This window comes from Homo sapiens, chromosome 2 (genome assembly GCF_000001405.40).
Source record: "Homo sapiens chromosome 2, GRCh38.p14 Primary Assembly".
In the NCBI taxonomy this organism is placed as follows: domain Eukaryota; kingdom Metazoa; phylum Chordata; class Mammalia; order Primates; family Hominidae; genus Homo; species Homo sapiens.
The window spans coordinates 102,046,262-102,309,634 of record NC_000002.12 but is presented as its reverse complement, the minus strand read 5'-3'; the positions used below and the strand labels follow the sequence as shown (position 1 = coordinate 102,309,634).

The following is a 263,373-nucleotide window of genomic DNA, read 5'->3' as shown; positions in this document are numbered from 1 at the left end:
TCATTCCTGACCTTGAGGAACTAAACTAAAGATCATGGGAAAAGAGAGGTGGGGACAGGGATGTAGGATTTTACAAATCTGCAAATTTAAGATTTTTTGGTTTTTTTTTTGAGATGGAGTTTCACTCTTGTTGCCCAGGCTGGAGTGCAATGGCACAATCTCAGCTCACCACAACCTCCACCTCCCGGGTTCAAGTGATTCTCCTGCCTCAGCCTCCTTAGTAGCTGGGATTACAGGCACCTGCCACCACATCCAGCTAATTTTGTATTTTTAGTAGAGATGGAGTTTCTCCATTTTGGTCAGGCTGGTCTCGAACTCCTGACCTCAGAAGATCCTCCCTCCTTGGCTCCCCAAAATGCCAGGATTACAGGCATGAGCCACTGCCCCCGGCCTTAAGATTTAAATTATACAGAAATTTACAGCAATCAGAATATTCTTTAAATTATGGTAGGTTATCAAGAGACTATAAAGTAGTCTTTACTCAGGAGTATAACTTTTTGGCCTGGCACAGTGGCTTCTGGCACTTTGGGAGGCCAAAGCAGGAGGATCACTTGAGGCCAGGAGTTTGAGACCAGCCTGGGCAACACAGTGAGATTTTGTCTCTACACAAATATTTTTAAATAGAGTGGAACTTAAAAAAATTTTTTTCTAGCATGGTTGAGCTACAGTTCTATCCTAGTTCTAGATCTCTTAATATCCTTCACATCACATGAGAATCATGGCAGCAGTATTTAGAAACTTGAACCACATCCGCTGTGGAACTTATCCTTCAGTCTCTATCATTGGCATTTATGTACTTGATTGCCATCAAAACGAATAATGCCATTTTCAGTGCTCCCATAAATAGTTTTCAAATCCAGGGAGACTAACATCCATCAAGGTCCTCCTGAGTTAGTAATAAAGAAGGCCACATCTGAATGCAGACATGAGGACCTGAGCAGCCGTGGGCAGCTTAAGGAAGTTTCTCTTGAATGATCCGTCTATGCCAGGGCTCTGCAAAATGTGGAATTCAGACTCCTGCTGCTGTACCCACCTGTCAGGGAGAGACTAGGCAAACTTGTAAGGGGCCAAGTCCTGCTCCGCTGTGAGGATCGCTCCCCAGGGGTGGAGGTCTTTAATGGTGCACCCCAAGTATGGTTTGCTCGCCTGCCATGACCCCTCTTGGAGGTAACTCTCCTTAATGAAAATGCCCTAGAACCTAAGGAGGGCAGAACAACATCTGTGGCAATTCAGCAATCAGTGACCTGAATGGAAAGATCAAAGTTGGCCAAACTTATTTGTCTGAAATAACATACGGTGCTCCTGGAAAAGCAGAAAAGTGGGGTTTGTGCACACACATGTGTGCTCAAGTGCTTGTTTGTGTGTGCACATGTAGGGTTGTGTCCACATGGAGAGGACATCTGAGCTCTGCACCCAAACTAAATGAATTTTCGTAATGTTGAAAATTGCCCTAAATTGGCAAAACCAAGAGATTAGCTGGTCTTCCTTGCACTTTGAAGAAACAAGTTCAGATCCGATACCAATTCCACAGCTTATGATAACCCAGAGTCCCCTCATGACATCTGCTGATTTCTGGGGCTCATTTTCTCCAAGATCCTGTGTCTCAAGCTCCAGGAGTCCCATCTCTGTTCCACTCAGCATCAGCCCAAAACTCAGTCCCCTCTCCAGTTTGCAAAAGAAATCCATTTACACCAAACATTTCTAAAATACGGTGTACCTAGCTAAAGATTCGCACATCACATGGAAGACCTGATGGCCTCCTACCATCCACCAGGTCCTCTTCCTCCTCTCCTCTCCCCTGCTCATCACCCCTCTTCCCTTGCAGAGGTACTTGGGAGCACTTCAATTCTTTCCAGTGCTTGTCGCTGAATGGCCTCAGCCCAAATTCACCAAGGTACTAGGCAGCTAGAAAGCTTTATCTCTTTTAGAAAGAAGGCAGATAGTCCAGGCATGGTGGCTCATGCCTGCAATGCCAGCACTTTGGGAGGCCGAGGTGGGTGGATAACCTGAGGTCAGGAGTTCAAGACCAGCCTGACCAAGATGGTGAAATCCCGTCTTTACTAAAAATACAAAAATGAGCCGGGCGTGGTGGCAGATGCCTGTTATCCCAGCTACTCAGGAGACTGAGGCAGAAGAATCACTTGAACCTGGGAGGCAGAGGTCGCAGTGAGCCAAGATCCTGCCATTGCACTCCAGCCTGGGCGACAACAGCGAAACTGTGGCTAAAAAAAAGAAAGAAGGAAAGAAGAGAGAAAGAAAGAGAGAAAGAAAGAAAGAAAGAAAGAAAGAAAGAAAGAAAGAAAGAAAGAAAGAAAGAAAGAAAGAAAGAGAGAGAGAGAGAGAGAGGGGGAGGGAGGGAGGGAGGGAGGGAGGAAGGAAGGAAGGAAGGAAGGAAGAAAGAGAGAAAGAAAGAAAGAGATGGCAAATTCATTTTTCTCTGTCACATTTACCTTTGCTTCACTTTCATGTCTGCATGAATCCCCTTTCCCTCACTTCTAGAACATTCCCTCTTCTTACTTGGTTGCTTTAACCCATTAAATATGGTGTCTAGTAAAACCTACTCCTTTATTCTCTCGAGGAGTATAGTTTTTTAAAAAGTAGAAAAGTCATAAATATAAATGTCTGAATGGCTTTTATAGGAATTCCAGCATCTATGAAAGAAACAAAACTGAAGGAGAATTCGTTTTAACCAGAAAATTCTAATCAAGCCTAATACATAGCCAGAAACTTTACCTTCTTTTAAGACTAGCCCTGTGTGTCTTTACCGCACCCCTCACTCAGAATGCTTGTTCTCATGAGATTTAACAGGAAGCAAAAACTCAACCTTATTTTATGGTTACACCATATCATGTGCATTCAGATCTTTCATGATTCCATAATGGGTAAAAAACCTTCCTGTGTTCAGAAGTTAAATTGGCTGTTTTTTATTTTACTGAGGCAGTTAGCCTTAATAATTGGCTCCTATTTGTCTGAATATGAACTGTAGGGATCAAAGACTTTGCTGAATTCATTCTCTTTCTTGTCCACTCTTTAAGAAATTAGAAATTAAACAAGGCATGAAAGCTAGTGTGTTTCACTCTTCCCCCTTACTCCTATTCCAAAGTTCAGAAAAAGTCTATGTTTAGTTAAGAGTTAACAGAGGTGCTTGATTTTGAGTTTGTGGAATAGAAGTTATGTTAAAGCCACATGTTCACCCGGAAGAAAAAAAATAATTTTGGTAAAAAATTAGATTTTTATATTCTCTCTCTCTCTCTCTCTCTCACACACACACACAATTGCCCCTTCCTTCCTCATCATTCTTTTGCTTATTAAGCAAAAAAAGTTTACTCAATTTTTTCTATAAAACACATTTAGATCTTTCCACATTTTAACAGGATTCACATGTCCCCCACCAGCCTTGAATAGTTTAAGCAAAAGAATGAGCAACTGGGTAGCTAGAAATTGTGAGTTGTCAACAAATTACCTTTAATAGCTGTGGCAGGCAGCCTCCAAGATGGCCCCCTGATCTCTGCATCCTGGTGTTTATATCCTTGTGTAGTCTTTTCCCTCACTGTACCAGGTCAGGTCTATGTCATCAATATAATATGGAATAAGTGATCACGTGCCATTTCCAAGATTAGGTTATGTAAGGCATCCTGTACTTGTCTGGGACTCTGTCTCTTGAATCACCCCCTCTGAGAGAAGCCATCTCGAGGGCAGCCCCAGAGAGTGCTCCACACAGACAGGTCCTGAAGCCTCCTGCCAACAGCCACATGAGTGACCCTAGCAGCAAGTCCCTCAGTTGCAGTCAAGTCTTCCGAGATGAAAAAGTGTAGTCAACAGCTTGACCACAACTTCATGAGCACCCCCGAGGCAGAATCACCAAGCTAGGTCACTGTCAGATTCCTGACCCTCAGGAACCATGTGAGATAATAAAGGTTTACTGTTTAAGCTGATAAATTTTAGAGTACTTTGTTATGGCACTATAGATCCCTAATAGTTGATAGAAAATGAAGTTATACTATATTCTTTGTGGATCTAACAACAAATACGTAGAAGTCAGGGGTACTTGCTAGTAAGAAATGACTTGATCTCCATGGGTTTTTTTTTTTTTTGGTACTGTATTTCCCTTACATAGTAGTCAAAAATTCAACTGCTACTCCTACTCAGAAGGCCTTTTAGTGTCTGTGATGTCAGGAAGCCATTTCTCTTGTAACTCTGGAGTTTCTGTTATCAGAGGAAACGTCCGATCTTACAGATTGTTCCACAGATATTAAAAGCACCCTTTCCCTAGTCTGATCAGATAAAGTCTCTCCCTTCTACACGCTCATAATATTTATTCAACAGATCTTTGTTCATGGATCAGAAGGAAACACATTTGTTTTGTCAAGAAAGCAACATTTCACCACAATGTCCTCACAATCGAGGGTCTTCACCAAGTTACTACTGGTCAGCAGCAGCACCTAAGAGACCTCAGGGAGACAGATCTCTATGAACCCTGAGGGGACACTCAGCGTCCAGCTGGCAATAGCAGTTGTGATAGCAAAGGCAAGCATTTGTGAGAACAGTGGGTGAAGGACCCCTTGGCTGCAGTCCGTGCTTTGTGCAGACAGTCTTCTCTTTGATCACAAATGTTCCGATGATGCGACGCCTTCCTGCTGTAGTGGCTCTTGTGCCCTGAAATCTCAAACAAGCACTTTGCCTTATGACATGGTAAGAGCATAAAAGGAAAATCTGATCTGTAGGTTATGTTCTCAGTATTTTCCCTGTGTCATGGCTTTCATGCTTTGGTGTCTCAAATACCCTCTCTCCTTCTCCCATTGTAAGAACATGAGAGGAAAGGCTGATCTGTACATTGTGTTCTCATTCTTTCCTCCTGTTGAAACGTTGAAATAAATGTCAACATTTTCCTTCATGGCTGTATTTCTCCTAAAATCTAGAACTCTAGACACTTCTATCTGGGGCTGGTAAAAATTTAAAGATGTCCTTTGTTTTGCTGAAAGTACCCAGTCCTGTCAATATGCATGACAGAATATCTTCTGAGATCAAGTCCAGATATTTTGAAGCATTACAAGAAAATTTAGATTTAGGAGGGAAAGGAGATTAGGAAAGGGGGAGAAAAGGTGATTTCACAGGGACCACAGGCATGCGTTTTCAGGAAGGATTTTAGTCATCCACTTAAAATTGTTTTGCTTCAAAGTTATGTCCAGTTCTCTAGAAATTGATGACACATTTTTTAAAACAACAGCTTATTTCCCAAAGTACTTGTGTAACATGTAGCACATAAGATCTAACAGGCACTGCCCTTCAGTCTGAAGCACACAGCACCAGCGTAGTAGGGCACAAAAGTCACTTAAAAATTATTGATTTATATCAGTAATGCTCAGTTAATAAGTTTTAAAATGTATAGAATACTACAAATGAAAAAATTCTCATAACCTAATACTCAGAGATAATTATAGTCTAACATACCCACATATTTTCTGCTGGCCTTATTTCTTAGAGTGTATGTGGATATAATTGTGCAAGTATATATATATATCTATAGATAGATAGATAGATAGATAGATAGATAGATAGTTAGATATAATGTACAAATATTATATATACACAACAGAAAATGCAAAACTTCCCGAGAGACGCAAAAGAAAACAAGTGAATGAAGAGTCATGTCATGCTTCTAGAGAAGACTCAGTAATAAGATTCATAATGAACTTTTTTGAAGTTGACAAAATAATTCTAAAATTAAAGTGAAGAATAAAGGAAAATGGCAAAGCTAACTTCTCACTAAGTGCCGGTGTGTGCCACACACGGGTTCCACCCACACAATCATCATAATAAACTTATAATATAGGGACTACTATTACCCTTACTTTACAGATAAGAAAACTGAGCCATGCCAAAGTAAATAAATTTGCTGGGTCACATTGCCAGTCAGCTAAGAAGCTGGGATTTGAACCCAGGCACAATGAAAGTGAAGCCTGCACTATTATCCAAAATCTGCATTGCTTGTCAATTTTCCAGAAATACTGAAGATCAGTCAGGAAAATACGAAAAATAGTAAAAGATTAGGAGAACAGATGATTTCTCCTTGAGCCTACTGTTGTCCTACAGATATTCTCTTCTGAGCTTACTATTGTCCAATAAAGTTTCAGTAATTAAAATAAAATAGAACAGCCACAGGAGGAGACAGACAACTTATAAGAACAGGATAAAAAATGTAGAAACCAATGGAGCATTAACAGGAATATATCACAAGATTATCAACATGATGAAAAAGTCAGTATATCAAACCTGAAAGAAAGAATAGGCTTTAAATAAATGGTGTTATGACCATTTAATATTTAATTTAAGCATTACAAATGGTTTAATATTATCATTATAAAATATAAACATATACAAGTAAAGTTTAATCAGTAAGAAAATTAAATTCCAAATGTATTAGAGATTTAAAAGGAAAAAGAAAAAAGTTAAATCTGTAAGCAGATAGAATTAAGTATTTCTTTGGTAATGAGGTAGGAATAATATTGGCCTTCTAAACTCAATGATAGAGACAGAAATCATAATGTCAAAGACCAAATAAATCTAATCACATCTGAAAATACCATAAATAGAGGGCAAGCAAAAAACTGATGAAAATGTTACAAACACACACATACGCATACACATGCATGCACATGCACTCACACACTCAACACAAATATTTTATAAATTAATAACAGAAAAGACAACAATCTAAACTTTAAAATATGCAAAAGATATAAACTAAATTCAAAAAGGAAGGACAGAGATTTTCAATAAACTAATTAAAATATTATACATCAAAAGAAATAAAAATGCTAATTAAAACCAATAAATGTGCCATTTTTACTTATGAAGCTTGGAGGTTTAAAAAAATTATAATAATAATACCCAGATATTTGGAGAGATAATAAGTATATAAATCGGTGCAACCTTTTTAGACGATAATTTGGAAATCTGCATCAAAATACCCCTTAACTCAGCAATTTCTCTTCTACTAATACAGTTGAGATAATCATGGATATTCAAAAATATTTATCTGCTCATTCACAACATTGTAACAATAGCAGGAAAAAACGAAATATAAAAAATAAAGTATTAATTAATATATGGTATTTTTAAATAATAAAATACTTTGTAGTCATCCAAAATGATGTAGACTAATAATATTTAAATAAATAGAAAATGTTTGTGATATACTTTGTTTAGAGGCAAGTTTTGTGATTTCTACTTCCAGCCAAGATAGAGTAATAGGAATAAGATTTACCCTCCTGACTTAAATAACTAAACACTGAACAAAACGTATGAATCAACAGCTTTCAAGATATAAGCATCAGGCAGTGGACGACGGTGAACCTTGAGAGATGGGAAGCAAAAAAAGAGGCTGGCAATTGCCCTGGTTACTGCCTGGAGAGTTTCTGAACTCTGGCAAAGAGAAGAGGAAGAGAGATGAAGTCCAGTGGTCTCTCCGAGATGAGGAATCAGAGCTGGGAGTCTGGAAAGGCTAAGGTGACTTGAGTTCACAGAGTACTGAGGAGATCACTACAGAGATATCTGCAGCGCCCTCTTCAGTTACTCAGCTCAGTACTGACGAGTTCATGCTTCTGAGGAAGTGATCTGTGGTCAAAGAAAGAACCACCCAAAACGATCAGAGGGAACAATTACCACAACTCTTACAGGGTCAGAAATAGTACCTGTGCCCACTATTCAAAATGGAAAATGACATAACTCATGAGTTTTGTCTCAATAGTAGTATAAATTAACCACAGGCTAAATGTCACTCTGGTTACACATAAAAAAAACTTAAAAGGAAGACCCAAAAATGTCAAACTTGTTTCAGGGCAACATAACAGTAATTCAGAGCACAGCTCAAATATTTATAGAAATAGAAAAATATTCAGCACTCAATATGTTAAAATTAACATTGTCTGGCATACAATAAAAAATTTTCAAGCATAAAAAGGAGCAGAAAATACTACCCTTAATAAAGAGAAGAATCAATCAATCAAAACTAGCAAAGAATTAACATAGATAAATAGAATAAGTAGAAAAGGACATGAAAACAGCTATTATATCCAAATTCCATATGTGAAAAAAAAACCTATATGAAATATTGTGTTAAGCAGAGATATGGCAGATTTTAAAAAGACCTAAATAAAACATCTACAGATAAAAGCTACATTTCAGATGAAAAATATATTGTATGGAATAGAAACTACGCAAAATAAAATACAGAAAGAAAACAGATCTGAAAAAAATACAGCATCTGTGAATTGTGGGGAAATTTCGAGTCATCTAATGTAAGTATAATTGAAGTTCCAGGAGGAAAGGAGTGAACAAAAGGACAGAAAAAAAGTTATGTGAAGAAATAACGCCAAAATATTGCAAATTTGATGAAAAGTATAAAACCCTGAAGTACCCAGAAACTCAAACACTAAAAATAGTGATAAAGAAAAACTCTTAAAAGTGAGAAAAGAAAAAACCATGTTACTATAGAGGAACTAGGGAGAGGGTGACATCAGATTTCTCATCAGAAACAATGCAAGCAGAATAAAATCTTTAAATGACTGAAAGAAAAAGTCACCTTAGAATTTTTTACTTAATAAAAATATTGTTCAAAAGTGAAGACGAAATAAAAACTTTTTCAGGCATACAACAGCTGAAGCAATTTGTCAGTAACAGACAAGTACTACAAGACATGTGAAAGGAACGTCCTCCAAGTAGAAAGAACTGATACCAGACAGAGATCTGATCCACAGGAAGGGATGCAGAGCACCAGAAATGGCATCTATGGGGTAAATAAAAAGACTTTTATTTCTTATTGTTTAAATTATTTAAAAGATAATTGATTGTTCGAAGCAAAAGTAATGACAATATAATGTGGGTTTTATAATAGGGGTGTAGAAGCAACATGTATGACAGCAACAGCACAAAGACCAGAGAAGAGAAATGGAAGTTCACTGTTGTAAAGCTCTTAAATTATCAGTGAATTGGTACAATATCACTTGAAGGTGGACTGTGTTATTTAAAGATGTATACTAACTCCAGATAACCCTAGAGAAACCACTACAATATCACAACAAAGAGCTATAGAGAACGATCTTACAATGGAGAAAATTTGGAATTATAAAAAAAAACAAGTAATCCAAAATAAGACACAAAAAGGATAAATGAGGAACAAAGAACAGATGGGACAAATAGAAAACAAATAGCAAGAGAAGAATTTTAAGCCCAAACTATCAATCACATTAACATAAATGATCTCCAAACACCCCAACTAAAAGCTAGAGATTCTCAGATTGGATTTAAAAAGGAAAACCCAACAACATTTTGCCAACAAGAATCCAACTTTAAATACAAAGACACAACAAGTTTCAAAGCAAAAGAAAGAAAAAAGATATTCCATATTAATGCCAATCAAAACGTGGCTGGAGTGGCTATAATAAGATTAGACAAAAAATATGCATATTATATATTGCTCTAAAATTATACATAACCAGGAATAAAGAGAGTTATTCTATATATTATATATAACCAGGAATAAAGGGAGTTATTCCATATATTATGTATAACCAGGAATAAAGAGAGTTATTCCATATATTATATATAACCAGGAATAAAGGGAGTTATTCCATAATGATAAAGGGGTCAATTTATCTGAAGAATATAACAATACTGTTTATGCTTCTAATAATTGAGCTTCAAAATACATGAGGAAAAAACTGATAAAAATGAAAGGAGAAATAGACAAATCTTGAGTTACAGTCAGAGATGTCAATATTCTTCTTTCAGTAATTGATAGAAGAAACAGAAAAATCTGTAAAGATATAGAAAATTTGAAAACCATTGTTAAGCAAGTAGACCTAATTGTTATTTATAGAACTCTCCACCTGACAGCACTGGAATAAGCACTCTTCTTAAGCATACAAGGATCATTTACCATGAGAGAGCATATTCCAGTCCCAAAACCAAGTCTCAATAAGTTAAATGGATCAAGGCATACAAAGTGTGTTATTTGACAACAGTGGAATTAAATCACAAAATCAATAAAAGAAATATATAGAAACTTTGTAAATGTGCAAAAACTAAATAATACACTTTTAAATAACCCATGGTGCAAACAAAAAATCAAAAGGGCAGTTAGAAAGTATTGTGAACTAAATGGAAACAAAAACACTACATATCAAAATTTGGGATATGCCACTAAAGAGGGAAATTTACAACACTAAAGGCATACATTAGAAAATAATAAAAGTCATAAATCAATATTGGTTACCACCTTAAAAAACTAGAAAAAGAAGAGCAAAGAAAGCACAGAAAACAGAAGAAAATGAAATAATACAAATCAATGCAGAAAACAGTGAGATGGAACAGAAAAACAATAAAGAAAAATCAATGATGCCAAAAGCTGGTTTGTTGAGAAGACTAATAAAGTTGATAACTCTCTAGTCACACTGACTGAGGAAAAAAGAAAGAAGACACAAATTACTAATATCAAGAAAAAGAGAGTTGACACCACTAAGTTTCTATAGATGTTAAGAAGATAATAGGGGAATATGATAAACAATCAACAAGAATGACATATTGATAAATGCAATAGTATGAATGTACTGATAAATGCAATCATATGGATGACTTTCACAATAATTACGCAGAATAGAAGAAGCCAGAGAGAAACAAGCACATGCTGTATTATTCCATTTATATCAATTTCTAGAAAATGTGAACAAACTTATAGTAACAGAAATCAGGTCAGTGGATGCCTGTGGATTCGGTAGGAGAAGTTGAAGGATGGACTTCGAAAGGGGTGTAGAAGCTTTACGGGGGATGGGTATGTTCATTATCTTGATTGTGGTAAGGGTTTCACTGGTGTGTATACATATGACAAAACTTAGACTGTACAATTTAAGTGTATGCAATTTTTCATATCTCAATTATACCTTAATAAAGCCGTAAAAACAGGAAATTTTAAATGTAATATACATTATGACTCAATGTATAATAATCAACACATACCTGCAAATACATGTGTAAACACATGCACACATACACATATGCAACATCCCATACATGTGTGCACACAGACATAGGAAAACGTGCCTAGGAAACAAGGACTCCAAAATCTCAGCAATGGTTAGCTGCATGCGTAGAAATGCAGATTATTTTTTTTCTTTCTTTTTATTTCTCTGGATTTGCTATTTCCTGCAATGAAATATATTATTTTTGAACATGTATCACAACAAATATGTTTCTGACTTTAATTTCTCAACATTTTTCTTATTGCATTTGTATTTCTATATTAGGTCTACATGACAGTGATGATTAAACACTCCAGTCCCTAGTCTGGGAAAATAGACCTCTAATACTGCAAAGGCAGAACTTAGAACATACAAAAATCTAGAAGTTTGTTCTGTTCAAAAGTCAAGGATAGCATAAGACTTAAAAGGTGATGCAAGACCAAATGCCCTAAACCAAAAGATAAGCTTCAGATATATCTGTCTACGACAGTGTTCCCTCATTCCTATATTCACACACACACACCCACCCACACACACACATTTTTAAGATATTCCCAATGACGGGTCACGGGCAAGGTTCTGAAGGGCTCTGAGATTTTTAAATGCACAGAAAGACATGTTCCAGATAAACATAAGGGGTTACTCAATCTTTCTTCTAATTCCAAGAAAAAAATGACATCTAGCCTAATTCAGACAATTAATTCCCTTCAAAATGTTGAAGGTGCAATAAAAGGAAATTATGACACAATGTATGCCTCAGTAAAGGCATGTGAGGCCAATTGTCTCTCACTGTGAGAAATTTTTCCTCTGTAATGCAACCTTCTGTAATTATCTGTAACCATTTTCTGAATGTTCTTCAGTTTCCTGGTATAATTTAAACCTAATTACCTATTATCAACCATCCATATTTCAGATTGTCCAAGCTCATTTGTGCCAAGCCCAAGGATGAACCTGGATCCTAATTATCCATTTAGTGCTAAGATGATTCCTATGACAACATGTAAACAGCACATTTGTTTCTCATATACTTTTACTTATTTACTTGAGAAACATTTACTATGCATGTTCTGTTTCCAAGTCATATGTTAAGTAAGTTGTATGTTCATAGAAACAGACACTTAACCTAGTACCCATGATAAAATGCACAAAAAAAGAATATATATATATAGCTCTCATTACATAATATTTTTAAAATTTATATGTCAATAAAACCTTAGGAATAGTAATATTCCCTCAAAATCTGAAACTTTCTGGAACAAAAGATATAACTATTCCTTACCTATAGTCTAAACAAATGACTATATCCTTAAACAAATTAAAAGGCATATGGAAACTAAACAAAAAAACCTCACTATATGCCTGTCTTTAATATTCTTAATGTATCAGGAGACTTTACTAGTTAATACAAAAATGTTTTTGTTTGTTTGTTTGTTTTTGTTTTTTGAGATGGAGTTTCCCTCTTGTTGCCCAGGCTAGTGCAGTGGCGCGATCTTGGCTCACTGCAACCTCCACCTCTTGGTTTCAAGCTATTCTCCTGCCTCAGCCTCCGGAGTAACTGGGATTACAGGCGCACGCCACCAAGCCCAGCTAATTTTTGTATTTTTAGTAGAGATGGGGTTTCACCATGTTGGTCAGGCTGGTCTCAAACTCCTGACCTCAGATGATCCACCTTCCTCGGCCTCCCAAAGTGCTGGGATTACAGGTGTGAGCCACCGCACCCAGACAAAGAGGTTTTTAAAAATCTACAATTTACAAAAAATGCAAATGACCAATAAATACAATGTTCAGTACCCTCATAATAAAAATGTATTTGAGGAAATGACTGTATTTCTTATGTGCCAAGTTGGTAAGAATCAGAAAAGACTTTTAATGTTCAGCTTCTGAGTAAAGGAGTTACTCACTGTTCCAGGACCTGCAGTTGGTTGGAGGGTTGAATCTGGGAGAAATTTGTTTTCTTCCCCAAGGCCCCTCAGCCTAGTGACATCAGCCAGGAGGACCTAAGCCTCTCAGCCCAGCTCTGCTTACACTTGAGGCTCAGGGGCCAACTGTGAAAATAAAACAGGAGATCTTGAACACTTTCCAAAAGCCTGCCAGAAAGACAATATGGCATCTTTAGAAACTTGATGAAAATGTCATCAGATAAACATCTTGGTAAATGGATTGTATCAGCTAGTGTTTGCCCAAAATTCTAAGTAAAAGTCAACAATTGAGAGAATTGGGCTGTAGAAAGCCTGAATAAAAGATAATTTAAAGAATATCTACAACCAATTCTTTCACTTTACCAAAGGTGACATTGAGGTGATGTGAAGGGGTATGTCCAAAACCACACAACTAGTTGGTGACAAATTCTGGGAATACACAATGACCTGCTCAGCCAGAGGTCTTTACTCAAAGTAGTTGACTTGTCTTTCTGATCTTTCCTTTTCCCCTAGAACTGCTCTCCCACCCAAGAGACTTCTAACTGTCTAATCTTGAGGAAAATCCCCTAAACTCTATATAAGTCATATATGCCTTATCTCTTAAAAAAAAAAGCGGGGGGATGGGTAATATTATCAAACTGTTAGGTGGTATAAATAACATAATAAGTAAGAAGAGTTAGTATGACATCCAGCAATAGTAGATCTTTAATAACTGTTTTTTCTTTCCAACCCTAAAGACTTATCCCTCTACTAATTGTAGACTAACCATTTTGGAGCATAGATTATATAATACTAGTAAAGTTAGTAATTAAATACATGCACTCCCTCCATGGGAGGAATAAGAAAAATTGAGAGAGTTGAAGAATGGGTAGTTAATGGTGGAAATTTGGAGAAGTTATTTTAAGGAAGGAAATCACTTCTTGGTATTCTCTCTAATCATAACACACAGATAGCTCACTTTGCCTAAATATAGGATAATTTCCGCTTCTGCAAACTAAGCTTTTATCCTACTGCTAAAACTATAGCAGAATAAAATTTTAAACTAAGTATTTCTTTAGAGAGAAGTATTTTATTACCTATAAGAGAAATGTCATGTTTCTTGGCTAACCTCTCCATTAAAAGCATCTAGTATCTATAGCACAGATTTGGCAGAAACAGTACATATTCTCTTCTAGGTGAACTGCAAGGTGGCTTCAGCGGTGAGACAGATGAGGACCACACAGGGCAGAGCAGCAAGGTAGGAGGAATTGGGGATTCTGAGTGACTTCATGAAGCAGATCCATCTACCATCCCTAGAGCACCTGGCTACCCATGTGTTGTTACATGAGGGACAGATAAACCTATGTTTTGTTTGAGCTACTCTGTTTTTGTTCTCAACTCTGACTAATGCATGAAGCATCACATATACACAGTTACTAAGGGATGTTGATCAAGAGTAACAAGTACAGTTAGCTAAGGGAATGTTTACAATCTCCTCCACAGTTACACATGCAAGAGTAAAGTAAAGGAGATGATTCTAACAGGAAATTAAAACTATTTTTGATTCTCTCATTTTCTCTTCAGTCTACTCCTTTTCCAAGTAGCTTTTGGGCACTTGTTATTTAACAGAATCTCTGTGAGGTTTCATTACAGATCATCTCACTTCTTAACCATAAAACCGTGAATGATTTTTTGGCTCGTAACACCCCTAGACCACTCTGCAAAGGAGGCTACTTTCCTAATTTGTTTGTCTGAGTACAAGCATCTTGATCCTAAGATCCAGGTAGAATCCAGTAGATATGTGACTCTGTATGACAGTACTAAGTATCTGTATGTGGCAATTGGGGCTTCTCTAACTCAGGAGATGATGTAGACTTCAAACAGCTTTGTTAAAGTCTGAACACGTGTGCTGTAATGAGAATTGCATGCTATTTGTTTTGTAGATTGTATACAAGTAATTTGTCAGTAGAATGACCTTTAATTTGTGACCAAGTATCAAGGCAAATTATGAGGTTTATCCATAAGCAACTGGGTCACTTTTTAATACCCATTAAGAATTTCGAAGTACTTAGAATGCAAGACTCATTTTGAATTCAGTGGTATTTAGACCTGGGTAGAAAGGTATGTACACATCTATGTAATAAGAATCAAGACCATGGTATAATTTAAGGAATCTATATATTTGCAATTATGTATTTGTGATGCCTAAAATATTGACCCATTAGAATAAGTCATGTAACTCTTTTTTAAAAAGGTATAATTGGAAATTGTTTAGATTTACGATTTTAAGTGAAATCCTTACTAAGTTTATATCCAATATTTAAGCTTATATGTAGCGTCAAAATTTCTAAGAGAACTTAAATTTATAAGAATTAATTCATTACTTGGGAAGGTTTTAGCCAAAGTTCTTAAGAAGAAAAATCAAATACAGTAAATGTATAAATGCGGTTTAAAATACCTTAAAATATTTAGTTTGCCAAATTTGTAAGTGGAGTAACCTAGTGTTGAAGTTTGTTAAAATGTGCTAGACATATAAATGGTATTATATGATTTTTAAGCTGGTCTTCAATTTATAATAAACTAGATTTTTTACATTTTTAACTTTGAAAAATTGAATAGTAATTTTAAAATCAAAATAAATTCACGAAGAGTCTTTTCTGCCCATAAAACTGCCCTCAAAAATCACTTAAAAAAAAACAAGGCTGGGCACGGTGGCTCAGGCTTGTAATCCCAGCACTTCAGGAGGCTGAGGTGGGCGGATCATGAGTTTAGGAGTTCGAGACCAGCCTGATCAACATGGTGAAACCCTGTCTCTACTAAAAATACAAAAATTAGCCTGGCGTGGCGGCACGTGCCTGTAATCCCAGCTACTCAGGAGGCTGAGGCAGGAGAATCACTTGAATCAGGGAGGCAGAGGTTGCAGTGAGCTGAGATCACGCCATTGCACTCCAGCCTGGGCGACAGAGCAAGACTCCGTCGCCCAAACTCATCAGACAGAGCTATAAAGGACACATACAAGGTTTCGTTATCTGCCCCAGCTTCCCATGACTAAGAATACACAGATCAACCTAATTTATCAATATTTACCTGGGGCTGTTCTGTTGTGCTCTGTTGTGTCCTGACAGCTCGGCAATGCCCCTTTGTTTCATCAAAGTTATTGCTACTGGTTTCACTGTTGATTTGGGGAAAGTTTACATGTCACTGTATTTCTAAGTAGATGCTGTTTACTTTCAGGCTGCAGGACTCTGCTTTGATAATGCATTCTCCAAGGGTCATTACATGGAGGGGTTGAGAAGTTCTTTCCACAGCAAGTACCTCTTTCTGATGGTATCACAACTACAAATGTGCAGCACACATTACACTTTCCGTGTAACTACTTCCCCTAAGAAAGAATTAAGTTGTTCAGAGTCATTGTGCTGAGAAATGTTGTACCTGCCACCTGGGGATTACACTATTTCACTTCAACTCTGTTTCCTGAAGGAGACCCCTCTGCTGTCCAGGCTCCCTTCCTTTCTCTTTGCCTCTTCCCTCTTTCTCTGTGCATCATTTTCCTCTCTCTCCTCCTGACTTGTCTTTATTCTCCCTCCTCCCCACCCTCCACCTGCCAACTGCACTGCTTGGCTTCACTTTTTCAAGTTCAAGTCTCACTCTCTTTTTCTCCACGATGAAAACTGCAGTTACTGCGCCCAGTCATGCTCTTTTTCCCTAATGAAAACAAAAATGCTCTTTCTCATTATGAAACCAGATGTCTGCTACAGATTTAGCTAAATATTTACAAACATTGAGAATAGGATCTCCTGTGGAGGCCAAAATACCTGACAGGCTAGACTAGACGATGCTGACAGAGGATGGGTCTGAAGAAGGCTTTATGCAGTGAGCTGTGAAGTCAGAGGCAGCTATGAAAAGGTTCAGGGCTGAAAGATTCAGGGCTGAAAACCCAACCAAAACTTGGGTTTTGGTCCTAGCTCTACTACTTACTGGAGCAAACCAGGCTTTCAGAACTTGAATATGCAAAATAAAGATAATGATGGTACTTCCAGGATTGCTGAAAGGATTTAGTAAGATACTGTAGGGAAAGCGCTTTATAAAATTATAGTCATACAGTCATAAGGCATGGCTCTTTAAACATATGGAGGCTCTTTAAGAAGAGTTCTAAATCAGCAAACGATTTTTTTTTTTGAGACAGAGTCTTGCTCTGTCCCCCAGGCTGGATTGCAGTGGCCTGATCTCGGCTCACTGCAGGCTCCGCCTCCCGGGTTCACTTACACCATTCTCCTGCCTCAGCCTCCCGAGTAGCTGGGACTACAGGCACCTGCCAGCACGCTGGCTAATTTTTTGTATTTTTAGTAGAGACGGGATTTCACCGTGTTAGCCAGGATGGTCTCGATCTCCTGACCTTGTGATCCACCCGCCTTGGCCTCCCAAAGCGCTGGAATTACAGGCGTGAGCCACCGCGCCCGGCACGATGTTGTTGTTTTTACTAATGCACATAGCAGAGAAGCTTTTACCAATATAAATTCTTTATGTTCAAGAGGACATTTAGTCATTCATCAATTGTAGAACAAATGCTATTTTTTACCTGCCTCTTTTTATCCCTCCACCATGTGATGTGATTTGAGAGGACCTAGGAAGACACACCACCACCACCACCACCACCACCATCACCACCACCACCACCACCATCACCACTAAAATGCATTCCTTTAAGCTAAAGGTGTGTCCCTGCTGGAACTTAACTAGACAGGAGAAGCTGAAAGGAATCTTTTCCTATTAGTTATTCACAGTCTACTATGAATTATAATGCAATACACATTTCTTTCCCCGCATGACCTCTAGGTGAGAGAGGTGTTAGCTGAATGAGCTCCTAGAACAGTATTTCTCCATGTATGACTCCCAGACCAAATTAATCAGAGTTGCCTGGGGCTTTCGATAAAAAATGGATTCCTAGCAAACTTCTACTTCACAACTCTGCTTCAAGCCTGTCCCATACTTTTATTTCCAGCGTGAAGACAGTTCTGTCAGGGACAAAAGGAAATGATGACACTAGGAGGTTGCACACTTTCAAACCACAATATTATTCTAAAGAAAGCTGAGGCTAAACCAACTACCTCTTTTCAAAAATCCTCAGCCTTCTACCCAGCTGACTAATTGGGAAGCAGGGTCTTCTTCCCCTCAGGTGTGGTACTTAAACAGGGTTTGGAGTCCCTGGGTTCTGTAGTCCCAACAGCTTCCTATGTCTCACACGTGTCAGCTTGCACAGTGACTTGGAACCTGGACCTTCTGGGCAGTTGTCTGTGAGCAGAGCTAAACCAAAAGGGAACACCAGTCCTTCCTTGGCCCTGGGCCAAAGTTTCCCTGGGCCCTCAACAGGCCCTCAGGAGCTGTTCTGCATGCAGAACAAGGGATAGAATAGCTTTCAGGACTGATTTTAGAATCGCCTTTGATGCTAATGGCTCCCACCTGGAGCACTGTAGAAGGTTTCTGGTTTTATTAATGGCGCAGCGGCTCCCGAACTCAACACATTAGAATCTTCTCCCTCGCCCCTAACATTCTACCAGGAGCCAAATATTGTTCCCAATAACATGAGCATCTCCCTCATATGTCCTCTTCTCTTGTTTCCCACTGCCAGCATAAAGAACTATCTAACTATAACCATCTAACTCTCCTGATCTAACCAGTGGCAGGAACTATCTAACTATAACCTGAACCATTTCAGTGGTCTCCTGTCCCTTTCTGTATACACTGCTCAGCTGACACAATTTCCCAAACACATTCATTCTCTGGAATGCCAAAGACAAAGATGAGCTGAGGATTCCCAATTTGAATAAGGCCATTCCCCAAGTTGAACAAGAATAAGGTATACTGATGCTTGAAAAAAATATTTAAAATAAATATTTTTTATTTTATTTTTATTTTTATTATAAAAATATTTATTATTTTATAATAAAAATATTTATTTTATTTTATTTTTATAAAAAAACTAGAACATATTTCTAGTAAGTGAGTCTAAGGATCATTGTTTTCTCTAAAAAAAAAAATGGGGTTTTAACTAACAATTCAGGCATAGCTATTTTACAACCCTGTAAAGTTAAAGATTATCTTGTAGAAAACTGACCAATGGGAGGTATTTTTGTTTCTATCTCATGCAAAACACAACAGAAATTGTTTTATTACATTGTAGGACATTAAGCAGTTTTGTATCCCAGTTATCAATATTATCTTAACATCTTATGGAAATACCAGTTTCTCAGATCCTTATGGATTCAGTCCTGACATCCTGTTGTTTCCTTCATTAATTAAACTTCAACAGACACAATCTACTTCATGAGAATCATGATTTTAACAATTTGATGATTATACTTTATATATATTTTTTATTATACTTTAAGTTCTAGGGTACATGTGCATAACGTGGAGGTTTGTTACATATGTATACATGTGCCACGTTGGTGTGCTGCACCCAGTAACTCGTCATTTACATTAGGTATATCTCCTAATGCTATCCCTCCCCGCTCCCCTCAGGGATCTAGAACCAGAAATATCATTTGACCCAGCCATCCCATTACTGGGTATATACCCAAGGGAATATAAATCATGCTGCTATAAAGACACATGCACATGTATGTTTATTGCAGCACTACTCACAATAGCAAAGAGGATTATACTTTTCACAATAGGTACCTATTTTCAGAAACATTTTCTGGTGTGACTCCCAGACCAAATTAACTAGCCAGAGAATTGAACTGAAGAATCTGCTCACAAGTGACCGAACATGGGGTGAAACATGAGAATCAATATTACCTGCCACTCAGCTGGCTGGTACATCCTAAGGTCTTACTTCCCTGGTCCATTTAAGATCACGTCTTCCTCTACATTCACAGGATCACCCCAGGTGTTGTCTGTTGGATACTTACATACAAATCCTGCACCTATATTTTTTGAAAAATCACTCATGCATAATTCTGGGAAATTTCTGAAATATGCAAAACTTTCCACAAATTCGTCTCTAAAAACCCAATGCTCACCTTTTCATGAACTTTTCCATTGGATGAAATTTTCCAAATCTAAATATTTTAATATATAGATTTTATGGTATTGAGTTACAATTTACATACAGTGAAATTCACAGATCTCTGATTTTTTGACAAAGACAAAAACCTGTATAACCAATGCCTCTGTTAAAATATACAGCATTTCCATTATTCCCAAAAGCTCCCCTGTGACTACCTATATTAATTATATATTGCTGAATGACAAATTATCTTCCAAAACTTAGATATTTGAAACAATGAGCATTTTGCTTCATTATCTCACATGGCTCCTGAGGGTCAGGAATCTGAGAGTAGCCGAGGTGGGTGGTTCTGGATCTGGCTGACTCATAAGCTGTTAGTCCAGCTGGTGGCCAGAGCCACAGTCTCAAAGGACTTGGTTGGAACTGGAGGATTCACTCCCAAGCTCATTCGCTTGATGCTCATCTTGCGCTTCAGTATAGATGCTCATGGCATGGCTTCCCCCAAAGTGGGTGATGAGAGTCGTGGGGGCGGGGGTGTGAGGGAGAAGGCCCATGTGCACTTGAATATGTATTATATGGTTGTTGGGTAAAGTGTGCTGTAAATGTCAATTAGTTTGAGTCAATTATCCATGTCTATTAAGTTTTCTATATTAGGCAGAGTTTTTTGCATATTATTACTGAAAGAAAATTTAAATGATATCTAATTATAATTGCAATTTGTCTATTTCTCACTTCATATCTTGTATTTTGAAGCTGTTATTAAGTACATGTACTCAACAGAATTGTTCCTGTTTTAACGAATCGCCCCGATTTAATATTATAAAATGTCTTCCTTTTTCTCTGACAGGACAGTACTGCTTGTCCTAAAATCCACATTGTCTGCTATTAATATAGCCTCTCCAGCTTTCTAACAAATAGAGTTTATGTGGTATACATTGTATATTTTTACCATCTTTCTATTTTTAATTATGTCTTTTTATTGAAAGTATGTCTCAAAAACAGTATACAGTTGGAACTTGCTTTTATTATCCAGTCTGGCAATTTCTGTCTTTAATTGGGCTATTTAGTCCATTTACTTGTAATGTAAATATTGATATTGTTGGCTTCTGTCTGCCATCTTGCTGTGGTTTCCCATTTGTCTTCTGTTTTTGTTTTTTTTTTCATCAGTTCCTGACTTCTTTTGGATTAACTATTTTTACATTCTGTTTTTCTCCTCTATTGGGCTTATCATCTCAACTCCATTGTTTTATTTGTATTGTTCTTACTGGTTGCTAGGGTTTACAACACGCATTTGTAAATCATCATAATCTTCCTTCAGATAGTATTATACCATGTAAGTATTTTGCCACATAAATAAACTGAATGAACATTAAAACAATATATTTTATCCTCCTCATTGTGCTATTATCACACATTTTACTTCTACATATGTTAAGATCTCACAGTGCATGGCTGGTTGTTTTTTACTTTAAATAGTCACTTATGTTTTAAATCAACTATAAACAGACAAAATTTATTTTATATTTTCTTACTTACTTGCCATTTCCTGTACTCTTCATTTCTTCATGGAGGCTTGAGTTTCCACTTGGCATCATTTTACTTTACCCTGAAGAAATTCCCTTAACTTCTCTTATCTGAAGTTTTGCTAGTAATAAATTTTCTCATCTTTGATTTGCACAAATGTTTTTATTTTACCTTAATTTTAAAAATATTTTTTTCTCTGAATATAAAATTATATGTTTACTGATGTTTTCGTTTCTTTGTTTTTTAGTATATTAAAGATGTTCCATTGTTTTCTGGCTGGTATTGTTTCTGGCAACAATGCAGTAATCAATCTTATCATTCTTCTGTTGCATGCAATGTATTTTCCTCCTTTCAGGCCTAAATTTTCTGTTAATCACTGGTTTTCAACAATTTGATTATGCTGCAACTTTTTTGTTTTTAATCTATGTATGATTGTTGAACTTCTTGAAACTGTGGAGGATTTTTTAATCAATATATATATTTTTTGAGACGGAGTCTCGCTCTATTGCCCAGGCTGGAGTGCAGTGGTATAATCTCAGCTCACTGCAACCTCTACCTCCTGGGCTCAAGTGATTCTCCTGCCTCAGCCTCCCGAGTAGCTGGGACTACAGAAGCCCGCCACTCTCGGCTAACTTTTGCATTTTTAGTAGAGATGGGGTTTCACCATGTTGGCCAAGCTGCTCTGGAACTCCTGACCTCTGGTGATCCACCCGCCTCGGCCTCGCAAAGTGCTGGGATTACACGCATGAGCCATCATGTCCAGCCTAAATTTTGAAATTTTTCCTTGATCATTTCTCCAAAAAAATTTGTTTGTGTCTTAATCTTTCATTATTCCTTCTGAGACTCCAACTGCGGGTGCGTTAAACTCCTTAATATTGTCCTACAAGTCCTTGGATCTCTTTTATTTAGTTTTCCAGCCTTTCTTCCCCCTCTGTACACTACAGTCTCTTATTTTCAATTACCCTGTCTTCAAGTCCACTGATTTTTTTTAATTCTATGTGGTTTATTCTGCTGTTAGGCACATTCAGCAACTTTTTCATTGCAGATACTGTTATTTTTTGGTTATAAAATTTTCACCTGCTTCTTTTACTTTGGTCTTTCTATTTCTCTGTTTAGATGCCTTATGTGATCCTCTACTGTGATCGTATTTTCCTTAAATCTTTGAACATGATTAAAATAACTGTTTAAAAAATCTTTGTCTGCTAATTTCATCATCTCTATCTGTGTCTATTCCCATTTACTGATTTTTTCTCTTGGTTTTGGGTTGTATTTTCCTGCTTTTTTGAGGGTCTAGTACTTTTTAATTGTATGTTGCACATTTTAGATGCTATGTTATTGTGTGTTTGAAGTTTATTTTCCTTGAATTTTGAATCTTATTCTAGTAAGGAGTAATTTACTTGTGGATCAATTTAATCCTTTGAAAGCTTTTTATATAGCTTTACTAGGATGAGTCTGGAGCAACATTTACTCATGGTACATTAACTGTTCTCTTAATGTATGCTTCTTTCAGGGTCTCCTCTGAATACTCAAAATTTCAATAATGTCTCTCTACTCTGGTTTGCTAGAACTTGAATGTATTCTACCTTTGGGAGAACACTAGACTCTATTTTCAGCTCACAGCTTCCTTGTCATTGTTCTTTGCTTGATAGTGGGATTTTGCCTAGCACTGTGGAGTCTCACCCTGTGCATATACAGCTTAATATTTGTCCAAATCCCCAAAAGTACTCTTATGCAGATTTCTGGTACTTACCTGGTACTTGTCTTAGTTTTCTTCTCTCTGGTATCCTTTCCTAAAAATATAAGCTACCTCCATAATCTCAAACTCAGATCGCTGTCCTCTCTGATAAGCACGACCACTGTAATGTTTGTGCTCTGCTCCTTGCCCTGCACAATTCAGAAAGTGCCTCCAGGCAAAAAGCTGGGGTAATGTGGGAGTTACCTACTTCCTTCCTTTCAAGGAATACAGTGCCTGTTGTCCAAAGTCTGGTAGATTTTTCATGTGTGCTGTTCAGTGTCCCAGTTGTTTATGGTGAGAAGTCTAGTCTAACCTCAGATATTCTATCATGGTGCTGAAGAATCACTTTTGATTATGACCGTGTCCTGCTCAAAATCATTTAATAGATTACTACTGTTTGCAGAATAGAATCAAAATTCCTTAGCTTGAAAATTGGATCCAATCTACTTTATCTCCTACTTCTGCTCTTTCAAAGTATCTTCTATTAAAAAAAAAAAAAACAAAACTAATGTTTTCAGCCCAGTTATTAGAACCAGAGATTTGTTTTGAATCCTACCTGAGTCACTTACTAGCTATGTAACCTTGGACTAGTTATTTATTCTCTCTGAGCTTTGGTTCTCTAATCTGTAAAATAAGAGTTATATCAATTCCTACCTTGTAGGGATTTTAAAGCATAAATAGAATAGTTTATATAAAGCACCCAGCATAGACTCTGTTATGTAATAGAAGCTTAACCATCAGAGGTATTTATGTACCTTTTCTAATTCTCCAACTGGCTGGCAATTTCCTCAAGGGTGGATTTATGACTGATTCATCTCTCTATCTTTCCCACAACCTCCGTCTATTAAATAGAGTTCAATGGTTAAAGATGTTGGCCTTGTAAATAGACCACAAAGGTTTGTTCCTTCATTCTACAAATACATATATACTGAGTTTGTGTCATGTGTTATGTATTTAGCTCCATGCAATGCAGCAAGAATATTACTGGAAGCAAAAGCAGACGTGATATCTGCCCTAGTAGAGTAAGGCAGTTTTGCATGAGAAAGAGACACAAACCAAACAAACAACAACACACAAAAAAAAAACCAACATGTAAAATGTATTCATGCTTCTCATTTCAATTCATTTTAGATTCTGTTGACCTAGACTGTGCAGTCAAGGGAAGTCTCCCCAAGGAAGCCAAATTAATCCATGAGCTGAAGATGAGTTTCCATTAATAGCATGAGAGAGGAGCAAAGAGCATTGAACGGTGCAAAGTGCTATAACAGGAAGGAGTATGGCAAATTCAGAAAACTCAAAAGCAGGCCAGTGTGGCTGGAAAACAGTATGTGCTGCAAGATGGGGATGGAGAAGCCTTATGGAGTCCTCTAGGCTAGGTTCAGAATTTTGATCTTTAGCCTAAGAGCAGTGGGACATAATTGAAGAGTTTTAAGTAGGGAAGTTATTGAGAGGAATAGAAATGTACAAAGATAAATAAGATATATCAGTGTTTCACTTACTGTTGCTGCGTAACTAGTTACTTCAAAATACATCAGCTTACAGCAACTTTATTATTATGCAAAGTGACTCTATGCTTCTGGAATTTGGACAGGCCATGAGGGTGAAAGGTAGAAAGAGAAAGTGGATAGCTGCTCTATAATGTCTGGGGCTTTGAGATGGGAAGAATCAAAAACTTGGGAGTGACTTGAAGGCCAGGAACTGGAATTATCAAAAAGCTTGCTTACTCACTTGTCTGGGCCTTGGCTAAGATAACACAAAGACTAGAACTGCCAACCAGAATGCCTACACATGATCTCTCCGTATGGCTTGGTTTCCTGATGGCATGGCGATCTCAGGGCTCCTAACGTGAATGCTCCAGCAAGCAAGATAAAGCTGCATTGCTTTTTATGACCAAGCTCCAAAGTCACGTGGTGCTACTTTAATGATACTCTTTTGATCAGTGCAGTCCCAAGTGCATGCAGATTCATGGGAATAGAGCATAGACTTCATGGATCAATGAGAAATGTATCAAAGAATTGAGAACAATGTTTGAAAGAGCAAAATCAGTAATAAGGTTATTGTAGTAGCAATGGCGAGAAATAATGATAGCTTGAATGAAGGTGGTAGTAGTAGAGGTGGAGAAAAGATAGGTAAGAGATAAAATTAGTGAGACTTCCTGATAACATTGATATTAGACAAAAAAAGAGATGGTGAAGATGACTACTGGGTTCTTGGCTTATGCAACAGAATGGATGCCAGTGCTACTTACTAAGCCACAAGACAGAGGAAGTGGACCAATTTGCTCACTGTGTTTTGTGGAAAGGATAACTTAAACTTGCCTTTGAGAATGTTGAATTGAGAGACACTTTGAAGCATCCAAGCAAAAAGGTGAGTAGGCAGCTGAATGGACTCAAAGAGAAATTAGGACTGGAGATATAAATATAGGAGTTATTAGTATTTAAATGGTGATATTAACCCCAGATGCAAATGGTGTCAAAGAGAGAATATAAGGTGAGAAGAAGGATGCACCTAAAGCTTTGGACAGATTTAACACAGAACTGCCACGGAGAGGCTAAAGATGCATGGAAGAGCAGCCAAGCAGTTAATAGAAAAACAAAGAGATTTTGCAGCTCAGAGGCCAAGAAAGAAAGAGCTTAAAAAGAGTGTCAACAGTGTCAAATGCTGATAAAAGGCTAGATGAGAAGAGGCCTAAGGATCTAGTGCAGGGAGGTGATTATTGCCTACCCTGAGATGGTTTCTATGGAGTTAACAGGTACATCAGGAAAAATGAGAACATGGAGGCAGCTTGTCTGAAAAGAAGATGGAGAGCAACCCAAGTCTTTCATTCTATGACCGCCAACGATCTCAACTTGGCCAAATCCAGTGACCAATTTGTCTGATCTCTCTCTTCTGCTGATTTCTCTGATATGGACACTTTTAATCACTCTGACTCTATAATATGTATTTACTAAAGAGAGTAACTCTATTTTTGCATATATTCCTCAGCAGCCAATACTTCTCAGAAAACTCTCCTCTGCTTCATTTTGCTGACTGTCTTCCTCCACCCAGCATTTCCCTGTGGACATCCCTCAGGACTCAATCGGAGCCATGGGTCTCACTTTTCCAGCTCAGGTCTCTCCTTTGCAGCCTGGCTGTTCCCACTCACAGTCTCACTTACCTCGTGATTTCATATCCGCCTGGTAGATGGCTTCCCAATGCATTTCTCGAGCCCATCCAAGTGCTTTTTCCTCTACCTAAGCTTTTATTGCTGGTTATTTTGAAATCCAAATACAGATGAGTTTCTTGCTGAAGCTAACAACTTATCATATCCAAAGTTAAAGTAAATCATTCCTATATGCTCTCTTTGCCATTGTTCTCTATTTCAAGTTCCCTATATCTCACATTCTGATGTCATCTTCTTCTTGTTACCTCCCTGCTTTCTGCACCCACCCTGCTCTCCAGCCTCTCAAGTGCACACACACCCAGACCAGAAATTTCCTGTATTCCCAGTCATCTCCATTTTCACAGCAATAACCACATTCAGTGTCAGACCTCTGTCACTCCAAGAGCCACATACCAAGTTCCCTGATAGCAGTTTCTCAAAATCATCTTCTTAACATGTTGCTATACTAATATGTGGTCGGCTGATTAAAATAGAAAAGGGAAGACGAAAGAAAAATCAAAATGACTAATAGATTCACTTGTTGCCAACTCTGATCCTTTGGCAAGGGCTCCCTGAAGCACTGTTGAAAGGGATACTGAAAATCCATTCAGGCTCAGTGTTAGAGTTCCATGATGGATTGGTGCTATTTGCTGTAAGATAGGGGATGGAATTGGAAGCCTAAATAGCAGGACAGATGCAATCCTTGGTAAGAACATTAGACCAAATATCAAAAAGCCTCTATTTTAATCCCAATGAAAGAGCTAGGAAATTCCATAGAAATTCTAAAAATTCCATAACTGTGATTTTGCTAATTTATATTAGGAAATGATATGTTTCAACTTTTATTCCTTTTCTCCTTTTAAGTTATTAGTTTCTGTCCTTTGTATAGCTATGGTTGCCTTCTAGAGCTATTTCTGATTAAAAGAAAATAGTTTGAAAAGGAATGCCTGACCCAGAACATTTGAATGGATGAATCAATTATCCCACCAATACCTCCTTGGGTTCTGATGTTACCCTTTTTGCCCATGCAAACAATAGTATATACATTGAATCTTCCAAAAGAAGAGCCACCTTGAGAAAACACACCCTTTGAGAAGCAAACTCTCTTAGCAGCTCCAAACACTTTTCGGCTGGCAATCCTGTTTATGTACAAAGCAGAAGAGAGCGGGATTTGAGATTCACAGTCAGATAATTGTGACAAGGTGTTTCTAGGGACTATAATTCTGCAACATCATTGTGGGTGCATGATAGATGCTAACTCACAGTGATACTATCAATCCAAATTTGGTTATAAAAACATTCCACATGAATTTTTAAAGACTTACACTCAAGGTTAATGATACTAATGTACAATCTTTCCTTGTACAGGCATTAACTCAATTGCTGTTGCCCATGGAGCAATAGCTGCTTCAGTAAAACACTAGGTACCCCTGAAAGCATACAGTGGCCTCTTGGTTTCACCCACTGGTGATTAGTCTTGCTGGAATAGCTTACCTATGAAAACTTTTCAGCAGATTTCCCAAAGCTTTCTTTGAGTATTATAGGAAGCACAAGTTGCATGGCCCATATGAGGCGCCCAAATATATGTGCATAAAAAATATATGCTCTTTTTTAAAAAGTTCTGCCATTTACTAAAGATAGAATCACTCATCAATTATTCTTCTGTCCTGGTTAAATATATGAGAAGGACCAAATCTTAGGAGCTTGCTGTAGGGCAGACTCTTTGCCAAGCATATTACAGGCATTATCTGCTTTCTTCAGATTAGTCCTACCTGTAGGTAGGCATTGTAGACACTTTGTAGGACAAGGAAACTTACATACAGATAATTTGCCCAATGTCATGAAGTTAGTAAAGAATGGAACTGGGGTATAAAACCAAACAGCCTAGCTCCAAACTTCATTTTCAACACTTTACCACACTTCCTGACAACACTCACGTCTATCCACTGGCTTGCACAGACTGTCTCAGCCAAGCATTGAAAGTAAGTGGAATCAGACAGAAACAAGTCTGAGGACAGCACAGTAGAAGCAGAATAAGAAAGTGAAGTGTGTTCTTAAGAATTCTACCTTCTGTTTGAAGAGGGCTGAATAACAAGCATTCAAACCTGTAATGTTCACAGAAATAAAGGGATGGCTTGTGGGTTTGAGTGGACTAGTGGGTTTTGGAATGTTCTAGAAGATTATACGTTGCAGTGGGATCTGGAAGGAGGCTGTTGTGGAACCAGACTAGGTTTAATTCTAGTTTGATTTCAGTGGACCCATGCAGAGACTAAACATTGATCACTCTTTGAAAACTTTAGCCCCCTAATTTTAAATTTCTATTGCCCATGAAATGCTTCAGAACTTCATGCCAACTCTACCTTTTGCAGAATCGCAAATGCTGTACTCTATTTATTTTTAAATTAAATGTGTTTTTCCTGAATACAAAATGGTATGTATAACGCATTAAATATTTTTAATGAATAAAAATCATAATATGTTAAAATATGTAATATAACTTATAACATATGTATTTTAATATAAAATGATATCTGTAATCTCTAATGTATCATATATGCAAATGAAAAATGCAAAGAAGAAATAAAAACCACTTCTCATCCTGCCACGTGTTAATGCATGTCTGAGAAGAGTTTGATCATGGAATCCGTCTATTTGCCCCAGCTCAGCCTCTTCTAAGAGACAGGAGTTTGTCAACTTATGGAAGAGGAACTGGAATGGTGAGACCCTTGGCTGTGAAGAGGCCCCTCTTCCCTAACAGGGAGAATCTAGAAATTACCTCTGCTCTCACGCACAATGAGCTGGTTGGAAGCAACTCCTTGGGTGTGCATGTGACCATCAGGCTGAAGTTCCTACAGCACCGCACCCCTTCACGGCACCTTCTAACCAGGTGCCTGCCTGCCTCAGGTGCCCCCTGCAGATGAAGCCTCATTCTCAACTCACTGATCAGGCCACCGAGTCTGAGATGCGCCTCACACTATCTGCCCACTTCTCCAGCATCAGGTCCTATTTCTCAGGTATCCACGAAGCACTAAACTAGGTGCCCACTTGAGGAAGATAAAGCAGGAGGCCGGAAGTTTTGAAGCTGCTCCGCCTACCCTGCAAGCTGGATTCTTTGTGAATTAAATTGTGTGCAGATTGAACTTGACTGTCTCCTTTGAGAGAAGAGAGCAGTAGCTAGTTGGCTAAGCCCTGCTCCCACATTTTCAGGCTGTTCCTTAAAAAAGCACCCACTACTCCTATGTTCGGAAGGGAGAGTTCAGCTTTGGCTCCCAAATAACTCTGCAATGGGTCGCCAAGGGACGTTAAATGCAGTTCTGCAACTGGGGCAAAAATTCATGGCCTAATATTCTCATATTGTTATGCCCAATTACAATATCCAAATAGACCAGCAGAAATTAAACAATAAACCCAAAAGACAATATAATAATATCCCAATTCCAGCGTTGTTCCACCTCAGCTGGGGAGGTGCATGTTGGTCAAGTAAATTTTTTTGGCCATTCTGTGCATGTCCATACATGACCAAAAAAGTTTCCCTCTATTGATTTTATAATTATAAATAAATTTTACAAATTTGCAGATGGAATCTGTGAATAAAGAGGGTCGGCTATATGTTCTCAAAGCCCAGGACACAGCACATTCCAGACCCATGTTGTGTGTTGTCATCCCAAGACCACAGAAAGAGTCTAATTTGCCTAGAGGAGGGAGCATAGACAGAAAATGCAAAGAAAAGAACATCTCACATTAGCCTTGCCAAGACCCCAACTAGTCTGTGATTCTTGCACAATGTCCTCAGCCTCTGATCATCACATTTGGTTGAAATATTTCCTCTTAAGGATAATTGTGGTTCTATGCTTGTCATGTCCTGGAGGAAACTTATTCCCTTCTATACTCTCTTTCCTTACTCAGGGAGGTTTTTTAGAGAGGAGAGATGCAAATAACATTTCCAAATGTCCAACATGCACTGCCTTAGCTGGGAGACTGCCAGGCAAGTGACAATAGTGACATCTGAGAGGCAGAGTCCTAAAAGGAGAAACCAAACCCCCTGACTCACGCGAGTGGCAGCAGCTGGTCTCCTGTGCTCTCAGCTGAGCGGCATTCCTACTCTCTGGGTGAGTAGTTCACTGGGAATCATCTCTTAGAGGTGTCACCTCTGAATTTCAGCATGTGAGTCTGCAGACTTCAAAACACTAGGTTGACCTATAAGTGCCTTAAAGGCTGTACTCTTCTACCCCCATTGGAAAACAAGGCTGGGAGTCACTAGTGTGTGAGATTTTAGGCAGAAATTCATCTTTTTCTCTCCTTATTCTGTGTCTCTTCTAGGAGTGTGAATTGTAAAAGCTGCAGGGCATGTGTGCTTGAGACTTTTTGTTCTAGTATTCTTAAGCTGCAGGGTGAGGCAGGGGTGAGGGCTGGCAACAGGAGGTTAGCTGCCCACATTCTGTTCCTCTTTATAACATGAAGGAGAGTCTTTATTGTTGAAGGAACTCCCTCTTGGGTTCAGGAGGCCTGTACACAATCCCTCCAGCAGAGAGAATCATTCTCTGCTTAGTGGCTTTATGTTAATTATGGATCACTAATTGTATAACTTCTGATTAAGATTGTGGATCTCAAGTACTTAACCTGTGGGTTCAAACACTAGGGGTGGTTGATTTTTATCACAGAACAGAACAGATAGAGAGAATGAATGACCTTATCACATAGTAAGTCAGCAATTTTTTTGGGTAGAGACAAAAAAAAAAAAAAAACCTCAAAAGAAACCTAAAGGAAATTTCAAAAGATATGCACTGTTTTACTGGGGTTTTTTTCTTATTTATTTATTTATTTATTTATTTGTTTGTTTGTTTGTTTGTTTTTTGAGATGGAGTCTCACTCTTTCACCCAGGCTGGAGTGCAGTGACACGATCTAAGCTCACTGCAACCTCCACTTCCCGGGTTCAAGTGATTCTCCAGCCTCAGCCTCGTGAGTAGCTGGGACTACAGGCATGCGTCACCTTTCCCAGGGAATAGAAACGCACTGTTTCTAAGAATGCTGTTAGATTAGCCACTAAAGAAGAAATGGTGTTCATTTAAAACAAAAGAAAAGAAAAGGAAAAAAGAGAGCTCTGAAAGAAAGCTTGCTCTGTCTATGTACAACAACTACCCGGAGGCTTGTGAAACAACAGCGGAAACCTTCTTAGGTGAGTTGACATTCCTTGCCCAGAGAAGAATACAACTGAGCATTTCATTTTGATGGGCTTAGTGAAAGCTGCTTGTGTGCTACACAGCCTAGAGGTATCTTGGTAGAGAGAGACTGTTCCCAGGGGTTCCAAGTTAGAGAGGGCACATTACAAGGCAGGAGGGTGACCCCACCCAAGTCCCTCAATTATGAGTGTGGACTGGTCACCAGAGTCCCCAGCACAGTTGTGGTCCATTGAACGATAATGGAAACTTCATCTGGAATTGCAAACCAAAAAGAGAGAACCTCCAAGGCTATGAGTGCCTCGTGGCAGCAATGGCCATTTCCCATTACGACCCATGTGGTGGGGAAGAGCAGTGGCAACACTCCTGAGCTCCCTGGGTTGATGAAGCAGGTAGTATCTATAATAATTGTGAAAATTTTTTTTAATGGAGAAACATGTACTATTATCTAAGGACCTAATTTTGACCTAAAGGCAAAAATCCACATTTATTTTGCAGGGCCATTCAATGGGAATGCCATTGAGGAGAATTCCCTCTTACAATGGCTCATTGTGCTCCCAGGCTCCTTTCAGATCTACTGCGGCAGTCATAGTCTTGCACCTATTGTCAGATTACTGGAGCAATCCCTGTTGACAGTGGCTCCTCATTTGCATGTAGCATGTGCAGACCAGCATTCAACTTCAGCCAAGATTACTCTTCCTCACCAACCCCAGAGAGACCTATCCAGCTGAAAACACTGGGAAAATGACTGCAGCATCCCTGAGTGGACAGCTCCTAGCAAACAGGCAACAAGACTGTCCCCACTTCACATGTTTTGACATGAGAGGAAACCCTTGCATTCAACAAGAGAGGTCAGTCCCAGAGACTTATTAATGGGTCAGAAATTCAATTCACCTATATTGATTCAAACTCAGCTGAAAGTTTAAAAAGGTAAAAGGTGAGTGTAGATTTTTTTTCTATGCCCATTTTTCAGTCATTACACCCTAGGAAGTGGTCTTTCTAGGAACTGGAGAATAGGACCAGTGGTTTCCTGACACCTTCTTTGGGGTGAGAAACCCTGACATAAAAGGACAGGTGTTCAGCTGATGTGCATTGACATTGACAACCATGTCATGTACCTTACAGGAAAAGTTGAGAAGAACCACAACCATAGGCAGCGCCTCCTCTAGAATCACACATTATCTCAACAGAGATCCAAAAAGCTAACATTTTTTTAATGATCACAGCAGCTGCTTAATTCAAGATACTCAATATTTCTACATGTATTAGTATAACAAAGAGACAGTTCCACATTTTTTTTTTTGAGACAGTTTCTTGCTCTGCCATGCAAGCTGGAATGCAATGGCATGAACACCACTCACTGCAGCCTTCAACCTCCTGGGCTCAAGCAATCCTCCCACCTCAGGCTCCTGAGTAACTGGAACCACAGGCATGCACCACCATGACTGGCTAATTTTTTTATTTTCTGTAGAGGTAGGGTCTTCCTATGTTGCCCAGCTGGTCTTGGACTCCTGAGCTCAAGCGATCCTCCTGCCTCAGCTTCCCAAAGTGCTGGGATGACATGCATGAGCCACCACATTTGGCGTTCCACCACTTTATATAAAACTAAGTCAGGGCAATGAAGGAGAATGTTATATTTGACAAGGAGCTGTAAAAAAAATTAAAAATCTCAAGATCCCCAAACTCATTATGCTAAAGGGAGAGTTAAGCCTGCACACGGAGTCACTGAACACCTCCATCCTTTTCCCAGGTGAGTAGCTATTATTGCACAAACTGGCATCAAAACATTGTACATTAGCCAGACCCCCCATGGAAAGGCAAAAAGCCTCAAGCATGGCCAGATGGCTGCCCTCACAGATTGTTCTTTGCTGGCGTTGAAACTTTTCAAGATGTATATCCTCTCATAAAACAAGGACATGTCAATTGTAACTTTAGGTCTGCAATGTAAGTCTAGCTCCTAAAACTGAAGTCTGTTAGATTTCACACTGACAATGTGGATTACAAGTTTATCTTCCAGATACCAGAGCATCACCTTGTCTTTGTTCTCTTCCAGGTACAGGATTTTCTCTTCCAGGTACAGAATGAAGACAAGATGAGATCAATCATTCCTCCACCTACCCTGAGACATGTGCATAATTGAGTCTTTATTTACTCCCTTTTTCTTCAGGCATTCACCTTACCTTATATAAAATATAGATTTACTGAGCACTAACTAAAGTCTCGCAAAAATGTAACCATTTGCTTTACACGTGCCCTCCCCTCTTCCTATAGCCTTCTCTCCTTTAGGGAACTGTATGAATACTAAGCTCCTGAAAACCTCTTCAGAGAGCTCAAGCCACAGATGTTTGCTGTGACTTGTGTTGATGAAAGGAGTCAAACTCTGTAAAATATTTGAAAATATTTATTCTGAGACAAGCCATGGCCCATAACACAGCCCTCAGGAGACCCTGAGAACATGTGCCCAAGGTGGTAGGGGTGGTGGTTGGTTTTATACATTTTAGGGAGACTTGAGATATCAGTCAAACACATTTAAGATATACATTGGTACAGTCCAGAAAGGCGAGACAACTTGAAGTAGGAGGGTTTCCAGGTTACAGGTAGATTTCAAAATTTTCTGATTGGCAGTTGGTTGAAAGAGTTATCAATAGAAAGGAATGTCTCGGTGAAGCAGTGTCACTGACTGGGGTAAATACTTGGGGTTTATTGTCTCATGCCAAGAAGATTAAGGACACGGACACATACAAGGAGTGAGTTTGGGAGTGGACAGTTAATAGACAAAAAAAAGAGAAAGGAGAACAGCTCTCTCTCGCTCGTGAGAGACAGGGGCTCCCAAATGGGAATTCCAGCCCAGAATGGGAGTGCACTGGATTTTATAGGCAGGCTTGAGGAGGTGGTGTCTGATTTACGTAGGGCCCACAGATTGGTTGGACCAGGTGTGACATTTACATAATGTGCAGGGAGGGCAGGTTGCCCCACCCTAATCTTATTATGGAAATAGGCTTTCCACTTGGCCAGCACCATATTGTCTGCTGCACACATGGCTGACAAAGAGAAAGGAAGTTGGAGCTTCCATTTTGAACATGCCTAGTCCCAGGTAGCCTTTTCCTATTAGCACAACTGCTGGTATTCACCCATGCAAGCTTCTAGATTGCTTGTCTATGTTTGCAGCTCAATTTTACAGGCTGCTCTTCGTTAAAAAAAGAAAATGATTTGGGGGCCACTTTTCATTAAAAGGAAAACCTTATCAAGGATTTCCGTACCCTGACTGTCTGCTTAAATAATCTCTTCTTAACTTTATATCATGGGTGACAATAAGAGGTTGTGGAGACCAAAGTTTTATCATGCTGATGAAGTCTCCAGTTGGCAGTCTTTGAAGAAAATATATTGTAAATGTTTCTTATCAGACTTAAGGTCTGTGTTGATGTTAATGCTGGTCAGCTTTTCCTGAATTCCAAAAGGGAGAAGGACATAATGAGGCATGTCTGACCACCACTCTTTCTGTCATGGCCTGAACCAGTCTTTCAGGTTAAATTTGGAGTGCCCTGGCCGAGGAGGGAGTCCATTCAGATGGTTGGGGCTGGGGGGTGAGGGACCTCCAAATTTTATTTTTGGTTTACACTTGTGTTTTTCCTGGGTGCATCTTCAAGCTCTGGCTCAATAAGTCTCAATTAACTAAGACTCTTGCCTCAGTCTCTCATTTTGGTTAACAGAGTACCGTGGTTCTAATCACAGTAGTTGCCATTTACTGAGATCTTTCTCTGTGTCTGACCCTGAGCTAAGCTTTTATATTAGTCATTTCGATGAGATAAACAACCTGAGATTATGGCATAATTATTCTTATTAGATAGGAAACTGAGGCACAGAGATATGAGGTCACATAGTAAGTGCGAAAGCCAGGATCCAAAGTCTAATCAAGGCGACTCCAACATCTGCTCTTAGAGTGATAGTGTCTGCCTAATTTCTGTGTTGATTGTCTATTTTGCATCATTCTTTAGGTGGATGCCTCTTATTGTGCATAAGGAAGTAAGTGTAGCCTAGTTCCCAATAACAAAATGCTATTGCTCCACCTTGTCTCCTTGTGCTGTAACTGAGGTCCATTAGCACTGAATACGTCATAGCCCTAGACATATTACGAGAACAGATCACATGTAAGCTTCCTGTCTTCTGGAACGTCCTGTGCTAACACAGATGTATTGACAGCATTTGCAGAGACAGATAAGGCATTTCAAAACAAACACCATATTCTCAGAGAAGTATAAATGTCATGTACCCCGCAGAACAGATTACTCAAGGAATGCTTTTTGAAGCAAAAAGTCCACATGTTTCTGGAAATGACAGAGGTCCTCAGAGGTCTTGAGGCCAGCATTTTCTGAGCCTCGTTGAACACAGAACACTTTAAAATAATAACACATTGACCTAATACTATAAGAGATTATGAGATATTTTACATTCAGAATCAAGTATAAAGCAAAGATGATCTTACAGATGAATTATAACAAAAAATATTAAAAATTAATGTATAAAGTTTTTCCAGTAAAAGAACATTTTAAAACTAGATGAATTAAATCATAGTTTTGTTAAAAGAACAAAATATCATACTACATGTTGAAATTATATGATAAAAAGTGCGACACAATCTGTGGATCTTCAAACAAAGAGCTATATGAAGGAAACAATATGTTGGGAAATGGGATGAGGCACATCTGAACATTTGTGCAGGACAGGATCCCCATTGAAAATCCTAGCAGGTTCAGCTATGGCTCACCATTCTTTAAAGGTAGATTTTCTAAAATGAAGAGAAATATATAAATGAGGTTTAACCTTTTTATTTTAATTTGATTTTAAGTGTATTTAGCAGAAATCATATCCATGGCATTGTTTGTTTGTCTATGGAAGAACTCAGAAGAATATTTGAGGATTAATAGTGATCCAAGGAACTGCAGTTGATAGGAATTTGTATAGAGAAAAGAGATCAAGATGAAGGAAGAGAAATAGAGGCAAGTTTTCCTTTTATCCCATAACCCTATGCAACCCAATCTTCATTCTAATTAAATGCAAGAGTCAGTTTAGGTCCTAGATTTTTATGTTAGTAGCATAGATGATCAGAAGTGACCAACAAGAAGTTGGGATACCATGTTAGGAGGCTTCCTCAGTAACCCTATCAATAAGTGATAAGGGCTAGAATTTAGAAAACGAATGTTAGAATAAAGAAGGAAGGAAGAACAAACTGTATTTCTATGCTTAAAAGGAGAATCAGTTGGATGCGTTTACTTATTTTGCATTGGAATGGAAAGAAGAGCAAGAGTTTAGGACAGCTCTCAAATTGGGGTGGTAAAGAATCATTCCCGGCCGGACGTGGTGGCTCACGCCTGTAATCCTAGCACTTTGGGAGGCCGAGGCAGGTGGATTGCCTGAGCTCAGGAGTTTGAGACCAGCCTGGGGCAACGCAGTGAAACCCCATCTCTACTAAAATACAAAATATTAGCTGGGCATGGCTGTGTGCACCTGCTAGTCCCAGCTACTCGGGAGACTGAGGCAGGAGAATTGCTAGAGCCTGGGAGGCAGAGGTTGCAGTGAGCCAAGATCGCACCATTTCACTCCAGCTTGGGTGACAGAGCAAGACTCCACCTCAAAAATAATAATAATAATAAATAAAAATAAAAATAAAAAAGTCATTCCCAGAGATATCAAATATTGGAGGAGGAACACCTGGTAGGAAAAGGAAAAGGCATGGTGAGTTCAGCTTTGAATGTGATGATGTTAAGGGGCTGTCTTGACATTATACCCTTAGAAATACATGTCAGCTAAATTCTAGGCTAGACCTATTCATTAGTAATTTGCCAATATACAAATTTTGTCAATATACAAAAACTACAGTTAAAGTTGAGGTCATTCAGGCGGAGAGAACAGAGCAAGAAACACAAGGGACAAGAATGGAGCCCTGGGATCAGAAACTTTTCAGAGGCCAGAGGAGAAAAGGTACCCACAAAGGAAAGTAAAAATATTGCCGATGTGACAGGAAAGAGCACAAAGAGAGGGCAGAGAGAGCTGGTATAAGAGGCGGTGGTAAGTACAGTAATGGTAATGCCTCCAAGTGGTGAAGTTTGAAAAGGACAAGAAAGTTTCCATCAGCCATAAATACAGTCGCAAATGACTTTTCAAAGTTATTTCAGAGATATGGAGGGTGGTGTGGGCCGGACACAGGGATTGGAAATGAATTTTAGAAAAAGTGAAAACAGAAAGTTCCATGCTGTTTGGAAAATGACAGTGAAATGAAAAAGACTGCTGGCCTCTCCAACCACGCCTCAGAGGCATAAAAAGGGGCAGAAGTAGCAATCCCTGCAGCAGGCACCAAGTCCTCAGAGGAGATGCAGGTCTCAGCGAAGTCAAGAGTGTTCTCTCTGAAGAATGTAGGGGTGAAGGAAGCCCATTAACAATGGAACAGTAAGTGTTCCTTCTGCCCTCAGCCCTGCTTCCCAAGTACCCCATGCTAGTTAATTCCTACTGATCCTTCAAGGTTCTGCTGAAATGACTTCCTCAAGAACTCTCTGGGCTCAAAGCATTTCCTTTTTTGTATGTTCCAATAACCCAGGATAGTCTCCCATTGTGCCACTCTTCACTCATATATTTGTTCAATATCTCTTTTCTTCTAGGTTATGAGCCCCGTGAGACCAGGAAATGAATTTACTGCATTCACTATTGTATCACCACATAATGGTAACTCAGTAAATAATTTATGGAATGAATACATGAATCAATCAATCCATAGGGATTCCAGAGAGCAGAGTGCACGTGGTTGGTCCAGGGGGCACCAGTGGGAGAATGAGTGGGTTGGTGGGCAAAATAAGGTATGGGAATGAGAGTAGGATAAAGTGGGTGACTCAGAGGGACATGGAATTTAGTTTGGGATGAAGAAGAACTTGGATGAGAGACACAAAGGTATTAACTAGTTTCAGCACTCTACCTATAATTCCAGTCTGAAGAAAGTTCTGTGTTGATACTTTCAAAGATTTCAAGTAATATCCAGGGTTGGATGATGTTCACTAATCATGGTACAAATGGTGTCCCAGGGTCTTTGCCCAGATTTTCAAACACAATATTGGTAATTAAGTTCAGACCTTGCTAAAGGCTAGCAAGTTAAGGTCCATCTGTCTATCCATCCACCCATCCATCCATGTATCTGTCCATGCGTTCATCTGTCCCTTCATCCACCCATCCATCTGTACATCCACCCACCTGTCCCTTCACCCACCCATCCATCTGTACATCCACCCACCTGTCCCTTCACCCACCCATCCATCTGTACATCCCCCCACCTGTCCTTTCATCCACCCATCCATCTTTACATCCACCCACCTGTCCTTTAATCCACCCATCCATCTGTACATCCATCCACCTGTCCATTCACCCACCCATCCATCCATTCATCCAGTCATCTATCTAAGTGTCCACTCTTCAAATCTTATTGAGGGCCAGGCATTTTTCTAAGTATTAATGATACCCTAGGGTGCAAAGGAGACAAAACCTCCCCTCATGGATTGGTGGAGAGGCAATAAATAAGGTAAAATGGAATAATGGAAGATGATGAGTGCTGAGATGAGTCAAACAGTGAAGAAGAGTGAGGAGTGTGTGTATGTTGAACCTGAGGAGGGTGGATGACAAACTTGAGATGAAAGAGCCAGAGAAACTCATTGAGAAGGTGACATTTGAGCAGGACAAAGAATGTAAGGAAGCACATCATAAAAATTGACTAGAGGTGAGCATGCCAGGCAGAAGGAATGGCTGATGCAGAGGTCTTGAGTGTTCAAGTCCCTGGCATGTTTAGGATGCAGGCAGGAATCAGGTGAGGCAGGAGCAGAGAGAGGGAGGGAGGGGCAAGTAGGATCTGCGTCAGAAGCTGAAGGGGACGCAATGGGAAGGCTTCATTGGTTGTTGTAAGGATTTGATTTAGCTTTTCCTCTAGCAGAGATGGGAGCCTTTGGAGGCTTGAGGAGTGTGACCTAAAACCTGAGACAGGTCTTTAAAAGTTTCCTCTGGCTGGTTGGTTTGGGGAGGGTGTCAAAAATGGAAAGGGGGAATTTGGGAACTATTGTGTCATCCGAAGGACAGATTGGGACCAGGGCGATAGAGGTAGGGTCCTAAGAAGTGGTAACATTCTGGATATAATTTGAAAGTAAAGCTGATGAAATTTGTCATTGAATTGGGTTTGGGTGAGAAAGAAGGAGGAAAGGGAGATCTCAGGCCTGAACACCTGAAAGGATGGAACTGGCATTTACTGAGAAAAGAAAGGTTGTAGGTAGAGGAGATTTGGCATAGGGCTCTATCTGGAATATATTAAGTCTGAGGAGTTTTTTAAATATCCAAGTGGTGGGTTAAATGGGCTATTTAGAGCTCAGGGGACAGGTACAAGCAAGAGATATAAATTTGGACATCATGGCCAGGGGTGGTGGCTCACGCCTGTAATCCCAGCACTTTGGGAGACTGAGGTGGGTGGGTCACCTGAGGTCAGGAGTTCCAGACCAGCCTGGCCAACATAGTGAAACCTCATCTCTACTAAAAGTACAAAAATTAGCTGGGCATGGTGGTGTGTGCCTGTAATCCCGGCTACCTGGGAGGCTGAGGCAGGAGAATCGCTGGAATCCGGGAGGTGGAGGCTGCAGTGAGCTGAGATCGCACCACTGCACTCCACTCCAGCCTGGGTGACAGAGCGAGACTCTGTGTCAAAAAAAAAAAAAAAAGGACATCATAAGCATATTGATTTTATTTAAAGTCATGAAACTAGATGAGATCACCAAGATAGAGAAACAAGAAATGAGCCCTCCTACATTAAGAAGTTGGGTAGGAAAAAAAGGAACTAGCAAGGGAGACAGAGAGATCAGTTAGATAGAAAGAAACCCAGGAGTTTGCAGAATCTAAAAACAAAGTAAGGAATCTTTTAAAGAGGAAGGAATGACCAGCCACATTAAATGCTATCAGCAAGCAGGATGAGGACTGGGAATAAATCACTGGATTTAGCAACACCATACCATGGGAAACTTGAGAAGTTAGTGTTTCTGGAATGGTAGGAATGAAAGCCTGTTTAGAGTGGTTTCAAGAAAATGTAGGGGGAGAGGAATTAAAGATAATGAGTAAATAGAACTATTTCAGGGAATTTTGTTGTAAAGGATAAGAAAGAAATGAAGGAAAATCTGGTAGGGAATAGGAACAGAAGGCAATGTTTGCTTTTAGTGGAAGAAATGGCAATCAATGTGTTCACTCAAGAGGATGCCCCAGAGGCAAGGGAGAAGTGCTGGAGCAGGTGAGCAGGGCCTCAATCTAGTGCACAAGGGAAGAGCTGAGCCTGGGCAGAAATGTGCTTGGACCATCCTTGGTAAGCGATGAGAAGGCTGAGCAAGGGCGCGCAGATGCTGGGAGCTGGTGCAGATGCTGGAGGGAGTTTGCAGAAGCACTTTTCCAGTGGCTTCTGCTTTCTCAGAAGGTCATCAGCTCAGGGTGAGGATGGGAGGAGGTGCTGGCAGTTTGAAAAGAGAGAAAGAGTGGTAGTGAATTCATCCTCTAGGATGGTGGGAGCGAAAAAGAATTCAGTCCATGCAGGAGGTCAGTCATGCCACAGCAGGGATGCCCTGGAGGTCCGTGAGCATGAACTTGAAGTTACGACCCTCAGGGTGAATGCGTGGTTCCCTCCAGGCCCACCAGCCACGAAGCTGCAGACATGGATGTGGGAGTTGGGTATCACCAGGTGATATCTCAGCCAGGGGCAGCAGAAAGCAAGACACAGGTGAGGGAGTTGGGGTTTGTGCAACGGGGGTTTAGGAGGATGGAAGTTCACTTGAAAACATGAAATGGGGAAGGACAGTGAAGAGATGTGTGGGTCAGAGGATTTTCTGTTGACTGTTGGAGTTGAGGTAGCAGAGGAAAGGGCCAGGAGGGAAAGAGACAGAGGTAGAAGAGAGCAAGGCTGGAAGCTGAGATGATGGCAGGGGTTGTGGAGATCCAAGGCCTGCCTGAGACCGGATGGAGGGTGAGATCACTGGCGGAGGGCACAGGACAGAGGTCACATGAAGGGGATCATCTATGTGGCTTTTGAAGTCGACAAGCAGAGTGAATGTCAAGTGGAGTGGCCGTGACCCAGGGCCAGAGCCTTTGAGAGCTGAAGAGGAGCAATGCCAGGCAGAGTGGGGCTGGGGTGCGGCTGCCCAATGCCAGGAGACTCATCTGTGACCAAAAGCAGCAGGGAAAACATCAGCAGCACCTCCAGCCCCCGTGATGGGAGGACTGGGGAGAAAAGTCCTTCTGAGAGGGCAGCAGGGCACAGCACCCAGGGAAGACCCAGCAAAAGGGAAATTGTGCACAGAAGAGTGTGAGATGCAGGGGATTTTGCCAGGATGCAGGGTGAGTTCTTGAGAAACTGGAGAAGGTTTCTGAGAATGAGGGAGGGAAGGAGGACAGAAATGGAATTGTGTATTTCCAGAGTGTTACGGAGATTTTGAGAGCAGGGTAATGTAATGAGTGGGAGATGAGGGGTGATCCGGGGGTGCATGGCATTCCAGGGATAAAAGGGATCATAAGCTTAGACTTGAGGTCTCAATGAAGACCATGGTGGTGAGGGCGTGAGAGCAGGGGAAGGAGAGTAGGAGCCTCATAGAAGGCTTGGAGGCAGGAGAAACCATCTTACTCCAAGCCCAAGGGACCCTCCGTGCCCCTGTGAATGGAGGTCAGCAGGCCTGGGAGGAGGCTTTTCTTCTAACTATGCTGGGCTCAGTTGCTCTTGAACCAAGGAGCTCAGGAGGCTGGAGGGCCTATAAAGGTTGCCCCACACATGGTGCAAGGAACTGTCAGGGCCATGGGGGAGGCATTCAGGGATCACTCCCAAATGCATCCTCCCATGGTGTCCCCAAGGCAGTTGCACCATTAGCAGTCCTCGCTAGTCACTGGAGCTGTAACCTTTGCAAAACTGAGCTGGGCCTGCGTGGATGGGGGTAGGGGAAGGACGCCTGACCCCAGGGCAGGGACCAGGGTCCACCTGGACTTCTCAGGAGGCATGCCATGGCTGGAGCCCTGGAGGAGCAGTATGGCATTAAAGGGTGGTGCCCACAATAAAGAAGGAACCCCACAGCAATATGTTCTCAGGAACAGCCCAGCCCAGTCCAGCTATCCAGGCCTTCTCCCACCTTGCCTTCCCCAGGACAGTTTCCTCTCAGGATCCACCAAACCCCCTCTATCAGGACCTAACCTCATATGGGAAGGAGGAAAAAGACCCAAAGATGCTTAATTCTGCTCTGCACCAGTGTTTGAAAGCCACTCCTCTAGTATCAAGTGGAAGTTCTGGGTTGCATTCTTATCAAGAACATTTGCATTTCTTAATATCCCAATAAACTCCTTACTGAGTGAATTGTGTCAGGCTCTGGGCTGGCTCTTAGAAACTGTGGGCAGGGTGGCAGTAACAGTCCACAGCCAAGACCTGGGATGCTGAGGCAGCTCAGGGCTCAGAAGGTGGCCCACCATGGCAAGGGAAGAGGGAAAAGGAAGTTGTGGAGAGAGCCAGGACTTTGAAGCTTCCATGGGCCCAGATCTGGGGCCTCAAAACCCACTGTACTGGCAGACAACATGTCCCAGCAGGAGGCCAAGTTCTTCACTTACTGTGGCCTGGCAGGACTGGCCTTGGAGCCAGCAGAGGACCCAGTGAGCAGCTGTGGAAGCCAGAAGCAGAGAGACCAGAATGCAGCTAGAGTGTCATCTGGGACTGTCAAACTCTTCCAGCATGTTCTTGGATTTACTGCCTGCATGATTAAGCAACATACTCTTTTGAGAGTGCTGAAAAACCTCCCTTGAAGTTTTGCCGGAGACTCTTAGTCTTAGTCCCAGGGGCCCCTGATGTGACAAGGAGGCTGATCCTAGTTCTCTGAGCCCAGGCAAGGTTCCAGTTTACTTTGACCCCATGAAGAGACAAAACACTCAAAAGCAAATGCCATCATCTGCTTGAACCCTGAATTTTCTCTTCTTCTATCATTGTTACTATTATTAGTTATCATTGGCCAAATGCTAGTTATATGACAAAAGACTTTATCAAACATCTTAGCTTCACAATCTCCTTTAGTCCCCAGGGAGGAAACATTATTCCCATTTTGCAGTTCAAAAACCTGAGGCTTACTAGAGAAAAATAAAGAGTTGTGCATATTGTTGAAGGAGGACAAGGAGCTAAAACTCAGGTCTGATTCCGCAGCTCGTAACCTTTTCAAAAATTTGTGAGGACTAATACACATAATATAAAATTGACCCTCTTAACCATTTGTAAGTGTACAGCTCAGTAGCATTAAGTACATTCACACTGTTGTGCAACCATCACCACCATCCATGTCTAAAACTTTTTCATTTTCCTAAACTGAAACTCTGCATCCATTGAACAGTAACGTCCATTCCTTATACACCACACTGGCCCAGGCACCCACCATTCTATTTCCTGTCTCTGAATCTGACTACTCTAGGGACCTCACGCAAGTGGAATCATATGGTATTTGTCTTTTTGTGACCAGCTTATTTCACTTAACAGAATGTCCTCAAGGTAAGGCAGAGTCATGGGAGAGAATGTTTTCAATGCCATGACCACTGGGTTGTGGGGCTGGTGTTTTTCCTCTGTGCCACTCTGCTACTTAGGCCTACACTCTTGATTCCACTAAGGGCAGTGTGAAGACTGAACTGTGTCTCCGCCAAGTTCACATGTTGGAATCCTAACCCCCAGTATATATGGATATGAATGTATTTGGAGATAGTGCCTTTCAAGATGTAAGTAAGATAAAATAAGCTTATGTGGATGAATCCTAACCCAATAGGACTTGTGTCCTCATAAGAGCGCAAGACACTAGGGATGGGAACACACAGAGGAAAGACAACATGAGGACACAGCAAGAAGGCAGCTGTCTGCAAGCCAAGGAGAGAGGCCTCAGGAGAAACCGAACTGTTATTTACACAACAAAGACTGTGGTATTTTGTTATGGCAGCCTGAGTGGATTAATACAGACAGGGATCTCTGTGTCACAAGATAGGATGAACTGTCACATACTGGCCTCTCCCACTGGCAGTAATGCCTTTTCAGTCTTATTTGTGGCAAGGAGGACAGTAGTCACTGGCAGTCTACATTTATGTACCATACAGAGAGAGGTGTGGGTTTTAAGTCCACCATGAGGACAGGCAAAGGACGTTCTTTCAACATTTTGAGTTTCCACTAACACAACACTACAACCGGCATGTCTGTGGTTTCCTTGGCCCAATTTACCTTATTCTTTTTTTTTTTTTCTTTGAAACGGAGTCTCGCTCTGTCACCAGGCTGGAGTGCAGTGGCGTGATCTCAGCTCACTGCAGCCTCTGCCTCCCGGGTTCAAGCAATTCTCCTGCCTCAGCCTCCCAAGTAGCTGGGACTACAGGCACACACCATCATGCCTGGCTAATTTTTTGTATTTTTAGCAGAGACAGGATTTTACCATGTTGGCCAGGATGGTCTTGATCTCTTGACCTCATAATCCACCCACCTCGGCCTCCCAAAGTGCTGGGATTACAGGCATGAGCCACCGCACCTGGCCTCACCTTATTCTAACCAAGCTGCACAAACTCTCATACCCAGCAGCACCATAAAAATGTAATGTCTTCACCAACTACGTGAATCGCTTCTCTCTAGCCTGCTGCTTCATGGAACTAGGAGAGGAAAAAGACTCACAGAGTGAGTGACATGACCCAATAAATGAGCTTCCACCACCTGGAAGTCACCAGCCTCCTTATTAAAATTGCAAGACACTCTGACCTCAAATACAGAGGAATTCTTACACATGTCTTTGTGTTGAACACTGTCATTTGTGGGTGCCATAATCTGTATATAATGATTGCTTTTCAGAAAAACAAGTAGAAAAATCAGCCATTGTTTTTTTCCATTCTAAGACACATCGGAAATTCTAAAATGTAGCCTTCAAGATGGAACAGAAAAGCTGATGACCTGAAAGGAGTTCAAAAGTATGCAGAGGGCTGGGGGTGGAGGTGTGAGTCCAGAGAATGCCGGAGAGACATCCAGCCTGGCATTAAGAAAAGGGGCTGGGAGAATCACTCACTTGCTAGAAGAGTATCAGTGGGGCCTCCCAGGAAATTCAATCAGGAGAATCATGCCCTAAAAGTCATTTTGGAAATGTGTAACTCAGCACAGGAAAACTGAACAAGGGTGAGAATACCCCTTATGGAAATGAGATTCACACATTTTCATGTAAGATGAGCTCCAGGGAACAGCAGCTACCTTGGTGAAGCCATGGGTCCCTGGGGCAAATGTTTTGACCACAAGCCAGTGTAGACCCCAGGCAGGGGAAAAGTCTTCATGCTTCAAAGACCAGAAAAGAAATGGGGGTTGAGTGGAGGAGCAGTGATGATGCCAAAGAGAATAGATAGGTATAGAATTACAGGATAGAAATTAAAGGTGAACTGAAAACTAAAAGAGAAAAATCTTATTTTGCAAAGAGGATACCCAAGGGCAGCCCCTAATGAAGAGCAGTCCCAGGACTGGGGCTATGGATGGGCCTCAGAGGTCTGCTGAGCTGGTGGGAGGTCCCCTGCCCATGCTTCATCCCATCCCGAGGTAGCCCGTGCTGGTCATGCACCCCCACCACCAAGTAACAGAAATTGTCTGTGCGTATGATGGACTGCACTGAGCTTGGTGGACAGGTTTGAGAACAGGAAACTGACAAAAGGACTGAAGTGGAAAATGTCTTTGAACCCAGAGTGACATATCTCCCTCTTTTATCACTTGAAAGTGATAAGGGGGGATGTTAACCAGCATCAACAGCAAAATGACCCTGCCTTTGTGATGGCCCCTGTCTTCTCTTTCCCTAATTTTGTTTTCTCCATTGGGTACGAAATATGTGCTGGTGAAATTTACCTCATTTTACTGATTAGCACAAGTACAGAAGACATCCATTAAACAAATATTTATTGAACATCTGCTCGGCGAGGCACTGTGTTATATCACGGGAATGGAATGGTGAACAAGATAAAGATGACTTTTCTCCTCACAAATCTAACAACCTCAAGTTATCCAACTGCAGTCAGAGTGCCTGCCACACTTCTGATTGACCCTTCTACTCACCCAAAGCTTCTTTCCTTTCCATTCCAACAGCATCTTTTCAGATGTTCTATTTGGCTCAGATGTGAAAATGCATCATCATGTCCGTTGCTATAAGCCACTGCTCTCATTTCCTAACCATTGAGAAAAGGGACTCTTGCTGGTGCACCATCACCACCTCTCTTGCACAACTCAACGTTTCCCAGAACCTTCACCCATCTCCTCCCTCATCCCCACTCCTCCTTCCTAAGAAAAGCATGCCTCTTTTCCAAACTCAGCCCCTCCACTTGTGTTCTAGGTTTGATTTCTCAATCCTCCCAGCTCCCAATGCAGTCTCACCTTTCAAAGGGTTCTTCTATGTCTCAGTTCTGACGTCTGTATCTATCAGCTTCAGATAGTGATGTCTGTATCACTCGCTCTCTAAGCATGTTCTAGACACACATGCCCCTATAACTAAAGCCTTCCCTGGTCTTCACTTTCCTATGAAACCACTGCCCTGCCTCTCTCCTTCCTTTCTCTACCCAAATTCTTACAAAAGAGCTCTACTCCAGCCTTCACCGCCCCCACCACACACCTACCCCCTGGAACCTTGGGGTTTGAACTGCTCATTGAAGGTAATGGATTGCCTTCTGACTGACTTGCTAATGAAATCTTCTCAGCTCTCATCTGTTCTACACTGGTGCCATTTGACACTTTGACCACTTCCTCTTTGACACTCTACTCTTGGCCTCCATGACACCCTACTTTCTTCTTTGTGTCCCTTCCCTCACTCTGATTGCTATTTTTGGGTTCATTCACTGATTCCTCTTAAATGTAGGCATTTTCTAAGGATCTGTCTTTCCTTCTCTTTCTAGAGACTCTCATAAATTCTCATAATTTCAACTATCAGCAAATGCCGATGGCTTCAAGACCCATATCAAGCCAGTCTTCCTTCTCCCCCTCCTCACTTCACCTCACCTGCAAATTCACTCATGCTACCTACAAAATATCCATCACACTTCTTCACTTCTTTCATTACTCACTACCACTGTCCAAATTCAGGTCTCATCATGTCTCACCAGGAGCGTTCAATAGCTTCCTGTTTATTCTCCATGTGTGCCCTAGTCTTAGTGCATTCAATTTCATTTCCTCCTCAATAACCAGCAATGGTTCCCACAGCCCATGGAATCATGTCCACATTCATTGCTTAAGAGTCTTCACTCTGGATGCATGTCCTTGCTCAAAATATGGGCAAATTATTTACCTTCTTTGAGCTCTGTATCCTTACCTCACAGCATTGTGGTAGGAGCCGTTGTTCAGTTTGTACACTGCAGGAGTGTGTCCAGCTGATGGAGCAAGTGGCAACTAAAACCCAACCCATCCTCCAATCACTAAGTTCGTCCCACGACCTGGGCTGAGCTTGAGTCTGCTCAGAGAAGGAGGTACTTTTCTCTGCAAAGGAGGTACCTTTCTTTTCACACAAAGGTACAGTAAGGGCTGGGACTTCCCCAGATTTCTTCTTCAACACATGCATTTTATCCTCATACTTGACACTCGGGCCCAAATCTTCTATTTTTCCCAAATATGCCGTGTACATTAAGAAATCAGTGTTTATGTTCCCATTATCTCTACAGCCCTTTGTCCTCCCATTCTCTGCCAGGGGAAACCTTCTCATTCTCCGATGTCACTTGGTTTGGGAGGGCTCTGTGCATTCCTCCTGGCTTGGGACTTCCCTTTGAGTCCTGCATCCTGGTTACACATTTATAGAGCACTTATGTCAGTTTGTCTTGGATTGTACTCTTGATAAGGAATCTGCCTCCTCCATTTGTGTTCGATGACCTTAGGTCAGGACCCTGAGTGGAGCCCACCCATGTTTGCTGGTTTGAGTTCAGTACTTCTTGTAAACCTGGGATTGTAGCTAAGCACTATAGCGGTGCAGTTTGGGACACAAAGGTGTAGAGAAGAGTTTAAGGCTTAAACATGCATATCTAGAAGGAGCTAGATTAGAGAATGATTTTAAAATAACCCTAATTAAAGCAATAATAGTAGTCATAGAAAACATAACCAAAAAAGAGAGAAATCAAAATTACTTGTAATCCCACCACTCAAACCTTTGTCATCATTTTGCTCTATAACCTTACAAATGTTATTCTATATATATATATATATATTTTTTTTTTTTTTTTTTTTGAGATGGAGTTTCACTCTTGCTGTCCCAGTTGGAGTGCAGTGGTGTGATCTTGGCTTACTGCAACCTCCGCCTCCCAGGTTCAAGAGATTCTTCCACCTCAGCCTCCCGAGTAGTTGGGATTACAGGCGCATGCCACCACAGCCGGCTAATTTTTTTGTATTTTTAGTAGAGATGGGGTCTCATCATGTTGGCCAAGCTGGTCTCAAACTCTTGACCTCAGGTGATCTGCCCGCCTTGGCCTCCTAAAGTGCAGGGATTACAGGCATGAGCCACTGTGCCTGGCCACATTATTAATTTTTAAAATAAATTACCAACTTTTTCATGTGTTATACTATAAATAGTTTCCCATGACATAAATACTTTTCTTTAACATTATTTTAATGTCTGCATCATATTTTATTGTATGCTTGTACCATAATTTATTTAAATATTACCGAATTTCATTTTTTCTGTTTTATATAACACTGGAGTCAACATCATTATAACTAGATATCTGGCACACCATTAATAATCTCTTAAGAATAAATGCCTAGAAGTAGAACTGCAGGGTCAAAAATTAGGTGTTGTTTTCTTTTCTTTTTTTTTTCTTTTTCTTTCTTTCTTTCTTTTTTTTTTTTTTTGTGACAGGGTATCACTCTGTCTGTCACCCAGGTTGGAGTGCAGTGGTGCAATCATGGCTCACTATAGCCTTGATACCCCGGGCTCCATCACATCTGGTTAATTTTTAAACTTTTTGTAGAGACAGGGTCCCACTATATTGCTCAGGCTGGTCTCGAACTCCTGGGCTCAAGCAATCCTCCTGCCTTAGGCTCCCAAAGTGCTGGGATTACAGGTGTGAGCCACCATGCCTGGCCCAAAGTTAGGTACTTTTTAAAGATTTTTTGATACCTGTAATGAAACGGGCCACTGGAATCACCAAGCTAACCATTCCATTTGAGATCAATGGCTCGCCAATTTCACCAGCCTCGCCAGAATGGGTATTGTCAGAGCACAGAATTTTAAGGTTGGAAATAATCTAAGAGTTGATCTGCCCCGTGGGTCTCACTCAGAATCAACTGGGCATTATGTATTTCCTCAAGCTCCTCAGTTAATTATTCTGTGCAGTCAGGTTTGAGAACCACTAATGTAGTCAAAACCCCTCACTCTGGATTTGAGGAAACTAAGGGCCAAAGAAGGTACATAACTTTCCTAAATTGACCCATGGAAGGTACACAAATAAAAATGTATCCAAAAGATAAAGGAAAAGAAAATGATGTATTCAGGTGGAAAATTAAGTAGTAATCATTTCAAGTTAATTATGGATAGGAGAACTAGGTATTTAAATTTAAAATCATATTCTAAGCATGAAGACTGTTTAAGAACACAGAGTGAAAAGAGCGCTTGTCTTTCTTCTATTCCATGAAGAAACCATTCTCAGCCAATCAATTCACAGCCATTTGTTCATTTCAAAACTTGTATATTTTTAAGTCTAACTTTACAAAGAAGAGGAGATAATAACAAGGACCCTGATAAATTAACTATGTATGTGTGGGGTGTAAGAGACACTAAAACACAATTTTACACAAAAATCAACCCTGATGGTACCAGTCAAATAACTGGGTCTTTTTGTGAAAAAGAAATGAAAATACCTCCCAGTAGCCACAAAATACTGTAATCTTGTGGTTCTAAGAACCTTTAGTGAATAACAGTAAGACATGGTTGGATTTTGTGTTGATTTCAGGTTACATTTATTTCAGTTAAAGAAAAGGTGTAAACTTGTGAGATATATCATTTCTCCAGACTTGAGCACATGGAGAGGATTACCTGCATGTGTGTTTGGTGAGAGGAAGGGTACAATAGCCTAGAGACCATGTCTGAGATGACATGTCTTTTAGAGAAGCTGAATTAGCATTTGTGATCAATGGTTACTTCCAATCACCACTTTACAAGAAAAAGTGATTTTAGCACCTTCGTTTCTGAGAAAGGCAATGTTCTCAGAAAGGAAAGTTTTTAACTCTGTTATTTGCTGCTCTCAGGAGATACTTGTGGTTTTGAGAGTGTTACTTGCCTGTTACTGAATCCACATTACTACTCCTGATGGTGAAATGAAAAGAGATATTACTTTAGTATGAATGACTCACTGGGTGACTCTGTAGATGAGTGCCTTCCTGTGTTGCTGTGAGTTGCATGAGGCATGGCCTCAGATTCCAAAGTGCTTAAACTACAGAAAAAGGAAGGAGAGTAGACTCCCTTTCATGGAGGATCTCACACTCTGGGTGACGAGGCAGGTGCTCTGCATGCTTCTCACATCACTTAATCTTCCCAAAGGAGACCCTCCAATGGAAAGAGTGTGCATGTAGGAGAGAATCAAAGAAAATTGCCATTCCTGGAAACCATTCTACAGTGATATAATTAAGCCAAAGGAAAGAGCAGTTAATGGTGTTTGGAGAAACGAGAGTAACTTCATTCAGGAGATGAACTTACTCTGTTCCAGGACAGTTATGCTAAACCAGGAATGGGGCACATCAGAATCATTTGGTGGGAATCCCCCAGGTGGTTCTGAGGGCATCCCTTTCCCTCATTGTCTAGAGCAGGTTTTCTCAGCCTCAGAACTATTGACATTGGGGCCTGGCACTTCTTTGTTGTGGGCGGCAGCTGTTCTGCACATTGTGGGATATGTAACAGGACCCGACCTCCATGAAACTGATCTCCAGTTGCCAAATGTCATCATGTCCCCTGGAGCATGATTAGCTGAAAAGAACTAATGATAGACAGTAGAATTATGAGCAGGATAAGGGAGAAGGGTCTTAGATTGCCAGGCAAGGAGTTGACTTTTTAAATGCAAATGACATTCTTCTCAATAAATTTTGGATACTTTTTAATAGGCAATGGGATATTAGCTTTGTGTAGGAATGTACATTTTAGGAAAAGAGTGCTCAGAGATGGTTAAACAGGCACATACAATATTAGAGAAGAATATACAAATAGCAAATCAACTAGGGTGCAGTTAGAAGCTTAAAGGCATAAATGTGATTATTTTGTTGTGGCCCCAACATAAGAGAAAATAAAGATGCAGGAAATATTTCTTTATTCTTTTGTAATGAGTGACCCTACCAGAGGGACACTACCCAGAAATTGAACTTGAGTTTGTGTGCTAGCAGCAGTCCTTTAAAATGAGAGAAGTTTCTACTATGATGTAAGATAAGTTAGGATAAAAAATCACATGGGTTTTCTTGAGAGGCCATCCTCATTTAGAAAGTCACACCACCTCTGAAGCACCAACAGTGTCTTCCTTAGAAGGGTAGGTTTAGGGGAAAAAGGGAAAAAGTGTTGATTGCCCTAAGGAAAGAGAGTGACTCCACATAGTGGCATTGCTAATGGCCAGCAAGACCAGGGCAGACAGAGGCATACACTCGATCAGCTCCTGACCCAGTGCTCATTCCAGACACCAAGACGGGGACCCCAGACTCCTCTGTGATATCCTGAGTGTGCCCTCCAGAAGCAGCTTTGCTTGTATGGGTAGCAACTCACCTCCCTGAGACTCACCCCTCACTGCCACAGTCTCCCTGGGTCTTCCACCAAGGAGATTGAACCCTCAGCCATCCTAGCCAGCTTCTACTTACAACAGAGTCCCAAATCCTCAACACCTATAGCCCAAATCCTCATCATCTCTTGCCCCTGAGGTGACAGTACCCTTACCAGCCCCTAAGCGCGGAGGGGCAAAGGGTGAGACAGGCTAATGGTGAAGATCCCTTTTACATTTGCTCTCTGGCAACAGCACATTAACTGCAGTCCTCAATTATGTCCCCGTCATGCTTGGCTCAACATTGTCCCGTACAGTTAACAATTGGTGAGTAAAGAAATGTGAGAATGTGGAAACTGGACACTAAAGTTATAATAGGAAAATTATCATCTTGCTTCTAATGCCAGTAGAAGTACAGTAGTTATGCCAAGAGGTTACTTAACATTATATTATGATTGGTAAAGACTCTGTTTTCTGATTACCATGAAATATAGCTAGAAATAATTAACAATGTTACATGCAAACAAACTGAACCGCTAGGAAAAAAGAAAGGCAACAACATTGTTTAAAATGAAACTCAAAAATCAAAAATCAAAACTTAAGTATCTCAATATTAATAAAATACCCAGAAGAACGCTGCATAGCAAACTTCTGGAATACAGCCAAAGCTGTACTGGGAGGGCAATTGTTTAATTCTTAAAAAAAAAAAATAAAGTATTTGAATGAAGTTGCTAAGTACTTATCCTGAGAATTTAGAAAACAATCATGAGAGTCACAAATAAACTTGAAAAAAAAGAGGGAGAAGGACTTAAAGATAAAATTAATTGGTTAAGAGAAAATGTTTGCATTGATAAATTCAAGTGGAATAGAGGGTAGATGGTAAAATAGGCATCTCTGCCTAGTTAAGTCACAGGAGGGAGAAGTGAAAGTGAAAGTAAACAAAGTTAGAGATGAAACAAAGAACAATATACATTCAGAACATTAACTGCTTTTAGAAAGATTATATCTCCATATAGTAATTAATTAGAAAATTATATGTGCATTATTTCTAGATAAGAGTAAATTACCAAACTTTTATTTATTATTAAAGAAATAAAAAAGAATCAAATCAATAAATGTGTTAGAAATAACAAATATAATTTAAGAATAATCACCAAAGTAGTACCTGACTCAGATAATTGCCTTCACATCTGTAAAGAAGAAATAATTTCCAGCCTATATTAACACTGCCAGAGCTTATTAAAAGATGAAAAGGTTTGTAATTTGCTTTATAAAGCCAGCATAATTTCTTTTCTTTTCTTTTTTTTTTTTTTTTTTTTTTGAGACAGAGTTTCACTCTTGTCACCTAGGCTGGAGTGCAATGGTGCTTTCTTAGCTCACTGCAACCTTCACCTCCTGGGTTCAAGCGATTTTCCTGTCTCAGCCTCCCAAGTAGCTGGGATTACAGGTGCCTGCCACCATGCCTGGCTACTTTGTTGTTGTTGTTTCTTTGTTGTTTTTGTTTTGTTTTGTTTAGTAGAGATGGGGTTTCACCATGTTGGCCAGGCTGGTCTTGAACTCCTGACCTCAGGTGATCCACCCACCTCAGCCTCCCAAAGTGCTGGGATTACAGGTGTGAGTCACCACACCTGGCAAGCCAGCATAATTTCTACAGGACAGAGTTAGTAAATGTAAACATTCATTCGTAATTTCATTTGCAAATATAAATGAAAATTCCAAATAAAATTAGATAAATGAAGCACATTAACAAATATAAGTACACTGTATACTCAGGAATTCAAAGATGGCTTAATATCAGGAAATGTATCAATATGCTTCATCATACCAAAAAGTCAAAGAAGAAAAATCATATAATCATCTTAATATATGCCGAAGACTCCTATGACAAAATTCAATACAAATTTTCAAAACTTAAAGCTTTTAGTCAACTAAGCCTAGAAGATCATTTAATTTAAAACAATTTAAATGTAAAATAATTAAAATTTTTAAAGAAAATAAAAACAGCCAACATCATAGCTAAGAGTAAAACCATAGAGATATGTCCCCTCTCATTCCTATTAAGCAAAATTTTAGACAGTCTAAAAATTAGACAGAAAAAAGAAACAAACTCCACAAATAATGGAAAGAAAAAGACAAGTTTATTACTATTTCCGGTTATGATTGTCTATATAAACAAAATAAATCTGCCAATAAAATAAAATAAACAGCAGTTGACAAGTTAAAATAAAAGTAGAAAAACCAGGATTTCATCAGCCTGGAAGTAACTATGAGAAAAAAAAATGGAAAAAAACATTCCCAATAGCAACAACAAAACAATTTCTGAGAAGAAATTTTAAAGAAACTTAAGCCAGGATCTATGTGAAAAAGTACTGTTATATTAAGAGATATTAGAGAAATATTGTATTAAGAGATAGTACCTGTTTCTAGAGAGGCATAAAATTGTAAGTTAGCATAAATTCAAAACAATTAAAATCAAAATACCAATAGAAACTTAAGACACTAATGAATGAACAAAAAGAGTCAAGAAAGTGTAGACAAAAGTATAACGATAAAGGTGGCTGGTATTGTCAGATGTTAAAATACATTATAAAATAAAAATAGTCTGTGTTTATGCCTATATTCCAGGATTGGGGATGACTTCTTTGTGCTTTTTGCATTTTCAAGTTTTTTTTCAAGTATTTATGAGCAGAGAAATCTTTAAAAATGTAATACCACTAAGTCTTTCTCCAGCTGTGCCTGTTCAAGGCTCCCACACCCTTCTCCCTCTCCTCGTTCTTGAGTTCTTCACCCCAACCTCCACCTTCTAGTCCCCTCTTCATTCTTGACTTCATGTTTTGAGAAATTGAAGTCTTTGTGGGGCTCTGAACACTTCTCATGATTTTATGCTTCTTCTTCGTGTGAGACAAGGTCTTCGGCCACATCCACCTCCACCCCATCCACCGTTTCCAGCCGACATTCCTTTATGTGGGGATCACATTCTCCAGAAAGTTCTCTCTGACCTCCCATGCCCCATTTCCCTTGCCCTTCCTACACCATATGAAAATTAAACATAATAAAATTGATTCAAGAAAAAGAAACTTTGGTTGAAGGTGATATTTCGCTGTGGAAGGAGGGTATCTTTTATTGCCTTATGTTGAAATCTTTTCTACTTATTTCTTAATTGAGTTATTTTCAAGATTCATGTCTTACTTATGTTTGAAACCTTAGACTTCAAACCAGTTTATTGATCTCAACTCAAAAATACTTTTTAAACACAATATGGATATATTACTAGGGATGTTTATAAGCTTATTCTTCAGTCAGATTTCAATAATCTGTTTGAAAATTGGCATAAAGAAATTTAAAGCCCAGAGATTTTAAAAAACGTTTATAAGTAGAGCCTCTATTGAGATATGCAGAGCAGAAAGGGTGCCCTCAAGTGGCTTACACTAAATTTTATTGTTCAAAATATTCTAGAATGTTACCCTTTGTGGCCCCTGTCTGTTTTACTTAAATCTATTATAGCATCAGTGATCTAAATATTTTTCTGAGCTTTTAGACCTTCAACGGTTTCTTTTTGAACTTCCACAATGGGTTCTTATGATTCTTCTTTATCTCCTATGATATTTTCTCATTAGTTTTATTTTCCCCCCTTTTAAAAGGAAGGGTTTATTAGTGAACTCAGCAGTTACAAGCCAAGGGGGTGAAAAAGTCAACTCTCTATTCAAGAGCAACTAGGAGTAAACAAACTTGCCCTTTTACCTGTGAATTCACACCTGGTCATGGTGGTGAGGAGGTGAGCAAATCAGGGCTTCCTGGCCATAGAAACAAGTGTGTATTATCAGCAGAATTTTTGTGTGTTTCTGCAGCCTGTACTGTATGTCTTATCTTAGGCAGCAATGTCAAACCAAGCAAAAAAGGAAAACTTGGTCATACTCTGATAGTTCTAGCACATGGTTCCAGCTAAAAGAAAAGGCAAAATCTTAGAGCTGTCCCAGGTCATTGCCCTAAGCTCCCCTCCTTAGAACAACCAGAGCAAAACGCAACCCACCAAGTCACACCATGTTCAGAAATTGAGTCATTATGGAAAAGGCATTGTTGCATAATGACTTATCTAATTCATCTATGTTGATTTAAGCAGTCTTTAAATCAGGCCTTTTAAAAAGAGAAAAAGAAAGAGATCTCTCTTTATTTGGGCATGTCAGGTATGAAAAGGAAATTTTCTAAGCATCCCAAACTCCCCAGATGGAACCAGGACGGGCTGTGCTCACAATCTGGGCAAACTTCTTCAGGACAGAGAAAGGTGGAGAGGTCTTTGATGACAATATGCCCGCTTAACCCAAAGCATGGCTGTGCTTAGCCCCCATTTGTGTGGTTGCTTGGCTTGTTCTTGTGTTTTGAAGCACCATCAGAACAACCCAAGTGTACCAGTGACAGCCCCAGTCCCTTCCTGGGTGTGCCCTTCCTCTCTAGCACCAGCCAATAGCCTGAAGAGACCCACTGATAGCCCATCTGCTCCACACTGCCTCATTAGGGATCAGCCCTCACTCTTTCACTTATTCCTAAAGCTTATGTGTCTAGGAGTGGGGAGAAGTGATGGAGTAGTAGAGGATTATGACATTTATTGGTTCAAATTTAATTCCGCTTTCATAACTATAGAAAGCATTTGTCTGGCTAGGTTATGCCAAGTAGATACATTAAAAGTTGTTTCTCGGCCAACAAACACATGAAACATCACTCATCATCAGAGATATGCCAATTAAAACCACAATGATATCATCTTGCACCAGTCAGAATGGCTGTTAATAAAAAGTCAAAAAAACAACGCAAGGACACAGAGAAAAAGGAACGCTTATACACTGCTGGTGGGGATGTAAATTAGTTCAACTTCTATGGAAAACAGTGTGGAGATTTCTCAATTAACTAAAAAGAGAACTACCATTTGACCCAGCAATCCTACTATTGGGAATCTACCCAAAGGAAATGAAATCATTACATTAAAAAAGACACTTGTACTCAGATGTTTATTGCAGCACTATTCACAATAGCAAAATCATGGAACCAACCTAAATGTCCAGCCACAGTTGATTGGATAAAGAAAATATGGTAAGGAATACTATATAGCCATAAAAAAGAATGAAATCATGTCCGTTGAATCAACATCATGGAGCTGGAGGCCATCATACTAAGTAAAATAACTCAGAAACAGAAAGTACAATACTGCATGTTCTCACTTAAAAGTGAGAGCTAAACAATGAGTACATATGAACATAAAGATGGAAGTAACAGACATTGGGGACTTCAAAATGGAGGAGGGTGGGATGGTAGTGAGGGATAAAAAATACCTATTGGGTACAATGTTCATATTTTGGTGATGGGTACCCTAGAAGCCAAATCCTCACCATTATGCAATATATCCATGTAACAAACATGCACATGTACCCAGGAATCTAAAATGAAATAAAATAAATATTTAAAGATTTAAAAAAAGTATTTTAAAGAGTAAAGCTTCAAACCAAGGAATACGGGGACCAAGGGTAAGCTAGGAAACGCCCAGGTCTGCTCTGACGCGCCCCCTGCAGGACCCCGTCCAGACATGCAGGAGAGGCAAGGCGCTGGTGCGCGCTTGGGGCATTTTGCCTTCCCTCCTACCTGCCCTCTCCTGACCCAAGTTCTAGCCCCACCTGCTTTGTCACCACCGCCAGCCTATGGAAGTTCCCTCTCTGGTCCTTCCTGTCCCATGGGTAAAATGGACCTAGCATGTCTAATTGCGCATGTTCCCGCAGTGATGTGAAGGACTGAAGGGCTTTGAACGCTGCGCTGTCTTAAGGGAAGGTGCCTGGGGCACTGACTTCGTCCCCTTTTCCCAGATCCTGCTCAGAGCCGCTCCCCCAGGCCCCCGGCCTCTAACTGTATCCTAGCCCTCTGATCAGCCTTTGCCTACTGAGGGCAAAACTACAGGGTACAAGAATAGGGGTTGCTATGTCCCCCCATTTCCTTTGTCTTCCATTTCCCCGTTCGCTCCTAAACCCTGAGACGGGGCCCTGTGCCAACTCGCGAGGGGCTCCCGGCTTCACGGGGGGCGCAGGTCACAAAGCACGTTCCGCCCTGGAACGCCCTGAGGAGATAAAAGCCGCGCAGGCCCCGCGCTCGCCGCGCACTCCGACCGTTCCGACGAGGGAGCTTTGCACTCGCTGAAAATGACTCGAAAGCTGCCCCGCCTCTCCGCCTCCCAACCCCGGCGCCCGCTCGGCGCCACCCCGCAGCTCCCTGGCAGTCGGCTCTTCTTTCCTCCCATCCGTCCCCCGTTTCTGGACCCGCAGACTACGCTCCTGTTCCAGCCCACCTACTCGTCCTTCTGCCCCATCTGCTACCCGTCTCTGAACCAATTCGTCCCCGTCCACTACCCCGTCTTGGGCATCGCCCTGCCGAGCTCTTCCTGCCTGAATCTTCATAAGATCTGCATCTGCCGCCCTCATGTCCGTTGGGGCCCCAACTTCCACTACGTCCCTCCCTATCCCCCCACGCCCCCGCCCAGCCCCTGCTTTTAGAAGCTGCCTACAGCCCGCCCCCGCCCAGCCACCCACGCGGCCCTGACGATCCACGACCCCACGGAGGGGCCCCTGCAGGCACCGTGCTCGGGCAGCGAAGGAGCGGACCCTAGGGTCCCCGCGGCCTGGCTGTGGACACGGGGACGCAGGACCACGGACACCCACCCTCGGCCTCCGCTGCCTGCTCAGCCAGCCGCGCCAGCCTCTGCATTTGGCAATGGCTTCCCCGTGGGCCTTGGTCTGGAACCACGGAGCAAACTGCAGGCCCGAGACAGAGAAGGGAGAGCACGAGGAAGCAGCGCCTCTGCTCGCTGGGAGAGAAACGACTGGCCAAGGTGAGGCCTAACCACATGCCCATGACCTCCGGGTCTGTCCCGTGACAGGAAGCCCTTTCCTGGAGGTGTCCACGGGCGGTTGGGGTAAGGGCTGGGTCGCCAGGAGCTGGGGCTGTGGGAGTGCTGTAGCCTGGAGACCGTGTGGGACACCGTTGCCTGGAGAAGGCAGAAGCCCGGGGCCAGGGAGAGAGGCACAAGGGAGCAGAGAGCGCATCGAACCCGATGGAGCAATGCCAAGGCCATGGCGGGACACCCCAGGGAGAAGGTGATCCAGGATGAGGTCCGTCAGAACCAGATCTTGCAGGAGCTGTACCTCAAAGGGCTACCAGCCCAGAACGTCTATGCGCGGTATCACGTGAACCCCTCCACGAGGTCCACAGATCACCAGGAAGCCCATGTCTTGGCATGGTAACCTGGAGGAGCCTGGAGACGCCAGGTTTCGGAATCTCATTCACCACGCTGCCCAGGGACCAAGGAAGAGGGACCCAGACACAGACCGAAAACCAGGAAAGTGCATGGGACTCAGTGCCCCCCCCTCAACCCAGAATGCCCAGATTGCAGGCTGAACCACTGCAGGGTCTGCAATGACATCGCTCTGTACAAGGCTCAGATGTGGAGCCTGGGAGGAGATGATGGCCACCAGTGGCATCCCAGCAGTGGACTGAGGCGCCGGATTTCATGCCTTAAGTGTGCACTGCCCCCAAAAATAAATTTTTTATGTTACTTTTGAGCCATTGTATAATTTATACCCAAACACACTTATGATAGGAACCCCAAACCTAGTATGGCTTTTTAATCTCTTTTCCAAGGAGAGAAACTTACATGATTTCATAGAAAAATTCACATTGCTACAGTGATATCAATCAGAAAGAAGTCTGCAGGAAAAGACTAACATATTGAGGCTTGTATTTGTTAGGATTATTTCCATTGTGAGAAACAGAAACCAAATTTAAGCAGAAATGAGAAATAGTTAACTCCTAAACTTCAGAGTTCCAAGGAATTCAGGCATGACAGGATCCAGGGACTCAAACAATGTCACAGATCTCTCTTGGTCTCTCTTTCCTTCTCTGATTCTGCTTATCTCTTGACTCTTCACTTTTGACATGATTCATTCTTGACGCTAACAAAATCTATCCTTGTGGAAGGAAAGACTGCTACCAGCAAAGCTATACCCACATTTCAGAGACAGAGTAGGAGAGGGAGCAAGAGAGAGACAATTTTTCCCACCTAATCCAGCTGAAAAGAATCTCCGAGGATTTAGGTTCATCTATCCTGTGTTGCAAAGCTGCCTACAAACTGTGCAAGCTGTACCATGTTAGGGTTGACCAAGCCTGGGCATGGACTCACAGGAGCCAAATGCACACAGGAAGCTTCCTAGTGGAATCAAAGGAAGGGTGAGAAAATGTACTGCTCATACCCAAAGTGTAGTCTATTACAAACTTACACATTCTCCGGGAATAAACTATAGAGTAGGAGGGAAACTGTCACTTAGGGGCACTATGGCTTATTGAATTTTGGAGTCAGCCAGCCCTGGGTTCAAATACTATGGAGTACTAGGGAAAGCGATCAAAACTCTCTAAAGCCTGATATATAGGAATGTGCAATATATACCTCAGAAGGTTCTTGTAAAGGCTTGTGCAGCCACTGCCTGGCACATACTAAATGCTCAACAAAACATGAATCCCTATAGTGGTCAGCAGCACCATTTCATGATGCCGAGTGTAGTTTGCTGTGACTTGTTTATATGTTTAGACAAAACACCTGCATTCATTCAAAGTTGTCCTTCCTTGTCCTTTTGTCCAAAGAACATTGTAACGTCATCCCCAGAGTGGTGCCCACTTATGCCTTCTTCCCACAGCAGCCCACACTAAATGTCAATTCTGTACTCCTTTCCTATAACAAAGCTTCCATTTTGTCTCCTTTCTATCTCAGCCATCAAATTGAAATGCAATCAAATAAATGTACCCTTGCAAGTGTGTGAATGAAGCTGTTGGAGACATTAATAAAATACTCTTGCTGATTGCATACATTAACTATTTTAAAATTTTAATTCTAGAAATGTATGTAGTAGTAGACTGGTCTCCCCCAGAGATGTTTTAGAGCAACACAGCTTTTCAGCATCTCTAAAATGTTACTGGGTAGGTAACTGCCTATATAGAAAGCCAGGTCTAACTGAGACACAGTATCAAGCAATAGGCATCAATTTTATTATTGTTGTCAATAATAAAAGTCTGTTATTGTCATTCAAGCCAATAGCAGGCTTTTATTTGGGACATAGAATCAATGGCCTTTGGTGTTTCAGATATAAGCTGTTCCCAAAAGCTTGAGCCCAGAATAAGGTAACAAAAGCATCCTACATTAAAGCTGGAAGTGAATAAGACTATGATAAACTCACAAGTAACCTTGTGAGACAATCTTAGAATCTGTTTTGTATGTTATATTTTGCTATATATAACTAATATAAATATTGTGCATATTATTCTGAAACTTTTTATCAACATGGCTTGAAGTTTACCCATGTTCATACATGTATCTGAAGTTCATTCTTTTTAAACTGCAGATAATAGTGGATTTGGGGGATGTACACAGCTTCTCTGTACTCTTATCCACAGACATATTTAGTCTGCTTCCAAAATTCCACAGTTACAAATAACACATCAATAAATATTCGTATGCACATGCCCTTATTTGCATGAATGAGAGCTTCTTTAGGCTATGTGCCTAGAACAGCTATGAGCATTATGGCTAAATGCTCTCTCCACAGTGATTCTACCAGTGAGCAGTAAGTTCAACAGAGAAGCATCCCTACTGCCCCATGACCTCACCAACATTGCCAGGCCCTTTAAACTTTGCTAATCTGCAAGATATAAAGCAGTAACTATTGTGTAATGACATGTCCCTTATTATTAGTGAGATTGGGCTCTCCTATGGGTCTTGATTATTTGGTGTCCTCTGGCTTTGAATTTCCTGTTTATATTGTTTGTCCATTTTTCTATTGTCTTTTTTCTTTGGTTTCCAGAAGTTCTTTTAGAAAATATGGTGTCAGATGCCACACAGTATCTTTCCTCTTGTTCAAGATCTTCAGCAGAGGCTGAGGCTGAAGACAGAACATGCTGAGCACCAGCCACAAGCCCACTGAGAGGGATGTTCCCTAGGAACTGGCCCCACCCACACCCCCACCCCAATGAACAACCACTCCACATATGAGGAGAGCTCACGGGTCGTCTTTGGGCCTTTGTGTTTGGTTCATGAAAACAGCTTATTTCTTCCTCACTCTACCGGGGTGAGGGGAGATCCCCAAGAGAATTATTCCAAAACTTTGAGTGCCATCAATAAAGTGGGACTGGATTTTGATTCCTGCTGTGCACCTGATTAGCTGGTAGATTCACTGTACTGTCTGTCCCTGAGTCCCTGAACTAGAGAAAAGTAGACTTGAGAAGAGGTGGTGTGGTGAGGCCCTGCCCAATGGAGTGGGCCATGAATGCATGCTCCCCTCAAAGTTGGGCACATGCCACCAGAGGTTCTGATTCCTAAGAAAGTAGGGAAATGGAGCCCCAGCGCACCTGCAGACCTGAAGGTAGACTGTGGTGGGAAACTGAGCTAGAAGCTCCAGGCACAAAGCAGCACAGGCCCCACAGGTGTGCATGTGAGGCCACCCACTGCATGGCCGCCTGAAAGCACAGCTGGGTCCCTCCAAAACCCACCTTTGCCAGGGTCTCTCCTCAGATATGAGCCCCTTGTAGGACATGAAGGTGTCACCATCCATCCACTTGATGCCCTTGGGCAATGAGCAGGGATGGCAGTTGTGGTACCCCAGGCAGAGCCATCATATGTAGTCAAAGATGTAGACATGGTTTTTTCCCTTATCTCTCACTGCTCCAAATGAGGTGGGAGAGATGGAGGAAGAGGACAGGTGTGTGACAGCAGCCCATCACCACCTTTATTCCACCCACTAGTCTCAGCTCCCATCTCCCATGAGCAGAGTAGAGGAAAAGAAAAGCTTGGAATCAAATGATTAAAGTTTTAACATGAACCAGAGCTGAATCTGATAAACCCCAAATGACTCTTCGAAGCACCAGAAGTGACTGCAAAACTATGAAACCTAGCAGAAATAACTGAAGGGAGCTTCTACCTAATGGAAAAAAAGGGCTTGACTTTGGGGAAAAAAAATCATGTTTCTACCATGCTGCCTTGAACTCAATTACCTGGCTACACCTCTCTTCCACTTGCCACAACAGTCTATGGGGCTGTTGTGATTATAAAGTGAGATTTCATTTGACACTCTTCCTACCTTGATGGCACATCTCTAGAAAAGACTACCCCAAAATGTTCACCCATCCAATCCTGAAGCCTAGGGCTGAGTGTTGTGTCTTTAATTCATTCATTCCTCTGTGTTTCTGAGGCAAGAAGGAGGCATGTACAATCCGGGCTCCAGTCAGCTCTCTGCATGCATTTTTATTGCTTCCTGACAAATCAAGGTTGCATGTTCTTTTTAGAATCCCTTTAGGAAGCGAAGGAAAAACACCAGGGCGCTCCCTGGGGGACACGTGGGGCAATCGCTGGAGCCCTCACTTGGGTTTGGGACTTAACGCTGCTCATCTGCCTGGGTTGTAAGGTCCCTTCTTTGTCACTGAGGTCAGACTACCAGATACCTCCCTGGAACATCCACAGGGTTCGTGTTGTGGCGGACAGACCCTCAGGGGCAGACAGAGCGAGGCGAGGATGAGCCCTGAAGACAGGCCGTTCTTTCCCAGGCCGCTCCGTCCTCAGCAAAGCAGGACCGACCCTCCCTTCACCCCGCACCACCGCCACCGCCACCCCTCCCCACGGGCCAGCGGGACCTCCAAGCATGATCTCAGTACTTATTTCAGGCTAGTTTCACCCGAAGACAATTTCCCCGAGTACCAAGGGAAAACCACGATAGATTATTTATTCTAAATAAGCCAAAACAATGTCCCAAATGGACACGCCTGGTGGAGGTTTTAGCCATGGGTTTAATTGAAACCAGACAGCTCAGAGGAGAGCACAGCTCTGTTTCAAGCTCCCAGATGGCTCCTGGCCGCAACGCTTTCCCACACTCAGGCCTGATGTGGTGTGGAGCCGGGCCATCACCTGGCCCCTAGGTCAGAAACAGGTGCCGGAGCTGTTGCCTCTTCCTCAGGTGGGGGCTGGGGGTGTCACAGTCAGGTCAGCCATAACCCCTTGTGACTAGTGTTGCATTTTTTAAAAAGAAAGAGAAAAAGAGAGTCTCTCATCAAATGGCTTTCTTCCATGATTTTCCTCCTGCTCTCTCTCTGCATCTCCTCACTCCCCTACCCCCAGCCATCTTCCCACCCCTTCCTTGTGGCTGTCTCCTCCATCTATTAGATCATGCATGCCATCAGGGCAGAGACATGCCTCTATGCTCACCTCTGTATCTATATAGGAGGCCCATGTGTTCAATGAGTGGCAGAAGGTGACAACAAAACTACAAAAGGCCAGTTTGGGACTTTTGAATAGTATGGCTAAATGACTACCTGAGTTCTCTCATTTCCCCCTAAAGTGGCTACCATGCACCTTTGGCTTGGAAGGTAGACAGGTGGCATGGAGGGAAGTACAAGATTGGTCCTTTGAGATCCCTGAATGCTCTTTCACAGAGGCAAGGTTTCCAGGAAACCAAACAAAGCCCATCTTTTGGTCTCATACCCTAGAGAGATGGGACAGGCAACCTCCTAACACTAGGTTGCCCACTGGACTCTTGGGAGCTGCCTTGAACAAGGCCTGAAGGGACACCCGGTGCTCAACACTGAAACAGAAATCTGCCACTGTTTGATATTTGTCCTTCAAACCCCTAGGTTGGATTATAGATACAAATAAAATTAGGCCAAATTGTCCTTACCTTGCTTGGAAGCCATACAACAGATATGCAAATTAACTTGGGCAGGAGAGACCCGAGCAAATCTCACCATTGCTCTTGCGTCCAAGTTCCCATCATTCATTCATTGGGCCAAGCTCTGTGGAAGGTCTAGGGTGCCAGCAGTGTTCTGAGGGTCCTCAATTCCAGAGAAGGCCACAGCTGTACCTTCCAAAGCATTTATTTATTGGCCATGGTAAGAGCTGAGAGATAAAGACCCTTAATTTTCACACAGAATAAAATAGAGCCTACCTATTACTCATTCAATCAGAAAAGCTTTGTGGGCATTCTGACACCTGACTGATGTTGCTTAAAACAGAAAAGTTGGAAAACTGGAAAGAGAATTGATTTTCAAGCATGGGGTCTGGGAGTAAATGTCCTACCATTGCCCACCCACCTGCCCCCAATCAAGTACTTGGCTTTCTTACTTCAATGAGCAGATAATTGATTGCCTACAAGAAGACCTACAGGCTTCTCAAGATTCCAAGCATCCCCTTTAGAAATGTCTCTAGAGCCTGGTGTGGTGGCTCATGCCTGTAATCCTAGGACTTTGGGAGGCCAAGGTGGGCAGATCACCTGAGGTCAGGAGTTTGAGACCAGTCTGGCAAACATGGTGAAACCCCCGTCTCTACTAAACATACAAAAATTAGTCGAGTGTGGTGGCATGCACCTGTAGTCCCAGCTACTTGGGAGGCTGCGGCAGTAGAATCACTTGAACCCAGGAGGTGGAGGTTGCAGTGAGCCGAGATTATGCCACGGCACTCCAGCCTGAGTGACAGAGCGAGACTCCATCTCAAAAAAAAAAAAAGTCTCGAGAGTATCTATGCCCTGTCAACTGTGATATGTGAAATGAAATCAGAGAGAGTGACATGAAAGCAGGGTCGGGAATAGCCCAACATCCCAAGCTTTCTCTTCGTTTTAGGGGACTTCAGCCTCCTCACAGGAAAGCAGCTCTCCACTGCAGCCTGCTGACCTCAAGCCCCTGCCTCCTCCAACCTCTTTCTCTCTGGGACCACACACATGGGAATCATAAACACAAAAGACCCTGAGTCTCAGTATGGGCTTTTTTTGTTGTTTTGCCTTGGTTGGGGCTGGGAAAAGAGATAACACCAGTCAGGTCTTATGGTTGCTTCTGTTTTTAATTAACCTGCTCTACTAGAGTAGGTACTGGGAAAGGCCAGATGGTTCTCCCCTTTTGTTTGGAGCTCTGAGCTTTCTCCACCCCTGTGTTATGGCCTGTTAAGTTTTTAGGATCCATCCAACTGGATGGAAGCAATGGCACCATCCACCCCTAGGGAGGCCTGCTTGAGAACGTGCCCTACTGAGAATCACCAGCAGCAGAGAAGGTACAATGGATAAACATACAAGACAGGGGACTAGTGGGGCTGGGAATTGCACAGCCACACCTTGAAACAGAGAAGTGTATTACTAGGTCCTTCAAGACCAAAAACATCCCATCACAGCTTCTTGATCATTTCTTTTGAAATGCACAAAAAATATATAAAACAAGAAATTCCCCAGTGTCATTACCAAACTAGGAACTCAGGCTTGAGCCTGGGACACCTTAGAATAGGTTTTGCTTTCTGACATCTTCAGCCAGCATTGGTGGGAGTCACAACTGGTACAAGCTTTCTGGAGGGAAATTTGGAAGAATGCATCAAATGATCAGATATAAATAGATCTATTTAAAAGATAAATTCTTCTATTTCCAGTAATTTATCTAAGGCAAATGATCAGATGAATGCACTTTGTTTGTAAAAGTAACAAATAGAACAAACCTAAACATCCATGTGATGGTTTACCTTATATGTCAACTTGCCTGGGCTGAAGGATGCCCAGATTAAACATTATTTATGGACGTGTCTGTAAGGGTGTTTCAGCGGAGATTAGCGCAGGAATCAATGGACTCAGTAAGACAGTGAGCCTTCCCCAGAGCAGGTGGGCATCATCCAAATCCCTTCAAGGCCTGAATAGAACAAAAAGCAGAAGAAGGAGGAATTCTTCTCCACCCCTTTTCAAGATCTGCCTCACTCACTGCTTGAGCTGAACCATCTCATCTTCTGCCTTCAGACCGGGATTTATATCATCAGCGCCACTGGTTCTCAGGGTGTTGGACTCCAACTAAAGAAATATTTCACTGGCCTTCCTGGGTCTCCAGCCCACAGAGAGTGGATTGTGGGCCTTCTCAGCCTCCATGATCATGGGAGACAGTTCTTAATTTTGTATATATATAAAAGTCATATTGATTCTGTTTCTCTAGAAAACCCTGACTAACGCAATTCATAAATCTAAGATTGGTATTGCAAGATCAAATCTATGTGAATATTCATATATACACCAAAAGGATAATGAATATTTTTATAACTTCCTGTTTTCATAAATTTACCCAATGAGCAAATAATCAGGGAGGAAAAAGCTGTTTATATTTTGAAAGCAAAACAAAAATCTCCATCCTTAGTTTCATCCGGCTCTTCAGAATAGCCAGGATGTCTTATTTCACAGCAGACTTGCGTAAGTGTCTGAGGGTTGCGAGTTTCTTTGTTTTTAAAAATTTTTTTAACTGCTCTATGTTTTCATGAATGAACTTCACTCATGGGCAGTCTTGTTTCACAAACTCATGTCCTCCACCACTCCCTGCACTGGATTATTTTGAAGTAAATCCGAGACATCATAGTATTTCATTCACAAATGTTTCAGTATGTCACCTCTAACACATAAGATGCTTTTAGAAACATAACAATGCTACCATTATCATGCCTAACAATTTAAAAGGAATGCTGTAACATCGTGAAATACCCAGCCGGTGATACACTTCCCTGGGGCCATGTCTAACAACTGTGTTACCCCTGGGTGGGTTATCTAATCTCTTACACACTTACTTTCTTCATTTTAAAATGGAGAGGATATAGGATAATTGACTGTTAATGAGATAATGTACTTAAAGAGCTTAGCTTAGGGTCTGTCTGGCACATGGTAAATGCCCCCCTACCTGGCGGCATCAGATCATTTGTGATGTTACACACATTTTCCGTTCACCGGGCTTTTGTACGAATTAATCCTTACTTTGTAAATGTCCTGTTCATATTCTCTGGCCCTTTTTGTAGTGGGCAATAAGGATACCAACATTGTATTATCCCTTTTTTACAGAGGAAGAAACTGGGGCACAGGGTTTTTGACTTGCAAGAGGGATTTAGCTAGCATACTCCCTCAGCAAGTGGTTGAGTTGTGACTGGAGTCCAGGGGCCCGACGCCAGGGCCACCTCTCTGAAATCCCTATGACCGCAGTCCCCTCTTGCGAGCACATAGTAAACAGGGCCTGCTGATCCCCACTCACCACCCTTGGACAGACTGCGACAGTCTCAGAAGCCCAAGAGTTAGGAACACATTCGAAAATGGCACTATCTCCACCTTCTCAGCAGCCGAAAAAGAAGAAAGATATCCTTGGCCTTAAGTTGGAGAGCCCCGAGAAGGTAATGTGTGCACCCCGGGATGCCCGCCCACCTGTAAGTCTCCATTCTGGCCGCCTAGGTAGGTTGCGGCAGCCTGAACGGGGCTCTGTGAGCTTCGGGCTGGACAGCGGTTCCTCAGCAGCCACTAGAGGGCGCAATGGCGCCGTAGGCAGGCACCGAAGTCCTTGTTTGCCGAGCTCAGGCGTGACCTTGTTTGTCCTGTGTCTCAAGAGAGGAAATGTTCATCTCTTTCTCAAGGTCCTTCACCCAGTGAGCTGCTTTCTTTTCCTCTTGATGTCATCCTTTTACACAGGCAGGAAATTATGTTCACTTCTACTATCCTGTGGTCATTTAAAACCACAAACAAAGCTGATTGACCAGGAAGTCAGATAATTAAAAGAGCCATAAGTTCTTGATAAAGCCTTGTTGATTGAAGAAAGCAAAGTAGCCAAAGTATCGTGATTGACAGGGGGACCAGCAGCCTGAGAGGCTGAGCTCTCCAGATTGCAGTGGAAAGGCATAAGTTGGTTATTAAAACAAGTTGGCGAGCTGTGACCAGCATTTTGAAAAATTGAGCTAGACTTGAACAAAATAGAACAAATAACATAGAACAGAGCTTTTTCCATTCCGTGTGTGCATACTGAGTTGCTTACTAAATTATGTTTCTCACTGTACTTCAAAGTTTTAAAAATATGAAAGCCTTGACCGGGCTCGGTGGCTCATGCTTGTAATCCCAGCCTCGGTGACAAAAGCGAAACTCTGTCTCAAAAAAAAAAAAAAAAAAAAAAAAAAAGGAGGAGAAGAAGAAATTTGGAGAAATGAGGCCATCAGAGAGGATGAGAGGACGAAAATATTCATCAGGACATAAAGCTTTGGTGGCTGTCAGACTGAGAAACAGTCCATCTACTAAGTGTGGGGAAAAAAAGCTATTGTGCATGACCCTCATGTTTCTCTATAGCCTCAATCACAGGTTGGGTTTTGCCCAACTTTTCAGTGGACCACACCACGAAGGTAGTGGATTTAAGGTGAAAAATATTTGAATGTTGACAAGCTAATTGTCAGATGATTTTAGCAGAAATCAGTTTTCATTATTTAAACTGATAAGAAAATGTTTGTGATTTTGACAGGCATGGTAAACAAACAAAATTGTGATTTATGTTGCTCAAATGAGAATAAAATTTATTTCACAAATTACTGATATTTTTAACATTTACAGTTTAATTGTTCATTGTGGAAAAACAGAGAAAAGGGCATACGCTGTCCAAGCACAGGCTTCCATGTGGGCTCAGCCCACCATGACATGGGGATGAATCCCAACTCTCACCCACCATGACAGGTGATCCCCCCAGCTCTCACCCACCATGACAGGTGATCCCCCAAGATCTCACCCACCATGACATGGTGATTCCCCCAGCTCTCATCCACCATGACGTGGGGATACCCCCCAGATCTCGCCCACCATGACATGGGGATGCTCCCAGCTCTCACCCACCATGATGTAGGGATACCCCCAGCTCTCACCCACTATGACCATGTGGATGACCACCCGCCCTCACCCACCATGACACAGGGATACCCCCAGATCTCACCCACCATGACATGGGGATGCTCCGAGCTCTCACCCACCATGACTTGGGGATGCCTCCCCCGACCAGCCCTCACCCTCCATGACCATGGGGATAACCCCCAGCTCTCACCCTCCATGACCACGGGGATGGCCCCAGCTCTCACCCACCATGACATGGGGATGGCCCCAGTTCTTATCCCATCCTCCTCTTCTCTACGCCTGAGCTCAACTGGGTGTCTAGAATGCTAACCCTAGCCTCATCCTGCAGCAGAAAATAGGTGTAGGAATGAGGAGACATGGAGCAAAACAAGTCATCTTCCAGCCATAGGTGTCAGTCCAGCAAGTCTTAGCCAGTCGTGAGAGTACACTTCTTTCTTCTTGAGCCTAGTTCTGGGCCTGAAATCAGGAAAGATCTATTTACTCCTTTTCTGATGTGGTGGGAGATGGGGGCTGATAAGGAAACCTGCCATGGGAATGCGAAAACCTCCACCTTGCCGTCAGTTCATCTGGTGGTATATCCCTGAGGCTTCCATTTCTCTTGGGTTATCTTTGCAAGGTGGTTATGCCAGAGGATCACAGGTGAGCAGTGTCAACTCTCACCTTTCCTATAAGAGCCCCAGAGGAAAGGTGAATTTGGATGACAAGAGCCAGGGCTCTGAGGTCCTTCTCAAGTGGAGAGCTCCTCTCCAGGGACAGCCTGGGAGATGAGGGTGGAATTGTATTAGTGAACAGCAGCATTTCTCAGAAGTTCCTGGGTGTATGGGAGGGGACATCCACACACAGAGTTCCCATCTCCCAGAATAATATTACTACTGGAGATGTGTGGCCTCTAACATTCAGACCCAGCAGCCACCACTCCTAAAGCCAGCATCACCCTCTGTAGCTCACTCCAGACCTCATCTGGAACAGCCTCTGTTCTTCAAGGAAACCAGGAAGGAATTTTCCACTTTACACAGCCCCAGATCAATACCAAACAAGCATGTGTTAGAGGGAAGTTTATAAATAAAAAACAGGACCAAGTGCCGAGGAAAGGTCAACCAACCATGACGTGGCAGGAAGTGGTCTGCGTCACTATGGGGTGCTGATGGGTGTGGGGGGCCCTGGGGACTGAGGCTCCCTGAGCACATTCCATATTTTGGCAGGCCAGCTCCTCATGGCATCCCACGGTTTGCCAAGCACTTTTCACATGTATATCTTCATCTTGCTTGGTCCTCCGGGGAAAGACCACACCTTCCCGGTCCCTTTATTTAATGTGACTGGGTCTTTCCCAGGGCCTCTCTCATGAGCCGACTCAGGGTATTTGAGGGGAGATACCAAAGGTAGTGGGTTTTGTGGCTGACTCAGTCATTATGGGAAGGTGAATGTAAAGGTAACCCAGCGACTCAGCACCTGTATTTCACCTCTCTGGTCCAATCTCCGCTCGCAGCCCTACCTCCAGGTCAGTCCCTGGGGATTCCCAGGGGGGTCTCTAATTCCCTCAAGCCAGGGTCTTGGAAAGGAGTGATGAGGGTTTACAGCTAATTCATAGTATTAAAAAACTTTGTGAATCATTAAATTATAAATTGGCCTGTGATGAAGGCACACTGGCTCCTTGGAAACTGACTTCACTTTGCTTGGAGTAGAATTCTGGAGCCCACCCCCAAGGGCTAGGGATAGGACCCCATTGACCTCATATTTGCGCCAAGCCCAGCTGGAGAAACGGGAGAGAATTGAGGGTGGCCTTCAGCGTTCCCATAAACTACCTTTTTGTCCCTTAGCCGTTGAACTCTTAAACCTCCTTTCTTATACAAATTTGGACTTGAGACCATGAGCGGAGCTGTTACCTGCCAACCTGCCTACATGTCAGCGGTGATGCCAGGCTACTTCAATTATTTGTATTCTTGCTGCATTGCATCCCTATTATTTCATTAGGAATTAGTAGAACTTTAAAAAGTTTCTTTGCATCTCGATTTCTCTCTCCAACATGAGAGTCGTTATTCCTCATGGAGGATTCGCTAGTTTAATTAAAACAGGCTGTTTCTCCTATTGCACCCAAGAGGAAAATGGGCATTACTGATCTGTTCCGCACTCTGTCCCCTCACTCGCTGCCGTTCTCTTCTCTGGGCTGGTCTCTGAAGGCTGCCTGCAGTGCTGGAGTGGGCAGGGTGGCTGCGGGCTGGCTGAGGACGCTTCGTCCTTCCTTCTGCGGAGTGCATGTGAGACCAGGCCACGCCAGGAAACCCCCTGAGGGCAGTGGGCACCACCTCTGGCCACTTGACTAACCCCGGGGCAGTAAGATCTGGACCGCAAAGGGTGAGTGGTCACTGGCTCGTGGTTTGGTGAGGATTTGGGGAATACACCCACCCCATTCAGATTTGAGGGCATCTCAGCACCCTTCCCCCTTCCTTCCCAGCCATTTCCCTCTGCAGGATGGAGGCAGCCAGAGGCAGCCACAGTGTGGGGAGAGTGGGAGAGGTACGGGGACGTGTCCTCTCTGAAGGGTGTGCCTGTGAATTTTAGAAAATGGATTCTCTAGCAATTAATTATTTATAAATGAATGACCACACTCACAGGACATCAGTCGAGGCTGTCAGCAAAATAGAAAGCTGACCCGTCAGACGAAAAGGTATTTTCTGGAAACCTCTGACTTCCCGGAGACCAGCACTGTTGGTAAATTCTTTAACTGGAGTTTTATAAGTCAAAAAGCTTCCCTCTTTCCAACATGTGTCACTACTTTCTTTTTATTGAAAAGTATCAAAAATGTAATAGTAGTAATGAATTATAGTAGCCATTTTTTAATGCTGTTATTCTTAAAATGTATTTTATGTCCTACCTCAGAGCAATGGGGAGGCAATGGGAAGGCAATGGGAAGGCAATAGGGAGGCATAGCTTAATGGGCACAGAATTTCAGCTTGAGAGGATGAAACAATTCTGGAATGGATGGTGGTGATGGCCGCACAACAGTGTGAATGTACTTAATGCCACTTAAAAATTGTTAAAATGGTGAATTTTATGTTCATATAGTTTACCGAAATAAAAATTTTAAAAAGCAAATGTTAAATAAAGAGTGGACCAATGTCAAGTCGAGGCCTCCATAGGATGCTAAACAAATGTGTAATGTGAGGTCACCTTGGAACATAAACTCTTCAAAGACAGGAGTGGGTTCCTTAGCACCTGAAAGTCCATCCCACACTGGGTACCACCCATCGCCTGTGAACGAGGGCACAGCACCTCCTAACCCACCCTGCTCCCCATGCCATCCTAAGACCACAGGCCTCCTGACACCCTCTGGCTCCCTCTCTCGCCCCTGCCGGCTGGCTCTCAGGGCTGACTCCCTTCCAGCCCCCACTGACTGCTTACTAAGTCTCAGTGTCAACAACCCACAGCTTCAGAAGGTTGAGCTATGCCTAATTCCCTCAGGCCAGGGTCTTGGAAAAAAGTGATGAGGGTTTACAGCTAATTTTTAGTATTAAAAACCTTTAATCATTAAGTTATAAATTGGCCTGTGACAAGGGCACATTGGCTCATTGGAAACTGACTTTGCCTTGCTTGGACTATAATTCTATCATCTGTGTGCTAATTGCGTCTCTCACAGGCTGCTCAGAATTCTGGTTGACATGTGTCTAAAAGAGAGAGAAAAGGAATTCCTGCTTGCTTTAGTTTGACAGATAAAGCCTCTCAAACATGGAAGGGTGACCAAGAGGCAGTCATGGCCACTCCCGTGGGTCCCCACTGGTCTAGGTGACTTTTAACTTGCTTCTGGAAGCAAAGTGCTAAGGCTGTGTTTGCAGCTCTTTGTCTGCACTGACAGAGTGAGAGAGACGCAGACACAGCAAATGACCCCTGAGCATGGGGCCCTGAAGACACTGGACAGGCGTGGACAAATACTGCTATCCTTGCCAACCCTCTCCTGGTGCTAGACTGCCCTCCTGTGGTCCCCCGACAGCACAGGCTCCCATCTCAGACTCTATGGGTGCCACATCATGGGCAAACTTCCGGGCATGTCCACTGCCATTTCTAAAACCCTCCATGTCCTGTTCTCAAGGGGCCCAAGTGCTGTATCCATCCAGGCCTCAGTGAGTGGGCATGTGTCAATAAGCCCATAGGCTAAAGAGGGCCTTCTGCAGAAGCCGTGTGTTTCCCTGAAGAAGCAGCTCTGATCGAAGCAAACAAATGACAACAAACACAACAGATCCTCTCACTAGTACGCAACTGCCAGCTTCAGAGCAGACGGCCCCGATGAAACGTGTCCTCCTCCAGCTGTGAGCCACCACGCAATGATAGACCCTCCATCAGTGCGTGACAAACCTCGTGTCCTCCCACCCGCTCACCTGCGGTGCGGTAGCAAGGTGTGTGCTGCAGCAGCTGGACCGGAGGAAACGGCCGACACCTTCTGGGCGGCATGTGGTATCTCACTGTCTTCCAAAACTTGGTCTTCATACACTGTGACTGCTCCGTGAAGTCCCCATGCCACCGGATGGCACCATGCTTCTGTTTGATGTACTGAATTGACTCTGGCATGACTGTGTAGTCCTCGATTTTCTCCAGCTCAATGAGAATAACCTTCATCCCGTCCTGGATCAGGGCACTGTAGACCGCGATTTGTTCTTCTGACAGGTTCTTCAACAGGCCAAAGCCCAGCGATTCGGGGACCACAATGACAATCAGCCTCCTGCACAGCTTAACGTTTTCATCGATGACATTGGCCACGGCTGGAAATAAAGAAAGAAGGCTCAGAAGAACTCACAATTAAAACAGCCCGGGTCTTAATGCTAGTGAGAATGTTTGAAACAGGCCAGGAGAAAATTGACTTTTTTTTTTTGAAGTGAAGTCTCACTGTGTTGCCCAGGTTGGAGTGCAGGGATGCAATCTCAGCTCACTGCAACCTCCACCTCCCAGGTTCAAGCGATTCTCCTGCCTCAGCCTCCTAAGTACCTGGGATTACAGACACGTACCACCACGTCCAGCTAATTTTTGCATTTTTAGTAGAAACGGGGTTTTACCACAAGCTGGTGTTGAACTCCTGACCTCAAGTGATCTGCCCACCTCGGCCTCTCAAGGTGCTGGGGTTACAGGTGTGAGCCACCTTGCCTGGCCAAAAATGGACTTTAAAATAAACATGACTTAGTCAGGAATGGATTAATTCAAGTTTTGGGTTTTTTCTTTTTTTTAATATTTGTCACCTCTTCTGTGAAGCCTTTGTGGCTTTCCCTGGAGCCTTGGTCCTCTATAGTCATGAATCATGTTTTGCATGTGGTTTCTTTGTATGTCACTTTCCCTGGCCAACAAGTATCTGATGGTTCCTAACTCTGTATCCCCAGACTAGCTGAAGGTCTGGTGTATATTAGCAGATGAACACGTTTTTAAAAATAGATTTTAAAAGGATAGGAAAATGTAGTTAGCTGAAATGTTGCATTAATCTTGAATCTGTGTTTTCCTTTTGTTCTTTATAGTTATTTAAATGACCAGGATTTATGTGAGTAATTTAGAAACCAAATAACATGCCCTGATGATTGCTTGGGAAAGGGAGGTTTCTCTAAATACCCAGCTCTGCAGATGCTATTCAGTCTACAGTTGCCTCTCATGGGAAATAAGAATAGACTGGAACCTCCCTGAGGACAGGCCCTTCCGCTTGGCTGATTTTCATATTTCTAGTGCCTAGAATACTGTCCATCACATAGAGGTTTTCAGTAAATATTTGTTGAATAAGTGAGTGAATTGGCATTTACTGGTGACTAGAAAAGAATGTTTATTTCAGATTTCAGCCATTTTGCTGTATAGCCTTCCAAGAAGGAGAACAAAGGGACAGGAAAGCACTGTTGTGTGAGTGTCTAAAGTGTGCTGAGCTCCATGCCGGGGACCCCTTCTCAGGTTTTCTCATTCAGTTCTCTCATCTGAGTCAGGGAAGCACCCCATCCCCATTTTACAGATGAGACAACTGAGGTTGAGAGAAGTTAACTGAACTGTCCAAAGCCACCTTCCTATCAAGTGGGAAAAGTACACTAAAACTTCCATTATATTTAGGGAGGGGAGGGGGCAAGTAGGGTCGAGGTTTATAAAATCAGCTTTAAGCACGACCTGATTTACATTGTTCAAACCCATGGAAAACACCCAGCAGTTCATCTCAGGGATGTGAGGCTCAAATGACCACTCGCCACCTTTCAGTCCTTTAGCCACCACTACATCACTGGCCACCTGTTTCTGTGAATGGCTTAACCATATCCTCACTCAAAGTGAGACGCGTGCTGCTGCAAGCAGGAATCTCAGGCACTGCGGGGCAGGGAGGAGCCTAGAGCAGGCAAAGAGCTTGGGCCTAACCTCCTTGGCTGGGGGCTGGGGGCTGACGGGCAGGGGGCGCTGGTCATAGACTCTCTGTGGTTCCATGGGGAAGGCAGGCAGAGTCACCGCCATTAGTAAAGTGGAGGAACAGAGGGGTCGCTTTCCTTCTTTTATTTGTTATTTTTACACCTCACTTAAAACCCACCTTGTCCAGGGAATTCATCTCTGCCGAATATAAACAACTTATATCCACATTGTCTCTCCAACACCTCGGGCAGGATATTCAACACCAGGGCATCCACGGCATGCCTCTGGCTTTCCTTGTGGGGCTTGGGGTATAAGACATAGGCGTCATACAGCTTCCCATCTGAAAAGGAATTGGACAAGCTTGTGGAATTGTTGCTACCAAATTCTCTCATGTTAATAAACCGGAAGCCTGAGCGGCTACCATGGTGTCCTTTGGCCTGGGTTCCATGACTTCTGAGTGCCCAGTTGGCTGACTTGGTGCCAGGGGCTGCCAAGGGACATCATCTCCTCTCACAAATGGACCCCTGAGGGAGGTGGTCTTATCCCCAATGCTCAAGAGTGAAGCTGAGGCTGGGTAGGCTGCATCACATCTGCAATCCCTAACCCTACCCCTACCCCACGTCTTTTGAGTCTAAGTCCACCACTCCCTGTGATGTGGCCAGAAATGAGAATTAAAGGCAGAAGACTCGTCCAGCGCAGTGGTGCATGGCTGTAATAAACAAGCTGAAGCAGGAGGATAGCTTGAGGCCAGGAATTCAAGACTAGCCTCGGCAACATAACAAGACTCTCCAAAGAAAATAATTTTCAAAAAGTTAGCCAGGCATGATAGCTCAGGCCTGAAATCCCAGCTACTCAGGAGGCTGAAATGGGAGCTTAGGAGTTCAAGGATGTGGCCAGGCATGTGGCTCATGCCTGTAATCCCAGCACTTTGGGAGGCCAAAGCAGGTGGATCACCTGAGGTCAGGAGTTCAAGACCAGCCTGGCCAACATGGTGAAACCCTGTCACTACTAAAAATACAAAAAATTAGCCAGACATGGTGGTGGGCACCTGCAATCCCAGCTACTCAGGAGGCTGAGGCAGGAGAATCGCTTGAACCTGGGAGGCGAAGGTTTCAGTGAGCCGAGATCACACCATTGCACTCCAGCCTGGGCAACAAGAGCAAAACTCTGTCTCGGAAAAAAAAAAAAAGAGTTCAAGGATGCAGTGAGCTATGATCACGCCACTGCACTCCAGCCTGGATGACAGAATAAGACCACATCTCTAAAACAAACAAAAAAAGGATCTCTAAAATAAACAAACAAAAAGCAGGAAACTCTAGCCATTTACCCATGTTACCCTCAGCGTGTCCTGTATGACGAAGCACTGTCCTAACTGCACCAGGCAAAACTGGATGACTCCCTCTTGATTCAGGCCCACCAGTGAATTCCATCACTACAAACCCACAGACTCACATCTGTGAAACAAGAGAAAAAGCAATTGAGCAGACTCTAGTAATCTGCAGTGCCGTTGAGAGAAGTCAAACCCAATGGCGCATGTCGTCGTCATCAGTATTTATTGAGCAACCTCAAAAGCAGCCCCTGCATTGGCCAATGAAGAGATGAACAAGACCTCACTGGGCAGACCATCCACATGCACAGAAGTTAAACACAAGACTCTACGAGGCGACGAGAGTCAAACGAACAGAAAAGACAGCAAGAATCAAAAATCCCCATGGTCTGGAGTTCTTGAAAAAAAAAACTCACAATGAACATGGGACCGCTCCTGGATTTTATTTTATTTTATTTTATTTTTTTATTTTATTTTTAGATGGAGTCTCACTCATGTCTCTCAAGCTGGAGTGCAGTGGCGCCATCTTGGCTCACTGCAACCTCCACCTCACAGGTTCAAGCGATTCTCCTGCCTCAGTCTCCTGAGTAGCTGGGATTATAGGCGCCCGCCACCAGGCCCGGCTAATTTTTGTACTTTTAGCAGAGACGGGGTTTCGTTATGTTGGCCAGGCTGGAGCTCCTGGATTTTAAAGGGTGGGAGAGTTGAGGGGAAAAAAGTGAGGGTCTAAGAGTGGATGGTAAACAGTCTTGCAGGGGTGCAGCTTCAGAAGGGCATGGAAGGAGGAATAATTCCCTACTCAGGAATCCTGTGAATGAATAAGGACTTCAGCAGGGCCAGAGGGCTTGAGTGGAAGAAGAGGTAAGTGTGGGCGTCTCATTGGAAAACGCGATTTCGAGCTTTGGGCTGTTTAGAAACTCAGACAGCCTAGTAGGTACTAGAGAGGGGTGGTGTCCTTTTCTATTTCCTTTATATGAGAGTTTGTTGGATGAGCAGACTTGCAGAAAGAGGTGATTTTAAGATTAATAAGGGAAAGGAAAACCTTGTATTCTTCTAGCTTTCGTCCAAATAATAGTAATGAAAATGTGCACAGATCTTGACAGTTTACATAACACCATTTCTCAGTCCATCAATTCTCACACCAACCACTGCTGACCTTCGGGTCCCTGCTCACCATTCTTGGCCATCTCTTACAGAGAATGGTAACACAAACACACACGCATGCACATGCATGCACACCCATGCTTGCACATGTAGTCATATACACGCATGCACACACACACGTGCACACTCCTTGTCTGCCTCCCCACCCCATCATGAAAGGAAGCTGTGTAAGAGTGGAGACTTCGTTGGCTCCCTGCCCTGCCCTCAGCCACTGGAGCAGGACCGGGCGCAGAGGAGGCCTTCATCAGTGCTCACCGAATATCCAAATGAAGCTTGATTTTACGGAGGCTCAAAGAGCTTATATCTATGTTGGGGATGAATCTGAGATCAGACTCAGCTTTTTAAAGTGGGATCACAGGGCAGGTACAAAAGGGATAACTAATTTGTGTCTTGAATTGGCAAAAACCCAACATAGCTGAAACTCCTTGTGGAATCATAAAGGTCACTGATCAGGGCCACCGCTCAAATAAGTGGATACTTTTCTGTGTGAAATTTCATAGCACACATTTGACTTTCCAAAGCCAGAGGATTTTTTTTCCATAGATAGAAAATGGGAAAAGAAACATTTCATAAGTTTCTTATGTTTCTGAACTTTTGGAGAAGGAATTCAATTTTCCCACTTAAAAATGTGATCATATTAATCCTTTGGTTTCTGATGAAGGGCTGGGTGAGTTGATGCTCGGTTCACCACAGAGAATAACCTCTCTGGTAAATACAGTGTTTCCTGGTCTATTCTAAACTACAGCAGACATGCAGGCTTATTGCCACTTGTCCCAGACCCTGCCACTAGTTATCTCTCTTCTCTCAATCTGTTTCTCTTTTTTCCTACTGTTTCTGATTTTTAAAACAAACAAACAAACCTTGTGTGCTAAGTGTATTCTCTCTTTTGCGAATGTTCCCTGTTCCCTGTTTCTAAACAAGGTGTCTGAGGATATAGGTACTTGTTGCTCTCCAACTTCAGGATCAGAAGACATTTGAGTAGGAAGAAAGTCTCACACCTTTGAAAAATTCAAAATGTACAAATGTGCCCAATTTTTTGGTCATCTTTTTTTTCTTTCTGTCTGACTAAGCTTTTGAGTAGAAATAGAACTTGCTGATGTTCTCAAAACGTAGTGACTTTTCATCACTTTCAAATGACTAATTCATAATTTACTGACCAATACATTAATAGCAAGAGATCAAGTTGTAGTCCACTGGTTTTGAAGAGCCTTGCCAGGCAACGGCACCTCAACATTTCCCGGCTTTGCTTCTCATGATCAACCGTGTGGGACATGGTTCTATCCCCAAATTATGAGTAAGGAAGCTGAGACCAGCAAGACTGTGCGATCTCTCCAAAGTCTCCCAGCTGGTGAGTGCATAGCCTTGATGTAAACCCAGGTCCACCGCTCCTTTTGCTGTGACTAAAATGAGAAATGGGAGCAGGAAATTTCACAAAACTAATCCCTGATTAGTCCTGTGCAGCTGTGTCAGTCTGAATTTTCCAAAAGTAGCCCCAGCAATATTTCCAGTCCCACATGTTCTTCCAGAACTTTGCCACACCCTAGCAAAGAAGCAGAGTCTATTTCCACTCCCTTAAAATTGTTATGTCCTTCTTGATCTTGGCAATAATATATAAAAGCTCATTCACATAAATTCATATCTATGAAATACTGTCTAAAGATTATTCAATTCCCTACTTTCTCTCAATATGATATTGCTAAATTTTAGGCCTGATGAAACCAGAACAGTGGAAAATTCAGATTCAATCTGGCCTCCACGCAAATGCTTTTACTGAACTGCAGGAGGTTTGGTGGGTTTACCCCCAATATGCATAGAAAACACTAGAAGAAAAGCCACACAAAACACGCTATGACATTTACCATGGGAAAGTTGTTGCAGTCAAGCTTCCCTACACCATGCCCTTTTGAAATGAGGACTCCCTGTGGGGGAAAAAAAATCTGCCTTTGGAAATTAGTCTCAGAAAAAGCCATGTTCTCTCATGAAAATCTGAAAGGTTGTTGTGAATGGCACACAGTGGATCTTGTCATTGCCTTTGCTTTAGCTTGAAAAGCAAATTCACCTTTAATAATTGTTAAAGGTGTCATTAACTCTACCCCGACTTGTTTTCCCATTGTCCCCTTGGTTTCCCTTTGATCACTCTAACTGTTTGGCTTGTCTTCGTTTTAGCCATTCTATCCTACATGCACATTCTCCAAAGACCTATCTGGAGTAAGGCGAGGCATTTTCAAATCTCTCTAGGAGATCCGTGCACAGACCCTTCCATCCTCGTACACACATGCACCCCTGCCAGGAGAATTTGTAAAGCTCCAGTGGCTTGCTAGAGAAGATACAGAACTTGCTGACTTCAGCTAGGGCTGTCAATGGCTCCTTCTAAAATGGTGAGTCATGCACACCTAATTATTAATTGAGTGATACAGCTTAGCTAACCTAGTCAGGGTAAATGACTTATCCTACGAAGGACATTATTTCTCTCTTTCTCATTTTCATCCATTAATCGGTATTTCCTGATTTAACTCAGAAAATATCCTCAAGGGGAACAAGGACATAAACAAGATCTGGGACTAATCTCAGAATCTCATCAGTAGCTCACTGTTAAAGCCAACACACAGAGATATTACAGGGCAGTTCTCGTAGACAGAGCTGTAGAGAATTTCATCACAAAATGCACACATACTTTTCTGAATTAAGCAAAATAAAAATAAAGAAAAAAAGGACCCCTGGCTGCCTGTTAGCCTCCATCGCCAAATCCTCTGCCCACTGTTGCAGAATCTGGGCTGCGTCCCAGTCTCAGCAGAGGGCGGGGCTGCCTAACTCTCTCATCTGCCCAGCCCCCACTACTCCGTGTGAGTCACTATTCCTGTTTTCTCTTCCTGCTAAACTCGACCTCACTAGCAGCTTCCCCACACACTGCACAACACCCATAAGTCACAGCTATAGTCACGCTCCTGGGAGTCGCAATGACTCAGTGAGAGAGTCACTGACAGAGTCAGTGAGAGAGAGAGACAGTGAGAGAGACACACCATGGGGCCTGAGCTTCCAGGAAGAATACGTAAAGTGACGCAGGCTTCTGTTAGTCAAAAAGTAGAAAGCAACTGAACCACTCAACTCTGTGTCAGAAAACAATCAGTGGTGGGGGACTGAACTGTCTTCTTCTCAAAGACGCAAGCAGGAGAGAGCAGTCATGGGTGTGCTTAGACGGGGCGGCCTCTGCAGATGCCAGAGCCAAAACCAGAGACCCCCTCCCCATGCCCAGTCGGACTATCCACAGTACTAGCAGCACTTCAGGTTGCACTGGACACTTAAGGTTCAGATGACTTTTGTCATTAAAAAGGAGTTTATCGCTTTCTACATTGCTCAGGGTTGCTAATTCTGAATTCAGAAATTTAATTTGGAAAAAATCCAAGTTAGTGAATAGCCACGTTTTATCAAACATGTGGGCAACAACCGTACTGTGTATTTTATGTGCAAAGCAAGCACTTGATGCCAGTGACCTCTTTTATGTTTTAGCTGGCCCATAAAACGTTCTCAGACAACCAGTTTCCCTCCCTTTCCTGCTCTTGTCACTCAGGCCTCTGGACTTAAAAGGTATAAAGTCGTGCATCTCCACACAGATCAGCTGCACCAGGCTTCTTTTTTCATCTAATTAGGGGACTTTAGAGCAGATTTATTACTTTTGCAAGGCCTTAATAGATTGTATCTGTTCTAAGACAAAACAAAACAAAACAAAACAAAAGTAGCATAGTCACAAGCACCATGGTGGGAAATGCCAGGCTCTCAGAGAGTCAGGATCACACTGAGGCATTTCTATGCCAAACAGCACTGGCAGGACATAGGCCCACAGACTAAAACCCACAGCTGTGGTGTTGGGGATTTGTTTTGACCTCCAGACAAGCAATAGAGGCCGCCCTGTGGCCCAGGCCCCGCTGAATGCTTCCCTGTACTTCAACTCAGTTATTCCCACTGTCAAAAAGCAGGATTTAATCACTGTCCCTTTCTTTGTTTCTTTCTTTTTTCTTCCCTTCCTTCTTTCTTCCCTTCCTCCCTTCTCCTCCATCTCTCTCCCCTGCTTTCTTTAGTTTCTTTTCTACGAAACTCCCTTCTTCCCTCCGTTTTCCCTCCCTCTCTCCTTTCCTTCCTCCCTCTCTCTCTCTTTCTTTCCTCCCTCCCTGTCTCCTTCCTTCCTTCCTCTATTCCTTTCTATAGCTGAGAAATAGAAGAAAGTTAAACATCTTTCTAAGTTTACATAGGGAGTAAGTGGAGAAGTCACATTCAAACTTGGTTTGATCTCTCTCCATATCTGAGAGTTGAAGACTTAAATCCCTTCAGGCACCAAGTACAGGGCCTAGAGAGAGCTCCAACCGCAGGCAGCTCATCCCTCTCCATGACCCAGATTCTGAGAAAGTACCCACTGTGCTGAGCACACATCATGGATGGAGAGCACTTTGGTTTCGGAGAAACTTTCCCGCAGTGGACGGAGGATGGACGTGGAAACTTTTGTAACATGGTTGCAGCAGGACTTAGAAGATGATCTCCTCCTGCAGCTTAGCAAATATTTCCTCAATCACTACGAGCCTGCAAGCCTTATCTGACCAAATGATGCTGGTGATTAGGGACAAATCATTTCTCTAAAGCACAGGCAGTTCCAAGGAGATTCCTTTCCCTAAATTTGCCAACAACGTAGTAAAATATGACAAAGTATATTTGAAATCGTTGTATATGTATAAGAGGATACCAATTTTGAGGCATTTTTCAGTGATTACACACACTTACCTACTATGGTCTCTGTAGAATGGAAGGCACTTCGATACCAAAGAACAATGTCGATCTTAAAAATGTTGTATATGTACACAACAGACACAGCCACAGCCACCAAGGCGATAAGCCCTCCTATCAAGTAAGCTCGAAAATCCGGAGCTACAAATGACAGCAAAAAAATAATAATAATTATAATTATAATAATGAAACAAAGAGTCCATTATATACTTTACTAATACAGATCACATTATGAATGCCAAATGGAAAGGTTTTGGATGTCAATGAGGGCACTGCTTAAACATTTCTTTAAAGTCAAAAAAGTGGTATGGGAGCAGAATAATCTGATCTGCACCATGATTGTTAGGAAACAAGTCAGCTCCTGGGAACTTATACGAGTAAAAGTCTGCAGAGCCCTAGTTTCCGGTGGTAGACGCAGCATGGACCCAACTGGACGAGAACTGCTTTCAAAACACACACGTCCAGGTTCTGCTGAGTCAACATGAGACTGTCCAGAGGTGGCGCCTGAGTATGTTCATGGGGCACCTTCTCCAGCTGGTTCTGCTGCCCTTTCTTGATTACAATCATATTGTAACTGCTTTCCCAGCCATTCAAAGTTGAACAGCTGGACTCCCATCATCCTTAAAGAGCCAACAGTTGTCCCCTCTGGAAGCCAGCATGGCTGGCTCCACAAGACAGGCCAAGAGCCAAACTCTCACCTCATCCTTTCTGTGCCATTGATTTCCAGGCTGGGTGCCTGTGCGAGAGGCACAGTCTCAGAAAGAATGTTTACACCCTAGCCTGTTTCATGAGTACATTGCAGAGTAATTATGAGCCTAAGTGGTGGGCAGGAGATGGCCAAGGAGCAGAACCAGCTCCTCTGGAACCTCAAGTCCCTGAAAACATGTTCCTACACATCCAAGAAAAGGAACAGCTTGGCTTCTGCCTCACCGCAGCCCAAACCCATACCACCAAAGAAGACCCTCTAGGAAGGAAAGAATTAGAAAAGGGGAAGAGAGAGACAGGAAGAAAAGTCCTCCCCATTCTTAAAACCCACCTCACACACCACTTCCTTCTTCAGCCCTTTCCTCATCCTCCAGTCCTCACTGGATGGTGGGGTGGGCAGAGGAGGGGAGGAAGAGGGTTTTTTTTTCTGAGCCTCTAGAGCACTTTAATTTTAAAAAAATTTTATAGGTACATAATAGTTGCACATATTTATAGGGTATGTGTAATATTTTGACACAGGCATACAATGTGTAATGATCAAATCAGGGCAATTGGGATAACCATCACCTCAAACATTCATCATTTCTTTGTGCTGGGAATATTCCAAATTCATTCCTCTAGTTATACTGAATTATACAATAAATTATTCCTATCTATAGTCATTTTGTTGTGCTACCAAACACTAGATCTCATTCCTACTATCAAACTGTATTTTTTTCTTTTACCCATTAACCAACCTCTCTTTATCCCCGCTTCACCACTACCCTTCCCAGCCTCTGGTAACCACCATTCTTCTCTCTACCTTCATGAGATCAATTTTTTTAGTTCTCACAAATGAGTAAAAATATGCAATATGTGTCTTTCTGTGCCTGGCTTATTTCACTTAACATAATGGCCTCCAGTTCCATCCACTTTGCTGCAAATGACAGAATTTCATTCTCTTTTATGGATGAATAATATTCCATTGTACATCTATGACAGAATTTCTTTATCCATTCATCCATTGATGGACACTTAGGTTGATTCTACATCTTGGCTATTGTAAACAGTGCTGCAATATACATGGGAGTTCACATATCTCTTTAATATGCTAATGTCCTTTCTTTTGGGTATATAACCAGCAGTAGGATTGCTGGATCATATGGTTGTTATATTTTTAGTTTTTTGAGGAACCACTATAATGTTTTCCACAGTGGCTATAAAATACTCATTAAAGAGCTTATTGCCACCTGCCCTAGGCCACGCCGTGTTGTAAACATCTTGAGGCCCAAGATTTCTCATTTACTATTGCACATCTTTAAATACATGGCACAATAACTAAGAACACATTTGGTGCCAAAAAAATTAATTCATTGAGTAAGTCCCAATGCAGCCAGTATAGACGCACTGCACCACACACCGGTGCCCAATCCAATCCTGGGCACTTGTGAGAACCTCTCACTTCAATCATAAGACAGATCCTTCCTGCTTCCTCATCCTCTACTCTTCTTTGCCCTTTGTTATAATTCTTTCTAGGGGTAACATTGCCACCTCTCCCTTTGGGACGACTCGTGTCTGGGAATATTTAGTGTCTGTTTTGGAGATCTTGGTTTTGTTAACTGTCCTGATAAGAAGACCATGCCCACAATACTAATGAGGCTCAGAAAGCCTCTGGCACATAGACAGGAGTGATGCTCTAAAATTCTCGGGCTCTTCACTCATTGCCTTCGAGAGTACTGATGCCCTCTGCTCTGTAAACGAGCTAAAAGAGAATGAAATTGGAAACAGGACATCAATGAATACATTCAGAGGGACTCAGGGTTTTGAAATAGAAATAAATGGGGAGCCCACTGTTGATGTACTAGATGTCCTGTTAAAGGTTAATGGTGGTATTCACCATCTGAGTCATTTGACTACTACCAGCCTTCAACTGAGATGGTGAGTGAGCATAAGTAATACGCGAATTCACGGAAGAGCACACCCAATTTAAACAACCTTCTAGAGACCCTGCTTCAGAAAAACCAAATAAGATTCAAATCTGGAGGTGTCTTTAACAAACATAAGGAAGTCAAATGGAGAAGCTATAACCTTAGCTCTGTCCCCAAGTAAACCAACAAGAGGTTTGGATTTAAAAGGGTGAAGTTCCTAGGAACTCAGGACAAACAAAACTAAGTCAACAGAACCAAAATACTCTACATTTGAGATAAAATGAGCATTGCCAGGAACTAAGGGATTTAAGAAGCATGAGCTTAAAACAAAGGGGATAAAGGACTCCATCCCTCCACAAGCTTGACAGGTGTTAACTAACTGGTCACAGCATTAGCTCCTCTGAGCTTGGACTTGGCCTCAGAATCCTTCGGAACACAGTGCTTTCAAAAAGTTCAACAAGTCAGTATTGGGATGGAAATCGCTATTGGTCAGCTTCAGTCTATATTATTCAGTAAAGAACTCAAACTTCTAGGTTGGGACAGATTTAAGTTGTAACCACTTCAGGTCTCCTGGACTCTCCAAGGCTTCTTACAACAGCTTCTCTTTTCTCTGGGGTGGACCCTGAGTCTCTGTCTCTGGCCTAAGCGAGGCTGCATTTCTGCTGTAAGCCAATGGAAAGTCAGAAGGGAGGAAACGCCAGCAGGCTCTGCTTGGGTGAAAACAGGTTTTCAACCTGTCCTCACTGACCTACCGCACATTTCTGCACTTGTCTCAAACTCACCTACTTCATCACAATATGAGCTCACAAAAGACCCACCTTTGTCTCTGATCTGGCTCTCTGTTCTGTGGGGTAGATGAAGGTGACAACTGGGAAATGAGTGGGAACAAGTAGATCAGGAGGCCCTGAATGTCAAGCCGGGAGTTTCCATTTCATCGCCTATCAGTAAATATCGGTGAATCACATTGTAGAACAGTATGGCATTATATAGAAATGTTAATGACAGACTCTTACCTGGCAACTCTACTCTTCATGATATATCCTGGAGGGATGCCTCTACATGGGTACACAGACACACAAGCAGGAATTTCCATAGCAGTATTCTTTGTTAAGAGTTCCAAACTCAAAACAATGCAAACCACATATTTATAGCCCAGTGGATAAATTGTGACCTAGTTATTCAATGGACTAGGATACGGCAACGTAAATTAATGAACTAAGCTACATGCTATATCAGTGATACACTGATAAGCCCCCACACCTAAGAAAATAAAGCATACTATATACTTCTCTTAATATAAAACTCAAAAACAGGCAAAAATAAATTGTATTATTAGGACTATCAGCATAGATAGAAAATCAAAGAAACGACTTTCCTAAAAGTTGGGGGGATGATTATCAGGAGGGGAGGATCAGGGAAGAACATCCAGGAGTTTTTCAGGCAATGCATTTTTCTTAATCCAGGTGGTAGTTTCATGAGTGTTTGCTATACAATGACTTGTTATGTGATGTAGAAATTCTGTGTTCCTTTACCATATATGTGCATATGTTATAACACATATATGCATTATATTCCACAATAAAAAAGTATAAAAGAAAATTCCAGCTGATTCTTACAACAGTCGTGGAAGGAAGTCGCTATCCTCCTCATTTCCCAGATGAGGAGACATGGGCACAGAGAGGTTGAGTGACAATGCTGTCCTCACCCAGCTCCTAAGTGGACAAGATAGGATCTGAGCCTGAAAACCTGACCTTAAAGTGTAGGGCAGGAGTCACCCTACCATCCAGCTCGTTAGTGGGAATGGGCAGGAGGGGAGGAATCCACAGAGCTTGGCAACTCATTGGGTGTTGGCATGAGGGAGGATAAGGGAAGGCATAAAATGACCCCAGATTTTGAGCCTGAACAACGTGGAAGATACAGGAGTCCCACTAACAAAGGTAAGAAAAAACAGAACCAGGAGGTTGGAGAGTTTAAACATGCTTTCTGACATCAGCCAGTGTATCTGCAGTCCCTTACACAGCTGGAAACGCAGAGCTGTCATGGGGGAAGACAGTATACAGCTCAATATATGGAACCTGTTTGCACCTGCTCAGGAATGACAGTTGATGCCATAAAGGGGAAAGAGATTTGAGGGATGAGGACACAGAAAGAAAAGCAGCACAGATGATGAACCTCTTAGAGGTACCAGAGAGAGAGAGATGGCAAACACAAGACTGACTGGGGGAAAGTGATGGAGAAGGATGCTTTATGACAAAGAAAAGCCAGTGAGAAGAGAAAAAATGGGCAGTGGTGACAGATGAACCCAAGGGTCCTTCCACATGTTGCAACCCAAGAAGGATTCCCCATGTGCTCAGGGTGAGTAGAGGGTGCTGTGCTCACTCACAGTTAAGGCAGCTGAGGCCAGAACGACACTGGCCTTCAGGACACAGAAGTGAAGCAGAGAATGTGCACACCCAGAGCTGCAAGCTGCCACGCACAGATCCCTATTCACTGCAATTCTAAGGGAGGTAACGGGCACTTAGGAGGCCAGGAGCTTGGCAGGGGCAAAGGCACGATTGCTAACTCCATACAGCAACCACTGTGTTTTCTGTTAGGTTCTAGAAAAATATTTGGTGGGGCTTTAGCTTGATGTATGCAAGCATAGGTTTAACTGATCATTAAAGGACATCAGCAAATTCAAGTCCTCTCTCTTGCATGTAGCTAGCCACACACGTGCGTGTGCAAACACACACACACACACACACACATACACTAATGATATTAATAGAATCAAGAACAACTGTCTTGGTAAACCACACAGCATTTTGCAAGGTATTTCACACACCTCCCCTGATAGGTTACGAATTTAAAGTTGTTCTCCTGATTCTGGCTTCACCCTCCACTATCTTTTCACTGACTTTATTACTTCCAATGCATAATCAATTAGTTCTGTACGGTACTCAGAGTGCAATTCGTATACACACATTGAGTTGGAAGCCCTCCTGCTTAAATATCAGAATTCAGCCTCTACAGATAATTTTACAAAGTTCCATGGTAAAAATATACATAGGCATTTTGGCTTTATATCAAATTATTTATACTAAATCTAAAAGTTGAAAATCAAAAGCAAAACATTTGGCAATCACGCTTAATAAAGAAAAGCTTTTGTTTTCTTTCTGTTTTGATGTATAAAATCTGGATGTATTGAAAATATGGCACTTTCAAAATATACTGCAATAAAATCACAGCCTCACTCCAACAACATTATGAGCTGTTGCATGAGATTTTCCCTAGATTTCATACTGAGTTTGTCCCTTTAATATCACCCTCATGCCTCACACTGAGCATTTAGAGTCACTGCTCCTTCAGATGTGTTTCCTGGCCATCGTTTTGAACACTCTGAACAGTGTGTAACCCACTGGAGTATTACCTGGGAGCTGTAATATAATGTATGCTGTGGACACTCCAGCGTGGCACATGAAAGGAAGGCCATAATCTTCCATTTTCACTTCCAAGAAGGTGATGTTTACTGTGTACAAATTATGTTCCCGAAAAGAGACATGGGTTCTATAAAAGAAAAGAGTAAGTCATTAATACATGAGTCAGATTTACCCAACATATTTTATAATCTGTTTTCTGGAGATAAAGTGTTTTCTTTGAGAACACTTTGGGCCATCATGTTATCCTAAAAATACTTTGCTGACTGGCCCAGTGAGGTTTGTAGATTGTATATTCCCAAATTTGCATTTTCTTCTGCATGGTGACAAGGAAGTATGGTTCTGTTAGCTACAGACACCATTCTCAGCCCCAAAGGCCTTTCCCCTATTCCTCTCCAAGTATCCTAACTTATCCATACTGCGAGGCCCAACACAAGCTCTCCTGCCCTCTGACTTCATTAGTTTTATTTACACCACTCCATTTATACCACCATAACTTGAGTTTATACCCATTCAATTAGCTAATGATTATGCACTGTCTTCCCTAAGAGTCCCCATTGGCGCTTGTTTAGTATAGCAAAGAACTATACTACTATTTCTTTCTTCTACTGTTGCAATATACACATTTGTGTCATTTCCAGTGTTTGCTTTGTATGCCCGGGGCATTAAGCTTTGAAGGCCGATGGCTCATGATATAACTGAATGGAAATGGGACTAATTTTGAGTAGTAGCTAAGAGAAATGGATCTTACTGCTCTCAGGGATACCTGGTCTTTTACCATATCTCCCTAACTATGTGATAGGTGGGATTGATAACATGAATCATTGAGAGGCAAAAACAAGAGGAGAAGGCAGTAGTGATACCAGATTCACTTAGATGGAGAAATCCTTGCTAGCGTTTAGAGAAGTCAAAAAAGCAAAACACCTACTCCACCCCTTCTCTGATTCGTTTGGATTCATCATAGTAATCATCCACCAAAGTGTTATTGACTCTCCAGCATCGTAGATTTGTATTATCCTTGGTGTCTGTTACATTGCAGTCCACAATCAGAGTGGTACCTAAAAAAAACCAATATCATCAATATTCAATGAAAATTCTACAAACTTTCAAATTTGTTAACATCTGGATTACAAGTGCATCGTACTCTCGAGCCTCGAATACCTTTTGATTACCAGAAATAGCCCCCTAGGCAAATGTTAATCTACTTTTTTCTTTCCCTGGAGAGAGACCACAAGGGGCAAGTGGCCTTCCAGGACAACCATTGTAAAGGGACACACATGCATTACCAAACATCATCAGGTACACAAATGCTATTTCTACTCCTAGTAACACTAGCAAAGAACTTGACAGTTCACAAAGTATTTTATGCATTTTATCCTTCAGTCTTTGAATCTTCAAAACAATCTTACAAGGCAGGAAAAGGGGAGGGGCTATTATCCTCATGTTAAGGATGCAAAAACTGAAGTTCAGATAGATTGAGTGACTTGCCCAAATTAATTAGAGGAAGAAATGAAATATGAACTCTAGATTTCTAACACCAAATCCAGTGATATTTCTGCTTCACCAAATGTAACCCCCACCCTTTCCCTCTCTTTCCCTTATCTTGCCTCTACACACATTCACAAATTTCATCAATTTATAGTCTCAGTGGACTTTGTCCCATGAGCTTAGTAAATTCTAACATTCAAGGAGTGTTCTTTATTCTAAATGATATTTTTTTAAAAAATGATTGTGAAATATAACACACATGTACCAAACAGTATAGAATAGAAATATCAAGTTAATGAATTATCATAAGCAAATATCTGTAACACTTTCACCTCATCAAGAAAACAGGATATTGTCTGAATCCCAGAAGCAATGTCTTCTGTCCATTTTTTAATCAAATTATTTGTTGTTCTGTTTTTTGTTTTTTGTTTGTTTGTTTGTTATTCAGCTGTTTGAGTTCCTTCTATATTCTGGATATTAACCCCTTGTCAGATGCACAGTTTACAAATATTTTCTCCCATTCTGTAGATTATGTTTTCACTCTGTTGATTGTTTCTTTTACTGTTCAGAAGCTTTTTGGTTTGATGTAATTCCATTTGTCTATTTTAACTTTTGTTGTCTGTGCTTTTGAGATCTTATCCAAAACATCTTGCCCAGTCCAATGTCATGAGCAATTCCTCTATGTTTTCTTCTAGTAGTTTCATAGTTTCAGGCTTATATTTAAGTCTTTAATCCATTTCAAGTTGAGTTTTGAATATGTTAAAAGATAGGGGTCTAGTTTCATTCTTCTGCATGTGGATATCCAATTTTCCTATCACCATTTATTGAAGAGACTGTTACTTGTTTAATGTGTGTTCCTGGCACTTTTGTCAAATATCAGTTGGCTGTTGATTTGTGGACTTATTTCTGGACTCTCTATTCTGCTCCATTGATCTATGTGCCTGTTTTCATGCTAACATCATGCTGTTTTGATTACTATAGCTTTTTAGTATATTTTGAAGTCAGGTAGTGTGATACCTCCAGCTTTGTTTTTGGTTTTGGGCCTTTTGGTCTTTTTCTCAAGATTGCTTTGGCTATTCAGGGTGTTTTATGGTCCTATACAAATTTTAGGACTGTTTCTTCTCTTTCTGTCAAAATAATGTCATTGGTATTTTAGTAGGGATTGCATTGAATCTGTAAGTTGCTTTCAGTAGGATGGACATTTGAACAATATTAATTCTTCCAATTCATGAACAAAGGATATTATATTCAGTGCTGAACAAAAATAAAAACTGCTATCCAAGAATACTATACCCAGCAAAACTATCTTTCAGAAATGTAAGAAAAATAAAGTCCCTTCCAGACAAGCAAAAACTAAGGGAATTCATTGCTGCTAGACCAGCCTTACAAGAAATCCCTAAGGAAATGCTGCAACTGAAAGTGAAAGGGTGATAATTACCATCATAAAAACATGTGAAAACTAACCAGTAGAGATAAATTCAAAATCAAATTCAGAATATCTCAATTCTGAAATGGCGCTATGTAAATCTTTCAAGACTCTAGTAATAAGTTTAAAGGTCAAAATGGTCAAAAATAACTACAGACACAATTGGTTATTAAAGAACACGCAATGTATAATGATGTGAATTAAGGCAACAAAAGTATAAACTGTTAGGGGGACAATAAAAGTCAAGGGTATTTTTATGTGACCAAAGTTAAATTGTAATCAGATTAAAATAGCCTATTATAACCATAAAAGTCTTTATTTTAGCCTCATGGTAGCCACAATGATAGAAACTGCAGCAGATACACAATAAAAAGAGAAAGGAATCAAAGCTTAGGACTACAGAGAACCACCAAACCACAAAAGTAAACAAGAGAGAAAGAAAGAAGCAAAGGATCTGCAAAACAACCAGAATACAAATAACAAAATGTCAGGAGTCATGTTCTTACCAATCAATAATAATCTTGAATGTAAATGGATTAAATTCTCTAATTCAAAGACATACAGTGGCAAAATGGATTAAAAGAAAAAAACAAGAACCAACTATATGCTGCCTAAAAGAGACTCACTTACTCACTGACTCACAGTAGGTCCAGTAAGGATACATATACACGAAAAGTGAAGAGATGAAAAAAAGATATTCCATGCAAATGGAAAACAAAAGCAAGCAGGAGTAGCTACACTTACATCAGATAAAATAGACTTCAAGTTAAAAATTATAAGAAGAGACAAAGAAGGTCATTATATAATGATCACTAGATTGTTGAATTCTGTTGTTGAATTCTCAATTGCATTTATTTCATTCATTGAATTATTAAGCTCAGACTTCTCTTTGGTTCTTTTTTATAATATCTATCTGTTGAATTTCTTATTCAGATCATAAATTGTTTTTCTGATTTCATTAAATTATTTGCTTGTATTCTCTTGTATCTAGCTGGGTTTCCTTAAGATCATTATTTTGGATTCCTTCCTTTTCAGGCATTTAGCAAATCTTATTTTCTTTGAGGTTTGTTACTGGAGAATTATTGTGCTCCTTTGAGGTATCATGTTTCCTGTTTTTTCATGTTTCCTGTTTTTTCATGTTTCTTGTGTCCTTATGTTGATAGCTGCACTTCTGGTGCAACAGTCACCTCTTCTAATTTTATGAAGTAGCTTTATTAGAGAAAGACTTTTTCTGTAGATGCATCCTAGCATGTCAGTTGGATAAGGTATGTTGGCTTTGGTTCTAGACAGAGACAGAAGTGTAGTCTTCATGCAGTTTCTTCAGCTACAATCCACATCTGCAGTATCTTTGAGTGTCTCAGTGGCCTAGGCTGCAGGAGTTTGTACTGGCAGTGGCATGGCTTTGCAGGGTGCTGGGCTACCATGTTGGTTCTCAGGCCAAGGGTGTGTGTGCACACACAGTAGGTCCAATGGAAAAGGGGTGTCGTCTTGCCAGGTGCAGGGCTACTGGGCTGGTTCTCAGGATGAGGGTGAGTATGTACACCCTCATGGGTATGAGGGTGAGCAGAGTAGGTCTGCTGGCTAGGGAAAGCTTCCCCAGTTGTGCAGGACTGCCTGTCCATACAGGAAGCAGGGCACCATGTGCATTTGGGAACCAGGATCACAGTAATTTCATAGGGCCCATACTCTAAGTAACCAGGATTTTGGAGTTGTAGCCACCTGTATGAACATGGTGAAATGACGGGAAAGCATTGGGGATGGAGAGATGCAGTGGCTACTGGCCCCCAGAACAGGACTCACTCTAGCAGTAGCTATAATTCCAAGACAGTGGCATGATGTAGCAGCATGGGTCATAGGGGATAAGGGTATGCACAATGTAGTTTCCTGCACTGGAGCAATATAGCCATGAGAACTCCAGGCTGCTCCCCAAACTGGGCTCAGGACCTGTGAGGACTGCAGCTTTCTTCTGTAGCAAGAACTGCAGGTGTCTGTGGTAATAATGAAGGTGGCAGAGGCCTTCTGCTTACCTTTTCCCTGCAAAGAGAAGTTTCTCTTGGCTCCAAGTCAATCTTGGTGGGGGAAACAGAGTGACAGAGAAAGGGTGATTTCCTCCCCTCTCTATGCTGCCATCCTGGGTTTCTGTGCTCCACAGGGATTCCATCATTTCCATGCTGCACTCCAGCGCCCTCCTTCAGACACGCTAGTCAAAATGTAGCTATTTATTTTATATTTTGGCCCTTTTGTACGGGAATTAGTGCTAGGAGCCCCTAGTCAGCAATTTTGTTGACATACTAATAATCTCTATCTTTATAATATATTTTAATACTTACAAGGAAATGGCTCTTTTTTCTTCTATTCAATTTTTTCTTGGCTAACTGTTTCCAGCATTTTTGACAGAAATTTTAGACATGTTTTGACAAGTTTTAGGATATTTGGTAATTTAATTGGTATTATATTAAACTTGTATATTAATCTAAGAGAAATAACATTTTTAATACTGAGTGTTTCTATTTAGGAACATCTTTTGAAATTTCACTAAAACACATATTCTTTTATGTTCCATCTATAAAATGATAAAATGCTGCATTTTTAATCATGTAGGCAAGTCCTCCTAATTTCTTGTTCAGTTGTTCCTTACTGTTTTATTTCTTGTATTGCAATTGTGAATGCTGTTTTCCCTGATTACATAATATATGCTATTTCAGGCATGTAAAAATGCTATTAGCTTTGAATGTTTATTTTGTATTAAAATAACATTAATAAGAAAATGCTAGTGATTATAGTTTTTTACTTAATTTTCTCAAAATTTCTAAGTAGAAACCAGTAGATCATGTTTTAAAAGTTATGTTTATCTTCCTCCCTCCAAGACTTCCAAAACTCCTTCTCTTGCCTTTTAATTGTCTAAATACATTGGCTAGAATTTCCAAAGACAGGAGTAGAGAAAGAAAGTCAATTAAGAGAGATAAAACAGCCAAATTTGTCTTTTAAGACTATTCACATAATGAGTAATGTGTAGACAATTATCCTTTATTATAGGTATTATTATTTCCTTGAAAGTTTAAAAGAATTATCCTAAAAACATATGGGCCTAGAGGCATTTAAACAGATTTTATCTCTTACCATTTGTTGTTTTATATAAGCTTTCCCATATTTCTAATTTTTTTATATTTGGGTGTCTCTGCACTTTGGGGATTAGATTTGCTGGAAGTTTAACTTTCTCCCCAACCCCCACCTCAACTCTTCTGTTCTTAACCAACTCTGGGACAGATTCTATTAGTTTATTTTCCTTTAATAAATTCATTATTTTCTACTTCTATTCTTGTTGTTTAGTTGGTCCTTTTATAGAGTCAAATGGTTAGTTGTATATTTTAATTATTTCCACACTTACTAATAATAATGTTATTTAAAGATATAAACTTGTTTAGAGTTGGTCATATGCCATGAAATTTGATATGACGTATTCTCACTATCATTATTTTCTAAATATTCTTTAACTATGGCTTTGGCTCTCTAATCAAAAATGCAAATAATTAAGAGATTTTTTGTTGTTGTTTAAGTTTTTAAATTTTTCTTTAGTTTTAATAGACAAATAATAATTACATATATTTATGGGTACGATGTGATGTTTTGATATATGTTTATATTGTAGAATAATTAAATCAAGCTAATTAACAAATCCGTCACTTCACATACTTATTAAGTGCGATTATTTTATTGTTTTGGTTTAGATATAAATTTTTACATTTACTGTATCGTTATTATACCCCATGATCTGTACAATTTCCTCTTTTGGACTCTGGTTTTTCATAGATGTTTCTGAGAGTGATCTATGTATTAGACACATTACTTTTACTATATTCCTCGAACCATGTAGACTCTTACTTTCCTAGTAAATTTCTCAAAGCAAGAGTATGTTAAAATCTCCCCCTACAACTGAAACAATTGTGTTGTTTTGTTGTATTGTATTTCTGAGACTTTTAGCATTATATAGTTTGATACACTAAGACACATAAAACTTTCTATTTTGTGAGATCTTGAGATTTTTGTCTAATTTGCTTTTTTTTCAGATGTAATACAACATATTTATTTTACTAGTGATTTTTTTTGTTTTGTTTTGTTTTGTTTTGTTTTGAGACGGAGTCTCGCTCTGTCGCCGCTGGAGTGCAGTGGCGCGATCTCGGCTCACTGCAAGCTCTGCCTCCCGGGTTCACGCCATTCTCCTGCCTCGGCCTCCCAAGTAGCTGGGACTACAGGCGCCTGCCACCATGCCCGGCTAATTTTTTGTATTTTTTAGTAAAGACAGGTTTTCACCGTGTTAGCCAGGATGGTCTTGATCTCCTGACCTCATGATCTGCCTGCCTCAGCCTCCTAAAGTGCTGGGATTACAGGCGTGAGCCACCGTGCCTGGCCACTAGTGATTATTTTTTAATTTAAAAAGTAATTTGATGCCTTTTTATCTACTTAGATCACAAATTGAGGCAATGCTTATTGATCCTTTTCCATATAGATTAAGGAATATAACATCATAATTTTTTTCACTCCTGTAATATATCTTGCATTGTGAGGTAATATAATCCAGAACTCCTGGTCAACATTATTTAATAGTAGTTTTATATTATATTATGTATTGTCTGAAGAATTATTTGCATTTTCATTGCCTTTGCATAAACAGATTTATAATAATCATTTTGGGCCCATAGTCCTCATTGCCAGACTTCTCTGCTACCACAACTTTTCCATGCTTCGGCTCTCTGGTGTTTTATTTTGATTCCTCTCCCCATGAGCTCACGTATATCCAAAGCTGGAAACTGGGTGTGTATAGGATTTATCTTCATCCTTAACATTCAAAATATTCACCAGAATATGCAAACATAATGAGCTCTTCCCCTGGTGATTTCAATGGCTTCAATAATTTTACTCACCAAGCTGTACTTCAATTGAATGATTTTTTGGATAAATGATTTTAGGGACACTTCCTCCATATCCAGCTCTTTCTGCTAAGAAATCATACCCACAGGAAATTGCATTAGAATCACGTATGATACATTCCCAAGTACTTTGATGTAATAGCATGAAGCCCAACAGAGCAGACCATCAATAAGCTCTGGTCAAAATCTCACTCCATAAATACACATTTTCAACCAGAAGTAACTGAATTGCCAAAAAAGAAAAAAAAAATAAGCTAGAAGCTGAGCTATCAAGAGAGTTCATTTTGGCCATATTTTGGTATAAACCATAAACTATATTCTTTATAATATAAACTAATAAGCTTTTATAATAAAATCTCAATACTTAATAATCCAAAAACACTTTGCAGGCAGTGGCTATAGACAAAGGCCTGGCTTAGGTGCTAGCTTGAGAGAAATAGTAACCCTCTTGTTTTACCTTCAAAAAACTCCCTCATGCAGTTCCTGTTCCATGGCAACCATTAATCTGTTTCCTATTTCTATAGTTTTGTCCTTATAAGAATGTTATGTAGATGGAAAAATACATATCATGTTTTTGAATTACTTTAAAATAATCTTGGGAACTGGTGGGAATGGGTAGAGGTAAAGATGAAAAAAGTCTATCCAGAAGTTGATAATTGTCAAAGTTGGATGAGGGATCTGTGAGGGTTCATCATATCTTCAGTTTTCCTCTTCCTCCTCCAACTCTGCATTTCCATATTATTTTATATCCCGTCCTCTTCTACTATTATTCTAACTCTTTCATCCTACCACCAAACTTTAGCATTATCTCCCTGTATTGACTCCCTGGACTCCCTGCCCCTCAGTCTTTCTCTACTTCTTTCCTCTCCCATTTGTCTGCCAAAATTTAGCGATCACCTACTTAGTTCCAGTATTCCTCCTATATATTTGGAGTGGGATATGGAAAAGTTGTAAGAGAGGAGCTAAGAAAAATGCAAAAATACATATCTTTTATGATGGCAATAATAAATGTGCATTCCACAAACTATTTAAATGCAGCATGTCCCAAACAAAAGTTATCCCCAGCTTGTTAATGTATCATCACCCACTAGATCACACACATGTAAAATCCAGAAGCCATTCTAGGCAACAGCTTTTCTTTCACCTTCTTCAACTTGTCAATCACCAAATTCAACTACTTTTGCCTCCTCATTTCTCAGTCTGTCTTTTTCTTCACTTCTAAGCCTTCTATTTTCCATTATTTTCCTAAGCAATCTCATTCACACCCACTACTTCAAATATCATTTCAAGGCCAATGACTTTGAAGGTCATGTCTCCAGTCCTTCCTCTAAGCTCCATGCCCATACAGGCCATGACCTACTCTGGACCTCCACCATCCAAAGGCACCTCATACTCAACGTAGCAATGACCAAACTCATGATCTCACTCCTAAATCTGGTTTTCCTCCAGAGCCATTTTCCTTCACTGAATAGCATCACCATCCAGTCAATAGTGCATGTCAAAAAGCCTGGTTAACTTTTTTGACCTTGCCATATTTCTCCCCATATTCAGTCCAACACTAAATCTGTGGGTTTTACCTCTTAAGGTGCCTTGAACCCATCCATATCTCTCCATCTTCAATGACATCATGTTACCTGTGCCTTCATGCCTTACCTGCGCTTCTGTACCTGCACTTCTGATCCACCCTGGAATGGATCATTCTGTGCACAGCGGCCAGTCTGCTGTTTCAGAAATGAAAATCAACTCATGCTACTCTCCTGCTTTTGATCTGTCTGGCTGCTTGTCATTGTTCTTAGAATAAAATTCATACTACTTACTCTGAATTGCTGGTTCCTACTTGATCTTGGCCCCCGACTACTTACCCAACCTCATCACCTGCCATAATTTCTCTCATTCAGGATCACTCTAGCCCTGCTTTCTACTCTTCAGATACTCCAAGTTCCCTCTTGTGCCAGGGTCTTCACATTTGCTACTTCCTCAGTCTGGAAAAAAATCTCCCCAACTCCATCATCCACATAATGCTTCCTGACCATCAGCATCACTATTATCAGAAAGCTTTCCCTGAGCCACTGCTTTCTCACGAGGCCCTGGTCTGTTTGAGCTCAGATTTTTCCTTTCCTTCACGCTTTCATCTTCCCTATAATTACACATCTTATTAGTGAATTATCTGATTATTCTCTGCCTTCCTTTCAGCCTTCAAGCTTCATCAGAGCAGTGGGGGTGGCTGTTTTCTTCACCACCATGTTCTCTCTGCCTGGCACAGAACCTAGCTTTGTTCAGTACTCAGCAAAGAGTTCTTAAATGATTGCTTGAAGGAGAGCTCCCCCATGGCCTCTTCCCAAGTTGAGACTATCAGCACTCTTTTGGATATTTTATCAGCCTCCTAAGTGGTCTCCAAGCTGCCAGGCCCTCTTCAACTCTGGCTTCAAATCATCTCAATACTGATGTCTCCCATCACAAATGCAGCCCAATGACTCTGCATTTGCACCGTCCCAGGGCCCTTCAGTGGCTGCATGGTAAAGCCTATGCATAAACAGTCCCCTGGACCTTGCCCTGCTTAACTCCATGACCTCAGCTCCCACCCTCCCCACCCCATACTCACATAGGATCTAATGAAAGTCATTTTAGATCCAACATAAACATAATGCTTAACACTTCCATGCTTTGTCCTATACTGTTCCCTCTGTTCTCTCTGCCTAGAGACCCCTCCTCACCCTCCTTTACTTTTGTGAATCCTATTCATTCTTCAAAATTCAGCTGAGAACTCCTTTCCTCTTGGAAGCCTTCCCAGACCATTTGCGTGCCACCCACGGACCCTTCTTATTCTTTTCCTGCTCCGCAAACACTGTCTGTGGCTCTACCCTTAGCACATAATGTTAAAATGATCCATTTAACCCCTAGATTCACCATCACCATGTCTGACAGTTTCATAGTAGAAGAAACAATGCTTTTCACTTTTGAATTATCAGGACCTTCCATAATACTGGCATATAACAGATCATAAATAAATGTTTATTGAACATGAAGTAGTGACTACTGAACCCAGTTACTTCTTAAGGGATTCTTCATTTTACCTGAGCAATTTCACCTTACAAAATTTCCCCTCAGTTACCAATGTAACATTAATGCATTATAGTAGTCAATCATTCACTTAATAAATAGATCTGTGCCTAGTCTAGGCCAGGCACTGGGCTCAGGGCCAGGGATTCAACTGTGAACAAGATGAGGCAGGTGCTTTCTTTCAGAGAGATAATGGTCAGCAGAAAACCCAAGAGCAGGAAAATCAAAAAAACCTTGTACAATTAATTTTCTTAATGACTGTGCTTTTAGCATGAACAATTAAAATTGAAAACCACCCCAAAATATTTAAATCAAATGAGCAGTTGCTGCAAAGAACATAGGAGGACTAGAACGGGCTCTCTAGAAGAACAGCTGGAATTCAGGGAGTCACTGGACTGTACAGAGTAAAGGGCCCTGTCCTGCATAGGCAGCAGGGAGCCACCCATGCTGACCAGATCCCCATAGGGATCCACACCACCCAGAAATAGCTCAGTCTCCCCTAGTACTCTGAAGTGTGATGGAAACTAGTGACAAATAGGAAGGTCTACATCAAAGAAGTATCCAGCCTTTAGTTCTTCTCATCTAGATGAGTAAATATAGAAAACAACTTTCTACTAAAGAAAGAGCAAAAGCCACCACAGCAGGAACTCCTTGTCCAGTGTGTTTGGAAAAACCAATGCTGGCCTGGGCATTGAATGCCAGAGCTCTGGCTCTGTTTCTGACAATAACCAGGTTTGTGACCTTGAATAAGTTGCTCCCCTCCTGGAACTCTGTAAAATGTATAGCTTGGGGAGAGAATGTGGAACAAGATGGCAGAATAGAAGAATCCGCCAATTGTCTCCCCTACAAGGACACCAAGTTAACAACCATCTACACAGAAGAAACACCTTCATAAGAACCAAAAATCACTCATAGTATCTGGTTTTAAATCTGTATCACAGAAAAGGACACCAATGAGATAGAAAAAGCAGTCCTCAATCACCAATGCCACTCTCGCCAACCCCTGACAGTGGCGGCATGGTACTGAGAGTGTCTCTGGTTGCTGGAGGAGAAAGGACACCACAATTGTGAGGCACTGAACTCAATGCTGACTTGTTAGAACAGAAAGGAAAACTGGACCAAACTCAGCTGCCACGGGCTCATGGAGGGAACATTTAAACCAGCCCTAGACAGAGGGAATTGTTAATCCCAGTGATCAGAACTTGAGTTCCTGTAAATCTTACCACCACAAGCTAAAGTGCTCTGGGTCTCTAAGTAAACTTGAGAGGCAGTCTGGGCCACAGGGACTGCAACTCTTAGGTGAGTCCTAGTGCTGCCCAGAGACGGTGGACTGGAGTGGGACATGCAATATACCTCAGTATTCCCATCTAGGGCAGCCAAGGGAGTGTGGGCATCACCCCTCTTTATCACCCCAGACTGCACACCTTGCAGCTATAAAAGAGACGCTTTCCTTCTGCTTAAGGAGAGGAGAGGGAAGAGCGGAGAGGACTTCACTTGCATCTTGGATGCCAGCTCAGCCACAGCAAGAGAGAACAATGATCAGAGTCATGAAGCCCCTGTTCCAGGCCTCCCAGATAACATTTACAGACATACCATGGGCCAGAAGGGGACCCGCTGCCTTGACGGAAAGGATTCAGTCCTTGCAGCATTCATCACCTGCTAACTTAAGAGTCCTTGTGCCATGAATAATCAGTAGCAATTATCCAGGTATTACATTGAATGCCTTGGGTGAGCATCTGAAACTTGCTGGCTTTAGGTGAGACTGAGCACATTATTAGCTGCAGTGATTATAGGGCAAAACTCCTTTTGCTTGAGAAAAGCAGAAGGAAAAGTTTGTCTTGCACTTCAGGTACTAGCATAGCCACAGGGGAGGGTAGGTCATGAAGCAGGCTCTTGAGGTCCCTGATTCTGGGACTTGAATCTTGGATGGCACTTCTGCACATGCCCTGGGCCAGAAGGGAGCCCAGTGCCCTGAAGAGTGAGTCCCAGGAAGGCAGCATTTGCCACAAGCTGACTTAAGAGCTCTTGGACCTTAAGGGAAAATCTGCGGTAGTCTGGCAGTACTCCTTGTGGCCGGCTGTGGCACTGGCTATGGATGCTGAGGCTCCTCTGCCTTTGGAAAGGGGAGGGAAGAGTGGGAAGGACTACGTCTTGTGGTTTGACTGCCAGCTCAGCTGCAGTACAAAAAAACACTTGGTAGACTTCTAAGGTTTGTTTACTCTAATCCCTCACTCCTAGATGGCACCTCTGGATCCACCCAGGGCCTGAGAGACCTTGCCAGTGGCAATCAGCCATGATGGGAGGGACACAGGCCTGGCTGGCTTTGCCACCGGCTGATTGTAGAGCACCAGGGCCTAAAGCAAACATAAGCAGTAGCCAGGGAGTGGGTAAAGCAGGCCTTGGGCAAGACCCAGCGCTGTGCTGGCTTCAGGTCTGACCCAGCAGTCCTAGTGGTCATGGCCAAAGTGGTGCCTGTGTCACTCCACCATCAGCTTTAGGTGGCTCAGAACAGACAGACAGACTCTGTTTGTTTGGGAGAAAGTAAGGGAAGAGAACAAGTCTCTGCCTGATATCTAGAGAATTCTCCCAGATATTGTCCAAGATCATCAAGGTGGTACCTCTACAGGTCTGCAAGAACCACAGCATTACTGGGCTTAGGGTGCCCCCTAAAGCAGATACAGCTTTGATCGAAACACTCAAATCCTTTGGAAGGCCTTCCCAAGAAGGACAAGTACAAATAAGTCCAGAGAGTGAAGACTACAATAAATACCTAACTTTTAAATGCCCAGACACTGAAGAACATCTACTAGCATCAACACCATCCAGGAAAACATGACCTCCTCAAATGAATTAAATAAGGCACCAGGGGCCAATCCTGAAGGAACAGAGATATGTGATGTTTCAGTCAGAGAATTCAAAATAGCTGTGTTGAGGAAACGCAAAGAAATTCAAGATAACATAGAAAAGGAATTCAGAATTCTATCAGATAAATTTAACAAGGAGATTGAAATAAGATTTTTTAAATCAAGCAGAAATTCTGGAAATGAAAAAATGCAATTGGCATATTGAAGAATGCATCAGAGTCCTTTAATAGAGGAATGTATCAAGCAGAAGAAAGAATTAGCAGGCTGGAAGACAGGCTATCTGAAAATACACAGTCAAAGGAGACAAAAGAAAAAAGAATAAAAAACAATGAAGCATTGCATACAGAATCTAGAAGATAGCCTCAAAAGGGCAAATCTAAAAGTTATTGGCTTTACAGAGGAGGTAGAGAAACAGAAAAGAGTAGAAAGTTTATTCAAAAGGATAACAGAGAACTTCCCAAACCTAGAGAAAGATATCAGTCCCCAAATACAAGAAGGTTATAGAACACCCAGCAGATTTAATCCAAAGGAGACTACGTCAAGACATTTAATAATCATACTCCCAAAGGTCAAGGATAAAGAAAGGATTCTAAAAGCAGCAAGAGAAAAGGAACAAATAACATACAATGGAGCTCTAATACATCTAGCAGCAGACTTTTCAGTGGAAACCTTATAGGCCAGGAGTGGCATGACACATTTTAAAAACGTTTACCCTAGAATAGCATATCCACAAAAATAACCTTCAAACATGAAGAAGAAATAGACTTTCCCAGACAAACGAAAGCTGAAGGATTTCATCTACTGACCTGTCCTACAAGAAATGTTAAAGGGAGTACTTCAATCAGAAAGAAAAGGACATTAATGAGCAATGAGTAATCACCCAAAGGCACAAAACTCACTGGTTATAATAAGTACACAGAAAAACACAGAATATTTTAACACTGTAACTGTGGTGTGAAACTGTTCTTATCCTAGAAAGACTGAATGATGAACCAATCAAAAATAATAACTACAACAACTTTTCAAGGTGTAGTGAGTACAAGATATAAATAGAAGCAACAAAAAGTTAAAAAGCAGGGGAATAAAGTTAAGGTGTAAAATTTTTATTAGTTTTCTTTTTGCTTGTTTGTTTATGCAAACAATATTAAGTTGTTATCCGGTTAAAATAATGGGTTATAAAATAGTATTTTCAAGCCTCATGGAAACCTCAAACCAGAAAAAATGCAATAGAGTCACAAAAAAATAAAAAGCAAGAAATCAAGTCATATCACCAGACAAAATCACCTTCACTAAAAGAAGACAGGAAGGAAAGAAAGGAGGAAGAGAAGACCAAAACAAGCAGAAAACAAATAACAAAATGACAGGAGTAAGTTCTACCTATCAATAATAACATTAAATGTAAATGGACTAAACTCTCCAATAAAGAGATGTAGAATGGCTGAATGAATGAAAAAACAAGACCCATTGATTGTTTCCACACTTCACCTATAAAGACACACATAGACTGAAAATAAAGGTATGAAAAAAGATATTCCATGACAATCAAAAACAAAAAAAAGAGCAGGAGTAGCTATGCTTAGAGAAAATAGATTTCAAGACAAAAACTATAAAAAAAGACAAAGCAAGTCACTATGTAATGATAAAAAGGTCAATTCAGCAAGAGGATATAACACCCAACACTGAAGCACTCAGATATAAAAACAAATATTATTGGAGCTAAAGAGAAAGATAGGCTCCAATACAATAATAGCTGGAGACTTCAATATCCCACTTTCAGCATTGGACAGATCTTCCAGGCAGAAAATCAACAAAGAAACATCTGACTTTATCTGCACTATAGACCAAATGGATCTAATAGATCCATTTACAGAACGTTTCATCCAATGGCTGTAGAATACATATTCTTTTCCTTAGCACATGGATCATTCTCAAGGACAGACCATCTGTTAGGTCACAAAACAAGTCTTAAGACACTGAAAAAATTGGAATAATATCAAGCATCTTCTCTGACCACAATGGAATAAAACTAGAAATCAATAACGAGAGGAATTTTGGAAACTATACAAATACATGGAAATTAAACAGTATGCTTCTGAATGACCAGTGGGTCAATGAAGAAATTAAGAAGGAAACTGAAAAATTTCTTGAAACAAATAATGGAAACACAACATACTAAAACATATGGGATACAGCAAAAGCAGTACTCAGAGAAAAGTTTATAGCTATAAGTGCCTACATCAAAAAAGAGGAAAAACTTCAAACAAACAATCTAATGATGTATCTTAAAGAACTAGAAAAGCAAGAGCAAACCAGGCCCAAAATTAGTAGAAGAAATAAATGAAATTGAAATGAAAAAAACACAGAAGATCAATGAAACAAAAAGTTGGTTCTTTAAAAAGGGAAACAAAATTGACAAACCTTTAGCCAGACTAAGCAAAAAAGAGAGGAGATACAAATAAATAAAACCAGAAATGAATAAGGAGACATTACAACTGATATTGCAGAAATCCAAAAGATTATTAATGGCTACTATGAGCAACTGTATGCCAATGAATAGGAAATCCCTCTAGAAGAAATGGGCAAATTCCTAGACAAATACAACCTACCAAGATTGAACCAGGAAGAAATCCAAAACCTAAACAGACCAATAACAAGTAACAATATAGAAATTTTAATAAAGTATCTTTATTAAAGAGAAAGAAGTCTCTTTATTAAAGAAAAGTCTAGGACTGGATGGCTTCACCACTGAATTCTAACAAACATTTAAAGAAGAACTAATACCAATCCTGCTCAAACTATTCAAAAAAATAGAGGATGAGAAGATACTACCAAATTCATTTTATGAGGCCAGTTATTACCCTGATACCAAAACCAGACAAAGACACATCAAAAAAAAAAAAGAGAGAGAAAACTATAGGCAAGTATCTCTGATGAATATTGATGCAAAAATCCTCAACAAAGTACTAGCAAACAGAATTCAACAATACATTAGAAAGATCATTCATCATGACCAAATGGGATTCATCCCTAGGATGCAAGGATGGTTTAACATTTGCAAATCAATCAATGTAATACATCATATCAACAGAATAAAGGCTAAAAACCATATGGTCATTGCAATTGATGCGGAAAAAGCATTTGATAAAATTCAGCAGGTCATGATAAAAACCCTCAAAAAACTGGAAGTAGAAAGAACATGTCTCAATGTAATAAAAGCCATATGTGACAGACCCACAGCTAGTATCATACTGAATGGGGAAAAACCGAAAGCCTTTCCTCTAAGTTCTGGAACACGAGGAGGATGCCCACTGTCAACACTGTTATTCAACATTGTACTGGAAGTCCTAGCTAGAGAAATCAGACAAGAGAAAGATATAAACGGCATCCAAATTAGAAAAGAAGAATTCAAATTATCATTGTTGGCAAATGATATGATCTTATATTTGGGAAAACCTAAAGACTCCACAAGAAAACTATTAGAACTAATAAATTCAGTGAAGTTGCTGGATACAAAATCAGCATACAAAAATCAGTAGCATTTCTATATGCCAGCAGTGAACAATGTGAAAAGATATTTTACAAGTAATCCCATTTACAATAGCCACACATAAAACCATATCATCATTTCAAAAATATTAAAATACATAGGAATTAAACGAAATTAAATACCTAGGAATTAACCAAAGAAGTGAAAGATCTCTATAATGAAAACTATAAAACACTGATGAAAGAAATTGAAGAGGACACCAAAAAATGAAAAAATATTCTATGCTCATGGATTATAAATATACACATATTATGTAATATATACACTTATTATGTGTTTAATATATCATATACCCATTATTATATATATAATACACCTATTATTATGTAATATATGCACATACTATATATAAATATATATACCTATTATGTACCCACAAAAATTGAAAATTAAAAAAATTAAATTAAATTAGTGGCTTGAGCTAATTTACTTTTAGGGTTTCTTCTTCCCCTAAGATTCTACTTTCAAACCTCCAGGCATATGTTCAAGAGAGCTGGCTGCTCTGGGCTGAGAACACAGGTCCATGAGCAGCAGGATATCCCAGGACCATATCCAGAACTCTGAGCTCTGCGGCACTTGAGGCAGGGGAGGCCTCAGCTGGAAGGCCCGCAGGAATATTCACGACAATGAAGGCTGAGGTGAATGACAGTCATGTTCATCACATCTACTATTGTCTAGATACTTGTGTTTCATCAGGTACCCCAGCAGCTAGTCTATGTGCATGATCTCATTTAATTTTCACAAATCAACCAAGAGTTTTGAGTGTTCTGTTGTTCAGAAGAGGAAACTAAGCTGCTCATGCCCTTCTGCCTCACTCTTCCCACCTTCTGATTCTAACAGTGGCAGGTCTGAGAGCCTACTAGCCTTCAGGGAAACCAAGACCTAGAATCACTCCTGCTCAAAGCCCAAAACCCAAAGCCAGAAGCCAGTTCACACAAAGCCAAGAGAATACAAGGCGACAGGCATACATGAGCATACTTACTAATGCTCACAGTGATGCCATTTAAAACCTCGTACTGCTTCCCTGAGTGTGTCAGTATGGCTTGACACGCGTAGTTCCCTCTGTCCTCTGCCGAGACATTGCTCACCAAAAGCCTGGTTTCCAAAACAGTGAACCGCTCCCCTTTAATCTCGTTACAGTCCTAATACAAATAAAAACAAAATTCAATTCAATGAATACTTAGAAACCTGTGTGATCCCTAGTATTTAGGTAATTTACAGTCTAACTGGAAGACAACAGATAGCTAGCTAGCTAGGTAAATAGAAAAATAGGTAGATGATAGATTGATGATAGATGGATAGATAGGCAGCAGAATTCCCTGCCTAGTCTGTATATAATGTGTATATATGTGTGTGTGTGTACATATATATGTGCATGTGTGTGTATATAGATATACACAGATTTGACAAAGGATATTTTACAGGCTGAAGTGAATGATACAAACAATAAGTCTAGTAGGACTTGAGAGGAGAGTGGCCTACGTGAGTTGGAAGGAAGACTTCATGGAGGAAAACTGAGCCTGGGTCAGTTTTTTGCAGGAGGACATGAACAGGCAGGAATGTCCTCCACCTTCAGGGGCCCATGTCTGCCAGTGGACTCCCGCTTAATGGCCCAAGACCCTCTGCCAAGACTGGAAACCCAGGTGAATAACAACTGCTCCCACTGCCTTGCGGGCCCAATTACACTTTCTGCACTTATCAAGCATTGGACTTTATAGAAGTCCAAAATAATTCTTCACCAACATCCAATTTGAAGGTCTGAACAGTGATCAAAGGAAGCTGGCCAGGTTTATGGTGGGCAGATGTCACATCACTTCTCCCGCTTCCCATGCCTCCTCCATGGACAAGGCAACAACCTCACACCCAACCAACCAGAAGACCAGTGAGTCTCAGGAATGCTTTCTCTCCCAGCAACCACCCAGAGGGCAAGCCTCACTGTTTCTCTGTCCTGTCCTAGGCTCACATTCTCATGCTAATCACCAGTTCTTCCATCCCTTGGGCCACCTTCTGAATTCTCCCAAACCTGCTCCCTGTCCTCCAAGAAGCTGCAGTCCACAGAGTGACTGCTTAGCTAATTGAGTCCATTTGTTCATTCAAACATTTGAATTCCTGCAGTTTGCCTGCACTGTGACAGGCCTGGCCATGCAGGACTAAGATGCAATCCCTCTCCTCAGGAAGTGCACAATCTAAAAGATAAAATCAACATGCAAACTCCTAATTAAATAAATATTTACCTGCCCAAGTGTTAGGCTCTCTCCTCACTTAGGCATGGTTCAGAGTCACACTTCATTCTCCACCCCTGGAACAGCATGAATAGAGCCGCCCAGCAGGATGCAGTAAATAATTAATGCCAAACAAGCATTGGTTTATTTATAATGTGAAATGCTACTTCCTATAAGGCTTACATTATTTCCCTATAAATACCTGATATGGGAAACCAACTCATAATCTGACAACTGCTTGTCAAACAAAATGGGAATTACTAATCAGAGTTAGATGTATAAAGGGATCAGACTCTGATATTGTGATGTCTCCTTCTTTAGGATACAGACAAGCACTTTTTTTTTTTTTTTTTTTTTTGCTGGAACAGGGTCTTAGCTCTGTCGCCCACTTCCTGAGCTCGGGGGATCCTCCCACTCCAGCCTCCCGAGTAGCTGGGACTACAGGTACGTGCCACCACACCCCAATTTTTTGTTTTTTTAGTACAGGTGGGGTTTCACCATGAAGCCCAGGCTGGTCTCGAACACCTGAGCTCAAGGAGTCTGCCCACCTTAGCCTCCCAAAGTGCTAGGATTACAGGCATAAGCCACTGAACTCAGCCCAAACAAAGTACAATGTCTAGTCCTCACATTTCATAAACCTCTTCCCTGGACAGGCTGCCCTGGATAGTCTCTGGCTAGGCACAGTCTCTGGGCCTCCCTTGCTGTGCTTCCATGGCTGAGCAGTCCTCTTTCTGATGGGTTCATTCTTTCTTTCAAGATATACATATTTTAATCATCTTAAAGTTCAGCCTTGCAGCTGAGGGCCATTCTGTCGCTTTGCTATAACTTAGACTACCTCTATTCTGATCCACTGGAACATTATTTCAAAGTTTAAACTCTCAATGAGCTTGGATTTAAATTTAAAATCTTTAGGGTAATGTCTCACTAACAAGATTTAAAATTAAAATGTTAAGAACAATAGCGTCCACTTTTGAATGCCTTATGTATTCCAGGCAACGTGAAGAAAACTCCTGACCCAGCATGTACAATATTTCAGAAACACAAAATAGCCTTGAGAATTCTTACTAAGATGCAGTGGGTACAGAATAGTGATGGAGATAAAACTGGTGAGGCAGTCAGGAGACCTGTCACAGAAAACCATGAAGAGGAGACGAGCATCAGAAGCTTTCTGAGCAAGAGAATAAGACAATCAGATTTTCTTTTGAGAAAGATCCTTTAGTTGCTGTGTAGTTTAAAGGATTAAAATAGTGCAATGCTAAAGACCATTTAGATTTTATTTCCATAAACTGAGACCAAATGGAACCTAAACTAAGGCAGGGAAGTAGGGATAGCAAGTAAAAAACAAAAAACAATTATTTTAAGCAGTTCCAGTCCACAGAATTTAGTGACAAATTTGGAATATGCAGAGGGAGCAGGACTTCTACAGTCTTAGGTAAGCAAAGGTGTTACTAAGAAGAAGAAGGAATGCAAAGAAATGAAGAAAATGATCCTATTTAGGGTAAGATTAAAAAATAGATCTAACCATGGTGCATGGGGTGAGTGGTGGGGATGGGAGGGTCTAAGGAGACTGTACATTAGACGGTTGGACAAAGAAATCTGGAGATTGGAAGAAAGGTCCAAGTGGAAGAGAACTGGGAGCCATATGGAGAATATAGAGCCAAACGGATGGTTCTATAAATCATCCACTTGAATGTAAGCAAAAGCGAGCACAGAAGATGACCGCAGCTGAAACCATGGGGAACCTCAAATCCTAAGACCCAAATATAGAGGAAAAGAACTCAGTGATGATTACAAAGGAAGCACCAGAAAAAAATAAAAATAAAAAAGATAAACAGAGACAAAGAATAAGTCTTAGAAGGAAATGGGAAAGGAGTTCCTAGCTGATGGGAGTGCCCAGCAATGTTGAATGCCACAATCAGGTTGAAAATGAATGTCAATTTAGCAACTGAAGAGCGCGAAGTAACTTCAGCAAGTTCAGATTGAGCACAGTGATAGGGACCCAAAACCACTGTGCTGAGGAGTAATTTGGGATTGAAACAAAAACAAAATTGGGGACATTACCACTTTTCCAGGTGTAGACAGATGTCTTAATACCCAAACCTTGTCCTCTGTAAGCTCTTCAATTTCAAAGACTTCCTGGGGACTTTCAGTTTTCAATTCTCCCAGACGTAAGCCAGGATTTTCGTAGGGATTTGCCATTATCCAGAACCTCTGTCTCAAAATTCTTAAAATTAAATTTATTACTTTCTGACTGATTCCCTATTCCAGCTCATTCATTCCTTTATTGTAACATAATAATCTCTAATATTTATTTATTACGTACCTATTATGTACTCATGCTGAACTAAATGCTTCGTGGATAGATTAGATCATTTAATCTTTGAAACAGAGCCATGAAGCCATATATCTCTGTCTGGATTTAGCAAACAAAAATCATTCTATATTTTATGCAGAAAAGGATTCAAGACAAGATACTAGGTGCTTTGCTAAATCTGTGAAAGTACTCAGGAAGTGGCATCGAGGCCAGAACCACACTGCAGAAGTAGCTTGCCCTGAGAGCCGCTACCTCTACCACAATCTGGAAAGTGGGGAATCAACTCTGAAATACACCACCTGCAATTCAGAGACCAGGAGTTGCCGCTTATGCAACTCCAGTGTGTCAAGTAATGCCACATCAGGAAGAGCCACCCCAACAAATAAAGTGGAATACTCAGCTCCCACAGAACTGGAGACTGGACACTTCAATGCTGCTGGAGAAATTTCCGTGTCTCCAGGGCTCTGCTTTCCAGCAGAAAGAGCAGGAAGATCCTCCATCCTCACCTTTACCTTTCAGCAAAGCCAGCTGGAGACATGGAATTCCATCCAGAGCCTTAGCAGTAGGTGACTCAGCAAAATGTAAGGTGGTATGGTCATTTTGTTCCTGTGTCTTTTTAGTTTTATGGCCTCTACAGGATAAAAAGACTCACCATGGGCATTACACTTTTCCACCTGAACTTTCTATCCATTCAACTCACTTTTCTATCTTAACTGGAATTAGCCCACCTGACCTCTCTACTTTTGTCTAATTTCCAAGCTCTTTCAGGTATCATTTCCTTTCCTGTCCATCCTGGATTCACGTGTCCATCACTTGAATCACTTCCCTTCCAGTACCTCAACTCTGCAGCCCTCCGTCCTTCCAGCATCTTCACCTGCAAAGACCCATTCTGATGGATCCCTTCATCCCTCTCCTGCAAGCCTTCAACCAGAGAGCAGAGCACTATAGGAGATAATCACATAAACAGGGGTCTTGGTACCACTACAAATTCATTACATCTCCATCTATTTACTTACATTACTCTTTCAAATTTTCCCCATAACATCTCCTTACAATTAGAAAAATTAGGGGCCCTCAGACATGAGTTCCTCCTTTTCCCTAATTTTTCAGTTCTACTTTATAACTTTCTGAAATGAACCGCACTTCTTAACTTGATTTCTAGGATAGTCCAAATGATCAGCATGCCACCATTCTCAAGGCCTTCCAATGTATTCACTATAGCCCCACAGAAGGACTTTTCTCAAATGTGAATTTGCTCATGCCATTCTCCTGATGGTAGGATTCACTGTTGAAATGCTTTAGGTTGGCATAAATGGTGTTTATTTTCTAGCACCATCTTTCTACATGTGCCCTAAACTCTAACCAAGGCCCCCAAACACCATTCTCTTTCTCACCCAACGCCTTTGCACCTGCTGCTTCCCTCTAATTACTGACCTTCCTTGCCGTACCCACCAGGCTAACTGTGTTCACTCTTCAAGCACAGTTCAAAGTCACCTTTTCCAGGAAGCATAGCCATGGACATTCCCAGGGTCTGCTCTAGTTTTGCTTTCTTTATGTTCACCTCATGCTGTAATAAAATTCTTAGTTTACTTGTCTGCTTCCTCTGATAAATTGTAACTTCTTTGAAGACATATGACATCCCTTGGCACAGCACCAAGAAGATCACAGACTCCAGATATTGCAGAATTGATTCCAACCCTCTGGTTTTACAGATGACAACACTGAGGCCCAAAGAGTGATTCCAGGTCTGAGCACATGGTAGTGGCAAAAACAGCCATACCTGGATCACCAAATCTGAGCAGGTGGTATAGTATCAGGTGACCCCTCCTGCTTACACTGCTGACCCTCAGCTTTTGCCTACATTTGCAAGCCCAGGGGTTGTTTTTAAAATAAAGGCATCTAAGCGCCACCCATGGGTGACCTGCTTCAGTTAGCAGAAGGTGAGGCTGAACATCAGAATTTTTAAAAGATCCAGAGGATCAAATCCGATGCTCACTTAGGATTGCTAGTCATAGCCCTGAGTCCATCTCCAAGTGCTGCAGAAACAGAAGTTAGAATAGCCAAGGCAACATTTCAGAAAAAGGAAAAGCAGAGGACTTATACAAAACTTAAGACTTATCTAATGCCATAATAATTAACAAGCATAAGGGCCCGATGCGCTGGCTCACACCTGTAATCCCAGCACTTTGGGAGACTGAGACAAGTGGATCATCTGAGGTCAGTAGTTTGAGACAGCCTGGCCAACACGGTGAAATCCTGTCTCTAGTAAAAATACCAAAAATTAGCCAGTCATAGTGGTGTGCACCTGTAATCCCAACTACTCTGGAGGCTGAGGCAGGAGAATGGCTTGAACCCAGGAGGCAGAGGTTGCAATGAGTCAAGACCGCACCACTGCCCTCTAGCCTAGGAGAGAGACTGAGACTCCATCTGAAAAAAGAAAAAAAAAAAGAAAGAAAGAAGGAAGGAAGGAAGAAAGAAGAAAGAAAGAAAGAAAGAAAGAAAGAAAGAAAGAAAGAGAGAGAGAGAGAGAGAGAAAGAAAGAAAGAAAGAAAGAAAGAAAGAAAGAAAGAAAGAAAGAAAGAAAGAAAGAAAGAAAGAAAGAGAAAGAAAGAAATAGAATAAGGGAATGCTACAGAGGGTTCTGAAACAGATCTACACACAAAGACCAATATGATTTACGTTGCATGCAAAGCAACGTGAAAAGAACAGGTAAACTATAAGTCCACAGAGAAAAAAATTACATTTGACCCTACCAACACTACACACTTAAAAATCAGTGGAAAAAGAAAAACAATGAAACTTCAAGAAGAAAATATAGGAAAAAAGGTCTTTTTACTTAGGGGTAGGAAAAAGATTCTTAAACAAGTCACAGAAAGTACTAATCACAAAGGAAAATCAATACATCAGACTGCATTAAAACTAGGAAGTCTGAGACCTCATTACCAGAGTAGAAAGGTTAGCCATTGCTTAGAAGGACACATTGTAACAATTACTGATATCCAGATCTATAAAGAACTACTACAAATCAATGAGAAATAGACAAGAGGCTAGCAAACCACACAACGGGCCAAATGTGGCTAACCACCTGTTTTTGTAAATAAAATGTTATTGCAACACAACCACACTCCTTCATTTCTACATTGTCTACAACTGTTTTTGTGCTTCCAAAACAGAGTTGAGTGGGTGAAACAGAGACCATCCGGCCTACAATGCCTAAAATATTTATTATTTGGCTTTTCACAGAAAAAAAAAAATGATACCTCCTGGACAAGGTAACCCGCAGCCACTCAGGAGGCTGAGGCAGAAGGGTCACTCGAGCCCAGGGGTTCAAGGTTACAGTGAACTATGATTGCACTACCACACTCCAGCCGGGGCAACAGAGCAAGAGCTAGTCTCAAAAAAAATTTTCACAAGCAAGCACTCAAAGAAAAAAATTACACACACACACACAGACATCCAAGTGCCAATAAGAAAATTTAAAGAAGATCAACATTATCAGTAATCAGGGAAGTGTTAATTAAAGCTGAAATGAGACACAATTACTCATTTATCCAAATAGCAAAAATTAAAAAGACTAATAGTACCATGTGTTGTCAGGTATAGGGGCATAAATAACTCTTATACACTGCTGCTGGAACTGTTAATTGGCACCACTTTGGAAAATGGTTTGGCATTTTCTACGTACCCTTATGACCCAACTATTTCACTCTCATGTAATATGTCCCACAAAATTGCATTCATAAGTGAGGAAAGTGTTCATACCAGCTTTGATTCTAAGACCCAGAAGTTGGAAATGACTCAAGAGTCTAACAATAATAATAATGAAATAGTACACAGCAAAGAAAATGGATGAAATATAGCCACATGAAACAGCATAGATGATTCCCACTGTTTTGCTATTGAGCCAAGGAAGCTAGACATAAACACTACATATGATTTTATTCAAATTAAATAAAATTCAAAAACTGGTAAATCCAATCTATGATAGCATAAATCAGGGAAGTGGTTATTTGGGGGACTAGGGAGGCATAGTTTTTGCAAGATGGAAGAGGTGGGCCTTCGGAGGTGCTAGTAATGTTTTCTTTCTTAACTTTCATGGGAAAGGGTAATTAAAAGGTATGTTCACTTTCTGATAATCCAACAAGCTTGTCCAATTATGATTTCTGCATTTTATATGTATACGTTATACTTCAATGAAAAGGGGTTTTTTTAATGCATTGCAAACAATCATACCCAGGATATATAAATATATAAAATCTCCTATAAGTCACAAGAAAATGGCATGAAAAGTAAAATAAGAAATATACCAAAAGATATGAGTGGGCAGTTCAGAAGAGGATCCAGAAATGGCCAATAAACTGAAAAATGTGGTCAATCTCACTAATAATTAAGGAAAAGCAAAATAAAATAAAAAGGTACATTTTATACCCACCAAACTGATTTTAAAAATCAAAGGCTTATAATACAAAGTTCAACACAAGGTTGTAGGAAATCTAGAATACTCCTGGTGAGCCATGCATGGTGGTTCATGCCTGTAATCCTACCACTTTGGGAGGCCAAGGCCTGAGGACCACTTGAGGCCAGGAGTTCGAGACCAGTCTGGGCATCATAGCAAGATTCTGTCACACAAAAAATTTAAAAAATTACCTGGGCTTCCACTTGAGCCCAGGAATTAGGCTGCAGTGAGCCATGATCACACCACTGCACTCCAGCCTGGACAACAGAGTGAGACTCTGTCATAAAATAAAGTAAAATAAAATACTCCTGGCAAAAGTATAAACTGATACAAAATTCTGTGAAGCAATTTGTGTAACATCAACAAAGTTGAATACTTTGTTCATCTGCATGCCCTACAAATGAGCAATTCTAGGGCTAGTAATCTTAAAGGAATGCATTCACTGGCAAACGTGCCTTAAAATACAGGTATAAGGACACTCACTTCCACATTTCTTGTAAAAGAGGGAAACTAAACAACCTAAATGAACATGAAACATATAACAGAAAGGATCAACAAAGTCAAAAGTTAGCTTTTGAAAAGAGTACTAGAACTGACAAGTCTCTGATGAAACTAATCAAGTAAGTGTGTGTGTGTGTGCACGTGTGTGTGTATGTGTGTAAGAGAGAATGAATAATGACTGAAGGTGAACCTTACTTTGAAGGTTTTGATGTCTGCAGACATTAAAAGAGAAGAGCTGCTAAACAATTTTCCAGAATATATGAGACCTTTAATGAAATGAGAAACTTCCTAAGACACAAAATCTTACCAAACTCACACAAGAGAAAGTAAGAAATTTGCGTAATTCTTTCACCATTAAAGAAATTGAATCAATAGATGAAAATCTTCCCATAAAGAAAACTCATGACCCAGAGGGGTGTGCTGGCAGGCGTTAACAAGCAGGAAAAACTAATTCCAATCTCAAATGACTAGCCTGTGCTCCTCCATGCCAAGAGTTACCTTCTATGTCAACATATGCCAGGATCATCAAGAAAAGAGAACTTTTGAAGATGAAAACACAAAGTGCAGAAAGATGAGCGTAAAAAAGGAAGGGCTAGAAAGAGCTAGACTATATATTTTTATTTGCTAGTATAGCATCATACAAGAATAATCACAGGGCACTAATCATGGTAGCCACAGTTGAGGAAGGTGTGATGAGCCCAGAACAAATATGGAACGGTAGCAGGAAAGAGGTTTTCCAGGGGGTGACCTCTTAGAATTTGTGATTATTGAACCATGTGCACATAGTATGCATTTAAACAAATATAATTAATGTTAGAAAAATAAAGAAAAGCCTGAAAAATAAGAATAACTGGAGGAAGGTGGTGGATCCAAATAATAAAATATTACAAAGCTATAATAACCAAAAATGTTTAAAAACAGTAATTAGGAAGGTAACGTTATCAATGACTGCTAGCTAACTAATCTATCTTAGGCACACAACTTTCTTTACCAATTCTGCCTTAAAAAATACAACTTAACCTATAAAAAACAGTGGGTTTTAAAGAAAAGGAGGAAAAATATCAATAAGAAAATTCTTTTTTACCTTATACCACTTTATTGGACCCAAAACACAACTCTTCGGGAAGTGCAGATGACATGTGAGACTATCATCTTTTCCAAGATGTAATATTTGCTTGTACTCATCTGATAAATTTGGTAAACCACCTATGGAAGTGTCACACCAATGTTTTTCAAAAACAGTTAGGTTTACATGTATTCTATGACAGCTGTCTCTACCCCTGTAAGACAGATTGAGACCTCATAAACTCTTTAAAACAAATCACAAAATCAAATAATTCCACTCATTTTCAAATGTTTTCAAATCATTTTCACAGCACTGTGCAAACCCTCTGCCTCTAACAAAGCACTAAGCATCCACAAATGATTCATCACAAAAGGACAAATGGTATTCATACAGTGGAGGAACTGGACAACACCTTAACTGAGTGATCAAAATGGACATCACCAACTAGGGGCAAGTGGACGCCATGTGCCTCTGAGTAATATTCTGAAGAGGACACAAAGCCTCACCTAGCATTCCAGCCAAAATGGCTGAACCTACTCATGAAGAAATACCTGACAAACCCCAATGAAGGAGGTAATACAAAATAATTGCTTACAGTTCTTAAAAATGTCAGTATCATGAAAAACAAAGACTGAGGAACTGTTCCAGATTAAAAGAAATTAAATATTCATGGCAACCAAATGCAATGCATGATCCCAGATTGGTAACTGTACTGGAAAAGAAAGAAAAACATTATAAAAGGTCTTCAATGAGATCATTGATAAGATTAGAATATAGATTATAGATTAAGGTATTATATGATGTTTAAGTTTCCTGAATTTGATAACTATACTATGATTATGTAAGAAATAAATAAATATACATTGAAAGGAAATAGGAAACATACACTGTTGATAGGAAATATACATTGAAATATTAAGGGCTAAGAGGGTATGATGATTAAGGGCTAAGGCAGTATTCAGTTTTTTCAACTGAAATGGTTTAAAAAATGGTTTAGGAGAAAAATATTGTTTGTAATTTATATCATATATATTGTGAAAGAGAAAATTATAAGATAAATGTAAAAATATATTCTTAAAAACGAGGAATCTAGATAAAGGGTAGAAGGAAGTTCTTGATACTATTCCTGCAAAATTTATTTAAATTTAAAATTATTTCAAAGCAAAAAGTAAAAATATACAGTTTCCTAAACACGTATCCTATCTGGATGTTAGTAATAAAAGTCTTGGAGAATTCATGTTCATTTTCTTTCATGGCAGATAATATCTTCGTCAATTTCTATTAAAGATTACTTTTCCTCATTTCACAGCTCCCAGATTTAAATAGTTTAAGTCTAGCTTCGACATCCAGATTCATTTATGTGATGTATGATCTTCAAGTCTAGTTAATAATTCACAGCCTAGGCTACTAGTTAATAATTCACAGCCTAGGCTAAAATAGGACAGCAGACCTCCACGTGCCCTGAGCGGTTTATTAGCAACTAAATCTGTGGAAAGGAGCCAGGCAGAGCTAACGACCACTTCCACTTGTGAACCACTCAATTTTGTGCATTTAGTCTGTCTGGTGTTTAGAAATGAGGAATCTAGCAGCAATCAGAGTGGGACAGGGGCCATGCTGGGACACAGAAAGGGGCTGGCAAATATCGCGGAATCAAAACAAGAGCGAGAGAATGGAGTACCTACTTCACACCTGATCTCAGTTAATTTGCACCTCAAGCCTATCAGGCCAGCATTACTTCCATTTTACAGAAAAAAACCAAGGCTCAGAGAGATCAAGTAATTTGTTAAGGTCATGCAAGCCAGTGTGGGAAAGTCACGAAATTGGGCCCTCAGGCTAAATTTGTTCTACAGATGTGTTTTATTCAGGCCCCACAAAGCTTTACAAATTATAAAAAGTTGCACACACAAATTCCGATTTCCATATTCCCTTGAAAAGTGAGAAGATGGGCTTGACCTGAATAGACAGCTACCTTTGAGGGGCATGTGTTTTCCAGCTGACCACAGTCACCAGCAGGCCTGTGTTATTCATATTTCTTAGCACAGGTTCTCCAGTGAGGTCTGGAACATACTCCATGCTTACTCCCTGCCTTAAGCAGATTCCTCGTGAAAAGCGCTCATAGGAGGCTCATTCCTATCTGGATGTGCCATTTCCCACAAAAACTTTTGGCATTTCAAGAAAGATGGCAGCGGCCGGGCTAGGTGGCTCAGGCCTGTAATCCCAGCACTTTGGGAGGCCAAGACGGGCGGATCACGAGTTCAGTAGCTCGAGATCATCCTAGCTAACACGGTGAAACCCCATCTCTACTAAAAATACAAAAAATTAGCCAAGCATGGTGGCTTGCGCCTATAATCCCAGCTACTTCGGATATAGCCAAGCGCCTATAATCCCAGCTACTTCGGAAGCTGAGGCAGGAGAATCACTTGAACCTGGGAGGCGGAGGTTGCAGTGAGCCGAGATCGCCGCCACTGCACTCCAGCCTGGTGACGGAGCGAGACTCCATCTCAAAAAATAAAAAAGAAAAATAAAAAAGAAAAGAAAAAGAAAACAGGAAAGAAAGATGGCAGCAATAATACTGGGACAAACACACTTTGTGAGTGGGTCTGGTCTGAGGTGCCATTTCCATAGGGAAAGATGCATATCAGGTTCCAAAAATGATTTACAAATCTGTTCTGTTTAAAAATGTGTTCACTGGAAATTGTCTTGTAGCAATTATAAAAACATACAACAACATAATTCTTCTCAAGAGTTTTCTATGTTCGTTAAGAATTTTCCTAAAATAATTTATACATACACACACGAGTTAGTTCTATTTTAAATTAGGAACTTACTTTATAACACATTGGTAGACTCCTGAGTCCCCCCATTCCATGGGGAGAAACAAAATCCAAGTCTCGTCCTGGTGAATTCTAGACTGTATGATTTTGGACACTGGGATTTTGCTAGAATTTTTATACCATGTTACACTGACTTCCCCAGATGTTATGGGAGGGAATGTACAATTAAAAGCAAAAGGCTGGCTTGCTGAAAGTATCTCATTTTTCATAAAAATGTCCTTGCATCCATCTAGGGAAAGAAAAACAAAACAAAACAATTATCCATGAAAGAAAACTTCAGTTTTATTTACTGTTAGTTTTTTTAAATGCCTCTTCAATTTTCCAGCCAATTTGAAATTTTATTTGGGAGTTTCTTGAGTCTGGAAGTTTCCTAAAAATAGCCTGCTGATTATAAAGTATAATTCCAAGTTCTTTAAATGTATCCATAAAACAGAATTTACTCCGTTCCCTCCTCACAAACCTCCCCATCGGGAGTGATTTCCCTCTTTCCCTTCTATTCTACGACCCTTAGTTCTTTTCATCCACAGAGTTCTTTACTCTGTACTCACCTACAGAGTAAATCAACCCTTCTTGTCTTTTCTGTTTCTGCTCTGCCACCCAGTTATTTTACTCTGTCTTGAGTAAAAGGTATTTCATCCCAAAACGATTGTTTAAGAAAAAAAATTTGGTTCACTTTTAAAGTTCATTTCTACCAAATTTCCTTTTTTTTTTTTTTTTGAGACGGAGTCTCTCTCTGTCGCCCAGGCTGGAGTGCAGAGGCTCAATCTCGGCTCACTGCAAGCTCCGCCTCCCGAGTTCACGCCATTCTCCTGCCTCAGCCTCTTGAGTAGCTGGGACTACAGGCGCCCGCCACCGCGCCCGGCTAATTTTTTTAATGTATTTTTAGTAGAGACGGGGTTTCACCGTGTTAGCCAGGATGGTCTAGATCTCCTGACCTCGTGATCCGCCCGCCTTGGCCTCCCAAAGTACTGGGATTACAGGCATGAGCCACTGCGCCCGGCCATACCAAATTTCTTAGAAGAAATTTGTTCTATTGACGGTTTCCTTGCTTTCACCTTGTGTCATAAAATAACGCTTTATCTTATAAAATAGCCTGTAGTAATTCCATTTGAGCATTGTTACTCAAGTCTTCACTTGGAATTTGCCTAACTCCTTCCCCTCCCCGAAGTCACCTCCAAGCTCAAAGGCGACATTCAGGGCTGAGCATCCGAGCACGTGGAGCTGGTTCTCTGTTTCCTCTTCCGCGGAACTCCGCCTGGCGGTCTGGGGAGGGGAAGGAGCCGCGCTCGGGCTGACGCGATCCCCGGGGGCTCCCAATGACAGGCCAGGAGCCTGTGGACTCGGGCAGCCTCTGGGAACGGAGGACACACGGAACGTACCTGCTGTGACAGACAGTGGAAGGGCGATGGACAACCCGCAGAGCAGCAAGGACCACATCCCCAAACCGGGCTGCAAGGAAGGGAGAAGAGGGTGGGAGGGGAGGACGCAGTAGGGCGGGCCCGAGGCGCCGGCGTGGGCGACCTCGGAATCTCAAAGACAACCGCCCAGGCCGCTGACCTTCCCTTTTTCCTGGGGAGCCCTCCGACTTTGGCCCCACGTTTCCCCAAAGACTGCCCTTCCCCTGTCTCCTTCGTCTGGGCGCCCGACCAGGATCCAGGGCAGGGAGCTCGCCCCGCCGCAGAGGAGGATGGGCGAGGAGTAGGCGGCGGCGGCGGTGGGGACCGCGTGGGAGCTGCTTCTGCCACCTGACAGCGAAGCAGGCTGGTGTCCAGAGCCCCCGTGAGGGCCAGGGCGCCCCCCAGCGCAGCCTGCGGCCTGGGTTCCAGACGTGGGACCCCAACCCCGCTCGCGGCGCACGGAGCCTCCCCTGCGCGCCTGTGTCCTCGGGATCCACCCGAGCCTGGCGGTCTAAACAGAAACCCCAAACACCCGCTCACTGGGGAGCAGCCAGGGCAGGCCTACCTGGCAAGGGCCAGCGGGAAAGGAGAAAGGAAGGCAGGGAGCCGCTGGAGCTGAAAATAGCCGCGAGCTCCACTCCTCGACCCAGAGACGGAGTCGGCTCCCCCATGGTCACCTAGCCGGTCGGGGGCCGGCCTGGGGGGCCTGATCCCTGGCCTGCGGTGGCACACATTGTTGCCACGTCTTTTCCTGCACACCTCTCCTACTGTCAGGGCCCCACCCATGCCTGGCTCAGCCAGACTCCCGGCCCGGTGTCTACCTGCCTGCAGGATTGAAGCGCGCAGGACCTCGTGGAGAGTGGAAAATATGACAGGGACACGAGCCCTGTCATGCCACTTCCATGCCTAGGTATTTCCCCGCCACCGTGGGCGGGGCAGACCTGCCTTCCCCAGTGGAGCGTAGGAAGGAATGTGACATCACACTAGGAAGTGGCTTGAAAGTCTTTGAGCCTGATTTTCTGGCATCTAAGTCCTTCATCACCAGGAGTGTCTGCTTAAGTCTATTCCAAGTTGAACGTCTAAATGAATTATTCATTCCTTTCCAAATCCTATTTGAGCAGTTACTGCATGCTCTGCATTGGCCTATGTGGAATGACCCCAAAGTGGAAGCCATCCCAAATGGCTTCTAAGGAGAATTATGAATCTGCCTGAGTCGTGCTCATTAACTTCTGTAAGGCAGGAATCCCATGGTGTTCAAGTACTTCAGAGCCTGAAGACTGTTCCTGTCTAAAACTTCCCGATAAGGTGATGTCAACAGGGACCTGTTGCCCTAGCCATCAGGAGACACCCCAGAGTCATCCCACAGGGCACTGAGTTGTAGGAAAAGGTTCAAAATGTAATCTCCATTCAATAGATTACTGGTCAAGCTCTTCCCAACGGTCTTTGAAAGATCAGAGACAGTGAGACAAAAGCAACCATAGGAGCAGAGATGCAATAATTGTGCTAATAGCAAAGCTTCCTGTGATAGGCTGAAGGTCAGTGGTTTGTAGATTTCTACACTCTTAAAAAGTATTGAGGATTCCAAAGTGCTTTTGTCTATGTAGGTTATGCCTGTCAATATTACTACATTAGAAGTTAAAGGGAGAATTTTTAAACGTTTACTTTCTTATTTAAGTGACAATAAACCCATTACATGTTAACGCAAATATCATACAATTTATGAAAAATAACTCTACTTTCTAAAACAGGCTTATTGAGAAAAGCGGCATTGTTCTACATAGATGCAGATCTCTTTGATGTCTGGCTTACTAGAAGATGACTGGATTCTCATACTTGCTTCTGCAATCAGTGTCATGATATAATATGTCATATAGCTTCTGAAAAGGTCCACCATACACTAATGAGAGAATGAGAATAAAAAAGGAATATAAGGTCTTAATATTACGATGAACATAGTTTTGATTTCACAGATCTTTTTGAAGGGTCTCTCAGGGACCCATAGGGCTCCCACTCTTTGAGGACCTCTTTCTTAAGCTATAAATAGAGATTATTATTTATTTCCCCTACTATCAGCAGTAAACGAGGTTCCTCTGTATATGTATATTCTTCAGCGTTTATGTCCTCATCCAAAACAAAACAAAAGTGTTACTATTTTTATAAAAGTCATATGATTTGCATTCAGAATTATTTCTATGAGCAGTGTTGAAAGGTATTTCTAAATCTTTATGCTATCTTTTTTCATTTTCACTTTATGAATAGATGCATTTGTGTCCTATCTTATTTCTTAGCCTGAGGACTAGTATATATGCCAAGTTTAATGGGTATTGTTGCCCCAAAATGTATGAAGTTAAGACAGGCCATCCCAGTCCCCTGCAGTGCCTCTCACTGGACACTTCTGACATTGCACTTTGCTACTAATTCTGAGAATCTGAAATTTAACTTCCTGGGATGGTCTCTATGCCAAATGTGTTTCCTGATACGTGGAAAATGAACACTTGGCTTTGAAGGCAGAACTGATTCCGGGTATTGTAAACTTAGCAATTAAAAATAACAGGAAACCATAATATTTACTGCAGGTTCTCAATTACCTTGAAAAAAAAAAACTTAAATGTATTCATCTCCTTCGAACATTTAAGTTTTTCCAAATTTATATTTTGCTCTTATAAACGGTGCTGCTGCAAAGATTCTGGTAATGTCCTTTTGTGCGAGTATTTCAGAGGCCATTTAGTGAACGGAATTGCAGAATCATTGGGTAGGTACATCCTCAATTGTATTAGAAAAGCCCTAATTTTTTTCCATAGCTATGTCCTTTAGAGGAAAAGAATTTCATTGCTTCATGTTCTTACCAATATTTGGTAATGTCAGACTTTTAAATTTTGCCAGTTTTGCTGCTCTGATGTAAAAGCTATCCTGTGATTTTATTTTATATACATTTAGATTGAGAGGTTATGCCCAGTTTTCAGAGGTGGCAGTTGTAAAGCCTCCATAACAGGGTGTATAATATGTAATAGATGCTTATCACCATCCCCCTACCAACCCCTCCTTGTCTAATTCTCTCCCACTTGCAGATATTTTTTCAATGGGAATATTCTTAATGTTTTCTAGCATTAGTCAGTGGCCATAGGAAATAATTTTCAGTTGGTTTTTTTTTTTATGAAGTAAATCAACTTCCTCTAGAGATTCATCACTTCATTCTGAGAGCAGGCAAAAAGCAACAAATCTGTGTGTGATGAAAGCATTACAGAATTCTGCTTGGTTGAATTTTACCTTCAGTCTATTTGACCCTCAGACTAGGATATGACGGCTATTCAGAAGGGTAGGAGGGCAACAATTTGGATTAAAGATTTCATATACAAATTTATATTTTACATGATGCATACTACCTTTTATTTGTTCTAACTAAATATCTGATTATTTCCCATTGGCCATATCCCACAGATAATGTTTCCCAATGAGAATGAAACAGAAATATATTCACACGCAACAATTAAACTTTCCAAAACCCAGTATTAGGCTGGGGTGGGTGTTTGGGGCTCCACCAAGATCTTTATACCTTTAAGGCCCTTAAGTTCTCATATTTCCCCTCTATGAGGCTTGGGAATATATAGCAGCATTTCTGTAGCAGACTGCTATTGTTGGGATGAAATGGACTTCTAGAAATGGAAGAAGCAGCCAGGGAGACTGGAAGGAGGTCCTTAAAGCACTTGGTTTCCTGCAGTCCTGGGCTTAATCACTCACTCCCTCGAGCTCCATTCATTAGTTCGCTCAGTCCCTCATCAAATATTTATACAGTTCCCACTGTGTTCCAGGTGATATTCTGAGTGCCAGAAATACAGCTGTACAGAAGACAGACCCTCTTAGAGTTTACAGTCATTCTAGTGTCAAGTAAATAAGAAAATTTTGAAGGATGATTTCAGGCTGGTGAGAACCCTGAAAGCAATTATGATGAAGTGATGGAGAGGGTGTTGGGGAAGTCCTCCCTTCAGAAGGGACTATGGTGCAGCAGAGGCCCTTGTCAAGGCAAGGAGTCCAGCATGTGGAGGTCTGCGAGAAGGGCTTTCCCCAAAGTAGGAAACAGCTAGTGCAAAATCACAAAGGAGGAAACAGTTTGTAAATTCCAAAATAAAATAACACAGACGAAGCCAATAGCCTCAGCTGCCTCAGCCTCCTTAGTAGCTGGGATTACAGGCGTGCACCACCACGCCCAGGTAATTTTTGTTTTTTGCTTTTTGTGTGTTTTTGGTAGAGATGGGGTTTCATTTCACCATGTTGACCAGGCTGGTCTCAAACTCCTGGCTTCAAGTGATCCACCCGCCTCCAATTGTAATTGTTAAGTGAAACATTCAACCATGTTAATAGTTAACTGGCAAAGGATAACCTTTTTTTGTCTATCAAATTAGCAATGATTTAATAATGAGTATTCTCAGTGCCACACACTGCTTGTGTAAGAGGAGCAAATGTCTCTATGGAACATCAAGAACCTGAAAAGGAATCTTGCCCTCTGAATATATGCTAAGCAAATGATTAGGGAAGTAAAAATATTTGAGAAAGGATAACTATTGCACTTTGACTACTGATAGCTAAAACTAGAAATAATCTGGATGTCCACTGAAGGCAGCAAAGCTATCAGATTATGGACCATCCATTTGATAGACTTAGTGACTACTTATAGATTGTATTTCGTATAATAGTAATGTGGGCAAATATTTATGCTAAGTTTTAAAAAGAGTGTTAAACTCCATGTATTATATGGTCTCAGTTATATCCATAGAAATGTTATAAAATATCAATAATTATCTTTAGGTTGTGAAGTTATGGGTGACATTTTTCTTCCTTATATGTTTTAGAAATTTCCACATTCTCTCAAACCATTATTGCTTTCGTAATAAAAAGAAGTTTCTCCTAATTTATTTTATAAAATGTCTTAAATATAATTGACTCCCAAGGGGATTACTCTACCACCTTCCTAACAACCTCCCTATGTAACCTTTTACCTCCTCCCAATCTGCTGTACAATAGTGCCCTATCAATGTGTTTCTTTATGTCGAAAGTTCTTCCAACCTGTTGCCTCCAATATCTCCCATATACCTACTCCTAGTGGTAAAGTCCAAATAGTTCAGTCATGGGTTTAAGACCCTCTGTCATATGAGATTGTTTCCTGAACAACTTTCTCTTCACACTCTTCTTCTCTGGCTAGATTTCTGTTTTTTCTTACCTTGTAATTTTCTCAGTGTCTAGCATAATGTTAACCACTTGGTTAGCACTTTTTAAAAATCTAAAAGTACGCTTGAGAACACAAATATTTCCCCTGTGTTTTTGAATTTGAGAGAGGACATGGGTCCAGTTTTAGGAAAGACAAGAATTCAGAAGCAATCAAGTACAGTGTGGAAGGCAGGACTACGGAATAGCATCTGACGACAAAAACTGTTGAAACAGATGGCTGCTGTCTACAGCCTTGAAAGCAAATGAGAAGCTGCAGTCTGTCCCTGGCTAAGCAGGGTAAGTGACGTAACATGGCTGTGGAGGGAAAATGTAGTGTTAGCCAGGGAAGGATTAACTACATGAACCAAAGCAGGAGTGGGTCCCCACACAGGCTGTGAAACATGCAATACCGTTTCACTAAAGAAGCCTAAGGAATCTCATCCTCAGGATGTGTAGATTGACAGGAAAACCAATGAACACTGTAGAATGGTATCATTGTAGCCTTCCCAGACCCGGAAGCAGAAGCCAAATGGCACTTGGGATCACTTCCAGGTCAAAGGTTCTAAGAAAAACAAGCTTCATCAACTTCACCCTGTAGGTAAATTAATCTCTCAACTGGTTGAACACAGCTTTAGAGATGTCAACAGCCTCCTATGAGTCTAGAGTCAGGTGGTACAGGCTCAACTGGTCTAACAGCTGCAAATTTTGAGAGACTGCTGTGCTAATGTTTGGGGCTCAGATTTAAGGTATAGGTATGATTTACGTACTTTGAGCAGCCAAGCCTTCTTCAGAAGAAACCTGAGCGGCATGTGGTAAGATGAGCATGTTTTTGTTTTGAATGATTAATACTCATTTTAAATAGTACCACCTATTCCTGTAACTCTTCCTCTCCTTAAAATTTAAACACCCCGCCCCCCCCCACACACACACACACAATCTTTGGTTGTAAAATGAATGTTATCACATCAAAAAATTATCCCTTTCCTCTGTCTTCCCACATACATTTTTTCATGTGTACTCCATTTTATGAATTATTGCCATGATGGTGATTCATTCATGTATTTTATTTTAGTAACAGAGGAACAATTTTTCCCTTCCAGCCCAATCCACATTCTTCCCCACCTGCTACGCTCCCTATGCCCTGCACGCTAAGCCAACCTCACCACACTCCCAGAGCCTCACGTCAAAGGCGAAAAGATTTTCTTTTGACAAATAAGCTGGAGGAAATCTCTGATTTTATAATTGCATGGTATTTATACTTAGAAGTCCTTCAATTACTACTTGGGGAACGTACTATATTAAAAATGCTAAACCAGATCCTGACTTGCTAAAATGGGATTAAGTAGCAGCTGTGATCATTTTAAAAAGTTAACACCAGCATTATATCACTCTCCAACCCCCGCACACACCTAAAACCCTAGAATTTGAAAAATATACATTTTGGATGAGTAAGTTTTTTGTTTTATCTGTACTCATCAAGTGATAAAACTAAGAAAATATATTTTGAGATTCTATCCCGTATACTGGACAGAGACTTCCTACATATAAACATCTTGTAACATAGGAAGTCCTGTTTTACACATGAGAAAATGGGGGTTCCATACAACCAGGTGCTTTGTTGTGGTTTCAAAGCTGTGACAGTGCAGGAATTTAGTTCCAGGTCTTTTTCCACCAGACGGCATTCCTGTTGTAAAATAATTCCAGAGACTCCCTAAAAACCTATTTTGCATTTACTGGGGAAAATTTATCTGATAAAGAGAGGAAAACGTGTGAGTTTTAAATGGTGGTTAGCACTGATTTTCCTAATGGTTTTCACATTAACTGGTATCATAACCAAAATGTGGTGCAAAGCTCCCTGAACTCTTCCAGTGAGAAACATTCTTTCAGGTTGGGGGCCAGTGGAGGGGCTGTGGGCTGGACAGGGCTCCTGGCCTCTGTGGTTATACAACTTCAGTTTGACATTGTGTACTTTGTCCTTAGTGTCAATTGTCATTTCTAATTTATAAGTCCTCTCTACCCCTTCCATTTGCAGATTCTAATAGGGCTTCAGATAAGCAATTCATAGAATTGCTACTAACAAAGCAACCATTTTCTGAGAACCTGCTTTATGCTAAGCACTAGGCTTGTCATAATATATTTAATCTTTTTAATCTTAACTCTATGAGTTAGATATTATACCTATATAATGAGTAAATTGAGGCTCAAATACTTTGCCTAAGGTTTCACTCCAGGTAGCTGGTGGAGGCAGTGCTCATACTGGACTCAGACTCTAAGCCAACCTGCCACCTGCCCCTTCTCCCCAGGTACTGAGAGAGTCACCTGCCCCTTAGCATTGCTGTGAGGTAAGAAGGAGGCACTGACTGGGTGTCATCTCTGACCATCAGAGTTAACAAGCTTTAGAGCATGCATTTTGGACAGCAAGTTCACCAATTTTGCCCACCTTCTGGGTCAAAGGAAAAAATAAAAGCGCTTTGTAAAATGTAAAAGTCTATACAAATATTCCCTTTATCATTTTTTGGACAGGTAAAGTGATAAGTTAATAGTAAATTGATAAGAAGTTAATAAACAGTTATTGACAAGGCTCACATTTTAATCCATTTTAGAAGCAAATGAGCAGAGGGAGTAGAGTTTAGCTAGAAGATGGGAGTTAGGGCTCACTGTTAAGCCAATAGCCTCTGACCTCCACTCCCCTCCCCTCCTCCAGCTCCTCCCCACCTGCTTCCCCACAACAGGAAGAACTCTCTGCAGAAGGTCTCCTCACCTTGTTGAGGCCTGGGAATGTGCAAATGTGCAGGTAAGCTGTGGACTGGACAAAGAACAGATTCTCAGGATAACAGTACAAAGTTTGAAAATTTTATTGGAAAATAAGTACAGTCTATTGATCCGTGATGCATGCTGTACATGAATTTGGTGCTTTAATATACAAAAAATTTGGCTTCTGCTGCAAAATTATATAAACAGGTTAAAAAAAACTCCTTCATCAACTAGTACAAACATAATTTATCAAAAATGTCATTTAAAAAATGGCTCAATACCTTTTATTGCAAATAAGAAAGGCAAGAGAGGGAAAATATAAATTGTGCTAAACCAGTTTTAACAACCGGTAATTAAATATTTTGTTGCATTTGCAAACTCTTCTTCAACACTTAGGGCATCTTTAAAAAAATGCCATAAAAAAACTGCAAGAAAATCTAATTAATGTGGAAGGCATTAAAAGTTTTTTGTTTTGTTTTAGTGGGGACAATAAGTCAAAGGAAGTTCACGGGGAACTAGGAATGTGTCTTCTTCCTCCAGAATTCAACCCTTGGAAGATGGGGAATAACTTTGCACTTTTCTGTTTGGATCTTCCTCCACCCACGCTTATCCATTGATTCTTGTCCCTCCTTAAATTCCAGCTGCCATTCTACTTGTAATTCTTGGTCATCATCACCCCCACTCTCTGGCCAATTTTGTCACTAACCTAAGTTTCCAAATTGGCTTGCTTTCTTAGCACTATGCATGCTGACACATTTTCTGGATGACAGACTAAAATAATCTGCAAAATTAAATTTGTAAAACATCTAATAGGCTTTTCAAGACGTGACATCCCTGCTCCATGGGCTTCTGGCTGTAGTCTGTGTGTCAAATGAAAGCTAGGCCCTGTCTGTTGGAACAGCAGCTCCAGAACAGCACTGTTCCTTCAAGCAGGCAAAGCGGGCCCAGGAGAAAGCAGGTGGAAAGGCAAGAGTCAGAGACTTAAACTCAATGTGTTTTTGTTTAGGAGGAAAATTATTATTCCAAATAAAAGTTGGTGTTCACCCATATTAAATACGAGAAATATAAAAACCAAAAGTCCTCTCCATGTTCATACAACTCTTAAAACTGTGCTTGTGTCCTGCAATCGGTGGCATATAAATTTGGCTTTCATTTTTAATGAAAATGAAACATTTTAAGAAATGTTTGCCTCTAGGGAAAGAATAGATGAAAGTAGAAGAGTTTTTCATAAAATCTAAACACAATTTTTGAAAATTCCAACATTTAGAAGTTTGGAATTTGGTGTCTTGAATAAAAGCATTCCTAGACTCGGTCACTTCCTAGCAAAATGTCATTTCTTCTCACAAACGTGCCAGTGTGGAGTGAGGGGGGACCGTTATTGACCTGAAATCAAGTACTCAGAACACCAGACTAGAAGCCAGAAATGGAGGCTCAAGTCCTAGGTTCAATAGAACTTAGAGTGTGATTTTTTTAAAAAATAGGTCACTTTCTCTATATATAAAATTAGAATAATTGCAAAAATTAAATAAGATAATTGGGGAATGTTTTTAAACATAAAGCATTACATAAATCTATGTTACATGTGCAAATTGCTCCTGGAAGGCAGTGAGGGACAGAGACAGCCACCACAGCCTCTCCCTCAGAGAGCAGCAATTCCAGCTGGAGGGAGACCAGCCTCCCAGATGTGCTCACCACCATCTCTGCAGTGGGCCTGACCAGAGAGAGAAGGCTGGAGAGGAAGTCGCCTCTTAGGGAAAGTCTCCCAGAGACTGTGGAATTGGAGGATGTTCTGAATTTTGGTAAAATTCTGATCAGCTAGAGAAAATGCGAGAAGGCCTCCTAGGCAAAGGAGGAGGAAGGGTGCAGGCAAGAGCAGAGACAGAGGAGTGCTGGGGGCAGGCGACATGGCCACCAGGCCAACCTGGGAATTCACACAGCAGGACAGCGAGGGGAAGCTGGAGGACAGGGCAGGGAGGTGGTCTGGGAGTGACATGCTGGTGGGAAAGCATGGGCTTCAGCTCCTGAACAGGTGGAGCCCCTGGGAGGTGTTTCAGCAGGAGCGGGATGACAGAAGAGCGGCATCATGGGAAGGATGGTTCATGTGTGGGCTGTGCAAGGGACATTGCAGACGGAGGAAGCCACTAGGGAGCTGTTCCTCCAAAGACGTAAAATGCAGGATAATAACAAAGGACAGGATGGTCATGCCAGGGAGGAAAGCATTAAGAAGTGGATCAATTCCCTGCTACTGTTGCTTTTTTAAGTTCTCTCCCTCCTGTGGAAAGCTAAGATGACTTCAAAACTTTGGAATCCTGGAGAATCCCTTTGTTCATTGAAGTGAGTTTTCAAGCTCTGTAAAATAAAATTCGGTCTTCGGACACTAACTTCTGGCTGGGGATGTGTATGGAAAATACAAGCAGATGGAAAGTTCTCCAAGAATATGTCTCCCTTCCTCAGTGAGGTGTCAGTCTCACTTTGCCTGCAGCACCTCTCAGGAGAGCCGCTCCAGGGTCAGTGACTCTACAGGGTCCCCAGACAAGGCATAGCCCCGCCCTTGGGCTGTGGATGACTTAACTAAGCCATCTGTAGACGGTGGCTATTTCCTTCTTGCCCTTTCTTCTAGTTCGCTGTCTCCATGCCTTTTCTTGGCAGTTCAAACATTCAGAGAGGGCATTTATTGCCCTTTTTTTGAGACGGAGTCTTGCTCTGTTGCCAGGCTAGAGTGCAGTGGCCCAAACTCGGCTCACTGCAACCTCCGTCTCCCCGGTTCAAGCAATTCTCCTGCCTCAGCCTCAGGTGTAGCTGGGATTACAGGCGTGTGCCACCATGCCTAGCTCATTTTTGTATTTTTAGTAGAGATGGGGTTTTGCCATGTTGGCTGGGCTGGTCTCGAACTCCTGACCTCTGGTGATCCACCCACTTCAGCCTCCCAAAGTGCTGGGATTATAGGCGTGAGCCACCACACCGGGCCTACTGCCTTTTTAAAAGATCTTCCCAAGCCCTCTACTCTGAAGTGCCCTGGGCTGCTATTGACGTCATGGCTTATTCCCTTAATAATCTGATTCCAGGTGACCTCAGGGATAAAGGATGATATAGTTACATTCCATGAACTCTGCAAGTCAGCATGAGGCATAACCTGGCCTGCAACGCCATAAGACAGGAGGCACCTAAAGAACTCTTGGCAACTTCTCCATGCTACCCGAGAGGCACGTGAGCCTCTCTTTGCAGTTTCTCCTTAGTGGCTGGTGACAGTAACTGGTGTTTAGATGAAGGTGACCGTCGCTGGACTGGCATGTGGTACCTGACATTCTTCCAGAACCTTGTCTTTGCAGACTGTGGTCCCTGTGTAAAGTCCCCTGACCAGCGGATAGCCCCATGTTTCTGCTTAATGAATTTAATCGATTCTGGCATTTTCTCATAGTCTTGGATTTTCTCCAGCTCAAGCAGGACAACTTTAATTCCATCCTGAACAAGAGCATTATACATGGCTATTTGCTCTTCAGATGAACCACCCAGCCAGCTGAAGCCTGATGTTTCTCTGACTAAAATGATAATCAGTCTTCTGCTTTTCTTTACGTTTTCATTAATGACCTCAACAATGTCTGAAAAACAGGAAGCACAATATAGTAAGTAAAATTCTATTTATCATCATTCTCTCCTGAACCAAAGCCACACAAGGCTTTTCACAACCGTATGGCTCCTAATGCCTTTTTCTTGTCTTACTTAAAATTAAAGGAGTTTCCCATGTTTTTAATTAATTAATTTTAAGAGACAGTCTCTTGTTCTGTTGCTCACACTGGAGCGCAGTGGCGTGATCTTGGATCACTGCAGCCTCAAACTCCTAGGCTCAAGTGACCCTCTCACCCTGGCCTCCCAGGGTTGTACTGAGATAAAAGGCATGAGCCACTGCAAACCTCCCATTTTATAGACTAACTCAAAAATTGGCCCTCAAAAGACAAATATTTCATTTAGAACTCAGAAAACTTTGTTGGAATTTTAAAAACTTATTATTCAATCATTTGATCTCTACCACTCCTGTTTAATTGTATCAGTTGTAAAGCAACTGTTGGGTTTAACTAGTCATTAAGTTTTTCAAAACTAAATGAAAATCACTTAATTATTGCTCTGACAAAATATGAGAGAAGTAAATGCATTTAATAAATGTAAAAATCATCATACACTTCTGAAGAGGTTCTTAAAATTGTGAAACATATACCCCTATGCCACGATCTTCTAGAAAGATGGAATCCACATTTTACTAAGTAGTTTTACAACAATAAGCCTTTACTCTGTTCCATTACACACATACCTTCCCCAACGTAGTCATCCCTTCCATAAATGAACAGCTTATATCCACACTGTTTTTCCAAGACCTCAGGCAAGACTTTAAACACAAAAATATCACAGTCAGAGGTAGACCCTTCCCCAACAGTCTTTGGATACAGTATATATGCGTCATAGGTCTTTCCATCTGAAGCTAAAGGAAAAACATAATGTATTTAGAACCACAAGGCAAAAATAAGAGATTTGATAAAGTCAGTATCACAAACATTCATTACATAATGAACTATTCATCTTTTTTTATACAATGGCATGACTGAAGCAGCAATACCAAAAATATAATCCCTTTAAAAAGTGTTCATCTCTTACAAGGTTTCTATTTCTTGTGTTTTACTGCAAATTTGTTCTTCTATTTGGAGGCTGCCTCGTATACTCTTAGTATAGAGCCATCCTTAAAGTCTCCCTGTCCTCATCTTCTTCCCCAGAGGTCTCAGCCCTGAATTCTATCCATTCATTTTTTTTTAGATATTGTGGTATTCCTTTTTTTTTTTTCGCAAAGTTTAAACAAAGGAGAGAGAGAACCTCCCTGATGCATGAAGATCTAGTCATTTCATTTCTTTCATTAAGGTATGATCTCTGTCTGTCCTATTCATCACAGAGCAAGGCCTACCAATGGCTTGTGCATAACTGAATTTATAAACAGATGCTCTAAATACCTGTTTATTCTACCAATATGAATGTTGAGGCAGGAACTTAGAAAACAATGATATTCAGCCTAATGAGTTCTAAAACTATAATTCTGTGTAAGAATAACTAGTATTCTTGTATATGCCACTTTTCATTTTAGAAACCCTCTTAGTAAAAACCCTCTTAGTCATCTTCTACATCTCCTAACTATCCCTTATCTCCAACAAGAAATACTGCATGGAATACAAAATTATACCTTTTATTGGGAGAAAATCATAGCAGGAATCCCTGTACCAAAGCACAATGTCAATCTTGAAGATTTTATAGATGAAAACAGAACACACAATTATGACTGTCAACGTGACACATATACCAATCATGTGCTTCTGGAAATTAGTGACTATAGCAAAAAGAAAAAAAAAGGAGAAAAAATATTAGAACCAAAAAGAATTAAAACTTTGAGCACAGCAAATTAAATATCTTCGTCTCAGAGAGCCCATATCTGGGAATGGCCTGCATTCAGACAATATTAACTCATTCATTATTATCACTTTGTAATGGATACTAATGTACAAAGCAATGATAAAACTAAGGTGCATTCTATGAAGTTTCTACCTAAATAGCATAATATACAATAACATGGGAAATAATACCGAAGACCACAGGATAGAGCATTCCACAGTAAAACAGGGAAAAGTTAAAATCACTCAAAAGCCTACAAAAGTTCCCTGAGGTCAGAGAGTCCATTGGGTAAAGTTAAAGACTGGTGGAAAGCGAATAAGGTGGAGGCTTAGGGAAGTTTCACATTTCCACATTCTCCTGGCCTCCTTCTCTACTTAGTTATCCAATAATTAAAGAGGAAGCTGGGGAGCAGATGGAGTAGGTGATGGGGAGGGGGCTAGAGAAGAAGAAAGAGGGAAGAAAAAGAAAGTACCCTCTAAATATCAGGAACCATGTAAAAGCATCCAGAAAAGGGAATCTAAAAGCTTTATTTACTTTTCCAATTTAAATGATTTGGATATAAAACAGAAATCAAGTTATACCATTTTCCAGACAAATATCCAGCTGGCCCAAATGATAGTTCACACTTACGGTCTTAAGTACTGTCGCTTCATACAAGATCATGATGTCTGTAGTAATAATCCTCCAGATTTATTTTTCTTATTTAAGACCACCATGACTATACTTGGTCCTTTACAGTTCCCTATGACTTTTACAGGTGTCCACAAAAACACACCCATACAAACACTGACTCTCACTTGTACAAATACTGCTGAGATTTTGATTGAAATTTTTTGGAATCCATAGATTCATTTGGGGAAGAACTGATATCTTCATAATATCGAGTCTTTCAATCTATGAACATTGTATATCCTTCCATTTAGTTCTTCTCTAATTTATCTCAATATTTTTTAGTTTGTATTACAGAGGTTTTGAACAGCTTTTGCTAGATTTATTCTTAAGTATTTGATGATTTTTGATGCTACCATAAATGTTATCTTTTAAATGTAATTTCTATTTGTATGCTGCCAGTATTTAAACATACATAGAAGTTAATTTATAGAGTCTTTCAGATATTCTTCCATGCACGCAATTATAATAGCCTATGTTTAATTAAACCACAAATTACCTTAAAATGTTTCACAAATACTTTCAATATTATGTTTTATTATACCAATTCATGAAACCCAGTGACTTCTGATGTCCTCTTTGAAAGTGGATATTTAGTCTTACCCTATGCATCATCAATGTAGTTCATTGGGTACCCACAATGTACCAGACCTAACTTGCCATTAGCTGTGGAAATAGAATGATTACTAAGATAAATGGTTGCCACCATCACAGAATTTATAGTTAAGTACAGAAAACGAAGTACCATAGATCCTGTGACATATGGTGCTACAGAAGTACATACAGAGGCCCTAACCTCCTCTCTTTGGGCCGAGAGCTGGGTTAAGGGCAGGCAGCAGGACAGAAAAGCTTCCAAGAAGAGAGAGTTCAGCAGAAGAGTAAAAGAGAAATAGAAGTTACCCAAGTAATGAGGAAGTGAAGCGTGTTCTAAGCAGAGGAAATGGCATTTCAAACTTCAAAGTCATGGAATCTTACTACAGTAAAACAAAACTGCATTTCAATTAGTTTGTTGTTTACCTGGATATATTAACTGGATATATGCTGCATCTATACCATGTGTATTCTTGGCAAAACAGGTAAATGGATGTTTATAAAATCTACTTTCAATTTCCGATATATTAAGCACTGTGATGAGGGTACTCCTTCTTTTGTTTGCAGGATTTTCCACACTATTCGAGAGAGAGAGTAAATAAACTTGTGTAAGTTAATTGCATCAACTACAAATAAGACCTGTATACCCTGTGTATTTCCTTATTTGTGACAAAATTGCCACTGAAATAATCACCCTGCCCAATCACAGTCACAACATTCAGACTGCTGGCAACACTAATCTGAGATTTTATAACCCCAAGACCACTGTCAGTAACAGGCTCAGTAGCAGAGAAAGCAAAAAAATTACCACTTCCAAGAAGAAAAATGTAGACAAATGCATTGTGTTCTCCATGGGGCACAGAGGAGACACTAAACAAGAGGAGATTGGGGCAGATGACAAAGTGCTTTGCAGGTGTTGTGAAGGAGAGGTCATGGGAAGCCAGGAGATCCTTGTCCCATAGATGAGCAGTAGGAAACCAGTAGAGGCTTTCGAGAGCAGTGGATTGCCTGATTCTTGAGCTCATTAATGAGTCTCTTCTAAGCTACTTGAGGAATATGAAGAATAATGAAAGATAATTGCTTCGTTGAAATGTTGCAACATGTATAACGTAAGAGAAAGGCTTCTAAGTGGTCTGTAATTTGCACCACAATGACAAGTATTTTTTACCTTAAATGTACAAGATCTTATAAATTCTACTTAGCTTAGCAAAAAAAAAAAAAAAAAAAAAAAAAGGCAGCAAAGGTTAGGAGCAACTAACACTTGCTTTTAAACTGAACCGACAAGGTTATATAAAATATCACGTGGGATTTAACACCAAAATGTGAATAACTCTTAGCATACATACCTGTAATAGTCTTCCCCTAGCACTGGGTCATCTTCATCAATTACTGACCCATTCCACTTCCAGTAAGCAATGTCACTCAACTGGCCGGTGACATTACAGATCAATTGTATCTGGGATCCTGCAAAGAATGTATTTTTAATCTTAACATTAATTGATTTTTTCTGATCTATCTAGATTAATAAATGGCTATTGAATTAAAATTTTAGATATAGAAATGCACAAAGAAAAAGGAAAATTACCCTAAACCCACCACCCAGAGAAAACCACCATTAGTAACCTTATGCGTCTCATTCCTTATCTTCTCTGTGAACATGTGCAGTTTTTGAAATGGGGTCTTTTTGCCTACTATTTTGTAATTACTGTGGATTGGGAATTTGGGCCCACATGATTTGTCTTCCAAAATAGACTCTGTCATGGCTGCTTAGCATTCCATAATACATATACACTATGATTAACTATTTCCTATTGATGAACACAATTTCCTAATTTTTCACTATTATGATTAATATTTTAATGAATAGCCTTATTTGTACACATCCTGAAGTATTAAAATCTAGAAGCAAGATTGAATTAAAGAAACATATTTTAAAAGCTAACCCCCTCTCTTTAGTGAGGCTGTGTCAGTCTACCCTCTCTCCAATAGTGTATGTGAGCACGATTTTCCCCAAAACCACCAGATAACAAGTGTTTTTGGTTAGACATTGCCTTTTGAGAGAAGAAAATGTCACTTAAGTTTTCATCTACATTTCTTGAATTCACGGTGAATCAACATGCTTTTCATTAGCTTGGTGCTCATCGGCCTTCCTTTTTAAAAACTGTTATCCCTCTATCCATTATTTAATTCCATTTTTAAAAATGAGACACAGTCTCGCTCTGTCACTCAGGCTGGAAGTGCAGTGGCACAATCTCGGCTCACTGTAACCTTCTCCTCCTGGGTTCAAGTGACTCTCATGCCTCAGCCTCTTGAGCAGCTGGAACTACAGGTGTGCACCACCACACCCAGCTAATTTTTGTATTTTTAGTAGAGATGGTGTTTCAACATCTTGGCCAGGCTGGTCTCAAACACCTGGCCTCAAGTGATCTGTCCACCTTGGCCTACCAAAGTGCTGGAATTACAGGCTTGAGCCACCACGCCTGGCTGGATGCATGCTTTAAATTTCAGTTTTTCTGAGATTAATATTCAGGGTTTTGGTTTTTTTAGTTTTTTCCTCTCTTATAAATTCCACATATTTTCAAAGTTTTTCTAACATATTTTATGGACACTTCTAAGACATTTACTGGTGCAAATGGCATTTGTTTCCTATTATGTTTTCTAGCTGGTTATTGCTAAACAAGTCTTATATTTTAGAACATTAATTCTAAATGTTAATTTATTATCTGACTAATTTATACAGAATTAATTCTAGTTTTTCCCGGGAATTTTCTTGGGATTGGTATGATCAGGAAACAATAATAAAAATGTCTTTTTTCCCTTGTGGTAAGCATACCTTGTTTTTTTCCTTCAATTGCATTAGTAGGCACTTCTAGACTGTGCTCAGTAATAGTGGTTACATGGGCATCTTTGTCTTGCTCTTGGCTTTAGTGAGAAGGTCTATAGTATTTCACCATGAAGAATATTAGTGACTATTGGCTTGCACTGATGTTATTTATTAAGTTAAGGAAATATCTCTCAATCCCTATTTTTCTAAGTCATTTTAGGAGTAATGGTATTGGATCTTATTGCCTGTTTAACACCCTTCAGGATAATCCTATGACAGGGTACTATATGCTTCTGATCCACTGTCAATATAATACATTAAAATAATTATTTCCTAATTTGAAGCTTTTTTTTGTAGATTGAGAGATCAATGCAGCCTAGGCATCAGAGCTCTCAATTACACACTTCTAGGGCAGGCATTTTCAACAGGGGCTGTGGCCAGCAGGGCAAAAACTGGTTCTTGGGGAAGAGGCAAGAAAACCTTAGATATTACATGGTTTGTGGTACTCCAAAGGGCCACAGTATATCAGCAAATATAAAAGATAACTGTGGTACTGAAATTTAAAGACAGGAAAGAGAATTAGGTGGAAGAAGACTTTTTAGACTCTAAAGGGGAACAATTTAAAACAAAAAAAGATGGTTGAGAAACATTGTTCTAGAGCCTATTGGCCCATATTTAATTTTGAGTTTTGACATTTTTGTTTCTGTCTAAGAATGTCTTTCTACCACCTTCCACCATAAATAACAAGTACAGAATTGGCCAAGTACAGAATTCACAGATCACAAGCATATACCTTCTAACCTCTGTATGGTTCTTGACTGCTGTCATGCAGTTACTATTACAGAGGACAATTCCAAGGCCAACCTATTTTGGGTCCTCTGACACAAAGAACCACTTTTTCTCTCTTGATCAGTGGTTTCCAATAGAACTTTCAGTGATGTTGGAAATGTTCTATATTTGTGCTTGTCTGTACAGTAGTCACTTGTCACATGTGGCTATTAAGCCCTTGAAATATGGCTAATGTGACAGAGGAACTAATTTTTAATTTAACTAAATGAATCAATTGACTTAATTTAATTGTACATGTCCATAACTCCATGCGCCTAGTAACTACTGCACTAAACAGTGCAGAGCTAGATGCTTGTGGGGTTCTTTCTTTACTCTTGAATAAAAAATGTTCACTAACTTGGAAAAATACTTTTCTAGAATGACTACCATCTTTGGGGCCTGTAGCCTTACTCTTCCGACTCAAAGCTTGGATCTGGTCATGAGAAATCCAGTCCTGAAATTGTAACACTGCTGATGTCTGTCGTACAATGATCAATTCTTCAGAAGTTCTTTAAGATGTCAAATATAATTTTTGTTTAATTCAGAGATAAGTAACACCTACTGTATTGATTCACTTTTACAGCAAACCCTATTTTTGTCATTAAATATTTTAACTCTGTGAAAAAAAAAAAAAGAAAGAAATCCAATCCTGTACCAGTCAATGGCATTGCTGGTTCCTAGGCCTTTTGACCTTGGTGTCTGGTTGGTGTTTTCATGGTAATAAGTGTTCACAGAAAAGTAGGGCTGGAGATATCAGACATGGCAAGATGTTTGCCATAGAGGCAAGAAATACAAAAAATTAAGATATAATTTGTCTCACTTTCCCTCCATTGATAGATTTATACAGTAAATGGCTTAGATTATATATAGTAAAGATACAATTTATCTTACTCTTATGTTTTAAAAAAAAAAAACCGATTCCAGCATACCCTCACTGAAGCCCACTTACCCAAGTCTACTTCCATTGTCTCATTAGCTGGGCTCACAATCACAGGCCTTGTGGGTTTGTTTTCCTCTGAAAGAAAAACATCCATAAGGTTTGTCAGTCTCTTATAGATCAGAATCTCAAGTGACGACAACACTTAGCAAAACATACTAAATGACTTCTGGCCAGATATTCCATCAAGTGTTCAAAGCACATATGCCAGGAGACAGGAGGCAGAAAGTGAAGGAAGAAAGCTGAGGCAGAGGCCACAGCACACTGTGAATCCCGGGGTAGAGCTAGACCTTCCGAATTCATAGAGTGGGGTGCTACTGAAAAACACACACATCACCAGGACCCTGGGTCCCCAGACAAATGCCTCTCTTAAGTGAAAGCATGTCAGCAAAGGCGAGAGTAGTGGAAAGTCACTTCCTTGAATTGGGTGTTATTGGCCAGAAGGGCTAGTCAATACTAGACCTGCTTGCATTTAATGACTGTGTTAATGACCCAATAGTGAGAACTACAGGGTTATGGAATAATGCTGTAATTTATTAAAATAGGCAAAAAAGTATCAAGAAGCCCCAGAAATTAATCTGACTTATTTATGAAAAGATTGGTTTCAGGGGTTTATCTGTGGCCATGAAGAAACTATGAGAAACTATAAAATTGAGCACTCGGTATTCCCCCAATCAAAAAAAAAGTGAACACCATGAAGGTAGGATATTCTCTGTTTTTTTCCCTAATGTATACCTATTACAGTTCCTGAAACATAGTAAATGCTCAATAAATATTTTTGAATCCTTGAGTGAACAAAAAGTGCTAGGCATCATTGGTGTGGGCCTTGGAAAGAAAACAAAATATTACCTCACTCCGAGTAGAGTATATTGTTTCTACAAATGGGATCAGAAAAGGAAACAGAGAATATCAAAAACACACTTAACCTGGCCGGGCGCGGTGGCTCACACCTGTAATCCCAGCACTTAAGGAGGCAGAGGTGGGCGGATCACGAGGTCAGGAGATCGAGACCATCCTGGCTAACACGGTGAAACCCCATCTCTACTAAAAATACAAAAAAATTAGCCGGGCGTGGTGGCGGGCGCCTGTAGTTCCAGCTACTCGGGAGGCTGAGGCAGAAGAATGGCATGAACCCGGGAGGCAGAGCTTGCAGTGAGCGGAGATCGCACCACTGCACTCCAGCCTGGGTGACAGAGCGAGACTCCATCTCAAAAAAAAAAAAAAAAAAAAAAACACTTAACCTAGCTTAAATAGTCCCCAGTGCCCAGTTCTCTCTCAAGTTCTACTTGCTGGTTAGGTTACTATGTTTCAGGAAAGACAGACCAGAGCTACCCAATGACAGGCTGCTAAAAACTCAAGAACATGGTTTGATACAAAGACCATTGAAAATTGGGATTCACTGATGCCTGTGGGACCATGGCAAGGAATTAACTTTTATTTAATAAAAATATTTTTAGGAAAATAAAGTATTATATAACTGGAAAAGTGAAGCTATTTATAGGGTGATCATATTCTGAGTTTGCTTGGGATAGTCCCAATTTATACCTGTTGTCCCAGCATAACTACTAATAGTCACCCCTATAACCTGCAAAAAAGTTCTGATTGGAATAACTCTTATTTTATTACATAAATCTTACAAAATCTCAATATTTACAAAAAGTTTGAGCATTCTGACTATCCCCTGGCAATTTGTGCATTTTGTTTCATTTTGCTGTGATATAGTTTTCAATATGAAACATGGTTAACGCAGAATTGAAAGACACAAGAAAATTAACAAGAACAATCATCCTACACCTATTAATTGCATAGCTGTTTTGCACCAAGCATTTCTTTGCACCAGGTACACAAGTTTCGTGTACCCCATATCTCTAATCTTCCCAATAACCTTGGGAGATTGCATCATCTTGTTACAGAAGAGGAAACAGGGTTAGAGAGGTTAACACCTAACACAGAATGAACAGGAGGTAGATTCTGGAAATGTGACTTATTCCAAAGCTCATTAGTGTCCACACCGATGCTTGCTGCTAGACACTGACACTCACTGAGATTCCCCAGGTGCAGGCTCTCAGAACATTCCCATATACCAGCCAGAGGGAGCCCCAGAGCTTTCAGTAAGAACCATTTTTAGCCATGCCAAAGAACAACCCTCTTAAATCAGTTGGAAAACACAGCTCATAATGTCTCTATTTAATTAGAACTACATCTGAAGCAGGAATGGAAAAACATTACATAGTATTTAGTAACAAAAAAACAAAACTAAAGCCATGTGACTTTTGTGGTATCATTGAGGTCGTCTTGGATTTGGTTTCTTCATGGATAATGAAAGTAGTATTAGAATCACAGTCTCTGGACCTTCCCAGATCTAAACCTTTTAGGGCTGGAGCTATGACTCACCTAGAGTAATAAATTCTATTACCCGGGTAATAGGATATTGCTTGCCCAAGTATGTGTAGGATGCATGACAAGTATAGTTCCCTCTATGCTTTTCAGCCACATTCATCACGATGAGCCTATCTTTGACTCCACTAAAGTGTATATTGTCAAGAAGTAGAGGTTTGCAATCCTAGATAAAGGGAGAGAGAAGCATTGAAAACCAATAACCAATAACTTTCCCCAATCTACCGCCAAAGGAGCTCCATTTTTTTCACCTTAGCAAATGTTATATTTTTAGAAAGTGACTGGAAAAGTTCCTTACATATAGTAAGTTTTAATACTGGCTTTTTGGAAACAGTTAACTATATTCCTATGACATTAAGTTTTCAAGTCTATGAGACTTGTACTATGAAGTGAAGGCCAATTTATTTTGCAAGAAAAACATGTTTGAAAAAAATGTTAACACTATATAGTTTCTTAACAATACTGCACTTCATTGATATTACGTATTTAGTACGTCTTAAGCTCTACAAGATGATTCCCCATTTAAGTTCCATCAGACTAGGTAGATTAAAGTTACCAAAACATGGGGTGTTCCATGGAAAGCTAGTCAACCCACTTTTCAGACAGTTATGGAAACTAGCAGGTTATTTGAAGACCATATCTTCAATAAAACACACATAGTATGTTTTGTAATAAATAGTTACATCTTCAATACCTTAAGCTTATAATCAGCCTTCTCTTTAAACATCTATTTCTAGTACTTTTCTCAATTACATCTTATTAAATTAAATAAAAACAACAGCAAACAAATTTCTAGTTAAGCTTCAAATTAAGTGAATGCAGTCTTACAATTCTTTTTAGGTTCCCTATCAAGTTTCACCATTAAAGAGAAAACAATATACAAAATAAAAAGGTACTTTGCAGATACATTCTATTGTCCAGGGAACTATTTTATTTTCTGGAAAAGTGAAATGTCATATTTAAAATAAAATTACCTTATACCACTGTAATTTAGGTAACTCATTATTTTCATTTTTAAAAAACTCCATATAAGGGCACACAAGTCCTCCGTCTCCTGCAACGGGTAGTTTCTGCTTAAATATGGCTTGTGCATTATAACATAAGTTAGGCTCATTCTCCACAAATTTTGCACTTATTTTAATTCTGAGGCAGTAAGATGAATTTCTAAAATAAAATAAAATAGGTAAGTTAAGCATTATTAAAAGTATTTCTGTCCTTAACAACTGCAGGAAACTAGAACATGTTTGTAACATACTAATTCCTCTCTTACCTTACCACGCAATAGTAATGTCCTGAATCCTCCACCTTAGCAGGAACAAACCAAAGTTTCTCTTTGTGTTGATGAATCCTGGAGGCTTGTTCTGTAGATACAGGTGTCTTGCTGTCATCTTTATACCAAGTTATAGTGCCTTTGTGTTCATTTGGGTTAAGAGGACAGGGACGAACATCAATTTCATTTGCAGATGACACTAAAATTATTTTTTCTTCACGTTCCTTGCATTTATCTTTAAAAGGAAGAAGGGTGGAAGCAATTTACATAAAAATCTGCCAGTGTGTCTTGATTTAATATCTACGAAGAAACACATTGATTATTAAATACATCAATTCACATTACATATAAAAGCTTTACAGCCTTGTGATAAGATCATTATCTGGGGAGTCTGAGAAGCATATTCAAGTCCAGCTGCATCACTTACTGCCTGTGTGCTGTACCCCTGGCAAGTTATTTAACATCCTTCACCCCCTTTTCACTCATCTAAAAAGTGGGGACAATGTAGGAGGAGAGACATGCCTTTCAGTACAAGATGGAGTAATAGAAACTGGATTTACCTTCCCACATGAACAACTAAAAAATGGACAAAATATATGAAACAACAGTATTCAAGACATTGAACATCAGAAAACAAAGGAGAGAAATCCCAGAAAGACGGAGAAGAAAGGAGGTGTCCAAAATTACAGCTAGGCCATGACATTGCCGAGAAAAAACACAGGCAAAGCCCAGTGAGTTGAGGAGATGGAGCTGAGAACCTGGGTAGAAAAGTTTGCAGGGCAGAGTACCCAAGTACTTAGAGCTGCATAACGACACGCAGAAAGAGTCTTGGGATAACTGAGAGTCTCCCCCAAGTTTTCAGCTGAGTATCAGTCAGTGTAAGCATATAAGAAAATGACCCAAGGCTAGAGGGAGGACTACCAAACGAACTGGAGGGAGTAACACATGGAGCACACCCAATGCTGGAAACAGTTGCTGTTCCCAACAGCCAGGGTGGAAAGCCTCATTAATGATAAGGCATCAGGCAGAGTACCCAGAAGGGTTCTGACTCAGTCATTAGGGAAAATTAGGCCAAGAATAAACTTTTTCCTGATCCTAATTAAGCTTAAAAGCAAGACCCGAAAGGATTAAACCATTTCCAAGTAACAATCATGTGGCAGAACAAAGCTCAAGAACATTCTGGGGAATACGAAAATATCCAGCACCCAACATGGTAAAATCCACAATGTCTAACATCCAAAAAAATAATTAGGCATGCAAAGAAGCAGTAACATACAACCAACGATAAGGAGGAAAAAAATCGATCAGTCAAAACTGACCCAGAAATGACACAGACAATAGGCCTAATAAATTTAAAAATTAAAATAGTTTATTACTATTGTATTCCATTTATTCAAGATGCTACAGGAAAGATCAAACATGATTAGTGAAGACATGAAAGAGATTTTAAAAAACTTTTAGAGATGAAAACAATAATGTTGAGTTACAAAAAACAATGGATGGGATTCACGGCAGATTTGATACTGCAGGAAAAAAAAAGATGAGTGAACTTGAAGACACAGCATTAGAAATTATCCAAAATTAAGCACAGAGACAAAAATAACAGAATAAAATGGGCAGGGAATTATTTTACTTAGGACAACTTCAATACATGTAATATGAATCACTGAAGAAGAAAAATGTGGAAAACAGAAAACATATTTGAAGTTTTTCAAGATGTGACAAAAATGATGTATACATAGGCCCCCATATCACAATGAACCCCAAGCAAAAGAAACATAAAGCAAACTACAAACACATAATAATAAAATTGTTTAAAACCAGTGACAAAGATAAAATCTTCTATGTAGCCCGGGAGAAATGACACAATTATTGCAGAGGACAAAGACAAAAAATGATGCAGCTTTCTTTCCAAAAACAATACAAGCCAGAAGAGAGCAAAACAATATCGTTAAAGTACTGAAAGAAAAAGTCTACCTAGAATTCCATATCCCATGAAAATATATTTAAAATTTAGGAAAAAATACTGACTTTTTCAGATTTGCCAAAGCTGTAAAATGTCATCACCAGTAGACCTGCATTACAAGAAATATTTAATTCCTTCAAAAAGCACAATATTATAAGATGAAAATGAATCTACGCAAAAGAATGAATAGCAACAAAAATGGGTAATTATAAGATCATCTTTCTTATTATTTAAATCTCTTTAAAGAAAACTGAGTGTTTAAATAAAAAATAATAAAATGCTATAAAGTTTAAAACAAATAAAGAAGTAACATATATGGAAATAATAGGGCAAAGTTCAAGAAAGGAGAAATGGGTATATACTCTTAACTTTGTATACTATATGTGAAACTGTATAGTGTTACCTGAAGGCAGACAGAGATAACTTAGAGATGGCTATTTAAGCCCCAGAGCAGTCATTAAAAAAACACATACACAACAAACAGTTATGACTAAAAAGCCAAAAAGCAAAATAAAATGAATCCTAAAAATGCCAATTAATCTAAAAGGCAGCAAAAAAAGAGAAAAAAATAACAGAATTGATGGGACAAATAGAAAAACAAATAGCAAGATCCCAGAATTAAACCCTAATATATGAATAATCACACTAAAATTTCAAATAGTCTAAACACTCTCATTGAAAGGCGGAAATGATCAGATTGGCTAAAGAAAGGCCCAACTATGTGGTGCCTAACATAAACACATACACCTACATACAGACATTTTATAAATAAAGGTAAAAATAGATTAAAAAGAAAAGAAAAATATTTGCCAGGCTAACACTCATGAAAAGAAAGTTTGATTAATTAGCTAGGGTTAACCATTTCACAATGTATACATATACCAAAACATCACATTGTACACTGTAAATATACACGATTTTGTCAACTATACCTTAATAAAAATTAATTAGTTAAAGCTTGAGTGACTATTATTATCAAAGTAGATTTTACAGTAAAAATATTACAAGAAAAAAGGGGCATTTCATAAAAATAAAGAAGTCAGCCAGGCGTGGTGGCTCATGCCTGTAATCCCAGCACTTTGCAAGGCTGAGGCGGGTGAGTCACCTGAGGTCAGGAGTTTGAGACCAGCCTGGCCAACATGGTGAAACTCCACCTCTACTAAAATACAAAAAAAATCAGCCAGGTGTGGTGGTGGGCACCCATAATCCTAGCTACTTGGGAGGCTGAGGCACAAGAATCACTTGAACCCAGTAGGCAGAGGTTGCTGTGAGCCGAGATCGCACCACTGCACTCCAGCCTGGGTGACACAGAGAGACTTTTGTCCCAAAAATGAATGAATAAATAAATAAATAAATTTTAAAAAAATAAAGAAGTCATTAATCAACAGGAACACAATAATACCAAATGTTTATGTAGCTGCTAACAGTGCTTCAAAATACATGAAGCAAAAACTGACAGAACTGCAAGAACTAGAGAAACTGGTTCTGCAAGAAACTAGAGAAACCCCACTCACAAGGACCGATAGAACAAGCAATAAAATTAAACGGATAATCAGTAACAACATAGAAGATTTGAACAACACTATCAACCAATTTGACATAATTGATATTTGCAGAAAATTCCAACCAACAACAGTAGAACATTACATTCTTTTTAAAGTGCACACATAAAACTTAGCAAATTTTCCATATTCTTCCCCATAACCCAAGACTCAGTAAATTTAAAAGGATTCAAATTAGACAAAACTTATTCTCTGGTGACAATGGAATTAGATTAGAAATCAATAATAGAAAGATATCCAAGGAATCCCTATATATTTGAAAATTAACATACTCCTAAATAACTCATGAGTCAAAGAAATCAAAAAGAATATAAAGTATTTGTATCTGAATGATAAGGAAAACATAACATATCAAAACTTATGGCATTCAATGAAAGCAGTACTTAGAGGGAAACTGCTAGCCTTAAATGCCTATATATTTTTTAAAAATTTCAAATTGATGACTTGAGCTTCTACCTTAAGAAACTAGAAAAAGAACAAAGTAATTCCAAAGTAAGCAGCAAGCAGAGATTCTATGCCTGGGTCTTCATTTACGAAGGTGACTGAGTGACAAAACAGAGACTAATGCAATTGAAAGATTTGTATTACTTAGTGGTTCGGACAGAAGGGGTGTGCCATACCACGCAAAACCACAGGGAGAATCACCAGATTGGGTTAGGAGGCAGAAGCAGAAACAAAAGGAAAGCCTAGGCCAGCATCTTTACTGGGGTTCCCATGGGAAAGGCAAGGCAGGGCAGCATAAACAGTTTCAGATTGGCCCATTTGAACCATTTTTGCAGGCTTTGGGCATAGAGGCTGTCCCTAGTTCTCTGGTACCTAGCCCTGTGTTGATTGAGGCTGGGGTAACATTGGTTTGGGTGTGTGAGAGTTGGATAAGGAGGTGAGTGGGGTACCATCTTGGGTCAAGCAGTCTCACATGAAGGGCAAGCTGTAAGCTGTCCACAACACACCTAGGAACTGCTTAGCCCCTGGTGGAGCAGTCTCTCCCTAGATATGAAACATCTTCCAGAATGTCAAAATATGGTAAGATACAGAAAATAAAAAACATAATTAATATAACAGAAGTAAGAAGAAAATAGTAATATGGATCAGAGAGGAAATCAATGAAATAGAAAACAGAAGAACAATGAAGAAAAATCAAAGATACCAAAAGCAGATTCTTTCACAAAATCAATAAAATTGATAAATCTTTAGCCAGACTAATCAGGAAAAAAAAGAGATGACATCTCTTTTTTAAATAATTTGTAAAGGGTAGTGAGGGAATATTATAAACAATGTTATGCCAATAAATTTAATAACGTAAATGAAATGAGCAAATTTTCCAGACTATTAAAGCTCCCTTGAGAAGAAGTAGATAGCCTGGATTGCCCTATATCTATTAATACTATTTTCTATTCAAAGAAATTGAATTTGCAAGATTTCCAATATGGTGGAGTGGGGGTCTCATAAATCATTCCTCCATAAAGGCAACAAAAAGACTGGCAAAAAATTTCAAAAATCAAAGGCTTGCAGTAACCAGAAGAGCATTTACTAGAAAATAAGGAAACAAACAGAAACATGCCAAATCACGGATCAGCAGGGTTTGTAGCTTTATAACTTAAATGACTTCCATCCTACTCTTCCCAGCTCTAAAACAGCCATGAATATCAAGAGCTTTGCAGACACAAAGGCTTTGAAAACCAGCAGGCTTGCAAGAAGAGAGAGGGTTTGGAGCTCCTCGAAAAGTCCCATTTCCAGAGCACTGCCACTCTTTGACTTGACTGGCAGGTCCTCAAAGTCACATTCATAGGGTGGTGGTGTTATTGACCTCACCAAGAGCTCCACAGCAAAAGCACTATCCCCAAGGCGTTTGCTGGAAAAACTCAGTGTTAATTGTTTTTTACAACTGCCTAAAGCTGCAATACCAGAGCCATAACCTCCAGAGGGCTTTGAAAAGCTCTGACACATTCCTGGGGAACCCAGAAGGGTGGGCATGTATGCAGGGCTGTGTGCATGCCCAGGAAATTGCATAGAAGGCACCAGGCTCTCATTTCTGGATGACTCTGAGGTCATACACAAGCAGGAAGTGAAGGCTAAGGCCTTAAACAGCCTTAATGTTGAAGGTATGCTCCAACACACATGGAGCCCCTCAGCAAAGGGGAGAAAACTCACTGGACCAAGGAATTTAAGTCAATCTCTGGCTCAGTCCTTAAAGTTCTTATCTTTCCTAACTACACTCCATGATCCCATTCAGTCTCATGGTTCTCATACCAGCCGCTTGCTGAGGTCTCCAATTTTATATATTCAACCCAGACCTTTCCCTCAGGCTGTAGACTGCCTAGTCAAAGTCACCTTTTAAACATCTAATGGACAGCTAAACTTAACACATCCAGTCTGAAAACCTGATCTTCCCCATCTCATCAATGGCAATTTCACCTTGCGTTTGCGCAGGCCAAAATTCCCTGAGATAATTCTTGATTCTTCTCTTTCCCTCACATCTCACATCTGACCCAACTCCAAATCCCTCTTGGTTCTGTTCCCAAAATATTTCAAAATTTGTCTACTTCTCACTTCTCCTTGCCACCCTTTGACAAGCCATCAACATTTCTTGCCTAGAGAAAGCCATCATCATGGCTTGCCTCTTCACTGGCTTCTCTATTTCTCTCTTTGGCTCCCTCGGATCTATTCTCAAAACAGGAATCAAAACGTAAGTCAGATCACCTCTCTGGTCTTAAACAAAGAACCCTGAAGTCTTCCCATCCCAGCCAGACTACAAGCCAAGACCCTAAAAAAGGGCACAACATTCCATATAATCAACCCTCTGCCATCCCCCCATTACCCAGACAGCCTGGTCCCTTATGACTTCCCTCATCTCTCACTATGCTCCAGACATGCTGATATTTTTATTCTGAAAGCCTGCCAAATACTCTTGGCCTCTGGGCCTTTGCACATGCTGACTGGAATATTTCCACACCCCAATCTGATATCCAAATAGCTCTCTTTTCCCCTTCCTTAAGGTCAACTCAAAAGTCAGCTTCTCAGGGAGGTTTTTTTCTGGCCACATTCAAAAAATTAACCTTCTGCCCACTGTAATGCCAAAACCTTATACTCTTTTTTCCTCCCTATACTTGCCATCATATGACACAATATATGTCTACTTATCTGTTATCTCTCTCTTCTACAAGAATATAAACCCTATGCAGGCAGGTATTTCTGTGTGCACTGTTCCCTGCTGTATCCCCAGTAGCTAGCACCTGGCAAAAAGAGAAAAGATTAGAGAAAATGAAGAAATGGAAAGAAACAGAAAAAGTAGTGTATCTTGATGACTTCCAGCTGTGGGTTCATAAAGACTATACATAATATCTCCTCCAAATGAAAGTCAGAATTTCCCATATCACACTTTCAACCAGCAGCCAAGTGGAAAGAGGCCTGGACCTAGATTGGAGACCTAGATTTTAGCTTTTGTTCCAAAACTAGCTACATGACCTTGGGCTCTCAGCCTCACTAGGCCTCAGTTTCCCACTCTATATGGGAGAGAATGAGACGAAGATGCTGAGAGGAACTTCCAGCAGTACAGGTCTATGACCAGGAGGCTCTGTGCCCAGAGATTCAACAGAGACGAGTATGAGAAATGACTCTGTTAGGGAAGGTACTTCATGTATTCTAAATAACAGATTTTCTTAGCAGACAAGAACACAAAGAAATACTTAACTTACCAGCCTCCAGAGAAGAAATCAGTAGAGCTATGAAACAAATAAGTCTGAGTAACACTTTCATATTCTTCTGGAGAAATGGAGGAACGAAAGAAAGACAAAAGCAAAAATGTTACTTTTCCAGCAAATCTCTAAAACTAAATATACCAACACCGGCCCTGTCCCCACCCTCACCCACAAGTCACACTGATGAACTGGTTTTTCTACATCATGAATGTTGTCATATTTGACTTCTGGTTAGAAAATGGGGTGGGGAACAAAAAGGGATAAAGAGTTTTCACAAAATTGAGAACAAACTCAACAACTTAAGATTTTAAACATTTCTACCTTCTGTCCCATTACACATTTCCAGTCTTGGACCCCATTTAAATTTCCCCAAATCTAGTCTACATCCAAAGTCAGCTATGCACTCGCCCCTAAGCCAGCTCACCTCTGCTTGTGTGGGGATTGGTTCCCCACTTATGTCCCCTGCTGCCAGGACCCATTTGCAAAAATCAGCCCATACTTTTGGCCAGCTCAAAGGTCATGCCTTCATTTTATATTGCAAGATCCTAAATTGCTTGTACAATAGGATATAGCTACATAGAAATGCACCCAAAAAAACTAAAAGAAATGACAACAACATTAAAATTGGGTTGAGTGGGTTTCCCCTTGTCGGGGCTTTCTATACTTTCTAAAATATCTACAACGAACTTTGTATGAAAAAAAGAGGAAAGGAAAAAAGAGAAAAAGCTCTTATCCCCTCTGCTCAACCTTAGGAGCAATGTCTAGAGTAGACCATGTAATTCTGTGCTTTGAAAACATCTGCCTTTTAATTTTTACGGGAGATTAAATTTGCCTATATTCTTATCCGTAGCTATAAGTAAGTAAATAAATATGAAAACACAAAATATTTTAACACAACACTCATTCAGATTCTAATGACATGCAGTCATTTAAATATTAGCTGGAAAATGTTCTATTTAAGATGTATTATGGTCAGGTGTGGTGGTTTACCCCTGTAATCCCAGTACTTTGGGAGCCCAAGGCAGGCAGATCACTTGAGGCCAGGACTTCAAGACAAGCCTGGCCAACATGATGAAACTCCATCTCTACCAAAAAGTACAAAAATTAGCTGGGTGTGGTGGTGCATGCCTGTAATCCCAGCCACTGGGGAGGCTGAGGTGGGAGAATTGCTTGAACCCAGGAGGCGGGGGTTGCAGTGAGCCAAGATGGTGCCACTGCACTCCAGCCTGAGTGACAGAGTGAGACTCCATCTCAAAAAAAAAAAAGGTGTATAGGTATTTTTTTAAGTTACAAAATGCTTTTTAAACAAATACAGGAAAAAAAAAGATTTTCTAACCATGCGAGACATACCCATTCATATTCTCTTCACTTTATCCCCAGTATCAGGACAAAGATCTCTAAGCCTGGCTCAAGCCTTGAAACCTACCTCAGAGCAGTAAAACTGCATTCCTTCAATATCTTTTAACTCTGACCCTTTATTCACATCAGCTGGCTTCCCAAAATAGTCTAGAATACTAGTATTATTACCATATTTACCTTTAAACTATTTACAGATGATTAAATAAGATAGAAGGCTTTGAAGCCCCGCAGTCTGGTCTATGAGCTCTTTCTGTGACTGCGTGAAGTGTGTTTTAAGTCTTTAGGATAGAGAGGAAGGAAAGAAGGGTTAAAATGTTTCCCAATCACCAGTTCCAGGCCAACCAGCTATTTGCATTAGTTTATCAACAACAAAATAAGGGCATTGCAAAATCAGATGAACACTGCCAGCTGTCGGTTCATTTAGTCACAAGACCTGGCTTGTCTGATCATTAGGCAGGGGAGAAGAAAAAGAAGATGTGTGACTGAACTTTATGGAGTGTATCACGAGATAATAATTCCAAATTAATTGTGGACAATGTTTAATCACAGGTCCAGGGCCGGTGGCCTGTACCACAAGGCAGGGATGTGACTCTCCCTGGGCCCCAGTGTGCTCAAGGGGCACAAGGGGCAATGAACCAGCTGATGTCAGACCTCATCCTCCTCTAATAGACTATAAAAGGGCAAAGGGTTATGCCCCCTGGGTCCAAGTTTACTTCTGCCCCAGAGCTGCTCTGGGAAACAGTCAGGGGGGTGGGAGTGGCCCTGTCCTCTCAGCAGCGGGCTTTTGGGATCCATGTCAATCCCCAGGACCCTGGGGCAAGGAATTGGCACTGAGCTTGGGATGGGCGTTAAGGGTCACATGACCAATGGGAGTGAGGACATCAGAAGGGAAGGAGGTGAGGGTTGCACCTAGATTAACCCACACACTCCCAACAAAAATCAACACAAACCCCATTATGTCCCTGAATAACACAGAAATTCCAAGGCAGGGCCAGGCCTGACTGGCCTCCATAGTGCTCGCAGTTGAACGGCTATCCAAGTCAGAAGTCCCTCAACATAGATGGCATGTTGAGTAAAAGCTCAGCCTCCGTGCCTCAGTTCCCCCTTTTGACAAGCAATGCAGTGACAGCATGTCATTGATGGCGCTATGTGGGTGAAATGAATGGCCACATGCAAAGGGCTTAGAACAGTGCCTGGCAAATGGTCACTCCTAAATGTTAGCTGTTGGAAACCGGCCCATGCTCTGATGACAAATAACAGTTTTGATAAAATGTTTTCAGTTAACCATTCATGTCTTTATTCACTCACTGCTGCATTCAACAATCATACATCAAATATCTATTTGGCTCTGGGAACAAAAACAGGAACAAGGTTCCCAGGGCCTGGCTCCAGGAGCTCAGCAGTTGCAGGGAATGTGGACACAGAGTTAGACTGTGATGTGGGGGTGTCTACTGGAAGAGCCATGCCCAGGGCAGGAGGGGAGACAGAGGCTAACTCAGCCTGGAGGAGGTGGAGGGGAGGGTCCAACAACATCATGTTCTGGAGCATAAACCAGAGGTGGGTTCCGAGTGGGAGGCTGAGAAGCCATAAGTTCCCACAACATGCAGAGGTTTGCTGAGGAAATGGGACTGTCATTTGCAGGTGGCAGAGAAGCATGTACAGGTTTTAAGCCAAGGGCTAGTGTATGTTAAATCTCCATTTTTTGCAGACATTTTGGCACCTGTGTGGAACATAAACTGGAGACAGGGGAGCCAGGGAGAGCAGGCCACCACAGAGGTTCATGGGAGAGAGGATGAGGGCTGGGCCAGCTGCAGTGACAGACAGGCAGGCGGGGGCATATTTGAGAACACTTGGGGCCAGAGGGGAGAAGCAGGGACAGACTGGGCCAGACTCGCTGAGGTCGGGGCAGGTAGGGCAAGGGCCAGGTTGGGGGGCAGGTTCAGGTACCCACAGACAGCTCGGAAAAGATGCTCAGAGGGTGTCACCCACAGTGTCATAGACCCAGATCTCTTGGAACGAGGTGAGCAGTACTGACTCGAGCAGAAAGCAAGAATTTGAACATGTGGTGACAGTGGAGTAAAAATGGACAGCAAGGCCTGGAAGGGGTTGAAACTGGGGAGAGCTTGGCCACAGCACTGGAACCCATCATTTCCCAGGTCTCTACTGTAGCACAGTCAAGGTGACCTGGGAAAGCAAACAGGCATTGGCTGTTACTGGGGCTGAAGCCTCCTTCCAAAATTTAATAAAACCATCAAGCTGCCCCAAAGAGTAATGTGTCAACGGAAATAAAATATTTTTGCATACAATGGGAGATAGTCCAGGGCCCCTGGATCTGAGAGTGGAGGAGTTCAGCTATTTGTGAGAAAAGGCCGGCCTTGGGACCCTGGGGTGACTCAGCCCTGTTACCTTGGAGAAGGCCTTGTCTTTTACCAAGGGGTCCAGCTTCTCAGGAGGGAGTCACCATCTTCAGAGGGTGCGTCTACCTGGGGAAGGAAGAACACATGAGTGAAGTGTGAATGAAGAGGTCTAAAGGCACCAATTGCTGTGAGGATCTCAAGAGGCATGTATTAGTCTATTTTCACGCTGCTATAAAGAAATATCTGAGACTGGGTAATTTATAAAGGAAAGAGGATTTAATTGACTTACAGCTCCGCATGGCTGGGGAAGCCTCAGGAAACTTACAATCATGGTGGAAGTGGAAGTAGGCACGTCTTACATGACAGCAGGAGAGAGAGCAAGGGGGGAAGTGCCAAACACTTTTAAACCATCAGATCTCATGAGAATTCACTCACTATCATGAGAACAGCATAGGAAAAACTGCCCCCATGATCTAATCACCTCCCACCAGATCCCTCCCTGGACACATGGGGATTATAATTTAGATGAGATTTGGGTGGGGACACAGAGCCAAACCATATCAAGGTGTCAGAAAGGTCATGACATTTAAATGATCATGAAAATGGGTCCAGTGTTTAACAAGTGTATGTTCCATAATCCTTGGGGAAAGGATACTTTCAGGAAATCAAATCACAGGGAGGGAGGGAAGAATACAAAGAGCTTGACAACCACAAGCTATTTTGATTAAACACATGCACGTGGCACTTTGCTAGACACCGGGGTGCAGAAATGAATCAAACCACCTAGGGATGCCATGGCTCAGTGCATCATCTCCGTGAAAACAGAGCTTGAGTTTTGCCAGAAAGAAATGTACTAGAGGCCAGAAAAAAATGAGCAGGCCCTGTTTAAGAAGCAGGTATCCTCACTCTTCCATTATCAAGCATGTTAACATACCTACACCCCATATCACATTAATTTAAGACAACCTCAAAAAGCTGGGTTGTGGTAGCCTTACTGCTATGTCCTACAGATCTTTCACCATTAATTCACCTGTTTTTGCAGTTTTCTTTTAGTATTTTGGAGTCTAATTTTTTTTTTTGTCTGAATCATTTCTTTGGGCCTTTGAAAAGCTTGTAAGACCTAAGCACAAGGCCTTTTAATGGCCATCAATAACACAGCCTGACTAGTTCAACACAAAGTATTTTCCTTAGACTACACAAACTAAATCCCAAGCTATTATTCACTTTGAGGCAGTACACAGCATAACACAAGGTATCAGAGGTGTGTTGGCCCATCAATTGGAATCACATCATAGCAGAAACTCAAAGGGGAGACCCCCACATCCTCCCGCTCCCAGTCCTAGGACAGTGCCCTCCTGACTGACCCCTGTGAGTATGCCCCAGATATGAAAGCAGCTGCTGGGAATTATATAGTGAATGGCACCAAAATGTATGGAATGGGAGAGGGGGAGGGGGAGGGGAGGGATGGATTTATTTGGGAGGCCCAGGAAGCTTCTTGCAGAGAAGGTGACTCCCCACACTCTTCTTTTTTTTTTTTTTTTTTTTTTTTTTTTTTTTTTTTTGAGACGGAGTCTTGCTCTGTCCCCCAGGCTGGAGTGCAGTGGTGCGATCTAGGCTCACTGCAAGCTCTGCCTCCCGCATCCAGGCCATTCTCCTGCCTCAGCCTCCTGAGTAGCTGGGACTACAGGTGCCTGCCACCACGCCCGGCTAATTTTTTGTATTTTTAGTAGAGACGGGGTTTCACCGTGTTAGCCAGGATGGTCTCGATCTCCTGACCTCGTGATCCACCCACCTCAGCCTCCCAAAGTGCTGGGATTACAGGCATGAGCCACTGCACCTGGCCCCCACACTCTTCTAATGGCCTCATTTTCCCTCCTTTTCTGCCCCAGAAACTTCACTTAAGAATTTATATACTTACTGTCTCCACCACTCATCCATTGCTGAAGCGACCACCATGTGCCCTCTAAGCTCACTGCTCCTCTGAGATGCACTGCCCAGGCCACTATCCCTCCTAGGTTCTCCATGCCAAGACCCCTCTGTCTCCAGCCCACTGAACATCTCTGCAGCACCTGACCCATCCCATCGGCCCCTTCTGCCTGACCCCTGGGATGAGGGTCAGCGCCCCCTACTCTTCTGCCTTCACTGTTCAGCTGGCTCTGTGTCCAGCGCTGGCTCCCTACCTTGCCGTTTATAAGCACCGTGCCATTCCACCTCCATGCACCTCTATGGCACCTCCTGGGTCTGGAAGTCAATTCTTCCAATCCTAGCCTGGAAGCTTCTGAGATTTCTGACCATCTCAGAGCTGATTCTGATCAGAAGCTTCCCACAGCGCCCTTGCAGACATCTGCTCCTCCAAAGCCAGGCATGACGAGTGACACAGGCTCTCCCTGGTGCAATGCACCGAGGTGCCTTGAACTGCTGGCTCTGGGCCCCCTGGCTCTGGTAACATTGGGTAGCTCCCTAGTTGTTGGCCTTCCCTACCTGGGCCAGGGAAGAAAGCAGTGCAGAGCAGACCCTCCCCTCTCCCACACCCATGAGGAGGCCCATCCTACACATCTTGCATGTCTGTTGTAACAGCTCAATAAATACTTGTGGAAGAAAGGAAGGAGGGAGAGAGGGAGGGAGGGAAGGAATCCACCTACCTACCTACCCACCATTTTTGCATGAGACACACGGGGATGAAAACCCAACCTAGAATCAAAGAAGAGAAAGGATGGAATAAGGGTACTGGGTGTAGGTCAGAGAATAGGATTGCAAGGGAACCGTCACTGGGGTCTGGAGATGGCCGGAATCATATAAGAGAGGGTAGAATCCTACACAAGGAGTTAGATAAAGAGTTCACACCCAGATGGCTGTCGAAAGAGTTGAGGGGTGGGGATGACCCTGAGGAGAGGGAACTACAGGAATAGGACTAGAGACTAAGAAATGTTACTGCCAGAAGGCATACTAGGTAAAGAAACCTCTCTTATTCAGAACTAGTTAATCAAAGTCCATTGTAATTCTTTTAAATGACTTATAGTAAGATTCAAAACGTACCTTTAGAAAATACCAGTAACATTAAAAAGTCACAGATGTGTGTATGCCACTGTTATTTTTCAGATTGAATTTTCCACATAAAATAAAACAAGAAAGAGAAAAGGATTAACTTACTCAATACATTAATAAGCCATAGCATACGGTTCCCCCTGTTCAGCCTTCAAGCAAGGATATCTATGTTATGTGTGAAACCCCTGGACTGGCTAACATCCTCTCCATAGCAGCTTCCAGGAAAGACAGCGGGCAGTGCTGAGATGCTGATGTCCAGACCCAGGGAGTCAGCCAGATCCTAGGGTGACCCAAGGCCTAGGCTGGTCATCCCCACTTCCGGAGGCCTTGTCCATTCACTGCAGCACACCACGGCTTTATGTGACAATCACATCCAAAAGCTTGCAATTGTGAAGATCTTCCCAAATACAGCCCCCATCGCTGTTTGGTGATCATGACGTATTTGGTAACACTGGCGTATCACAACGTGACTACAGCAGCACGTGCAACACACACACAAAGTTACTTGTTGATTAAAGACAAAATGAAAATGCATATTTGAGGCATAAAGTAATTTCCTACTAGTCCCAGAATGAGAAACTGTAATGTGAAACAAATTACAAAAGTAGAAATTAAGTACAAGAATTAACAATGAGCATATTGGCCCCCAACAGAAGCCCCCCTTCCAGGAAATACTGACCTCATCCAACAGCACCTTCCTGTCCCTCTACAAGGAATTTCATACCCAGTGCACGCACGGGAAAAGTGACAGCTGGGGAGAGAGGGGCTGTCACAGGAACCCAGGTTTCTTCCTCAAGGCCTAGGGCCCAGTGCAGGGGAAGGAGGCATTTTTCCTGCTGTGTAGCCACAGTGCATTTATTAAACAGCTTCTTTTTCTTGAGGAATTTCCCACAACGTTCCTCCACAATGTTGAGGAATTCCATTCTTATTCCTGAGGAATTCCCCCACATTGTGAGCCCTGCCTTCTAGGATAGAAGCTAGGCACAGGCAAGGTGGCACACAGCAGGCGCACCCCAGATAGTATCAGAACCTGCTGGAGGTCCACTTCTGGGGACAGCGGCAGCAGAGGTGCCCAGAGCTGGGGGAAGCTCATCCTGGCACCTGGTATTCCATGTCTGTCAAAACATAGGCTGCGCTGTCCTCACCATGAGACCTGCACGGAGCAGTCCCACCGCATGGCTCCTGCTGTGTCTAGCTACATTAATCTCCATTCCTCTGTCTCTAGCCTCTCCCCAGCTCCCTTCCATATTGGAAGGGGCCCTGAGCATGCACACAGGTAGGTGTCGAAGTCCACCTGTGTCTATCCCCCTCTGTACAGCCCTGGCCAGTCTATGAACCAGGCAGTTGAGTCCATGGGAATGACCACACAGGCCCTGGAATTAGGGTCCAGGGTGTTTGGGGAGGGAATTCAGGGATCCCAGGTACATGAGGGACATGGTTAAGAACAGGGGTGCTGGTGGGTTAGGATTAGGCCAAGTGGGCACATCCTCTTGACCTTCCACACTTCTTGCCATGCTGAGGGATGTGTCTGGCCAAGCTGCAGAGCAGAGCCCGCCAAGGCATAGGGCCAAATCTCTACAGAGGCCCAAGAGGAGAGAACAGACGGCAGTAAATGACTCCTCCTTCTTCCAGGGACCTGACATAGCCAAGCCCCAAATCTGAGATTTACAAGAAAATCCTCACTGCACTTTCTACATTTCCACCTGATAGCAACACACTCTTCTACCTTCCCATGGAGTAATGAGTAAATGCATTTACAGCATCATTTAATACAGCCCCTCATCCCAAATATTAACCAATATGTGCATATGTGTAGATCTGATGTAATGGAGAGATACTTAGAAAATTAGGCTCCAACTTATTTGCCATAACTGAGAAGTGACCATGAATGAGTCCTGAAAAAACAAGGGCTAAAGCAGGTTCTTTAGCTCATGAAATGTCACAGCCCATGTGTTCTACTGAAAATCGGTGGAAACATGTACGGGGAATGTGTTACAGTACTGAAACCAAGCCCATAATTATGATGTCTTCCTGTTACCCGTTTGTTTGTTTGTTTGTTTGTTTGTTTGTTTGTTTTGAGACAGAGTCTTGCTCTGTTACCCAGACTGCAGTGCAGTGGTGTGATTACAGCTCACTGCAGCCTTGACCTCCTGTGTTATTCCTTTGTTATAAGATTCATACAGCTATTAAAAAGTCCCCATCATTGTTAAAAACAAAAATGTCAGTTTGAAAAAGAAGGTAAAAGGGACTTACAAAGCCATAGAACCACACACTTATGGAAAAAACTTTAGACCTCCATACTCACACAAGCCCTGGCTTAGAATCCACAAATTCCCAGGGAGAAGCTACAGACAGCCAGAGAGCCTGAAGTCTATCTCCCTAGGTTACTAATTTCATCCAAAGATTTTCTCAGGGGAGTTATTATTTTTCTATTAGAGCAAACACGGCTATATTATGAAGCAGAAAGAAAAATCTCCACGATCTAAGACAAAACATGAGGCTTCAAAGAAGCATCACTTGCAGTGGGCTGCTTTGGAGTGCTAGGTTGAGCCTTTGCTTTTTATTTCCCAGAAGGAATCCCTGGGAGGTAAAATCCGAGAGGCACTGTCCTAAGTAAATGTCCATAATAATCTCTATGCAATTCTGATGAGAAATGGAAGCATCAGAGCCCCACACACTCATACCTGTGGGGCAAATTAGAGGGAGTGACCTACCCCTAATGATCACAGAGCCCACCCAGGAACTTCCCTACCCAAGCTAGAGCAGGAAAGTGTGGAAATAACCACAGAGCGTGCTGGGGACCACTGTAGTGTGTTCCAAAGGTGACACAATGGTTTCCATCTCGTGGAGATTAGTCACCCACGCTCTATCATGTGCACACAACCCAAAAACCCAACTGTGTGTTCAATGTGGTCACCTCTGATTTTCCCCCAGAGAAACAGCTCTACCAAACTATGAGTAAACACTCCCACAGCAGGGAAACAGAAGCTCACTCACCATCTCAGAAAGCCCAGGAAACACCAAGCCTGGCAATGCTCCTATCAGTAGAGGAATCCTAAAGCCTTGTTCATAGTTATCAATGGCTTATTTACCCATGTAAATGGGAGAAGGAAAGTTTTATTTTTATCATTGAGGATGCACAAGGATATGAAGATAAAGTAAAAATTTCCCAAGAGGTTTCAAGTGTCGCTATGAAATCTCAATTATTCAGCTAATACAAGGCGAAAAGCCACAAGATTGGTGGTTTCAACTAAGGCATGTGGATTTTAAGGGCAAAAGTGGCAATGAGACACAGAAAGACAGGATCACCGTCACCAGATGCCACAGATGGGGATGGACCTACCCCAAGCCTCTTGACCACTAGGTTCTAGGTTGAAGTCTGACTTTTCCATCTCACCCCTACAAACCTTCTAGGGCTCCTGGACAACAGAACCAGAACCCAGAGACAGGGATGGGCCTCATCTCTTGTCCTTTGTCCCCTTTCTAAATGCCCTGCCTTGTGCTTCCCAGCCTCCCCTATAACTCCAACACATCTCCTCTCCAGCCACCAGGGTCTACGATGCCAAGGCCACTATTGCACTGGACTTGTCAAAAAGTTGACTGAGAACCAGAGACCTTTCTCCCTGGAGCACTGCCTCCCAGTCAGGCAAGAACAGCTGTTTCTCAGATTGGGATCCACAGACAGTTTCAGAGGACTAAGCCTTCTCTACAAGAATCGTTACATTGTTTTCACTTCTATAATTTTTTTATTGGGGTAAATATTTTTCACCATATTGCTCATGGTGAAACACACAAAACTTACGTGGACAGTTCCATAAATTGCAACAACTGTGTGCACCAGGAATACTTCAGGATGTAGACCATTTCTGCCACCCCTCAAAGTTCCCTTGTGGCCCTTCACCCCCACACACAAAGCACCAACCTTTCTGATTTCTAACTCGACCTCTACCATCCTACAGCAAGCAACGGAAGTGCATTCCTGATGGCTGGCTTAGACATGTCCGGTGCCCTGCTATCTCGGCACCCACGCCTGCAATGGCACTTTAATCACTCACTACCCAGCAATGCAGGGAAAGCAGTGGTTCTCAGTGGAGTGGGTATGGCCCTTGAGGGAGCATTTCGGAACCTGTGGGGAAGGGGACCCTGGGTGATCAGGATGCATTTAGCATTGGAGGCCATCGATGCTTGACATCCGGAACAACACAGGCAGTTCTGCTCAGAAAAGACTTGTCCTGCATGACCTCCAGAGGTCTCACAGACGTTCATACTGACGGAAACATATTTACAATGTTTGAAGCCTAGCCCCCCAACTCCCTTCTACATTCATATGAAATACATATATTGTTGGCACAAGTTTATACACACTAAATTTTTCAGGAATGCAATCACTGTGAAAATTGAGAGAAGAATGGCCTTTGGCTACCATCAAGACCTTAACCGAGAGTCATTCATCCTTCAGTGGCATTTGGATGGCCACTGAGACTCACCTGTTCCCACCCCATGCCAGCTGTCCTGCAGACTATAGAAAGCAATGGCTCACCTCACTAGGTTGTAGTTCAGCTTAGCTCAAGCATCTGCACACTGAAATGCATAATTTTAATACAAATTGCTTTTATTTCTCCTTAACATCTAAGTATTACATTGATTTTTTAAACTTATGTTGTAGATAAGTTTTATTATATCGTTTCAAAATTATAAAAGGGGTGTTTTAAAATATTTGCATTAAGGGGGGTGTTGGGTTTTAATGAGGTGAGACCCACTGATGGAAAGTGACACCATCTAACTTTTCATTTAACTCTTAGTCATTAGTCATTGGCTGTATTTTCAGGGATCTATGAGTTCTCACATTTGGGACGCCAAATGTGCAGAGACCAGCATGGCTAGACTCTTCCTGTTCACAGCTCGCTGAACCATGATTACCGAACTGTGCTTACAGGGAGGGTCATTTCAAGAGACCACCGAAAACTCACTATTCTCACCTCTTTTTCAGGGATCTTTAAAAGAAACTTCCCACTTCTCTCTGTGCCAAGAATGCTTTTTTTCCTGAGCACTTTGCTTTCATCTTGAAGACACTGCTGGCTGTGCCCTGCAGGGTTTCCTCTTTCCCACTGCCTACAGGAAAGAGTATTTATGTATTTATGTTGTCAACCTTGGCTACCTGGGGGGCTTTGAAAATACCCGTGCCCAGCACGCCTCCAGAGATGCTAGTTTGTTTGCTCTGCATCCAGTCCTGGCATTTCCCTGAGTGCTTCAGGCAGTGCTAAGGTGCAGGCAGAGCTAAGACTCAGGCTTCCCTCCACATTCACGGCCCCACTTGAGTAACTTTAGCAGCATCTAGGTCATCAGGGTTTACACTGCACATGTCAAGCCTCATTTCAGACTCCACTTCATCTCCGCTCTTGTTTTCCTTTTACCCTACTTTTAATTTATGAGACCCCCTGTCCGCTCGTGGGCATGAGTCCTCTTGGGAAGTGATAGGTGTCTCCATCGTGCCGCCATGTGTGAGCTCCTGGATGTGCATGAAGAGGAGACAGCACAGAATCCAACATGCAGGCGACTGGGACCTTAAAGAGCTCCAGCCCCTTTCAGTACCTGGTGAGATAACTCGGGGCCAGGGCTTCCCACATGCTCCCTGCACTAGGCATGGCCGGGAGGCTCCAGCAGCATTTCCTGGACCCACAGCAGACAACCAGAGGAGAAAAAGGCTGCTGACAGTGCAGATCCTTGTCTTGTGCCACCAGCCCACCTCACAACCTCAAGAAGAAGAAAATGCAAACCAAGCACCCATTCACGGCAACAGATGGGTAGCATCCTGGAGCTGTGCCATGGCAGGTGAGCCACAGGTGCCCCTGACAACTTCTTTTAAAATGGCAAGAACCTAGTATATCCATTATGTAGCATAAGAATATAAGGATCTCTGTACTTCTCCACCCACTATGCTATGGTAGTTTCACCGCAATTGTCCAGCTTTGCCTCTCTTATTACTGAGATGTCTTCTCCATAATGTCCCAGCTTGCAGGTGGACACTCAGCTCGCACTGATGCATCCCAGCCACAGGGTTTCCATCTGCCCTGGTCCCTGTGCATGGCCAAGCCACAGAGTGTAGCTCCACCTCCTAGAGCTCCACATCCTAGGAACTGAGGCAAGGGACACCACAAACTTGGAGAATAGCAGCCCTGCGATTCTCTAGGGAACCACAGAGCTACATCTGTGCCCATCATCTCCTCGTCCTCTCCATTGGGGCTGCTGAGTGGTGTCCTCTAGGTAGCCAGTGCATCCACACCCTTGTACAAAGGGGCGGATTTCAAAGACCCCCCTTTTGAAGAGAGACTGCTGACATCCTATGTCTTACCAAGAAGACTCATGTCCATAAGGGGACAGAGGTTTTCACTTGTCGTATTCACCGCTGTCTCCCCACCACTCACCACAGTGCCTGGCACATAGTAGATAGTCAATAAATCTTTAATAAATTAGTGAATCTACTATTAAGCAGTGTTTCAACAATGGTGAGAGGTTGACTCAAAAGATGTCACAGGTTTCAGAACCATAAAAAAAAAACTTGATGTCACATTATGACATACAAGCAGGGCCTATTAGAAATGGGGGTGCTGCTCTGGGCCTGCCAAGGTCATGTGAGAATTCAGATCAAATATCCTTTCCTGAACAGCATGGAGGCCACATGAGAGTGGACGGGTGCAGGAGACGCTTCACACACAGCAGCTTGGCAGCTAGCCAGAGACTGAAAATAAATCAGAGTTCCACACCCCTGCCCCAGCAAACCCCATTCTCAAAGGCTCTACCTTTCTGTCTAGCATAAACGTTAACATCGGATATGAATACAGAATATTAAATGAAATATCAAATGAGATATCACACAATAAATTAGAAGGGATTGAGAAAGAAAACAATGCCAATAGCCGCTTGGTAAACTGGATGGCAAAAAGGACAGTGAACGTCCCCATGCCACCTCTGGCTTTCCTCAGCTCATCAATAGTCATGGAGTTCTGTTTCATACATTCAATGTCCAGAAGCCTGGCACCAAACCGCAGCGACTGAGACATCCATCACATTCCCGTGACGAATGGACCCTTGCTCCATGACCTCAAGAGCCCAAGTTCATGGTGTCCCTTGCCTCAGTTCCTAGAATGTAAAGCTAAATCACAGGAATGTGGCCATCTGAGAAGCTACCCTGCCCCAAAGATAAGGCAGTGGAGAGACAGCCCAGCAGGAGCCAGCATCTGCGTGCCTTCCCAGCGGCCTTCCTTCCTCCCGGCAGTGCAGAGGAGAAAGCCCTGGCAGGCAGGACGAGTGGGAGGGAAGACAGAGGGGGGCTGCATGCAGAGGTCTTACCCTCCTTCAGGACATCATCCTCCAACAAGTTGGTCACCTAAACTTCTGCTTCCCCCGCTGTAAAACAGGGGTGATGACAGCACCCTCCTCACAAGACTGTAGGGAGGGTAAAAGACCAGTTGCTGTCAAGGGCTTATAAACTGTAAAGTGCTGGGCATGACTGTTGTAAATAATGAGTGTCTTCTCAGCGCCTACTTGCTTGTAGCTACATTCCCTAGCACCATCCTTTATCTGGAGGGGCAACAAGTTACCCTCCCCAGTGTGGTTAAGGCCTCAGCCCTTACCTTGTTAAGGAGACTGACGGTCCTGAGCCTAACCTCTAAGAGGGACGCTCCTGAACCTGTAGAACGTAGCCGGATAGAAAACCTGAAAGCCATTCACACGGGAAGTCACACACCTACCTAGAACCCCCCTCCAGAACAACTGGCAAGTTCCTTCAAACGACCTGAACAACGTTAACTCTTGCTCCACACAAGAAACACACACACGCAGACCTCACCGCCATCCCCTTCTTACACAACACACTCTGACAACCAAGTGCAACTTAGGGAGGACGCTCACGGCGTCCTGCAGAGCGGGGGACTCGAAGGTGTCAAGGCTGTGGTCCGTCTCACCCCTACCTAGTCCCCGGATGCTCCAGCTTCCCCGTACCTGGACGGACGGCCGTGGAGGGTGATGGGATCCCAGCCCCGGGCGGAACCCGGCTCAGCTCAGAGGGGCGAGAGCCCTAGGAGCCGAGCGAGGAGTGCTTCGGTGCGCGGGCGCGCGATTGTCACATTCCTGCCGCTCCCTGGGGCGCGCGGGGCAGGCCGGCGCCCCCACCGCCCGGCCCGGCCGCTCTCCGGCTCCTCCCGGCCGGCGCCGCGCGCTCCGAGTCGGCTCCGGCCGCCGGCCACAAGCTGCGCCCGCCCTCGCGGCCGGGAACTGCCGGGCGCGGCTCTGGCTCTAGCCCCGCCGCTGCGGGGGCGGGGAACGGGCGGAGACGGCTCGGCTGGGCCAGTCCGCGGGCTGCGAGCGAGCTGGCCGGGTGTCCCAACTCTCCACCCGGAGGAGCAGGCGCGGCTGGACAGACCCCTGCGGACACCGCCCTGCCCCGGGTAGCCCGCAGGGGTCCCGCCGGTTCCAAAGCATTGGAGAGCTGCCGGGCGCTCTCGAGTCGCGGCCCGGCTCCTCCAGGGCTGCGGCGGCTCCACTAGAGTTAGTTGAGACAACTCACCTAGCCACTACGACCTGGCTCTACTACCCCCATGGAGCCTGGCTGCGACCCGCGAATTGAGTTGGCGACTCCAGGGCATCAGATCCCGAAGCAAACGCTCGCCAGAGCGACCTCTGGAGCTTGGTGCCTGGCCAGGGGCTCTCTCCGACTGGCTTTGTGCACTAATTTCTTTGTACCTCCGTTTCCTCTTCTGTGAAAAAGGGATCATAAGAGCACTCATCTCATGGAGTGGTTGAAAACAGTTTTTTAAAAAAAATGAGCTAATACATATAAAATAGTGCCAGGCCCAGAGCTGATACTACTCACGCGTTATCTGCTGGTTTCATTGTTGCTGTTACGCGCCCGGATGAAAAAAGCAATTTAAGTGTCATACTATAAAATCTTGATACCACACTTGGGGGCAGACAGGGTTTTTAAATTTTTAAACTTAAAACCCACTTATGCCCACCAGCTCACTTTGCCAATGAGAATTCACACCCAGGGGAATGGAAGGATGGCCAAGGTCATGCAGCGAACGAACGCCTGGCAGGATCACACCTTGGGCTCCTTGCAGGGAGAGGAGGGGAGGGCGCAGTGGTCGAGTCTGCAGCTCCCTCGGGCTTTCCCCCTCCACTTCGCTAGTCTTCAGCAAGTGACTGGCCCCTCCAGCTTGTTTGGAGGTCTTCATGGGCCATCCTCCAAGAAGAGTTTTAATAAATGATGATAGCTTCCTTCCTTCTAGTACACACCGCCCCTTCCTGCATCCCTTTCAGACTGGGCAGGCTCTTGTTCTCGTAACCCACCCCTGGATATGCCTCTTCAGAAACTCAAGAATTGAGGTAACCTGAGCCTCAGCTGCCCCCGGACAAATCCAGGCTGGAGGAAAAGATGAAGGAATGAGCAGCAGAAGCTCATCTGCCCTAAAAGCTGTCTTGCAACCTGGCATGATGACAATTTCTCATTCTTAAACAATCTGTTTCCAGAAGCTTTTATGGTTCCTTTTCCTCGAGAAAGCAGGCTTACATCAGAGGCCAGTGACGTAGCATTAAGAGAATTCCTTAACAATCCCAGCTCTCAATATTCCTTTATACAGCAGAAGGTCTCACAGCCTTGACTCCACTCAGAATCACCGGAGGACATGACACTCCTGTGTTCAGATCAGTCACGTCAGAGTCTCTGGGGCTGAGGCCCAAAAGGCAGTGTTTTTAAAGCTCCCAGGTAATTCCAGTGCAGCTGGGGTTGCAAGCAGTTGTTCCTCTAAGCTCCCACAGTGATGCCATTACTGTGAATCCTCCAACTGAAGGCTGCTTCAACCACGTGTCCAAATGGCAGTTCTGAAAGCTACAGCAGGTGGGCCTGGCTCCATGCTGTGGAACCAGCCCAGAAGCACTATGATGGTGAACATAAATTCGTCCTTCCATTTTCATAATGAAGGTTTTTAAGCAGTTTACAAGTAGAAAGTGAAATTGATTTGTGCAACCATGTAGAAATAAAATCCGTAATTTTTGTCTTTTTTAAGTGTTGTCCCCGTTCAGCCACTCCTACCCAGTGTCCTGCTAGACATGCAGGCCTCTAGACCCAGGTGGGACTCTCAAACACCCGCCCAACACAGAAATGGAATTGGAAGACCTCCTCTTTCTCACCTTATTACCACTGTTCTATCTGGGACCTTCAAGTCACCTTCTCCCTCACTCAGCCATCCTGACCACTTTCACTGACTTTCTCCTTCCCTTTATTTCCTTTCCTTGGATAACTGGTGTGCCTGCCTGTCTCACTCCATCCCCTGGGTAGGAGGCTTCCGTAAGGTGGAGACTGTCATCCCTGTATCCCTATCTGCTCTGGTCTCAGCACCACAAAAATGCTCTGAGCACATCAACATGCTTTAGTGTAAAGCCTACTGCTTACACTGACATTGTATGCTAGTGATGCAATCCAATGGCCCACATCTTGGACAAAAACTTACAAGAAACAGAAATAGCATTGTTAGCCTCTGGACACCTTCCGGGGTGTCTCCCTCCCACCTCTGAAATGCTTATCATTCAGGAGACTTAACTGAGACCCTGTCCCCTGAGGGTTTTCAGTTTCTCCTCCACTTGTCTAGCTGATCAGATCCCAGGACCCTCTTTGGGAAGAGTTTCTGATAATGCACATGAAACAAAATCATATTGACCAACACAACATAATCCAATGCCTGAAAAATAAAGCATCTCCTATGGCCCATGTGGCAGGACATTTTGAAAGACTGTCCATTATAAACATTAAGGCTAGGCTTGAAAGAAGAAGTATTTTATGTTTTTTTTCCTTGAACCTCCAAAGCCAAAGTATTGGACAACTTAGACCATAAGGTTTACATCATAAACCACGGAGTACAGAAGAATGTATGGTAATGTAAAGCTATTTGTTTTTGTTCCCACTCCAAGGAACAGAGTTGACCAGCAGGTGGGAAGGGGAGAAGCAGAGGGAGGGAGCTGCTCTTTACTAGACCCTGAAAGGTTTCTGAGGAGTGACTCAGAGCTTCCACTCTTCAGCACCACCTAATAAGAGAAATCCTGGTGTGTTAGGCCATTCCTACATTGCTATAAAAAAATACCTGAAACTGGGAAATTTATAAGAAAAGAGATTTAATTCTCTCATGGTTCTGTAGGCTATACAGGAAGCATGGCACTGCCATCTGTTGGGCTTCTGAGGAGGCCTCAGGAAACTAACAATCATGACAGAAGGTGAAGGAGGTGCAGGTACGTCACGTGGCCAGAGCAGGAGGAAGCGAGAGAGAGGTGCGGGAGGTGCCACTCACTTTTAAATGACCAGATCTCATGTGAACTCAGAGCAAAAGCTCGCTTATCACCAAGGGGATGGCCCAAGCCATTCATGAGGGATCTACCCCCATGATCCAAACAACTCCCACCAGCCCCCACCTCCAACATTGGGGATTACATTTTAACATGAGATTTGGGCAGGGACAAATATCCAAACTGCATCACCTGGCCTCCTCCTGACTGAAGAGGTTGATGGAGAAGACTGGAAGAGAGGGATGCCATTTGGCTTCCCAGCCTAGTTCTGGACACCACCAGGGTCATAGCAAAGCCCCCGTGTCCAACATGGCCTGAGCCAAACAGCAGGCCTGGCAGCAGATATGCCTGGGCCTGAGGACAGGCTGCCTTGAGAAAAGTCCAGTGCATCCCAGAGTGTTCAAGTAAAGCAGCTGAGAGTCCCCAGACACTCAAAGGGGGCAGTGCAGAAGCTAAGAAGACCAAAGAGCCCTTGGACCTAGTCTGATGGGACAAGCATGGTCCTAGCTGAAGTTTTCAAGAACAGAGGATAACTCATGGACCAGAACCCCTCCCGGGACACCAGGACAACCATTCTTCAGCTCGGTCCACTTTAGCCCCACCACCCCCAAAGAACTCCATTGATCCTTCAGAAAAAACAAATGCAGGGTTTGGAAGGAAAGAATTCTGAAGAGATTGTGTTACTACCCCCAGAGAGACTGAGTCTTGAACCAGTGGGGACAAAACAACTCTAAATTAGTGAGATCTTTTTCTACCATCAGGTGGAAATGAGAATTCCTAAGTCTAGTTGGCTTCAATTGTAAAGAAATAAAGAAAATTACATTTTTGCACAGAGGGCCTCTGTGATTCTTAATTTGCTACACATATTTTTGTTATTTATGGCACTGCCAGTAAACTCTCACAGAACCACAACAAAGATTGGAAACCACTGTCCTAGATGGACTTCCTTCTACAGCCTAGGTTTTTTATCGCTCCTCTCATACATTTTCCATCTGCTGACTTTCAAGTAACTATTTTCTTATCTACATTTCGCCTTACTTTTTCTCACTACAACTTCTCAATTTCAATCTACTCAACACTCTCCCTTTCCCTAGGCAATTGGTGGTGGGCTACTATGATTATCTTTCCGTTCAAATTCCTCTGATTTAATAAAACCTTTACCAACCAGAAAGCCACATGTGAACAGGAAATAAGAGCTGATGAGAAAGTGTGACATATTTCATAAGACGGTCATAGGCAATAAACCATTTCTTAACCTCCTTAATAAGAGGAGGAAGATAAGACATAAGTGACAGGCAAACCAGCCAACTGTTTGTGCTAATTGCAGCTTGAATCTTGCTCAGTGAAGGCAAATGAGTGAAAGAGGCTTCTTGCACCTGGTTTTTCCCATGTTAATAGATATAGCACAGCAAGTTCCAGAGGCCAATAGACTTGGCGACATCCAAGTACTGTTACACCTAACAGAACCAGATTAGTGGCCTCTGTCTCTCATGCCACTGGCTTCTGATTGCTTTAACACATAAAATTTGAAGCACCAGGAACTGAACTGTCTATGGTCACCCAAAAGGCAGCCCTTCCCATCATCCAAGAAGTGCCTGTTCTAACCTCTGTTCTCCATCATATGCCAGACATGTAGGAAGAATACAACCCTTTTTAAACTTATTCTTAAATGTAATACTCTTTCCCTTGTAATTCCACACAGTCCCACCATCTTTGGTTTTCTGCAATTTTTTGTAATTGATCTCTAAGTTTTGTCACTTTTCCTTTTACACAAGCAATTTCCAAAATCTAGATTTTTGTGTTGGAGCCTTTCAACCTTTTAATCTTTCTGAATATAACTGTCAATGTATTTTCTCTAGGTGGCTTCCTTTTAATAAGATCAATGTGGTAAACTAAAGATAACTGCAAATTCTTTGCTTCTCATCTAATTTAGAGGTAAAGTCTAATTTTCCTCCTCTTGAATCTGGACTGGCTTATTGACTTGTTCAAACAATTTCAACCAATAGAATATGGTGGAATTGACTTTCTGGGATTTCTGAGCTCAATCATAAAAAGCCTTTCAGGTTCTTCCTGGGACTCTTAGAACACTCAGTCTTGATGCCCAGAGCTTGCCAGGTAAGGACCATGACTGTCCCGAGACCACCATAGTGTTAGGAAGCTCGAGCCACATGTATACCATGTACAGGTGCTCCAGTCCACAGCCCCAGCTGTCAGCCAAAGTACATTCCAGCCATGGCAGTGCACCATCTTGGATGTTAGGCCAGTCAATTCTAGTTAGTGGCTGTCTGGCTACAACTGCATGACAGGCCCCAAATGAGAACCACCTAGCTGAGCCTCATCAACCCACAAAATCATGAGAGATAATAATACACTGTTGTTTTGAGTCATCAAGTTTCAGGGTAGATTCTAGCAAAATAATAGATCATCAAAACAATGACTGTACTCAGGAATGTGTCACAGTTCTCCATGGCTTATCTTGTACCGTATAACTTCAGTCTAGCATGCAAGGTGTCTCAGAATTAAACAACACCTATCCTCCCTTCTCCAGCATCACCTCTGAGCAATGTCCAATTACAAAGGGCTTCCTTAAGATTATTATTATGACCAGCAAACAAAAGCTGAGAGCTATGAGATGGTCAAATAGGTTTAGTTTTGAATATACTATTTTGAGTAAAAGAAGTAGCTATAACTATGTACTTTTGAGGAAATGTTAACTAGAATGATTTTGTTTCTAGTGTTGTCATTCAGTGATTTTCTGGGAACTAACAGAGCCCATGAGAGGTAAGTCTCCACTAGTAAAGATACTTGGAAGAGTGAAGAGCAGGCCACTATCAGCAAAGGAAGAAGAAAAATCTGGTCAGATGCAGGAGTGCCATATTTGCTTAATCATTTCCCTAATGTCCAACTATTACATTCACACCCAACCATTCCTCTTGTATTTCTTCAGAACAAACAACTTGGCAACAGCTCAGCAATAGGTGAATGGCTTTCCATCAAGAATTACTGTTATCCAGCCGGGCACGGTGGCTCACACCTGTAATCCCAGCACTTTGGGAGGCCGAGGAGGGTAGATCACGAGGTCAGGGGTTCGAGACCAGCCTGGCCAACATGGGGAAACCCCGTCTCTACTAAAGATACAAAAAATTAGCTTGGCATGGTGGTGCACACCTGTAATCCCAGCTACTTGGGAGGCTGGGGCAAGAGAATCGCTTGAACCCAGGAGGCAGAGGCTGCAATGAGCCAAGATCGTGCCACTGCACTCTAGCCTGGGTGACAGAGTGAGACTCCGTCTCAAAAAAAAAAAAAAAAAAAATACTGTTATCCATGATTGCCCTGAGGGACAATGGGAGCTAGGAAAGTTCTCTGCCTCGGGCCCAGGGGTTGGGAGAAGAGGCGATAGGACCACTGATTCCTTCTTTGTTTCTTGCCCTATCACGGGTAGATTACTGTGTTAAGAGCCTGGATGGCAGTGCTGAGTTGTTCCTACTCTGGGATAGTTAGACCTGCTGAAAAGCTCAGCATACCATTTAGAATATAAGCTTGTTTGTCCTCAGAGGCCAAAGCCACTGATCTTGAGTCCTCCTGAGACAGAGAATAATAGAAGCCTATCAAGTGAATTCCCCAGTAATGGCATGAAAGACTTAGGACCCAGAACTGGACAAGATTTTGGGCAGAGTTCCCCTGAGTGTGACTTAGGCATGGAGTCTCAGAAGGTGGCTACTGGATTCCCTTTTATTCCTCCAGATCTGTGCTGTGCAATTCATGTAGCCTCTGGAAACATGACTATTTAAATTATTTTAAATTAAATGAAATAAAAAATGTAATCCCTCAGTTGCACTAGCCACATTTCAAGAGCTCAATACCCACACATTGCTAGAGGCTATCATATTAGACAGAACAGATATAGGACATTCCTTCACCGCAAAATGTTCATTGGACATAGCTGCTTAAGGTTTAGATAATTCAGGGACTCTAGAACAAAAGTCCTTCTCTAGAAAGCCAGTCTTCATCCAAAATGGACAATCTGGTCGTTTTAAATCCGTACTCGAGCAAGAATCTTCTTCACACTCTTCCTCTTTCCTTTTGATCAACCAGGTGATCATTCGTTCTGTATTTCATTGCTTGATCAAATCCTACCTGCTCTCACATATCCTCTGTATATTAGATTCTCAGTTTGAATAACATTATAATTGTTACATTCATTAACATAATACTTTGTAAATACATGGATTCATGCCTATATTCTAATTTTTTAGTAAAAATAAATATAAGAGCTTCAGAGATAGGAATGCATGTACTTTGTAGGGGTGAGGAGTGTCTTCATCCCCTGTCCCAAAACATTCATAGGCAACTCGATCAATGCTCAGAATGTCAGAAGCAGTCAGCTACAAAGAACAGCGTAAAGCATTTTTTATTGTAGGTACCGCCCACAAAGTTCTGCTGCCCCCACAGTGATATCCAGCAGAGGCAACACTGTGGTTCCCAGGCATAGGTTCATAAAATCAGCAACAGAGTGTTTATTACCTTTTGATTTTAAAAAAAACAGATTTTAGATAGCATTATATTAGCCAATAAAATTGTAAAATCTTACCATGTTCTACATTTTTGTCATTCCTTTTTGTTTATTCTCCAAGAAAAAAAAATGAGTTATGGTCCTCTGCCTTGTTCCTTTGACATATTAGCTGTGTGCTTGTAAATAACCTAGCAATATCCCAGCTAAATCTGGGCATGAAAATAATGACACAGGGAAACAGTCTCTAAATTAGAAGATGCCCGTGAAAAACAGGTGTAGGTATGCACCCAGAACCCAGGTTTTCCTAAGAACACGAAGAATGAGTCCCAGCATGTAAAAGTTTAAAAGAAGAGGAAAGCCACAAGTTTACTAGGATGAGAGTTTCTTCCTTCTGCAGTCTCAAGAGAAGGAGAGACCCTCAGGAAGAACATGGTGATTGAGAAAGTATTGATTGCTTTTTCTGTTTTCTCTGCTATCTTCTTGAAAGTAGTGATGCAGGCCGGGCATGGTGGCTCATGCCTGTAATCCTAGCACTTTTGGAGGCCGAGGTGGACGGATCACCTAAGCTCGGGAGCTCGAGACCAGCCTGACCAACATGGAGAAAACCCGTCTCTACTAAAAATACAAAATTAGCTGGGCGTGGTGGCACATGCCTGTAATCCCAGCTACTCGGAAGGCTGAGGCAGAAGAATCACTTGAACCCAGGAGGCGGAGGTTGCGGTGAGCCGAAATCTGTGCCATTGCGCTCCAGCCTGGTCAACAAGAGCGAAATTCTGTCTCAAAAAAAAAAAAGAAAGAAAAGAAAGAAAGTAGTGATGCAGGTATCTGAAGTACCCAGAAAAAGCTGGTAATTTGGAAAGACCCTGAACAGACTGCAGAGAGAGCAGCCTAAGACAGGAAGGGTTGAGTGCACCGACAAGAACAGTGCCAGGCACATCGTGGGCTCAGGGGCAGAATAGTCTCTGCCATCAACACCGCTTCACGTACAGATCTTGCATATCTTTGGCCAGATTTATTCCTGTTTTTCAAATTACTGGATGCTATTGTGAAGGCTATTGTTTTTAAATTTCAATTCCTGAATGCTCATTGCTAGTATACAACTGATTTTTGTATATTGATCTTATAACCTCCAAAACTCATTTATTAGTTCTAGTAGATTTTTAATAGATTCCATAGTGTTTCCTACATAGACCACTATGTTGTCTACAAATAGAATTTCTTTTCTTTTCCAATCTGGATACCTTTTATTTCATATCTTGATTTTTTTTTTTTTGCACCAGCTAGATCCCTTAATACACTGTTAAATAGAAGTGGGGAAAGTGGATGTTCTTGCCTTGTTCCTGATCCTAGGAGGATAGCTTTCATTAAGTATGATGTTAGCTATAGACCTTTCGTACACATCCCTTATTGGATTGAAGAAGTTTCCTTCTCAGTTTGCTAAGAGTTTTCACCAGGAATAGATGTTGGATTTTGCCAAGTGCTTTTTCTGCATCTGTTGAGACAATTATATGATTGTTTTTCTTTTTTTAGTTTCACTAATATAGTGAATTACATTTATGGATTTTTCCAATGCTAAGCCAATCTTACATTCTTGGGATAATACCTACTTGGTCACGATGCATTAGCTTTTTTATATACTGTTGGATTTGATTTACTACTATTTTGTTTAGAATTTTATATCTATGCTCATGAGGAATACTGGTCTGTACTTTCCATGTAATGTCCTGTTTGGTTTTGATATCTGGGTAATATTAGCCTCACAGAGTTGGGGAGAACTCATGAGTTGAGAAGCATTTACTCCTATTCAATTTTCTGGAAGAGTTTGAGTAGAATTACTATTATATTTTCTTTAAATGTTTGGTAGAATTCACAAGACGTGTTATCTGGGCCTGGAATTTGCCTTGTGGGAAGATTTTTTTTTTTTTTTTTTTGAGACAGAGTCTTGCTCTGTCGCCCAGGCTGGAGTGCAGTGGCACGATATGGGCTCACTGCAAGCTCCGCCTCCTGGGTTCATGCCATTCTCTTGCCTCAGCCTCCCTAGTAGCTGGGACTACAGGTGCCCGCCACCATGTCCAGCTAATTTTTTGTATTTTTAGTAGCGATGGGGTTTCACCGTGTTAGCCAGGATGGTCTTGATCTCCTGACCTCGTGATCTTCCTGCTTCAGCCTCCCAAAGTGCTAGGATTACAGGTGTGAGCCACTGCGCCTTGTGGGAAGATTTTTAACTACAAATTCAATTTCTTTAGTAGATAGAGGGCTAGTCAAGTCATCTATTTCTTTTTGAATGAAGCTGGTAGCTTGGGTCCTTCAAAGAATTTATCTATTTCATCTAAAAGTATATGTTTTATGCCTAATTTTGTTCCTAGTATTCCCTTATTATTCTTTTACTATTTGTGGTGTAGTATAGTGATATTACCTAGTTCCTACCATTGATTGTTCTGTCTTCTCTTTTTAATCCACAGTCAATCCAGCTAAAGGTTTATCAATTTTATTGATCTTCTCAAAGGTGTCATCAAATGACATCAAAGCTTTGGTGTCATTGATGTCCTTGATTGTATTTCTGTTTTCTATTTAGTTGCTTTCTGCTTTGATCTTTATTATGTCTTATCTTTTGCTTGTTTGGTGTGTAATTTATTCCTTTTTCTAGTTACTTAAGGTGGAGGCTATGGTCACCAATTTGACAATTTTCTTCTTTTTAAAACAGGTATTTAGTGCTAAAACTGTTCCTATAAATGATACTGTATCACCCTACATACAGGAACCCTAAAATAGTATAGTTTCATTTTCCCTTGCGTGACTTTTGTGCTATTTTGTCATTCATTTTACTTTTACATATCCTATAAACCTCACACTACATCATTATTACTTCTGTTTAAATAATTTTCATTTAAAGTCATTTAAATAATAATTTGGCATTTCTGGTGCTCTATCCTTTGGATAGATCCAGATCTCCATCTAGTATCCTTTTCCTTCTGTCTGAAGGATTTCCTCTAACATTTTTGTAGTGCAGGTCTGTTAGTGATTAATTCAGCTTTTATATATCTGAAATGGCTTTATTGTGTCTTTGTTTTTGAAAGATATTTTCACTGTGTATAAAATTCTTGGTTGACAATTTTTTCCTTTAGTATGTTAGAGATCATGCTCCAAACTCTTCTAGCTTGCATTGTTTCTATGAGGAATCTGCTACCATCTGTGTCACTGCTGTTTCTTGGTAGGCGTATTTTTTCCCTCAGGCTTCTAAGATTTTTTCTTTATCGCTGATTTTAAGAAATTTAATTATGATGAAATGATGTGTTTGTCCTCAAGTTTCTTAAGGTTCACTGAACTTCTTGGGTATGTGGGTTTGTAATTTTCAGTTCAGCTTGGAGAACTCCTGGCCATTATTTCTTCAAATATTTTTCCTGTCACTCCCTTTTTCCCTTGAGTGACTCCAATTACATGTGTATTTGGTGACTTGAAATTTTCCCACCGTTTCGTGATGCTCTGTTCTTTACTTGTTTGTTTTTCCTCCTCTGTGGTTTTTTTTTATAGTTTCTATTGTTATGTCTTTCGATTCACTGATCTATTCTTCTGCAATATCTAATCTGCTATTAATCTCATCCAGTCATTTTTTTTACCTCAGAAATTGTAGTTGTTATCTCTAGAAGTTAGACGCAGGCATTTTCACGTCTTTTGTTTCTCTACTTACCTCTGTGTTTATGGAATACAGTTATAAAAACTGTTTCCATGTCCTTGTCTGCTAATTCTAACATCTCTATTAGTTCTTGGTTGGTTTTGACTCATTTTCCTCTGCATTATTATCATCCTTATTTGCATACCTGGTAATTTTTTGGTTGAATGCCAAACATTGTGGATTTTAACTTGTTAGATGCTGAATATTTTTGTGTCTTAGGATGCATTTGAGTTATTGAGAATAGTTTGATTCTTTTGGATCTTGCTTTTAAGACTCGGCAGACAGGACCACAGCACCATTCACTCTAGGACTCATTTTATCCCACTTCTGAAGCTTGATGCTTCTGAGTCCTCTAACAAATCCCTATGAATTACGAGACTTTCCAGTCTGGCTGGTGAGAATAGGAATTATTCCTCCTCCTGTCCACTATTTCATCTAATCTTTTAGGGAGGCGCTTTTTCTGACTTTGGGTAGTCTTCTCACTGACTCTGCCTGGGTCACGCTTCCCTGTGCCATGGCCTGGAAACTCTCACATCAGTAAGCAGGAGAAGTCACAGGGCTTTGTTTTCTGCCTCTCAGGGATCACTATCCTTCCTTAGCTGATGTCCAATTCTTAAAAACCCTGGTTTTGCATATTTTGTAGAGTAATTTAGTTGTTTCTTATGAGAAAGTAAATCTAGGGCCTATTACTCAATCCTGGCTGGCATCAGAAATCTACTGACACAGTTTCTGAAGTTCATCAGTGAAGATGCCTGAGATTCTTTACACATGCCCACCCCCACCCTGCAAATTCTTTTTTAAACTTTGGTTGAAAAAGTTTTTGATATCTTTATAAAACATAACCAAGAATTAATACATTTTAGTCAAAACCAAGACTTTGGGGGAAGGAAGTAAACTGTGAACAATGTCAGATAAAGGACAGCCTGGCAGCTGTCAGGCCCTAGAGGCAGAGAGAGAAGTTAAGAGGCACCAGCCTGGATGGAAAACCTCCCAAGCTTGTGCCACCAAGAGTGAAAAGGAAAGAACAGCTGTCAAGGAAAGAGGAAAGATAAGAGTGAGGGAGACAGCTAAAGATCAAATCTACTATTTCCAGGGTTGCCAAACCTAAGAATTTTGCAAGAAGAATCATTAGCAATTGTGATTGCTTGAACACAGGCACCAGGAGGAAGCTGAGAGGGAATACTGAGAATGTTCAAAAACATTATTACCAAGAAAAAGATACGTTATATTATCAGTTCTCAAAGGTTCCTGAGATCCTTTCAGAGTCTTCAAGGTCAAAACTACTTTCATAATAATTCAAACATGGTATGTGTCTTTTTCATACACACGTACAGTGGACTTTTCCAGAGACCGCATGATGCAGAACTTCTCCAACATTGAATGCAGAAGCAGATATGAGAACTTATCTGTATTCTGTTGAGCAATGCATTAAAGAGATTTCCAGAACAATGTAAACAAAGTAAAAAAAGGTAATTCTTTTTGATACTTTCGTTTTTTAAAAATAATTGTTTTTATAAAAGAGATTTATGTTAACAGGCAATGAGTTTATCGGCATTTTTAAATAATTGTTAAAAATTTATTTTTTTAATTTCTCAGTTTTCATGTCTAATGTGCTTAATATCAATAGAATTAACCAGGTAGACAGAAGCTCTTTAAAGTTCTGAGAGTTTTTAAGAGTACGAAGGTGTCTTTAGACCGAAAGTTCAAGAACGTCTGCTCTACATAAAGCTTCTGCAGCCCTCTGAGACCACTGTGTAGTTCATGAAAGTGTCTACATAGGAGCAAGAAGAAAGGGCAGGCCAAGAGGTCAGAAGAGAGGGGCACCCTCGTCAACAGCTGCTTCACCCCTGACCCCGATTTCAAAGCAATACTTCACAGCACAGCAGCCCCTGTCAGGTTCACCATAAGGACCTACATCCTAAGTCATCATTGAGATTTGAACTGCTCCTTTAGGGGGTACAAATCCTGCCCTGAATTCCCCAACATCACCAATTCCCTTTCCAATTTACTGCACCGCAGCTTTCTTAACTGGTCATCTGACCTATGCTCAATAATTGGCCCTTATGTAGGAATGAAATTTCTAGATTTCAAGCACCTATCGGGTTCCTGACCATGATTTAGACACTTTAATAGGACATCACATTTAATGCTTATAACCATGAATGGTTTACTACTTTTCTTTGGGAAGGAGTTCTTGTTTTGGTTTTGTTGTTGTTGTTGTTGTTGTTGTTGTTGTTGTTGTTGTAGGTTTTTGGGGTTTCATTGTTGATTTCTTTTGTTTGTTTGTTGTTGAGACAAGGTCTCACTCTGTCACCCAGGCTGGAGTGCAGTAGCACCATCTTGGCTCACTGCAGCCTCAATCTCCTGGGCTCAAGTATTCCTCTCACCTCAGCCTCCCAAGTAGCTGGGACTACAGGCCTGGACCACCACACCCAGCTTATTTATTGTTTACTTTTTTATTCTTTAGAGACAGGGTCTTGCTATGTGGCCCAAGCTGGGCACAAACTCTCAGCCTCAAGTGATCTTCCTGTATCAGCCTCCCAAAACTATGGGATTACAGGAGTGAGCCACCACACTGGCTACTACTCTTGTTTTGTAGACAGCAACAGACATCCTAGAGAAGTTAAGGAACTTGCCCAAGATTACCCAATGAGTAAAATAACTGAACCGGGATCCAACACACTCTCCAAAACTGATCGTTTTCCCCCTTCACATTGCTGCCTTTTACTGTTCTACCACTGACCACTGCCATTGTGTGTAAAGTTAAAAATCACCCTAAAACATGTAGGAGTTTGAGATTTGCTCTTTAGAACTAGAGGAAGTGCAGAATGATGGTTACTAGCATAGGCAATGGAGCCCAACTGCCCCAAATGTATCCCAGCTCTACAATATACTATCTGTGTGGCACTAAGCAAGTTACTTAACTTCTCTTATGCCTCAATTCCCTTGATGGCAAAATAATGTTATCAATAGTCCCCAGCTTATTGGGTTGTTGAGAGAATAAGTTAATACATAAAAAGTATTTAAACATAGTCAATGATAGAGATGATCATTACCTGCCAAACATTCATTATATTTGGGTATTTATATACTCAGCCTCTTTGAACGTATAAAATGAGCATGATATACCTATTCAGTAATACCATAGAGGTATTGAGAAAATTACTGAAAATTCGTGTACCTGACAGTATTTCTACTATGCAAATAAGCAAATGTTACTGGAGCTTCATTAGGCATAAACTCATAGTGTGATGTCATTTTGGAATAGGGAGTTTTCGGGTAAAGAGTAAGCTAGTATTTCTGGCTAACAGAGTATATACGAGTCACCACAGCTGATAAATTCCTCATTCCAAAAGCATCAACCAAAACCACATTTAAAAAGGAGGGTATTTCGACACAAATACTCAAGTCTAAAGTAACCAAGTGTAAAATGCATAGATAACTTGATCTCTGTGTGATAGGAGAGCAAACTCATTCAATATGTGAAGAACTGTCGAGAATTGAAATCTAAACACTCAAAGATAATAAAGAACTTAAAGGAAACAAAAGGTTGGAATGAGAAGTTTCATAAGATTCTTTACGTAAACTCAGAAATTTAATTATTGCCATGTGAAAGTGGTTTTGTTTCTCTTCATTTTTCATTGTTAAAAAGTTCTATCCAAACTTGAATCATTTCCTGTCCTGATAATTGCAGTATGGCTTTCTCATTCCTCCTACACTACTAACATCCAAATCACTATTGCCAAAGAGATTTTCCTCTCTTGTTGCCAAATAGGTATCCCAGATCATTGGATGTTGCATGGATACACACACACACACACACACACACACACACACACACACAGTCACACACACACATCTCTGTCTTACCTGAAGTCCCTACTGGGGTTTCCTAGCATGTGTCACCATCTGACTTACTATATATATTACTTCTTGTTCTTGTTAATTAACTGTCTACCCCCTCTAGAATGTAAGCTTCATGAGGGTAGGTTTTGGTCTGTTTTATACACTGCCGTATTATCATTGTCTTGAATGAAGCCTAGTAGGTGGTAGATGCATTTTATATATTTATTGGATGAATAAATGTGTCATTTAACTCTGCCCATTAAAGGTTCTTGCACTTGATTTCAGTATTTTTCAATCTCTTCCATTTAATAATATTTTCTCTTCTCTCCCTCAACTCTTTTCCACAACCAGTTATAGTTGTCTCTGCCATCTTTGCCTCCTCTCACCATGCACTGTCCATGAATGTGCAGGTATTAATTTTAGGACAACCTGTCCTGGATCCTTCTGAAGCTAAGTGGGGAGCTGACTCACCCAATGGAACTTCAAAGGATTGAGACCCAGGGAAAAGTGTTTCTCTCTTTTGACAAAGCCGGGGGCCTGAACATGACACTGGGCAAAGCAGAGAAGGGAGAGGCTGAAATCTGGATCACCAGTCAACCATCTCCAGGATGGCCACACCCAAGGGTTCACAAGAGGGGTTTGCACAGGAGCTTAGAACAGCCTTCTAGGCTGACAAGGGGGCCTCTGCATTAAAAGGGCTGGGAAGAGAACTGAACCTACTGACATTCTTCACTGAAACCCAGCTCCTTAAAACCCAGGCTGGACAGCCACTGGCCCAAGATATGTCAGAGGGATCTGGTGAGTCAGAGAGAGGGATGGCTTGAATCCGTGGTTCCCATGCCTAGCTGTGCAGCCTCTTGGACATTCTAGAGCCCTACCTGAGCAGAATCTCTACAGACAGTGCCTGGGAATTAGCTATAACCTAAGTGAGTTTTAAATACAAGCGGGAGTATTTTTGGTTGGGTGTGCATCTACCAGGCAGAAGTTGGGGCTACTAGACATTTTGCAACACCTAGAACAGCACAGCACAACAAATTGTCCTCTATCCTTAAAAAAAAAAAAAAACCTTTCAAACATCTCACCAGACCTCAATGGAGATAAAAATCTGAGTCTGAAGCCTAGCTCTGTTTGTCATATAAACACAAAGTATTTTTCGCACAGTTTTAATACGTATAAATTTTCCAGAAAAGCAGCTACCATGTCAATTGAGGACAAGTTAAACTTGATTTTCTTCTGTAAGTTTATAAAAGATCTTTCACCATGGGAGGAAGAAAACCACATCCCCAACAGCAATGCCACTCATGTTATTTGGCTCTCCAGCGAGGCACAAGCTGTTTCAGCCTGCATTTGCAGCTGCTGCATTAAAGACTTCTCTGTGTATAGCTCAAGCATCTGACAACTCCTTTCTGTCTTCTAGCTCAGTCGTGTCTACACATGTATGTATGAAACTGAATATGGACTACCTTTTATATCTTCTTTACATTATAGCTAAGGTAATACATTTAAATTTTTAATATCATGCTTAAGTAGGTTATGTTGTCAATGAATTTCACTTAGGGGATATTATGAAATAGTTATTAAGAAAAAGAGCATTATAAGGCTGTTGAAGTTAAGAACCACTGATCTAAACCTTCTAATCAGTCCCTCAAAAAAGGTAATGGTTGGAGCTGAAGACACTATTTTCTTCTTTGATTTTTCCTGATTGTCTACTCATTCACTCTTGACTGTATTCCACTCCTCGTCAATGGTTTGTGACCTACTCAGCAATAAGTCTTCTGGGAAGAACCATTTCAAATTCCGTGTCTTATTGCATCCCAGGCATCACAAAAGAGTTTTGTTCATGGATGGGCCCCTGGGAAACTGTGTATTACAGACCCTCTTCGCATTCCTCAGTCTTCCTTTAGAAGCACAGACAACTAATTAGACCTTGTTTTTATTAATGTGAGCACTGCTTTGAAATATTACACCCAAGACCACCAGGAGGACTTCACCTAACCATGTCAGCTGATACCCCAGCAGTGAGTGCCACAGTGGGGCTGGAAGGGCCTAACAAGGCCCAACTTTCTGTGTTTCTTTCTCCCTTTTAGATACCCCACTTCTTCCTTGTATCTTGCCTATCTATCCTGACTGCTACATGTGACTTCATTCTGAACATACCTTCATGACTGTCCTCAACCCATGCCAGAAACTCTCCCCTTCACTTCCCCAGGAAGCTCCCAGTCCATGAAACAATAATAAGTTTATCAAGAGCTACGACCAAGAAGAACAGGAGACATTGTTTGTGCCAGTCTAAATCCAAGCTAGAATTACTCTTGATGCAAATATGATGAAGAATTTTCGTTATTGGTTTCGTTTGTTTGTTTGTTGTTGAGACAAGAATTATTCTTGATGCAAAGATGATGAAGGGAGTTGCAAGCATGTGTTCTCTCCTGTGGTTTTCCTAGCAAGACACTCTACAGAGTAAAGGCAGCATGTGCTAAACAATCAATGGACTCTAGACGGTTGTGTGGTAGCCGAGGAAGAGCCACCATGAGAGGTTCCCTGCCATCAGCCTGGCAAGCCGCAAGGGTGAGGATATGGTTTGGCTCTGTGTCCCCACCCAAATCTCATCTTGGATTGTAATCTCCATGTGTCAAGGGAGGAACCTGATGGGAGGTGATTGGATTATGGCGGTGGTTCCCCCATGCTGTTCTCGTGATAGTGGGTGAGTCTCAGGAGGTCTTATTTTTTTTTATTTTTTGAGACAGAGTCTTGCTCTGTTACCCAGGCTAGAGTGCAATGGCACAATCTCAGCTCACTGCAACCCCCGCCTCCCAGGTTCAAGTGATTCTCCTGCCTCAGCTTCCCGAGTAGCTGGGATTACAAGTGCCAGCCACCACACCCAGCTAATTTTTGTATTTAATAGAGACAGGGTTTTACCATGTTGGCCAGGCTGGTCCCAAACTCCTGACCTTAAGTGATTCACCTGCCTCGGCCTCTCAAAGTGCTGGGATTACAGGCATGAGCCACCACATCCGGCCAGATCTGATGGTTTTAAAAGTGGCAGTTTTTCCTGTGCTCTCACTTCACTTCTCCCGCCTGCCACCATGTCAGATGCACTTGCTTCCCCTTCCACAATGATTATAAGTTTCCCGAGGCTTCCCCAGCCATGTGGAATTGTGAGCCAATTATACCTCTTTTCCTTATAAATTACCCAGTCTCAAGTATTTCTTTTTTGGGGGGGCAGTGGTGGGGGGGAGATGGAGTCTTGCTCTGTCACCCAGGCTGGAGTGCAGTGGCGCAATCTCAGCTCACTGCATCCTCCACCTCCTGGGTTCAAGCGATTCTCCTGCCTCAGCCTCCCGAGTAGCTGGGATTACAGGCGCACCACCATGCTTGGCTAATTTTTCTATTTTTAGTAGAGATGGAGTTTCACCATGTTGCCCAGGCTGGTCTTGAACTCCTGACCTTGGGCAATCTGCCCACCTCAGCCTCCCAAAATGCTGAGACCACAGGTATGAGCCACTGTGCCCAGTCTCGGGTATTTCTTTACAGCAGTGCAGAAACAGACTAATACAGGTGTCCACCCTGCCAGCTCCCACAGCACCCTTGTCTAACCTTTCCCTGCCTCAAGAATAGAGGAGGTAGTGTGTGAGTACTTTACTTAGGTGATCTCACAAGATAAACCCCTTTCTCTTTCCCTCTTCCCCTTTCCATCCCTTTCACCTCTCTCCTTCTCCCTCTTGTTCACCATCTCCTTCCTAATCTCTGCCAAGTCTCATTCCTATCAACCAAGAAAGACCCATATGAGGCACTGTAGGCATATTTCTAAATTTTTTTACATTGAATTCATGTTACATTATTTTATTTTATTTTATTTTATTTTATTTTATTTTATTAAGACACAGTCTCACTCTGTCACCCAGGCTGGAGTGCAATGGCGTGATCTCGGCTAACTGCAAACTCCACCTCTAGGGCTCAAGAGATTCTCCTGCCTCAGCCTCCCAAGTAGCTGGGATTATAGGTGCACGCCACCATGACCAGCTAACATTTTTGTATTTTTAGTAGAGGTGGGGTTTCGCCATGTTGGCCAGGCTGGTCTGGAACTCCTGACCTCAGGTGATCTGTCTGCCTTGGCCTCCCAAAGTGCTGGGATTACAAGTGTGAGCCACTGTGGCTGTCCTATGTATAAACAAAGTATTATTTTGATACAATTTAAAAAGATTTCCCCTAGCCTTTTCATTTACCGTTAATATTTATGGTAAATGCTACTTTGATTTACTCTAATTTGTTTTAAACATGGACCTCTGGGTATGCCTCATTCCAAAAAAAAGCTAAATGTATTTATTACAAAATCTCAGCTTGCTTCTCAAAATGAGTTTCATGACACTTGTCCCATAAGACACAAACACAATTTCACAGATAATAAAGATAGCATGGAATTATTACATGTGCAGTCAAATGTCTCTGATTGATAAAACTTTGGCATTTTATTACATTATCCTTTGAATCAACAAACATTGCATCGGAATGCAGAAGTACCTTAAGGAAATAGAGTGAGTATACTGCATTCCATCTTTCATGATTTCTATGTATTTCAGTTGATGTTTACTCAGTTGATATTTGCTCAGCATGCCTATATTTCTTACTAAAGTAAACCAATTTCCCTGATCCCTGCTTTCAGTCTACAGGCATGAGCCTAAAAGACACCTTGGCCATGACTGGTGGGGCCAAGAATATTTGCTAGACCCAAAGCTACAGCATTCACATGCTCTCCCCAAGAATTTTACATTGAAATACATGGAGTTAATGCATATGTGTTATAGATGGAGTCAAAACAAAGTGTTTAGCTCTGAACATCACTTGGGAGATGCAGAGTGACTGTGTTTTCTGAAAACAAGGAAAGCCAGTTTTCAAAGAGAGAGAGAGAAAAGCAAGGAATGGAGACAAGAAATGAAGAATGATTCCTTCAGACCCTGGCAGACAACCTCCCTGGCTGGTCCCAGTTCTTCCAGAAACATGGCTATGTCCTTGCTCTTGGGTTTCACGAGGCCCTTCTGAATATTAACTACAATTTTTCGCTTGAACAAACCTGGCCCATACCTGATCCTGATACTTAAAATCACCAACTCATAACTGAGCGCCCCTCACTCACGCCTGTTAGTAAACTGTTTTTTTTAGATTCAGTTGCTATTGCCAGGTACAGCACTTCTCTATTTCATGTCCACTCACTCATTATTCTGTGCGCATGTGTGCATAGGAGACAGGGAGAGAGAGAGAACTGACACAGAAAACTCTGACTTCAGTATAAAAGTTTTAGGCCTGTATCTCAGCAGGCCTGACTCAGAAATGCAGTCTCTCCATGTCTCACACTCATTATGTTCTCATGAGACAGAGGCGTGGAATGCAATTCTGCCTTATTCGTGGAAAATTACATCTATAACTGCCAAAGGGCCCAGCTATTCTTATTTACTGACCAGTATGTTTTCTTCTTCCAGGAAGGCCAGGCCCCTGTGAGATGGACACATTTTTTCTTTGACCTTATTTAAAAGTATAGCATGGAAACCAGTCCATGGCCTTAAGGTGGTCCAGCCCCATGTGTATTGATTCAAAGGGTGATCTTAGGTACTGGGAATCCTATTTTTGAATGTATGAAACAAACGTATATCTTCCAGGGCTGCCCTTTTCTTGATTCTGGTTGCCTGGCAGCTTCACATTTTTAAAGGAGAGGCATCTATTACCTTGAGGTGAGGAAGATGAAGGCTGAGAACAAAAAAGTGTTGCATGGCTTTAAACTCCAGTATAGAGTTTAAATCCATAGCAAGACAACAGCCTAAGCAAAAATATCGTTAGCTGTAATATGTACAATAAGAAAAAAAATGCTGCCAAATAACTAGGACCTACTATCCATTGCAAGATGCATCCTAATTTCAGAAATGTTAAAATGTGGTTTTAAAAAATGTGCTAGGCTTTGTTGAGAGAGAGAAAATGGTATTTTTGAACTCCCCAAACTGGGCTTGACATCTCAAGAGTCATGGAGGAAGACTGGACCCATAAACCCTAGAGTAAGCCAGGCTGGACTTGGACAGTGGAGACCTTCTGACCACACAGCCAGGGAGGCCCTTCCTGTAGAGCTAGAGGGAAGATCTGCAGAAGGAGAAAGAAGGAAGGCAAGAGCTCAGCTCTGATGGTCAACTCCAGAAGAAGGAGTAGAAACTGAGTCACCGGGCTGGTGGAGGAGCAGCCTGGAAATGGCAGTCTCTTTCCAGAAGGCAGTGCTCAGTGACACGTGGCTCCACAGCTGCAAGGGCTGCCTCTGGCAAAGCGGAGGAAGCTGACAAGAATTCCTAGGCACCGAGGAGGGGGATAGAAGTTGCGAGAGAAACCAGAGGAACAGAAGATGCCTGGAGAGAAACCAGGGGGTTGGGGGGCGGACATCTGCAGGCAACAGCAAAGTCCATGGTGGTCAGCACCGGGTGGCTGGATGTCCCAGACCCCTGGGTCAATGGCATACAGTGCACAGGCTGCAGCAAGGACCCAAGGGCACAGCGTGGCCATTGACCAAGCAGGATGAGCCATCTCCCGGGGGCCAGCTCCATGATGACAGCCTAAGAGGGAAACCCTGCAGGATGCAGATTAACACTAGGGCCTGACAGGAGCAAGAGGAAGAGTCCCCAAGCAGCTGCTTGCCAAGACCAGCTGAGATTTAGAGTGAACTGTGACAGACATCATAATACCTATGTTCTGCTAAAAACCCGGATGTGGACCACATGTGCCGGAACTCATTTACTCTTACATTTGATCATTAAACCAATTTTTTATTGTGCGCACACCATGTACTAGGCAGTGTTCCAGGTACTTGAGGTGTATCTAGGAACAAATCCAACAAATCCCTACCCACCTGCAGAGCGTGGAGGGATAATACATGACAAACATAATAGTGAATGGGATTGTGTAGTGTGTGCAAAGGTGAATTGAAGAAAACAAGCTTCTGCTTCAGGAAACCTGAATTGAGAGCAAATTTGTGTTTCATTATACAATACCTGTTTCCCATCTGAGCCCCACATTTTATGCCGGAGTTGCCTGCCTCTGTGTGACACTGAAGGACAGAAAAATGAACACAACGCAGACCCTGTGCCTAAGGAATTGACAATTCACCTGTGAGTTTACACAGTGAGCTTCATGGAGGCAGGAATTGTGCCTTTCCTGCATGTGACAAATGTTTACTAAGCACCTAGTAAAATACATGCCAGGTACTTGGCACGTGCACACAATGCACACACGACACACATTCATGCAACACACAGCCACAGAGCACATGCAACACACACAAAACACACACAACAAACACGTACATTCACACCATACATATAACACCCATATACAACATATGATACACACTGACTCAACACACATGAAAACCCACACACACGTTCATGAAACTACACATGAACACCCACACACTCAAACACATACGCTCACACAACATGCACATCAAAGGTTTCATGCTAAAGACTTTTCACTTTTTTCACTTTAAAGACCACTGAGGGCTGTAGGTCCGATCTGGCCAAATAAGCACTGAAAATTAATTATACCGAGGCAGTAAATGAAAGCTTTGATAGCTCAGGGGGAGGTTTGGAAGGGGCCACGACAGAGTTCTGACAGGGGACTAATGACAAGAAGAATGATTTACAGAGAGTAGAGTGGTGGCTGCCAAGGAGGGAAGGGGGAAATGGTATCAAAATATATACATTTTTCATCATGAAATGAATAAGTTCTGAAGGGCCTAATGGACAACGTGGTGACTATAGTGAGTAATACTGTATCGTACACTTGAAGTTTGCTAAGAGAGTTGATTTTAGCTGTTCTCACCATGCATACACAAAACAGGTAACTATGTAAGGTGATGAATGTGTTAGCTTGATTGTGGTGATCATTCCATAATGTGTACATACAACAAATCCTCATGTTGTATACCTTAAATATACACAATTATTGTTTGTCAGTTGTACCTCAATAAAGCTGAAAACTAAGATAATAAAAGAAAATCTACCTATGGAACCAACAGCTAGTCATCTGCGGTTCTTATGTAACTTTTGTTTAAGACTCTTCAAACTATGTCCCTGTTAGGCTGAGAAAGCCACTGAGCACCAAGTGGATCAGGGATCCTTCCCAAACTGTGGTGTTTAATGAGTGCAACAACTGCATTCTGAAATTGCATCATTGGCATCTCAGTTCCAGAAGTTAATCTCATGTAGTTAAGTTTAAAACAATAACCTACTGACCACACAAAATTTATTTTCTAATTTTCAGCAGGCCAAAGGAAGAACAATTTGGTTTCCATAGCAAATATTCCAACTTCATAAGGAAGTACAAAGTGTTTTGAGAAGAAATGCCCTCCATGGACAGAGAAATACTTTTGAAGTGCAATAAAGAACTTACATTATCACTAGGTAGCTTGAATTATCGAAGAGAAGTTACCACCTAACGTCAGCATGAAGTTACAGTGTTTACCGCCATTACCCTCCCATAAATGTTTTCGTTGCTCTGCACAGCAGATATAAGCTCAGATATGCTTATTTTGAGTAATCTAAAATAAACGTGAGATAGATAAAAAACAACTATTTTTCCTTGTCTTTTTTTTTTTTTTTTTTTTTTTGAGACACAGTCTCACTGTGTTGCCCAAGCTGGAGAGCAGTGGAGCGATCTCGGCTCACCGCAAGCTCTGCTTCCCAGGTTCATACCATTCTCCTGCCTCAGCCTCCCGAGTAGCTGGGACTACAGGTGCCTGCCACCACGCCTGGCTAATTTTTTCCTATTTTTAGTAGAGACAGGGTTTCACCATGTTAGCCGGGATGGTCTTGATCTCCTGACCTCATGATCCTCCCACCTTGGCCTCCCAAAGTGCTGGGATTACAGGCGTGAGCCACCACACCCGGCCCTACTTTTCCTTTTCTATACCTGCACTCCACACACTTCTGTGACCAGGGATTGAAGCGATGTCAAGGAATACTCTGACACCAGCTGAATGACACCAGCCGAGTGTCCCACAATTCAATTCAATTCTGATACTAACTGGAGTTAGCACAGACCTCAGGTTAAGGGTTCAGTCCCACAAGACTGCCCCCCATTTCAGATACCAAATACAAGTGCCAAGTTGTCACCTATATGTCTGACTGACCAGCTGTAAACCAGGGTTCCTACGACCCCATCCTTGGATTTCATAATTTGCTGGGATGGCTCACAGACCTCAGGGAAACACATTTCCCAGCTTACTATGTAATAAAGAATACAATAAAGGATACAGAAGACAGCCAGATGAAGAGATATGCAGGGCGAGGTGTATGGGAGGGGAAGTGCGCTTCCTTGCCCTCTCCGGGTGGGCTACCCTCCACATGTTCAGCAGCCCTGGAGCTCCCCAAACCCCAGAGTTCTGGGATTCTTACAAGACTTTGTTACTTGAACATCACTGATCATTAACTCAATCTCCAGCCTCCAGGTCTTCCCAGAGGATGGGGGTAGGACTGAAATTCCCAAGCTTCTAATCTGTTCTTTCTAGTGACCATTCTCCTCCCAGGAGCTTCATTAGAACAAAAGACTCCCATCACCCAGGAAATTCCAAGAAGTTAGGAGCTCTGTGCTGGGAATCAGGGCCAGAGATCAAATATATATTTTTATTTTGTCTATATATATATTATATGTGTATATATATATACATTTCCTATATATATATTTAGAAAAATTATATATTTTTTTCTTGTTCCTTTACAAACATATTCTTTACCATGCCAGAGGACTGATTTTGACGGAAAACTCCCAGGAACTCACAGCTTTGGTACTCTTCCAAGGTCCTAATAAACTAAGGTAACTATTGAAACTCAAGCACTCGGAACACTGGGCAATGTAAACGCTCTCTGCTCAGCAGGCTTCCCTCACACGCAAACACCGGTTCTGAGAAATCCTTACTACACCTCCCTGAGGGGACCACACAGACTTGGACCACATCTAAACAAGCCACAAGCTTGCTTCAGTTCTCTTTGGAATGGGTGGGATTCATTGGAATACATTAATATGCAGGGAACAGGCCAGAAGAAAATTAGGACGGATATTCAGAAATAGCTCTTTGTGTACATAAATAACTGAAGAGCGATGTTGGCAGCTATTTAAGGATCCAAGAAATTGGAAGACACTAAACAATAATATTTGCATCCATTTTATTTTGTAATGTCAACAGGATATGTCCATGCCTGCAGAGGCCACAAATAGCACCAAATCACTGATGGGAGAGGCCCACAGTGACCTCTCACCCTGCTCTTTCCAGCTGTGTTCTGTCAGCTTCTCTTCCCTCATCCATTCATGGGGATGACAGTGTCCACCTTGGGGGAAGTGCAAGCATATGGACAAATACAGACCAAGTCCTTGTTGTGGTGGTTGGCACTCAGTGCTTTGCGTTGTTATTTGGTCAACCCAAAAATAGACAGAGGAGGCACCATGATTGCAGGCGTACCATAAGTACAGTAAGAATGTCTTCCTAATCCAAAATTGGACATGCGGTTTGATGAGAAAAAGGATAAACATGAGATGGTGTTGCCCAATATTTAAAACCAAGACGTCAATATTTTATTTTCTTACTTAGTCATGTGTCTCAGATTCATGTCATTAAGTGTTACCTTTTATTATAAAAGTCATTTTTTCCTTCTCCACTTATCATTAGAGTCTTTCAAACTCAGCCAAACACGTCACAATGGAATAATGAATGAACATGAGAACAGTAAGAAGTGGAACTCAGAAGTTAGAGACATGCAAATTTTATCTAGGAAAATGTTACGAGGTCATAAAGAAGACACCAGGACCAAGAGTAGAAAGTGCTAACGTGATTTCACCATTTCCCCCACTAGAAGGAAAAGTGAACCCAAGAGGAAGGAGGTTTTCAGCACGGGTGGATGACCTTCCTGCTGCTGTTGCTGTTTTGTTGTTATGGTTGTTTGTATCCTCTAACATTGCTAACACAGTACAAACCACCCAATTTAAAATCAGACTTAGAAAAAGTGATCTCAACTACACAAAAGTTGACCTCCCTTTACTCTTTTTTTTGGCTAATCACCAACAGCACTTATGAACTTTATTACAAATAAAATTATCGGAATACATGGAAGAGCAATTGGATGTAATAAAATTAATCCAGAAATGCTATTTGCAGAAGAGTCAGCCATTTATGCCAAAATCTCACTTCCCCTTAAATTTTATCTTTGTATTTTGAAAAGGAAAAGCAAAAGCAGTTGCCATATTTACTTGAGAGTCAACATAGCCAAAAATTGTTAATGCCATGCTAGCAATCCAGTCTCCTAACATCCACACTTCTTTCCATCTCCAGGGTTCACTGTTATTACTTGCCAAGATTACGTGGGGGAACAAGAAAAGCCCTTAAACTTTTTTCTCAGCATGGTGGTTGAAGAGAGACAAACAAAGTGTTAGAAGCTAGAGAAATGGAGAGATGTCGAAAGCAGCAATGCATTGGGGGACATCTGAACCATCTCGACCCAGTGCAACGCACCCACCTTGTCAATGCAAAGTTGAAGATACTGCAACTATGCAACCTACATGGGCCACACAGTGAGACAGAAACACAATTTCCTTCTAAATAATCCAGATTCGCCATATAAATACTGCTGAGCAAGCTCCTATTTGCCGTTTGCTGCAAGGTTGGATGTCAAAACCTGCCATGCAAGGCTCCACTGCCTCCCAAACAAAGCCCAGACCACTCAGTATAGCATTCCAGATGCTCCTCAGTCTCCCTTGATCCTACCTTTTGGAATGTGTTCCTCTCCTCGCCCTTGATGTACCCATGTTTACTATGTGCCCATTTCCTTGCAAGTTTCCCTAATGTCTACCTCTTTTCTTGCTCGTGCAGTTTCCTCTACCCAGAATACAACCCTTCTTTCTCCTCCAGCTCAAGTCTTCTTCTTCCGCCTTCTCCCCCCTCCAAGGCCTATCCCAAATACTGCACCACTTCTTTAGGGTTTTCCCATCCCTCCGACCAGGAGAAACAGGCAACTATCTCTCCCTGCTCTGAAACCTTGAGGTTTTTCATCTCCCCCTCTCTGATGGCACTTTGCAGCCCCTACTTTGCATTGCTTGAGTTCTCTCCCCTGCTGTTCAGTTAATAAGCTTAAAAGTAGGCTGAGATTGAGTATAACTTGAACAGAGCAGATGTTTAAATATTTGCCAAATAAATGAAAGTGGCTACGTTTACACAACTTATATCCACAGTGCCTTAAAAAACTGAAAGCACACTTACTAGGTAGAGAGCCCTTGATAACTTCCAGTAACAAAGTTTTCTGAGGAAATGGTCCTAAATTTCCCCACCAGGCAGGATTTGGCAATCACTATGGACAGGCTTGGTCTAACCAGCTTCTTGTTTACTTGGGTAATTTACTGACTCGGCAACTGTCTACTTCTCGGGTCAGTGGTTCTCAACCCACATTACACTAACTGCACAGTATGATCACCTGAGGACTTTAAAAAGCCAGGCTGCATGCATTCCCATCACATCAGAACTTCTGGAGTTAGGATCCAGGCATCAGTGTTTAAAAGGCTCCCAGGTGATTCCAATATGCAGCCAGGGTTGACAACTACTGGCCTAGATGACAAAGAGTAATTCCATTCAGGAGACATTTCCCCTATTTGTATGTCACCGAGGCAGCAGCAATGTCCATTTTCAGCACTGACGTGGCAGACTGGGGCCCAGCCAAGAAAGGGAACTCAACTCCAGGGGCTTACATTCACACACACTGGGTTTCCCTAGAACAACAATTTACAATCAGGACATCAGTTCCAGACTAAAGTAAAGGTCTGCCTCTACTTCCAATCCAAAGCATTTTTTACCTTCCTATGAGCCTAGGTTCTATAGATATATGTCATATTTCCTTACCAACTTAAAATAAATTTCAACTGGAGAAAAAAAGAAGCTTAGAGTTCTGATCTTGCGGTTACATAAATCCCAGAGTTTGAGGTTGATGATAAAGATTCAAGCACAGTGAGTGATACCGAGTGTAATTTCCCACATTATCACAATAGCAAAAATGTAACCTCCCCTTCTCCCTGTGAGTCAGCCCAGAAACCCACTACGTTAATCTCGAGAAATGCTTAAACCTTGAGGGAAACTTATTCAAAGAGGTTGTCATGGCAGGTTCACATGAGACTTTTTAAATCAATTAAGTTCCAGTACACATTCCTTCACTGTTGACAATAATCACATATTTTCCCTACAGGAAAGAACCCCTGTGAACCTTCGCATGTGGTTTTACAGATTCTTTAGCAGACAGCTGATACTATTTGTGAAACCAGGTTTCCCCATGCATTCCACGCAGTGTGTTTAACCTTTCCAGAGAAACATCTACCAAGTCCCTACTTTACTTGAATTTGTACTTTATTATGATATGCATTTCATTTGTATTGATTTGGGCTTCAATATTACATACTGATCATTTCAGTAATCATATCTCTTTTAAAAACTAGTTTATGGGTACCATGCACCAATTTGGATAACTCTTAGAAGTGGCAGAAGAGAGCCTGAATGGCATGCTTGATATGAATGGACTCAAAAACCAGTGCCCAAATATGACTGCCTGAAGGACATGTGAGAAAGAGCTCTTCCATAAACTAGTGTTTCCCTTCCTCATGTTCCTTACTATTTTGGCATAATGATGTGTACAGAGCTGAGAGAATCCAACAGACCCATGTTCAAATTCTGACTCTGTTATCGATCTGCCGCGACTTGAAGAAACTCACCTGCTATTTTTAAGCCTCAGTTTCCTTAGAGACAAATCAAAAATCATAAAGCCTGTGTAAGGAACAGAGGCAATGTGAAAAGCTCCCAGACATCATGGGGAGGAGATGGATGGCTGCTGATCCTGGCCGGTTCTAGAATAGCAGATGAGGTGGGTACCCAGGCTCCAGGGCAAGGAGGCCGAGCGTCATTGGTGCAGCCTCCGAGACTGGCTGCTAATCAGCCTAGAGCGGGGCAAGCAAGATCAAGGAGACAGCAAATAAAATCGCAAGTAATGAAAAGTCCCAAAAAATTGTTCCAGGATTTCCAGTCAAGTTCTACCCTCTCACTAACTCCAGGAATAGAATGAGGGAAGCCACATCAATATTCAGGGGGCACAATCATGGCTTTGGAATGCTTTGGTTTTGTGACCCATGTTGGAATATGTTATTGGTATACATGACTGAGCAGCTCTGGTCACCAAAAGCAACACCGCCTCCCTCAGACAAGAAGAGACTCATGGTTAAGACGTTCAGCACTTTCGGAGAAAAGATGGATAACTTACAAGTACATTCACCGCTAATAATTTCTCACCAAAGGATAAAAGAAGGCAAATTTCCACAAAAGACACAAATGTGCTTTGAGCCTATTCTATAGCAATGGCTCATTCACTTGTTCATTAGTTCAGGAAATAGACCTGAAACTTACTAAAATCCTTACTGAAAGTCTTTAAAGATAGTTATACCATTGTCACAGGCTGATTGAACGCAGTGTCTTAGCCTGGGCTGCTGTAACAAATTATCATAGATTGGGTGGCTTAAACAACAAATATTTGTGTCTCACAGTTCTGGAGGCTGGAAGTGTAAGATCACGGTTCTGACAGATCCGGTGTCTGGTGAGGGCCCACTTTCTGGTTTGCAGACAGCTGACTTCTCATTGTATCCTCACATGGTAGAAAGAGAGCTAGCTAGTTCTCTGGCCTCTTCTTACAGGGGCACTAATCCCATTTATCAGGGCTCCACCCTCATGACCTAACAATCTCCCAAGCATGCCACCTCCTAACACCATCACTGGAATTAGGGTTTCAACATAGGAATTTAGTGGTGGGCTTGGGGGACACACAGACATTCAATCTATGTACACAGACAAAGGAAAACCCAACGCCTAAAAAAAACTATTAAAGTATTTATTTCCATTACACTTAACACAGACACATTTCAAGTTTTATGACTACATTTCTAGACTTTTCTATGGTAAACACACCTTTTGCTTCCTCTTTTACCTGGCATTAGGCCTTGACAACCCCCATCCCATGTTACACCTGATTGGGGCAATTCTGTGTTGAGTACCTGGAATTCACCAGGAGTCCCTTCTCAGAAGCAAGCCCTGCCCTCCTTTCCCTGGACTGGGAGGTGAAGCTCACTGAAGGGGGTGAGCTGACTTTGCAGTCTTCCTACTTCCTGCCCAGATGTTCCTGTGTCCATGGAAACCTGATCCATTAGTATCACCTCAGGGCCAGCAATTCCTGAGACCTCCCCCAAACACCTCCCACAACACACACACTCACACTCACACACACACACACACACACACACACGTTAATCCCCACTCTGTGCTGGCCATAAATGACCACTTAGGACAGTTTTGCCGCCGAAATAGGCCTGAGTGTCTGATCAACAATATTTTGTCTCGGTCTCCTGTGTTTCTTCACACAATGGAAGCACCTCTGGGCTTAGAGCCACCAAGACCCTAAGACTGGTAGAGAGCCCACCCCTTCTCCAGAGCCCTGAAAACACTACAGACTCATAAACAAAGCAGCCTCATCATCATGGAACCAGGGTGGCCAGCATGAAAGACGATGCATAATAGAGACACTCTCCTCAATGCCTTCCCCAGGTGGTTGGGCTTCAGGAATTTTGTTCTATTCTGAGCACAGAGAGCCATGGCCTCAGATTTCAGGGGTGGGAGGAAAAGTTCCAGTTCTGCCCTTTGCCCACTCAGAAGCCCTGAGGAAAGCTCTCAGTTGGTCACCTCTATCTTTCTAAAGTTAGAAAGATAACCCTACTTACACCTGGAGAAAAGGATGTCAGAGAAGCCCTACTTGCAGCTGTCTCCTGAGACCCCATCCCTGAAGGACTCCCTGGCACCAAGCAGGCCCCTGGGGCAGAGTTACCCGTGTTCTGGTCCAGAACCTAGAGGTGGCCGGGTCCTCTTCACTGTCCCCTTCCTGCTCTCCTTCTCATTGTTGACATTTGATTCTATCTCGCAGATGGACTGTAAGCTGCTCTGAATTTTCTTCATCTTTCTATTTCCCCTTCCACTCCTTCTTCCTCTCATCATCCCCAGCACCTAGCACAGGGCTTAGCACAGGTTGGACATGCAATAATAATCTGTCAAAATTATCAGTCAGTTTATTAATGCATGAGATAATGAATGAGAAAGCCCTTTGTAAACTGAGTTGTACTCCAGAGAGACGTAGAACGTATTTTTGTAAAATGTCTCCACTTGTCTCACACGGAGGACAAGGTTGGCCAAGAGATACAGTGTTCTGGTCGCCAGCCCTATGTGCAGCAGCGGCCCCACTGTGATCTCTTGTGGCAAATACAACACAGTCTGACAGGTGCTTGTGTATAGAACCATGCCTCCCTGGTGTTATTCAGGTGAGAATTTACATCTACAAGGTAAGAGTTTACAGACCTTGGCACCATCTTCCCCAGCCCATGACTACAGTCAACCTGAAACTCACAATAAAAGCCAAACTCCTTGCCACAGCCCTAAACACCCACCATGCTCTGGCCTCTGCCTCTGTCTCCAGCTCACCTTGGCCTCCCTTCCACTCTCTTCATTGGCCATACATAGAGCTGCTTTCTGCTTCTCATGCTGGGTTTTTATGCTCTGCTTCCTCTGCCCTCTGTCTGGCTGGCTCCTTCTCATGCCTCAGACTTCATCACTCCACCTCGAGCCGTCCCAATCACCAGGCTAACACGGACCGTGGCTCCCTACTCGCTGTCTCTGCAGCCTTCTGTCTCTGTGTTTCTTTCACAGTGCTCAGCACACATGTGCCAACTCCCGCGGCTGCCTAGCTGTTTCATGCAACCCTGGCAGGGTCCACGCATCCCTGTGCCATCCCATGACTGGACACACAGCAAGGCCTCAAAACACAATCACCAAATGAAAAACGTTGTGATCGCAAATGGTTTTAAGCCAATTGAATAGATGCCCAACCTGAGTCAACAAAGTACCTGTCAGACTGTTGTATTTGCCACGAGAGACCACAGTGGGGCTGACACTGCATGGTCATGATACGAGATAGGAAAATTTAGAAAACTTACTAAGTTTGCAGCTTTCTCCTTTGAGACTGCCGAAGTCTAATAAAAACCAGCTTGTTAGCAGGCACTGTTGACGAGCACATGGAGAGGCATTCTTTCAAACATTCCTGGTAGGGGTGTTAATTGGTATGACCTGGTGGGGTGGGGGGGTGGGTAATTCTGAAATATATATCAAAATCACAAGTGTACACAGCCTCTGACCCCACAATTCTGCTTCCAGGAATTTAACCAACAACTTGGAAACACTTCTGCAAAATTACGAGGGCAGGCTGCCACTGGTCGCAACATTGCCTGAAATAACAAAACATTGCAAACAATCCAACTGTCCATTAAGAGGCAGAAAATGCACCGCCTTTGATACAGCTATGGATCAAGGTATAGAATGGTGCACACTATGAGTGCAAAAGAGGTGGAAGAAAAAACTAGAAACTATTAACAAGACTCGCCTATTGGTGAGGAAGAGGGAAAGAAGCGTCTGCAGAAAGGGAAGAGAAAAAGACTTTCACCTTTTAAATTGTGTTACCACTCCAAAAGCAAATAAACCATGTGTCATTCACTCAAAAAAATTTAAAGAGTTTCAAAATCATATGGAAAAGTTTAACCAAAAAAAGTAAAATTCCATTTTAAATTATAGTCTTTTCCCTCATGTTATAACTGGAAACACTAAACAAAGAAAAGGGAGATAAGTCGCCCAGGAGAAACGAAGCCGCCCTTGGCCCCCAAGCTAGCACTCACCATACTCCATCTCATTCGCTGGAGTTCCTTGGTGCAGATTTGGGGGGTCAATAGAGAGGAAATATAAGGAAATATCTCTCAATATTTTAAACGCCCATCGAGTCTAGGTTGGTGTGATAAATTGGATGGTCCTGCCAGGGAGGATCTGGTCTGAAAAATCAAATCCATTTCACATTGGCCCATGTGGGTTCAGAGAAGCTGAGGCTGAGCCCTGCCTGATCCCCAAGTTGAGGGGTTGTTGTGGCTGAGTTTTCCAGGTTCAACACCTCCAAATGCAGTAGAACTGGACTCTTGGCACCTTTGGATGGAAGAACCAAATACATCAGCACTCAGTTGTCCAGGCCAGTGTGGCACATGGACTCAGAAGGCAGACAGACTTGGTGCAGGCTGATGGATCTCTCCTCACTAGCCTGCAGCTTTGGGAAACTTACTGAACTTCTCAGGGTCTCAGCTTGTCTGGACCTAGAGTTGGAATAATGTTTCAAGGTTGCGAGAAAGATTCAAGATATTATACTTAAAGAACCCAGAAGAGTGCATGTTCCTTTAGTAGGTGACTCAATAAATGGTAGTCATATACCCAAATAAACAGCACAAACATCACCAGTGGCCTAAAACCATGAGACATTGTCTCCAAAGTTCAGTCCGACCTACCCTCACTGACCCACAGGCTCCAGAGTGAGCCTGTCTGCGTCATAATTCCAGCTCTGCAATAACTACTGGTATAACCCTAGCAAATCACTCTCTGTGCTTCCGTTTCTTAATCTGCAAAATAAAATAATAGTACTGATTATTTTATATGAGCGGTACCTAAAACCAGGTCTCCTACCTAGCAAGTGCTGTATTACATATTAGCTTTTATTATTATTATTATTATTATTATTATTATTATTATTATTATTCAGTACCAAGTTCAAACCATTACTAAATGTCAGTTTGGTCCTGATTTTTGCAGCCCAGCACTGAGCTGGGAGTCAGAGTGAAAATCGATGCCTCCTTAAAGTTTTTGATATTCATGCCAAATCCATGACACTTGCACCTATAAAGACAGGGTTCTCCATTTTCCTGGTCCTATCCTTGGCTTGCATTCATTTGTTTAATATCCTTTCAGAGCTTTAAATATTTACTCAATAGAAACTGAGACTCACCCAAACTAAACGAAATAAATAACCAGTTGCCCCTAGAAAAGCTCCATTTAGGTTTTTTTTTAATCTTCTGGGGTGCCTTTTTGGAATATTCTTTTCTCCACAGAACTGGGTAAATATTTTTCTACCTCCCTTACATTGACTCATTTGAGAAACATTGATTGATCCGCCCTCTGGGTGTCAGACCCCAAAGCAGGCCCTGGAGAGAGGTATACACATGAAACCGGACCCCGTCTTTGAGGAGCTCTCAGTCCACTGGGGAGCTGAGCAAAGCCCATGGATGATGAGAATGCAATAGGAGGAGGATGGCTGGTTTTCCTGTACAAGAATGGAATAAATAAGCAACAAAATGGAAATCTTTTTAATCTAAAATGTATCCATGCACTGCTGTAACACACTAAACACTGCTACTGAATCTAAGAACCAAGAAGCATAGAAATATGTTATACACACCCCCCCCCACACACACACACATACATACACACACACACACACTTCCCAAGTTTAGAATTAGAAGACGACAAAATTTCAGCATGCAGCTCTCCAGAAACTATATATTTTAGAAGGTTAGATTTATCACTAAACTTTAGAGTAACAACAATAATAATAATACCATTTTGCATTTTTGCTTTTCCTCTATTCAAAAAGCTTGCCTCTATCTTGCCTCTTTATATTCCCAGTACAATCTTGTGAGGTGGCTAGCACAGGCCTTCTGTCTAAATTTTATAGCTAAAAAGGAGACAAAATCACAAAGACTGAGGTTTACCCCAGGTTACTCAATCGGTAAAAATTCAGAGCAAAAGCATCCAGTTCTCTCGCTCTCTCAGCAGACTTTCTGAGAGACATCAAAAGAGGTCAAAGTCCTCAGAAATTAGGTTGGCAGAAGTTACTGTAAGAGGTGACTGCTTTGGCAATGAGTAACCAAAAAAGACGAGAGGCTGAACCCAAAGGGGCAGAACTGGAAACCAGCAGATTTTGCAAAGGGTTTCCTTAAGGTAAATTAAGACAACAAAATATACCTTTGCCTATTATCAGAGTAGCACACTTTTCTTTTATTTATTGTGATACTTTAAGTTCTAGGGTACATGTGCACAACATGCAGGTTTGTTACATATGTATACATGTGCCATGTTGGTGTGCTGCACCTGTTAACTTGTCATTTACATTAGGTATGTCTCCTAATGTTATCCCTCCCCCCTCCTCCCACCCCACAACAGGCCCCGGTGTGTGATGTTCCCCACCCTGTGTCCAAGTGTTCTCATTGTTCAATTCCCACCTACGAGTGAGAATATGCGGCGTTTGGTTTTCTGTCCTTGTGATAGTTTGCTCAGGATGATGGTTTCCAGCTTCATCCATGTCCCTACAAAGGACATGAACTCATCCTTTTTCATGGCTGCATAGTATTCCATGGTGTATATGTGCCACATTTTCTTAATCCAGTCTATCACTGATGGACATTTGGGTTGGTTCCAAGTCTTTGCTATTGTGAATAGTGCCACAATAAACATACGTGTGCATGCAGAGTAGCACACTTTTCAAAAAATTATAAAACCCAATGCTGATGAGAGAGTTGGAAAATGTTCATACAGTGCTGGTGGGCACATAAATTAATTAAACTTTCCTAGGATTAATTTAGCAGCAGGGATCTAGAGTTTTTAAAATGCCCATGCCCTTTGACCCCTACCATTCTACCTCTGGGGATTTATCTCAAGGAAAACTCGTTGAGATAACCTTTGCATCAAGGAGATGCAAAGGTTTAGCTACAAGGGTGTTAGTTGTAGTACTGTTAATAAGAGAAGAACATAGTTGTAGTACTGTTAATAAGAGAAAAACAATCAACTACCTGCCAACAGGATTTAATAAACTATCTATGCAATGAAATGGAAAAGCTTTTGTAAAAGAAAACTCATTCTCATAACAAGATGCTCCATCGCTGTGAGGTAAAAGCAGATAACCGAAAAGCATGTAGAGTACAAATATATTTCTTCAAAATGTAAATGTACTCAGAGACAAATACACCTACCAAAATGTTAACAGTGTTTACCTCACAGTGGTGTGTTTTTACTTCTCGTCTTTTACTATTATCTCTATGTATTTTTTAAAATTTTATTCTTGACAATGAGCTTGTGCTGTTTGTGTAAATGTTCCAAGGACGTATTTTAGAAGTATACCCTCGCTATTCTTTGACCGTTCCTGCCAAGTTTTCCTCCTAAGTAAACTAACAGTCTTGTGCTCAACGGGGTTTGTCAGTTCAATGATTAACAATAGCATGTAGTGTTAGGAAAGGCCATAAGAATCTTTTTAAACTCATCACTACCATTAGGCAGATCAAATTCATCTCAAGAAGTTTTCTTGGCTCTTTCTGGACAACTTTGTCTTCTTCCTTTTCCTAACAGATCAACACATTTATAGTAAACACCAATCTCTGGCATCAAATGCACACACACACAGACACACACACACAGAGACACACACGTCACTGTTCTCCAGCTGTCTCATGGGTGAATGCCATGACTCACCAAACCAGTTGGTCCTTAGCTGTATTTTTTGAAGCATCCTTCCCCACCATCCACTCCTCACACCCTCACCAACACAGCGAAAAATTCACATTTTGCATGAGCAATAAGGAGTTATAAATTGAATTGAATGATAAGCTTCATTAGGTTTTCCTTTTTGTTTTGTTATTTTCTTTCCTTAATCTTTCAGGTTCAGTCCCATTTTCTCATTCTTATGCACAACAACACTATCAGTAGGAATTATGAGGATCAAGGATAAATGGAGATCAAGGATAAATTATGGAGATCAAGGATAAAAATGCAAGGCAATGTTTATAATCCCCTCTGAGAGTGCATGGTCTTCTCTATAGCTATAGGTGCAACATTGGCAAAGCTTCTGAAGGGGGGAGAAAAATATGATCAGGCTTTTAAGATTACCTTTGAGGTCCTTATTGAAGAAAGCGTGTACAAGTTTTGCCAATACAATGCATTATACCTTTAAATGAAACCAATAGAGGCTGCCATTAATAACATAGCACATTCAGGCCAGGCGTGGTGGCTCATGCCTGTAATCCCAGCACTTTGGGAGGCCCAGGCAGGTGGATCACGAGGTCAGGAGATCGAGACCATCCTGGCTAACACAGTGAAAACCCATCTCTACTAAAAATACAAAAAGTTAGCAGGGCATGGTGGCAGGCGCCTATAGTCCCAGCTACTCGGGAGGCTGAGGCAGGAGAATCGCTTGAACCTGGGAGGCGGAGGTTGCAGTGAGCCAAGATCATGCCATTGTACTCCAGTCTGGGTGACAAAGTGAGACCCCATCTCAAACAAAATAAAAAATAAATTAAAAAGAAAACATAGCACCTTCAGTCAACATTGGGTTATGCCTCTCTAACACTGTAGAAGCTTAATGGGAAGTGATAAAATAAGTCTCAATTCTTACAGTAACAACAGTCTTATAAAACGACTTCATTTACAACACCTTTCACTTAACATCTCTCACCACATACCAAAAGTCATGTAACTATTCATGGTTTATAAGTAATATACAGTTATAAAGTATATTTCCCATATGTTTCATAGTTAATCTTCCATAGATAATCACAGTCGTTCTCCTAATATGACTCAGAAACACATCTTAAAGTGAAACATGCCTACAGAGCCATATAACTTCAAGAAATCCTTAAAATGTTGTTTCGACAAACAATATAACGTTACCTTTTATCAGATTCCATTTGTCTTTCCTAAATACCTCATTAATGTGTAAGTAAACCCAAAAAAAGGAGGGAAAAAAATACAGAAACAAAAAACCTGCAGTGCAATTAATCATCTTACCGTCTCCGTTCTTCATCCTTGGGGCATTTGGGAATGGCTGGCCTCCCAGGAGGTGGAGAATGTCGGGGTAATCCGACAAGGTTTCTTTTCCCAAATGAAGCCTGCTGAGCTGATGTTGGTTATTAAAAAACGAAAGTGCTTTTTGAAGTCAGCCCTAGCTAGAGTTGTTAATTCAGGTCTGTGCCGCAGCAGAGTGACAACTCACATCTTGCCGGACGCCCCAGCTGGTACGGAGGCTCAAAGGAAGGAGAAAGTGGGGTTTTGGAGATGGCTGTGTCACAGCCTCTTAGGGCTTTAATCCCTCGGCCGTGACACATCTGGGGAACTATGAACAGGAAGCTCAGAGCCAGGCAGACAGCCAGAATCACTCAGCAAACGTGCCAGACCCTTAAGAAACACCAACACCCGCCACTGCACGGTAACCTCTAAAGTTTCCCGAAGCTGGTGCTTTCCTCTCATGACTTTGTGTTGAACCTGGACAAGCCTGCTGGCTGAATCCAGCTCATTATCATGTTCCCATCATCAGAGTCTTGACTGGTCAGTCTCAGGCCTGTGGTGGCCTAAGCTTTCCCTCTCTGCCTACCTCCCAATCCTTAGAGCAATCTCCCTAGAGTCAGCCCAGGCAATGCTGCAGGACTCTTTATTCAGGTCTGCTCGTGTCCCAGATGCTGGCCCACTTCTCATGGTGGCCACCACTCCTGCCATGTGCCCTGAGAACTCTGGAAGTCTCCCTTCACCACACCCTGGAGGTGGGATGGCCACTGATCACCCCTCAGCTCAGGGAGATGAAAGCTGGAGCCTCTGGCTTCCACAAATGCAGCCAGATCCACCTAGGAGAGCTGGTGCTGCCAAGCCTCCTCTTTTTTTTTTTTTTTTTTTTTTCTGAGACAGTCTTGCTCTGTCTCCCAGGCTGGAGTGCAATGTCACAATCTCGGCTCACAGCAACCCCTGCTTCCCAGGTTCAAGTGATTCTCGTGCCTCAGCCCGAGTAGCTGGGATTATAGATGCCCGCCACCATGTCTGGCTAATTTTTGTAATTTTAGTAGAGATGGGGTTTCACCATGATGGTCAGGCTGGTCTCAAACTCCTGAACTCAGATGATCCACCCCCTTGGCCTCCCAAAGTGCTGGGGTTACAGGCATGAGCCACCGCACCTGGCCTGCCTCTTTTATTTCTCTCATAGCTCCTCCTGTGCTCTGCACTCCGATGAACATTCTCAACATGATACAGAGTCCAGCCTATCACAACGCTACTCAAAAATCTGCATCGTAGGGAGGAAGAGTCAAGCCTCCAATTCTAGCATTCAAGGTCTTCAGACATCTGGTCTCACACACTTTCCTGTCATTGTTCCCGCTACCCTTTCCAAGAGCGCTTTGTGCTCACCTGGATGGGCCGCCTGCTGACCCTAAGAGGCACTGCTCAAACCTCTGCTTCAATGCTCTGCAGCCTCAATTCTGCCACTGCCACTCCTTACCCTAGCCAATTGACACCACTCAGCACGACACAGCCCACCTCCTCTTTGCTCCTTCCCCTTCTTTCCAGTTTTCACCGCCATTTGCTCAAGCAGACCCCACTCAAGCATCCTGGGGTGATTTTCCCGACTCTGAACCTGTGCCTTCTCTCTGTGATGATAACGGAGATAGCAGAAGTGAGCACTTACAGGTGCCAGGCATTCTTCAAGGAAATTTAAATTATATATTCATTTACTTATTTATTTTTAATTTTATTTTAGTTTCAGGGGTACTTGTGCAGGTCTGTTATATAGGCAAATTGTGTATTCAGGCGGCTTGGTCTACAGATTTTTTTGTAACCTAGGTAATAAGTATGGTACCCTATAGGTAGTTTCAATCCTCACCCTCCTCCCACACTCCATCCTCAAGTAGGTCCTGGTGTCTGTTTTTCCTTTCTTTGTGTCCGTATGAACTCAGTGTTTAATTCTCACTTATAAGTGAGACCATGCAGTATTTGATTTTCTGTTTCTGTGTTAGTTCTCAGAAGAATGGCCTCCAGTTGTATCCATGTTGCTGCAAAAGACATGATCTTGTTCTTTTTCATGGCTGCATAATATTCCGCGGTGTACATGTACCACATTTTCTTTATCCAGTCTACCACTGATGAACATTTAGGTTGATTCCATGTCTTTGCTATTGAGAATAGCGATGTAATGAACATCATGTCTTATGGTAGAATGATTAATATTCCTGTGGGAATATACCCAACAATGGGATGGCTGAGTCAAATGGTAGTTGTGTTTTAAGTTCTTTGAGCAATCACCAAACTGCTTTTCATAGTGGCTGAACTAATTTACATTCCCACAAGCAGAATATAAGCATTCCCTTTTCACTGCAACCTTGTTGGCATCTCTTATTTTTTGACTTTTTAGTAATAGCCATTTTGACTGGTGTGAGATGATATCTCATTATGGTTTTGACTTGCATGGAAATTTAAATTCTTTAGGCCCATTTTACAGGTGAGAAAACTGATTGAGATTATGTAAATACTTTCCCCAAGCTCCCTTAGTCAGGCAGGGGTAGAGCCCAGGTGGAGCCCAGGCTTGCATTGCTCTTCAAGTGTTACCAGGGATCCACCGCAATTTACTTGACAACAGGTCTTATCTACTCAGGAACAGTGCAAGTTCCTAGCAGCCATTGTCTCATACTTCCTGGTACCCTTTCCAGAGAGCACCCAAAAGACCTTCCAATTCCAGGCTATTTCCAAGCAGCTGGATTAATTGGCAGATTATTAGTTCAAGGACTTTTCCAGCCCTCTTTTCCACTCCAGATGATTTCTTCTCTCTTGCTCCTTCCTACTTCTCAAAAAGGAGAAAAATTGGAGGAATCTGCACTGTTTAGTTAACCTGTGTGAACACACACGCCACACACATGCACCCACACGCACCCACACACACGCTTTTGCCTGGGTTTTGTCAGCTGTGTTGTTCCCCTACAGAGTTCAGGGAAAACAAATAGTCATAGTTGGCAACAAAAATTCAATATCAGAAGTTAATGGATAATCTCTCAAACTCTAGGGTCCTTTATGAATGCTAAAGTATAGAATTCCCTGAGCCGAGCCCAGAGCTTTTAACATTTAAACTATCAGAAGACGTCATTCTAACACAATTTTATCAGTAACATGGTCTTTGACAAACTCCAGAATGTCTGTGTTTATACATAAAAGGTCAGAAATAACTCAAGTATTTTCCCAGAATATTCTTATGGAAAAGTTTACACATTCAGAATTGATTTGCATTTATGAATATCTTTAATGTGGCTGTAATCCATGTGTTTCTTATACCTCCCAATTGAAAAAGGAGAATAGGAAGAAGCACGTACAGTATGTGTGTGCATGTGTGTGCATGAGCATGTGTGTATGTGTGTGCATGTTTGTGCAAGTATGTGCAACCCTAGAATCTAACCTTGGCTCCCCCTCAACATGCTATGGGTCATTAAGAGAGGGCAGGAGACTTCTGCTTTCCTAAGTCCAGCAATTCTATAATTAGAGAGACACCAACCTGGACGCCAGCAGACCTGGGTTAAAGAGCTAAGCTTCAACTTCATCTATGTATCTTTGGGAAAATCACTTCATCTCACTGGATCTCAGTTTCTACATCTGAAAAAACAAAACAAAACAGTATAGTCTAAACTCTTGGGACACAAAGTGTGGCCCATAAGCCAAGAGCATCACCAAGGAGCACGATGGAAATGCAGAACATTAGGGCCCACCCCAGAACCACTGAATTCAAATCTATATTTGACTAAGCTTTCTGGGTGACTTGTGTGGACAGTAACACAGGGAGTGCTAATTGACCTGATCTCCAAAATGCTTTCCAGTGTGACACATTCTGTTAGTTTAACCTTTGTCTCTTTACACTAGAGAATTAACCATGCCATCCCCGATGGCCACTGGTAACCTTTGTGGTCAGGCCCTAAGGATCTGACTTGAGTGCCTGGCTGCTTATCATACTCCTATTCCAGGCAATGATACATGAACAATTCGTATCATCCCCATGACTCTTCCAGACCGCACTGTGTCCAGCTTTCTATCAAACCTCCGGGGAGAATGCCATCCCTTAATTCTTCATACCTCCAGACAGACAGCTTCCACACCCATTACTGAGTTTAAGGGATTTTGCAAGCACAGATGAAGGAATGGGAAAGATTCTAGATGAATGATTACAGGGATAGTCTTTCAGCACTTAAGGAAGCCACGATCACCAAGAGAAAGCATGAAATGACTAAAAACAGGCCAGGTCTGGTGAAGCTCATGCAATCTTTTGTTTGATGAGGTTGTTAGATGGTGAGATTACCACAGTTAAATGCTGTGAACTTAGTGAATCAGAATTTCATGTAAGTATCTGCAAACATCTGTCTTGTGAGCAAAACAAAGAATATGGTTAGTAGAGTTGGATACATGTATAAACACCCATACTCAATGGTAAATGAGTCAATTAGAAGAGTATGCTCTACTGGAAAGCCTCAGGCTCAGTTCCAGGTATTTGGTTCCATCCTGGCTCTCAGGTGTGGAGCTGACCTCTCCTCCCAGAAAAGAGGCAGCCAGGCTGGGCATGGACATGGTCATGGCACTCTTCAATTGTGGAGAGTACAGAGCAGAGGAATGCAGGAAAGGAGGGAGGGTAGAAAGAAGGAATACATTTTCCAAAGGAAGCAAATACAAGTTTAGAAAGCAGAACTGGACACTGAAGCCAAAAAAATTTATCAAATTGGCATTGGCCAAAAGAACCCGACGATGTGCAGATGGTGTGTGGTAATATTCCTGGAGGCCTTGAATGCAGGAAAGGAGAATGCCTCGAGGCCAAGCCAGGGGTTGGGGAGGGAGCTGGGAGGTGCAGAACAGGTTTCTACAGCAGAAGGGCAGAGCAGGCAAGCTTACCACATTCTGGGAGTCCTGGAGTTAAAATGAACTGTGAATTCACTGAGAGAGCAAATCAGGGTCCCAAAAGACGCCATTAAGATAGAACCATAGGCCAAATCTAACATAGTGAGACTTAACACAGACAAATCTAAAATCCCATTCTTAGTTCCCTAACCTCATATTGTTAAGTACAGGACAGGGCATATGAAAAAGCAAAGCACTGGTGGAAAACAAAACCAAACAAATGCCAGAGTCTTGACTGACTAAGACGTCCACAGTGAATGATGTGTGGTAGGAGGCTGTAGTTGCCCTGGTGGAAGTGTACCTTCTGATACAAAGGAGGTCATCACTGGAGAATGCCCTCAGACACGCTCTTGTCATGGCATGCAGAGAAAACAATAACAAAGGCTGTTCATGGCCGAAGAAGACCAGCTAGGCTCTCCCACAGGCCCTTAGACTAAGAGGATTGATATCTGTACACCTGGTAGCCACCAGACCATGCTAGGAGCCATGGTACCCTAACCCAGAGATGGAACGAAGGCCATGGGATAGACGTCCAGGAGGCCAATGTGAAAAAGATCTTCATAACAATAGATTAAGCACTCAGCAATGCAGAGACAGTGTTTGCCCCATCCCTGGAAGAACTCAAACAAAGGCCACTGGATGGGTACGAACATCCAATGGAAACTGCTTCTACCATCTCTTCTAGGCCCTCTAATTTTGGGTTCTTTGTTTTGCCCTCATGACAAATCAATGTTATAAACAGGGCAGTTTCTCACTATTCACATTTTGAAATAGGAAACCAAGCCTACTATGGGAAAACCAAGACTAGGATTTGGATCTACAGACTTTGTTTAACTCCTTTTTCTTCTCTTTTACTCTATCACAATGCCTCGATGTATATTTCTGTGAACTTTGGGCGCGGTGCCTTTTTTAGTTATTTTAGTGAATAAGGAAGTTATTGTGTTTAATAAGGTAAGATGATGTCTTACTGGTATTCATTATATGTCAGGTTCTAAGTATGAGTCACAACCCAATAAATGCATCTGACTTATTGTGCAGTTAAACGTTAGGTGAAACTGTATTGTCTTCAACAGCTCTCTGATACAAATCAACAAGCATCACTAAATCTGCAGGAAGATTCCAAAGGTTCTCATTAGTACAAATTTTAAAAATACTTTTGTTGTAAACAATATAGCCACAGCACAGAAGATATGGGACATAAAGAATAGATGGAAAATTAATTCATGATCTTGCCACCTAACCCCCTTTAGCATTAAGCAACATTCCCACCTACTCTTTTTTTTCCTATGTACATACATCTTTGTAATCTCTTTTGACTTAACAAATAGTTTTTATGCTATTATATGGCTTTCATAATCATACTTTCACTGCAGTGTACTATGCAATTAAATAGGGATTTGATGAAACACAACTTATTCCAGAATTCTTGACTGTCGAATATGACCCAGCTTCTCAACAGTAAAAAGCAAGCATTTTTTGTTGGTTTACCATGTGGACAGGTCATATTATCTTCAAATAATAATAGCTCTGTTCATTTTATTACAGTGCTTTTTACTTTTGTTATTTTCTTATCTTGCTGCATTGGCCAGCAACTCCAGCAAAACATTAAATAAACTAATTCATAATAGTAATTCTTGTATTGCTCCTGATTTAAAGAGAACCAGTGTTTTATAGAGTACAAGATTTACTTCTAGGTTTTTAGTAGACATCATTTATCAGGTTAAGAATGACCTCCTCTCTTCCTGGTTTCCCAAGAGAGTATCAAGAATAGATATTGGATATTATGAAAAACTATTTTTGCATCTATTAATAACAGTTTTTCCCTTACTCTATATATGATATATAATATTAATAGATTGCCTGAGATTAAGCCATCTTTATATTTCTGGTATAATCGTAACACGGTCATGGATTCTCATCTTTTTAAAATCTCCACGGGTTATACACTGATAATTTTATTTCATTTTAAGATTTGTGCCTCTAAGTTGAAATATGATTTTATTTTCTTATACTGGGATTTTCTAGTTTTGGTGTCAATGGTATTCCAGCTTCATATAATATATTAGAATGTGTTTCTTTTAATTTTTATCCTCTAAAAATTTTGTATAAGATTGACATTATCTATTGCTTGAATATTTGGTAGAACTCACTCAAATATCATTTAGGTAAAACATTTTCTTTGTAGAAACTATACTATTTTCTTTATACAAACTATTCTTTGTAGGATAGTTATAATATGAATCAAATATTTAATATTATATGAGACTATTCAGATTTTTTTATTTTTTCTTTAGTCAATTTTGATACATTATGTTTTTCTTGGAATTTGTTTTTTTATCTAAAATTTCAAATGTTTTGGCTTAAAGTCACTCTTGGTATTCTCTTATCTTTAAATATTGCCATGTCCATAGTTATACATCCCTGTTCATTCCTAATATTTTATAGTCTTTTTTCTTTCATCAATATTTCTAGATGAGGGACTTGTACAAGCAGATATCAAAACTTATTACAAAGCTTTAGCAATTAAGAGATTATTGCAAGGATATACAAATAGACCAGGAACAGAATAGAGGAAACAGAAAGAGGTCCACACTTAGATGATATGGTACAGACAATTAATGTTCATTAAATATGTATATATGCTCCCCAAATTTGACACCCTCCCTTGTTTATGGTTGGGACCAAGCCACTAGTCCAGGGCAGTTAAGAGCTCATGTGAGTTTCCATCATCCCTATCTTTCTCTTATATGTGAAGCTATGAAAGAAAATAATTCCTAGCTTGTAGGGTTGCAGGAAGGAAGCAGCCCCGATCCCCGATAAAGTCACCATTCTAAAAGAACCACGAAAAAGAGCCAATGACCAACTTTAGACTTAACAACTGTGAGACGTAAACTTTTGTTGTGCTAAGTCACTGAGATTTCAAGCTTTGCAACTTCATTGTAATATTTCCTATCCTGACAAATACTTATGGAAAGTTAGTACATGACAGAGGTGGCAATGCACGTTGTTCAATAACAGCTTCTGGGACAACAGGCAAAGCATATGCTGAGGAAACAGAATTGGTTCCTTATTTCATCCCATGCAGAAAAAAAAAAAAAAAAGATCCACTTCAGATGAATCTCATACTAAGGCAAAATCTCCCATCTTTAAGAATAAAATACAAAAGAATATATTTATCTAAGAGAATGTCAGGATGGTAAAATTAAAAGTTTTAAAAAGACTCAAAGGCTTTAAAATATATAAAGATTAATATATTTGCCTACATTATTATTAAAAACTTCCACTCACCAAAAGACATCATTTAAAAAAATAAAAGACAAGCCAGAAGAGGAAGACATTTATAACACAAATAACTTATAAAGAGTTAGTAACACAAACATGTAGAATGCCTAGAATCAGTTAGGAAGAGAAAAAAAAATATTAAATAGGCAAAAAAAGACAAAAACAGGCATTTTACAGAATAGAAAACCTGAAAGGCCAATAAACTAAATGAAAAGATACCTAACTTAAAAACCCAAGGAAATTAGAAACACAAATGAGAAACTATTTCACATTTCCGAGGTAGGCAAACAACTTTCAGAGTCTAACAAACCAGATGTTGGCAACAAGTAGAAACTCTGTTTGATGTGATATAAATCACTGCAACCACTTTGGAAAACAGTTTGAACACGTGCCTATCTGAAGGTTCAGCTTAAACTTTGTCTAAAGAATATCATGAGTACACACCCTATGAGGCGAGTAGAGGAACACTCAGAGAAACATTTTTCATAATAGCAAAAAATCCTGTAAAAGTCCCCAAATTCATTGAGTGGAAAATGAATGCGTCAATTACAGTATATTTACACGCTGAATAGGACACAGTGTGAAAACTAAGTTGTGCTACATATATTGACAGGAATACAGCTTAAAAACAAAACGTAAAATGAAAAAAGGAAGAATAGTGCATTATTTTTATAAAATTTTTTCTTTTTTTTTGAGACAGAGTCTGGCTATATCGCCAGGCTGGAGTGCAGTGGCACGATCTCGGCTCACTGCAAGCTCCGCCTCCCGGGTTCAAGTGATTCTCCTCCCTCGGCCTCCCGAGTAGCTGGGATTACAGGCACGTACCACCACACCCAGCTAATTTTTCTATTTTTAGTAGAGATGGGGTTTCACCATGTTGGCCAGGATGGTCTCGATCTCCTAACCTCATGATCCGCCCGCCTCGGCCTCCCAAAGTGCTGGGATTTCAGGCGTGAGCCACCGTGCCCGGCCTAAAAATCTTTAAATGAAGTAAAATAATGTATTTTTTATATGCAAACATAAATGCTAACACTACAGAAACACTGACGTTCAGAAGAGCAGCTATTTCTGGGGGGAAGCAGGGAGGTAGAAAGAGAGGTATACAGAAAACTTCAAAGATGCCAATTATGTTCTATTTCTCAAATTACTTAGCAAGTTCATGGGTGCATGTTGTTTTCAACCTAAGGCCTTATATGGGCCTTATACATTACATTTATTCTCTGAAATTTTCCAGTATTCTTTAATGTAAAAATTTTTAAGTAATCAATGTCCTCTCATCTTCTTGTTTTTAAAGAAAAAGAAAACACTTTATAATGAAACTTCATCAGAGGAAACAGAATTTATAAGCAAGTGGAAGTTTTTTCCTAACAGATAAATTGGCTTCCTTTCCTGCATTCTTTATCATCACTGCAATCTCTTTTTGCCATAACACAAGTTGAGTGTTTTGTTTTATCCTTTTCCCATCACTATCACATACACACAGGGCACCATCATGACTTGCTGTGCAAGGATTGCATGTGTGTGACTCAGGGGAAAGACTGGTTTATGATGTGGCAATGAGAAAGGACACCGTGTTGGGGGAGGGGCCTAAAGCTGAAAGGTTAAACTCTTAGGAAACAGCTGTGAAGTGGCGTATCTGTTAAGTATTGTCATATGTATAAGCCCATGAAACCATCACCACCACCAAAATAGTGAATATGTCCACCATCCTAAAATTTTTCTCACGCCCCTTTGTAATTCGTCACTCTTGCCCCTCCCCAGGCCATGACTGATCTGCTTTTCTGTTACTAGTGATTAGTCTGCATTTTCTAGAATATTATATCAATGGAAATATACATACATATATGCACATATATGTGTATATGTGTGTATATATATGCAACCTGTTCCAATAAAAGAAAACCTGATAAGAAAAATATATATATTTCTATTAACCTGTTCTGTGTCTGTTGGCTGACTGCAACCTGGTAACGCACACATAAATTGAATTATCTAAATCAGTGAATAATAATAGGTTTTGATATAAGAGTTAATGACTTGATGATGGCCTTCATACACAACTTAATTGTCAAGACATTTGTTTATAAAATGATAAATACACAAAGTAGCCTATGAGTTATAGCGTACTAAAGTTTTCCTTTCAACCGTTTCATAGAAAAGAAAAAACCTGAAAATACTAATACTTACAGGACAGAATTTGTACTGTTAGCAAGAATAGCTTGTATCTCATGTAGGAACATATTTGACTTTTGCTTCTGTGTTAAAACTTTGACAAAGATGATTTTGAATAAAGTTTCTTTATAATCAGACCCCATATCTATCAGGTTCTCTGATACTGTAATTTAACATCACTATTGGGCCTAAATAGCATTCTGTAAATGCTTCAATTGGTATTAATCATGATCATCTTAACATCTGTAGAAAAATAATAAACAAGGTCATAAATCCCTCACTACACAATTTCACGTTTTCACCAGCATTTTATTCTTTCTTTAGAAGACTTAGTCAAAGACTCAGAATTATTTCACATTTAGAGTTACATGTGCTTTATTTTGCCAGTGAGTGAAAATATTAAAGTACTTGCATGATGAAATTGAATGGTAGTATTTTGTAGTCACTTCTATTCCACTTCCTATTAAAGTTTTATATGTGTGGTTGGTTGGTTGGTTGGTTTTGTTTTGTTTTGTTTTCCCCAGGGCAGATCATGGTGTATTTCTGCTGCAGGTGAAGCTCAGGACGGAGGCAGGTTCTGGAACCGGGCGTGGCTGGACCCCACACTGCTGCAGGAGGACTGGTCCCGCGGGGATGCCCCACTGCAGCTGCCGGGAGCCTGCTGCCCCGCGCGTGTCTCCTCGGACACTCAGAGGAGGTGGGGACCAGGGTCACGCGGAGGTCCCACTGCAGGTAGGGCCAGACCAGGTGCTGGGGAGTGGGGCGGCTGACACCACTGGACTTGCATCCAGAATATGTAAAGAACTCTTAAAAAGCAATACAAGAAAATAAATAAGCCAATTGAAAAATGGGCAAGAAATATAAACAGATCCTTCACCAAGGAAGATATATATGGATGGCAAATAAGCACACGAAAAAATGCTCAATATCACTAGTCCTTGGGGAAATGCAAATTAATCCAGAATGCGGTACCACTATATACCTCTTAGGATGGCTATTATGGAAAGTTTGAACCATTCCAAGTGCAAGGGAGGATGTGGATGAACTGGAACTCAAATACTGCTGGAGGGAATGTAAAATGGTACAGCTGCTTTGGGAAACAAATTTACATTTTCCCCAAAAGTTAAACATATACCTGTTATCTAATCTAGACATTCTACTTCAAAATACCCCAAAGAAATGAAGACTCACAAGGGTTTTCCGGAAAGGACTTTTGCTAGCTTTCTCAATAACATAAGCTAGATTGATGACATTTTCTTTTCTGTCCCTTAAAATGACTGCTCTTCATTTGATTCTCCACCCCTTTTTTTTCTCCTTCACCAACTTCAACCACTAACTACCTTGGGGAGTTTTGGCCATAGGAACTTAAATCCTCAGAAACGTTCTACGTGAGTTACTTGAATAACAGGCAATTCCACTAAGGCAACTATTATTTTCTTATCAATTCTTAATGAACAAAAGTGGAAACAAGTTAATAATCACCCACTTATTCCAAAACTGCTAATCAGCACCTTCAAGTCTCAAGGTCTTGGAGATGTCTATATGTAGTTTTGGTTTAGGTATAGAGCAATCTCTCTTTCTGGCCTCTGAGTTTTCTTCTCTAAGTACATCTTGGCGAAATTTCATTCAATCCTGAGTAAACCTCTATAGACAAGATGCACTTACTCTGGCTGAAAAAAAAAATCATAGTCATGGAACTAGAGAGCGGAAAAGCATCTTCCTTTGGACACGGCTCCACCCCCATCCTTTCTTCTCTTGCTGCCCTCCCACCATCCCTGTTTTGCCAGTAAATTCCAGACCTTTTCAGCAAGAGTTCACTGCTAGAAGAATTAGTGTCATAAACATGCTCCCCTTTGCCCTGTTCTCGGAGTTTATATGAGGCGTGCAAAATTTTCAATGTTACGTTTAGAACAGGCCCGAGTGTTATTTAGCTCATTAATGAGGAAATGAATAGGGAAAAATCCCAAAAAGAATTGGTTTAAAGAGCACTTAAGAAACATAGATTTCTATAGTTGGTCAGGAAATGAATATCAAAATAAGAGTTTCAAGACCTTCTGCTTCCTGGGAGGATTTAATTGATAAAGGATATTCTGGATAATGCTACAATGATTGGACAAACATGGATAAATTGAAGAAGCTGTATTTTTTTTAAGAATCAAAGAGCTAAGAAAACGACTAGGAGCGGAAAAACAAAATTTTCAGAGAAGAGACAATGACAATGATTAAGATGAGAATTGATGATTGCCAGCCTCCCGCCCCTCTGCCAACATTACCAATTTTGGCTGCAAGCTGAAGACTTGGCTTGACCCACACAGAGGACCTCTGCTGGAAAAAGAGAAAGCAGCAAAGCTTTTAATGGTTATGTGGGGCTACTCTGACAATCAGAAGCTTGAGGGGGGTCTCAAACAAATGATGAGTTTGCAAAATAGGGATTTCCTGAGTTCTGGGATAGTGTAGGTAACTGGAAATGGATGTGGAAGCTTTGGAAATGGCAGAGTAAAATCTCATGAAGCTTTAAGTTATTACATATCAAAAACCTTCTATTCAGCCATTAAAAAGTAATGATTTTATGTCATTTGCAGCAACATGAATGGAACTGGAAGTCATTACATTAAGTGGAACAAGGCAGACACAGAAAGACAAATTTTGCATGTTCTTATTCTGTATAGGAGCTTAAAAAGTTAATCCCATGAAGGTAGAGAGAAGAATAATAGATAGTAGAGGCTGGGAAGGCTGTGTGGGTAAAAGACGGGGATAAAGAGAGCTTGGTCAATGGGTAAAAACATACAGTTAGATAGAAAGCATATGTTCTATTGGAGAGCAAGGTAGGGTGACTATAGTAAGCAACAGTGTATTGTCTATTTCAAAGTAGTTACAAGAGAGAACTTGAAATATTCCCAACGTATAAAAATGGTAAATACTCAAGATGGCAGATACTCCACATACTCTGACTTGATCATTACACATTCTATGAATGCAACAAAATATCACATGTACCCCATAAATATATAAAATAGTATGTATAATTTTCAGAAAGAAGAAAAGGATACATTATCCATGAAGCTGCCTTGTTAATTTCCACTTTCTCAAGACTATAAAATCCACTTCCACTTTATCAAGATTACAAAATCAGCTTTCAAAGGATAATGGCCAATAAAGTGAATGTATTTTAGAAACTACTGTGAACCATAAAGAGGCAATGTTTGTCAAGTACATACACTCATAGGCTATCCAAGATGCTGTTAAAGATTGATAGATTAAAAGAAAGAAAGAAAAAAAACTACTAGAAGAAGCCCTGCCTCAAGCACATAACCTGTTTTCCATCAAAACATTTGCCAGATTTTTCATCTCTATGAGACTGATCACTTGAGAGCTGGGCTGTGAATCTCTGGAGGGTATATCTGGTTCTCCCACAATTTTTTTGGAACTAAGGCAACAGAGACTCACAAGGCTCTCTATGAAAAGCCCAGAAAAGTCTCAATTGAGAAACACAAGTAAACCAAGTTCTAATGTGTTTTACTAAAATGGAAAATTCTGGTTGGACTGAGTTTACCAATACCTCATTGCATCTACTGAACAGAAAAGAAGAAACTCCCTGATCATTAATAACATTAGCCGAAGCCTCTATTGTCCTCTCATACACATTGTTTGGCAAAATTAAAAATTTACCACAGAGACGAGAAAATATGGCTAATAATTAAGAGAAAAAAGCAGAATATGGAAGCAGCTCACATGTAATCAAGAAATTATAGTTAGCAAACTAAGACTGTAAATAACTGTGATTAATACCCTCAAGAAGATGCAGAAAAACATGAACTAAACAGGTAAAAGGATAAAAAATACCAACAATGGATTGAAATCTATAAAAAGGAATCTAATAGACAATCTAGAACTGAAAAATATAATAGCTGAAGTGAAAATTCAGCTGATGGGTTAACAGCTGATTAAACACAGCAGACCACAGGTTTTGCAAATGTGGAGGTAGTTTAACAGAAAATATCAAAACCAATGCATAGAGAGAAAAATAATAAAAAGAGCGTAAGAGATATGCATGATATACTCAAGAAGTCTAACATATGTATAATTAATCTTAGAAGAAGACAGAAAGAGCAAATCAGAAGCAACAGTTGAAGAGATAGTGGCCAAACGTTTTTCAAAACTGGTGAACCACATTTTCATGGGGCTTAGCAAATTCCAAGTTGGTGGGAAAATAATATTTGATCTGATTGACTTATTTGTTATTACATACCCCCAACATAGAACCTTTGTGGGGATTTAGGTTCCTGCACCCAAAACTCCCCATGGTAGGTGGTGGTGGTGATGAGGAGGGGACAAAGGACTAGAAGGCCAAATTACAAAAAAAAAAAAAAAATTGAAAAAAAAAGGATAGGCTGGGCGCAGTGGCTCATGCCTGTAATCCTAGCCCTTTGGGAGGCTGAGGCAGGCGGATCATGAGGTCAGGAGATCGAGACCATCCTGGCTAACATGGTGAAACCCTGTCTCTACTAAAAATACAAAAAAATTAGCCGGGTGTGGTGGCGGGCACCTGTAGTCCCAGCTACTCAGGAGGCTGAGGCAGGAGAATGGCGTGAACCCGGGAGGTGGAGCTTGCAGTGAGCCGAGATCGTACCACTGCACTCCAGCCTGAGCAACAGAGTGAGACTCTGTCTCAAAAAAAAAAAAAAAAAGATAAACCAAAGATAACTACACCTTGACCCATCATAATAAAACTCTTGAATACCACAGACAAAATAGCAACAATTTAAAAGCAGTCAGAGAAACAAAGGCATTCAGAGGAAGACTTACAACTGCCTCCTTGATAGAAACAGTGAAAACTAGAAGACAACGAGGTACAAACAGACCTCATTTTATTTCACTTTGCTTTATTGTACCTCACAGATACTGTGGGGGTTTTTGTTTTGTTTTACAAATTGAAGGTTTGTGGCAACCATGCATCTGGCTCTATCAGCTCCATTTTTCCAACAGCATGTGGTAACTTCATATCTCTGTGTCACATTTTGGTAATTCCCACACTATTTCAAACTTTATTATTATTATATGTTATGGTGATCTGCAATCAGCAATATCTGATGTTACTATCGTAATTGTTTTGAGGTGACACAAACCACACTCATAAGACAGAAAAGTTAATAAATGTGTTCTGACTGTCCCACAGACCAGCTACTCCCCCATCTCTCTGTCTCCTTCCTATTCTCTGAGATGCAACAATATTGAAATTAGGTCAATTAATAGCCCTACAAAGACCTCTAAGCATTCAAAGAAGAGTCACAATTCTCTCACTTTAATAAAAACAAGAAATGATGAAGCTTAGGCATGTTGAAAGCCAAGATGGGATGAAAGCTAGGCCTCTTGCACCAGATGGTTAGAAAAGTTGTGAGTGCAAAGTAAAAATACTTGAAGGACATTAAAAGTGCTACTCCAGTGAACACACAAATGATCAGAAAGCAAAACAGCCTTATTGTTGATATGGAGAAAGTTTCAGTAGTGTCAATAATAGATCAAAACAGACCCAACATTCTCTTAATCCAAAGCCTAACACAGAGCAAGGCCCTAACTCTTCAATTTTAGGAAGGCTGAGAGAGGTGAGAAACCTGCAGAAGAAAAGTTGGAAGCTAGCAGAGGTTGGTTCATGAGGTTGAAGGAAAGACGCCATCTCCATAACACAAAAGTGCAAGATGAAGCAGCTAGTGTTAATGTAGAAGCTGCAGCAAGTTACACATATCTAGGTAAGATCATTGATGAAGGTGGCTACACTAAACAACAGATTTGCAATGTAGACAAAACAGCCTTCTGTTGGAAGAAAATGCCATCTAGGACTTTTATAGTGGAGAAAAGAAGTCAACGTCTGGTTTTGAAGCTTCAAGGGACAAGCTGACTTTCTTATTAGGAGCTAATAAAGCTGGTGACTTTAAGTTGACGCCAACGTCCATTTCTCATTTCAAAACTTAGGCTACATCTACTCTACCTATGCGCTATAAACTTAACAACAAAGCCTGAATGACAGCACATCTGTTTACAGCATGGTTTACTGAATATTTTAAGCCCACTGTTGAGAGCTAGTTCTCAGGGGAAAAAAAAAAAGATTCCTGTAAAAATATCACTGTTCATTGGCAAGGGAACTGGTCATCCAAGGGCTCTGATGAAGATGTAAAAAGAGATTAATGTTTTTTCATGCCTGCTAACACAATTTCCATTGGATCAAGAGGTAATTTTGACTTTCAATTCTTATTATTTAAGAAATACATTTTGTAAGGCTATAGGTGCCATAGATAGTGATTTTTCTGATGGAACTGGAAAAGTAAATGGAAAACTTTCTGGAAAGGATTCACCATTCTAGATGTCATTAAGAACATTCATGGTTAATGAGAGGAGGTCAACATATCAACATTAACAGGAGTTTAGAAGTTGACTCCAACCCTCGTGGATGACTTTAAGGGGTTCAAGACTTCAGTAGAGGAAGTAACTGCAGATGTGGTGAAAATAGCAAGAGAACTAGAATTAAAAGTGGAGCCTGAAGGTGGAATCAATTGCTGCAGTCTCATGACCAAATTTGGATGAATGAGGAGTTGTTTCTTATGGTTGAGCAAAGAAAGTGATTTCTTGACATGGAATCCACTCTTGGTGAAGATGCTGTGAACATTTGCTGAAATGACAACATGGGTATATTAGTCCATTTTCACACTGCTATAAAGAAAGAACTGAGTAATTTACGAAGGAAAGAGGTTTAATTGACCCACAGTTCCACATAGCTGGAGCAGCCTCAGGAAGCTTGCAATCATGGAAGAAGGTGAAGAGGAAGCAAGGCACGTCTTACACGGTGGCAGGAGAGACGGAGAGAGAGCAAGGGGGAACATGCCACACCTTTAAACCATCAAACCTCATGAGAACTCACACTCACTATCATGAGAACAGCTCCCATGATCCAGTCACCTCCCACCAGGTCCCTCCCCTGATGCACGAGAATTACAATTTGACATTAGATTTGGGTGGGGACACAGAGCCAAACCATATCAAAAGGATTATGAATATTACCTAAACTGAATTGAGAAAGCAGTGTCAGGGTTTGAGAGGATTAACTCCAATCTTGAAAGAAGTTCTACTTTGGGTAAAATGCTGTCAAACAGCATCACATGCTACAGAGAAATCTTTCAAGAGGAGAAGAGTTGATCGCTGTGGCATGGTTAATTGTTGTCTTATTTTAAGAAATTGCCACAGCTACCCCAACCTTCAGCAGCCACCACTCTGGTCAGTCAGCAGCCATCAACATCAAGGGTAGACCTCCCACTAGCAAAAAGATTACAACTTACTGAAGCCTTAGATCATTGTTAGCATTTTTAAGTGAAAAAGTATTTTTAACTAAGATATGTACATTGTTTTTTAGACATAAAGCTACCATACATTTAATAGACTACAGTATAGTGTAAACATAACTTTTACATGCAATGGGTAACCAAAAAAAAAAGAAATTGTGACTTGCTTTATTGCAATATTCACTTTTCTGCAGTGGTTTGGAAGCAAATCCACAATATCTCTGAGATACACCTATAATATATTTAATGTGTGAGTGGAAAATAATTGCAAAACTGGAATTCTACATCTTAAAAAATATGGGCTTCAAAAATGTAGGTCACTCTGAGTAGGTCCACATGTTGTGTATCAATATGCTCAAAAAAATAAAGAGAAACATGTTCAAATAATTTTTAAATAAGATATTGATGAGTGAACAAATATAAAATCTTTGAGAGAGAAAGGGAGGCTAGATAACGTTTAAAAACAGCTGGAAAGAACAGTAACGAGAATTTTTTAATTTACGAGGTGATTCCCAGAGCAGATTAGTGACAGATAAAGAACTAGTGAGTTTTTTACACAGTTGAAAGATCACAAAGAAAAAAAGTCTGTTGAAAAATAAACAGAGCCCCTGGCTCTGCCAAAATATATGTAATTAAAATCCCCAAAAAAAAAGAGGGGGAGAAAGGCGTAGAAAATATTTAAAGTAATAATGACTGACAACTTTTCAAACAGTGAAAAATATTAATTTACATATTCAACAAGCTCAATACAACCCAACAAAGAATAATCACAAAGAAAGCACATCATAAGCAAATTGTTAAAAGCCAATGATAAAGAAAATATCCTGAGAGCAGCTAGAGAAAAACGACCCATCACATACAGGAAATACAATGAAGTGATTAACAACTGAATTCTTATGAGAAAGTACGGAGGCCAAAAGGCATTGGAACAACATACTCTAAGCACCTAAAGAAAACTAAACTGTCAATTAAGAAATCTTACCCAGTGAAACCACCCTTTAAAAATTAATGCCATTATTTGCAGATGGCATGATTGTTTTTCTGGAATATTCACAAGCATGTACAGATTATTAAAATCAGTAAACAAGTTTAGCAGTGCTAGTGGATAAAAGGTCAATATTAAAATCACTTTTATTTCTATCAACGAACAAGTCATAAATGAAATGTTTCAAAAATTACTTCATGTACAAGCTCACTAAAAATAGTAACCACCTAAAAATAAAGCTATTGCTGACACAGACAGTGATTCTTCTGAAAATATGAAAAACATGTAAGTTCCCTACACTGAAAAATTTTAAAAATTGCCAAGAGAAGTTAAAGAATATCTTATAAATGGAGCTATACAATGTAGCATGTTCAATAATTGAAAGATTTGATGTTGTAAAGTTGTCAGTTATTCCCAAATTGATTTATAAATTAATTGCAATCCCAATCAAAATCGCTGTTGGTATTTTGTGGGAATTGACAGGTGATTTTAAAATTCATATGAAAATATTAAATGCAAATAATAGCTATGGCAATCTTGAGGAATAGTAAAGACTTACCCTACTAGATAGCATTTTATATCAGGGCTATAGTAATTAGGACAGCATTTCAGTGAAAATTTATACAAACTGGCCAATGCAATAGAATGAATAGTCCAGAAAAAGACTCATACACACCTACATAGTTACCTGATTTATGCCCAACACGCCACTGAACTGAAGAGAGAAAAGAGTATTCATTTCTCTAAATGGCACTGAATCATTTGGATAGTCAAATGGAGAAATGAAAATTGAACCTTGAGCCACTGCTTAATACCATATCCAAATCTTAATTGTTGGTCTGCAGATCTGAATGTGAAAAGTAAAACAATAAAGCCTTTAAAGAAATGCACAGGAGAAAATTTTTATGACTTTGGAGTAGGCAAATAGTTGTAAAACAGACACAAAATATTCTAATAATCAAAGAAAGACTATTGATAAATCAAGGTGTGTTCATCCAAAGACACCATTAGGGAAATGAAATGCAATCCACAGAGTTGAAGCAGGTATTTGGAATAGATACTGCTGACAAAGTGTTCTTACCCAGAATGCATTAAAAACCACTGCAAATCAGTAAGAAAAATCTAGGTAACCCAATAGAAATACAAACAAAAGGTTGAACTGATCCTTAACAAAAGAAAATATTTAAATGGCCAAAAAATAATTTGAAAAAGTGTTCAACTGCATTAGCCATTGGGGAAATTCAATTAAAGCCAGAATGAAATTGCGGGACACTCTTACCAGAATGGTGAAAATGAATAAGAGAAAATATTAAACGCTGGTAAAGATTTCCATCAGCTGGAACTGTCAAACATTCCCACTGGAAGTACATATTAGCAGAACCATGCTGTGTGGCAGCAGTAACTACTGCTGAGGAACAAATACATATCTTATGACTCAGTAATTTCACTCACAGGTACAAGACCAACAGAAAATAGTAGAAATGTCAACCAAAGTATGTATACAAAAATACTCATAGCAGCCCTATATTTATTAGCCAAAAACCAGAAACTATCCAAATGTTCATCAGCAGTACAATGTATTAATAAATCATAGCATATTCACAAAATATGATTTTGTGAAAATTAATTTAGTTGCCCATGATGAGTTCACTGTTCTGTGTATGCATTATACTTCATTTAAAAGTTTGAAAAGATCCATATTATGTATAAGACTGGTTAACTTTGTACGGGGCGATAAAATCATATCATCTTTGGGGATAATTTCTCAACCAGGATTTTTACTACTGTGAGTTGATTCCGAGCAACCTCTATTATTACAGGGCTGTACGCTGTGTGTATTTATTTTAGTTATTGATTGTGTCAAACCAGACCACCAGGCCATAAAAGAATCATTATTTTGCTGCATTTCCATGTTTAGAACAAATGCCTCTTTTTCCAGCATTCCTGGGAACCAAGGAGGAAACGCACAAAAGATGTCAACGGGCTGTCTTTAGTTTAACTGAGCTTCATTTTACTGGATTTTTTGGTTAGGGTTTTTGTATGGCCTTTCTCATTTGCGCCTCACATTATAACTGCTACATCTTAGTTTTGCAAACAAGAAAATTGAGATTGCGAGAGATTCAGAGTCGCAAGAGATTCAGAGTCGCAAGAGATTCAGAGTCGCTATGAGGCCTTGGTCAAGACCACAGAGCTAAAAGGCAGGGCAAAAACAAAATTAATATTTAGCTAAAGCACATATTGCTATTTCCACTTTTTTTTTTTTGAGGCGGAGTCTTGCTCAGTCGCTTAAGCTGGAGTGCAGTGGCGTGATCTCGGCTCACTGCAACCTCTGCCTCCCAGGTTCAAGCAATTCTCCTGCCTCAGCCTCCTGAGTAGCTGGGATTACAGGCGCCCATCACCATGCCTGGCTAATTTTTGTATTTTTAGTAGAGATGGGGTTTCACCATATTGGTCAGGCTGGTCTTGAACTCCTGACCTCGTGATCCACCTGCCTCGGCGTCCCAAAGTGCTGGGATTGCAGGTGTGAGCCACCACACCTGGCCGATATTTCCACTTTTAAAAAGCATTAGCACAGCTTGTAATTGTTTCTAAGTACCTACTAACTATAGTTTTAGGTACTAGAGGAAAACTCCTAAGTGTGTCATCAGGTGTCAGAACAGAGGGACCCAAGGATGGAAGAGCCCGTATCTGTTTGTGTCAAGGCCAGCTCAGGGATTACCCTTGACCACTCAGACATTCCAGCTACTTCATGAAAGAGAACTAGTAGGATTACACACAAGGGAACAATATTACTTCACCCAGAAATACCTCGGCACTCTGGGGAACACACCATCCATCTGGGGAGAAGGTACCTACCCAAAAGGAAAAAAAAAGTTCTATTCTAGACACTGTCAGTACGAGTCATCAGCTGATGTGTGGAGAATTACATCTACCTTGCATTTTTTTCCAAACACCCACTCAAAGAAAGTGTCCTCTGAAGTGTGGAAATGAGTCAGTGCATGAATCTCACTTTCCTGATGTGGCCCTAGACCTTCTTAGAGTTTAGAGTAGGACTAAGTGTCCTCAGGAAATCAGTCAGCACTTGCTGGGTGCAGAAAATCCCTTCATGCGGAGCATCAGGGGTGCAAAGTCACGTGCCAGCCCTACAGAAGCTTACCATCCCATTGGAGTGGCCCCCTCTGGTCCTCATGACCAGGAATCCTGATGTTTTTGACATTGTTCCTGTTCGTTCATAAAATTGGCTGAGGTCCAAACCTCAGCCTTGAGTACAGTCCCTGAGAGGAAGTTGTTCTTCATACACAAAGCTCTGGTTTCCTAACATGCTTAGTGATTAGAAAAATTTTAAAACTCTTAACAATCTCTGAGAGTACCCAGCCAGCGAGGTTACAGCGAGGCTAGCAGCTCTCATTTGCACTGACCGAGCAACAGTCTACAACATCTCCCAGCAACAAATAGCTCAGTGAAGACAGCCCTGCTGATGGCATGCTCGCTTGAAATATTTAAAAAAGAGAGAGAAAGAGAAATACTATGGCACAATAAGACTCTCTGTCTCCAGGGCGTTTGTTCTGTTTTGTTTTGTTTGATGAAGCAGTTTGAATAAGAAAAATCAAGAAAACCACTACTTCCGTTATCACCTACCTCATGTTAAGTGCATGGAATTATCATGACACTATTCCTAAGAAACTACTTTTACTTTATGCTGATTCTGAAGTTCTTATACCAAGTAAATTAATGATGTTTGAAAACAAAAAGAAAGCAAATGTCCCACCTCAATCCAAAACATTCCAAGATGCACTATACATCCTTGGCTTTAGAACAAACAAGATAATCCTTTTTGAGAAGATTATCAGCAATTTTTTTCTCTTGTGTTTTTCTAACAAACAAAATGGATCACATGGCAAATATATCTCCAGAAATAATATTTAAATTAAAGGATTAGATTTATCCTTTAATTTATCCTTTAATTTATATTTATCCTTTAATTTAATCTAAATTAAAGGATTAATTAAGGCAATGTATAGGAAGGGAAGCAGAGACAAAGATAGTTATAAAGCCAAGAAGGAACAGGAGAACATTTGAAGAAGGAAAGGGAGGACGAGGAAATGAAGAAAACCTGGAAGTGAATGCCAAGGTGTTAGGTTATTTGCCCACATCAACTGACTTAGCAGCTCCAGAGGTGGGACCTAGGAATCTGTGCCCTCCAGGTATTCTGAGGCAGGCTAACATTTGATAAACAATAAACGAAAATGCTCTGTAGCCCATGTTTTAACTTCTTTAAAAGTAGAACTGCCTTTACTCTCTTTCATTCTTCCAAAGCATCCCAGGCAAATGGGCCATTGATAATGATGACTGATGACTGGGTAGTTCATCTCACAGCCACCAACGTAATCAAGAGAGGAAGCCACTGGAGTTGCTCAACCATTAAGCCCAAATCCACTATCAAACTGAAGCCATTAGGACTTCCAGTGTAGCCTGCAACACATGTGTTTCTCTGATATTCAGATGAGAATCAAGTCGCCATTCAGGCCTAATTCGCCTTCGCCTTCTAAACAGGGTGGGGGCAAATCCCCTAGCCCTTTTCTTTGTCAGGAAGCTGGATATTCACTGATAGATGGGGTGCTTTTCAAACCACTGACCCCAGGACAGGGAAGGAGCTGTTATTTCCTGTCCCTTGTACAGTTAGTCTAACTCAATCCTCATTCGTACTCTAGAATGAAAACTTGATCATTTGTAGAGCAATGCCTGAAACCACCGTGGAGCCAGGCTGGTAGATGCCCTGGTACATTGCAGGTTGGAAGATTATTTCCATGGATCTTGGGAGAGCACCAGATGCAGGCCATTGGGTGTGGTTCAAACTCTTCCATCCCAGGCTCCCTTAGCTGGTTGTAACTAATTCAGCATATTTCTGCAGGATTTGCAAAAATCTCTACAGTTAGAAATAGATACTCTCATATATTCTTATTTTAATGAGAATTTTATTGAGATGTCATTCACACAGCATAAAATTACCCTTTTAAAAGTGTACAATTCAAAGGGTTTCAGTATATTCATAGAGTTGCGCACCCATCACCACTATCCAATTTCAGAGCATTTTCATCACCCCCAAAAGAAACTTCATACTCATTAGCAATCACTCTTCGTTCCCCTTTCTTCTAGCCCCTGGCAATCTATATACTACTTTCTGATTCTATAAATTTGCTTATTCTAAGCATTCCATATAAATGGAATTATACAATGTGTGGGCTTCTGTAACTAGCTCCTCTCACTTAGCATAATGCTTTCAAGGTTCCTCTATGTTGTACTGTGTATAGGTAGTACTTCACTCCTTTCCATGGCTGAATAATATTCCGTTGTTTGGATATACTGCATATTGTTAATCCATTCATCCATTAATGGACATTTGGGTTGTTTCTATGTTTTGGCTATTTTGAATAATGTTGCTATGAAAATTGGTGTACAGATTTTTGTGTTGTTAATTATGTCACATAGATACCTAGGAGTGGAATTGCTGAGTCATATGGCAACTCTATGTTGAACATTTCAAAGAACCACAAACTATTTTAAAAGTAGCTGTACCATCTTACATTCCTTCCAGTAATAAATGAGTGTACCAGTTTCTCTATGTCCTCACTAACATTTATTATTTCTGGCCTCTTTCATCCCGTCATTCTAGTGGATGGCATCTTAGTATGTTTTGCTTTGCGTTTGCTAATGACCAGTAATGTCGAGCATCTTTTAATGTGCTTAGCAACCCTTTATCTATCTTCTTCAGCGAAATGTCCATTCAAATCTTTTGCTCACTTTTTAATTGGGTTGTCTTTTTATTGTTAATTTATCAGAGATTTGTGCATATTATGGATACAAGTTCATTATCAGATAATTTGCCAATATTTTATCCCACTCCATGAGCTATATTTTCACTTTCTTAAGAGAGTACTTTAAAACATGAAAGGATTTAATTTTGGTGAAGTGCAATTATCTATTTTGTTGTTGCTTGTGCTCTGGCGCTGTATACTTAAGGAAGCATTGCCCAATTCAAGGTCACAAAGATTTATATTTATATTTCCTTCTAAGAGTTTTGCAGTTCTAGATCATACGTTTAGTTCTATGATTGCTTTTTGAGTAAATTTTTGTGTACAGTATGAGATAGAGATGCAAATTTTTTCTTCACATGTGGATATCCAGATGTCCCATCACCTTTTATTAAGAAGATTATTCTTTCCCCCACTGAATTGCTGGCATCTTTCTTGGAACCAATTGACCATAAACGTAAGGGCATATTTCTGAATTCTTAATTCTATTTTTATTGATTTTTATATTTATACTCTGAGAACATCCTACTGTCTTGGATACCGTTGCTTTGTAGTAAGTTTTAAAATGGGAGTGTAAGTCATTGACTTTGTTATTTTTCAAGATTGTTTTGGATATTCTCCATCCTTTGCATTTCCTTGTGTATTTTATGAGCAGTTTCTCAATTTCTGCAATAAAGGCAATTTGGATATTCATAAGGATTGTGATAAATCTGGGATACATTTGGGGAGTACTGCCATCTTTAAAAAAGTTAAGTCTTCTGATTCATGAACATGGGATGTCTTTCAATTAATTGAGCGATTTTAAAATTACTTTCAATAATATTTTATACTTTTAGTGTACAAGTCTTATACTTCTTTTCTTAAGTTTATGCTATTTTATTCTTTTTGAAGCTATTGTAAGTAGAATTGTTTTCTTAATTTCATTTTCAAATTTTTCATTGCTAATATATAAAAATACAATTAATTTTCATATATTGATTTTGTATCTTGCAAACTTACTGAGCTTGTTTAGTAGTCTAATAGTTTTTAGTGGATTCCTTAGAATGTTCTATATACAAGACCAGGTCATTTGAGAATAGAGCTGGTTTTTTCCAATATGAATTTTATTTCTTCTTGCCAAATTTCCCTAGCTAGCATTCTTAGTACAATGTTGAATAGAAGTGGTAGGATTAAACATCCTTCTCTTCTTCCTGATCACAGAGGGAAAGCTACTGGTCTTTGATCATTAAGTATAATGTTAGCTGTGGGGTTTTTTGGATGCCCATTATCAGGTTAAGAAAGTCCTCTTCTATTACTACTCTGCTGATTTTTGTTGGTTTGTTGTTGTTGTTGTTGTTGTTTTTAATCTTGAAAGGGTGTCAGATTTTATCAGACATTTTGTCTGCATCTATTGAGATGATTATGCAATTCCATCCTTTATTCTATTAATATGTTGCATTACATTGATTGATTTTTGGATGTTGAAATAATGTTGCATTCTTAGGATAAATCCCACTTGGTCATGGCATATGATTCTTTTATAGCTGCTCTATTTCATGTCCAGTGTTTTGCTGAGGATTTGTATGTCTGTATTCATCAGGGATATTGGTCTTTATTTTACTTTTCATATGATGTTTTCATCTGGTGTTGGTACCGGGGTAATACTGACTTTCTAGGATGAATTCGCAAGTGTCCCTTCCTTTTCAACTTTTTGAAATAGTTTTCTGAAGGATTGCTGCTCATCTCTTTTAAATGTTTGGTGGAATTCACCAGTGAAACCATCTGGGCATGGGCTTTTTTCCTTTTTTTTTTCTTGTGTGTGTGTGTGTGTGTGTGTGTGTGTGTGTGTGTGAAGTTTTTTGACTGCTAATTCAGTGTCTTTATTTATTATAGTCCCATTCAGATTATCTATTTCTTCTTGATCCAGTTTCAGTTGTGTCTTTCTAGGAATTTGTGCCTTTCAACTAGGCTTTTTAATTAGTTGGCATATAATTTTTTCGTAGTATTCCCTTATAATCCCTCTTATTTCTGTAAGGTCCCCTCTTTAATTCCTGATTTTAGTTATTTGAGTCATCTTTCAATTTTTGATCAGTCCAGTGAATGCTTTGCCAGTTTTGTTTATCTTTTCAGAGAAGATAACCTACATTTGGTTTGTTGATTTTCTCTATTTTTTTCTATTCCCCATTTTATCTATTTCTACTCTGATCTTAATTATGAACTTCCTTCTGATATTTGGCATTTAGTATTCTCTTCTTTTTTAGTTTATTAGAGTGGAATGATAAGTCATTTAAGATCCTTTTTTGTAATATACTCATTTATTTCTTTAATTTTTTCTCTATGTATAGCTTTAGCTGCATCCCATAAGCTTGGTGTATTGTGCTTTCATTTTCTTTAATCTTACAGTATTTTTAATTTCTCTTTTAATTTCTTCTTTGACCCATTTGATATTTAAGAGTATATTGTTTAATTTTCACATATTTGTGACTTTCCTAAATTTTCTTCTTTTATTGATTTCTAATTTCATTTCGTTGTGATCAGAGAATATACTTTGTATGATTTCTCTCTTTTTTTAGTGTACTAAGCATTGTTTTATGTCTTCACATATGGTCAACCCTGGAAAATAGTCCACATGCAGTGGATAAAAATGTGTATTTCACTGTTCTTGTGTGGAGTGTTCTGTATATGTTAGGTCTAACCTGAATGTCAAACTCACAATGCCTACGATCCAATAAAAAATTACCATGCATGCAAAGAAGCAGGAAAATATAACCAACAGGAGGAGAAAAATGAATCAATCAAAACTGATGCAGAACTAACACAGAGCAAGAATTAACAAGCAAGGACATGAAAACATTTATTATGACTATTCTATAAGGCCAAGATGCTAGAGGAAAGATCAAGCATGTTGAACAGAGACACAAAAGAGATTTTTTTAAGGTAAAATAACTAATTGAGATAAAATCAGCTGTATCTTAGATTTGAGAAAACACATTAGATTGTATTATGGCAAATTCACATTACAAAAGAAAAGATTAGTAAACTTCGGCCGGGTGCCACGGCTCACACCTATAATCCCAGCACTTTGGGAGGCCAAGGTGGGTGGATCACCTGAGGTCAGGAGTTCAAGACCAGCCTGGCCAAAATGGCAAAACCCCATCATCTCTAAAAATACAAAAATTAGACCAGCATGGTGGCAGGCACCTGTAATCCCAGCTACTCAGGAGGCTGAGATGTGAGAATTGCTTGAATCCAGGAGGTGGAGGTTGCAGTGAGCTGAAATTGCACCACTATACTCCAGCCTGGGCAACAGAGCAAGACTCTCTCTCAAAAAAAATAAAATAAAAAGAAAGAAAGAAAAACAAAAATTAGTAAATTTCAAGACATGGCAATAGAAACTACCCAAAATTAAGCGGTGAGAAAAGAAGATTGAAAAAATGAGCAGAGCATTAATGAATTGTAGAACAATGTAAAATATCCAAATATATGTGTAATGGAAGTCCCTCAAGGGGGGATTATGAGAGAGGAATTAATAGAAAAAAAATTTGAATAAATAATGGCTACAAACCCCCCAAATACAGTAACTGTAAACCCACAGATCCAAGAAGGGCAACAAGCCCTAATACAAAAAATATGAAGACAACTACACTAAGGTACATCATAATCAAATGCTTACAATACCTGCTAAAGAGAAAATCTTAAAAGCTGCCAAAGAAGAGCAAAAAAAAGAAAAAAGAATGACAGCAGATTTCTCATTAGAAACAATGCAAGCCAAAAGACCCTAGATCAATATCTTTAAAGGGCTAAAAGAAATAATTCTAGACCTATAAAAATTTATGCAGCAAAAATGTCTTTCAGAAATGAAGATAAAATGAAGTCATTTTCAGACATCTATAAACTGAAATAATTTGTTACCAGCAGACCTGCACTATAAGAAATGTTGAAGGAAGCCCTCCAGATAAAAAGAAAATTATACCAAATGGAAACATGAGGTGGGTGGATCACGAGGTCAGGAGATTGAGACCATCCTGGCTAACACGGTGAAACCCCGTCTCTACTAAAAATACAAAATATTAACCAGGCATGGTGGCAGGCGCCTGTAGTCCCAGCTACTTGGGAGGCTGAGGCAGGAGAATGGTGTGAACCTGGGAGGCGGAGCTTGCAGTGAGCCGAGATCACACCACTGCATTCCAGCCTAGGCGACAGAGTGAGATTCCATCTCAAAAAAAAAAAAAAAGAATACGAAGCAATAGAAATGGTAACTACATGGGTACATAAGTAAGATATTTTTATTAATTAAAACATTTCAAAACATAACTGAAGCAAAATTAAAAATGTATTGTGGGTCTCATAACATATGTAGAAGGAAAATGTGCAGCAATAATAACACAAAGACCAGGAAGGGAGAAATGAAAGCGTTATAAAGTTCTTATATCATACCTGAAGCAGTACAATATCACTTGAAATTAGTCTGTAATAAGTTTCAGGTGTGCACTGTTGATCCCTCCCTGGCACAGATAAGTTGGGAAGCTCTATGATACACTGCCAATAGATTGATCATCTTAAAGCCAATTGTGCCACCCATTTGCTGCTAGAAATTTAAATGGCTCCTCATAGCCACTCCCAGTGAAATCTTCTGTCTTTAACCTGTATTTTCGTTCTTATCTGCCAAGATATGCTTTACATTCCCTGGGAAGAAATTAACTTCTGTCATCTAGGCTTCCTCGACATTTCTAGGAAGTGCAGTAGGCAATCAGGTATGTGTGGGGTGGGTGTGTACCAAAAACTTGCAAACCAGTTGCATGCAATATATGCAATGGGGTTCTGAGATCAAGAACTCAAAATATGTGTATTTGTATGAAGAATTCTAAAAGTAGAAATCTAATCTCCTTGGAAAGAGGTGAATTTTTTTTTCAAATAACTGGTAATCACCTCTTTAACATTTAAATTTTATTTCTCTTTTAACTGTGTTCTTTTAGCATGTGTTATAATTTTGTGCATCACCATAGCTCCCCGCCAGCTCACAAGCTCCTAATGGCAGGATCCCCAGATTTCCTCAGTGCCCACTATGTCTACACAGAGCCAGTGTCACAACATGCTCATCATACATATGTGTTGAATGGAAACATTTTCCTGTGCAAACTGATTAACAGAGAAACTTAGTAAAGAAGTGTTGGTCTGGATTGGATGAGATCAGAGAGTTGAAGGTACAGTGTCTGGGAGGGTGTTTAGAAGCCATCTATTCAAACTCCCACTACCAATAACTTGTTTTACTTGCCAATCCCATGGATGTCACATAACTGATTAAAGTTAACACAAGGTAATCCAGGTGTCACCACTGACTTTGCCAAGGTCCAACTCAAAAAACAAGAGAAAAATGTATAAAGAATACGCATAACACACGTTTATATGTAAACACACATATATATACATATAGAATGAAAATATATATTCAATGAGTTAGATAATTAATGAGTTAAATATATATATATTTAATAAAATGTCATTGTTTTTCTGATAATAAAAATGATGCACTGAAAAACTTCATGAAATGCAGAAATGTTTAGTAAAGAAGAAAATAAAAATCACCAAATCCTCCATCTGGAGCAGACCATGTTTTAAATGACAGCAAAATCCCTTCCTGTATTGTTTTACTTTTCTAAAAGCCATTGTGAAAATTCCTTCTACCTCTTCACTTAGCAGAAGGTCAATGAGAAAATGGGTGCTCCTGACTGGACAATGTGGTGGATTTAAACGGCCTGCAAATTCTTTGTCACTTTCGCCTTTGAAAGAGGAAGTTTGTTTTCCTCCCAGCTTGAATTTGGTGCTTCTGCTTTACCCATAGAGGGCAGAGGAAGGGATGTTAGGCTAGCTCTGGGGCAGCATCTCACAAAGGTTGAACAGCTTCCATGTCTGCACTTTTAGGAGCCCCAAACTACCATGTAAGGAATAGGCCACCCGGCTGGAGAGAATGCAGAAAGACCATATGGAGAGGCCCAGAGATGACATGGGCAGATAGGCCCAGTCATCACAGCTTGCCATCTGAGCCCAGCCTCCCCACTGTCTCACCAAAGCACCAGACGTGTGAAAGCACCATATGGAACCTCACCAGCCCAAAGAAGCATCCACAGGACTGCAGCCCCAGACCACGTCATGTGGAGCAGAACTGCCCACAGAACCACGAGAAAAGAGAAGATGGTTGTTGTTTTCTGGACTGGGGGTAGGGGAAGAGGTAGTTACACAGCAATAGATTACTAAAACAGCTAGCAAAATTCTTAATATTTGAACTTCTTTGAGAGTTACCAAAACTAAACCCAAGGAGTAAATCCTAAATTATATTGCAAACCTAGAGACCACGTGCTGCTCATCACTCACAAGATGAAAAGAACATGGGACTTGAAGTGGCACTACTGGGGCAGAGCTCCTTGGGACTGAGCTACTGAGACGTTCGATTGGAATAAGTCCCTCGACCTGTTTGCTCCTCCATCCTCTCATCATAAAAGAGGGGCATTGTTGACGTCCATTTTAGGGGGTTTTAAGAAAGGGTCAATGAAACTCTATAAAGGGAGATTTTTTTTTAATTGCATAAGGTAGGGTTGCTTTTTGCCTCTTCTCTTCTTTGAGCTTAGAGATTTGTTGACCGTAAATGGTGCTGTCAAATGAGTATGGTATGGTCTCCTACCTTGGAAAGGCAAGAGGAATTCAGACATATGTTTAAGAGTCAATATTTTATCTATTTGGCATCCAAGAAAGAGCCCTGAGTATCTCTCAGGTACTCAGAGGTTTAAGCAATTTCACTGAGATTCTGTGAAAATGCAGAGTAAGGGGTGACTAAGGCAGTGGAAGAGGCACATGGACTTCTGAGAAGCCACCAGTGCTTCCCTGTCAATCATCATCAGTCTCCTCTACACTGGAGGTTGAGGGAAGGGAGGGAAGGAACTCATCACTGAGATTTTTCAGAGGCAAATGATTAAATCTTTGTTCCTATTCCATTTTGCAGGGGCCATGGCCTCTCTTTCCACCCCAGCTTTTCTTCACAGTCAGCACTTTGCCTAGTGGACTTTTTGGTGCCAGATGAGTTTGTTTGTTTATTTGTTCACCTATTATCCATCTCCCCCAGTAGAATTTAGGCTACATGAGAATAAGAACCTTGTCTATGATGTTCACCGTATTGTATCCGTGGTCCCCAGAATGATGCCCTGAACCCTCATGAAATAGCTGTGGAATGAATAAATGCTGACACTTTTTTTCTCACATGCTTTGGCCCCAGACCTACTGCATCCAAAGTGGAGCCTTGGGAATCCGCCTTTTACTGAGTTTTGCGAATAGTTGATCCCCCAGTACATAATGCCTGGATTAAATGAAAACATTTAAGAAAAATGAGGACAGGGAAAAGGCATCATGGTATTCCAGACCCAAAGAGAAAGGGAGTTTCTATACCCACAGCCCCAGGAGCTGTTTACATTTGACTCAGCTCAAGCTCAGAACTGGCCGGGAAGGGCCTTCAGTCAGTGGGCTGTGAACACATCTTCCCAAGACAGGAAGGACTTAGCATGACATTAAACTCGGAAATGGTAAAGGAAAATTTCTCATAGTTTCACCTACAAAAAAGCGAAAACTTTTGCATAGAAAAGACAACTTGGAAAAAAAAACTAAGTTTGGCAAATCAATGAAAACTTAGGGAAAAATATTTGCAACATGTATTACCAATCAAGGTTTAATGTTTATAATAAATAAACAATTCTCACAAATCCAAGAGAGAATACTGCAAAAGACATGAATAAACAGTCCACAGAAGAAAAAAGAAAGAAGCAAAAAGCAATAAGCAAAAAGCAAAAAGCCAATAGACGTGAAAAACATGTTCAAGATTACTAATAACCAAAGAAATGTGAATTAAGATAATAGAAAAATGCCATGTTTTGGTAGAGACTAAACGATTTCTAATATTCCAGTAAGTGAGGTATAAGAAACCAGGTACATCTATTACAAGTGTAAACTATTAAAATCTGTTTTGGAGGATAAAGCGCCAAACTTTTAAAACCTATATTCTATTTGGCTTAGCAATATTATTTCTAGTTTATCCTAAACAGATAATTGCCCAAGTAAACAGTGCTATATGTAAAGTGTACGAATTTTTTTCTTTTTTTTTTTTTTTGGTGACACAGAGTCTTGCTCTGTCACCCAGGCTGGAGTGCAATGGCACAATCTCGGCTCACTGCAACCTCCACCTCCCGGGTTCAAGCAGTTCTCCTGCTTCAGCCTCCCTAGTAGCTAGGATTACAGGCACAGGCCACCATGCCCAGCTAATTTTTTTGTATTTTTACTAGAGACGGGGTTTTGCCGTGTCAGCCAGGGTGGTCTCGAACTCCTGACCTCAGCTGATTCCCCCCACTTCGGCCTCCCAAAGTGCTGGGATTACAGGCATAAGCTACCACACCCGGCCAAGTACAATGATTTTACACATTATTTGCAATTTTGAAAAATATGGACCAATTCTAAGGGCCCATTGTGGAGGATGTATAGTCCAGGTGCTTCCTCGGAAGATGGCCCTTGGCAGCCACTGGTCTAGGAGAGGACACCGGCACCATGGGGTTCAACCAGGGTGGATCTCACACCTCCTTCTTGGCACATTAAGGCATGGCATTTCTCCCTCTTCCCTCACAAGAGGTTGTAAAGCCTGGTGCCACTACAAAAACCATTTTGCCACCATAAAGGGAAAGAATCTTCAAACAAAACCAACACACAGAGGAGGGGACATACAGGGAAATGCCAAATATTATGCTAGTAGTATGGAACCCACTCAGAAGCCACTCTTTCTTTGAACTTCAGTTACATGAGATGGTAAATTTATGTAAGCCAGTTTGGGCCACTTTCTGATACTTTCAGCCAAAAGCCACATGATAAAGCCATCACCAGGGAACTGAATAAATACATTATGACACAATCTTACAATAAAATGCCATGCAAGTGATTTATTCAAGAATAAAATACCATGCAATGGATTTTTCAAGAAAGTATGCCCTATATACAGTGCCACAAATAGATGTCCATTAGAAGTCGTTAAGAGAGAAAAGTGTTAAGGAATGATATGTGTGATATCACCCTATTTAGTTAAAAAGGCAAATTGAGCTACAGATAGAGATATAAATTTGATATAAATTAGAATCAGAAGGGAAGAGGGAGCTTTTATTTCTTCCTTTACATACTTCTGATTTTTTGAGGTTTTAAATAAGTATCCCTTACTTTATATATATAAGTATACAAATATATTTCAGCTTTGGACCTCTGAAGTACTCTTGGTAGCATCATTTTAAAAATCATGATATAACACATAATGATGCCTAGTCTTCAAATATCTTAGTGTTTTTTTTTACATAAGATCAATTTACATAACCTTATCCTTATTTAACTTTTAATCCTTTTTGACAGTTCCATGTCTATCTTGAAAAAGAATGTGTCTTAATCTCTAGAAGTAAAAATAAATAAGAGCTACCTCTTAGATACACACCTTCCCCAAGCCACCCCAACCCTCAAGCCTGAGATTCCCACCTAGAAAATAAAGACAGCCATGGTATATCTTCATGAGTGTCATGAGGGAGGGGTGAACACAGGTGTTCAAAGTTTCCAGCACAGGGCCTGGGACAAAATGACTCTTCAGTGGTAGTTTTTGTTGCTATTCAATGTCCTCAGAGTAAAGGGGCCCCTTCTGGAAATTTATTTTTGCTTGGAGGTTCGGTGAACCTTACCCTGGCTTTCTATCTCTTCAAACACCCTAGAAGCAGAAAGAATTCCATGGGGCCAACTCTGGGCCTTCCCACTCTGAAAACGACACAGTCACAAACTACAGGCCCAAGGAAGCCAGGGCGGGCCCTTTAAAACCTTACCCTCATTGACTCAAGCAGCTTGAGAAGGAGCCTTGGCAGTCCTCTGGCCACTGTAATCATCTTTCACATTAGTCGAGACAAATGCCTTGGAATTTTCCTTAAACTGGGTGTCACCTCCCATTTTTGATATGAAAAGATACAAGTGAAGAGCTGCCAATGGGTGGAGTCTTGGGCCGGGTCCCCGGATACGTCAGGCTACTTTCATTTTCCAGATATGGGAGAAGAGAAAAGTAGGCCAGGCCAGGGCTGCAGTGTCCCCAAGAGGTCAGCAGCTCCAGGCTCTGAGCCTTGCTTCTGGGCTGCCTTCCAGCCCCACTCCATTCCAGTTTGCAGTAATGAATGTTATACACACACTCATACACACACACACACACACACGCACACACACATACACACACACATGCACACTGATTTTTTTTAGGAGCCGTCAATGAAGTTTTAAGTTGTTGACAATTATTGTTGGTCATCAGGCCAGCAATTCTTCTGAGTGAAGTGTTGAACAAGGCTGGGCCTCAGAGCTACACAGATGTATGGCTTCCTGAAAGCCATACATCTGTGTGTGCCTGGGTAACTTGAGAAATAGTACTATGCATGTGATAAGTGTGCCACAAAGACTTAGAAAGATAGAAAACTCCTCACAGATTTTTCACTTAAGGAGGTAATGTCCTCTTGAAAATGTTATTAAGTACAAATTAAACAAATGTTCAAGGTGCACCTACCTGACACACCAGGGGCGCCTGACAAATATTTCTGGAATGACAGAATGATTCTTTGCTCTGTGGTCTGAAGCAAATGACTTGCCTTGGTTGGGTCCCAGTCTCCTTTCTGTGAATAGAGGTAATCACACCTCCTCCATGGGTGGTGAAGGCTGAGGAAAAACGCTTTGTCCAGGAGGGTTGTGCTGCGAATAGGAGAGCAGGTTTGGGGGAGGTGGCTAACCTTGGCACCCACCTGGGCTCGCAGAAGCCAGTGGGAGGTATGAGATAAACTGCCCAGGGACCTCCTCAGCCACCCTTACATCTTATCTGCCCTGTAGCCACGTCCTCCCCTGCAGTCAGGCTGCTTATCAGGGGCTGACACCAGGCGCAGCCAACTTTGTGCTTTGATTCTTGCCAGGTTTCTTCTGTGGAAGGGGTTTCCAGCCCCCGCACCCCCTTAGCCAAAGTTTGCCCTTTAAAGTCAATCTCCGGTCACACATCTCCAGTAAGCCTTCAAACCTCACTCCAGAGCCGACTCTCTCCTCCATCCTCCCCTATGCCTTCTGCCCCCACACTAAGGCAGCAGGTTGCATTCGCCGGGCACTGCCCTGACAGGAGGGCAAGCACAGGATGGAGTCGAGAAACCAGCATAGTCACCAAGCTGATTTTTCAAAATGTGAATCTTAAAAACCTTGACTTTTAAGTCTGCCACTTGAGAGAGAAGAATTTTGGTTTTATTTTTGCTTTTATTTGTTGGAACTCTAGAACATATCCTTATATATCAAGAGCCTGGAGCATAACGTTATGCCATAAACCAGAGAGTTCCTGTTCAAGGGAAGTACACGTTTGAACCAGCACATAACACAATGAACACTGAGGGAAGATGACTAGGGTTGGGGCAGAAATGGAAGTTAGGGAGTAGGGGGCATGAGAAAACGAGGAAATTGTGTTGATTTCCAGGCTCCAGCCAGAGACTGTAAACCTTGGATTGAAGCCCACTCCACGATGGAGCCTGTGGATGGGCAACAAGGGGGTTGGCAGTGGGTAGGGGAGGGAGGGATACCTGGGAAGATGGGCTTGAGGGAAGTCTCAAGGTTCAAATCACCCCAGCAAGCTACAGAAGGGTTTTGGAAAGTTCCTGGGCTATTCCTACAAAGCACGTGCCCCACGGACCCATGCAGGGCCCATGCAGGACACACAGAAATCAACAGCACAAGGTGCAGTGACCAGGTCCATATCACTAAGCAGCTCCAATTGTGGGCAGCAATGAGAGAAGAGAGGAAAAGAAGAAAGGCAAAGAATCTTGAGCTCTTTCAAACCCTTAAGTAACCATATGTAGGACTGAGAGGACCTGAGTGACCCTGAGATGGTGTATTAGTCTGTTCTCACACTGCTCATAAAGACATACCCAAGACTGGGTAATTTATCAAGGAAAGAGGTTTAATGGACTCACAGTTCCACATGGCTGGGGAGGCCTCACAATCATGGCAGAAGGCAAATGAGGAGCAATGTCACATCTTACATGGCTGCCATGGCTTCAGGCAAGAGAGTGTGTGCAGGGGAACTGCCCTTTATAAAACCATCAAATCTCATGAGGCCTATTCACTACCTTGAGAACAGTATCAGGGAGACTGCCCCCATGATTCAGTTATCTCCACCTGGCCTCACCCCTTCACCCCCTTTTTTTTTTTTTTTCTAAGACAGAGTCTCGCTCTGTCACCCAGGCTGGAGTGCAGTGGGCGATCTCAGCTCACTGCAACCTCCGCCTCCCGGGTTCACGCCATTCTCCTGCCTCAGCCTCCCAAATAGCTGGGACTACAGGTGCCTGCCACCACGCCCAGCTAATTTTTTGTATTTTTAGTAGAGACAGGGTTCCACCGTGTTAGCCAGGATGGTCTCGATCTCCTGACCTCGTGATCTGCCCACCTCGGCCTCCCAAAGTGCTGGGATTACAGGCGTGAGCCACCGTGCCCGGCCTGGCCTCACCCTTGACAAGTGGGAATTATTAAAATTCAAGGTGAGAGTTGGGTGGGGACACATTCAAACCATACCAGCTGGAAAAAACTGAATTTTTCCACCATAAGCAGAAGTAGGGATTCATGAGCTAAGTTAAGATCAATTATAGAGAAAGAAAGTCCCATTTTGGTGTAATTATGACTAAATGTCACACTGCTATCTTCATGCTGGCCCCTTACCTTCCCTGGATGACCAGCCATCCTAGTTTGCCCAAGATAGTCCTGGTTTTAGGATTGAATGTCCTGCAGCCCAAGAGATCCCTCAGGCCTGGGCACACTGGGATGGTCAGTCACCCCACCTTCACCTGGCACCAATGCATCATCTGTCCAGGATGTACTGGAGTTTTTTTGTTTTGGTTTGTTTTGAGATGGAGTCTTGCTGTGTTGCCCAGGCTGGAGTCTAGTGGCACGATCTCGGCTCACTACAACCTCTGCCTTCTGGATTCAAGGAATTCTCCTGCCTCAGCCTCCCGAGTAGTTGGGATTATAGGCGCCGCCGCCAGGCCCAGCTCATTTCTCATATTTTTAGTAGAGACAGGGTTTCACCATGTTGGCCAGGCTGGTCTTGAACCCCTGACCTCAGGTGATCCACCCACCTCAGCCTCTGAAAGTGCTGGGATTACAGGCTTGAGCCACCACACCCGGCTGTCCCTGTTTGATTTTAAGTGGAGTGAGGAAAAGGACCATGTGGCGTTCAGACTGTTCATTCAACCAGCAAAAGTGAATGCAGTTTCCCTGCACTGAATTCTGACGGGTGAGACTGACTCTTAAGCAGATAATTAAAATACACTGTGATAAAGGGGAATGTAAATTAACGCAACAAGCGAGTGCTGCACACCTATCAGAACGGCTAAAATTTAGAAGATGGGCAAGAACAAATGTCGGCAAAGATGCGGAGCAACCAGAGCTCTCTGCGCTGCTGGGGAGAATGTGCAATGCTGCAGCCACTCGGGGGGGAATGCTGGCACTTTCATATAAAACTAAATATATGCCTGTCTTTGACTCAGTAGTTCCATTCCTAGGTGTCTACTCAAGAGAATAAAAATATCTGCCCATGAAACAGCTGTACTGCAGAGTAAGTTTAAAAATAATAGCCCAAAATTAGAAAGTGCCCAAGCTGCAGGAGAACTGGTAAACTAACTGTGGCACAGTCACACAATTGAATAGTGCTCATGATCTACTGGCGCACACAACATGGATGAATCCCAAAACATCATTCTGAGTGCAAGAAACTAGACACACACAAGCACGTACTCTATGCTCCATTTATATGAAGCTCCAGGAAAGACCTTCAAATCTATAATGATAGAAATCAAACCAATAATTTTGTAGGACTGGGGTAAGGGGAATTGACCAGGAAGGGGCAGAAGGGAATCTTTTGAGGGGTTAGAAATATCCTATATCTTGCCTGTTGTGGTTATTACACAGGTCTATACATTTTTCAAAATTCGTCAAACTGCACACTTAAAACAGGTGCATTTTCTTGTTTGTGAATTAGAACAAAATAAGTTCATCTTTAAAAATCAGATTGAGAAAATAAAACAAGACCTGAGAAGCACTACAACAAACAAGCGCACAAAGCACCCAAGGGGTGAAGGAAGACTTTGCAGCTGGGCAGGGACTGAAAAGTCAGAAAGGGCTGCACTGGACAGAGAAGAGGACGAAGCACATGGCAGAAGCCAACAGCATGTGCAAAACATGCAAGGAAAAAAGCAGACGGGGCTCCAGGAAAGGCACAAGGTTGGGGGAGGGTGGTGGCCACTGTTTAAAAAAAAAAAATAGAGAGAGTCAATAGAAAGGTAGGTCTCCGCGAGTCCGGGAAATGCCTCTAAGTCCTGCAAAGCACGTTGGACTCTGCCTCTGGGCTCGCATTGCTCAACCACAGTGTGCTGACTCACCGAGAGCAGCTGGGCAGTGTAGCACCAGTGAGGTGCTGCTGGTTAGGACTCCTCCAGGTGCTCCCTGCAGTGCCCCTGCCCCGCACATGCAATCCCCTAGTCCCCTTAAGTGGGGATGAGGGGTCTTGAGCAACCTGGGAAGGGTGCTGCCCTCTGAGTGGGATCTGCCCCATTCCGCAGGGGGACAAAGGCTCAGGGGCCATGCTTGATAACAGGTTGTTAATTTTTTCTCCCACGGAAGACTCTGTCAGGAGGGATCTGTGCTTCAGAAAGATGCCCTGTCTAGGAAGCTGGGAGAGGGTTGGAGCAGGGGAAAGTAGAGGCAGGGAGACCAGTTAGTAGCTGGAACAACAGTCCCCGGGGCTTGATGAAGGGGCTCCAGGCTAAGGCAGTGGACACGGAGGGAAATGCACATTTAACACGCTTCAGAAGGCAGACGCAACAGCACTGAGACGTTGGGAGAAGCTGTGAAGCATTGACATGGTGAGGGCTCAGACCACTCCTCAAACAAGCTGGAGAACAGGGAGGGCGGTGGGAGGGCAGTGGGAGCGGGTGGTATCAAGTCAGCCCCACTATCACAGTGCCCATGTTCATGATCTTCTCTGCCCCATACCAAAGTCACTGCGACTTTCCTCCAGGCCCTCTGCACCACACATTCATGTTACATGAGGCTTCCCAGAAATATACCCTCTTCTTCCCAAGTGCACCCTCTCCCTGATCCCATTACCTCCTCCTCTCCTCAACCATGAAATGAGGGCATGATACCAGGGAAGAGAGGTACCCTAGGGCAGGAGAGCCTCTCACGGCCCCATTATCCCTTCCCCTCCGCTCTCCGTGTCCGTGACTGGCTCAAAATTGCTCTATGCACTCTGGGCTGCATGCACATAGTCTATTGTCTCTTAATAAGTCCAATAAAAAAGGCCCACCCTCATGATGGGCAATCAGCCCTATCAATTAGAAACAAGCCACTCTGTAGGGGGTTAAACTCTATGGCTCTTACTTCAGGGCGGTATGAATAAAACACGGCACATGGAATTCATGTCACCAGACTCCCAGCTCAGAGATTCCTGGAAGCGAGTTCAGAGTCCACACAGCCCCATCACTGTGTTTACACCATTATTAGCCAGGCTTCCTCGTGGGGATGCTAAGAACTGATAGAAAGTTCAGAATATTGACCATGTATGACTTTAATCATACGTTTGCAATAAAATGAAGCTCTTTCCCTGAGAGCAAGGAGGCAGCTAGGCAGTAGCAGAAAGACACAGTTCAAAGTTACCATCTAGAGCAGTCCAACACAAACACAGCCATCTCGGAGCTTTACTGCAGAGCGTTTTTGTTGCGGGAATGGACACTCAAGCCACACATCTGGTAAATGTTTCCTGAAGAAGAGATGGGGTTGAGAAAGAGAAGATAAAAAGCAGGACTGGTTATGCTCAGCCCTAAAGCCCCGGGCAGGCTGCACATGTGTTAGCCAAGAGTGGCATGACTCAGCGATCACCCTGGCTTCTCAGAAAGAAGCTGTTCATCCTCTTGACTCAGCATTCCTCACTGCTGAGCAGCCTCAGCCTGCAGTCGCCCAAGGACCCCAGCCACAGAGCAGGCCAGCACACCGTGTACTCTCAGACCCTGTCCTCAGATGCCCTCCTCCATCAGACTTCAGGCCCTTCCTGGCTGGCAGAGAGGCCACAGCCCTATGAGGGAGGGTCCCCTACTCCAAGTGGGAACAAAGCACTCTTTAAGGAGCATGTCTACAACACAGCGGTGCCCCCACCCTGGCCAGATACCTGTGAGCTGGAGGGGGGCAGCCACTCGCTCTTGGGAGGCCTAACTCTCCCTCTGGGATGTTTTCATTTTCTTCCACCTTTCCCTGAGGCTAAATGAGCCATCAGAGGCAACCAGCAGCCCAGGGACAAACACCACTGCTGGGTGGTGGATAACAGGAACTGGGTCAAGAACTGGGCTGAGAATTAAGAAAATTTCAAATTTCCTCAGCTCACAGTTTTATCTGTTGGAAAATAATAGCGGGGCTTATCTTGTTAGGAAAAGGGAGGGAGAAAACACTCCCTAGATACTCAGGGCCTCTTACTTATCACACAATTCCTTTTAGAAATATGTTGACTGGTTTCCCGGACTGAGGAGCCCTTTGCAAGCCAGAGCGTCTCAGGGCAGCCAAAGTGACAGAATCAGGAAGCAGTCTGCGAGGGCCAAGACCTCAGAGCCAGGGTGGAGCCTCCACTTACTGAGGACCTTGGGCAAATTATTTAGCCTGTGAGTGCCTCAGCTTCCTCATCTGAAAAGAGGAATGATGCATAATGATGGAACCTAATGCACAGGGTCCCTGTGGGGCTCACTCGCTTGCTCATGCACTCATGAGTACCTACTGTGTGCAAGCACAGTTCTAAGGGCTGGCACACCAGTGAGAAAACCACGTGGATTCTGACTCTGGTGGAGAATGAAGGGGGGAAAATAGAGCAGGGGCTCGGTGGGCTGGGGCTGGAACTAGGGGAAGGCAAGCAGGTGCCTAAGGCCCCAAATTTAAGGGGCATGCACCCTATGGGCACCTGCACGGCCCTGAGAACAACACTGTGGCCACCTGGGACCAGGTTGGGGTGAAGGTGAAAGAGTCACAAAAGTGTTTGATCAAAGTGCTCAGTGCAGTCAGTGCCTAGGAGACTGGCCCTTAGTAAATATCAGCTGCTTGTAAGAGCATTAGGAAACGGAGGAGGCAGAAAAGAACTCCAAAAAGAAAATATGAACTCTCAAAGCTTCAGCAGGATGGGGAATTTAGTGTTGGGGCAAACACCTGGACACACCTAGAATCTCTGGTTGCCAACTAGAGCTGCAGCTGAGCTCAGATGAAAACAGAAGCCTCGATGCTGGAGCAGCAGCAGCCCTGGAGATATTGATCTGGCTGGCCTTGGATGGGGCCCTAGCAATCACGTTTAAGACGCTCCTGCCAGGGGATCCTAGGGCACTATGTGCCAAGCCTCATGCCAAGGGCTTTCCATGTATTATCTCATTTCCCCCTCCCCTAATCCCACAGGTTCAGAACTACTCTTTTCCCCATTCACAGATGAAGAGTCAGAAACCTCAAGATCTTATATAAATTTCTTAAGGTCACCACCATCTCATGCTGTCTGTCTGCTGCGGCATACATAATCACTACTGTTTTCAATGGACGTGTTAAGTTACCAAGAAAAGATTAAATGTATGCAATGACCTCTGCTTAAGAATGCGTGGGTGTACTAAGTTTTCAGAAAAGGTTAAATGTGTGCCATGAGCTCTGCTTCAGAGTGCAAGCCATGGTGAAATTGATTCTGCAAAGATTAATGTGCAAAATAGTTCCAAGTTTCTAAAGTTGAGTGTTCTGAGCAGTAAGCTCTGTTTCCTGGAAATTTTACTTTACAGAACATTCTTCAGTGATGCTCAAGAAGTGAGATGTGTCTGTTCTGTAAAGATGAGTCAGGAGTAGTCAAGAAGCAGGAGAATTGTCAACTCTGACACACCAGAAATGACACTCAGCAGGGCTTAGCAACCATGGTCTCTTCTCTGAACCCATGAAGTGAAGTGGAAACTGGAGGGGTGTCAGCCAAGTTACAAAGGAATGGCTGAAGCTGGGAGGCCCCACAGGAAAGAAAACGCTGGAAAAATAGAAGCTTCTGGCCCCAGTGTTCTCACGCATGACCATAATAATTAAAAAGAAGCTTTGGCAGCCACCCCAGAGCAAGCTCATGAGGAGAGATGGGTCACAGAGCTGACCAGCAGTTCTGGAGTGAGGGTGGCCCTGGAGAAGCTGAAGTCCCAGGGGACGCCTGCATCTGCATGGCAGGAACCAAGTCTGTCAGTGATTCTCCTCTCCCTCGAAACCATCACTGCAAGATCCCGCTCTGCCATTTACTAGCTGTGTGACTTTAGGCAAGTTACTCAACCTTTCTGAGCCTCAATAAATGGTAGCTAATATTATTGTTTATTGTTATTAAAAGCAGTTAAATCTTTATAGGGTCATGTAACGCACAGCCATAATCAGGTAGCACTGGGAGAGGCAAACATTTCTAAAATAGTAAATATTTTAGACACTGTAGGCCAAGAAGCATATTTCATATGTTATATATACATAAAATATATATGATATATGTGTGTGTATTTATATAATGTAGATACTTCTATAACAAGAGAGAAACCTCTGCATGCCTGGCCCTATCTGCCTGGGGTGGGCTTCCTGTGGGCAGGCACAGTGTGCCCTGAACCCACTGGAGACGGTCCTGGGAAGAAGGGCAGCCTGATGGAGGGAGGGGCCTGGCAAGCCAGCTCAGTGGGCTTAGGGAGTTGAAGGGGACTTGGCCACCACGGTCATTTTCTCTCTTTGCCCCAGGGACAACCAAACCAGCTCCTCCTGGAGATCCCGGCCCCCTCCCTCTGGACAGCTGAACGGAAGTGAAGCTAACACGTCACCAATTCCCAGACTTAGATTCTGCAGCCTGGCGCCCCGCATTGCAACAGCAGAGCCCCCATGCTGTAGGAGTGACCAGCATGGGCCCTGTGTGGCAGGAAGGTGAGTCCTCTGGCAGGGGAGGCAGGTGCTGGAAGCCAAGTAGGGGACAGGGACAGATGGAACCACCTCAGCTTGGGTCCTGCAGCTCACAGCGCTTGCAGAGTGTCCCTGAGCCATACAGAAGTAGGTGACCACCCACAGTTTGTCAGTGGGTCATAGTTTGCTGACCTTAGATGTAGCAAAAGAGACCTAAATGTGACCCCAGTGTGGTTGCAGGGAGTAACCAGTGAGCACACCCGTGCCAGCGTTCTCCAGAGCACAACCCATTAAGGGATCACAAAAGCACGTCAGTGGCTCACCACCAGCATCTTTTTAATGAAACAAAGAGAATGGATTCTCTCCAGGTTTTTTATGGCATTCATATGGATAAGCATATATGCTCTGGGCACCATGCCAAATGTACTTCTTACTGAGGACTGGGTGCTAGGCACAGTTTTTGGCTTCTGTATCCCTCAAAAGAGGTGTTTTCATCTATTTTTCAAACATTCGTGGGGCATCTGCCTTGAAAGTTTAAGAATAAGCTCCTTGAGGAACAGGGTCAAGTCCCAGCTTTCCATTAACTCTGAAACCTACCACCTTGGCACATGGGCAGGAAGTGAAGGGAAGACAAGGGAGTTTGCTGGCTTCTGAGACAAATGTATATTCCTGGGAGGACCCTGGAGAAGTGAAGATCTTTGGTAGTACCTCTGGATGCATCTCACACTTATCATCCCACCAGAAGATCTTAGAGGCCTCCAGTCTGGAGGTTTCCAGACTGTGCTCTGAGGAGGCCCAGGGTTCCGCAATGTGCTTCAGGGGTGCCCAGGGAAAGAGGTTCTTGCTTTCCTCTTCTAACTTCAACTGGAGCAGCTTTGCACTTTTTTATGTATGTTTTAAGGTGACATGTAAATTTCTTCTGTCCAAAGGGCTCCAATTCCAGAGCATTGAACAATCAAAAGGCCTGAAAACTATCTATTTTATTCAACTAATTTAAACCTAGGAAAACCTCAAATACCCAAGAAAAGTCAGCAGTGGATAGGGAGACTGGCCCTCAGACCTCTGCTCCCCACCCTGTTCAGCAGTCCTTTCACCACACTCCGCTGCAGCCCTGCTGAGTCCAATTCTGCTCTGGGAGCAATTCCCAGTGGACACGTGGCAGTCCAACAAGACAGTGTTATAACAGCAGGCTCCAAATCAAAGGAAAAGCAGAAGACAACACACACTGTTTTAAATATCATAGAGAGACCATCCCTGAAGTTGTTTATCGTGATTCAGACATGGACAAGCTTTGGGATCTTGGACAAGTCACTTCACATCTCTGGACTTTGTTTCTGCAGTCCTCTCTGGCCCTCCGTTCTGAGTCCCCATGGATAGAACTGATCATCACTAGAGAGAAAGGAGAGCCACAGACCTAATCTCCCAGGTGTCAGTTATTAACTCCACCAGTATAACATGCCCTCTGAGGAGTGGTGGCAGTGGCCATCTGCAGTCCACCTCCGCAGCAAGATGAAGCCTCCTGGAGAAGCCATGGAGGTGGAGAGAGATTCAGGCTCCTAACTCGGCCCAGCCCTGCACAAACACAGGGAAACTGCACCTGGGATTGAAAGCATTAATTTAGAATTTCGTTGTCCTGGGCATTCCAGCAACTCTGTGATTCTCTATTAGAGTTGAAGACACTGAGGCTCTGAGAGGTCACATAATTGTCCAAAGGGTGTAAGGGTACGATGAGAGGGGACAGAGAGAGAGAGAGATAGAGACAGCATGCACTTGAGGTTTGAGACCCTCGAGGTGGAAGGACATGTCAGCTTTAACTTGTTGACTGTCTTCTGTGACAAGAACTTTACATACTTTATCTCATTAAATCCTCACAATAGCCATGCAATGTAGGTGTCAAAAACCCATATTACAAAAGAGTAAAATGAAGTTGAGACAGGTCAGAGTGATTCCAGGCACACAGCTGTTGGATGACAGCACTGGTCTTCTCACTTGCTTTTTCTGATTCCCAAATCTTTGATCTTCCCACTCTCTTGGGATGCCTCAAGGCTGTGTGGACACACGGCCAGAACATTCCTCCACTCAATGTTGTGTAACCACAGGACAAAGAAGAAGACAGTGGCCTTCAACACTTGATGTGAAAATGTGGCATGAGAAGAGCCAGTGATCAATCCAATCTTGATCAGAATGTCATTACCTCTGGTGAGAAAGCCACTGTCTGAGCACCTCTGGTCACCTTATCCTGTGCCTTGTCATCAGGTACACGATATGTGGGAGAGTCTGGAATCCTCATAAGGAAAGGACGGAGGCAGGGCTGTGATAGAAAGCCCGTCTCCTTCCCTAGCTCTTTGCCTCAATTAGCTTAAGATACAAATAGCCCCACATAGTCTCACAAAGTCTTTCTACGAGTTGCCAAGTTGCGTTGTTTCCCACGGAACTGTAACATTTTATGAATACAGTTATTTATGAGTGGTTCCACCCTAGTGGGAAAAAGATAGGTTACAGAGTGAAAAGTCTCTTTACCTCTCAACCTTTGATGCTTCATTGTCAAAATGAGGTAACAACCATAACCTCCGCACAGGATGGGCATGAGGATGCAATGAAGTGATGTGTCTGGATCGTAGAGGTCCCTATACAAACATGATTTCGTTTTATGACTGCAGGCAGCTCCAGTTATCCAATTAATCTGACGGGGGCTTCCCTCCTTGCCTGATGGAGTGGTGAGGACAAGGGTCCCTCTAATCCCATAGGTATTCTCTCATGTATCCTTGCAGCAGTCCCATTTACATACTAACCCCATTTACAGACAGGGAACTGAAAGTTTGTGAAGTCAATTAAATGTAGGGCAAGTGGACTCTGCGCTGTCAGGAAAAGCTCCCAATCTTGAAATTACAGCTAGAAGAACCCTGAGAGAGGGGATGCACACACTGCCACCTTGGCAGGCCTGGAACACGCTCCCGGTGCCCCACTTGGGCCAGTGGGGTGCACTGAGGGTCCCCAGCCTGACATCCAGCCAGTATTTAACTCCAAGGAGAGGGAAGCCACAGGGAAGGATGGGGCCAAGAAAGAAGACACGGGACCTGTTGTAGAAAACCCCACAGACTCAGAATGAAATTTTGGCTTTGGTTATTTTCTGGTGATCCTCACGCAGAAGGAATTGGGAAGCTGCTGCTAGCTGGAAGCTGGGGACCCCCACATCACAGTTCTTAACTCACCTGATTTATAAACAGGCGTTCACATGTACACAAAGCCAAAAGCGGCCTCCCACAAATCTTCCAGTAATTGCTCTGTGACCCACAGGGAGGGAAGGCAACAAAGCAAACTTCAAAGGGCCTTTGAAAAATAACACTGACCACACGCATTTGAAAAGAGGTCAGTGTGGATTTGACAAAAGGCCAAAGGACATTTGAAAACACAGAGAGTGACTATTTGTTCCAAAACACACAGGGGAGTGTGCCCCGAGGGTCTGTGCGGGTTCTTGAGGTCTGTCTAGGAGAACTGTAGGATCCTTGTGCTCAGGTGAGTTTCAATGTTAGGATGTGCGATGCAGAGTTCTGTTGATTACGGAGGGCCCAGTTTCCTAAGGAGGATGTGAAAATTAATTTGAAACTGAAGCTGTGCGCAAAGGTGTCTGAGGTTGTTACAGTCAGAGTTGCCAGCATTCTAGCTGGGATCCCATTAGCATGTGACATCAGACAAGTAATCCAGGCAGCACGCCAGCCTCTCTACGTACAGACGGGAGCCCCTTCACCTCTCAAAGTCAGATGACACATGTGGGATCATTTCAAGCCTTTCAATACTTTCGATGTCATATTATTCATTTTCCCCTGATAGCTTTTTTTCCTTGTCTTTAAGAAAAGTCTCATGAAAAGGGGAATTTAAATTCACACGAAAGGAGGGGGCTCTTGGTCAGCTCCTCCTGAGAAACAGATGACTTGTTTCAGTTCTCAAGGGGCTTTCCTATTGCGGGAGGTATCCCCAGTGATTCCACTCCTTCATTTCTGAAAAGGGAAAAAAAAAAAAAAAAAAACACCACAGACTTGGCATTGGACATAGACTCGTCAGAAATGGCATGGCTTTGAGCGTCAGTCAACACGAATGGTGGCTGCCTTTCATTTGGAGGCGCCAGCCCCTGATTTCAACCAATGCAAGACTCTGCAAAGGCTTTGAGTTTTTATCAAGAATACATATCAAGCTTTTCACATTAACCTGACTTTCTACTTTGGGCTCTGGATGAAATAGCCAGGGACTTAAAAACTCAGGAAGAGACGGAGCTCTCTCTCTATCCCAAAAAGAGAAGGGAAGAGGAGCCATACCCCTCCAAGAATCCCAGCTAGAGTGGCCGGCCTTGGGTTTGGAAGCCTGCGTCTTACTTAACATTGTAGATGTCTCTACCTGTCTTTGCCATGCAACACTGCACTCCCAGAAAAATCAAGCACACGACGGAAGGCAATCACCTGATCATCAATTTACCTACATGACAGCGTTAAGAAATAAACCAGAAGAATATTTTTCTTACTATTTGTAGAAATGAGGAGACATTGATGCAAAGGCAGACTGACACTATTTGAGTTGTAGAATGGTTAGGGACGTGAGGACGTGTCTCTCAGGCCTCATCAAGCAGATTATTTAGTTTATTTATTTATTTATTTATTTATTATTTTATTTTATTTTATTTTGTTTTGTTTTATTTGAGACAGAGTCTAGCTCTGTCGCCCAGGCTGGAGGGCAGTGGCACAATCTCGGCTAACTGCAACCTCCACCTCTCAGGTTCAAGCAATTCTCACGCCTCTGCCTTCCAAGTAACTGGGACTTCAGGCGCCCACCACCACACCCAGCTAATTTTTGTATTTTTAGTAGAGGCGGGGTTTCATCATGTTGGCCAGGCTGGTCTCATCAGATAGATGACATCATCCTCATGGACACAGTGACAGGCCCAGGGAGGAGCACGGGACACAAGCTGAACAAGTCAGACTGTTCCCTGGGCTCTTTCAGCCAGAAATGTCAGGGGAGGTGATCTTTCCTCATGTGGGCTGCTGTGCAAATATAAGGTATGCCTTGAGCTACCAATGGCTAATATGCCTGTCCAAGAAACACTGAGATAAAACACCCTAATGGCCCTTGGATCTAGCCATGCCTGAAGCTGTTATCATCTGTTTCTGAGTCTTACTCAAGCATTTTATGAGCCAATAGGTTCTTTCTTTCCTCTCTCTCTCCCTCTCTTATGCTACTTTGAGATAAGCTGTCACTTGCAAATAAAAAAAAATTTACTAATATAAGTGCTTAGTCATAAATAAGTGGGATTATGTGTAAAAAGTTTTACATTTTTATTCGTCTATATATTTTGACCATGATTCAGAAAAAAGGTCCTAAGTGAAAACCATATACATTAGAAATCTTGAAATATGACTTTAATAAATATGTTGAGAGAAGTTGCCTGCTCATTAGGTATTAATTTGAAGTTAATCTTTGGCCAAACACAGTCAAAATGGGGCTTTCCACTCTGGAATGGGTAATAGGATTTTGCTGTTTTGAATGTTATCCAAAGGAAACACTCCCAAAGAAGAGAACGCTCAGTGGACTCACTCAGCCCTTCAATTGCAGAAGAGAAAAATGTTTACTTCTGTGGTATTACAAAGCTATAAAAGCACTTCCAGGAAACTGAAGTCCAATGTTTTCTGGAGAATCTAATTACTGCTCCGCCCTCACTAAGATGTTTTGTTAATAACGAGCTCAGAAACCATGGCTCCATGTTCTATCCTGCTGTTGCTGGTGGACCAGGATTCTCATGCATCCTCAGTCCACTACGGAGCATGTTAGAAGTTATCATAATCAAAGGCTATTGCTCAAACACTATGCGCCAAACCCTGTCATTGGCACTGTCCTTACTACAATCTTGGGAGGTTGATACTCTGATAGAAATCCCAAGACAGTCAATGCCCAAGATCATAAAGCTATTCAATGATGGAGCTGGAATTAGAGGTCCTAGTGCTGTGTTCCCAGGCCATCTCACTGTGGGTCTCACTTGGAAATGGTGAAGAAAAGCCCAGGCAGCAAAGGTGTTAGCCCTTGAATCATTGCCATTCTCACCTCTGCACTATCAGCCACATGAATGTCCTTCACTAAGATTCTATCACATAGTTATTGTAAGTCACAGAATGCTGGCTTTGTAAGGAAAATGTGTGTCACCTAGGGACACCTTTATTTTACAGAAGGGGAAAAATAAGGCCCTGAGAGTATATTAAACTATTAAATCAGGACTGACCAGTAGAAATTATGGGAGGTAGATCCCAAGGCTAGATCATAAAAGGTATTGCAGCTTCCATCATGAACTTTGTGATCACACACTCTGGAGAAAGCCAGCTGCCATGTCAGGAAGACACAATCAAGCTGCCCTGTGGAGAGTCCATGTGGCCAGGAACTGAGCTCCCCTGCCAATAGCTAAATCAATGGCACCAATTTTCCAGTTGTAAGCCATCTTGGAAACCGATCACCCAGACCTAGTTGAGCCTTCAGATGACAGTAGCCCTGGCTGACGTCTTATCTGCAACCTCATGAAAGACCTGAGCTACAACCACTCAGCCATGCCACTCCTAAACAGCTGGCCTTCAGAAACTGGGGCGAATATATGATTATCATTGTTCAGGCAACTGAGTCTTCAAGAAATTTTGTTAAATAGCAATAGATAACTAACGTGATGTCTATTTTAGCTGTTTAAGAGGTAATTCCAAATTCTTAACTCCATTCTGAATGGTTGAAAGTAGCAAATAAATGACTTCCGTGTGAGCAGACGGTCAGTTACTAACATTACAGAATTGACTAATTTAAAATTTAAAGTGAACAAAAAGAAGAAAAGAAAAGATGCTAAGACACCATGGAATTCAGGAAGGTTTAAGCACCCCAACTTATCAGCCACAAGTCAAAGACCTGGGTTCTAGGTTTGGTTCAGGTACTGGTTTTGCAACACTGGACATTTGCTACTTTAAGTTCCCTGTCTCAATTTCCCATCTGTGAACTAAACGTAATACTGTAGCATTTGCCTTTGCTGTCTTAGAGATGGTATTAAAATGATTTAATCAGACCAAAGATGTGAAGGCCCTAGGAATACACATTCTGATGACAAAGCAGACTTCTCCACTTTTGAGAGTTTGAAAAAACTTTTGATTTTTTTTACCCTGCATACATCCACTACCCCAACACTCCTCGTAATTAGAAAATATAGGAGACAAGTTTTTAAAACATAATAAAATATATGCGCATATGTACACACATATATGTATACATACACACACATACAAATAACAGTAATTAACTAGAATTCTGAGAATTTTTGTTTTACTTAGACCTATAGATGTGTAAAATTTGATGAATGAATGATTGCTTTGAAGGGAAAGGACCGTACCCCAGCTAGAATAGCTTGGACTAAAGCCAAGGCGGTGTGAATAACATATCTAGAGGGGACATGTTCAGAAGATGAACTGGAGAAATCAAGCGGTCCCAGAACACAGGTCACCCACCTCTATGTGGAAGAACCAGCTGTGAGTTCTAGCTTATTCCAGCTTACTCCTAGCACTTCCTGGGCTTAAAACACAACCACACATGGAGACTCACATGGCACCTGCTGAGAGAGCTCAAAGTTACTTAATGTACCCCTAAGAATGTTAATCTGAATTCCTACCTATTTGTGTCCAGGGAATGTGTCCAGGGGATCCCCTCACCCCAAAACCTAAGGACCCCCTTCCCAGCTCATCCAGGCTGCTGCAAGCCTGAGCAGTAACACAGTGACCCAACTAGGGAGAACTAGGACCAAGCACCTGGAGTGACAGGTCCCCACCCCAGTTCCACGCCTCACTTTTCTCACTCCGGATTTCTAAGCCGGTCCAAAACTACACCCTCTCCACAAAGAGGAGGGAGGGGGCACAGTTATTCTGCGAACCCAGCTCCTACCTAGACATTCACTTCGGGTAGTTTGGGGAAGTCAGCTTGAAACAAAAGCAGCACTTTCTCTGGATCCCAAGAGCAAGCCAGCGATTTCCTCCTCCCTTCATGGCATCCTCTGGCAACCTTCTTCCACTATTTCCTTTTGCTCAATTTTCAGCTAAACTTTCAAAACACTTTCCTATGCAACCGAAAATATGTTTTGAAGGAAGTCTTTGGGTTCTGGTGTACGGCCTGGCGCAAGGGCCCTCCCGCGGGTCTAAGGGCAGTTCAGACTCCAGCCATCATATTTGCTGTCCTTGGAGGGTGCTGTTGGTCAAGGCTGGCTGTGAGTTCATCACACATCCCCTTAGATGGGATGCCATTGAGGGGACAGAAGCATCTGACATTGGCCACTAAGATCTCCTTTTAATGGAGATTCCATCCGTCATGATACTTTAATATTCCTTTCTGGTAGCTAGCCCTTGGTTAGGAATTTTGTCTCTAACTCCACCGCAAATGATCAAAATGGATTATTTCCAGCCATGTGACTACTGGGCTGCCCAGGATTGGAGAGAAGGAACTAAAATATAAGAGTCAAGAGAGTTGAATTTTACCAACTTCACAATATGAGAATGGGTGCCTCGGTCTCCCTACCTGCCCACAAAGTATAGGATAGTTATTGAATTAAGGAGAAAGACTAAACATTCCTCTTTTTAGCCCTTGCTCTGACTCAGTAATTTCTACCTAGTGTTTCAGTATCATGGTAATTCTATAGATGAGAGGTCAGGCAAACGACAGCCACAGGACAGAACCCCACATATCACCTATTTCTATAAATAAAACTTTACTGGAACACAGCCACGCCCATTTGCTTTCATATTGCCTATGACTGCTTTTGAAATATAACAGCAGAATTAAGTCATTGCAATAGAGACGGTGTGGCCAGAAAAGCCTGAAATATTTACTCTCTCACCCTCTACAGAAAAGTCTGCTGAGCCCTGCCCCAGATAATGACGATGATGATGATTGCAACTCACACACCCCAGTGCTTCCATGTGCCTGGCATTGTTCTAGGTGCTTAGCATGTAATATCTCATTTAATCCTCACACCAAACCTTGAAATTATCTGATGAAATTATATCAACTCCTAGATATGAAAACAGAGACAGAGAAAGAAAGTTCAGGAAACTTCTCCAATGTTCCCAATTTAATAGAGGCTGGGACTCAGTCCAGGGTACTTTGGGTCCAGGAACCATGCTCTTAATGGCTGCGCTATGCTGTTTGAAAGTTCCGTCAGGCATTGACCTCATACTCGCCAGGCAGTGATTCCACTGACATTCATTTCACACTCCCCAAGCTGCCTTCAGATGCCTAATTCAGTCCCCAGATACCTCCATAAATAACGGAAAGAGACATCCCTGCTATAATTAACAAATCAGCACTTTGGAATGAGAATGATTTGAAGGAGCCGACCCTTGGGAGTCTGAACATCTTCGATCACCAACAAAATTGCATTTCTGGCCTCAGTCCAAGAAGACCCCAGTGGTTTCACTCACACAATGGCACTTGGCCTAAGTGAGGTCTTTCCTGAGACACCACCAGGCCCTCCAGCACGTGCTGCCTCCCTCTTCCTGGGGCTCTTCAAACCACAATCCTGGGATGACCTCACTTCCCAGGACTTCCACTAGGTTTTGACTTAGTGAGCCCATTGCAGCCATGGTAAGGCAAAATCCTTCCAGAACTAACTTCATTTTATCTGTTGGCCTCAACTGGATGTTAACAGTAACCTCTATTTTTTTTTTTCGTTTTGAGACAGGGTCTCGCTCTTGTCACCCAGCCTGGAATGCAATGGCATGATCTTGGCTCACTTCAACCTCCTCCTCCTAGGTTCAAGCAATTCTCCTGCCACAGCCTCCCAAATAGCTGGGATTACAGGTGCTGGCCACCATGCCTGGCTAATTTTTGTATTTTTCGTAGAGATGGGGTTTCACCATGTTGGAAAGGCTGGTCTCGAACCCCTGACCTCAGGTGATCCACCCACCTCAGCCTCCCAAAGTGCTAGGATTACAGGCATGAGCCACCGTGGCCGGCCAACAATAACCTCTAGCACATTAAATTCCTCCGCTGAGAGAAGAAATCACAATCTATTTATTTAAGCTCCTTGGCTTTGGTAAAACATGAATATTTCCATCCTGGAAGTGTTTCCTGAAGGATACCAGCCAACCAGCCATCAACAGCAGCTTTCAAAGCACCGGCTGGTGTCAATGTCCAACAAGAGGACGGCTTCTGAAAACAAGGCCATTTGAAGAGGCATTTGGGAAGTGTTCGTGCATCCTGATCCAACAGGCTGCTGGCTTCCTTCAGCTGTTGGCCCAAGTCCCAGTTTTGGGCTTGACTTAAAAAGATTGAAATAGTCCCACTCATCCACACACACAGAGGAAGATCTGTTGCAGCTATTGGATCTACCGGAAGTGATGCACTGTCTCCCCTTCCCCCATGTTAAGAGTCAGGGAGGGATGTATGAGTGACCTTTGACATCTGTGGGCTTGCTGCTGTCAAGATAAACCATCGTCTTAGCCCTCAGTGGAACAGGCATTAGGGGCTGAAATGCCCTCTGTAGGTGTCATAATCAACTTAACTAACTTAGATGGAAAATGGTTTTTAGATACAAAAACTTCCTGCAGTATTTTTGTCTTAAAATGAATCCATATGAAGAGCTAGAAAGATATTTAAAAGTCTCTAGCTCAAATCCTTTGTTTTGCAAACAAGAAACAGGAAATTCAGCAATGTTAAGTGATGTACATCTAAGATCACATGGTGATCTTTAATATAGCTAGAGAAACCCAGTCTAGTTATCTAAACAGAAAATGAACATACGCATTTGGTAAAGCAAATTCAGTGAAAAGTAGTTCTGCTCATCCCAGAACCCTTGTTCTCCTCCCCAGAGAGAGCCACACTTCACATTCTTTTATGTGTCCTTTCAGAAATATTCAAGAGTGATGTAGTTTTAGTATATAAACTTCTCTTCCACAAATCACCCAGTACATGTGATCATTGTGGTTCTAGCCCCAGATCATCTCCACTTATAAAAGTTGACCCAAACACAAGCAGCTCTGTTTGTATTGGTCAGACACTGCTGAGGCCCACACCCATTCTGCACATTTATTCATCTACCAGGCCTTTCATGGGTGCTGGACATGTTCCACAGTCATGGCTGTCTGCAGAACAAGGGTTCCAGCTGGCAGTACATGTGCTGCCCACGTAAAATTGGCCTAAATGAGCTTACACAATAAAACCCTGAGCCCCAGCAGTCACAAAGGGCATTTAGTGATGTTGCCAGTCAGGGTGTGTCCTGGCACTCGATACTTCACCAAATTACAGAAGATCCTTTTTTGCTTGGACTCAATTCAGGAAATAATTTCCCCTGCCAAGAGGCATTGAAAATATCTCTCCCTTGACTGCAGCAAACCCTCAGAAGCAAGACCCAGAGTCCCGGCACAGGGGAGAGTGCAGAGTCTGCAGCCACCACCAGAAGACCTTGCTGGGTTAACAGAGCAGCAGCCGGAGTTCCGCAGAGTTGGACAAGACACCATCCTCGGCCACCCACTGACAAACGCGGCACTAACAACTGCCACCTCACCTTCCATTTAACTGGCTCCCAAACGATGAATGCAAACTGAGCTGTCTTAAGTTAAACTCGCCTCTTTCCATGGCCCAGTATGGGTGGGAATTCTGCTCTTGGAAACTCACTTCATGCAATTAAAAAAATACCAGCACTGATAACTCAAATAAATAACAACATATACCCATGCCTTTACTACTATTAACTCAAACCCAGCTTATTTTTTTATTGTAACTTTTATTTTATCAAATCCAATTTAAAAGCAACCTTATAAATGTTTCTTTGGCAGGACTTTTCTGCCCAGGTTGGACACACTGAGGTATCTTTTCAATCCAGTGGCTTCTGGACTAAATCCTCATGTGTCATCTTTTTAAATAATTTCCTGTAGGAAGCATATTCGTTTTCACTAATTTAAGAACCCTGACTATGAGATCACATTCAAAATTTAGGTCAGCTGCCTCAAAAATTTTCACTGCTATTTGATGCTGCCAAAAAACAACAATAACAACAACTTTTAATAATGAATGGGGGCAGGGCCATTTCCATGGCAACATCTGCTTTCCCTTGATCTGCCTTTGCAATACATCACCTAAGGTGCCCTGCAGAGCAGGGCCAATAAATGGTCATGTGACCTGAGGGTCCCAGGGAAATTCCCACAAATCTACTTCAAGACCCTGCCATGCTGTCTAAAATTCTAACAGTAAGGAGTTTCTCCTTTGAAGGCACCTGCTTTAAGGTAAATGCTGTCTACAAATAGCAATCCAGGAACTTGATCCCCCAATAAAACAAAAAAAACTAGGCAGGATTTTGCCAACAAAACAAAAAAAAAAACTAGGATTGTGGGATCTTAGTCCCCAGAACTATTCAGATCTCAATTAAATCAGTGCAGTAAGCAATGCCACACCCTTCCCATAGGCTGTTGCCAGGATTAATTAAGTTTAGTATTAACTACATGAAAGTGTGAGTTCATCTTTTTTTTTTCACAGACTCTACAGGAAAGAAGAGAAGAAAAGACCAAGAACTAGGAGGCCAGTGTTTCCAGAGGAAGAGGATGCTCAACGACAAGGTGAAGTGGCCGGGAGCAAGCTTCGGATCCCTGTTTTGACTTCAGTGGCTCAGAGAAGAGGCTGTGAGTCACTCAGTGGTGAGTGTTTTCTCCAGGGTCACCCTCGGAAGGTTCAGGACGTTCCCAGGGACTTCTGAGCACAGGCTGCTATGATGCTTTCTCTCTGACTTCGCCTAGATCTCTGGCAAGCCCCGCTCTTTGGTTTGTGCCACCTCTGAGGACAGCATGATCCACAAGGTCACTCCCTGTTCTGATAGTCAAGCTTCCCTGTCAGATCTTCCACCTATCACGAGGTGTGCCCTGCTTCTCCTGCTCCAGAAATTGCTGGGGCACAATACATGTGCCGTGGTGGTTTGCTGTACCTATCAACCCTCATCTAGGTTTTAAGCCCCACATGCATTAGGTATTTGTCCTAATGTTCTCCCTCCCCTTCCCCCCACCCCGCCACCAACAGGCCTCGGTATGTGATGTTCCCCTCCCTGAGCCCATGTGTTCTCATTGTTCGACTCCAACTTATGAGTGAGAACATGCGGTGTTCGCTTTTCTGTTCTTGTGTTAGTTTGCTGAGAATGGTGACTTCTAGTTTCATCCATGTCCCTGCAAAGGACATGAACTCATTCTTTTTCATGACTGCATAGTATTCCATGGTGTATATGTGCCACATTTTCTTTATCCAGTCTATCATTGGTGGGCATTTGGGTTGGTTCCAAGTCTTTGCTATTGTAAATAGTGCCACAATAAACATACATGTGCATGTGTCTTTATCGTAGAATGATTTATATTCCTGTCGTTATATACCCAGTAATGGGATTGCTGGGTCAAATGATATTTCTGGTTCTAGATCCTTGAGGAATCACCATTCTGTCTTCCACAATGGTTGAACTAATTGACACTCCCACCAACAGTGTAAAAGCATTTCTATTTCTCCACATGTTTACCCAGTTTTCAAGTACCCAATACATTGTTATTAACTACAGTTGCCATGCTGTACAATAGATCTCCAGAACTTAATCCTCCTGTCTAACTGAAAAGTTGTATCTTTGGACCAAAGTCTTCCAACCCTCCCCAACCCCTGGTAGCCACCATTCTACCCTCTGCTGCTATGAATTCAACTTGGTTAGATTCCACATGCAAGGGAGATCATGCAGTATTTGTCCTTGTGTACCTGGTTTATTTCATTTAGCATAGCGTCCTCCAGATTCATTCATGTTGTCACAAAGAACAACATTTCCTTCTTTTATATAGCTGAATAGTATTCCATTGTGTATATGCACCACATCTTCTTCACCCATTCATTCACTGTTGGACACTTAGGTTTGTTCTACATCTTGGCTATTATGAATAGTGCGGCAATAAACGGGGTGGGGGGGTGCAGATATCTCTTCCGCATACTCATTTTATTTCCTTTGGATATATACCCAGTAGTAAGATTGCTGGATTGTATGATAGTTCTATTTTTAATTTTTTTTAATAAAAGAAACACCCCTAATTCCCTGAAGTGATTCCTTACTTATTAATCACGCATTGATTGACTCAGAGCTCATTTGAACCTTTTGGTGTTTTAGTCTGCACCACCCCTTCGTGACTGACTTCCACACACTTCCTTAATGATATTTAAACAGAAAATTCACTTTCTTTGTCCCTGCCAACATCAAGGGATACCCTCCTTGTTCTAGTATACTAAGTAAGTCTGATTTGAGTTGCTTCATGATTTTATATTCTCATCATGCCCACTCCTAACTTGCAGGAGTGAAAATCCCAGGTTTTGAGAAACTACCCTTGTCAGGAAGCCATTGCCTCCCCTGGATTCAGATCCTACTTCAAACATGCCCCAAGTCTAACCTGATGACTTCAAAATGCAGCCATGAGACCAGTAGGCATTTAGCGGGTCTAGACAGGAAACCCGGAGACCAAAACCAACCATCAGGACAAATGAATACTTCTCCATGACCTAAAATGAGTGAGCACACAGGGAAACCTCACCCTTGCAGATGACTTGCAAGTCTTCCACGCAGTAAAATTGCAAGCTAGTAAAATGTTTAAAAGCTCTGACAAAGTAGTGGAGAGTAGACAGGAATGATAGTTGTACTTCTCTGGAAGTAGTTTGAGATTACAGTTTTCCCTTAAAATGACTTCCAGAAAGTCACCTTTACTATTTTGCGAGATAAAGATCTCCAATCTATCCATGACAGCCCTGAAAAGAAACCCAGGGGTCACTGTGACCATTTCCTGGCAGCATCCCTCCTGCATTGTCCCACCCTAGTGAAAGGGCAGTGCAGCCGGCTGCTGTCAAGCCCGCATCCTGTGTTTACACAAAACCCAGCTTCAGCCACATTTGGAAAACTGCATGAACTTTGGGTTAACACATCTAGAAACAACACACCATTCAGCTAAAGGAAGTTCTCAGAGGCACAGTGATTGATTGGGAGATGTGTGCATGGTGTGGGATAAACACCAGACTGGAAGAGCTCAGGGAGAAGCCTGGCGAGGCCACGGACCATGCACCACACTGTGGCCCCAGGCAGCCC

The 263,373-nt window shown here is 41.6% G+C and overlaps 2 protein-coding genes, 1 long non-coding RNA gene and 1 pseudogene across 44 annotated transcripts, besides 13 other annotated features; 2 read left to right on the top strand and 2 right to left on the bottom strand.

Annotated features, from left to right (window-relative positions):
- Positions 58,379 to 58,972: an enhancer, noted in NCBI's record as "H3K4me1 hESC enhancer chr2:102867123-102867716 (GRCh37/hg19 assembly coordinates)". NCBI's record gives its function as "activates a minimal SCP1, AML or CMV promoter by ChIP-STARR-seq in naive H9 embryonic stem cells {active_cell/tissue: H9 hESC(naive)}" and the evidence as "EXISTENCE:reporter gene assay evidence [ECO:0000049][PMID:30033119]".
- Positions 58,408 to 59,915, top strand: CFAP144P2 (CFAP144 pseudogene 2; annotated as a pseudogene). Its single transcript, XR_007087162.1, has one exon. The product of XR_007087162.1 is annotated as a CFAP144 pseudogene 2, transcript variant X1 (transcript).
- Positions 59,916 to 66,548: 6,633 nt separating this feature from the next.
- IL1RL2 (interleukin 1 receptor like 2) lies at positions 66,549 to 122,662 on the bottom strand. Of its 19 annotated transcripts, none has more exons than XM_017005174.3 (12): positions 122,549 to 122,612; positions 121,710 to 121,779; positions 120,325 to 120,559; positions 117,515 to 117,710; positions 107,920 to 108,079; positions 97,461 to 97,535; positions 90,553 to 90,682; positions 89,618 to 89,754; positions 83,594 to 83,737; positions 76,511 to 76,672; positions 74,358 to 74,738; positions 66,549 to 66,997 (listed from the first exon to the last, which is right to left on the bottom strand). In XM_017005174.3, the coding sequence occupies exons 2-12, from the start codon at positions 121,765 to 121,767 to the stop codon at positions 66,939 to 66,941; spliced, it is 1,737 nt and encodes a 578-aa protein (XP_016860663.2). In that variant the 5' UTR covers positions 121,768 to 121,779; positions 122,549 to 122,612; the 3' UTR covers positions 66,549 to 66,938. The 19 variants fall into 19 exon arrangements, 16 of the variants coding, with proteins under 16 accessions (XP_016860663.2, NP_003845.2, NP_001338375.1 ...); NM_003854.4 differs by lacking the exon at positions 66,549 to 66,997 and adding an exon at positions 69,633 to 70,443; NM_001351446.2 differs by lacking the exons at positions 66,549 to 66,997; positions 122,549 to 122,612 and adding exons at positions 69,633 to 70,443; positions 122,293 to 122,321.
- Positions 68,572 to 68,866: an enhancer, noted in NCBI's record as "tiled region #14071; K562 Activating DNase unmatched - State 12:CtcfO". NCBI's record gives its function as "activates a minimal TATA promoter and a strong SV40 promoter by Sharpr-MPRA in K562 cells {active_cell/tissue: K562}" and the evidence as "EXISTENCE:reporter gene assay evidence [ECO:0000049][PMID:27701403]".
- Positions 68,573 to 68,632: a silencer, noted in NCBI's record as "silent region_11829". NCBI's record gives its function as "represses an Ori minimal core promoter by ATAC-STARR-seq in GM12878 lymphoblastoid cells {active_cell/tissue: GM12878}" and the evidence as "EXISTENCE:reporter gene assay evidence [ECO:0000049][PMID:35858748]".
- Positions 70,721 to 71,920: an enhancer, noted in NCBI's record as "CDK7 strongly-dependent group 2 enhancer chr2:102854175-102855374 (GRCh37/hg19 assembly coordinates)". NCBI's record gives its function as "activates an origin of replication core promoter dependent on BRD2, BRD4, P300/CBP, MED14 and CDK7 cofactors, with strong dependence on CDK7, by STARR-seq in HCT116 cells {active_cell/tissue: HCT116}" and the evidence as "EXISTENCE:reporter gene assay evidence [ECO:0000049][PMID:35650434]".
- Positions 73,792 to 74,292: an enhancer, noted in NCBI's record as "H3K4me1 hESC enhancer chr2:102851803-102852303 (GRCh37/hg19 assembly coordinates)". NCBI's record gives its function as "activates a minimal SCP1, AML or CMV promoter by ChIP-STARR-seq in naive and primed H9 embryonic stem cells {active_cell/tissue: H9 hESC(naive and primed)}" and the evidence as "EXISTENCE:reporter gene assay evidence [ECO:0000049][PMID:30033119]".
- Positions 74,293 to 74,793: an enhancer, noted in NCBI's record as "H3K4me1 hESC enhancer chr2:102851302-102851802 (GRCh37/hg19 assembly coordinates)". NCBI's record gives its function as "activates a minimal SCP1, AML or CMV promoter by ChIP-STARR-seq in primed H9 embryonic stem cells {active_cell/tissue: H9 hESC(primed)}" and the evidence as "EXISTENCE:reporter gene assay evidence [ECO:0000049][PMID:30033119]".
- Positions 111,359 to 112,558: an enhancer, noted in NCBI's record as "MED14-independent group 3 enhancer chr2:102813537-102814736 (GRCh37/hg19 assembly coordinates)". NCBI's record gives its function as "activates an origin of replication core promoter dependent on BRD2, BRD4, P300/CBP and CDK7 cofactors, and independent of MED14, by STARR-seq in HCT116 cells {active_cell/tissue: HCT116}" and the evidence as "EXISTENCE:reporter gene assay evidence [ECO:0000049][PMID:35650434]".
- Positions 122,427 to 122,956: an enhancer, noted in NCBI's record as "H3K4me1 hESC enhancer chr2:102803139-102803668 (GRCh37/hg19 assembly coordinates)". NCBI's record gives its function as "activates a minimal SCP1, AML or CMV promoter by ChIP-STARR-seq in naive H9 embryonic stem cells {active_cell/tissue: H9 hESC(naive)}" and the evidence as "EXISTENCE:reporter gene assay evidence [ECO:0000049][PMID:30033119]".
- Positions 127,527 to 137,014, top strand: IL1R1-AS1 (IL1R1 antisense RNA 1). The gene is made up of 3 exons (NR_174960.1): positions 127,527 to 127,741; positions 129,634 to 129,723; positions 136,938 to 137,014. It is a non-coding gene; the product is annotated as an IL1R1 antisense RNA 1 (long non-coding RNA).
- IL1R1 (interleukin 1 receptor type 1) lies at positions 129,761 to 239,245 on the bottom strand. 23 transcript variants are annotated; one of them, XM_011511115.3, is made up of 13 exons: positions 239,102 to 239,245; positions 208,274 to 208,371; positions 155,618 to 155,694; positions 151,850 to 151,916; positions 144,627 to 144,861; positions 144,331 to 144,520; positions 143,354 to 143,522; positions 140,972 to 141,037; positions 137,717 to 137,834; positions 136,797 to 136,948; positions 134,905 to 135,048; positions 133,990 to 134,157; positions 129,761 to 133,282 (listed from the first exon to the last, which is right to left on the bottom strand). In XM_011511115.3, the coding sequence occupies exons 4-13, from the start codon at positions 151,908 to 151,910 to the stop codon at positions 132,876 to 132,878; spliced, it is 1,710 nt and encodes a 569-aa protein (XP_011509417.1). In that variant the 5' UTR covers positions 151,911 to 151,916; positions 155,618 to 155,694; positions 208,274 to 208,371; positions 239,102 to 239,245; the 3' UTR covers positions 129,761 to 132,875. The 23 variants fall into 23 exon arrangements, with proteins under 23 accessions (XP_011509417.1, XP_047300135.1, XP_047300133.1 ...); XM_047444179.1 differs by lacking the exons at positions 208,274 to 208,371; positions 239,102 to 239,245 and adding exons at positions 153,389 to 153,489; positions 166,584 to 166,889; XM_047444177.1 differs by lacking the exons at positions 208,274 to 208,371; positions 239,102 to 239,245 and adding exons at positions 158,605 to 158,653; positions 166,615 to 166,889.
- Positions 149,942 to 150,136: a silencer, noted in NCBI's record as "fragment chr2:102775959-102776153 (GRCh37/hg19 assembly coordinates)". NCBI's record gives its function as "represses an EF-1alpha promoter that drives an FKBP-Casp9 reporter gene in an ReSE screen in K562 erythroleukemia cells {active_cell/tissue: K562}" and the evidence as "EXISTENCE:reporter gene assay evidence [ECO:0000049][PMID:32094911]".
- Positions 165,672 to 165,966: an enhancer, noted in NCBI's record as "tiled region #11985; K562 Activating DNase matched - State 4:PromP". NCBI's record gives its function as "activates a minimal TATA promoter and a strong SV40 promoter by Sharpr-MPRA in K562 cells {active_cell/tissue: K562}" and the evidence as "EXISTENCE:reporter gene assay evidence [ECO:0000049][PMID:27701403]".
- Positions 165,672 to 166,026: a biological region, named in NCBI's record as "Sharpr-MPRA regulatory regions 1871 and 11985".
- Positions 165,732 to 166,026: an enhancer, noted in NCBI's record as "tiled region #1871; K562 Activating DNase unmatched - State 4:PromP". NCBI's record gives its function as "weakly activates a minimal TATA promoter and a strong SV40 promoter by Sharpr-MPRA in K562 cells {active_cell/tissue: K562}" and the evidence as "EXISTENCE:reporter gene assay evidence [ECO:0000049][PMID:27701403]".
- Positions 251,280 to 251,862: an enhancer, noted in NCBI's record as "NANOG-H3K4me1 hESC enhancer chr2:102674234-102674816 (GRCh37/hg19 assembly coordinates)". NCBI's record gives its function as "activates a minimal SCP1, AML or CMV promoter by ChIP-STARR-seq in naive H9 embryonic stem cells {active_cell/tissue: H9 hESC(naive)}" and the evidence as "EXISTENCE:reporter gene assay evidence [ECO:0000049][PMID:30033119]".

Excerpts from the sequence above, each read along its gene's own strand:
- IL1RL2 (XM_011512094.2), bottom strand. The coding sequence starts at position 121,767 with ATGTGGTCCTTGCTGCTCTGCGGGTTGTCCATCGCCCTTCCACTGTCT. Across the intron at positions 108,080-117,514 it reads GTCCAATAAAGTGGTATAAG|GACTGTAACGAGATTAAAGG; the intron begins GTAAAAAAGAAT and ends TATTTGTATTAG. Across the intron at positions 83,738-89,617 it reads CATTATATTACAGCTCCCAG|CTCCGGATTTTCGAGCTTAC; the intron begins GTAATACTCCAG and ends TGTCATTTGTAG.
- IL1R1 (XM_011511115.3), bottom strand. The coding sequence starts at position 151,910 with ATGAAAGTGTTACTCAGACTTATTTGTTTCATAGCTCTACTGATTTCT. Across the intron at positions 144,862-151,849 it reads GATTTCTTCTCTGGAGGCTG|ATAAATGCAAGGAACGTGAA; the intron begins GTAAGTTAAGTA and ends TTCCTTTTAAAG. Across the intron at positions 135,049-136,796 it reads TATCCAGTTAATATATCCAG|TCACTAATTTCCAGAAGCAC; the intron begins GTAAACAACAAA and ends TTTTTGCTATAG.